General features: G+C 45.5%; 2 protein-coding genes across 2 annotated transcripts; both read left to right on the forward strand.

Moving 5' to 3' along the window:
- Positions 1-11,366: 11,366 nt before the first annotated feature.
- On the forward strand, positions 11,367-70,484 carry tmx4 (thioredoxin-related transmembrane protein 4). The gene is made up of 8 exons (XM_070889866.1): positions 11,367-11,855; positions 40,073-40,188; positions 52,599-52,644; positions 54,767-54,895; positions 56,582-56,627; positions 64,378-64,479; positions 66,372-66,435; positions 67,960-70,484. The coding sequence occupies exons 1-8, from the start codon at positions 11,632-11,634 to the stop codon at positions 68,259-68,261; spliced, it is 1,029 nt and encodes a 342-aa protein (XP_070745967.1). The 5' UTR covers positions 11,367-11,631; the 3' UTR covers positions 68,262-70,484.
- Positions 70,485-79,460: 8,976 nt separating this feature from the next.
- On the forward strand, positions 79,461-196,211 carry hao1 (hydroxyacid oxidase (glycolate oxidase) 1). Its single transcript, XM_070888781.1, has 8 exons — positions 79,461-79,597; positions 95,691-95,842; positions 152,841-153,096; positions 169,225-169,397; positions 176,132-176,223; positions 187,567-187,725; positions 188,293-188,362; positions 196,141-196,211. Exons 1-8 carry the CDS (start codon positions 79,461-79,463, stop codon positions 196,209-196,211), a joined length of 1,110 nt encoding a protein of 369 aa, XP_070744882.1.
- Positions 196,212-288,358: the final 92,147 nt, after the last annotated feature.

Here is a 288,358-nt window from a genome sequence, read left to right on the forward strand (position 1 = left end):
TACTATTTATTTTTAAAATCTGTTGGAGGTGATTTAATTTACAAGTATCTTGGTAATGTTTTTGGGAATTTTTAGTTAGGTTTTTTGAAAAATTATTTTAATTATTTTTTTGGTGTTAGGCCCAACTCACAGCCTCGGTGTAAATTTTTATAGATTTTTTTATTTTTCACCCATTTTCTTTAGGCACCGCCCAATCTAGCCGAAATTGCACTTTTCTGCCCAGATGGGCGGAGCAAAGCCCATATTTTTCACTGGATAGATTTTTTTAAAGTTTTTCGGAAAGTTCTCACTGGTGATAATCTTCCCAGCCTTAGCAGCTTTTTGGGTGGCAATCGTGATCTATAGCCAAGAATTGCTCATGTTCCCTTCGTCTTGCAAAGTTTTATAATTAAATTGTTATGTAGGATGTTTTGTTGCATTCTTTACATAATTTGCCTTTTGTGTCTCTTTATGATGTGGCTCTTGTCAATTACCATTAATCCATTCAGTTCCAAACAGCTTGATCCTGGGCCATGTGGTGGCTAGTCACAGCTGTAGTCGTCCCAAGGGTCTTTCTAAAATGCTGGGCATAGACCTACCCTCAGGAAAATCTGCTCCATTAAAATCTGCAGAGCACAGAATCTGCACAGAGTGGGATTTAGCAGAGAGCACTTAAACAGAGTGTTTTATTTAGGAATTTGAAAAGAGGGGGAAGGAATTGCTTTTTGTTTGCCTACACAACTTGTAGTGCTTTGCGTTACAGGTAGATATTTAATTTCATTACCCATAACTTAATCTAGATCAAGTATTTTGTCAAGAAACTAAACTGTAAGCTATGTTACTTAAGTACAAATTTAATTAAATAGAAGATCATATAGGGATGGCAGTGCAGGTGGTGTGCCGCAACTGCAGCATGTGGGAGTTTGTGGAGAGCATTGCGATCCCAGACAACCAAGTTTTCATTAGGTGACTGCAACTTGAGGAACTTCAGCTCAGAATAGTTGAGCTGGAGTCTGAGGTGCAGACATTGCAGGGAATCAGGGAAGGGGAGAGTTACCTGGACACATTGATCCAGGAGGCAGTCACACCCCTTAGGTTAGGCAGTGGTCAGATCTGGTTAGTGGCCAGGGACAGGAGGGTGTGACTGCAACTCAGGCAGGTAAGCGGACCCCAGGTGCAGTGCTGGAGGAGCCTCGTCATTTGTCCTTATCCAACAGGTATGAAGTTCTTGCTGCCTATGTGGATGACGGAAAAGCCTGCAGGATGGATGAGCAGGCTGACCATTGCACCATGGTGCAGGAGGGAATTCAAGTGAGGGGAGTGAAAGGAAATGTAATTGTGGTCGGGGACAGTATCGTCAGAGGAATAGATATTGTTCTCTGCAGCCGCAGCCGGGAGTTTTGAAAGTTGTGTTGCCTGCTCATGCTAGGGTTAAAGACATCTCCTCGCGGCTGGTAAAGAATTTGGAGTGGGAAGGGGAGGATATAGTTGTTGTGGTCCACGTAGGAACCAATGACATAGGTAAAACTAGGAATGAGATTCTGCTGAGAGAGTTTGAGGAGTTGGGGTCCAAATTAAAAAGCAGAACCTCAAAGGTAATAATCTTTGGATTGTTACCTGAGCCACGCGCCAATTGGTATAGGAATAAGCAGATTAGAAAGTTAAATGCGTAGCTCAATGAGTGGTGTGGGAGGCAGGGGTTATGCTTCGTGGGGCACTAACACCAGTATTGTGGAAAGAGGGACCTGTTCCGTTGGGACGGGCTCCACCTAAACTGGACTGGAACCAGTGTCCTAGCAGATCGAATAACTAGAGCAGTAGACAGGACTTTAAAGTATTGAAGGGGGATGGGAGGATTAAGGAAAGAATACATTTAAAAGCATCAGGATAAATGTCAAGGCTCCATAGCAGAGCAGAGTTTTGGGTAAAAATAAGCAGAGTGGGTCAGGAAGGGACAGAAAGAGCAACAAAGGTAATAGGGCATCAGTGACGAAAGTGTCATTAGGGAAAAATGGAGAAAAGTCAAAACTAAAGGCAATATGTCTGATTGCACGAAGCATTCGCAATAAAATAGATGAATTAATAGCACACATAGAAATTAATAGGTTTGATCTAATAGCCATTAAAGAGACGTGGTTGCAAAGTGACCAAAGTTAGGAACTAAATATTCTAGGATACTTAACTTTGAGAAGAGATAAGCAAAATGGAAAAGGAGGAGGGGTAGCCCTGATAATAAAGGATGGGATAAAGCCAGTAGAGAGAAAGGAACTTAGCTCCGAAAATCAAGAAGTAGAATCAGTTTGGGTGGAGCTAAGAAACAGCAAGGGCCAGAAAACATTGGTGGGAGTTGTTTATAGGCCCCCAAACACTAGTTGTAATGTAGGGCAGAAAATAAATCAGAAAATTAGAGGCGCATGTAGCAAGGGTTATACAGTAATCATGGGGGACTTTATTCTACATATAGATTGGGCAAACCAAATTTGCAGTAATAGTGTGGAGGACGAGTTCATGAAATGTATACAAGATAGTTTTCTGGATCAGTATGTTGAGGAACCAAGTATGGAACTGACTACTTTAGATCTAGCATTGTGCAATGAGAAAGGGTTAATTAATAATCTTGTAGTAAAGGGACCTTTAGGGAAGAGTGAACATAATATGATAGAATTTTACATTGAGTTTTACAAATGATTTAGTTAAGTCCAGAACTAGGATGTTAAACCTATACAAAGCAAACTAAGTAGGTATGAGGGTCGAGTTGGCTAAGGTGGATTGGGAAACTACATTGAAAGGTATGACGGTAGACAACCAATGGCTAGCATTTAAAGAATTAATACATAATTTACAACAAATATACATTCCTTTAAGGCAAAAAAACCCATGGAAAAAGTAGTCCAACAAGAGAAGTTAAAGATAGTATTAGATTCATGGAACAGGCTTATATTATCAAAAAGTGCAGTAGAGCGGAGGATTGGGAAGATTTTAGAATTCAGCAAAGGAGGACCAAATTATTGATAAGGATATGAGAGTAAATTAGCAAGAGACATAAAAACAGATTGTAAATGTTTCTATAGGTATGTAAATATTAAGAGATTAGTCAAAGTAAATGTGGGTCCATTAGAGTCAGGTACAGGAGAATTTATAATGGGCAAAAAGGAAATGCCAGAGACATTAAACAAATACTTTGTATCTGTCTTCATTGTAGAAGACACAAAAAAGATTCTGGAAATAATGCAGAATCAAGGATCTATAGCGAATGAGGAACTTAAAGATATCAGTGTAAGTAAAGACATAGGGCTAGATTTTATACTTTTGTGCAGATCACCCAAAAATGGGCATTATTTCCGGCGTGGGCGGTAAAAATGGGTTTTCAGATCGCTGGCTTCTCACCCATTCTCAAAGCATCTAGTCTCCATTTTTGAAATTGAGCGTTACCGTGAGCGATATGAAATGGGCGGTAGCGTTAAATCTCACTGACCTTCTGCCGTAAAGTGTTGTCGTCCTTAGCAATGGCATGGCAACGCTTGATTCCTGCGATTCAGGAGGTCAAGGGTCATCATGACATACACGGAAGAGGAGACAGAGAGAGAGGGAGCTGAGAGGGACTGAAGGTGTGTGTGGGTGTGATGTGGCTGATTTGGGAGGAAGGATGGAGAGTTTAGAGCTTTATAGCAAATAGGGAAACAAAAATTAGCTGTTACCAGCCACATATTTGCCCGAATTTAGTCTACAATGGAGGGAGAGGAGAAGGCATCACAGCACACTGTGGAGACTGACGCTGGAGAGAGCAGTGAGGTGGGAGAGGAGCACATTGGAGGGCGCAAAAGAACAAGGAGGTTCTCAGATGAGGCAAATGCCTCCCTCCTGAAGGAGGTCGAGTTATGCTGGGGTGATTTGACACAGGGAGGCCGTGGGAAGCCCACCCCAAAGACCTACCAGAAGATATGGACCGAGATAGCAGAGGTGGTCTCATCGGTGACCAACGAGGTGCGTGAGGGCAACCAATGCCGCAAACGATGGAACAACCTTGTGGGATCCGCAAGAGTAAGTATTACATTTATTTACGTGTACTTATGTATTTATATAATTTGATTTGTAACAGTCATGAGTGACTATCAGCAGATGTGAGGTCTTTCACGTTAACCGGGAATGTTTTACTCAAAGCCTGCGGTCACGGTGCACATCTTTAGGTAAAGAATAATAATTATCATAATAATCATGATTACATCTGTCGGTTATGTGTTGTATCAGTCTCTGTGACAGTACCGAGCAATGATATCACGCAATGATCTCATGCCATGTCGTCCTGTCACCTTTTACAGAAGAAGCTATCGATGATGAGGTCCATGCAGAGGCAAACGGGTGGGGGGCCACCAGTCCCCAGCAACATCACAGAGATGGAGGAGCAGGAGCTCACTCATGGGGAAATACACCAGGACAGCCAAGGAAGCATCTGCAGACCCTGAAGTGATGCCACATGAGTAAAGCTTACACCATTGCATAATGTAAATCAATAGATGCCACACCCACTCATATCCGAACAATCATATATGATAGATGATTTCTAAAACTGTCCTAGAAATAATGCTGGCCTAATGAAAATCATTGCAATGCAAATGTGTTGATGGTCATGAAATGTGATGTCTGTGATGACTTTGATAATGGTGGTGCTTTTGTCGTGCAAATGCTGTGTGTAGCGCTGGATTCACCTTGTGACCCTAGCACCCCCTTCTCCTCTAATAACCTTATTTGTGTTTTGCAGCTCAGCCAGCAGTGCAGCCCCAGGCAAGACCAGAGGGCAGAAGGTGGGGGCGCAGGGCCCGACTCTCCGGACGATCCTACATCTGGTGCTGAGGAGCTCCGATTCTCGCCCGACAATCCGCTGGGTGTGTTCTCTACGGATGAGATTACAGACTTCGAGGAACCTGCATCACCACGCTCCCGAAGCTATTTCACCTCAAGGCCATCTAGTGCTCATCCGGTCATTCCCGCCTCCACTCTGGAGGTTTCAGCCCCAAGCACCTCACCACAGGGCACCCCATTTGTCCCCAGGACAGCGCCGACCTTGCGGAGGCCTCGTGGACACGGCACGTCTGGTCCACGAGAGATGGTGCAGTTGTCCAGGAAGACTGTAGACATTGGTGACCAGCTCATCGAAGCATTGGGGGGCAAATCCCGCCAGCTGGCCACCATGATTAAGTACATTCCACGGATGGCAGAGGCCCTGGATGCGATAGCCAGTAACACTGCTGGCACAGGTCTCCCAGTGGTCCCAGAGCGCAGCACTCCACCCTAGGTTCCGCACCACCACTGTGAACGACAGATGAGAGGAAGGACCAAGATCTTGCTTCTGCATCAGAGAATGTAGCCCCTTCAGCACCCCGCACTCCCGTACCCGTGCAGCCAACACCTCTGCTTTCATCCCCCCCAAATGAGGCACTGCCTGAGGAGCTCCTCGGCCAGATGCCATGGAGAGAGGAGGGGAAGGGGTAGAGGTGGGGAGAAGAAGGGGAGGGGGGAAGGAAAGTGAGATATATGTCCGCAGATGATGGCTGTATTATATCTCCATCTGGGTGTATGCAATTTGTTGTATCGTATGGGGGGGGGGAGGGGATCACTCTCCTGCTTTGCATTTGTATTCTGTGTTGCTGGACATGTTGAACATTTTATTGATGTCAGTGGTGGAAAAAGTGGGGTGTGGGCGGGGTTGGAGTGTTATTGCCTGTGATACTTATGATTTCAGACCAATGTTGGTATAATTTTTTTTTTAATTGAACATAACCTTGTTGCGCTGCACCATTACACACTGGTGATTTCTTAACATGAAAGGGTTAAATAAAACTTCAGGCAACGTAAACTTTAACTGGGACAAAGGTGATGGGCACCATTGATACCTGAGCTGCGCACACATACAATAGTGTGTCAGCGTTGTCACTCACAGCAACGTTCTTTCAGGCAAATCGTTCAGATATCAGCTCCTCACGTAAGAGTCTTGCAGCTATGTAGCCACCACGGGCCCTTTCCTGCGGTCTGGAGGGGGTTGTGGGCATGGTTGCATAGCCAGCCTGATTGTCTGGCCCGAGGTCAGTGTCCAGCCCCTCGTCATCCTCTTCCTGGTCGAGCATCAGTGCCTTCTGGCAATTCTTGGCCCCTCCTGATAGCCAGATTGTGCAGCATGGAGCATACGACCACGAACTTACCTATTTGTCAAGGTTGTATTGTAGCTTCCCTCCTGAATGGTCCAGACATCTGAAGCGCTGCTTAGGCACAGTTATTGTTTTGTGGACCACATTACGTGAGTCTCTGTGGCTCTGGTTGTATCGCTTCTCGGCCTCGGTGTGGGCGTCACGTAGGGGGGTCATCAGCCAGGTGGCTAGGCCATATCGGTTATCACCAAGCATCCAGCATTGTTCTTGTGGCTGACTCTTAAACATCTCAGAGACAGCGCTCATCGAAGGTGCCCGGACATTTGGCATTCACTGCCATTATGATCTGGTTGTGGTCGATAACTACTTGGACCTTCAGGGAGTGAAATCCTTTTCTGTGACGAAAACGCTCCGGGTCCTGAGAACGTGGCCACATGGCAATGTGAGTGCACTGTATAGCTCCCTGCACCCTGGGGAACTTAGCAATGCGGTAGAATGCTCCAGCCCTGTCAGTCTGAGCCTCTGTGGTCATGGAGAAGCTGATAAAGTCCATCCTTCTCGCATACAAGGCCTCCGTGACCTGTCGAATGCAGCAATGGTGGCATGGTGAGACAGAGGGCAAATCTCGTTCGCGGAGGCCCAAAAGGAACCGGATGCATAGAAAGACAGTGCTGCGGTGACCTTGACCTCGACTGACATGCTGATGGCAGGCTGAATATGTGGCCTGATGAGCTCACATATTTCATTGATCACCACCTTGTGGAAGCGCCATCTCCGAAGGCAGGTGTGGTCGGACATGTAGAGGTAAGACCTCTTTTCCCTGCACGTGCGGAGTGTGCATGGTCTGGCCCTCCTCCTCATTCTTGCACGTCTTAAATTGGGAACATAATGATGTGCATCACACGTTGAACCATCTGCACTCTGCAGTATCTGCATGTTAATCAATGCAGGCTGAGAAATGGCTGGCCCCATTGCTTTGAAAGTATAATAGCGATTGATCAGAAGCAACAATTTACTCACTAAAATACACCTAGAGTAAAACCTCAATAGTCCAGAGTCTAAAAATATGTCTATTGAGATGGTCACTTCACTTGAGAAGAACTCCAGAGTCAATGCAAACTCCCCCGAAGTTGAAGCAGCCTTTTGAATGAAGCGACCTGTGATTTTAAAAATGGCACCCATACCGCTGGCTTTAGTTCAGAACAGTTCCACTTTTTCTGAGCGTTTTTTTGGGCGAGCGATATGTGTGTGAGGTGGTGAAAGTGACGGTGGGCGATCTCCTGGACGTTAGTTTCACCAAATGTTCTCTTTACAACAAAAAAAAATGGGTGGGCGGTATTATTGAATCTCCGCATTAATTCCGTGCGGAAAGTAACGCTGGGCGATATTATGGGCGTTGATTTCGCCCATTCTGATGATTCCGCCCAAAAAAAGTGGGCGGGTGGTATTATTTTTTTCCCGGCATTTCATACATGGGGAAAGTAACGCTCGCCGATAAGTTTCCAAAAAATGCCCGTCTGTTTCCATTTTGTGGTTAAATGGGCGTTATATGTCATTTCAGCAGTAAAATGGACATTAAGTGCAAAAACGGAGGAAACTCTAGCCCATAGTACTGGAGAATTAATGGGATTAAGTGGCAACAAATCCCCTGGACCTGATGACCTGCATCCCAGATTTTAAAAGAGGGAGCTGCAGAGATAGTGGATGCACTGGTATTAATCTTCCAGAATTCCCTACATTCTAGAACAGTCCGACTTGGATTGGAAAGCTCCAAACATAACCCCGCTATTTAAGAAAGGAGGAAGAGAAAAACCGGGGAATGATTACCCTGAAATCTGTAGTAGGCAAGATGCTAGAATCTAATATTAGGGACATGGTAACAGGGCACTTAGAAAATCGTAATATTATTCGGCCGATTCAACATGGTTTTATGAAAGGGAAATCATGTTTGACAAATCTGTTAAGAGTTTTTTGAAGATGTAACTAGTAGGATGCTAAAGGGGGAACCAATGGATGTAGTATATTTGGATTTTCAGAAGGCATTCAATAAGGTACCAGACAAGAGGTTATTACACACAATTAGGACTCATAGGATTGGGGGTAATATATTGGCATGGATTGAGGATTGGTTAATGGACGGAAAACAGAGTAACAATAAACAGGACTTTTTCAGAGGGGTTGGCAGGCTGTAACTAGTGGGGTACCGCAAAGGAACAGTACTTGGACCTCAGCTATTTACAATCTATATTAATGACTTAGCTGAAGGGACTGAGTGTAATGTATCCAAGTTTGCTGATGATACCAAGTTAGGTGCGACAGTAAGCTATGAGGACACAAAGAGACTGCAAAGAGAATGATAGACAGGTTGACTGAATGGGCAAGAACTTGGTAAATGGAATAAAATGTGGGGAAGTGTGAAGTTATCCACTTTGGTAGGAAAAACAAAAAAGCAGAATTTTTTTGAATGCCGAGAGACTGGGAAATATTTGCATTCAGAGAGACCTGGGTGTCCTTGTACATGAATCATAAAAAGTTAACATCCAGGTACAGCAAGCAATTAGGAAAGTAAATGGTATGTTAGCTTTTGTTACAAAAGGATTAGAGTATAAGAGTAAAGGTCATACTGCAATTATACTGGGCATTGGTGAGGCCACATCTGGTGTAGTGTGTCTCCTGGTCTCCTTACCTAACATACTCGCCTTAGGTTCACCAGGTTGGTTCCTGGGATGATGGATTTGACCTATGAGGAGAGATTGAGGAGATTAGACCTATATTCCCTAGAGTTTAGGAGAATGAGAGGTGATCTAATTGAAACATACAAAATTCTTAAATGGCTTGACAGGGTTAATGCTGAGAAGATGTTTACCCTGGCTGGAGAATCTAGAACATGGGGTCAATCTCAAAATAATGGATCAACCATTTAAGACTGAGATGAGGAAAAATGTCTTCACTCAAAGGGATGTGAATCTTTGGAATTCTCTATTTCGGAGAACTGTGGATGCTCAGTCGTTGAGTATATTCAAGATAGAGGTCCCTAAATCTTAGAGAATTAAGGGATATGGGGATACATAGAAACATAGAAAATAAGTTCAGGAGTAGGCCATTCGGCCCTTCGAGCCTGTACCGCCATTCAATGAGTTCATGGCTGAACATGCAACTTCAGTACCCCATTCCTGCTTTCTCACCATACCCCTTGATCCCCCTAGTAGTAAGGACTACATCTAACTCCTTTTTGAATATATTTAGTGAATTGGCCTCAACAACTTTCTGTTGTAGAGAATTCCACAGGTTCACCACTCTCTGGGTGAAGAAGTTTCTCCTCATCTCGGTCCTAAATGGCTTACCCCTTATCCTTAGACTGTGACCCCTGGTTCTGGACTTCCCCAACATTGGGAACATTCTTCCTGCATCTAACCTGTCTAAACTCGTCAGAATTTTAAAAGTTTCTATGAGATCCCCTCTCATTCTTCTGAACTCCAGTGAATACAAGCCCAATTGATCCAGTCTTTCTTGATATGTCAGTCCTGCCATCACGGGAATCAGTGCAGGAAGGTAGAGTCTGCCATGATCTTGTTGAATGGTGGAGCAGGCTCGAAGGGCCAAATGGCCTACTCCAGCTCCTATTTTTATGTTATGTTATTACAGCAGTAATCAGGCCCTGGTGTGAAAATTGAACTTTTAAAATTATTGTACATGCATTCGGTAATAAAATGCCCACTCCACGGTTGAATCAGTGAACCATTGGACACATCTACTGATTAGGTCAGTATTCAGCTGCTCAAAAAGGGTCAAAGGTTATCGATGCAAGTTAAGTTGCCATTGGCTACTTTTTGTTGTTGCTAATGAGATTGCATTCTTCGGAATCCTTGTACATCTGCATCGATTGTTCGATTCTGGGACAGAAACAGAGAAAAAAAACACAGCTTGTTTTCTTGAGAACATAAAACATGGATCTTGTCTGCGCCCCAGTGGCCCTGGAGGAGCACACGCAGTGCGTGCCGGTACGCTCGAGTTGGTAGCACCCTCTACTCTGAATCACAACTGGCAGATGGAGTATAATGTGGGAAAATGTGAGGTTATCCACTTTGGCAGGAAAAATAAAAAAGCAAATTATTTATTAAATGCAGACTACAAAATGCTATGGTAGAGGGATCTGGGGGTCCTTGCACACAAAACACAAAACGTTAGCATGCAGGTACAGCAAGTAATTAGGAAGGCAAATAGGGGATGGAGTATAAAAGTACGGAAGTCTTGCTCCAACTGTACAGGGCGTTGGTGCACTACAACTGGAGTACTGTGTACAGTTTTGGTTTCCTTATTTAAGGAGGGATATACTTGCATTGGAGGCAGTTCAGAGATGGTTCACGAGTTTGATTCCTGAGATGAAGGGGTTGTTTTATGAAGAAAGATTGAGCAGGTTGGGCCTATACTCATTGGAGTTTAGAAGAATGAGAGGTGATCTCATTGAAACCTATAAGATACTGAGGGAGCTCGACAAGGTAGATGCAGTGAGGATGTTTCCCCTCATGGGGAATCTAGAATTAGGGGGCATAGTTTCAGAATAAGGGGTTGTCCATTTAAAACGGAGATAAGGAGGAATTTCTTCTCTCAGAGGGTCGTTAATCTTTGGAATTCTCTGCCCCAATGAACTGTGGAGGCTGGGTCATTGAACATATTTAAGGTGGAGATAGACAGATTTTTGAATGATAAGGGAGTTAAGGGTTATGGGGAGCAGGCCAAGATCAGATCAGTCATAATCTTATTGAATGCGGAGCAGGCTTGAGGGGCCAAATGGCCTACTCCTGCTCCTATTTCTTACGTTCTAATGTTGTGGGTCCAAGTCGCACTCCAGAGATTTGAGCACAAGAATCTATGCTCACACTCCACTGCAATGCACTGCACTGCTGGAAGTTAAACTGAGGCGTTATCTGCCCTCTCAGGGAAATATAAAAGATCCCATGGCAGTATTTTGAAGAACAGGGGAGCCAGGATGTGCTGGCCAAAATTTATCCCTCATCCACCATCACTAAAATAGATTACCTAGTCATTCTCACATTGCTGTTTGTGAGAGCTATCTGTGCGCAAATTGGCTGCCGTGTTGCCTACACTACAGCAGTGACTTGCACATCAAAAAATACTTAATTCGGTGTAAAAACACTTTGGGATGTCCGGTGGTCGTGAAAGGTGCTATTTAAATGCCAGTCTTTAATTTCCTTTACAAGTTTGCTTTGTTTTTATTTCGTTCCTTTTTAGGTGTGCCCCTGTAACACCCATTGGTTTATTTAGAAAACTCATAAAACGTGGATGTGGATACTTTCCTGCAGCATGAATGTTTGAGGGCGGGGTCACTTGAGGCACTCTGACCTTGCCCACTGGGGCTTGTGTGGCAGCAAAGAGTGGAGGCAGTGCCGCAGGGAGCGGGAACAGAGTTTGAAATAAGACGCCTGGCTTTGCACAGGGCCTTTCCCCTCCCCCCTCCCCCTTGTTGTTGCATTTATCGACAAAGGAGATGGCGGGTTGCACGGAATTGGCCTGCTGTATCGTGAGCCTGTGGCTGCTGGCCCAGCCGGCCCGCTGCGAGCCGCAGCCAGCGACAGATATCGTGCAGGAGCCGGAGCCGGAGCCAGAGGCGGAGTACGCGGCGGCCGCCTTCGTGACCGACATCCCCGCGGTGGTGCCGCTGGGCGACGCCAACTGGACCCTGATCCTGAGCGGCGAGTGGATGTTGCAGTTGTGAGTAGCACAATGGACCGCGGCCCGGAGCGCGCGCGCGGCTGGAACACTGTCCTAGGGGAGCGCGGATAGAACACTGCCCGGGAAATCCTGGAGCGCGAGCGCGGGTGGAACATTGCCCGGGGACAGAGCCCGGGGCGCGGATAGAATACTGCCAAGGAGATCCTGGAGCGCGCGTGCGCGCGCGGATACAACACTGTCCCAGGGGGGAGATCCTGGTGTAGGCGGGAAGACCCCCACAGCCCCGGAGCATGCGGATAGAACACTGCCCGGGAGATCCCTGTGTAGGCTTGCAGATTCCCACCCACCTCCCCAGGGAACACACCTAGCGCTGTCTGCGGATTGCGGGCCCTCATTCCGCACGCCTCCGGAAGCTTGGCAGGGTTTACATGCTGAATCATTATGTGCGTGTTAAATTGGGAGGGGAGAGGGAGAGCAGTTGCAGAGCTGTAAGTGGATGCCGAGTATTACTGCAAACCATTTGCATCTTACTGCACCCCAACTTTTATATCTCCAACCGTTCTTACGGTTCATTGCCCCTGTGTGTTTTAACGACGTACTTGCAGATCTGAGTTCCGTTTTTTGCTAACGCAGAGTCAAACTTTAGGATCACCCCCTCTTGTCAATGGCACAGTTCAGAGAATATATAAAATGCAGCAAAGCGTGAAGATTTCCGATCTATGCCACAGGATGTCCCCAAATTAAAAGTTTGCATCAAAAGATAGTAACAGGATTGTAAAATTAGGACCGGAATTGAACAAAGGGTTTGGTGAGGTAAAGTCTTTAAGCATTACTCCTCGTGCTTTATTTACACTTTGCAAACATTTTGGACAGGCTGTGTAAAACGTGAGCTGCCACAGAAATTTTAGCCAAGTGCATTGCTACAGGACTTCTGAAGAGCTGACAACTCCCAACCTAACGCACATCTGTAATAGGCCAATTCTGAGCAATTTGCTAACAGGGTTTATCGCCTTCCTGCTCAGGTCGTTTCTGCAGACCTGAGGCAGCGCTTGGCAGTTTTTTTAAAAAGATAGTTTTGCGGAAATGATCTGGAAAGAAATTGCCCAGTGGGAAATTGTGCCGAGTTTTGCAAAAAAATGCATTGCATAAGACTTGTCTTTTTTAAATTTTAACTTAAAATTGTCACAGGATATTCTGTACTGATTGGTTAGAATTACTACACTTAAACAGGATGTTCGGCCACATGAGCAGTCATCCTAATTCCAAGTAGCCCGTGGAGGAGGCACAGCTAACCTCGTTTATTTTGAAGCTGTTTACTTGGATTATGTATTATGTCTAACCGGAAAATATATTTGAATCAACTTCTGTTTCTACCATTTTCTTGGTGCAAATTTGGTTACAGTTACACTTGTTCAGCTGATTCTGAGCAGTATGCTATGAGCCTGCCCTGTTCCCAAATGCTTTTATCCTCTCCTTCAATCACTTACTTAATCTATTGTTGGCTGGAGTTTCTGGTTCAATCACTATTTCTGGCAATGCAATCCAGTCTCACAACCCCATGTGTGTAAACAAACAAATATGTTTCGCCTGTTCTATCCTCAAACTCTTGCATTTTATCTTGTATTTATGTCCTCTCATTCTAGACCCCTCAACCACCAGCGGTGTAAGTCTGTTTCTATCGGCTCTGCCCCATCTTTCGGGTGAGCTGTTAAACCGAGGCCCCATCTGTCCTCTTGGGTGGAAGTAAAAGATCCCATGGCACTATTTTGAAGAAGAGCAGAAGAGCAGGAGAGTTATCCCCAGTCTCCTGGCCAATATTGATCCCTCAATCAACATAACAAACACAACCGATTTTAAACCCCACTATCAAATCACCCATTAATCTCTTCCTGTTCTAATGAAAACAGCCCCAGTGTAATGTAAAACTACTTGTGGGCGAGCTATAGAAGGACAGCGAATCAAATATTTAAGAATTTATTAATTCAACTCTTCGCATTTCTTAGAGGTTAAGTTTCCTATTACTTCACGTGAGATAACTAGGCCCCAAAACAAATTGAGATTGTTTCAGTCAAGGATTCTAAGTGCTTGGATAATTATGATTGTGCCTAGGAAATGGTAGAAATTAGAGAAGTTCATTTGAAAATACATATCCAAATAAATGGCTTCAAAATAAGCAAGGAGGATAGCTGTGCCTCTTCCATAGGCTACCTAACCATTTGCTGTTTAAAAGCCCTACTTTTTGCTGTGATGGGCAGACCTCTCAAGTGCCCTCACTCACCACAGTGAAGTGGCTCTGCGCCCACTGTGCTTGCATTGTACCTGCCCCAGCATTTAAATTGGAAGTGCTTTGTTTCTCACTGGTGCTGCTGAATGTTGGGCCGTCATGGTTAAATTGGGTCAGTTGAGGGGTATACTTGGATGAATGTTCCAGCACTGTACACGCAGTACTGTTAGAAATCACTGATTGAACTGATACACTTGGACCAGAAAGCATGCACATCAGTGATGCTTGATAGTGAGCTATAAATGAGCAAAAACTTGAAGGAAACAAGAAATATAGTTGCAGAAAAGAATGGATCAATTTTTAAGGAGAAATCAGCTGAAAAGAAAACCGTTGTCAGATGACATCGTCTTTCGGATGAGATGTTAAACCGAGGCCCTGTCTGCCCTCGGGTGGACGTAAAAGATCCCATGGTACTATTTTGAAGAAGAACAGGGGAGTTATCCCCGGTGTCCTGGCCAATATTTATCCCTCAATCAACATAACAAACAAAAACAGATTGTCTGGCCATTATCACATTGCTGTTGTAAGAGTTTGCTGTGTGCAAGTTGGCTTCTGCATTTCCCACATTACAACAGTGACTACACTAAAAAAAAAGGTACTTAACTGGCTGTAAAGCGCTTTGAGATGTCCGGTGGTCATGAAAAGCACTATATAAATGCAAGTCTTTTTTTTTTTCTTTCTATTGTAGGCGCCGTGCACCGTTAAGCCCATACTTTGCTCCATCCCTGATGCCAAAATTGTCAGGAGTGTAAAAATAAATCCACCTGAACAGATCCATTGGAGATTTACAAAGTATAACATGCATAATGTTAGAGCAGACTGGGTTACGTTATAGTGCACTTGCCTTTTGTGTCTGGGGCCTGGATTTGCACCCAGCCCAGTATAGTAAAATGAAGCTTGCATCGGTGCAGCCTATAAGGATAATTTTTAGAATGATTGATTTTTGAAGGGTTTGGAGTGCATCCCCAGTAGTAGCACAAAATTGTTCACAATCTGTTCTGAGTTGGCACTAAATTGACACTTTTGGAAGAGGCCAAGAAAACGGGATATTAAAATTGCTCTGTTGCAAGAGGGATGTTCTCCTGCTTGGAGATGGAGACTGAGGCACACTGGGCCTCATTTTTGGGCAGGAACAGGGCGGTAGTGCAGGGAAAATGGCAGTCCACGACTTACTGCCCCGTTCTCGTTGCTGATCCAGCTGTCATTGCCGTGTTCACAGGACCCCGTTGTAATCCGAGGTACCAGTATGCTTGGCGTAGACTTGCTCACAGCAAGTCGACATTTTTTTAAATGACCATTAATGCTCCTCTTGGCCCCACACACAATCTTGCCACTCGCTGCCACACCCTTCACCCCTGCTTTAAGCCTCCACTCTTGGCACGACTCCACAGAAGAGCTGCCGAATTCCCCATCCCTTATTCAAACGTGGCGTAACCATCAGAATGGTTCACCATGCCTGGCTACTGCCTTAGGGAATTGGACACATGAAAGTTCGCCCCATTGTTTGGCCGGAGTGGAGAGAGCTTAACTGTCCACTGGCTTACTCTTTATCCGTGTGGTTTTAGTGCCTGAGTGGAGAAAAATAAATGTGTTTAGTTTCCCAGAATTGATATTCCTTCATTTGAGCACTTTTTAAATTTAAAATTAACTCTCAGCACCATGGACTGGTTTATTAATCTGGGCAGTGCTATCCATCATACATGGATGTGATTTCTGTTCCCAAGATTGAACTGGTTGCTATGTTAGCTTTAACATTCTGGACATGAATTTTTTGGAAAAGTGCCTTTTAAAGGGTTTTAGCTTTAAAAAACACTTTGTTGAAAAAAAAACCCAGAACCAGTCCCCACTGTTGGAGGCAAGGGAGGATCCAAAAAAGGAAGAAAATACATAAATTAAATATTTCAACATTTTTTTTTGAGAGTAAAGGTTGAGAAAAGTTAGATAAGGTTAAAATATTTGGAAAGAAAAATAAACTTAAGTTGTAACAATAAGACAGAAACACCAACATCAATTTTACCAAACTTCACAGGAGCGCACTCAGACAGAAATTGACAATAAGACAAAGAAGGAGCCATTAGGACAGGTGAGAGGTGGGTTTTAAGGAGCATCTTGAAGGAGAAGCGAGTGGTAGAGAGGCGGAGAGGTTTAGGGAGAGAATTGTTAGTCGGCTGAAGGCATGGCCGCCAATGGTGGTGCAAAAGAAGTGGGGAAAGCACAAGGGGTCAGATTTATAGGAACACCGAGATGTCGGAGGGTTGCAGGGCTGGAGGCGGTTAGAGAAATAGGGATGGGTGGGGCCATGGAGGGATTTGAACATGAGGATGAGAATTTTAAAATCGGCGTTTTTGGACCTGGAGTCAATGTAGGTCAGCGAGCATTGGGATGAAGGGCACTGTTCCCTCTAAGCTGTGCGGCCGCACTTTAATGAGCAAGGTCCAGCGCAGGCCGCTGATCGGCTTTTCCATTGTAAGTACCGCGCATGCGCAGAAATTTACAACATTTCCTCCAGTTAAGAATTAGGAAGACTTCTGCATCCATCACAAACTGTTCCCTAGCCACTGATTCCATCGCCCTCCCTGATCACTGCCCCAGGCTGAACCAGACTCTTCACAACCTCGGCGTGCTGTTTGGTCCTGAGCCAAGCGGAGCTTCTGATCCCTTATCGTCCAGTAAAAGAAATAAGCCGCGCAGAACAAAGCCCAGCTTGCAGGGAACATTGATGATGGGGGAACGGGACCTGGTGCGAGTTAGGATACAGACAGCTGAGTTTTTGGATGAATTCAAGTTTATGGAGAGTGGAATATGGGAGGCCGACCAGGAGAGCAGAGGAATAGTCGAGTCTGGGGACAACAAAAGCATGGATGAGGGTTTCAGATTGACTGAGTCAGGGCAGAGAGAGACAATGGGGCTGACATTCCAGTCGAAGGCTTCCTTGTGGGCAATTGCCTCCGGCCTGAAACATTTCTACGAATTTATCTGGTGGTTTGGGATGAGTGTGGAATTCCGTTGGGAAGGCCTTCTCTTCCCGTGCTGCGAAGTGCGCTCCCGTTCTTGAGGTTCCCACGGAGTCAGATACAGTATTCCACAGCTTTCTCATTAATAGCAATGGGAACTCTGTATCTACGAGTTCTCATTGCTAGTAATGAGGAAAAAAAACACACTAAACACGTAATTAAAAAACACACCTCACAACTTTAATTTCAATTAATTTTAATTAGTAATGTCAATTTTTTCCCCCGAGTTTTTAAAGTTTTTTTTAATTTTAAAAATAAATGTAACATAGTGGCCAGGGTTTTTAAAAAAATAATGTTTTTTAACTTTAAGATTTTTGGATGTTTTTAAACTCTTACGCCTGTAAAAGTAGGCTATGCGCCTGCTTTTATTAGGCGCAAGAGTTTTGGGGACATTTGCTGGGCAAGGTATGAGTAAATCCTGCAATCTTGCCCTTGCAAATGTCCTCACACCTGATTTGTGTTGGATCTGTCAAGCTCCAGCTTGACAGATTGGAAAAGCCAATTTTCAGCACATGTGCATTGTGTACTGAAAACCGGCTTTTGCGATGCCTTCCTGGATCCGTAGACACTCGGTACGGACCCAGGGAGGCTGGAATTTCCAGGCCAATGTACCGGAGGTGAAAGCAGGAGGTCTTTGTGATGGAGAATATAAGGGATCAGAAGCTCTGCTTTGCTCAGGACCAAACAGCACGCCGAGGTTGTGAAGAGTCTGGTTCAGCCTGAGGCAGTGATCAGGGAGGGCGATGGAATCGGTGGCTAGGGAACAGTTTGTGATGGATGCAGAAGTCTTCCTAATGCTTAACTGGAGGAAATTTTGTCTCATCGAGGACTGGATGTTGGACAAGAAATTGACAACATGGAGGCTGTGGAGTGGTTGAGAGAGGTTCTGGTGAGGTGGAGCTGGATGTGGTCACCCAAAACGAATACAGGTTGTACCTCATCAGTCCGGAACTCTTTAGTCCAGAAACATCCCTGGTCCGCCATCAGTCCTGGCGGGGTGGCGTCCAATGAAAAAAAATTATGGCTCCACGTGTTAAATGTACGTGAGATGTATTTTGGATGACAATTCTTGACAGCCTTGCCCTGGCCAGCTAGAGGTTTTACACACTGGCTGGTGCTGTGGATTGACATGCGCTCCTCGCTGCCGAGGCCACCTCTCCTAGCCTGATTGGTGGCGGGCACTCATACTTTGAAGGCTGTAGCTGCAGCGCCTGGTCTGGGTGGGGGGAGGGTTGTTGTCGCGGTGTGAGGAGGCTGCTGCTTCCACCAGTCAAGCTCTGCTCGTGGCTTACACATGGACTGGCGCCGGGAGTAGGATCGTGGGTGAGGGTCAGCGTCTCTCCTTGACTTTATCCTCCAATTTAACTCCGATCTCTTGTGTTTTTTGTGTGTATGTATGTGGTTTTTTGGAGATGTTGGAGTTCATTGAGGTAAGTGGGTCAGGAAGGGCTGGCGGCTGACTGAGGTGCCGAAGCTGGGCCCAAGGGTTTTTTAAAAATGGAGTGATTCTGGATGACTAAATGCTGCGCAGCGCATGCGCAGAACACGTCCGGGTTATAGGCAGCAGCGTTGTCACCAGTTGACCTCCCTTGGTTCGGATAATTCTGTGGTCTGGCACAGGTCAGTTCCCAAGGGTGCCGGACCAGAGAGGTCCAACTGTAGTATCAATCTCCAGATATGGAGTTATGTTGAGTGTAGCAGGTAGAACAAAACTCCAGAGACACCTACTGAAGGTTTTTTTTGAGGCATTCTAGACTTGCTGTCCACCTGGTATAGCTGATTAAGAAACAGCATTTGTCGACGACAGTATAAATGGCTGCTAACTTATCCAGTGCATTTTATCGTAACGGATCGATTTAAAATATATTCTCTCAAATATTTAGGAGAAATGAGGAAAATCTTCCTAGTGCTGTCAATTCAGGATGCTGAAGGTGAAGAAAACCTATAATCATTCCAAAAATGAGGTTGGAAAATAGGGGCACTTGGCTCAAATTTAGGTAAAGTGACTTTTTAAAGATATGAGACAGCAAAATGGGAAAAAATTCTGAAGTAATGAGGGCGTTTTAAAGAAATAATTGTACAGAAACACTGTTGGAATGAGTTGAAAGAGTGGTAGAGAATAAAGCTACTGCAGGACAAGAAATGCATTAAAGGAAACAAAATGTTGAGGTGCTCACAAGCTCAGGTAATGGATAAAGTCAAATTAAAACAGAAAATGCTGGAAACGGTCAGCAGGTTGGGCAGCATCTGTGGAGAGAGAAACGGAGCTAACGTTTCAGGTCAGTGACCTTTCATCAGAACTCGTACTCCAGCATCCACTGTGTTGCTTTTTGTTTTAATGGATAAAGTAAAGTTGGTCTATGAAGGCAGGCTTGAAAAATATAAAACAGTGGGCTGCAATGAGAATACAACAGGGAAAATAGAACCTGTGAACCCAAGGACAAGGGGTGAAACACTCTTCAGGTAGGTTGGATGCAAATTAAAGGTTGAGCCACTAAACTGAGAAACGCTTATAGTTAAGAATAGGGAAGTTGCTGAAATGCTTAACCACAATTTTGCAACTCTGTTTTCTGACAAAATGAGAAGATATGGCAGATGTGGAGGATAAGATAATTGTAAAAGAGCAACTATTCAGTATGTTACAGACCCTGCAGGCGGATAAGGCACCCAAGGTATTCAAAATGTTGGGAAAGGTTAGTGGAGCATTTGGCAATATTTTCCAGAACTGGCCTGGCCAATGTTTATCTGTCAATCAAAAAAACTGATTATCTGGTCATTATCACATTGCTGTTTGTGGGAACTTGCTTGTGTGCAAATTGGCTGGCGTATTTCCCATATTACAACAGTGACTACACTCCAAAAGAAATCCATTGGCTGTAAAGCGCTTTGAGACGTTGGGTGGTCGTGAAAGGCGCTATATCAATCCAAGTCTTCATTTAACTTGGGGCACATCCAAGGGGAACGAAAAGTAGCAAATGCACCCCCTATCTTTTTTTAAAAAGGGGGCTCAAGATGAGAAGTCTAAATATAAATCTCACATGGATTATGGAAAATCTAGTTTGAATAGTGCTGAGGGACAGTATAAGGAATCCCCTTGAGGAGCATAGCCGATGCTGGAAATCTGAAATAAAAAGAGAAAATGCTGTAAAACACTCAACATTGGCGGCCATGCCTTCAGCTATCTGGGCACTAAGCTCTGGAATTCTCTTCCTAAGCTTCTCCATACCCTTCTCTCCTCATTTAATATGCTCTTTAAAACCTACCTCTTTGTCTGCTTTATCTCTTTATGTGGCTCGGTGTCAAATTTTGTTTGATAACACTGCTATGAAGCGCATTGGGACGTTTAAACATGTTAAAGGCACCATATAAATGCAAGTTGTTGCTGTGTTGCCCTTTCTGGTGCAAGATCCTGCGGACCTGTATTGCCAAGTTCACAGAAGAAGAATGGCCATCTCGGATCATCCTTTGTGGGACTAATCGAGCAGAACCCCAGAATGGGTAGTTGCCTTGCGGAAGGAATTGGGTGGAGGAATTAAAAACAGAAAATGCTAGGACTACTCAGCTGGTCAGGCAACATCTGTGGAGAGAGAGAAGCAATTAACGTTTCAGGTCGATGACCTTTTGTCAGAACTCAACTTTTTTGCCTTTGTATGGCGGGGGGGAAAAAAACAAATTTAGCTTCAACCATAATTGCCACAGGAAGCCGGATGTTTTTTCTGAGGGATGGGCATCTATGCAGAGTGACAATTACACATGCTAGACCAGAGGATCTTTCTGCATGAAGCCTAATTTTCCCCCAAAAAGGCAAAATATGAGTGGTGTTCCTTCCTTACTTCCCCATTTTACAAATTAAAATTAGCCTAGCTTAACTTGAGTAATTACAGGGCAATAATGTCTCTGATGGGTTTGATTGATACACGCCACACAGCCAAAGCTATTATTGGCTCGTGTCTGATGCTCCTGCCTTGAAAGCTTTTCTTCTCTAGCTGTCCCTCATGATAAATAGCCGGGTGTTGGTGAAGGCAGTTTGGTGCTAATTCGAGTCTTTCAGTTGTGGATGTCATCATCAGCATTAGCCGCGATACTCTGTTCAGTTGTTGCATGATGAAAAAGTCTTTGAAGGGTAAAGTTCAAAGACTTGAAGGGTAAGCCGTCGCCCCAAGATTACCAGGATTGAATCTACAGGAAAAGGTTCTTAAAATAAATTCACATATAATTGAAGGGAATCAGGAAAAAGTGGCAATTGCTAACTAATATTACAATTCCATGGGTTTGGTACCTTTCAGAACCTTCCTCAAATGGCCATTCTTCATGTTTTGAGCCTGGACAGTAAGTAGTGGCAGGCTATTTGATCATGGGAGGCAACACCGTTGATCATATCCTCGCCCAATGTTCATAAGTCCGTTTTCTAGCAAAAGTAATTTGATATCGGAAAGTAGCAGGATTTAGGAACAGAGGATGACCATTCAACCCCTTGAGCCTGTTCTGCTATTCAATGAGATCATGGCTGATCCTAACTCCATCCACTTACCTAGGCTCCATAATCCCTTAATACCCTTGCCAAGCAAAAATCTATCGATCGCAGATTTAAAATTATTAATTGAGCTAGCATCTACTGCTTTTGTGTGGGTGATAATTCCACACTTCTACCACCCTTTGCGTGAAGCAGTGTTTCCTAACTTCTCTCCTGAATGGCCTGGCTCTGATTTTAAGGTTATGTTCCCTTGTCCCAGAGTCCCCCACTGGTGGAAATAGTTTCTCCCTATCTACCCTATCTTCTGGTTAATTTTATTTTCCTCTCCTTTGCCCACTGTCGCTGAGGAAAATTGCAACGTCCTCACTACTCAACATGTAGATTGCTAGATAAGGACCATAGTCCATCGAGTTTGCCTTCCACCATCCTGGTAGTCACATGATCCATCAATAATGGATTGTCGACTACCAATAAATCAGTGACTAGGTGTTTACATAGAGTTGTGTTTTACCCATTAGACCATGAGTAGAGCAATTTGGACAATACATTCACTATTGGGGGAAGCTTAATATGAATGTTACATTACTGCCTTTACCCACTGACTTTTGTACTTCTGATTTGCATGTTCCATGTGTGTTTCATGTGTTACTGGGTGCAGGAACTCCTGGTTTAATTTCAGTAATCTGACTTTGTTGTGCACACTTCTATTCCACAATAAAATTACATTTGCAAAAGGACTTGTAAATACACCTAAGTGAAATGAGCGATGTTGAGCCAAGGGTACGTAACCTTAAAATCAGAGCCAGGCCACTCAGGAGAGAAGTTAGGAAACACTGCTTCACGCAAAGGATGGTAAAAGTGTGGCGAACACTCCCACAAAAAGCATTCGATAGTAGCTCAATTAATAATTTAAAATCTGAGATTGATTACATTTTTGCGAGCTAAGGATATGGAGCCAAGGCGGGTGGATGGAGTTAGGGTATAGATTCGGCATTTAATGAGATCATGGCAGAACAGGCTTTCCGGGCTGAAGGCCTCCTTCTGCTCCTAAAAAGGAAAGTTAGTAGTTTGCAGACTAGAAAAGGCCAATGGTTCAGTTCCTGTTCTGTGTTGATTTAGCTTACCTGAACGGGTGTTAGTACTGTGCTGCAATGCATGACCGTATCTTTCACCTGGAAGGAGGAGAGCATGCTGGGAAATCTCCGAGATGCAGTAATCGTGACCATCTTTTTAAAAAAGGGGACAAGAGGAATCTCCCTGTTATCAGCCACTGGGAAGGTCATCGCTAGAATCCTCCTCAGCCGTCATCGCCCTGTGGCTGAGGAGCTCCTCCCAGAGTCACAGTGCAGATTCCGTCCATTACGGGGTACAACAGACATGATCTTTATGGCGCAACAACTGCAAGAGAAATGCAGGGACAGCACCAACCCTTGTACATGGCCGCCTTTGACCTTTACAAAGGTCTTTCTCACTTTCAACCGCGAGGGACTATGGAGCATCCTCCGTTTTTGGCTGCCCCCAAAAGTTTGTCTCATCCTCCGCCTGCTCGATGATGACATGCAAGCCGTGATCCTGACCAACGGATCCATTACAGACCCAATCCACGTCCGGACTGGGGTCAAGCAGGGCCGCGTCATCGCGCCAACCCTCTTCTCAATCTTCCTCGCTGCAATGCTCCACCTCACTCAACAAGCTCCCTGTTGGAGTGGAACTAAACTATAGAACCAGTGGGAACCTGTTCAACCTTTGTCACCTTCAGGCCAGTTCCAAGACCGTCCCATCCTCTGTCGCCGAGCTATAGTACGCTTGTGTCTGCGCACATTCAGAGGCTGAACTCCAAGCCATCGTCAACATCTTCACCGAAGCGTACGAAAGCATGGGCCTTATACTAAACATTCTTAAAACAAAGGTCCTCCACCAACCTGATCCGGCCACACAGCACTGCCCCAGTCATCAAGATCCATGACACGGCCCTGGACAACGTGGACCACTTTCCATACCTCGGGAGCATATTGTCAGCAAAGGCAGACATCGAAAATGTAGTTGAACACCGCCTCCAGTGCGCTAGTGCAGCCTTTGGCCACCTGAGGAAGAAAGTGTTCAAAGATCAGGCCCTTAAATCTGCCACCAAGCTCATGGTCTACAGGGCTGTAGTGATACCCGCCCTCCTGTATGGCTGAGACATGGACCATATACAGTAGACACCTCAAATCGCTGGAGAAACACCACCAGCATTGTCTCCAAGATCCTGCAAATCCCCTGGGAGGACAGACGCAACAACTTAAGCATCCTTGACCAGGCCAACATCCCTAGCATCGAAGCACTGACCACACTTGACCAGCTCCATTGGGCGGGCCACATTGTTCGCATGTCTGACACAAGACTATCAAAGCAAGCGCTCTACTTGGAATTCCTACATGGCAAGCGAGCCCCAAGTGGGCAGAGTAAACGTTTCAAGGACACCCTCAAAGCCTCCTTGATAAAATGCAACATCCCCACTGACACCTGGGAGTCTCTGGCCAAAGACCGCCCCAAGTGGAGGAAGAGCATCTGGGAGGGCGCTGAGCACCTTGAGTCTCGTCGCCGCGAGCATGCAGAAAACCAGCGCAGGCAGCGGAAGGAGCATGCGGCAAACCAGACTCCCCACCCACCCTTTCCTTCAACGAATGTCTGTCCCACCTGTAACAGAGACTGTTAATTCCTATATTGGACTGTTCAGTCACCTAAGAACTTGCTTCTGAGTGGAAGCATCTTCCTCGATTTTCGAGGGACTGCCTATGATGATGATGACGGTGCTGCAGTTGGTCTATGCCCCTAGATTCGGGAGGGAGAAGTTGACCAAGATTGCTGCTGCTGATCGCTATCCAGTAACCGCTGCAGGAAGTGCATGTGCTTCAGTTGAGGGCAGGGTCATACTTGTAAACTAGAGATGATCTAAAACTTGGCTGCCCGTGTCCTAACTCACACCAAGTCCAGCTCACCCATCACCCCTGTGCTTGCTGACCTACATTGGCAACGCCTTGATTTCAAAATTCTCATCCTTGTTTTCAAATCCCTCTGTGGCCTTGCCCCGCTCTATCTCTAATCTCCTTCAGAGTCACAACCTCCCGAGATGTCTGCACTCTTGAGCATCCCTGATTATAGTTGCTCAACCATTGGTGGCTGTGCCTAGACTGTGCCTAGGCCCCAAGCTCTGGCACTCCCTCCCTAAACCTCTCCGCCTCTCTACCTTTCTTTCCTCCTTCAAGACACTCCTTAAGACTTACCTCTTTGACCAAGTTTTTGGTCACCCATCCTAATTTCTCCTTGTGTGGCTCTGTGTCAAATGTTTTGTCTCAAAATACGCCTGTGAAGCGCCTTGGGGTGTTTCACTCTGTTAAAGGAGCTATATAAATACAAGTTATTGTTAAATAGCCGGCCAGCACTTGCTGTCGAGGCTCACAAATGGAATAGTGGCCACTTTGGGCCAGGTGACTGGTGCGTTTGGAACTGCAATAACTAAGTTTTTTTGGGGGAGGGAGACAATTAGGAAGCAAAATGATACATTAGTATCTTGCGGAAAGAAAAACTTAAAGCGTGCTATCTTAAATGCAAGGTCAGACCAGTTAAATGTTGCTGACTGATGCAAAAGTTGCAAATTTGGGTAAAATTGCTTTACGAAGGATGGTTGAATGCCAGAATTTGGTCCTCATCAATAGACAACAAGAAACAGAAAACACGGCAACACCGTCCGTGCGAGAGGAGAGTATGACTGACCTGTGCATTTCCTGTGTGCTCTGTTTCTATCACATGACCTGCAACCGTGAGGCTTTTAAAAAAAATAATATAAACGGCCTAGGGTTGTTGAATGAATTAAATCCTTTACCGGTTTCAAATTTACATAATGTCAATAATTTACGCAACTGAATTAATCAAGTTGTTGTTGCAACGTGACATCCTCCTCAGCAATCCTATCCCATTGATTGGTCCCTGTTTTGTGATGTCAGCAAAATCTGGGATTGCACCTCTGGTAAAGAAGGCAGAAACTATAATTGGCTGATGGTAAATCCATCTCTTAAAAGGCTGCCGCCTTCAATTAAATGGGAGGTACTTTCCTTGCTACTTTGAGAAATCACATTGCTGGTAAGGACTGCGGAGGCATTTGGAGAAAACTCCCCTGGTTTGAGAATGACTACTTAACGGCCCTATTGCGGTAACGGTAAAAATCCCTGTTTGGCGGGGAACAACACTAAAGAAGCCCGCTTGATCGACACCCCATCCACCACCTTAAACATTCATTCCCTCTGCCATCGCGTACCGTGGCTGCAATGTGTACTATCTACAAGATGTATTGCAGCACCTCCCAAACCCACGACCTCTACCACCTGGACCTGCAAATTCCCTTCCAAGTCAAACACCATCCTGACTTGGAAATATATCGCTATTCCTTGGCATCATCGATGGGTCAAAATCCTGGAACTCCCTAACAGCACCATGGGAGTACTTTCACCAAACGGACTGCAGCGGTTCAAGAAAGTGGCTCACCACCACCTTCTCGAGGGCAATTAGGGATGGGCAATAAATGCTGCCATTGCCAGCGACTGTCACATCCCGTGAATTAATTTTTTTTTAAAAAAGGACTCCCTACTGTCCTTTGGATGTAAATCGGAGTGTTCCAGGAGGTGAGCCAAAGTAAGTATATCCACCTCGTGCAGACAATTTAACTTTGTGAGGCATGGCACAAATCAAAACTGAGCTGCAGTACCCTCGGGATTGTTGCGTTCAAAGCATGGAGACAGTCCTTTTTTTTTTTTTTCCCCCTTTTTGTACACCCTTCTATTGCAGAAGATTGATGTGCACAAATTAGCCTGCATCGTTGACTATTGTTGAAAGCTGATCTCCATGAAGTTCGGGACCTGCAACGTCAGGACCCTCATGGACAACTCAGTCACCCGAGAACTCACTTTTGGAGTGGAAGCAAGTCTTCCTCGATTTTGAAGGACTGCCTATGATGTCTGAACCAGTACTGCCACCAGACACTACATGGATGCCACTCTGGAGTGTGCGCACATCAGGAGGGACGTGGGCTGGTCACGGGGCTGGCTGAGTGATCTAACGCTTGGATGTTTTGTGTGTGCTTGACAAGGAAAAGTTGAAGTCCCAATGGCGTGGGAGAGCTGTGAAAAAGCAATAAAGGGATACAAAGAAAGTGTTGAGTAGAGGAAAAAAAAACTTACAAGAAATATCAAAGTCAATAGTGAAAGTTTTTATAAAGATATGTAACAATTTCAATAAAGGATGTCCACTTGCATAAATGACCTGTTTGTGCAGCCCCTTCTATTGTTCGTTTATCTGTCTCCAGCACATCTGCCAGAATTAACAGCGAGTGACATTGACGAAATTCAGGCAAGAGAGGGTGGTAAAGGAGAATGAGGGCCCATTAAAGACAGATACAGGTGATACTGTAATCAACAATAAGGAAATGGCAGGCTTGTTAACTAAATGTTTTGTATCCGATTTCACCGTAGAGGAAGAGGATTGAAAACCAGTGGTACAAGAGAAACTAAACATAATTCAAGGCAATGAACCTATTGGATTTAATACTGCACAAGTCTCTCTCAAAAATGGTTATTGGAAAAAATAATTCACAGTAAATTGTGCAGATGGGAGCCGGAAAGAGACGTAGGCAAATGGAGCTCGATGTGCGAGGTCACCCATTTTGGATCCAAGAAAGAAAGATGTACGTTTTTAATGGTGAGAAGCTAGGAACTGTGGAGGAGCAAATCGCTTGAAAACTAGTGGGCAACTGCAAAAAAGAATCCAAAATGATAATGGAATGTTGGACTTGTCCTTACAGTGAGCTGGAATACATTGGGAGGAGGTTATTTAGCTGTGCAGAGCCATTGCCAGACCCCACTTGGAGTATTGTGCTCAGTTTTGAGGCACTGCCTCTCAGGAAAGATGTATTGTCCTCGGAGGGGGTACAGCACAGATTAAATTATAAGGACTGGTTGCTTAAACTTGGCTTGTATTCCCTTGAATTTAGACTGTTGAGGGTTGATTTAATCGAGATGTTTAAAATGATAAAAAGGATTCATGGGTCGATACAGAAAAAAAAACTTTGTTCTGGTGGGGGAATTCAGAATGAGGGAACACCATTTATAAACTAGAACTGGGCCATTTTGGAGTGAAATCAGGAAACACCTTTTCAGTGGAAAGTGGGTTGAGGGGAGTCTTTTTTATTTTCAAAAAAATGCTAGAAAAATGTCGTCATCCACAACAGCAGAAACAAATACAGGGAGCAAAATGCAACGAAACTGCAATTAATACTTCTTAAATAGACCCAATTTTAGAGTTCGCTTTTCTAACAACAGAAACTTAACTTCAAGAATCTACAGCAGGCCAATCTAGTGGCTTAGTCATATTACAACAACAGCTTGCATTTGTATAGCACCCTTAATGTAGTAAAAACGCCCTGCGGCATTTCACAGGAGCATTATCAGGCAAAATTTGACACCGAGCCATATTGTGGTGACCAAAAGCTTGGCCAAATAGGTTTTGAGGAGAGGAGAGTTTAGGGAGGTAATTAAAGCTTGGGGTGCAGGCAGCTGAAGGCACACAACCGCTAGTGGTGCAGAGATGAAAATGGGGGATGGAGGGTTGTAGGCCTGGAGGAGTTTAGAGATAGGGAGGGATGAAGCCATGGAGGGATTTGAACAGAAGGATGATAATTTTAAAATTGAGGTGTTGCTGGACCGGGAGCCAGTGTAGGTCAGTGAAAACATGGGTGAATGGAACTTGGTGCGAGTTAGGATATGGGCAACAGTGTTATTTTTAGCTGAAGTTAAACAGGAGGTGACAAAAGCACGGTTGAGGGTTTCAGCAGCAGATGAGCTGAAGCAAGGGCAGAGTCGGGTGATGTTAGAAGTGGCAGTAGGCGGTCTTGGTGATGGGAGAGGGTGTCTGCCCCCACCACACAGCACTGCCCACCCCTCCCAGTTGTCCAGATCCACGGCGTGGCCCTGGAAAATGTGGACCACTTTCCATACCTTGGGAGCCTATTATCAGCAAGGGCAGACATTGCCGACCAGATTCAACACCGCCTCCAGTGCGCCAGCACAGTCTTCAGCCGCCTGAGGAAGTGAGTTTTCGAAGATCAGGCCCTCAAATCTAGCACCAAGCTCATGGTCTACAGGGCTGCAGTGATACCCGCCCTCCTGTATGGCTCAGATATGGACCATATACAGTAGACACCTCAAATCGCTGGAGAAATACCACCAACGATGTCTCTGCAAGATCCTGCAAATCTCCTGGAAGTACAGATGCACCAACGTTGGTTTCCTTGATTAGGCCAACATCCCCAGCGTAGAGCGTGGTCAGTGCTTCGATCAGCTTCGTTGGGCAGGCCACATAATTCGCATGCCAGCCACGAGACTCCCAAAGCAAGCGCTCTACTCTGAACTCCCACATGGGCAGAAGAAATGTTTCAAGGACACCCTCAAAGCCTCCTTGATAAAATACAACATCCCCACCGACACCTGGGAGTCCCTGGCCAAAGACCGCCCTAAGTGGAAGAAGAGCATCTGGGAGGGTGCTGAGCCACTCGAGTCTCGTCAGAGCATGCAGAAAACAAGCGCAGGCAGCAAAAGGAGCGTGCGACAAACCAGACACCCCACCCACCTTTTCCTTCAATGACTGTCGCACCTGCGACAGAGACTGTAATTCCTGTATTGGACTGTTCAGTCACCTGAGAACTCACTTTGAGTGGAGGCAAGTCTTCCTCGATTTCGCAGGACTGCCTATGATGATGGAGAGGGTATGACTTGCACTCAATCTTGGTGAGATTCCATTATTGTCAGCAGAATCTTGCCAATTTGGGTCTATTATCTGCCGTTTGATTTGAACCGTTTCCTGTCACTAGCCTAAAAGACACAAGTTTTTGCATGAATTTCTGGCTAGTGTCACTCACTATTGGCTCTGGCAGATGTGCTTGAGACAGATTCATGAACAAAAGAAGGGGCCACACAAACAGGTTATTTATGTAATTGGATATCCTTTATTGAAATTGTTAAATATTTTGATTATTGTTTTGCCTTGATAAGCTGCTCCTTCCTGGTTCCGTATAAGCACTATATCGGATGTGTTTTAGCACTAAGCACACTTGAGTAGATTTTCAATTGAAAAAAAACCAAGTTGATTTTTTTCAGTGGCAGTGCAGTTCCATAAACCAACATATAATGCGCGCATATATCCATTCTGGCTGGCTTGATGATGAGGTACTGGATTTGTTTTCTGCTGGTTTTAATGTTTTTAACTGGTCGTTTCGGTAGCACAACCTGAGATTAAGCCTTGTGTATTTTAAAGTGTTGAGAAAGAATGTGATGTATCCAGTGAGTGTAGATGAAACTGAGGAGAAATGGCATAAGAAGAATCTTTAGGAGCAGAAAAAAGACCCATTTCTTTTTTTTTAACGATTGACCCGATATGACTGCCTTCCCACAATATCCCTCAATATCTTCTCTTCAAACGAAGGTGAAAATTGAATAGTTAAGAGTATTAAATGCCTGTTGGTAATGACCGGGCAATAAACTTTTTTTACAAATGGTGTCCTGGACTGAGAGATTGGAATTTATGTACAGCTGCAATGTATGGGTTATTGGTCAGTTCAGCTGGTAGCAATTGCTGTTGTGTTTTATATAATTTCTGCTCTGGATGAATGATGATTGCTTCCACAAGCACATTGCAGTATTATTCCTGCAGGTTAACCAGAAAAACCTGTGCCCAGTTTGTGTTGTACAGTGCTCCAGGATCTGTACAAACCGATGTCGAGCCATTGTATATAGGAACAGGAGTAGGCCATTCAGCCCCTCGAGCCTGTTCCACCATTCAATTGGATCACGGTTAAACTCCATCCACCTGTCTTGGTTCTGTAACCCTTAATACCCTTGCCAAACAAAAAGCTGTCTCTATTTTGAGATTTTTAATTGACCCCCCACCCCCCCAGCCAACAGCTTTTTACGGGGTGAGTGTCACAGATAGTATGTTGGTTACATGGTGTATCTTCCATCCAGCATGCTCCGAATGTTATCACACCAGTGGAGTTCAAAAAAGAAACTTCCGTCAAAATAATTGAGGCGGCAAGCCGGGTTTTGGATGACCAAGTTTACGTATGGTAGAACATGCGAGGCCAGCCAGGAGACGTTGGAATAGTCAAGTCTAGAGGTAACAAAGACTCACTGCCTGAAAGTGTGGTAGTGGCAGAAACACGCTCCACATTTAAAAAGTACTTAGATGTGCACTTGAAATGCCGTAACCTACAAGGCTACGGACCAAGATCTAGAAAGTGGGATTAGGCTGGGTGGCTTTTTGTCGGCTGGTGCTGACACATTGGGCTGAAAGGCCTCCTTCTGTGCTGTAAATTTCTATGAAAGGCATGGATGAGGGTTTCGGCAGCGAATGAGCTGAGGCAGGGGCGGAGATGGGTGATGTTAGGGAGGTAGAAATAGTGGGTGTTCGTTAAGTAGAATGGAGTTTGTGGCGGGGACCCAAAACAATGGCTTCGGTCTTCCCAATGTTTAATTGGAGAAAATTTCTGCTCCTGCAGAACTTGATGTCGGACAAGCAGTCTGACAATTTGTGACAGTGGAGGGATCAAGAGAAGTAGTAGTGAGGTAGAGCTGTGGGTGTCATCAGCGTAGATGTGGAAACTGACTGTTTTCGGATGATGTCGCCGATGGGCAGCATATAGATGAAATATGAAGGGGCCATGGATAGATCCTTGGAGGACTCCAGAGGTAACGATGCAGGAGTGGGAAGAGAAGCCATTACAGGTGATTTTCTGGCTTAGATTAGATGGACAAGAATGGAACCAGGCGACTGCAGTCCCATCCAGCTGGACAACGGTGGAGAGGCGTTTGAGGAGGATGGAGTGGTCAACCGTGTCAAAGGCTGTAGATAAGTCAAGAAGGATGAAGAGAGAGTTTACCTTTTGTCACAGTCAAAATATGCTATTTGTGACTGATGGCTGTTTCGGTACTGTGACAGGCGTGGAATCCGGATTGGAGGGATTCAAACATGGAGTTTCGGGAAACATGGGCACGGATTTTGGGGGCGACAACACGTTGAAGGACTTTGCAGAAGAAAGGGAGGTTGGCGATGGGGTGGTAGTTTGCAAGGACGGAGGGATCAAGGGTTGGGTTTTGAGAGAGGTGATGACGGCAGATTTGAGGGAGAGGGGGACAGTACCGGAGGAGAGAGCACCATTAACAATGTCAGCTAACATGGGAGCGAGAAAAAGAAGTTGGGTGGTAAGCAGTTTGAGGGCAATAGGGTCGAAGGGAGCAAGAAGTGGGTCTCGTGGTCATGAGGGGAGATTGGAGAGAAACTGGAGAAAGATGTTTGGTCGGGGGGAACCTTGGGGGTAGTTTGGCCGGGTGGGCTAGGGGAAGGAAGGAAAGAGGCGGAGGCGGCTGAACGGATGGTCTCAATCTTAGACAAAATTCCATGAGATCCTGACATTTGTCAGAGGTGAGGGTGGAGGAGATGGGAGAGGTGTTTAAGATGAACGTTGGGAGTAGAGTAGAGTAGAGAATAGAAGCTGGGGTTTATCTTTGCACTCCAGTTCTGGCAGACGAGAGCAGGACTCCATAATGCTGTGTGGTCCAGCCATATCTGGCGGTGAATGGCTAAACGCGTTGTCCGCCATATCCTTTCAAGTCTGCGTCTCTTGGACTTGAAGGAGCGAAGATGAGGGCCGTACCATGGGAACGACCAGGGTGAGTGAGAGTAATGGTTTTGATAGGCAATTGGGTATCAAAGGTGGTGGTGAGGGTGTGGTTGAGTAGATCGGTGGCTGCAGAAATGTCATGGTGAAAGGAGGACCAAAGGCTGGATAGTTGGGATTTTGTAAGTGCAGTTCTAAGAGAGTTGGGAGAGAGCGGACACAGAGGAAGAAGGGTGGGGGGGAAGGGGAGGGGAAAGGGGGTTGTGGGTGGAGAGCGATACGAGGAAGTGGTGAGATGGCCTTATCCGCGATTGACGTGATTGGAGTAGCAAGGCCATGAGAGATGGCAAGGTCGAGGCGGTGACAGTGAATGTGGGTTGGGGAGTTTACATGGAGGGAGAGATTTATAGGAGGCTAATGAACTCACTGAGGAGAGCATGATGAATTGAAACTACTGAGGAGGAGAAGTCGCTCGGTGCAGAGGCTGAGGGAGGAAAGTAGTGAAGCTATCTCGGTAATATTTTAATGGTACTTGGGTAGGCGGTGGAGAAGGAGAATTTTAATTGAGGTGAGAGGGTGGAATAAGGTGAGATGCTCAAAGGAGGCCAGAGGAGTAAGGGGACAGACCACGGTGTGATTTGGTGATGAGAGCCACACTGCCACCATGGTGATCTGGGCGGAGCAAGTGGTGAAAGGTATGGGTGGGAGGGTATTTGGACTTTCAGAAGGCTTTCGACAAGGTCCCACACAAGAGATTAATGTGCAACGTTAAAGCACATGGGATTGGGGGTAGTGTGCTGATGTGGATTGAGAACTGGTTGGCAGACAGGAAGCAAAGAGTAGGAGTAAATGGGTACTTTTCAGAATGGCAGGCAGTGACTAGTGGGGTACCGCAAGGTTCTGTGTTGGGGCCCCAGCTGTTTACATTGTACATTAATGATTTTAGATGAGGGGATTAAATGTATCTCCAAATTTGCGGATGATACTAAGTTGGGTGGCAGTGTGAGCTATGAGGCTGCAGAGTGACTTGGATAGGTTAGGTGAGTGGGCAAATGCATGGCAGATGAAATATAATGTGGATAAAAGTGCAGCAAAGTTTCACCAGACTGATTCCCGGGACTGACATATCAAAGACTGGATCAACTGGGCTTGTATTCACTGGAGTTCAGAAGAATGAGAGGTGATCTCATAGAAACGTTTAAAATTCTGATGGGTTTAGACAGGTTAGATGCAGGAAGAATGTTCCCAATGTTGGGGAAGTCCAGAACCAGGGGTCACAGTCTAAGGATAAGGGGTAAGCCATTTTGGACTGAGATGAAGAGAAACATCTTTACCCAGAGAATGGTGAACCTGTGGAATTCTCTACCACAGAAAGTTGTTGAGGCCAATTCACTAAATATATTCAAAAAGGAGTTAGATGTTGTCCTTACTACTAGGGGGATCAAGGGGGTATGGCAAAAAAGCAGGAATGGGGTACTGAAGTTGCATGTTCAGCCATGAACTCATTGAATGGCGGTGCAGGCTCGAAGGGCCGAATGGCCTGCACCTCTTCTCTGTTTCTATGGGCCCAAGTTTCCACATGATTCGCACCTGATTTTTAGGAGCAACTGGTGGAGAACGGACTATTTTAGAAATTGCAATTCTCCACATTTTCTTTCTGCAGTTCTAGTCAGGTAGAACAGATCTAGTTTAGAACAGAATTTTTTCTTCAAAAGGGGGCGTGTCCGGCCACTGACGCCTGATTTGAAAGTTTCCACAGTGAAAACGTACTCCAAACTAAAGTAGAATGGAGCCAGTGAAGATTTTTGTAGAACTGAAAAAACCTGTTCTACACATTAAAAAAATCAGGTGCAGGTTACAAATTAGGCATCCAGAACGAGGTGGGGGGGTGGGGGGAAGGGAACTCATTAAATTCGACAATAAATCCTTATTTATACTTCTACAAATAAATCCAACCTGAGTAAACATCTTCCTAGCTGTGTGCAAGTGCTTCAGCCAGGGAGAATTCTGCAGCCGTTCGTGCCGCTGAGCGCTAGAGAGAGCGAGAACTGTAGCGCGCATGTGCAGAGGTCCCGGCACGACCTGGCTCCGCCCCCCCCCCCACAGCTCGTGCTGGCTGCGCCGAGGGCCAGAGGACCTGTAAGTCGGTGGAGAATACCGAGGATTTTTTTAGGTGCCGTTTTAGGCGCGAAAAACGGGCGCCCAGCTCGGAGGGGCACCCGTTTTTTTTCTTGTGGAAACTTGGGCCCCATGTTTCTATACCTCAGAATTTGAGTGTTCTTTAATGAAATTCAGTCCATTGCACACAATATGAGTGTAGCGCTTTCACCAAAATGAGTACTTCTAAAACTGGGAGCTGGTTCATTTTGAGGTTACTTTCTGTACATTATTCATGCTGAATTGCACTTGTAACCGAATATCAACACTTCAATGGACAATTTATCCGTGTGTGTGTATATATAACTAGGTAAACAGTTTTAAAGCAATGAGACAGCTTTCCGGAATTCACTTAAGCAAATAATGACATGGTTGCAACATTATCAGCAAATTGCGATGCCTGCTCTTAACTATATTTGCTTAAAATTGGTGCTTGACAATATAGGAAGCTGGAAAACCTTTTTTATATTTAGCCTTTTTGAAAACTTGACTTGTGTATGAAATTTTAAAATGTCAGTTTCTAGGAGATACGAGAAAAACATACTTGCATTTCTGAGCAATATTCGGCTTTCTCGGATTGTGATATGGAATTCTAATCTTATTCCCTTTTCGATTGTGGCCAAGGCTAACCGTTAAATATGAAAAATAAAGCTCTATTGGTAAGAAGTGATTTGAAAGCATAAGCTTTGTTAAATGTCCATTTTAAATTTTAAGCATGCCCATAACGTACAGGCTGGGTTTATTCAGTGTCGTTTGAGACATAGAAACATAGAAAATAGGTACAGGAGTAGGCCATTCGGCCCTTCTAGCCTGCACCGCCATTCAATGAGTTCATGGCTGAACATGCAACTTCAGTACCCCATTCCTGCTTTCTCGCCATACCCCTTGATTCCCCTAGTAGTAAGGACTTCATCTAACTCCTTTTTGAATATATTTAGTGAATTGGCCTCAACAACTTTCTGTGGCAGAGAATTCCACAGGTTCACCACTCTCTGGGTGAAGAAATTCCTCCTCATCTCGGTCCTAAATGGCTTCCCCCTTATCCTTAGACTGTGTCCCCTGGTTCTGGACTTCCCCAACATTGGGAACATTCTTCCTGCATCTAACCTGTCTAACCCCGTCAGAATTTTAAACGTTTCTATGAGGTCCCCTCTCATTCTTCTGAACTCCAGTGAATACAAGCCCAGTTGATCCAGTCTTTCTTGATAGGTCAGTCCCGCCATCCCGGGAATCAGTCTGGTGAACCTTCGCTGCACGCCCTCAATAGCAAGAATGTCCTTCCTCAGGTTAGGAGACCAAAACTGTACACAGTACTCCAGGTGTGGCTTCAGGTAATACTGCGGTTCAAATTGAACGATGATGATTTGACTCGAGACGGTCTAGCAATAATCATCTGATTTGTTGTGGTCGCCTCTTAATCACAATGATGAAAGAGGTAGAGTTGTAAACAATAACTTGCATTTATATAGAGCCTTTGACGTGGTAAAACGACCCAAGGCGTGTCATGAGAGCGATCATCAAACAGAATTTGACATTGAGCCACATGAAATATTAAGACACGGTTCCCAAAAGTAGATTTTAAAGAGTGTCTTAAAGGAGGAGGAGGGAGGTATGCACAGCTTCCAATGATGGAGCAAAGAAAATCGTGGATGCTGAAGAGGTCAGAATTGGAGGAGTGCAGTGATCTCTCAGGGTTGTGGAGCTGGAGGAGGTTGGAGATGGGGAGGGACTAGGTGATTACTGTTGGAAATTGGGCAATGCTATTTGTGTATAAACTAGGTGGCACCTGAAGATTGGTGAGCCTCGTTGGGTCATGTACCTCTTGCAGCCAAAGTGGTGTGGAGGTGCTTCCAGGAGTTTGTCATTGCTACTCTTTGGCTTCTGGACAATGTCGGACAGCAGCCTGTCGATTATTCTCCTGCCTGGTTGTTCCCTGTTTCTTGTTGCCGTGTGAGAAGCTGCCTGACTCCTGCATGCATCCCCCTCACATTAGTGCCGCTGAGAATTAGAGTGCAGGATTGAGCCCGTGGCCCCATAGGTGTACTACATCATGGGGGCTCCCTGTCTCATGCCTCCCTCCACACAAGCTGCACAAGAAGAGATCAGTGATAAAACTACAGACAGTAAGGAAACGATTGTTCATGATCTACATTGTTCAAAAACATGAAAGATTAGCAACTACCTTCCCCATTGTGGGGACACTGCCGCTCCGCTGTGAGAGCCAGCCAATTGGAGCAGAAGTGTGAGCGGATGGGAAGGAGGGGAATGCAGTAGATACGGAGTCGGCTGGAGAAGCCGTCTCAAGCAGAGATGTGCCAGGAATGGATTTGGTGATTGGGAGGTTTAACTGGCAAATTTGTTGTCCAAAATTGTCTGCTACTTTAAAGAAAGCTTGCTGATTTTTGACAGGGATACAGGCTGAATGATTGGCTTGCAAAGTACCGTGGCAAGAATTAACAACAACAACGTGTGTGTGTATGTGTATATATATAATAAAGCCTTTAACATAGTAAAACATCCCAAGGTGCTTCACAGGAGCGTTGTGAAACAAAATTTGACGCCGAGCCAAATGTTGGGGCGGATTTTAGGGAGCGTCTTACAGGAGGAGAGGTAGGTAGAGAGGCGATGTACAGAGGGAATTCCAGAGCTTCAGGCCTTGACACTGAAGGAACAGCCGCCAATGGTAGAGTGATTTTAAAAACGGGGATGCTCAAGAGGTCAGAATTGGAGGAGCACAGAGATCTCAAGGGTGGGGGATGTAGGGCTGGAGGAGATCAGAGATAGGGACGGACTTAGGCCATGGTGGGATTTGAAAACCAGGATGAGCATGAACAAATTATCACTCGATTATGTTAGACCTTTCTGTTGCAGCCCTGCCCTTCTATACTCTTTTTTTACTAGTACACAAGAACATAAGAAATAGGAACAGGAGTAGGCCATTTGGCTCCTTGAACATGCTCCGCCATTTAATAAGATAATGGCTGATCTGATCATGGGCTCAGCTCTACTTTCCTGCCTGCTCCCCGTAACTCTTCAATCCCTTATCGTTAAATCTGTTTATCTCCACCTTAAATATATTCAATGACCCAGTCTCCACAGCTCTCTGAGGCAGAGAATTCCACAGGTTTGCGACCCTCAGAAGAAATTCCTCCTCATTTCTGTTTTAAATGGGCAACCCCTTATTCTTAAACTATGCTCCCGAGTTCTAGATTTCCCCACGAGTAGAAATATCCTCTGCATCTACTTTGTTGAGCCCCCTCTGTATCTTAAATGTTTCAATAAGATCACCCCTCATTCTTTTGAACTTGAATAAGTATAGGCCCAATCTGATCAACCTTTCTTCATAAGTCAACCCCCTCATCTCTGGAATCAACCTCGTGAACCTTCTCTGATCAGCCTCCAATGCAAGTATATCCTTCCTTAAATAAGGACACCAATACTGTACGCAGTACTCCAGGTGTGGCTTCACCAATACCCTGTACAGTTGTAGCAGGACTTAGCTGCTTTTATACTCCATCCCCCTTGTAATAATGGCCAACATTCCATTTGCCTTCCTAATTATTTGCTGTACCTGCAGTTTCATGCACAAGGACCCCATGGTCCCTCTGTACTGCGGCATTTTGTAATATATCTCTATTTAAATAATTTGTTTGTTTTTCCTGAAAAAGTGGATAACCTCACATTTTCCCACATTATACGCCATCTGCCAAATTTTTGCCCACTCACTTAGCCTGTCTATATCCCTTTGCAAATTTTGTGTCCTTCTCACAATTTGCTTTCCCACCCATCTTTGTATCATCAGCAAACTTGGCTACATTACACTCAGTCCCTTCATCCAAGTCATTTAATATATATTGTAAATAGTTGAGGACCCAGCACCGATCCCTGCAGCATTCCACTAGTTTCTGTTTGCCAACTGGAAAATGACCCATTTAACCCGACTGTTATTCTGTTTTAGTCAATCCTCTATCCATGCTAATATATTACCCCCAACCCCGTGAACTTTTATCTTGTGCAGTAACCTTTTTATGTGGCACCTTATCGAATGCCTTCTGGAAATCCAAATACACCACATCCACGTTCGGAAGTGTTCAATCACTGGAGGCAAATGAGATTTTGAAGTATCTCAATAATAGATTTTTAATTTTGTAAACTGAGGATGCTCAGTAGGAACTGGTGGAGTTACAAAGTATTCTCAAGACACTATATTTAAATCATGTGTATGAATAGGAGCTCCTAATTGTTGCCCCCCCCACCCCTCTTCATTCTGTCCCTCAAACACTCTGATCGCCATTTGTACATCCTTAACTAGTAATTCCTTAAAATGCGTTTTTATATATTGTGCAACTATATATCTTCTGCAGCACTGGGTGTCCACCCACTGGATTTTGATCTTGCAGATTACAGCAGGGAGAACAGAGCTGGTGCATTCCGATGGACAGGAGTGTGATTACTGCGGAAGTGGGATGAGCTAAAGGTTTTTTTTAAACCACTGCTATTTCTATTCTTAAAATGTCTGCTTGTGCGCTGCGTTTGTAAAGATGAAGCATGTACAGTGCAAATGCAGTTCTTGGATATTTTAAATCCTATTGCTCAGTATCACTTTTTAGCTCTTCCTGAGCTTCAAATTGTAATACATATGTTATACATTGTCAAAGGCTTGGGTCTTGAGCTGGGTTGGACACTTGCCTTTCATATCTGGGGCCCGGATTCAAACGTGGAGTTGAAACTCTTCGTATGATGCAAATTCCCCTTGTGGCTTTCCATTATGTTTCACTCGAGGCCCTAAGGATGGGTGTGAGAAGTAGGGCTGGAGCAGTGGATTGGAAGGGAGGTTGGACTGAGGGGACTGATTAGGGTTGAGCAGAGGGTTTTTGTAACACTTGCTGATGCTGGGTAGCAAAAGTAGAAAAAGCAATGACTCACCTCCATTGAATGAATGCAACATTCATTGGAAAAACATGAAAAATCTGTAGTGTGTTTGTAGTCATGGAAATGTTGCATATGGTGGGGGGGAAATGGGTACAGACTCGATCGTATGACTCCTTTCATTCCTGTTGCAGGAGCAAAGAACAACGATAAGTTTTTGTTAAATTCTCTGAATAAAAATGATGCTAGTTCTCCTGTGTCAGTTGTGGCTCAGTGGGTAGTACTTTCGCCTCCAGGTCAGAAGGCTGTGGGTTCAAGTCTCACTCCAGAGACTTGAACAGAAAAATCTAGGCTGACACTCCAGTGCAGTACTGAGGGAGCGCTACACTGTCGGAGGTGCCACCTTTTGGATGAGACGTTAAACCGAGGCTCCGTCTGTTCTCCCAAGTGGAGATCCTATGGCACTATTTCAAAGAAGAACAGGGGAGTCCTCTCGGGTGTCCTCAACAATATTCCTCAATCAACATAACAAAAACAGATTATCGGGTCATTAACTCATTGCTGCTTGTGGGAGCTTGCTGTGCACAAATTGGCAATTGGTGTTTCCCACATTACAACAGTGACTACACTTCAGAAGTACATCATTGCTGTAAAGTGCTTTGAGATGTCCTGAGGTTGGGAAAGGTGCTATATAAAAGCAAGTCTTTCCTGAGTTGAATAAAGGTTCAAATTGGAACTGTTTTTTTTCCCCTCCAGTCATGCCCCATGGTGCCCAGCATGCAAGCAAATCCAGGCCGATTGGGAGCACCTGGGACAGTCCCGTGGAGAACTTGGCATCCACGTGGGAAAGATAGATGTCACTCGAGAGCCAGGTAAGCTGATGGTTAGTTTTTATAACTGCGCTTGTTTGCCCTGGAACTTGTTTGTGAAACACTTGCCGTAACATTCTAAAGGCTTTTTTGGAAGGGGTAAGGGATAACGTCAGATGTATAATGTATCTCTAAGCTTTTGTGACCGCTTGTGCAGTCTTAAAAACACACACGCTCTGCAATGTCCTTGGCACTTTTAAGAATACACTTCCATAACCTTGGTAAATAGTTTCTATAAACTAAAATCAAATACTAAACCACAGCATTATACAACACTTGTGGCTTTGAACTTTCGCTTCCTCTGCATGTACCAAATCCTAATGTTCCAGATGCCTTTTTGAAATTATTGTTTGTATGAAATGTTTTCAGTTCCATTCCCTTCATACCCAGCGCATGTGGCTCCAATATCTAATTGTGTGTGTGTGTGGTGGGGGGGGGGGGTCTTTCCAAACAGCTGTTTGTTTCTCATCAACACAAATTTCATGTTAAAAAAAAAATCACAACTTGTATTGCCAATAATGCTTGCTTGCTAATTATTTGTATAACAAGGTACCTTGCAGAAGTCGAAGGTAAATGGAATAACTTTGCTGTAATCTGCACTGATTTTAACAGCTCTCAAAATCGTGGCTGACACTCCAGTGCAGTGCTGAGAGAACACTGCACTGTCGGAGGTGCTGTCTTTCAGATGAGATGTTAAACAGAGGCCCCGTTTGCTCTCAAGTGGGCGTTAAAAAAAAAAATCCCATGGCACTATTTCGAAGAAGAGCAGGGGAGTTATCTCCAGTGTCCTGGCCAATATTTATCCTTCAATCAACATCACACAAAAACAGATTATTTGGTCATTATCACATTGCTGTTTGTGGGAGCTTGCTAAGCGCGAATTGGATGCCGCGTTTCGTACATTACAACAGTGACTACACTCAAAATACTTCATTGGCTGTAAAGTGCTTTGAGATATCCGGTGGTTGTGAAAGATGCTATATAAATCTAAGTTTTTTTTTCAAAAGTGACTGTCAGAACCTGGATAAGCAACTTAATTTAATTAGACTTAAGAACCTTAAGGGTTACACTTGTACTGATTTATTGTAGATAAAACATGGAGCCTGGTTTGTGCCACAGTATTAAAATCTATACTTAATTGAAGTTTTTAGAAAAAAATACTGCAGATGCTGGAAATCAAACAAAAACAGAAGATGCTGGGAATACTCAGCAGGTCAGGCCTGAAAAGTTAAAAGTATTTCCAGCATTTTTTTAATATACTAAATTGAAGTAACTTGTTTATGTCAATTGGGTTAATTAGAAAATGGGTTTCCACAGTCCTATCCTTTTGAAAGCTAGTTGTAGCGGAAAAATAGAGCATGTTATTGAAATACATTAATTGGATCGTATTTACACATGCTTGTAAAAATATTTGAGTGGAATGCAGAGGTACATGGGCAGTACCACAATGTTGCCGTGTTTCAGAGAACTGTATGTTCATTTATTTTTTTGAAGTGTAAATATATTGCATGCCAATTGAATTATCTGGACATTATATCATAGCCTGTTACTATGTCACAAACCACGCTCCATGTTTTATCTACAGTAAATCAGTACAGTGCGTAGTGTTGGGAACAAATTGTTCCTGATTTTGATATTGGCTGAAATAAACCAAACTTAAATCTAGATTGAAACTTTTGGGTGGGGGGGGGTGCAAAATATGTTGTCTCCTATATGTTTTAAGCTCAAAAGTCAAATCCTTTTGAAAAGTGGAGCTGTTCTAGCAAAGGACTTGGATTTATATAGCGTTTTATCACGCCCTTTGGTTGTGAAGTTCTTTAGTGCATCCTATGAATTTATTTTGAGTTCTGCGCACTAGCCAATTTGTGAACAGTAAGTTCCCGCCAGCAGTAAGGTCCCACTGTTGTTTGAGAGGAATGTTGGCCAGGCGGTTGAAGCTCACCCTGCTGTTGTTCAGATAGTGTCACATGATCTTTTAACCACTAGTTTAACGTGTCATCTAAAAGATGGCATCTCTTGACTATGCAGCACTCCCATCGATGCTGCATTGATGTTTCGGCCTATATTATTTGGTGTGGCGCTTGAAACCATAGCATCTGAGCCAAGCTGAATAGAGACCGTGTAATGTTCTGAGAGCTCATTACCTATGCAGCTGTTTACTATAAAGTGACACAAGACCCTGTTATTCAGATAGACAGAGTATTCAATGCAGAGCAGCTAACCGGTCATGTGAATAACGTACACTAAATGGCTTTTGTGTCTGTCCACACACCACCTACAGTTGGACTGTTACTTTAAAGCGCCTATTTTGTCCATGTATATGCCGTGATGGGTTTCTCTGCTTTCCAGTTTCTTTTACGTAAAAGATCTTGCTTGCTTTAAATGCAAACACTTGCGCACAAAGCACTGTGGTGATTTTAGCTATCTAAGCTTCAGACCTAGCCAGGCGAACATGGTGCCATTTCTGTCATCGCCTCAAGGTGGCGCAGCCCTTCCCTTCAAAGCTGTCGAGGTCATCCCAAGTCTTTCCACACTTCTTCTTTTGTATGGTAGTAGTAAAGCAAATCAAAGGTCAATATCCAAGTCAGATATCCAGGCTAAAGCTTCCAGTGTAACAGCGTGGATATCTTGTAGGCTGTCTGTGAATTTCCTGAGGGCAATGCTCAATGATGTGCTCCAGGGCCTGATTAGAAGCTCCACAGTCACATGATGGGGATGCTTTAATCTTCCATCTATTGAGAAGATGGCAGCATCTATCTTGACCAGTTCTGAGGCAGTTGATGGTTGTCCACTGTTTGCGAGGAAGGTTTGATTCCTCAGCTTGTACTGCAGGGTCCTCTAATAAGGAATCAATTAAGTATGTCACGGTCCAAGCATTTTGCCATCGGTCAAGGCTGAGGGGAGATCGCTGAAGGGCTTCGGCAATGGTCCAAAATGGCCGCCTAGATTTGAGAGGGGTTGGTGGTAGCTTCTTTAAGTCGGCTTGGATCGGCATGTCTTTGCTGGTGTAGTGGTTGTATTCTCTGGAGACTGCATATTCACGGCTTAGGTGTGGTGGTGCAATGTTTGCAAGCACTGGCTGCAAGGTGTTGGTGTCTAAGTGTACCGGTGATCATTCTCATTGTAGAATTCAGCTGGACATCAACAGATTTTGACATGCGGACTTGATAGCCATGCCAGAGAGCAGTACTCCGCTGTAGAGTACACCAGGGCGAGTGCTGCCATACAGAGGGTTTGAGCGTCTGGTCCCCATATATGCTGATGCGCAGTCCTAGCACTGTTTAATTTGAATTATAGAATCATAGAACAGTACAGCACAGAAGGAGGCCATTCGGCCCATCAAGTCATTGCAGTTAATTGCAACTTGATTGCAGTACGTGATCTGAAGCTGAGCCACGCGGGTCTGATCTGTGCTTTGTTAGGTGACCTTATCCAGGGTAGCTGTGTGGTCACCAAAAGCTGGCCTCCATTTCTCCAGGCAAGAGATGGGGAAAACCAGCCAAGGCTTGTGCTCGTTCTCCAGCGACTCCTGCTGCCTGGCACGCCCGTGTGAACTTGACTGAATTATTCACCTCACCCAAGTAATATTTCCCTTTTAAACTCATTATGTGCCTCACAAAGCTGCTTCTTTTGATCAGCATAAAGTTGCCGGTCAACCTGCTTGGCATCACCGATTTTGAAAATGAGTACCCAATTCAGCATGATAAAATGGCCGCATTTCATTCCTTGCTGCCAAACGAGACGCCAGCGTGATGCATTTGCTCCGTGGATACAAGTCCTAGATTCTGGAGGTTTCGGCAGAGAGTCATGACCGGATTGAGCTCGGTTGCTATGAATGGGCTGTCTGGTTGTTGTCTAGGCTGAGGGCTGCTGCCTGCCATCCAAATCTGGAACCACACTCCGAGGGAAGGAAATATAGAGTGGAAATAGGAGGCATAGAAAGAGAGGTCATTTTATTTTCTGATGGATTACACCGCTCCTCGCTGATCCACACTCTAGGTACGAATATAATCAGACAGATAAATTGAGGCAGGTCAATCCCAAGGATCTTCTCTGTAAATGTAATTTGGTACAAAACACTGAGTAAATATACTGTCCTTTATATGCACTAGACACCATAAACCGGCATAGACTCATACCAAATTCTGTTAACTCTTTGCCTTATTGATATTCTGTCTCTACATATTTATCTCTAATCTCCTCCAGTCCTATAATCCCCTAGACTTCTACGCACTGCCTATTCTGGCCTTTTGAACATCCCTGATTTTAAATGCTCCACCATTGGTGCTCTAGCCTTCAGCTGCCTCAGTCCTAAGCTCTGGAATTCCCTCCCTAAATCTCTCCACCTCTACGCTTCACTTTCCTCCTTTTAAGATGCTCCTTAAAACCTACCTCTTTGACTCAGCTTTTGGTCATTTGCCCTAACATCTCCTTTATATGTCTCGGTGCCAATTTTTTAAATAACAACAACAACTTGTATTTATATAACTCCTTTTAAGGTAGTGAAAGGTCCCAAGGTGCTTCACAGGAGTATTATGAGATTTAAAAATTTGACACCGAGCCACAAGGAGAAATTAGGACAGATCAAAAAGGTAGGTTTTAAGGAGCATCTTAAAAGAGGGGAGAAAGTTAGAGAGGCGAAGAGGTTTAGGGAGGGACTTCCAGAGCTTGGGGCCTAGGCAACAGAAGTCATGGCCACCAATGGTTGAGCAATTATAATCCAGGATGCTCAAGAGGGCAGAATTAGAGGAACGCAGTTAACTCCGGGGCGGACGGCAGGAGGGGCAAGGCCATGGAGGGCTTTGTAAACCAGGATGAGAACTTTGAAATCTGTGTTGCATAACCGGTAGCCAATGTAGGTCAGTGAGCACAGGGGTGATGGGTGAGCAGAACTTGGTGCCAGTTAGGACACGGGCAGCCAAGTTTTGGATCACCTCTACTTTACATGGGGTAGAATGTGAGAGGCCAGCCAGGTGTGTGTTGGAATAGTCCAGTCTAGAGGTAACAAAGGCATAGATGAGGGCTTCAGCAGTGGATGAGCTGAGGCAAGGGTGGAGATGGGCGATGTTACGGAGGTTAAACACTGCTGTGAAGCACCATGGGACATTGTATTACCTTTAAGGCTGTATTACCTTGAAGGCTATATAAGTTGCTGGTGTATTTAAATACTTTTCTCAGAAAATTGAGTGTGCTTTGTAAATGACACATTCTTTGCATAACAGAATTTGTTTTGCGAAGTGGCGAGGATTTTAATGATTGACTCGAACAACTGCACGTCATGGCCTATATAGTGGTGTATATACAGTAGGTGTTTGGATACATTCTCGTGGGTGGTACCACACTGCAGTGTGAGATGGGATTCAACGCGTGGTCGAACAGCAATGCCAGTCCCTCTATCTCCCGTCCTCCTGCTCGATGTTGTAGAGCTGCCAACTTGCAGCATTAGTAGTGCACTGTCTGCTGTGTGGAACTAAATCAGCAAGACAAGCTCTTAATCCAACATAATAAACAGCCAATTTGATGAGCCATATCTATATTTTGGGTTAGAATGTTCAGTACTGGCTAGGCAGGTCCCCAGGAAGAATCCCAGGTGAGATGATGCGAATCACCTGCTGACTGACTCACGAACAGTGGAGGAGGGAATATTTAAGTCTAAATTGTTCACAACCCTGTCCCATGGATCCCTGTCCCAAAACCTTAAAGCGTCGTATTTTGATCAAAGTTGCCAGTCCCAATGAATACCCATTTCAGCATGAGAAAATGGGCATGATTCATTCCTTGCTGCCGAACAAGAAACCGAATGCATTGCTCTATAGATACATGGCCTAGATTCTGGCGATTTCAGCAGAGGCCTGAGAACTACTCTCAAAAGGCCAGAATGTTGGGCCGAGGAGGGATATCCACAGGATGCACTGCAGCAACTCGCCAAGGCTTCTTCGGTAACCCCTCCCAAACCTGCAACTTCTGCCACCTAGAAGGACAAGGGCAGCAGGTGCATGGGAACACCACCACCTCCAAGTCACACATCATTTTTGTCGCTGGGTCCTTCTCTGGGGCAGTTCGGGATGAGAAATAAATGCTGGCCGTGGCAATGTCCACATCCCCAAGAATGATTTTTTTTTTGTTGAAAAAATCCGATCTGATTAATTTCCTGTTAGTTTATTTTCCTGAAAACACAATAATTAGAAACCAAGCCATCTTTTTAAAAAAAAAAAAAAAAAAATTGTGGAGGGCTAAGTATGAAGTGGTTTACAGTTCACGGACTTCATCCAGTGGTAGAAAAACTCATCCATATGTTTTTTTTGTGAAGATCCTAAAACCAATAATAATCCCTTTTTGAAAGATTATGTGGAAATGCTTCTCCAAATTTGTACTTCAACTGAAATGCAAAATCCAATTCATGTTTGTGAACAATAGCTGCTGTTCAGCAATAAAACTTCAAAATGTAGGAGGAACCACCTTGTAAAATCTCAGTTAATGACAGTGCTTTGACCAGAGGATCCGGCTGTACGCAAATCTGTAACCCCTTTAATTGCACCATGCTTTCGTCACTGAATTTAGCATCCAGAATGAAAGAGACGTGAACGCACTTCAGATGTGTTTAGTTATCTGATCAAAGCAGCCCATTTGAGTGTGCTGACTTCAATCACGGAAAAATAATTTTGCCCCCCTCAACTTTAGGGTGGAAAGTGCTACTCTTACGGTAAGTATAGCATTTGAAGTTCCCTGTCGAGTTACACCATCTAGTGGTGTGGCTACAAAGTGGTCTTAGTTGGATGATCCAAAGTCTGCTTGCTATCCTGTTTATTTTACGCAGGTTTCCTTGGGATTTAATCCCAGTAAAGTAGAAATGTGAAACCGATATCTGTGCCTTACTGGAAGTACCCCATTGCCCTGTCAATGGAAGACACGTAACCCAAAGCACAAATGCTGAGCGGCTAACAAAAGAAAAAGAAGTGCCTAAATCCTGTGATCTGACCTGCATTCTAATTGATTCAAATTGCACACAATTTAACTGGAATCCTGCCACGTGCCGTTGATGTAATTACATTCCTGTGACTTGAGTTACAAAACCAGTAGGTTTTTCTTGTACCTCTGCTCGTTTTATAAAGTAGACATGTGACTGGAGGCAGAGCGCACATCAGCTTTCATAGCAACCACTTGGACACGGGCTGAGACCAGATCGCAAGGCATCTGCAGTAGAGTTTGTTTTGAGGATTCTCTAGCACAAGCCACTGTTTTAAATGCCGATTACATTGCTCTGCTCCCCTTCCCTGACACATCCTGCAATAAGTATTAGCAAGTTGCAAGTTTTCTAAATTGGTAAACCAGTCAATAATCACGCCATGCGTTTGGCTATATTTAACTCCAAATTGGCATGGTTATTAAAGGTATAAAATGATTAAAGCCCAAAGCATTTACTGGAAACAGCTTACTGGTACAATAGTGACTTTGGGACGTCCTGAGATCATGAAAGGCGCAATATATAAATGCAAGACTTTAGCATCTCCTTTTGGTTGAAAATTTACCATAGGCAGTCCCTCGGAATCGAGGAAGACTACGTGTGTGGGAAGTGTATCCGCCTCGAGCTCTTGACGGTCCGCGTTGCGGAATTGGAGCTGAGGGTGGATTCACTCTGGAGCATCCACGATGCTGAGAATGACGTGAGTATCACGTGTAGTGAGTTGGTCTTGCCGCAGGAGAAGGGTCCACAGCCAGATAGGGAATGGAAGACCAACAGGAAGAGCAGTGCAAGAAAGATAGTGCAGGGGTCCCCTGTGGTCATCCCCCTGCAAAACAGATACACTGCTTTGAGTACTGTTGGGGAGGATGACTCATCAGGGGAGGGCAGCAGCAGCCAAGTTCATGGCACCGTAGGTGGCTCTGCTGCAAAGGAGGGCAGGAAAAAGAGTGGGAGCGCGATAGTGATAGGGGATTCGATGGTGAGGGGAATAGATAGGCGTTTCTGCGGACGCAACCGAGACTCCAGGATGGTATGTTGCCTCCCTGGTGCAAGGGTCAAGGATGTCTCGGAGCGGGTGCAGGACATTCTGAAATGGGAGGGAGAACAGCCAGTTGTCGTGGTGCACATTGGTACCAACGACATAGGTAAAAAAAGGGATGAGGTCCTACGAAAAGAATTTAAGGAGCTAGGAGCTAAATTAAAAAGTAGGACCTCAAAAGTAGTAATCTCGGGATTGCTACCAGTGCCACGTGCTAGTCAGAGTAGGAATCGCAGGATAGCGCAGATGAATACATGGCTTGAGCAGTGGTGCAGCAGGGAGGGATTCAAATTCTTGGGGCATTGGAACCGGTTCTGGGGGAGGTGGGACCAGTACAAACCGGACGGTCTGCACCTGGGCAGGTCAGGAACCAATGTCCTAGGGGGAGTGTTTGCTAGTGCTGTTGGGGAGGAGTTAAACTAATATTGCAGGGGGATGGGAACCTATGCAGGGAGACAGAGGGAGACAAAAAGGAGGCAAAAGCAAAAGACAGAAAGGAGATGAGGAAAAGTGGAGGGCAGAGAAACCCAAGGCAAAGAACAAAAAGGGCCACTGTACAGCAAAATTCTAAAAGGACAAAGGGTGTTAAAAAAGCAAGCCTGAAGGCTTTGTGTCTTAATGCAAGGAGTATCCGCAATAAGGTGGATGAATTAATTGTGCAAATAGATGTTAACAAATATGATGTGATTGGGATTACGGAGACGTGGCTCCAGGATGATCAGGGCTGGGAACTCAACATCCAGGGGTATTCAACATTCAGGAAGGATAGAATAAAAGGAAAAGGAGGTGGGGTAGCATTGCTGGTTAAAGAGGAGATTAATGCAATAGTTAGGAAAGACATTAGCTTGGATGATGTGGAATCTATATGGGTAGAGCTGCAGAACACTAAAGGGCAAAAATCGTTAGTGGGAGTTGTGTACAGACCTCCAAACAGTAGTAGTGATGTTGGGGAGGGCATCAAACAGGAAATTAGGAGTGCATGCAATAAAGGTGCAGCAGTTATAATGGGTGACTTTAATATGCACATAGATTGGGCTAGCCAAACTGGAAGCAATACGGTGGAGGAGGATTTCCTGGAATGCATAAGGGATGGTTTTCTAGACCAATATGTCGAGGAACCAACTAGGGGGGAGGCCATCTTAGACTGGGTGTTGTGTAATGAGAGAGGATTAATTAGCAATCTCATTGTGCGAGGCCCCTTGGGGAAGAGTGACCATAATATGGTGGAATTCTGCATTAGGATGGAGAATGAAACAGTTAATTCAGAGACCATGGTCCAGAACTTAAAGAAGGGTAACTTTGAAGGTATGAGGCATGAATTGGCTAAGATAGATTGGCTAATGATACTTAAGGGGTTGACTGTGGATGGGCAATGGCAGACATTTAGAGAACGCATGGATGAATTACAACAATTGTACATTCCTGTCTGGCGTAAAAATAAAAAAGGGAAGGTGGCTCAACCGTGGCTATCTAGGGAAATCAGAGATAGTATTAAAGCCAAGGAAGTGGCATACAAATTGGCCAGAAATAGCAGCGAACCTGGGGACTGGGAGAAATTTAGAACTCAGCAGAGGAGGACAAAGGGTTTGATTAGGGTAGGGAAAATGGAGTACGGAAGAAGCTTGCAGGGAACATTAAGGCGGATTGCAAAAGTTTCTATAGGTATGTAAAGAGAAAGAGGTTAGTAAAGACAAACGTAGGTCCCCTGCAGTCAGAATCAGGGGAAGTCATAACGGGGAACAAAGAAATGGCAGACCAATTGAACAAGTACTTTGGTTCAGTATTCACTAAGGAGGACACAAACAACCTTCCGGATATAAAAGTGGTCAGAGGGTCTATTAAGGAGGAGGAACTGAGGGAAATCTTTATTAGTCGGGAAATTGTGTTGGGGAAATTGATGGGATTGAAGGCCGATAAATCCCCAGGGCCTGATGGACTGCATCCCAGAGTACTTAAGGAGGTGGCCTTGGAAATAGCGGATGCATTGACAGTCATTTTCCAACATTCCATTGACTCTGGATCAGTTCCTATCGAGTGGAGGGTAGCCAATGTAACCCCACTTTTTAAAAAAGGAGGGAGAGAGAAAGCAGGGAATTATAGACCGGTCAGCCTGACCTCAGTAGTGGGTAAAATGATGGAATCAATTATTAAGGATGTCATAGCAGCGCATTTGGAAAATGGTGACATGATAGGTCCAAGTCAGCATGGATTTGTGAAAGGGAGATCATGCTTGACAAATCTTCTGGAATTTTTTGAGGATGTTTCCAATAAAGTGGACAAAGGAGTACCAGTTGATGTGGTATATTTGGACTTTCAGAAGGCTTTCGACAAGGTCCCACACAGGAGATTAATGTGCAAAGTTAAAGCACATGGGATTGGGGGTAGTGTGCTGACGTGGATTGAGAACTGGTTGTCAGACAGGAAGCAAAGAGTAGGAGTAAATGGGTACTTTTCGGAATGGCAGGCAGTGACTAGTGGGGTACCGCAGGGTTCTGTGCTGGGGCCCCAGCTGTTTACATTGTACATTAATGATTTAGACGAGGGGATTAAATGTAGTATCTCCAAATTTGCGGATGACACTAAGTTGGGTGGCAGTGTGAGCTGCGAGGAGGATGCTATGAGGCTACAGAGTGACTTGGATAGGTTAGGTGAGTGGGCAAATGCGTGGCAGATGAAGTATAATGTGGATAAATGTGAGGTTATCCACTTTGGTGGTAAAAACAGAGAGACAGACTATTATCTGAATGGTGACAGATTAGGAAAAGGGAAGGTGCAACGAGACCTGGGTGTCATGGTACATCAGTCATTGAAGGTTGGCATGCAGGTACAGCAGGCGGTTAAGAAAGCAAATGGCATGTTGGCCTTCATAGCGAGGGGATTTGAGTACAGGGGCAGGGAGGTGTTGCTACAGTTGTACAGGGCCTTGGTGAGGCCACACCTGGAGTATTGTGTACAGTTTTGGTCTCCTAACTTGAGGAAGGACATACTTGCTATTGAGGGAGTGCAGCGAAGATTCACCAGACTGATTCCCGGGATGGTGGGACTGACCTATCAAGAAAGACTGGATCAACTGGGCTTGTATTCACTGGAGTTCAGAAGAGTGAGAGGGGACCTCATAGAAACGTTTAAAATTCTGACGGGTTTGGACAGGTTGGATGCAGGAAGAATGTTCCCAATGTTGGGGAAGTCCAGAACCAGGGGTCACAATCTAAGGATAAGGGGTAAGCCATTTAGGACCGAGATAAGGAGAAACTTCTTCACCCAGAGAGTGGTGAACCTGTGGAATTCTCTACCACAGGAAGTAGTTGAGGCCAATTCACTAAATATATTCAAAAGGGAGTTAGATGAAGTCCTTACTACTCGGGGGATCAAGGGGTATGGCGTGAAAGCAGGAAGTGGGTACTGAAGTTTCATGTTCAGCCATGAACTCGTTGAATGGCGGTGCAGGCTAGAAGGGCTGAATGGCCTGCTCCTGCACCTATTTTCTATGTTTCTATGTTTCTAAGACTTGCTTCCACTCTTAGAATGAGTCCTTAGGTGGCTGAACAGTCTAATACGAGAACCACAGTCCCTGTCACAGGTGGGGCAGATAGTCGTTGTGGGAAAGGGTGGGTGGGACAGGTTTGCCGCATTCTCTTTCCGCTGCCTGCGCTTGCTTTCTGCATGCTCTTGGCGACGAGACTCGAGGTGCTCAGCGCCTTCCCGGATGCACTTCCTCCATTTAGATCAGTCTTTGGCCAGGGGCTCCCAGGTATCGGTGGGGATGTTGCACTTTATCAAGGAGGCTTTGAGGGTGTCCTTGCAACATTTCCTCTGCCCACCTTTGGCTCGTTTGCCGTGAAGGAGTTCCGAGTAGGTCGCTTGCTTTGGGAGTCTCGTGTCTGGCATGCGGACTATGTGGCCTGCCCAGCGGAGCTGATCAAGTGTGGTCAGTGCTTCAATGCTGGAGATGTTGGCCTAGTTGAGGACCCTAATGTTGGTGGGTCTGTCCTCCCATTTGTAGGATCTTGCAGAGACATTGTTGGTCGTATTTCTCCAGTGACTTGAGGTGTCTACTGTACGTGGTCCATGTCTTTGAGCCATACAGGAGGGTGGGTATTACTACAGCCCTGTATATCATGAGCTTGGTGGCAGTTTTGAGGGCCTAGTCTTCAAACACTTTTTTTTTTTCTCAGGCGGCCGAAGGCTGCACTGGCGCACTGGAGGCAATGTTGGATCTCGTCGTCAATGTCTGCTCTTGTTGATGAGATGCTCCCGAGGACCAGACATAAAGAATCCGTGGGGCATAATATATAATTATAAAGCAATCTCCTCATTGCCTTCTCTAAAATCAATAATTGCTGAGCATAATATGGCATGAGATTGGAATGCTGTAATGAAACCTATTTTTTCTTCAAAATCTTTTCATAGGTTTGAGTGGCCGTTTCTTTGTTACCACTTTGCCAACGATTTACCAGTAAGTACAATGATTACCATCATGTCTCCATAATAGTCCCTTCATAAGAGCATAAGAAATAGGATTAGGAGTAGGCCATATGGTCCCTTGAGGCTGCTCCGCCATTCAGTACAATTATGGCTAATCTTCAACCTCCACTCCACTTTCCTGCACTATCCTCATATCCCTTGATTTCCTTAGGGTCCAAAAATCTGTGATGTCTTTCTTGAATATACTCATCGACTGAGCATCTACAGCCTTCTGGTGCAGGGAATTCCAAAGATTCACAACTCTTGAGTGAAGAAATTTCTCCTCATCTCAGTCCTAAATAACCGACCCCTTATCCTGAGACTATGCCCTAGTTCTAGATTCTAGCCAGGGGAAACAACCTCTCAGCATTTACCCTCAGAATCTTAAATGTTTCAATGAGATCACCTCTCATTCTTCCAAACTCTAGAGACTATAGGCCCATTCTATTTCATCTCTTCTTATCGGACAATCCTCTCGTACCTCGGACCAATCTAGTGAACCTTTGTTGCACCGCCTCTAAGGCAAGTATATCCTTCCTTGGGTACAGAGACCAAAACTTTACACATTACTCCAGGTTTGGTCTCACGGAAGTCCTCTACAATTGCAGCAATTCCTTGTCCAATTAAATTAAAACAAACTACATGTACAACACTTGGGGTGTTCAAGTTATTTATAAAAAAACTAAGCTTAAGGAAAACCTTTTTTTTTATCTGTAGTAAAATATAATCCATTGCCCTTGTATCTCTGGGGTCCTGTGTTCAAATACAGCCTGGGTAAATGGGATTGAAGCCTCTTTGTTCTTATGGCTGTTGGTCTAAGCTGGGACAGTTTGTTCAATTCCGTGATTGTGGTTCACAGTACAAAATTAGTCAAAGTGTTAAAAAGCCTTTAAGATCATGAAAGGGTTTGATAGGGTAGACGTGGAGAAAATGTTTTCACTTGTGGGGGAGACCAAAACTAGAGGCCATAAATATGATAGTCACTAATAAATCCAATAAGGAATTCAGGAGAAACTTCCTTTAGCCAGAGAGTGGTGAGAATGTGGAACGTGCTCACACAAGGAGTAGTCAAGTCAACTAGCATAGATGCATTTAAAGAGAAGCTAGATTAGTACACGAGGGAGACTCCTCCCACCCCACTTCAGACCAGGTTAGATGAAGTGGGGTGGAAAGAGGCTCGTATGGAGCATAAACCCCAGCATAGACTAGTTGGACCGAATGGCCTGTTTCGGTGCTGTAGACCCGATGTTAGCGCCAACTTTCAGAGGGACCATAGAGGCGGCCATTGTGTGAAGTGAAAAAACTCCCACTGATGCAGTAGTGGATTGCTTCTTGAGGTTGGGGTTAAAGTTCATTAATTGGGAACTTTACTCCAAATCTTGCATGTATTACACCTTGCCTTAAGGTGCTTTTACATTATATTAGTGCTGCCAAGTTCTGTAAGCATTGGGTCTCGTGCTAGAAGCCATGTGTAAGGCTGCTGAGATTCGCTAAGGCCAGTTTAAAAAGTGGGTCCCACAGTTGGGGATCCTGCAGGACGAGCGTGTGTCTCATGCAATCCAAGGTGCCCAGATTGGGACAATGTTCCATCACTCACATTGATGTTGCTCCGCACAACCCTTGGTGAAAAGAAAGAGAACTCTGGATGTAACGTTAATAATAAGTTAACAAGTTTTCTTCACTCAAAGGGTTGTGAATCTTTGGAAAACTCCACCCCAGAGGGCTGTGGATGCTCAGTCGCTGAGTATATTTAAGACCGAGCGATGGATTTTTGGGTACCAAGGTAATCGAGCGCTATGAGGATAGTGCGGGAAGGTGGAGTTGAGGTCGAAGATCAGCCATGATCTTCTTAAATGTTTGAGCAGGCACGAAGGCCTACTCCTGCTCCTATTTCTCATGTTGCTGGATCTATATGTTCTCCATTATTCATTGGTTCAACGAACATTATTCATGCTACGGCTATTTGCTATACTTTGAGCCTCCTCGCATTTTATTTGTAGCTTTTATATACAGATGTAAATTGTTTGTCTGTGTAATTTTAATCTGCTGAGCTTCAACACATTTAGAATATGCTGATCACATTGTGCTGCCACGTTGCATCTCCCTCTTGACAGTGCCAAAGAAGGTGTTTTTCGGAAATATCACGGAGCGAGGATGCTGGAAGATTTCCAACGTTTCATTAAGGAGAAGAAGTGGGAGGCTGTGGAATCGATCAGTGGATGGAAGTGTCCATCTTCCTTGGCGTAATGACTTTATTTCTTTCTGCTAGAAAAAATGGTCAACTTGATTTTACATCGGCACCCATCTTGGTTCTAAACATAAAACAGTACAATATACTGCATCAGTTCCAGAGAAAAATGCTTTCTAACCATGTGCGCACTGGCCATTATGACTTCCTCCCCTACCCACCCACTAGTCTAGGGATCCTGAGGCCTGTTGTAGAGACCCAACTGAGAGCAGTTAACTCAGTGCGGACTGGGGGTCAAACCTGGGATCTTGCTAGTCTGTATTGTTCACCATGGGCTCAGTTGGTAGCACTCCTGCCTCTGAGTCAGAAGGTGGTGGGTTCAAGTCCCACTCCAGAAACTTGAACACACAAAATCTAGGCTGACACAGCATTGGAGTACTACACTGTCTGAGGCCCCGTCATTAGGGGGGACGTTCAATCGAGGGCCTGTGGCACTATTTTAACGAAGATGTAGAAACATAGGAAATAGGTGCAGGAGTAGGCCGTTCGGCCCTTCGAACCTGCACCGCCATTCAATACGATCATGGCTGATCATACGACTTCAGTAGTCCAAGACCAGGGGGAGTTCTTTCCTGGCTAACATTTATCCCTGAACCAATATCATTTTAAATAATTAAAAATGGAGTATCTGGTCATTTATCCCAGTACATTTCCTACATTACAGCCAACAAAGTGTAGTCACGATTGTAAAGAGCTTTGGGATGTTCTGAGGTTGTGAAAAGAGTGATTTATAAAGGCAGTTTTTTTTTCTCTCTCCCTATTGGGGTTCTGCTGATCTCTTTCGCTTCTCTTTCCCCCCCCCCCCCCTGCCCCCTGCCAGATCAGTCCCCACATTTGTCAATTTATCTGACCTTAATTTACATGTGCAATCCTTGTTGCATCACAACCAGTTAAAACCTGCAGCCGGGCAGGCTCAGAGTTCACTCCTAAACAGAAGGGTTATCTTACCAGTAAGATACTGGGGGCCCTGCCTGTCTCGAACTCAAAGGGCAGCTGGAATCATAGAATGGTTACAGCATGGAAGAAGGCCATTTGGCCTGGCGAGCCCATGCTGGCACTCAGCTGGTCCCACTCACACATCCTTTCCCTGTAGCCCTGCAATTTTTTTTTTCCTTCAAATACTTATCCAACTCCCTTTTTGAAAGATAAAATTGAGTCTGCCTCCACCACCCTTCAGGCAGTATATTTCAGATGTTAACCACTCTGTGTACAAAAGTTTTTTCCTTGCGTCGCTTTTGGTTCTTTTGCCAATCACTGTAAATCTGTGTCCTGGTTCTCGATCCTTCTGCCAATGGGAACAGTTTCTCTCTCTCTACTCTGTCCAGACCCCTCATGATTTTGAACACCTCTATCAAATCTCCTCTTAATCTTCGCTGCTCCAAGGAGAACAGCCCCAGCTTCTCCAGTCTATCAACTAAACTGAAGTCCCTCATTCCTGGAATCATTCTCGTAAATCCTTTCTGCACCCTCCCTACGGCCATCACATTTTAAATCATACAGCACAGAAGGAGGCCTTTCGACCCATCGTACCTGTGCTTGGCTGATTTCAACCCATCGCCCGGTCTTCAATAAGATGCTTTTGTCATGTTGACCAGCTTTGTTTATGGTGCGGCTAATAGTGGAGCGGAGTCAATTTGTTCCCGTGAATGAATTTGTTTTTATTTTTCTGATCTTCCTTTAGCATGTCCGGGATGGCGAGTCTATTCCGGCTGTCGGTGTGGATCAGAGTAAGTATCAACCAAACTGCACAACACCAGTCTGAGTTATTATTTTTTCTGTTAATTGATCCATTCCTGATTTTGTTTTACGGGAATATCGCAACCTTGACGGCAGAATAATGTTTACACTTGAGAGGAGGGGTGCCGAGGTCCTTGTCAATATACCTCAATAGAACTACTTAAAAGTTGTACCGAAAATGTATTGCTGCTTTAACTGTTGGCAAAATGTAATGGGCTTACTTAAACGAGAATGAATACGGTCAAACCTAGTGAGCAATTTTCATTGTTGTATTAGTTTCTATGACTACAAACCAATTGCTATGCAAATGGTATTCTACTGCTCCGCTGTGCAGTGGTTTTGACTTTGCATGGCTTTTTACAGAACTTCTTTTCCCCCTTTTTTTTTAAAGTCTTAATATTCTGTGCTGGCTGATGTGTTAAATCGACTGTAGTTGATCCCATTGGAATGAATTGATGCATGAAATTGGCAGGGTAAATAGCAAATCTTCTGAAGCAGACAGTCCTCGAACTCTAAACACTGGCAAATTGTATTTTGTAATGTCATTTTTAATTGAATTCTCCAAGAAGGATCTGGAATTATGTCCGTGTAAGAGTTGTGAACAAATTATAAAAACAAAATAGGCATTGGAACAAAAATGCTTTCCTCACATTTAGGAACATAGGAATCGGAGGAGACCATTCAGCCCCTCGAGCCTGCTCCGCCATTTTGTTAGATCATGGCTGATTTTGTATCTCCGCTCCATTTTGCCTGCCTTGCTCCATACCCATCACTTAAAATCGATCGACCTCCGATTTGAATATTTCAATTGTCGCAGCATCCACCGCCTCATGGGGGAGTGAGTTCCAGATTTTCACTACCCTTTGTGTGGAAACAGTTCTTCCGGATTTCACTCCTAAATGGCCTAGCTCTAATTTTAAGATTGCACCCTCTTATCTGGATTCCCCCACGAGGAAATGGTTTCCCCGATCAAGTCCCTTTAATTATTTTAAAGATCTTTAATTCGATTACCCCTCAACCTTTTAAACTCCAGGGAATGCAAACGAAGTGTATGCAACCTGGCTTCAGAATTTAACCCTTCAAGTCCTGGTGTATCTGTACTGTACCCCCTCCAAGGCCAATAATTTGGGAAGGGAGGGGGTAAATCTAGTTGTCGTGGTCCATGTCGCAACAAACAACATACGTAGGAACAGGGAGGAGGTCCTGCTGAGGGACAATCGCAAATTAGGAGCTAAATTAAAAAGCAGGACCTTGAGGGTAGTAATCTGGATTATTACCAGAGCCGTGTGCAAATTGGCATAGAAACATTCCGATTTAAGACAATTAACATGTGGCCAAAGGGCTGGTGTGGGGGAAAAGGGTTCATTTTCATAGGACACTAGCACCAGTACTGGGATAGGAAGGAGCCGTACCGATAGGATGGGTTCCACTTGAACCGGGATGGGATCTATGTCCTAGCGGAAAGGGTAAATCGGGAGGTGGCAAAGGCTTTAAACTAGTAAGACGGAGGGAGGGTTCTACAAGAAATGAAAACAGCCTAAATATAAACAAAACAAGAAAGGAAAGCATAGGACAGAATAAAGTGAGGGAGGACATTGATGGCCAGGGTACAAAACAGGAGTGTAAATAGATAGTTAAAAATAAAGAGAGAAGTACTGCTATTAAAAATGAGTTAAGCTCACTGTACAGCAATGCACACAGTGTCTAATAAAATGGGAGCTGAAGGCAATAATATGTTGTGGGATTACCTGGACATGACTACAGAAAAATCAGGACTGGGCATTAAACATTGCAGGGGATAAAATATTTAGAAAAGGGGGAGGTGGAGTAGCTGTACTTATTAGGGATAACATAATGGCAATGGAAAAAAAGTTACACAGCTATCAGCAAGACAAATAGAATCCATTTGAAATGAGATAAAATAAATTAAAGGTTTAGTTACATTAATAGGGGTAGTCTACAGACTAACTAATAGTGGAAAAAGAAATATGCAAACAAATTAGGGAAATGAGTACAACACACACAACCATAATCATGAGGGAATTTCCACTACCCTGATATTAATTGGACAGAAGAGGGAATGGAGTTCCTACAATGTGTACAGGACTCCTTTCTAACCTAATATGTAAAAAGCCCAACAAGGGAGGATTCACTATTAAATCTAGTAATGGGGACTGAACCAGAGCAGATAAGAGAAGTAAAAGTAGGGAACATTATATAATACACTTTAAGATAATAATTGAGAAGGACATAAGTATGACGAAGACCAGGTAATAGATTGGAGAAAAACTGATTTTGAGGGGCTGAGAATAGAACTTTAGAAAATAAAAAGGACAACAATATTGGCAAACAATGATGTAGAACAGCAATGGGAAGCGTTTAAAGCTGTGTTCAACACAATCCAGAAAAAATATATTCCGCTTTTTAAAAAAAAACACCAACAAGCTAAACACTAATGAGACACCATGGATGAATAAAGCCATAAAGGAAAAATTGAGAGTAAGGAATGTGGCATACATTAAGCACATGGACATCAGGGGAGAGCATGGTGAGGGGGACTTTGAAGAGATTAGGAGAAAAGTCAAAAACAATTAGGAAGGCAAAGAGGAACTATGAAATTAAATAATCAAAGAACATAAACCAAAATAGTGAAATATTTTACAGGCACATAAATTTAAAAAAAGGTCAGGATGAGAATAGGGCCACTAAGGGATCACTAACTGGATAATACCACAGGCAGCAATAGAGAGATGACCAATATTAAATAATTATTTTACTTCAGTATTTACCAAGGTGACAGAACAGGTGGACATGACATCGGATGATATTAGAAATGAAATAACTGCATTTAAAATAAAAAGATGAAATATGGTAAATAAAGTAATCAAATTCAGAGGATAAGAACCCAGACTGATTACATCCGCACATTTTAAAGGAATCAAGGGAAGGGATAGCAGAGGCATTACTACACAATATATTAATAATTCGTTAGAAAAAGTGCCAGAGGACTGGCAGTTAGCTAACATAATATCTATGTTTAAGAAGGGAGATAGAACATATCCAGGGAATTATAGACAGTCAGCTTAACATTGGTGGTTGGAAAAATAATGGAATTCCTACTAAAGGAGAAAATAGAAGAACATCTCGAAACCAAAAATATAATAGTGAATAGTCAGCATGGATTTCAAAAGGGAAAGTCTTATTTGACAAAACTCAGCGAATTTGAAGAAGTAACAGAGTAGACAAGGGTAATGCAGTAGATGATGTAATTTATTTAGACTTTCAAAAGGCCTTCGATAATAGACTACATAATAGACAAATAAATAAGATCAGAGAATGCGGAGTAGGAGGACAATTAGCAGAATGGACAGCTAGCTGGCTTCAAGACACAAAGCAGGGAGTAGGGTTAAAGGGTAGCTATTCACAGTGGCAGAAGGTGTATAGTTCCACAAGGATCAGTGCTGGGACCACTGTTCACAATTTATATTAACGATTCAGACTTTGGAATCAAAAACACAATTTCTAAATTTGCAGAAGACACCAAATTGGGGACGATAGTCAATACTGAGGAGGACTGCAACAAATTACAAGAGGACATTAATAAACTTGCAGAATGGGCATATCATTGGCAAATAAAGTTCAATACAGATAAATGCGAGATATATTTTGGTAAGAAAATTAGGGAGATCACTTATTACTTGGAAACTATGAATCTAAACGAGGAGAAAGAGCAAAGTACAAATACACATCACTAAAAGTAGCAATATAGGTTAACAAGGCCATAAAAAAGCAAACCAAGCACTAGAGTTTATTTCTAGAGGGATATCATTGAAATGTTGAGAAGTTATGCAAAACTTGTATTGAACCTTGGTTAGACCATACTTGGAGTACTGCGTATAATTCTGGTCGCCATATTATAAAAAGGATATAGAGGCACTGGAGAATGCAGAGAAGATTTACACGGATGATACCAGAAATGTGAGGGTACACCTATCCGGAAAGGATGTACAAGCTGGGTCTCTTTTTTTTTTTTCTCTTGAAAAGAGAAGGCTGAGGGGTGACATAATAGAGGTCTTTTTAAAATTATGAAACATTTTCATAGAGTGGATACAGAGAGAATGTTTCCACTTGTGGGAAAGAGCATAACTAGAGGCCATCAATATAAGATAGTCACCAAGAAATCCAATAGGGAATTCAGAAGAAACTTCTTTACCCAAAAAGTGGTGAGAATGTGGAACTCGCTTCCACGGAGTGATTGAAGCAAATAGTATAGATGCATTTAAGGGGAGGCTAGACAAGCATATGAGGGAGAAGGGAATAGAGGGTTATGTTGATGGATTTAGATGAGGAAAGACTGGAGGAGGCTCGCATGGAGCACAAACGTCAGCACAGATTGGTTTTGCTGAATTACCTGTTTCTGTGATGTATATCCTATGTAATATCTTGTGCCCAAAACTATACACAGTACTGTTAGATGCAACCCTGCAAACAGAATTGGAACAAAGCATTGGATGCAACCCTAAATGACTGCCCCCACCCCCCCCCCCCCCCCTCCAACCTGCTGTGTATTTTCAGCATTTTCTGTTTTTTATTTTAAATACCCATTTGCCATTCATTCTGCCTGTAGTTTCAGAATCATAGACTGGTTACAGCACGGAAGAAGGCCATTCAGCCTGTCGAGCCCATGCCGACTCTCAGCTAGTCCCACTCCATACTCCGTAGCCCTGCAATTATTTTTCCTTCAGATACTTACCTTTCAAAAAAGGAGTTGGATAACATTGAGTCTGCCTCTACCGCCCTGCATTCCAGAAATTAGCCACTTGCTGGGTAAAAAAACATTTTTCCTGCATCACCTTTGGTTCTTTTGCCAATCACCTTAAATCTGTGTACTCTGGTTCTCGACCCTTCTGCCAATGGGAACAGTTTCTCTCTATCCACCCTGTCCAGACCCCTCGTGATTTTGAACACCTCTACTCTTCACTGCTCCAAGAAAGGACAACCGCAGCTTCTCCAGTCTATCAATGTAACTGAAGTCCCTCAAGCTAATGGAGGAAGAATTGGACTTGTCGTGTACTTGTTATAGGCTAACCATGCTTGAGCCTCTTAACCCGTGGAAGGGAAGGTTGGATATGAACGTGTATATAGGCTGCACCTTCAACTTAAATACATATTTTGTTTGCTTTTTAATGAAAGAAAAGTATGATGTAATTTTAATATAATGTCCAGTTTATCTTGCACTTTCTGAACCATCCTCTCAAACACTGGGCTGTCTGGTCCAAATACAGACACATGGTGAGCTTCGCTACGCTGGGTCTAAACTGCAAAGGGATGTGCTGCACCATGAAGTCCATCTCGTTCAGCTCTTAAATCAGATAAAAGACTAGTTAAGGAGATTAAACGTTTAGTATGAATAGAATTTATGAAAATCGATGTGATGTAGATCCCACAAGTACACAGACACAAGTAAATAGCAGTGCGTTCTGGTCAACTCCACAGTTGGGATTATAAGTTGGTTTTCATAAAGATCTGTCGCTAGATAGCATGAATTTTGGCAGGCATGTTATTGAAATGCATGGTGGAAATAGCAAATCGGTTTCAATATAATATAATTATTGCAAAGGGGATGGAGTATAAAAGCAGTGGAAGTCTTGCTACAGCTATATAAGGTCACACCTTATGAGGCCACACCTGGAATACAGCGTGCAGTTTTGGTTTCCATATTTACGAAAAGATATACTTGCTTTGGAGGCAGTTCAGAGAAGGTTCACTTCCGGGGGTGAGGGGTTTGACTTATGAGGAAAGGTTGAGTAGGTTGGGCCTCTATTCATTGGAATTCAGAAGAATGAGAGGTGATCTTATTGAAAACGTGGATTGACAAGGTGGATGTAGAGAGGATGTTTCCACTGATGGGGGAGACTAGAACTAGAGGACATGATCTTAGAATAAGGGGCCGCCCATTTAAAACTGAGATGAGGAGAAATTTCTTCTGAGAGTTGTTAATCTGTGGAATTCGCTGCCTCAGAGCTGTGGAAGCTGGGACATTGAATAAATTTAAGACAGAACTAGACAGTTTCTTAAATGATATGGGGTTATGGGGAGCGGGCGGGGAAGTGGAGCTGAGTCCTTGATCAGATCAGCCAGGATCTTATTGAATGGCGGAGCAGGCTCGAGGGGCCATATGGCCTACTCCTGTTCCTATTTCTTATCTTGGAAGTATGAAATAATTTACAGACGGCTCATCCCTGAAGCAGCGTGCATTTCCTGTAGTGCCATTTCAGACTCAGCAGTTTTTTTTTAAACTTTCCTCCCAAATTTAGTATATTTTCTACTTTTTTGTATTAGTTTTAAAATAGTTATTAAAAATGAGTACCATCATCATCATAGGCAGTCCCTCAGAATTGAGACTTGCTTCCACTCTCCGAATGAGTCCTTAGGTGGCTGTACAGTCCAATACGAGAACCACAGTCCCTGTCACAAGTGGGACAGATAGTTATTGAGGGTAAGGGAGGGTGGAACAGCTTTGCCGTAGGCTCTTTCCGCTGCCTGCGCTTGATTTCTGCATGCTCTTGGCGATGAGACTTGAGGTGCTCAGCGCCCTCCTGGATGTACTTCCTCCACTTAGGGCGGTCTTTGGCCAGGGATTCCCAGGTGTCGGTGGGGATATTGCACTTTACCAGGGAGGTTTTGAGGGTGTCCTTGTAACATTTCCTCTGCCCACCTTTGGCTCATTCGCCGTGAAGGTCCGAGTAGAGCACTTGCTTTGGGAGTCTCTTGTCTGGCATGCGAGCTATGTGGCCTACCCAGCGGAGCTGATCAAGTGTGGTCAGTGTTTCAATGCTGGGGATGTTAGCCTGAATGAGGACGCTAATGTTGGTGCATCTGTCCTCCCAGGGGATTTGTGGGATCTTGCGGAGACATCGTTGGTGGTATTTCTCTAGCGACTTGAGGTATCTACTGTACACGGTTATAAAGGGATGGAACCAGTAACTTGCGCTAATTCTGCCATTTAGCAGAGGATCTAGAATCATAGAATAGTACAGCACAGATAGTGGCCATTCGGCCCATTGAGTCTGCACCGATGGATCTGTGGAGTCTGTGCCTCTGATCTGCTGTTGACTAAGAGGTGCTACAGTTGCTTTAGCAGCAGTCATTTGAACCGAGCATTTCACATATCAAATTTAATATTCTGTGGCATTGCTGATTATTTGCCTTTTTTTTTGTTTTAATGCCAGTAGCCCTCATCGACATGTCATAAACTCATGAAGTATCAAAAAGAACCTCAACATATTCCTTTTGAGTTAGTGACTTTTTCTTTGTATTAGTAGATATTTATTATGTATTTCCATCTTGATATGATGCCTTTTTACAGCTGCTTTGCTATGTACTGTGATGAACAATGTAGCAAGTGTCATCTAATTCTGGCCTCTTGAGCATCCCCAATTTTAATCATTGGTGGCCATGCCTTCTGTTGTCTGGGCTCTAAGCTCTGGAATTCCCTCTCTAAACCTCTGCGCCCCTCTTTCCTCCTTAAAACCTACCTCTTTGACCAAGCTTTTGGTCATCTGCCCGAATAGCTCCTTATATGGCTGTGTCAAATTTTGTTTTATAACACACCTGTGAAGCACCTTGGGACGTTTTACTACATTAAAGGTGCTATATAAGTGCAAGTTGTTGTTGTTGTTGGCATGAGTGACACATTAGAGAAATTTATAATGTAAAATATTTCTCTTTGATTTGCAGCAAATGCATGGCTACTTGACTGAGACACTGGGAATTCCAGTTTGGGGTTCCTACATAATTTTTGCTGTAGCTACTCTAGTGGCAGGTCTTATCCTCGGCCTGGTAAGTTGATGCATACACTGCATGTTCTCGGTCTGATTTCAATTGTTTGTTGTAAGGGGTTGGGAATAGTGGATTGAGATTAGCTACTCGGATCAATTCTACACTAGAAGTAAGGTGAGTTATAACTTTTCTTTAGTAGGACATTTCATTGAAAGAATTGGACAAGTTTCTTTTTCAAACACTGATCAGTTTGCTGTGAATTTCTAGCATGTTCGGTTCCTATTTTGCTATAGCGTTGCATTGGCAACCCTTCCTTCATTATTTCTTGCCCATCCCAGGCAGACCTCACCATGCTACACGGTCATCTCTTTTATAACTTATTAATCCAGCCTGAAAGTTGCATTTTATGCAATCTTTTCAACAAAAACCAGTTTATCTGGCAATTATTGCTGTTTGTGGGAGCTTGCAGGCTCCTGCATTACAACAGTGACTGCACTTCAACAGTTACCTCATTGGCTGTAAAGTGCTTTGAGACGTCCTGAGGCACTATATAAATGCAAGTCTTCCTTATCAATAGTGCAGCTGGCGATCATGCAGCTTTTACGTACATGATAGTGCCACTTTTGCGATGGTGCCAAGCAGTTTTGAGCACACTGCCACGCGGTCGACTTGCTCAAGCTTGAGTTCACACTGATTTTCGGTTTGCTCCAGGTAAATGTGAAGTCACCATCATTAAATTGAGCAATTCAGATAGCAAAACTTTATACAGGAAAGCCTTTGTTGATGCATAGCTTGCACTGTCTCTGTGGTCTGCCTGCACCGACACTGCAAGGTTATTAGTCTGAGACTAATACCGACATTATAACTGCACTTTACTACATATGTAGCTCCCTAGCCCTCGGCTCCAGAATTCCCGCCCCAAACCTCTCCGCCTCGCTACCTTTTCTCCTTTTTAAGACGCTCCTTAAAATCTATCTCTTTGATCAAGCTTTTGCCGACCTGAACTAATATCTCCTTATGTGGCTCGATGTCAAATTCTGTTTGATCACTCCTGTGTAGTGCCTTGGGGTGTTTTACTATATTAAAGGTGCTATATAAATGCAAGTTGTTGTATGCAAAGCCATGAATTGCGTTTAACAAGTGTTGGCCAATAGTTTTGTACTACATCCTTGTCATAGGTTTTTGTTAATTATCTACTTCCGTTTCTACCATTTTTTTCCAGTGATTTTTTTTTTCACCCCCCCCCACTGTCAGTGCACCATCGGTGCCCACATTTGTTGCCAGATGGTGATTGAGGTCTGAACTGAACACCCCTTGTGTCACTGAAGAAGAAAGATTAAAAGGACTATTAAAAATCCTGTATGGGGTGTCAGTACAAGGATGAAGACATAGTTGCAAACAAACTGGTGATCTTGTGGGTGTGAGCCTCCAATAACAGGGGCAGTAATGAAGGACAGGGAACAGGAATGAGGGATGGGGACTCAATCAGCTGAAGATCTATTCATAATGCCTCCATTATCATCTTTTCCATTTCGACAAACTTGTTGGTAAAATTGCCTGTGTTTTTCCCTTCTGACTATGTAGCACTGATAGATCACCCAAAGAATCATAACATTTGGATGGTTTTTTATAAAATTTTGAATTCTGTAAAGTAATAAGTGAAGCTATTTTATCTTTTGCTCCATTTGTGGAGCGTAGTTTTGTGTGTGCTATTTTTTTTTAATCTACTTTTTGAGAGATATATTTATTCCAGGTTAAAGAGGAGTGAGTATATTTTTTTAAAGTTTACATTCATCTAAACTCTTCACATTGAGATGCAAGTTATTAGTCAGTTTAATTTGCACAATAGGCGTTTGGTGCTATGCTAAGGACTCTCCAAATGTTGAAATATATAATCTTTAAATAACTGTTTCCTATGCACTCAGCATCAAATTATATCTTGCTTTTTTCAGATTCTTGTCTTAATTGCTGATTGTATATGTCCACCCAAGCGTCAACAGAAAAGCGAAGTAATGGGTAAGAGCCTCACAATTTAAATTGGCACATCATTTCAGTATGTTGATCCATTTTGATGTGTAAAAATGTCGATTAGAATACAATTTTATTATTTTGTGTACTTAAACTAATTACAGGGGGAATTTTAAGCTTTGGGAGTGACTTTGGAGCGTCGGGGTAGATAAATTGTTAAAAATTGGATTCCCGACCTGAAACGGCCTCAAACCCGCCCACTTTCGATTTCAACAGAGGCGGGACACGAAGCAGGACTAGGGGGGGTGGACAAGCAACCCGTTCCCAGGAGGCGGGACGTCAACTTAATTATTGTAATGAGGCAGAAAGCCTCTTTTTAACCCCTCTCTCGTTTTTAACTGCATGTGGATGGGTATTACACAATTCATAAAACCCGGCAGTTAAAGGAAGGTGAGTACTGCTGCATCCAGGAGGTAAGTGCCGATATACCTACCTCCTGGATCCAGGGTCCCTATCTAGCTCTGCCTCTGCGATCAGAGATGACCCGCCCCCATCATCCAGAGGCCTGGTCGTGATCCTCCTGTGGCTGGCCACGATCATCCATTCCCTTCTCTTTTCCCCCTCCCCCTCGCAGCCCCACCCGATGTCCGGCCCTCATGTGAGCCCTCCCTCCCTCTGTGACTCCGTGCCACAGGCCTACCCACCCGCAGCCAGCCAGTCTTGCAATCTAACTGGCTGCAGGTGGGAATCCGAGCCCTTGCATGCAAATCAGGCCCTGCTGTTAAAGTCGGCAAAGCCTGCGGGAAATACGGCCTGCCTTGAACAACAGATACTTTCTCAAAACCTTTAGAACCGTTCTTTGTGTTTCCTGTAGCTAATTGTTCATGCAACGTAATGTTGCTGACCGTTGACCAATGGGCTGTCTCGCAAATGTTGCGACACACTGTCCTGTAGAATAATGAAATGCATGTCTGTGTCCATGATTCCTCGCACAAGTGAGCTGCTGATTTGCAATCGGTCAGTTATCAAATAGGTGCCTGGACCCTTTGTCATGGGGAGACCAAAACTGTTCAATTTAATAAAGCCCATTCACTCACTATACAATCTGAGTAACAAGAAGAGAAGCAAGCACTGAATTTGCCCGTGGTCAGTGTCCCACAATTGGGTTGTGAATGAAGAATGAATGGCCTGTGGAGGAGTAGGTCTGAAAAGGCCATGGATGAAGGAAAGATGGGTTGTCAGTGGCTACCAGACTCTTGTGTATTTCACTGACAGTGTCTCAGGACAGCGTGGCCCTGCTTTCTGTATTCATAGAAGAACCAAAGGTGACATGAGGGAAAAAACTTTTTTGCGCAGTGAGTGGTTAGGATCTGGAATGCACTGCCTGAAAGGGTGATGGAAGCAGATTCAATCGTGACCTTCAAAAGGGAATTGGATAGGTACCTGAAGGAGAGAGATTTTGCAGAGCTACGGGGGAGTGGGACGAGCTGAAGTGCTTTTGCCGAGAGTCGGCATGGGCTCGAATGGCCACCTTCTGTGCTGTAACGATTTTATGATTCTATGATTCTACAGAGATTACTGAAGATGGAAATGAAGAAGGAAATGAAAAAGATGAAGGAAACGGGGAAGACGAGGACGATGAGGAGGACTCTGATGAGCCGGAGAAGAAGGAGCAAGATGTTCCAGAATGGGGAGCACACGAATCTGAACCAGAGCAAGAAAAGAATGGTTTGAGCGACAAGGCCTCGGGAGATGAGTCTGCTCTTGAGGATGACTTCGAAAATGGCCAAGATGAGGGCAATTTAGATCAGCAGCCATCGGAAAGCGAGCCGGACAGAGTGGTCAGAAAACGAATACTAAAGGAAGACTGCTAAATGCTCCTGTTTGGAAACAAATACCACTTTCCAGAACTTTGACCAAAGAATTGTGCTTCTGTGGACTTTCTGTCTGACCTTTTTGAACTTAGAAATTTGGCTTGTTTGGCTTTCCTTTTTTTTTCTAGTTCTGAATTTATTGGCTCTGACAATCTTGATTAAATGTTAATTGAATATACTGTACAGGAACTTTTACCATTTTTAAAGAAATTCTTTTTATAGGTTAATGAATATTTTGCGTTTTGTACTTTCAAAAGGGCAGTAATGCTCCAGTAAGCATGCTTTAGCATCTGAGTACACTTGTGCAAGCAGAGGTTATCTTCAAAACAAATAACACCGCTTGCAAATATTATACCTCGATCTTAGCCATATTGCCAGTGCCCTGGCCTTTCCGTACATCCTTTAAGGTGCATGTTTTAATAGGAATTATATCTTTTTGTAGAAGTTGGCAAGTTTAAACTTCCAGGTACAGAACTCTGCATCCAAAGTGTATGCAGTTTATTGCACACTCCATTCAGAAATACGGTTTCAGTACACATGCTAAACCAAACTAAAGCAGTAAGAGTTATAATAAAGGCAATAGTGGTTGGAACGTTTGGTTAAAACACATTCTTGAAGGGGCCCCGATGAAAGTGATTTGCAAGACATTCCAGTATGTGTATGAACTGTGGTCGTGGAGGGCTTGGTGACTTTCTGTGCAATCCTCAGTTTCAATCATTTGAAAAATACACAGCTTATTTACACTGCAGCAGATGGAAGGATAGAAATTGTTGTCTGCCATGTTGTATGAATGCTGAATGTATTTGTACTGTACCAAGTTCCTCCCTCCACTCTTTCCATAAATGCTTTATTGTCCCCCATTAAAAGGGAGTTGATCAGAGCACCTACAGCAGTAGTATTGCTGATCATTGACACCCTGTAATGCCTTGCTGCACAGATTTCTGTTGGAGGGAGGCGGGTATATCCTTGGGAACCGGCTATTCCAGGAATTGAGCCAACCCTTTGATGCCCCTTAATGGGCTGTTCTTTGGAGGCCTGTACATTTTATAATGGTATTTGTTTCCACCAATGAACCTGGGATGGCTGGGTTTAAAAAGTGTAAACTGCTGATCTGTACCTAAATCTGTGTGATCCAGCCAGCAATACAGCGTGGCTTTAACTTGGATTAACATGATGCTTGCTTATAAATAGCTGCTGAAAAGTGTGTTTCCTTCTGTACCTGAGGGATTCGCCTCAAGAATGGACACAGTGTTTTCTGATTTCAGCTTTCATTTAAAAAAATTTTTTTAGTTGTAGTACTCTGCAATATAAAGCGTTCCAATGGACTTCTGATGGGTTTAAAAGACTATTGGATGGGTGGGTGGGGAATTATAACTTAAACAGGGAGTCATTGTTCTTGGGATTAAAATGTAATTATTATTCTGAAGCTGTTCACTTTGTAATATTACGAGCAATATATTGACAATTCTGCATGACCATAAAGACATGCATTTCTGATAGATTTAACAAAGTTTTGCCATTTGTACCATGACCGTTCAGTATCTTCTATCATTATTAAATTGGGCCTGTAGTGCAAGATTTGTACTATTTTTGTAAAGAATATTTCTTTCTGGATTTGTATTATGGGGATGCGGAAGGCTGTATTTTAAAATTACCTTTTTGTATTTTATGAGCGTGGTGTTGGAGATGTATCTCTTTTTGTAAGACGAATGCAGAAGTACCTGCTATATTTTGTATTTATTGCTTTGCCCATAGTTTGGCTGGCCTTGTTTACAAGTTACGTAGAGGCTTGTGAAAACTTGCATGTGTCTCTACACTGCGACCACAATGGGTGCGCTTCTATATTTTTTAAATTTTTGGCTATTGCAGTTGTCCATCAAACTTGCCTTTTTTATTTTGAGAAACTTTTTTTGTTGTGCTGTGCAATGTGCATTGATGAATATACTTGAAGCTCAAAGCTGTCGATGCTTCTGAGGATTGCGAAGTCAGGTAAAATGGAGGTGGTATGGACCAAAACATTAATTGCACAGCCTTTTTACTTCAGCTTTACGTTAAGTAATTAGCTGTACTTGTTAGAAGGCAGAAGGAATGTGTTCACCATGGCATGGCAATTTGTGTTTATTTTTTGAGGAAAAAAATGTTTTAACAATGCAAGTGTTATTTCTACAAACCCATTGATTTCTGTTAACAGAAAATGCAATAAACGCATGCCTTTTGTACGTTGTTTGGTTTATCCTTGAACGATCTAACCATTTTAATGCCCCATACTACATAGCACGCCATCTTTCTTCAATGGTATAATCTACGACTGCCAATGAACAGAAGCATTCAATGTATTGCTGGAAGAAAATGCTAATCAACACACACAGCAAATACATCAAAAAGCTCTGATAGAATAGGTGCAGACAATAGTTCCAAATAATAATCTCTCCTTTTTTCCATTGCCTATGGGGGTCTAACCAGGACTGCTCCAAGTACATCTGCGCAGTCTTTACTTTCTGAGGACTTGGAAAATGCTGTATCCAGTTCACCTGTATATCTGCAGTTCTCCATCCCTGGTGCTGATGGTATTTTCCATTCAACACCTTGTTTTGCCTTTTCTGGAAAAATTTTCCCCTCCACTCCAAATGGAATTAATTGTTGGGATCGAATTCCAGGGGTGCAGGTCATTTTCTGATATCACATATACAAGGGGCCATTATTCACGTGAGCCTGGACAGTAAGTGTTGGCAGGCAACTTGACTCTCCGCATCAATGCGGTTGTGCCCATTCCTGCCCAACCTTGCACACTTTTAGCAGGCTATGCGTCCCCCACCCGCAACACTCCTAACTCTGAACTACTGACGCTAATTATCGTAACTTCATGAACTCTGCACAGTCCATCACTACTGGGATTTGTGTGTTAATTACCGACTGCTGGTCTGAATCTTCTTAAAAATTCATTACTAGAATCAACAAATATTTATTTAAATATTGGTACTTGGTGGGCTCAGTGGGTAAAACTCTTTTTCTGAATCAAAAGGTTGTGGCTTCAAGACCTCGGATTTGAGAATTTAATCTAAGCTGATGCTCCAATGTAGACTGAGGGAGTACTATATTTTATAGGAGATTGTGACCGCTGGGTGAGATGTTAAACTGAGGCTTGGTCTGCCTGTTTTTGTGGTTCAGGTGGACACTGACGATCCCATGGCACTAATTGGTGAAGATCAGGAAGTTGTCCCCATGTCCTGGCCAACATAGTTCTAAACCAACATCACTAAAAGCCAATTTAACTGGTCATTCATCTCTTTCTGGGACCTTAATATGTGTAAAATGACTGCTGTGTTTGCCTACATAAAGAAAGAAAGACTTGCATTTATACAGCGTCTTTCACGAACTGCATCCCAAGGTACTTTACAGCCATCAATAAAGTCCTTTTGAAATGTAGGGTTGAATTTTAACCCTCATAAATGCATGGGTTGAGGCTGGGAGGGATGTAATTTAAACAAAAAAAAACCTCCAACCCAGCCCCAAACCATCTCTTTAAGTTTAACTGAGGTGGGGCAGGGGGCAGGCAGCCAACCAACTCCCAGGAGGCGGGTTGGCCATTTCATAGAAATATAGAAACATAGAATATAGGTGCAGGAGTAGGCCATTCAGCCCTTCAATAAAATCATGGCTGATCATTCACCTCCGTACCCCTTTCCTGCTTTCTCTCCATACCCCTTGATCTCTTTAGCCGTAAGGGCCATATCTAACTCCCTCTTGAATATATCCAATGAACTGACATCAACAACTCTCTGCTGAAGGGAATTCCACAGGTTAACAACTGAGTGAAGAAATTTCTCCAGTTTTAAATGGCCTACCCCTTACCTTAGACTGTGTCTCCTGGTTCTGGATTTCCCCAACATCAGGAACATTCTTCCAGCAGCTAGCCTGTCCAGTCCTGTCAGAATTTTATGTTTCTATGAGATCCCCTCTCATCCTTCTAAACTCCAATGAATACAGGCCCAATCGATCTTGTCTCTCCTCATGTGTCAGTCCCGCCATCCCGGGAATCAGTCTGGTGAACCTTCGCTGCATTCCCTCAATAGCAAGAACATCCTTCCTCAGATTAGGAGACCAAAACTTAACACCATATTCCAGGTGAGGCCTCACTAAGGCCCTGTACAACTGCAGTAAGACCTCCCTGCTCCTATACTCAAATCCCCTAGCTATGAAGGCCAACATACCATTTGCCTTTACCGCCTGCTGTACCTGCATGACAACTTTCAATGACTGATGTACCATGACACCCAGGTCTCGTTGCATCTCCTCTTTTTCCTAATCTGCCACCATTCAGATAATATTCTGCCTTCGTGTTTTTGCCACCAAAGTGGATAACCTCACATTTATGCACATTATACTGCATCTGCCATGCATTTGCCCACTCACCTAACCTGTCCAAGTCACCCTGCAGCCTCTTAGCGTCCTCCTCACAGCTCACTGCCACCCAGCTTAATGTCATCTGCAAACTTATAGATATTACACTCACAATGATTTAGATGAAGGAATTATCTTGTAAATAGCTGGGGTCCCAGCACTGAACCTGTGACACCCCACTAGTCACTGCCTGCCATTCTGAAAAGGACCCGTTTATCCCGACTCTACTTCCTGTCTGCCAACCAGTTCTCTATCCATGTCAGTATATTACCCCCAATACCATGTGCTTTAATTTTGCACACCAATCTCTCGTGGGACCTTGTCAAAAGCCTTTTGAAAGTCCCAATACACCACATCCATTGGTTCTCCCTTGTCCACTCTACTAGTTACATGCTCAAAAAATTCCAGAAGATTTGTCAAGCATGATTTCCCTTTCATAAATCCATGCTGACTTGGACCGATTCTGTCACTGCTTTCCAAATGCGCTGCTATTTCATCTTTAATAATTGATTCCAACATTTTCCCCACTACTGATGTCAGGCTAACCGGTCTATAATTACCTGTTTTCTCTCTCCTTTTTTAAAAAGTGGGGTTACATTAGCTACCCTCCAGTCCATAGGAACTGATCCAGAGTCAATAGACTGTTGGAAAATATCACCAATGCATCCACTATTTCTAGGGCCTGTTTATTAAGTACTCTGGGATGCAGACTATCAGGCCCCAGGGATTTATTGGCCTTCAATTCCATCAATTTCGCAAACACAATTTCATGCTAATAAGGATTTCCTTCAGTTCCTCCTTCTCACTAGACCCTTGGTCCCCTAGTATTTCCAGAAGGTTATTTGTGTCTTCCTTCTTGAAGACAGAACCAAAGTATTTGTTCAATTGGTCTGCCATTTCTTTGTTCCCCATTATAAATTCACCTAATTCTGACTGCAAGGGACCTACATTTGTGTTCACTAATCTTTTTCTCTTCACAAAGCTATAGAAGCTTTTGCAGTCAGTTTTTATGTTCCCAGCAAGCTTTCTCTCATACTCTATTTTCCCCCTCCTAATTAAATCCTTTGTCCTCCTCTGCTGAATACTAAATTTATCCCAGTCCTCCGGTTTTTCTGGCCAATTTATATGCCTCTTCCTTGGATCTAACACTATCCTTAATTTCCCTTGTTAGCCACGGTTGAGCCACCTTCTCCGTTTTACTTTTACTCCAGACAGGGATGTACAATTGTTGAAGTTCATCCATGTGATCTTTAACTGTTTGCCATTGCTTATCCACCGTCAACCCTTTAAGTATCATTTGCCAATCTATTCTAGCCAAATCACATCTCATACCATCGAAGTTACCTTTCCTTAAGTTCAGGACCCTCGTCTCTGAATTAACTGTGTCACTCTCCATCTTTATAAAGAATTCTAATATATTTTGGTCACTCTTCCCCAAGGGGCCTCGCACGACAAGATTGCTAATTAGTCCTTTCTCATTACACATCACCCAGTCTCGGATGGCCAGCCCTCTAGTTGGTTCCTCGACATATTGGTCTAGAAAACCATCCCTAATACACTCCAGGAAATCCTCCCCCACTGTATTGCTACCAGTTTGGTTAGCCCAATCTATATGTAGATTAAAGTCGTCCATGATAACTGCTGTACCTTTATTGCACGCATCCCTAATTTCAATTTTATAATGAGACTGAGAGCCTCATTTGACCATTGGCTTTCCCAGGCCTCGGGAAACCTGGCAGCTCGTGAGATGAGGACAGTTTTAGGGAAAAAGGTAAGTGCCTTTACAGCACTGCTTGTGGGCCAGGAGGAGCAGGAGTGTTCCCCCCCTGAGGCCTCCAAGCTTACTTGCTTTCCTGGGATCGGGATCCCCCCCCCATTCAAAATCCCTCTGAGATTGGGGATCGGACGCCTCCCAAGGTCGAAGATCGAACAGCCCCTGCTCCCATAAGCAGCTGGAGGGTCTCTACCAGTCTCCTCTCGAGCGTTCACTGCGCAACTGGGAGCCAAGCCTCTCAATCAGGCTGACTGCCGGGCGGGGAACCCGCCAAATAGTATATGCACACTGTGGAGTCAGAACTCCGCAGTATCCACAGAAACCCAGACTTCGTATTTTCTGTCCGAAACTCCGCCCCAACCCCCACAGCTTGTAAAACCCATTGCTGTCAATATCGGGGTCGTAGTCACTCTAGTAATGTAGGAAGCAACACCTAATAGTAACTACTCTACCAAGTAATTCATTGTATGTTAAGTGTTTTGGACCATTTCTGAGAGATGTGATAAGGTGCCATATAAAGTGCATTATTTATTTATTTTCTCTTTTTGTTTACTGGAAACTCCAGTGAATCCAACAAATCTATAGATGAGAAAATGCCTTTTCTATGTAATTATCGCCCTGCTATCATTTTGAATACACAGTAAAATACAATCTTCCATTATCTGAGGATAGCTGAAATCATTGAAATTGAGTTTCTCCAATACATTTTCCAATCTTGTTTCCTGTTCTAGCTCATCACATTTGTTGCAGGCACAACTGAACGACACTCAATTGCACACTTCTCAACAAACAGTATTTGGGGATTGCATATTTTAGACAAGGTTGAAACTGTTTCTCTTTGAGTCAATTTGATATTCTGGCCGGTTTGCTTCAGTGTGCATTTTCTCCTCAGCAATATATTTCCATTGCTAACGCAGATTCAGAACTAAATCTCTCACCGCTGGAATTTTCCATGTGTACACATAGGAGGATTGGACATGTTCTGGTAAGCGAGTCACCCTATTGTTTAGTCGTTTTTAAGGGACTATTCTTAACCTGGCCTAATATCCTGCTGTGTTTGTGCAATGACATTATTGGAGGAAGCAGTGGTTATGGAATCACTGATTGTGTCACCCTGGCAAAAGTCTTTGTTTTTTAGTAAATGTATAATAATCATTAAGACTAACCACAAAAAAATTACCACAGGTTCCAGTTGTTGTATCTATGATGTTGCATGGAATCTAATGTGGGAGCATGCCAGCTTTCGGAGCAGGTTGGTGCTGACAAATAAAGCAGCAACATCCATTCTGTACACTTGCAGAGAACAGGTGCTGACTTGCTGTTGTTATTTCCTCCCTCCCCATCTTATCTGCTTTTCCCCACCTTGCCTGAAGATGGTGACTTGCATTGACATACAAGGGTTGATTTTTGTTGGGCAAGGGTATTAAGGGTTGCGGAACCTAGAGGGGTAGATGGAGTTAAGATACAGATCAGCCATGATCTCATTGAATGGTGGAACAGGCTCGAGGGACTGAATGGCCTACTCCTGTTCCTATGATTCTATGATCATGGCTAGAAGCAGCAGTTGCAGGGAGTGTCTTGTAGGCTTTCGGATGAGATACTGAAGTGGACATAAAAGGCCCCATGCCATTATTCGAAGAAGAGCAAGACGAGTTCTTCTGGGGTGCTGGCAAAAGTTCATCTCTCAACCAACACCAATTTAAAAAAAGATCAGTGAACTCTTTGCTATTTCTGGTAATTTGCTGTGCATAAGTTGCCTGCTGCATTTGCCTACATTGCAACAGTGACTGCACCTCAAAACAGAGCTGGATTAAGAATTCAGGAGATCTGGAGAACCAAGAACATTTGAGGTCCCTCTGCATCCTTCCTCTGCCACCCACTCCCCCCGCCCCACCACCCCCCCCACTGCCCAATCCCATGGGGTCCACGTGTAGTAAAACTCATGAATAGGTGCATAGAATGTTTATACACTCCATCAATGATAAAGTAAATCCTATCATGATATACTGCACTTAACTGAAGCTGCTTAATTTTGTCTCGCACACACATTTGCTTCATGAAAAATAGTTGCCAAATGTGCAACATTCATAAACACACAGGTTACATGTATATTTGTCTGTTGTATAATTCTACAGCTTACACCTAGATGACTTGTAACTACCTTGGCTTCTGAAAAAGTTGGTATTGGAAGAACAAGTTTCATGTGTCTCTATTTCTATCTGTTTCTATTCTGCTGAAATTGTGTGAATCATAGTGATACAGCACAGAAGGAGGCCATTCGGTCCATTGTGCCTGCATTGGTTCTTTGAAAGAGCTATCCAATTAGTCCCACTCCCCTGCTCTTTCCCAAAGCCCTGCAAGCATTTCCCCTTCCAAGTATTTATCCAATTTCCTTTTGAATTTTACTATTGAATCTGCTTCCACCGCCCTTTCCTTCAGTGCATTCCAGATCATAACAACTCAAAAAGATCTCCTCATCTCACCTCTGTTCTTTTGCCAATCATCTTAAATCTGTGTCCTCTGGTTACTGACCCCTTTTGCCACTTGAAACATTGGAACTGCCTCACTCTCTAGTCACTTTTAGCAGGCAATAATGTACTTTTTTTTCTACCTGGTGACAATGAAAAGCGAAATGAGTGAAATAAATAATGCAAATATTGTCCCAAAAAACAATGTTATTAATAAAAGTTGTCACTAACATCGAAAATAATCTAATAAATACACAGCACTGCAAAAGTACCAAGAGCAACCCAACCCCCAAAAATCTACCAAGATCGATTCCTCATTCCTCGTACGTAGTGTGACCCTGGCACCCATTCAAAGTAAAGTTTGATAGCAAAAGAGCTTAATCCTGGCACAAAAGCCAGGAACTTGTCAGGTTCCTATAGAGTGGAGGATAGCCAATGTAATCCCACTTTTTAAAAAAGGAGGGAGAGAGAAAACAGGGAATTATAGACCGGTCAGCCTGACATCGGTAGTGGGTAAAATGATGGAATCAATTATTAAGGATGTCATAGCAGTGCATTTGGAAAGAGGTGACATGATAGGTCCAAGTCAGCATGGATTTGTGAAAGGGAAATCATGCTTGACAAATTTTCTGGAATTTTTTGAGGATGTTTCCAGTAGAGTGGACAAGGGAGAACCAGTTGATGTGGTATATTTGGACTTTCAGAAGGCGTTCGACAAGGTCCCACACAAGAGATTGATGTGCAAAGTTAGAGCACATGGGATTGGGGGTAGTGTGCTGACATGGATTGAGAACTGGTTGTCAGACAGGAAGCAAAGTGTAGGAGTAAATGGGTACTTTTCAGAATGGCAGGCAGTGACTAGTGGGGTACCGCAAGGTTCTGTGCTGGGGCCCCAGCTGTTTACACTGTACATTAATGATTTAGATGAGGGGATTAAATGTAGTATCTCCAAATTTGCGGATGACACTAAGTTGGGTGGCAGTGTGAGCTGCGAGGAGGATGCTGTGAGGCTGCAGAGCGACTTGGATAGGTTAGGTGAGTGGGCAAATGCATGGCAGATGAAGTATAATGTGGATAAATGTGAGGTTATCCACTTTGGTGGTAAAAACAGAGAGACAGACTATTATCTGAATGGTGACAGATTAGGAAAAGGGGAGGTGCAAAGAGACCTGGGTGTCATGGTACATCAGTCATTGAAGGTTGGCATGCAGGTGCAGCAGGCGGTTAAGAAAGCAAATGGCATGTTGGCCTTCATAGCAAGGGGATTTGAGTACAGGGGCAGGGAGGTGTTGCTACAGTTGTACAGGGCATTGGTGAGGCCACACCTGGAGTATTGTGTACAGTTTTGGTCTCCTAACCTGAGGAAGGACATTCTTGCTATTGAGGGAGTGCAGCGAAGGTTCACCAGACTGATTCCCGGGATGGCGGGACTGACCTATCAAGAAAGACTGGATCAACTGGGCTTGTATTCACTGGAGTTCAGAAGAATGAGAGGGGACCTCATAGAAACATTTAAAATTCTGACGGGGTTAGACAGGTTAGATGCAGGAAGAATGTTCCCAATGTTGGGGAAGTCCAGAACCAGAGGTCACAGTCTAAGGATAAGGGGTAAGCCATTTAGGACCGAGATGAGGAGGAACTTCTTCACCCAGAGAGTGGTGAACCTGTGGAATTCTCTACCACAGAAAGTTGTTGAGGCCAATTCACTAAATATATTCAAAAAGGAGTTAGATGAGGTCCTTACTACTAGGGGGATCAAGGGATATGGCGAGAAAGCAGGAATGGGGTACTGAAGTTGAATGTTCAGCCATGAACTCATTGAATGGCGGTGCAGGCTAGAAGGGCCGAATGGCCTACTCCTGCACCTATTTTCTATGTTTCTATGTTTCTATGTATTCATTTTAATATAGAATCTTACAGCACAGAAAGGGGCCATTCAGCTTGCCGTCCCTGTACCGGCTCTTGAAAGAGCTGTGCAATATAGTCCCACACCCCAGCTTTTTCCCCGTAAGCCTGCAAATTAGCTCTCTTCAAATACATGCACAATTGCCATCTATTTTGCCTTAACGAGGCTATGGCATGAATTGAACATCTGCAGTCCAGCGCACAAAATGCACATGAAAGGAAGATCATGGGCAAAAGGATGTAGGCACCAATCATGCCTAAGGCCTGATCTTCCAATTTCCTGATTTTCCCTGTCCCTTCACATCCTGCCCAGCTGAGTATAAAATCTACCTCAATATACCATAGGTTTATATTACTTTGTATTACATACTGTTTGCAAAAATGACCTCCTGCATTTAGTGAGGGTAGTTAGCTCAGAGATGTCTGCGCTATGATTCCAAACTTTTTAGGAAGAGTTAGTGTGAAGCTGTCGATGACTTTTATAGGTTGCCATGTATAAATCTCAGATAAGTAATGATGCACACTGACTGTCATTATAAACTTCCAGTATCAACATGAGAGTTAAATGTTAACCATGTAGAGAAACAGAGTGTAGTGTAGTGTGGTTACCGACGGACTGCGTTTGACTCCTGTCAAGTCAATGTAGCAACAATGTCCAGTAAACCGGTGTGCATTAATGACTTTGAACAAAGTGCAAAAGATATTCTTCCCAAAGCGGTGTATGATTATTACCGTTCAGGAGCAGATGAACAACAGACGTTAATGGACAATGTGGCTGCTTTCTCCAGGTATACGTGGAAATTCAGTTAAGACAAACAATCTTGATTCGCTTTGGGTATTTGTCAATGTATCAGGAAAAATATTGCTCTGTTAAATCTAAAACAACTTTCTAAAGAAGTAAACTTCAAGAAACATTGGATCAGTAAAATTACTTGCATTTTTGATTTTGACAATCTGAACAAGTTAGAAAATGTATACATTGATTTACTGGTTTACTCGATATTTTATGAAACGCTGTTGCCGAGAAATTATTGTTTATATTAGTGGGCAAGCACTTGACACCAATACATGACATTACTCAGTCTACTATTTTAACACCGGCACAACCTGTGTATTATAGACAGCTTAATGCTCTGCTAAAGTAGTGGTTAGAGGAATTTCATATGGAGATATTAAGGGGGTGAAATAGCCCTGTGCCCCGAGTGGGGGCGGTAATCTGCCGGGGCTTTTAGCGCCCGGCGCGGGATTGCCCTTGCTGCCCCTGAAAGGAAGCGGAGTGCAATCTCCCGCACTCCACTTCGTTTAGGGTGGGTCCCAGGGTGCTATTGGGGAGAAATGTTCAGCGCTATGCAGATGCTCCGGGTAGCGCTAATGCGCTTCAACGCCCCACCCCTGCGATTAAAGGGGAGGGCCGCTGTGCACTCTGCACGGCCTGCACTGGGCCACCAGGGCAGCGTGGGACCGGGCCTACAGCCCAGCACCCAAGACGTAGTGCAATACACGGAGTCCAGTGTTGTTCTCTGCTCAATATTCCTTTCATTTCCCGCAGTTTTATTTTGTTAAATCTGTTTATTTGCTCATGCTAGTCTGAACTTCACAAAATAATTTTCTTGAATTGGCTTAGCTTTAATTCTTACTATGGTCCCTTGTGCTAATCCATGTTCTTGATTTTGTCTCTTTGCTTTCTTTCTTTCTTGATGCAACTTTTCTACCTTTGTTCTGGTCCAATGATTCTCTCTTGTTTGCTTGAATGTTGTTTCTCTCACGCTCTTCCTCTGTATAGCTTTTCATTACCTTTCATTAGAACAGATCCACTCCAGTTCGCCCTCTTACTGCTCTCACCCTATGTCTGCCGTGACTCACTGGTTGCACTCTTGCCTCTGAGTCAGAAGGTTGTGGGTTCAATTCCCAGTGCAGAGATAGGAGCAAAAATTCTAGCCTGACACTCTATTGAGGGAGTGCTGCACCATCGGAGGTGCTGTCTTTTGGGTGAGACGTCTGCTATCTCAGGTGGACGTAAAAGATCTCATGGCACTATTTTGAAGAGCAGGGAAGTTGTCCTTGGCATCCTAGCCAGTGTTTATCCCACAATCAACATCACTACACCAGATTATCTGGTCATTACCACATTGTTTGTTGGTGTCGGTTAGCTGCTGTGTTTCCTATATTCCAACAGTCACTTTACTTAAAATTGGCTGTAAAGTGTTTTGGAACGTCCTGCGGCCATAAATGCAAGTCTTTCTTCTTTCTATGTTTAACCATGGTCCTATTTTAATCTTTTCCTATCCAACTTTCCTTTTCTATCATATTGAGCATTCGGTCTGTCCTCAGGCACTACCTTTTTCTTCTTTTCCTGAGGCATGCGTTATAATTTATTTCTTTCTCTTTTTTCTCCCTCTCCCTCTCTCCTTCTCCCACCAGGCACTATTTTCCTATACTACAATTTACCTTCTGCCATATATGTAGTAAATTCGCACAGCTCAGATCCTTCAATGTCAGACAGTGTGAGGTCATGCACTTTGTCAGAAAAAAATTAAAGAGCAAGTTATTATTTAAATGGAGAAAGATTGCAAAGTGCTGCAGTACAGTGGGACCTGGGGGTACTTGTGCATGAAACACAAAAGGATAGTATGCAGGTACAGCAAGTGATCAGGAAGGCCAATGGTATCTTGGCCTTTATTGCAAAGAGGATGGAGTATAAATGCAGGGAAGTCTTGCTGCAGCTATACAGGGTATTGGTGAGGCCACACCTGGAATACTGCGTGCAGTTTAGCGTGAGGCCCATGCTTTCGTATGCCTCATTAAATACGTCGACTATATCCTGGAGTTCAGCCTCTGTATGTGCTTAGACGCAGGCCTCATCCGCATACTGTAGCTCGACGACAGAGGTTGGGGTGGCCTTGGACCTGGCCTGGAGATGACGAAGGTTGAACAGGTTCCTACTGGTTCTGTAGTTTAGTTCCACTCCAGCGGGGAGCTTGTTGACTGTGAGGTGGAGCATGGCGGCGAGGAAGATTGAGAAGAGGGTTGGGGTGATGACGCAGCCCTGTTTGACCCCAGTCCGGACGTGGATTGGGTCTGTGGTGCATCCGTTGGTAAGGATCACGGCCTGCATGTCATCGTGGAGCAGGCTGAGGATGGTGACGAACTTTTGGGGGCATCCGAAATGGAGGAGGATGCTCCATAGACCCTTGTCCGTAAGACAATGATCCTCCACCAGCCTGTCCTCACCGCACAGCACTGCCCCCCAGTCATCAAGATCCGCGGCGCGGCCCTGTACACTGTGGACCACTTCCCATATCTCGGGAGCCTCCTATCAACAAGAGCAGGCATCAATGACGAGATCCAACACCGCCTGCAGTGCCTAAGTGCAGCCTTCGGCCGCCTGAGGAAAAGAGTGTTTGAAGACCAGGCCCTCAAAACTGCCACCAAGCTCATGGTCTATAGGGCTGTGGTAATACCTGCCCTCCTGTATGGCTCGGAGACGTGGACCATGTACAGTAGACACCTCAAGTTGCTGGAGAAAATATCACCAGTGATATCTCCGCAAGATCCTACAAATCCCATGGGATGATAGGCGCACCAACACCAGTGTCCTCATTCAGGCTAACATCCCCAGCATTGAAGCACTGACCATACTTGATCAGCTCCGCTGGGCAGGCCACATATTCTGCATGCCAGACACGAGATTTCCAAAGCAAGTGCTCTACTCGGAGCTCCTTCACGGCAAATGAGCCAAAGGTGGGCAGCAGAAATGCTTCAAGGACACCCTCAAAGCATCCCTGATAAAGTGCGACATCCCCACTGACACCTGGGAGTCCCTGGCTCAAGACCGCCCTAAGTGGAGGAAGTGCATCCGAGAGGGCGCTGAGCTCCTCGAGTCTCAACGGCGAGAGCATGCAGAAATCAAGCGCAGACAGCGGAAAGAGCATGCGGCAAACCAGTCCCACCCACCCCTTCCCTCAACGACTATCTGTTCCACCTGTGACAGAATCTGTGGCTCTTGTATTGGACTGTTCAGCCACCAAAGAACTCACTTCAGGAGTGGAAGCAAATCTTCCTCGATTCCGAGGGACTGCCTATGATGATGATGATGATCCAATTCCTCTTGAATGACAAAAGATATGCTGGGAGTAATGTATGCACCCGTGAGTATGCTCACAGGTTTATAGAGCTGTTTATTGTGAGTGGCCCTAGTCAATCATGTGATGTTCACAAAATTCAATAAAACCCAAGTCAGCTGGGTCTAGGTCATCCACGATGAGGTATGCAGTTGGTATGAGGTATGAGCCTAGTGGATGATCAGCCACTGGGAAAGTCATCGCTAGAGCCCTCCTCAAACCGTCTTCTTCCTGTGGCCGAGGTGCTCCTCCCGGAGTCACAGTGCGGATTTCGTCCCCTACGGGGCACAACGGACATGATTTTTGCAGCGCGACAGCTGCAGGAAAATGCAGGGAACAGCGCCAGCCCTTATACATGGCCTTCGTCGACCTTACAAAGGCCTTTGACACCGTCAACCGTGAGGGTCTATGGAGCATCCTCCTCCGTTTCGGATGCCCCCAAAAGTTCGTCACCATCCTCCGCCTGCTCCACGACGACATGCAGGCAGTGATCCTTACCAACAGATTCATTACAGACCCAATCCATGTCTGGATCGGGGTCAAACAGGGCTGCGTCATCACCCCAACACTCTTCTCAATCTTTCTCGCTGCCATGCTCAACCTCACAGCTGACATGCTCCCCGCTGGAGTGGAACTAAACTACAGAACCAGTGGGAAGCTGTTCAACCTTTGCCGTCTCTCGGCCAGGTCCAAGACCACCCCAACCTCTGTCATCGAGCTACGGTAGGCGGACGACGCCTGCATCTGCGTGCATACAGAGGTTGAACTCCAGGACATAGTCGACGTATTTACTGAGGCGTACGAAACCAGTCTGTAGAATTTACCAATATTTCGCAGAGTCCTGGTACCTTTCCCCTGCAAAACTTTTGAAATGAGCTTAAAGGGGCAGACAAAGCCTGCAGGGGATAAAAGGGAATGCATTCATGGAGACCATCCCCCCCCCCAAATGTTCGAACTCATAGGAAAGGGAATTCAAAATTGACCTAAATTACAGAAGCCTGAGATCCCCTAAACATCTATGGGAAGGAGCATATCAATTTTAAGATTCTGCAACATTTTGGCTGCGAAAAAGAGTTACCAAATACAGGAGGTGGGGCTAACCTCTGTGAAGCAAATTCGTGTATTAAGGATCCCAGACGGTCTGGGGGAACTATGCAACACCAATTCACTCCCTAAGAGATATTCAAATTACCCAATCAAGCACAATGGAATCATGGGCCCAACTAGATGGTCAGGAAACTGGACAATCCTAAAACAATGCAAAACCAGTGATAGCACATTATCACAACCTAATCGAGTTACTGCTGACTAGCCCACCAAAAACACTGACAAAGGAGACATTTGAAAATCAATGGACAGAACAGTTTAAACAAAGCCCAAGAACTGATTTGGCGCAAAAATAAGGAAGCCTGTTTTAGTATAATTGAAGGACTGTTCTGACAGTTAGGTGTGCTTCTAGAGACACTATTAAGTTAGCAGTCTCGTTGCATAAGTTCTACACCAGCCTCGAAAAGTGGGACCTCGAAACATCGGCGAAAGGAATCTCTAAAACCCAGAAGGACAGCACCGCGACAGCAAACAGGCTGTCAAAACGACTATCGGAAAGTTGCGGGCCATCGCGACCAACCAAACAGTCAACTGGAACCAACCCGACAAAACCGAAGAAAAAACGAAGATTTTCCTTTCTACAAGCTGGTCCTACGCTACCAAGGGGTACACACTACAGAACGTGGACAACTAAGGCGAACCCCGGAGTTGGAACTGTCAAAAGGGGATTGGTGAGCATGGTCCCTGAAACCCCAGAGCTATAATTTAGTTAGTTAGGGGAATTGGGAGGGGGGGAAGCTGGGATTACTTGATACTTGTAAATGTATCTGCATTCTCCTCTTTACCCCATTTAGAGTTTAAGCTGTATTCTTTTCCCCACAGACTGTAATTTGACATTTTATTCAATGTGTTGTACTGCTCAGTGTATATTGGTATTCCTATTCTGTGTGTGTTATTAAAGGTGTGCCTTTTTACTATTTTTTTAAACACAATAAAGCCATACCTGCTTCCTACCTTGAAACCGATTGTCTGTCAAAGTCTGTCACAGTCCCTTCATAATTCCAGTGTCTAGAACCAAGGGTGTGGGAGCGATTCGGAACCGCTCATATTAGGTCAGAAGGGAAAGCTGACCCCCTGAAAACCACCCCTTACAGTCCCACCCATCCCTTCCCTCAACTACTATCTACCCCACCTGTGACAGAGACTGTGGTTCTCGTATTGGACTGTACAGCCACCTAAGAACTCATGTTAAGAGTGGAAGCAAGTCTTCCTCAATACCGAGGGACTGCCTATGATGATGGTGAGCGGATGAACTGGTAATGTGCAGTGTGATTGTTAAACCAACTAATTCTTAATAGTAATGCGTTGCTATGAATTTTTAAGCGAAGAACCATGAAGCAAATACATTATACTAGGAAGGAACAGCGAGCCAACTCAGCATTCAACATGGCCGTACCAGTTACATCTAATGAGCCTGCATAAAGAGACACAGGCCTACTTCAATCCCAAGAGACACCCGCTATGTCCCAACAGATAGCCACCTCATTTACTCTTACCATTGGGTAAGCACATAGCTGGACTACAGGATTAGAATGTAGTAAGCACAAAAAGATATAGGAGTTGATTTGACACCCCCCACCCTCTGCCTGATGGAAACCAGGCAGGGGTGAAGTTATAATGGCGGCGGGGGCGGGGACACCACCTTTCCCACCCCGATCTGGCCAACTAATATTAAATTACAGGTGGCAAGGACACCCGGCCAAAGCCAGCGGGCTGCTCTTTAAATATGCAGATCGGGCTTCTGTGATGTCATCGGGGGCCTGATCTGCTATTTTAACCTGAGGCCTGAGCGAGGGAGAAGTGATCGCTTTCCTGCCAGGCCAAACCTGCCGAGGACAGGAGCCAGACGAGGCCCAGCAAAGATACGTTTTTAAATTTACAGAAACATTTCCTTGTGGGCAAGGAGGAGCAAAAGTGCTACTCTGTGCTCTACAAGCAAACCTTACACATCTCCTGCCCCGGGACCCCTCCGACCCCCTCCTCCAACCAGAATTCCACTCCTGGAGCACTTACCTTGTGCCGGGGACCATTCCGCTAATTGAGTAGAATGGGCCTATGTTCTCTGGAGTTTAGCAGGATGAGAGGTGATCTCATTGAAACATGGAAGATTCTGAGCGATCATTGCAGGGTAGATGCTGAGAGGCTGTTTCACCTGGCTGGAAAGTCTAGAACTAGGGAGCATAGTTTCAGGATAATAGGTCAGCCATTTAAGACTGAGATGAGAAGTTTGAGAATTGTGAATCTTTGGAATTCTCTACAACAACGATAACTTGTACTTTATAAAGTGCCTTTAACGTAGTAAAATATCCCAAGCTGCTTCACAGGAGTATTATGAGACAGAAAATTTGACACTGAGCCACATAGGAGAAATTAGGGCAGGTGACCAAAAGCTTGGTCGAAGAGGTAGGTTTAAAGGAGAGTCTTGAAGGAGGAAAGAGAGGTGGAGAGGTTTAGGCAGGGAATTCCAGAACTTTAGGGCTTAGGCAACAAAAGGCTTGGCCACTAATGGTTGAGCAATTATAATTGGGGTGCTCAAGAGGGCAGAATTAGAGGAGCACAGATATCTCAGGAGGGTTGTCAATGGGAGTCAATGTAGGTCAGTGAGCACAGAGATGATGGGTGAACGGGACTTTGTGCGAGTTAGGACACGGCAGCCGAGTTTTGGATGACCTCTAGTTTACATAGTGAAGAACGTGGGAGGCCAGCCAGGAGTGTGTTAGAATATTCAAATCTACCCAGAGGGCTATTATTGCTCAGTCGTTGAGTATATTCAAGACAGAGATCAATAGAATTTTGGACTCTAAGGGAATCAAGAAATATGGGCATCGAGCAGAAAAGTGGAGTGCGGTCGAAGATCAGCCATGATCTTATTGAATGGCGGAGCAGGCTCGATGAACCATATGGCCTACTCCTGCTCCTGTTCCTTATGTTCTTAATGAGGGTTTGAGATTAACTTCTAACTCAGGAGTTCAAATGGAGAGTTGAGTTCATTGTTCTACTTGTCTGTGACCTTTTTGTTGTACTAACTGGATCGCTGAGTTGATCAATCAAAGTCCGATAGTTTGAGTGTTCAGGAACTTGTTGGTGTTCAGCTTGTGTTGCAAACACATTCAGCATATGGGAAACTTTCGAAAGTGGTGAACTAATTTAATTGCACTACATATGAACATAAGAAGTAAGGGCAGGAGTAGGCCATTCAGTCCTTCGTGCCTGCGGTTGATAGGTGTCACCAGAGGCTTGTGATAGATTACCGTTGCTATGGCTTTGCAGATCTTTGTTATGGTGCACGTTCACACTTGCCACTGTTTTTAAAGTTAGTACGCTGTTTTCTGCAGTCCTCTAATTCCTTCTTGGTTTTTGTAGCTTTTATTTGTTGTGGGGCAAATGCAGCCACTTATGTTCTGAGCTTACAATTTCCTCTCTTTGAATGTATTCTTTTATTACATTTCAAGGCTTGAGCTCCCTGCAGTCTTGCATGTGGCTTTTGCCGTTTTGCTCATCATCAGCTCAAATATATCAGACTTATTAACAAAGGGCAAATGGTTAATTTTTGGTTGTTAAGCTATTTCATTGGTGTGATTTTATCGAATGTTTTACATAGGATTACGTAAGATATACAGCATAGAAACAGGCCATTCGGCCCAACCAGTCCATGCCAACGTTTATGCTCCATTCGAGCTTCCTCCCGTCTTACCTCATCTAAATCCATCAGCATGACCCTCTATTCCCTTCTCTCTCATATGCTTATCATATGCTTAAATGCATCTATACTATTTGCCTCATCTACTCCCTGTGGTAGCGAGTTCCACATTCTCACCACTCTCTGGGTAAATATGTTTCTTCTGAATTCCCTATTTGATTTCTTGGTGACTATCTTATATTGATGGCCTCTAGTTATGCTCTTCCCCACAAGTGGAAACATTCACTCTGTATCCACTTTATCAAAACCTTTCATAAGTTTAAAGACCGCAATTAAGTCACCCCTCAGCCTTCTTTTTTCAAGCAAAAAGAGATCCAGCCTGTTCATCCTTTCTTGATACTCTCACATTTCTGGTATCATCCTTGTAAATCTTCTCTGCACCCTCTCCTGTGACTCTATATAATGTTTATAATATGTCAACCAGAACTGTTTGCAGTATTCTAAGTGTGGTCTAACCAAGGTTCAATACAGGTTTAACATATCTTCACTACTTTTCAATTCTATCCCTCTAGAAATAAACACTAGTGCCTGGTTTGCTTTTTTATGGCCTTGTTAGCCTGTGTGGCTACTTTTAGTGATTTATATATTTGTACTCCCAATCCCTTTGCTCCTCTACCCCACCCAAACTTGCACCCTCCAAGTAATGTGACTTCCCTATTCTTCCTACCAAAATGCAATACTCACATTTATCTGTGTTGAATTTCATTTACCAATTAATGTCTGAACTTGTCATTCGTACAATTTAAAAAAAATTGTTCAGATGGCACTGCGAGACTCAGTGGCGTAAGGAGGAATTTTAACTCCCCAGGCCGGCGGAAATGGGACTGCAATTGCATCAGGGGACTTACCACCCCGTTTCCACTCAATTCCAACCTGCCGCCATATTAACTGCCCATTGCAAGGCAGCGAGTATGTCATGAATACTTCCAAATCGGGGTCCTATAATCTGATTATAGTGTTGGAACGGAAATTCCAGAAAATGCTGAACCCGCTAAATAAAACCTTGGTTGCTAAGGGCCATTGGAAGCTTCTCAGGATCTCCGCAGCCTCTTGTAACAAGGCTTACTTCCTGCCTGCTGGGGCAGGTGTCCATGCTTTGACAGTGGCGGTGAAAGTAACCACAGCCCTTAACTTCTCTGCCTCAAGATCCTTGCAGGGTGCTGCAGGGGATATTTCCTAAATCTCTCAGTATGCTATTCTTAGGTGCATCGAGCAAGTCACCAATGACCTCTTTGCCAAGGTCAAGAACTATGTATTCTTCCCAATGGACGCAAACGGTCAGAATGAAAGAGCTCTGAGATTTGATGTAGTGTCTGGCTTCCCTTGTGTTCAAGGTGTCATTGACTGCACACATCAAAGCACCAGAAAAGCAGAAAGCAGCATTTCTGAACGGGAAGAGATTTCATTGCTGGAAGATTTCCGCTGGTCATTGATCATCACCACAGAATCATGCAGGTGTGCGCCAGGTTTCCAGGCAGCTGTTACAATGTCTTTATCCTGCACCAACCAACTATTCCCCCATGATTACACCTGTCAAGGAATGTTAGGAGGTGGCTGCTCAGGGAACAAGGGCGAGCCCCTCTAATCATGCTGAATGACTTTTCTGCAACCTCTGCACTTCTGCACAAGCGAGGTACAACCAGAGCTGTGGGACCACCAGGACGATCATCGGGCGCAAAATTGGGCTCCGAAAACAATGTTTTAAATGCTTGGTTAGGTTAGGGCGCGTGCTTCAGTATAGCCCACAGAATCTTACGCGACGTGGCAGTGTTGTGTATCTGGCAGAACCTCACTATCCAAAGAGGTTTGTACATGGAGGAGGAGCATCAGCTCCTCTATCTGACAGGAAGACATGGGTGAAGGCAAGGAAGGAGCAGAAGAAGGAGGGGCCTCGACAACACCTTGCTGCTAGAGATGCCAAGAATGACTTGATTGCTCAGTGCTTTGGCTGACCTACCCATTCCCCTGAAATGTTACACAATCCCCTCTGCAGTCCGTGTTACCTCCTTCATCACTCCCTCAATAAAGAACAATTAAAACGTTGAACTCACTAAGTACGACAGCCTGACAATGTAGGTTCAAAGGCTGCTATGAAAGCATCATCATCATCATCATAGGCAGTCCCTCGGAGTCGAGGATGACTTGCTTCCACTCTAAAAGTGAGTTCTCAGGTGACTGAGGTGTCCAATGTGGGACCTACAGTCTCTGTCGCAGGTGGGGCAGACAGTCGTTGAAGGAAAGGGTGGTCAGGGAGCTTGGGTATGACGCACGCTCCTTCCGCTGTCTACGCTTGGTTTCTGCCTGTTCTTGGCGATGGGACTCGAGGTGCTCAGTGCCCTCCCAGTTGCTCTTCTTCCACTTTGGGCGGTCATGGGCCAGGGATACCCAGGAGTCAGTGGGGATATTGCACTTTATCAAGGAGGCTTTGAGGGTGTCCTTGAAGTGTTTCCTTTGTCCACCTGGGGCTCGCTTGCCGTGTCGAAGTTCCGCATAGAGCGCTTGCTTTGTGAGTCTCGTGTCGGGCATGCAGACGATGTGGCCCGCCCAATGGAGCTGATCGAGCATGGTCAATGCTTCGATGCTGGGAATGTTGGCCTGAGCGAGAACACTGACGTTGGTGTGTCTATCTGCCCAGTGGATTTGCAGGATCCTGCAGAGGCAGTGCTGGTGGTGGTACTTTTCCAACGATTTGAGGTGACTGCTATATACAAGTCCATGTTTCTGAGCTATATGGGAGGGCGGGTATCACTACTGCCCTGTAGACCATGAGTTTGGTGCCAGATTTAAGGTCCTGGTCTTCAAACACTCTCTTCCTCAGGCGACCGAAGGCTGTGCTGGGTGCACTGAAGACAGTGTTGGACCTCGTCATCAATGTCTGCTCTTGCTAACATGGGGGCATTTCTTACCCCTAAAACCCATGCAGCAAGGGCAGTTACCTGAGCCCACTGCCCATCCCCAAACCATGCCTGCTCCTTACCTCCATCTGTGAGCGCCGGACTTACCACCCAGCCTACCGGACCTTCCTGCCGCCAAGACCTTCGCTCCCGCACTGGACGTGGCTGACTCAGCTGCTCCACTCGATCTCCAATGGCGTCCTCTGAGCCTCCAACCAGCTCCGACCACAGGTTTGGGCCCTGCCCTCTCTCTCTGCCCTCACGCTCAATTCCGGTGGCGTTTCGAACTATATCCTCTCTCTTCGCCCTCACACCCGACTCCGTCGGCGCTTCGGTTCTACCCTTCTCCTCCGCATTCGACTCCGGTGACGTCCTGACCTCCCTTTGGCCGCCGGTCCCACTGTCGAGCACGTGATGAGTGCAATGGCAGCGGCCACTCTGACCTCTCTGACCTCTCCTCCTTCTACAAACTAGATCTCTGGCCATCCCAATGCCGGCACTCAGCCGAGAGATAATACCTGGGAGAGGGGAGCACTGCCTCAAATCTCGCACTCCCACTCTCCACACGTCGGATCTCTCACCATCTCTCCGAAAGGTGCTGCTCAGCGCTGAGCTTACGGCTTGCATCCCACCATAGAAAATTAGGCCAATACAGTACAACCTGGTCTCCACCCTGGGTGAAAGCACCCTGCAGACAAAAGTGCCAAATATGGAAAGGGTCTATTTAATGGCAAAGGCAAAAAGGCAATAATTGTCCTGAACTCACGGTTCACCCAAGAGTCACCCCATATTGCCTATCTTCAGCGTTGCTTTTTAATATTCCTACTACTCCGGCAATGATGCTCCCTCAATGGTTTCTGCTTAGTTGGTGGGAGGCTGCTGTTGTACAAGTGAGGACCCTTGAGATGGTTGTGGTCAGTGACCTCTGGGAGCCGGGCCCTGAGAGGGCTCAGCTGCGGACTGCTACTAGGGCATTCTGGCTCAGCTGCCTTTTTGGCACCATGGTAGGTTTTGGTTGCGGGGGTGGCGACGGAGTAGATGTGCCGACAACCTGAGGGAGGGTGACATGTGCCATTCCCAGCATGCCACTGTCAATGCTACAGGGCAGCACCCCGTTACTCCCACTGCTCCAGCAGATCAGTGACGCCTGCACAGCCCTTCTAAAGAAATAAATGGAAAGAAAGAACGTTAATTTCTATAACAGCTTTCGAAACCTCAGGACGTCCCAAAACACTTTACTTTTGAAGCATAGGGGTGAATTTCCCGGTTGATCAGCGGGCACGATCGATGGCAGGTCAGATGGGAAAGTGTTTTGTTCTTGGCTGTGGGTCAGGACCCCGCTGTCAACCTGTCACTGCATGCCTTTACGAAATGTCGGGTCTGCCGGCGCTATGTGTTGTTGGTTGGTCTGATTGGATAAGGATGAGGGTGAGTGTGAGGGGTGGCTAGTGAGATGGGGAAGTAATAATGTAGAGAGAGAGGGATGGGTGGAGGAGCAAGGTAAGTTGGTGTCAGTAAGGATGTGCAGGAGTAGGGTAGGGAAGGCAGAGTGATGGGGATGTGATACATGGCACAGCAGGATGAGGTTGAGTGTGGCTTTGCTGAGATCATTGAAAAGTTTGCACCACTGCAGCCTGGTCCTCCTGACGACATCCCTGCTTGTGCCCTCCTGTGCAATGGGCAGCCAGACTGTTTTGGTCTCCTGGGAAGGTCTCTTCCACCCATTTGAAAGGAAGAAAATATGCTGTGACTCCGTCCATAAGCATATGGAGGGAGTCATCGGAGAGCCTGAGTGCAGCCGTGTCCTCTCTGCAGTGATTGTCAGTATTTGCAGCATCTCAATGCTGTCGAACACTGACAGCACAACTGTCAAAATAAATTTGGCCATGGTCCCTTTAAGGAAACCGGCTGATGATGTGTCAGAAATGACGTCACCAAACCTGCTTCCTCTAATTGGTCCGGGAAACGTGCTGGGTGGGCTTAACGAGCCCAATCAGGGGAAATATGTGGAACTTCATGTAGTGACTATGCTGTGAGCGAGAAGAAGCAAGTTCGAAGCAAGGTGTGGAGGTGTTCATTGGAAAGAATGTGGCTACAGTGTGAAGTGAGAAAGGAGTCATTAGAAGGCATCCTTGTGAAAATAAGATTCTAATGGGGGGGCTGTGAAGGCAGTTGGAAAGAGGTGAGTGTGCCTCTGGATTGAGAAGAAGGCGTGGTACAGCATCCCCTTCTGGAGAAGGAATGTGATGCAATGGAGGGACTTGCTGGGAGATAGGAAGAAAAAGGCTGTTGCCAGGTATTATGCAGAGAGATGGTGAACTGAAGACCTGTACTCAACCTTGTCACTCTGGTTGGTTTCTTGAACCTGTTTCTGAATTGAATTTGGGTCCTGGGGGTGATGATCCTTGACTTGACTCGCTCAGCCACCCTCTCTCCTGGATGTTGGATGTTGGATGTTGGATGTTGGCCTTTGGAATCTTCTTCCCATTCGTTGGAAATAAACCGTCCCTCCTTGTCCTCCCCTCTTCCACCTGGAACTTAGGGAGAAAGGGAGCACATGCAAATCAACCCCAAGTTGTCTCATGAATTTGGTCCCGGGGGTTGTTGGGACTGCAGAAGGATTTGATGAAATTGTCTGGGTACCAATAACCAAGTCACAGATTTCCCAATGCTGTAGTAAACCTAGTTCAGTAGCTGATGATTAAAAAAGCATTTGAACATCGGCACAGAAGGGACAACTTGCTGGGTGGTGACTCTACCTGGGGAAAGGCTGATCCAGACAGGGGAATTTTTGCCATTGGCATTCTGTCTGCATCTTTTGGATTGGTGAAGAAAGCTGAGGTGTGGCTTCAGAAGTTGTTTTGTTCCTGTTGTCTTAAGCTTTAGCTACTAAATGGAGATGCCAGATAGGAGCATTATTTTAAATAGGTTAATTACATATGAATACATAGGATATATAATATAGAAACAGGCCGTTCGGCCCAACCAGTCCATGTCGGCGTTGATGCTCCACTCGAGCCTCCTCCCATCATTCCTCATCTAAATCGCTCAGCATAACCTTCTATTCCCTTCTCCCTCATATGCTTGTCTAGCCTCCCCTTAAATGAATCTATATTATTCGCTTCAACCACTCCCTGTGGTAGCAAGTTCCACATTCTCATCATTCTTTGGGTAATTAATTTCTTATGAATTCCCTATTGGATTTCTTGGTGACTATCTTATATTGATGGCATTTACTTATGCTCCTCCCCACGAGTGGAAACGTTCTATCTGAATCCACACTATCAAAACCTTACATAATTTTAAACACCTCAATTAGGTCACCACTCCGCCTTTTTATTTCAAGAAAAAAGAGACCCAGCCTGTTTATCCTTTCCTGATGTGTATACCCTCGCATTTCTGGTATCACCCATGTAAATCTTCTCTGCACCCTTTGTTACGTCTGCTAATATAGCAGAGAGATGAATATCAGACGAATGTGCTATTGTTTGTACAATAGTATCCACAGCATAATAGTTAGCAGGGCAATTAGCTTTACTCGCACTGACTTGGGGAATATACACAACACCTGACCATTCCAGTTGGATGCACCTTGCTTGCTTTCAGTGCAAAGCAGTCTGAATCTGACAGTATAGCCGTCTTAAGATCATCCATAATTTGGTTACAACATTAATTTTAAAAACAATTTATTCTGACAAATGTTTTAAGACAGATTGCCAAAGGAAATCTTCATACAGTAGCTGTTTCCTGTCTCTCAATGTAGCCTGGTGGTTTATTAATGCTTTACTGCAGTGTAATTATATCGCAGGCTGAAAAATTCTCGGGCTGGATTTCCCCTGTTAATCGTCCAGACTGTATTATCTCCAGTATATTCTCTTTAATACAGACATCTCTCAGTGGGATAGAAGAATAAGTGCTTTCAGCCTAAAGAATCATTGCTAAAAATAATTGTTTTATGTCTCACCCGAGAGGAGATACTTCAGTTTGTGCAGGTCAGCATGTAGTCTTGGCAAATCTATCTGATTTTTCACGCTCGGTTTTCCAAGCAGAAAAGACCTGTTTTGAGACACTCGGTGGATCCAACTCCAATTGATGGGAATGGACATCCTTCCTGCTCCTGGTTGTCGAGCCATTACTTGACTTGGTAGCTGTCCAAAAGAGGCACAAATTCCACTTTTCTGTCACTCCTTGTGAGGAAGCACCTTGGCTTCTACTCATTGGCAACTTTCCTGTGGAGGAATCAAGTAGACTGGGGGTACTTGTGCATGAAACACAAAAGGATCGTATGCAGGTACAGCAAGTGATCAGGAAGGCCAATGGTCTTGGCCTTTATTGCAAAGGAGATGGAGTATAAAAGCAGGGAAGTCTTGCTACAGCTATATAAGGCATTGGTGAGGCCGCACCTGGAATACTGTGTGCAGTTTTGGTTTCCATATTTAAGAAAGGATATACTTGCTGTGGAGGCAGTTCAGAAAAGATTCACTAGGTTGATTCCAGGGATGAGGGGGATTTGACTTATGAGGAAAGGTTGAGTAGGTTGGGCTTCTACTCATTGGAATTCAGAAGAATGAGAGGTGATTTTATCGAAATGTATAAGATTATGAGGGTCTTGACAAGGTGGATGCAGAGACGATGCTTCCACTGATGGGGGAGACTAGAACTAGAGGGCATGATCTTAGAATAAGGGGCTGCCCATTTAAAACGGAGATGAGGAGAAATTTCTTCTCTCAGAGGGTTGTAAATCTGTGGAATTCGCTGCCTCAGAGAGCTGTGGAAGCTGGGACATTGAATAAATTTAAGACAGAAATAGACAGTTTCTTAAACAATAAGGGGGTAAGGGGTTATGGGGAATGGGCAGGGAAGTGGAGCTGAGTCCATGATCAGATCAGCCATGATCTTATTAAATGGCAGAGCAGCCTCGAAGGGCCATATGGCCTATTCCTGCTCCTATTTCTTAAGTTCTTACGAGCCTGACTCTTACCATCCTCTGGTATTGCAAGTTCATACATCATGGAGCAAGCCTGTAGATCATTTCTAACTCCCCTGTTTGTCTTATTAGATGGCGACTGTGCCCACGTGTGCTTAGGGATGTGTCAAACATGGACTTGTCTGCAACGGTCTTGGGACAAAGAATTAGCATGCCCATTTGCGTTTCTGCCACTGCCATGCAACGGATGGCACATCCAGATGGAGAAGTAGCAACAATAAAAGGTAATCAATGTTGTTGTAGCACTAAGAGAATTTGTTTTACTGTTAAGCCTTGCCTCTGCAGCTATACATTTTCTTAGGTCTCCCCTTTAACCCTGTTATCACTTTTATTGGCTCGGATTTTGCGGTAGAAATAACGTTGAGGCTCACAGCGCTCGCTGCTATTAAAGTGTAAATCAGACAGCAACTTCCAGCAACCGCATATGTGCAGTTAAATACCGAAATCTGGAAGTTGCTGTCCGAGATGCGATGTTCCTCCAAAGCTTCCCGAAAACAGCATCTCACCGTCTGACTTGCCTTTCAAATACATTGAATTGCTTGAAGTTCCTGTACGGATTAAACGCACCAGAAAAAGTTAGAGCTTGTCTATTCCAGTACCCTTTTAAAGGTGCGGTAAGTCTTAATTGCTGCCAAACAACCTCTCTGGTACTGAAAATTAACAAGTGTGGAGTTTCATTCCTGCATATCTTAATTATTGTTGGAGATTACAAATTTTAAAAATATATAATTTTTCTTTTACTTTTTCTTTCTGTCTCTTTTATCTCTCTTACTTAATCCCTTCTTTATTTACCTCTCTATATCTCTTCCTGTACCTGATTTTACATTGAATTAACTATTCGAACTGACACTTCCTGGTTCAGACTCTGCGCTGCCTATTAACGATTCTTCAATCTGATTGGTTAAGGAGACACAGAACTTGGCATGTTCACACAGATCCCAGATATCCTGTAGAGGGCGCTGTGCTGTTTGGGTTTTTGACTGACAGCAACTTCCAGAGCCCACAGAAAGTCTATGGCCAATGCAAGTCTAAGGCCGTTTGTTCCGGCAAAATCCGGCCCTATATAATGTTTCTGCATGTTTCTAGATTCATCCCAATGAGCCCCTTCCTCTTTCTCCCTGCAGGACTTGTAGAGGTAATTTTTCCTCATTATTTGACTTTGGATTTATTTGTGAATGCGTTTAGGGTCATGCTTGTTTAGTCTGATTAGGGTTATGTATTTATCCTGTGTGCTCAAAATTATTTGTTTAAAGAGATTCTGCTGATCAAGGGTTGGACATCATCATCCAATCTGTTTGCTTTGGTTGCTCTCACATTTCTTTGAATTTAGCCCTTCTGAAGATAAATACCAAACGCCTTGGGGGTAATTTTGACCTTGGATCAAATAGCCGATACCGATTCAACAATCCGTTATACATCACTCCCGATTTTTATTTTCCTTGACTTCAATGGAAACATCATTAGGAGAGGTTTATAACCAATACAGTTCCTTTTACACTCTCGCCAAAAGTCAGACTTACCCCATTAGTCTTAGGTAAATCTGAATCGCAGGTCATGTTCAACTTCATCAGTCTGTGCTTCCTACCGCATCACCCCCCCCCAGGGATGCTCTGACTTCCATTTGTGACTAACAATCACCCAAGTCCAGGAACGATTGTTGAACGTCAATTAGGAAGAGCAACTCTGTTTGATATTTCTCCCCCTGTCTCTAGCCCAGGGATAGTCAGAAGCAAAATGCTGTGGATGCTGGAAATTGGAAATAAAAACAGAAAATGTTGGAAATACTCAGCAGGTCAGGCAGCATCTGTGGAGAGAGAAACAGGGTTAACGTTGCAAGTCGATGACCTTTCGTCAGAACTGGAACTTTCCTGATATGTATGCATCTCTAACCTTTTCCAGTTTTGAGGAAAGGGCATCGACCCAAAACATTAACTCTGCTTCTCTCTCCACAGATGCTGCCTGACCCGCTGAGTATTTCCAGTATTTTCTGCTTTTATCCAAGAATATTCAGAACTGCCACCAATGCTCTGACTGACGAACTGAGATTAGACCAGATTCTGGACACAATTTTCCCCAGTGATTTGGGACGTTTTTTTGGCGTGCGCCGCTATTTTTGGCGTAAGTGTAAAAAAAATTACAATTTCCCCAAGGAATGTGCGCTAGCGTAACTCAGTTCGTTAGGATTTTTTTAGGTTAGTTTTTTTTGCATCATAGTAGGTGTAACCTAATGTCTGTGGCAATTTTTCTCAATGATGTAAGTTTGCCCCCCAAAAAATTCTCCTCGGTCGACATATGTGACCACTCCCGAAAAACCTTCTGGTGAGTTAAGAAAAACTAGCGCGCATTGAAAAATCGGTGCAGAAAGACACCATTGTGTTTCAGCGAAGTTTTGGAGGGAGTCAAGAACCCGAAAAGATGCATAATGGAGATTACATTTTTTTACCTTAGAACGCAGTAAATGGAAATTTGATGGAATTCTGGTTTTCATTTTTTTTCAACCGACATGCCACCACCAAACATCTGCAAACAGGGGCTCGAGGGTCGGAGCGTCAGCTGGCAGAATTGGTCTCACGCCTGGACATGGACTTGGGGCTCAGCTGCAAAGGAAGCTCGGGGAGGTGGGGTGGGTGGGAGGTGGGAGAGGTGTGCATACTGAAGGCATCAGAAGCCTGCACTACCCATCAAATCAAGCCCAGTGGATGGGGGCTGTAGAAGGCACATGGAAGGCATCAGAAGCCTACACTATGCATCAAATGTAGCCCAGGGGGTTGGGGAGGGGGTGGGTGGGGGGTTCACTGCACCTGCTCAGACCTGGGTGCGGTCCATACTTACCTTGTGGGAAGAGAGAACAAAGAAGCTTGTCCTGCCTGCCTGCCTGCCGTTTTGAGCTTCTTGCAAAGGTAATATTTAAACATGGGGGCAATACCGACAATGCCATACCTTGTGCAAGTCTTTTGCATGATGTTGCTGTGGAGGAGACAATTAATTTGACGTCATCGCATGAGCAACCACAGAGCCCGTAGGCTGATGAGCAGGAGGACTTACCCACGTCGTGTATATCAAGACAGGCGTTTGTACCTGCACCTGAGTGATGCAGATTGTGTCAGAAGGCTACCTTTCTGCAACAAAGTTGTAACAGATCTGTGAGTTAGTAAAAGCAGAACTGCAACCTAGAAGTGTCAGGAGGAATGCTTTGTCAGTTGAAGTGAAGGTTACAGCTGCACTTTCATTCTATGCATCTGGATCGTTCCAAGCTGCAACTGGGGATGTGTGCGCCATTTCTCAACATGCAACACCTGTTGAATACAGCAGGTGACTGCTGCACTATATGCCCGGAGGAATGACTACATAAAGTTCCTCATGACCGCCCAGGCAATGCGTGACAGGGCTGTGGGCTTCTCCAGGATTACTTCCCAAAGGTACAGAGCTGCATTGATTGTACCCACATCGCCTTGCGAGCACCTTTGAAGAATTCCGAGATGTACAGGAACAGAAAAGGCTTCCACTCCATTAATGTGCAGCTCGCGTGTGATGACGTGCATTGCATCAGGTCAAGTGATTCAAGTTACCCTGGGAGCACCCATGATGCGTTCATCCTACGCGAGAGTGTTATATCTGCCATGTTTCAGCAGCAGCCAGAAGGGCAGAGCTGGCTACTGGGGGACAAAGGGTATGGCCTCACCACCTGGCTCATGACGCCTCTACGCGTAACCCGGATAGAAGCTGACTGGGAATACAACATGTCGCACATTGCGACACGCAGCATCATAGAGAGGACCATTGGCATCTTGAAACAGCGTTTCCGATGCTTGGACCATTCTGGAGGCTACTTACAATACTCCCCTTAGATTGTCAGTCAGTTCACTGTTGTGTGCTGCATGCTGCATAACTTAGTCATCATGAGGCAGCAGAACCTGGTAGTGGAAGACCCACCGGAGGCGAGAGTGGCTGATAATAATGATGAGGAAGATGCAGGTGACAAGGAGGAGGAGGACGAGGACGAGGAAACCATGCAACTACCTGAACCCGGAGCACGACGGCAGAGGAGGGCGGGCCGTCGTGCCCCTTTAATGATTGCTCGAACCTTGCGCCAGCAACTCATCTATGAATGGTTTGCTGCCTGAAGGCTCAGCGGCAATTATTCCACATGGACCATGTTTACTGTTTGAATCTGTTCTGTAATGTTGTGTTGTGTTAATCGAACAAATGATGGAAATGATTCTTGTTCACTTCAAAAAGTTGTGTTAATAATCGAACAAATAATGGAAATGATTCAGTTATAATTTAAAATATATTTTATTCAAAAGTTTAACAAACATTTGTTTGTATTTAACTTTAATAAACATATTCTTGTATCAAACTTTAAAGTTTTCACTTAAGATCACTTACAAACTCTAACATCACTTACTAACTTTAACATCACTTACTAACTTTTACTAACTCGTAAATTTACATAACTTACAAAAAACTTTTAATTTGAGAACAGTTACAACAGTAACAACAATAATAATAATAACAACAACAACAACAACTGCAGCAGGAAAGAAAGGCTGCACCCATCTCTCCTCCACCTTATTCTAAGCCTGCCCGCTGCATTTGGTCTTGTTGACTCCACCCGATAATGTGGAAGGCCCGGCTTGGGTCTCTTCAGAGGCTGGTGTGGGAATTGGAGTAGGAGTGGCAGTTGATTCTGTCAATGTGCGCTGGGTCTGGGCGTGTTCCCTTATTGCAGCAGCTAACTCTGACATTCCCTCCCTCGTGCCCTAACAGTGCCTCAACTAACTACCTCCAACATTCCCTCCCTCATGTTCGCCGTCAGTGTCTCACCTACCTGTGACATGTCCTCCCTCATGTTGAGCAAAAGTGTGTCAACTACCTGCAACATTCTCTCCCTCATGGTCACTGACAGTGTTTGAACTATCTACAACATTCCCTCCCTCATGTTCACTGAGCGCATCAGCTAGCTGCGACATTCCCTCTCTCATGTGCACCGACATTGTTTCTGCTGATTGAGATATTCCCTCCCTTATGTTCCCGGACAGCATTCCCATTTCTTGTGAGAGTATTGTTACTTCTCCCGATAGTCCCATACCTCATTATCCACCCCACTGATAGTGTCCAGGAGTTATCAGGTAAGGTCAATGTTCTCTGCACTCGTTGCCATCATGTGAACCACATCTGTTAGATCTTAGGAGAGCGCTGTCACGCTCTCCTTCCCCCATCTCCCCCTGGGTGTGGCTCGCAGCATCCCAGTTGGACCTGCAGCCTCGGATGGTGGGCCCTGGGTGTGCCTCGCTGCATCCCACTGGAATCCCCAGCCTCAGATGGTGGGAAACTATGAAATGTCTCAACTGTCAAACCACTACTCAAGGAAGGGTCTACCACCTCAATGGGCGGCACCTGCACCTCCTCCAAGTGAGTACAACAGTGGGGGCTTCATCCATCCCCTCCCTCTCCCCCCCCTGCCCTCCCCCTCCCCCCCCCCCCATGCCCTTGGTATGGAACGTGGGATTGGAAGATGTTCTCCTCTTCAGGCTCATATGAATCTTCTGCATCATCAGGGTTGGCCTCAAGTTCTGCAAAATATAACATAACAGACAAATGGTTAGCAGCAGAGGAGGGGGCTGGGTGGGTGGCATGAGAAGGCTCACACAGCGCAGGCAGCAGGCTGACTTGAAGGACCACGATGAATGATAGCACATTGCATCAACCGAAGCGTAGCTGATGGAGACATCCCCATGAACCGAAGCATGGCTAGCCCGTGCAGTACTTAACATTTAGCAAAGCCAGACTGCGGAATTTGCAGGACTTATCCTCTCCCTCGAGTGTGGGCCCAGCTTATGCAGTGGTGGTTATTTTTCTCCAGGCAGGACCCATCAAAGCAGCGACCCTCACTTCCAAGGGCGTCAGTGGGTGCAGATTTGCCGGGCCTCTTGCTGTTCGAATTCTTTCCCTTTTATTATGTGCCACTTTCCTCTACAAAGATGAAAATATAACTTTTTAGAGAGGGTGTCTTTCTGCTGGGTGGGACTTATACAGATGGTCACATTTACAATTGCAATTCCATTGAATAAATGAAAATATTACTAACTACTTGACTAATGTCCTGCCACTTCTTTTTGCACCTCGGGGTGGTCGCCATTGCACAGTAATCTTCTGCAAGTTGATTCCAACGTTTCTTCATTTCTTTGGGTGGAACTTTCATGTGACTTCTGCTGGTGTCCAGCTTGTGCCATCTGGCCTCAATCACAGTAACTAGTGCCTCCACTTCACCCTGTAAGAAATTCTTGGTCCTAGCACCACGTTGCATCTTGTATTGCAGCTCTGATTTTTCCACTGAGAATTAAAATTCTCACACACAACTGGCTCTTTAAAACTGGCCGATTGCAGACCGGGAGCTGTACTGCGCATGCGTGCCCATAGGAATCATGTCCTTTTTTTCCCCTCGCAGGTGGGGGAAGCGTGATTTTTTTTAGCGCAGACATTTGGCCCCACCCCCCAAGGCTACAGGATAGGCTGCGCAGCGCCAATTTTTTAAAAAAAGAGCGGGAAAACTTGGTTTATTTATTTTTGGAGCAGTTGTGGCCTAGAAAAATGGGCGTAACTCTGGCAATACGCCAAAAAACAGCTTTGGGCAAAATTGAGCCCATAAAATCTGGGATCTTGCTTACCGGTATGGCGGCCGGGGTGCGGAAGGAGCAGCGTGGAGGCTTGGCCTAGCAGGCTGAGCGCCCCCCGGCCTGCGAGCACCATCGTGGAGGCATACCACTCCAGGGAGCAGCGCGTGCTGGAGCAAACGAGCAACAGCAGTGAAAAGGGACATCACCAAGGTGCAGGTCAGTGATTGGAGCGTGGGCAGGTACAGCAGGAGTGGTGAGCTGGGGCGAAGGAGCGGCGAGAGATTGTAGAGGGATGTGATCGGGGCCCAGGAGAGGCGCGAGTTCGGGGTCCAGGAAAGGTGAGGGCCCAGGGGAAGCACGGGCCAGCCCACACTGCGATATGTGTGCGCACCAGGTCCATGCAGCAGAGCAGGTCTCCAGTCGTCTTGGGTAATCCTTGCCACTGGACCAAGATCTAGCTCTGTCAAGCCCGTGTGGTGGCTGGTGTGCAACGGCCACAACACATTAAAAAAATCCACACACAGACATCTTCCACCCTTCAAGATTTAGTTCAGGACCTGGAATTTATGGTCCTTCATTGAAACACCTGTGAACATCTTGATGTGGAAGCAAGTCATCCTCGATTTGAGGGACTGCAAATGATGATGATGATGTATTACAACAGTCAATGAATTTACAATAATGAGCTTTTCATTATAGTTTCTGTAAATAAACATTTTTTCACATTTTATTAAGTTTAGTTTGTGAGTAGTATATCAAAGGGAAGGTTGGTTTACAATTTATAACAACAGCAACAGCTTGCATTTATCTAACTATTTTAATGTCGAAAAGCATTCCCAAGGTGCTTCACACAGGCATAACCAGACTAAAATAGACGCTGCAACAAAGAAAGAGATATTAGGAAGAATGATCAGCACCTTCATCAAAGAGGTGGATTTTAAAGAGGGTTTTAAAGGTGGGTAGAGAGATGGTGAGGCGGAGAGGTTTAGGGAGAGAATTTCCGTGCGTGGGGCTCAGGCAGCTGAAGGCACAGCTGCCAGTGGTGGGGCAAAGGGTGGGATGCACAAGAGGCCAGAGTTAGAGGAAATGAGAGTCCTGAGGAAGGGTGGTTGTAAAACTGGGAGAGGTTCCAGAGACAGGGAGGTATGAGGCCATGAAGGAATTTAAACACGAGGATGAGAATTTGTCTATTGGCCCCCTATCCTTTACGCTGATCCAAAGTGGTTGTTCTGTGTATGAATGGGCTATGTATTTAATAATGGAAGTTAGTTGTCATTGGTGCATGGTACATGATGTGAAATTATGACTAAAGTCTGAAGCTAAAAATATCGTGGACCGAGATGTTAAGTATCGAATAACTCCATGAGGCTAAGTATGGTGAGCTAGTTCAGGCATGGCCTTATTCCAGTTAATTTATTCTCAATGTGAGGATTCAACATGGCTGCCAACATTATATACATGGCTTGCACGTGTCTGCCAGTGACCATTAGGACTCCGACAGTCGCGCCCCTGGTGGCAGTTAAAACCCAGTTAACATACATAACATCATTCCCCCCAAAGTCCTTGGTACAGGTTGTATTTACAAGTTGAGAGGGTCCAGGGCCTTCCGCTCCTTGGTCGATCTTCTCAGTTCAAACCCAAGCTTGGGTGAATTAGTAGGACCATTGCTGCATTACGGAGCAGTCAGTCTGACAGGACTGTCGGGGATGGTAGGTTCGTCTTCAAGAGTCAGCTGATGTGTTGGTTGGTCGATGATGATGTCATCTTCAATTTGTTCTGGGTTGTCTGTGAATCGCAGTTTGGTTTGGTCGATGTGCCTCTTGCACGTTTGGCCATTTAACAGTTTGACTACAAACACCCTGTTCCCCTTCTTGGCCAAAACCATGCCAGCAACCCACTTTGGACCATGACCATAATTCAGGACAAACACAGGGTCATGAACAGCTATGTCATGTGATATGGCCGTGCGATCGTGGTATCATTGCTGCTGTTGCCTTCTGGTTTCGACATGATCATTGAGATGTACAAGGGAAAGCATGCTTTTGAGGCCTCTCTTCATTAACAGTTCGGCAGGAGGGACCCCGGTGAGAGAGTGGGGTCTCGTCCGGTAACTGAGCAGAATGCGGGACAAGCGGGTCTGTAGGGGGCTGTAAGTCACACGTTTTAGGTTCTGCTTAACAGTTTGGACAGCCTGCTCCGTTTGATCATTAGACACAGGTTTGAAAGGGGCAGACCTGATATGCTTGATGCCATTACGGGTCATTAACTCGTGGAACTCCGAACTGGTGAAACACAGTCCATTGTCACCGATAAGGACATCGGGCAGACCATGGGTGGAGAACATGGCCCGGAGGCTTTCAATAGTGGCTATGGACGTGCTGGATGACATGATTACGCATTCAATCCATTTGGAGGAAGCGTCCACTACCACTAAAAAGGGGGCCGGCAACTTCTATGTGGATCCTTGACCACGGTTTGGATGGCCATGACCGCAGATTCAGCGGCGCCTCCACAGGTGCGTTACTCAGTTTTATGCAAGTGTTGCACTGATACACGCAAGACTCCAAGTCCGAGTCAATGCCGGGCCACCAAAAGTGAGACCTGGCAATGGCCTTCATCATGACAATGCCTGGGTGGGTACTGTGTGAATCTCGCACAAAAGTTTCCTTGCCTTTTTTTGGCATAACAACACAATTATCCCATAACAGACAATCAGACTGAATAGATAATTCATCTTTGCGGCGGCTATAAGGCTTAATTTCATCCTGCATTTCCCTGGGAATGGCAGACCAATTTCCATTTAGGACACAGCTTTTTACGCTTGACAGTACAGGATCCTGGCTGGTCCAGGTCCTAATTTGGCGAGCCGTGATGGGTGACCCCTCGCTCTCGAAGGCATCCATGACCAGCAGCAAGTCTGCGGGTTGCGGCATTTCCACCCCAGTTGTGGACAATGGTAGCCGGCTAAGCTCATCAGCACAGTTTTCAGTGCCTGGTCTGTGGCAGATGACATGATCATAAGCAGATAATGTCAGTGCCCATCTTTGGCTGCGGGACGAGGCATTGGTGTTTATACCTTTGCTCTCAGAAAACAATGAAATGAGCGGCTTGTGGTCTATTTCAAGCTCAAACTGAAGCCCAAACAGGTATTGGTGCATTTTCCTAACCCCATATACGCATGCTAAAGCCTCTTTCTCTACCATACTCCAGGCTCTTTCAGCCTTAGACAGACTTCTGGATGCGTATACAACTGGTTGGAGTTTGCCTGATACATTGGCTTGCTGGAGCACACAACCGACCCCATAAGATGAGGCGTCGCAGGCCAGCACTAACCGCTTACATGGGTCATACTGTACCTATAGTGTCTCTGCACCTTGTTACAAACTCACATGAGGCATGGATATATCAGACACGGTCACTCTGTGACCTTCACTTTATTTCCAGGACTGAAGAGTGTTGATTCTGGGTGGGACCTCCCCTTTTATACCTGGAAGCCCAGGTGAGGAGCTCACACCCTGTGGTCAGGGTGTGCATTACAAGGGTACAGGTACAGTATGCATGAGTTACAGTTACATACTTATAGTCAGTGCAAGATGGTGACATACATGATATCACCTCCCCCCTTAGGTTTTTTAGTTTCAGAGGTAAGAGTCTATCGGGTGGTCGGCGCTCTCTCGTGCAGCGCCGCAGTTGTGGCTCTGGTGGCTGAGCCTCAGCACGCATCTCTGTCACTTGAGGTGATTCCGGCCTGTCCGGGCCGGCCGCAAGGACTGTGCATGCTGAGGGCTGTCTTTGTTGCTCATGCGCTGGCAGTGGTGTGGGTGCTATCTCATCATGCTCTTCTTCCGGTTCCTCCATGTCTGCACTGAACCTTGTCTTTATTTGGTCCAAGTTTTTGCGGCATATCTGCCCATTGTTTAGTTTGACCACCATGATCCTGTTACCTTCTTTGCCAATTACGGTGCCCTCAAGCCATTTGGGTCCCAAAGCATGGTTAAGAACAAATACCAGGTCATCTATTTCTATACACCTCCCCGTTGAACCTCGATCATGGAGCTCGGTTTGGGACTGGCGCTTGTCTGCAACAATGTCTGCCAGGGCTGGGTGAATGAGGGACAGCCGCGTCTTGACCGTGCGTTTCATGAGGAGTTCCGCTGGCGAGACTCCCATGAGCGAGTGCGGCCGGGACCTGTAGGCCAGCAGGAGGCACAATAGGCGATACTGAAGGGAGGGTCCTTGGCTGCCCTGCTTTATGACTTGGACCGCCCGTTCCGCCTGGCTATTGGAGCCCGGCTTGAACGGCGCTGTCCGGACATGCTTGATTCCATTGCCCGACATAAACTCCTAGAATTCATGGCTGGTAAAACACAGGCCATTATCGCTGACCAGGATGTCCGGCAAGCTGTGGGTCACGAAAACCATACGCAGACTCTCCACAGTGATGGATGTCGTGCACGAGTTCAATATGATGCACTCGATCCACTTTGAGTATGCATCGACAACGATCAGGAACATTTTTCCCGCGAACGGGCCTGCATAGTCCACGTGAATGCGTGACCATGGCCTGGTGGGCCAGGGCCACGGGCTGAGTGGGGCCTCCCTGGGGGCATTGCCCAGATGGGCACACGTCGTGCACCTGCGAACCCAGTGTTCCAGGTCTGAGTCAATCCCCGGCCACCACATGTGTGATCGGGCAATGGCCTTCATTAACACGATGCCAGGGTGCGCGCTGTGGAATTCCCTGATGAACGCTTCCCTTCCTTTCTGGGGCATGACTACATGACTGCCCCATAACAGGCAGTCGGCTTGGACAGAGAATTCATCCAGACGTCTCTGAAACGGCCTGACTTCTTCGGGGCACGCCCTGTGTGCGGGCGCCCAGTCCCCAGTCAGGGCAAATTTCTTTATCATGGATAGAAGGGGGTCCCTGTTGGTCCAGAGTTTGATCTGGCGGGCTGTGATGGGAGAGCCCACAGTGTTAAAAGCCTCAATGGCCATGACCATCTCGGCGCTCTGCTCTGACGCCCCCTTGGTGGTGGTCAGTGGGAGCCTGCTGAGTGTGTCAGCGCAATTTTTGGTGCCTGGCCGGTGCCGTATGGTGTAGTCATACGCAGCCAGCATGAGGGCCCTTCGCTGTATGCGAGCTGACGCATTAGCGTTGGCAGCCTTGCTGTCAGACAACAGGGATGTTAACGTCTTGTGGTCCGTCTCTAGCTTGAACCGTCTACCGAAAAGGTACTGGTGCATCTTTTTCACACCATACACACACGCGAGTGCCTCCTTCTCGACCATGCCGTATCCACACTCTGCCTGGGAGAGCGACCTGGAGGCGTAAGCCACCAGTTGGAGTCGGCCGTCAACGTTACCCTGCTGCAAAACACACCCAACCCCGTAGGATGACACATCGCACGTTAAAACCAGTTTTTTACAGGGGTCATACAAAGTCAGCAGTTTGTTGGAACACAGCAGATTCCTTGCCTTATTGAAAGCCTGTTCTTGACAATCCCCCCAAGACCATTCACAACCTTTATGGAGGAGCATGTGTAACGGCTCCAACAATGTGCTTAAGTTCGGCAGGAAGTTCCCAAAATAGTTCAAGAGTCCCAGGAATGATCGCAACTCCGACGTGTTGCCGGGCCTGGGCGCCTGGCGAATCGCCTCAGTTTTTGATTCAGGGGGCCGGATCCCATCTGCGGCAACCCTCCTGCCCAAAAACTCGACCTCTGGGGCCAAAAACACACACTTGGCCTTTTTCAGCCGCAGGCCTACCCGTTCCAATCCACGTAGCACCTCCTCCAGGTTGCGGAGGTGTTCCTCAGTATCTCGACCCGTTATAAGGATGTCGTCTTGGAACATGATCGTTCCAGGGATAGACTTGAGCAAGCTTTCCATGTTTCCCTGAAAGATAGCCGCTGCCGAACGAATGCCAAACGGGCACCTAATGTAAACAAATAATTCTTTGTGTGTCATGATGGTGGTCAGAAAATTGGATTCTTCATCCAGTTCCTGAGTCATGTAGGCCGAAGTGAGGTCCAGCTTCATGAACAGCTTACCACCTGTCAGCGTGGCAAAAAGGTCCTCTGCTCTCGGGAGCGGGTATTGGTCTTGCAGCGACATTCGGTTGATGATGGCTTTGTAGTCGCCACAAATCCTGACCGAGCCATCTGCTTTGAGGACGGAAACAATGGGACTTGCCCAGTCGCTGAATTCAATGGGCGAAATTATGCCCTCTCTGAGCAGCCTGTCCAGTTCACTTTCAATTTTTTCACGCATCACGTACGGCACCGCTCTAGCTTTGTGGTGCACTGGTCTGGCGTCGTGAGTGATGTGTATCACTACTTTGGTGCCCTTGAACGTTCCGACACCGGGTTGAAAGAGTGACTCGAATTTTTGCAATACCTGCGAGTATGAACTTCGCTTCACAGATGAAATGGCATGCACATCTCCCCCATTTCCAATTCATCTCAGCTAGCCAACTCCTCCCCAAGAGCGCGGGGCCATTTACTGGAACAATCCAGAGTGGCAGCCGGTTCTGTGATCCATTATGTGTTACCACCAAGTTTGCACTGCCCTGCACTGGGATGATCTCTTTGGTGTACGTACGTAGCTACGTCTCAATGCGTTCCAATTTGGGCCTGCTAGCTTTGTGTGGCCATAGTCTTCCAAATTGTTGGGCGTCCATGAGGGACTGGCTAGCTCCTGTATCCAGCTCCATGTGCACCGGGATGCCATTCAGTAAGACTTTCATCATCATGGGTGGCGTTTTGGTGTATGAGCTATGGACGTCGGCCACATGAACTCTCTGAACTTCAGCATCCAAGGTTGTTCCCCAGGTCTCATCCTGCATTTCAGACCCCTCATCTGGTTCGTCTGTCTCGCAGACTAGCCTTTTTGCACATCCTGGCCAGGTGTTCCTTGACATTACAAATCCTACAGGTGTAAAGTTGGAACCTGCAGATTTTTGCAGTGTGTCTGCCCCCACATCTCCAACATGAGCTGAGATTGCTGTGAACAAAAGGACTATTCCCAGGCATTCCTCTCTGATGGCCCGTTTGGCTGTTTCTAAGCCTTCTGATTGGGTGTTAATTGTCCCATCACAGGATGTATTGTTCCTCGTGATGGCGTGAATTACCGACCCCCTTTCCATTGTTCCTGTTGCCAGGAGCTTGTTGCTGCCTGGCTGGTGTCGAATTGCCCTTGCTTGCCTGCCTAGACAGTGTCAAATTGCCCTTGCCTGCCTGTGGAGTTCTGTGTCATTTTTATAACATTGATTCCCTGGTTAAACGCAACTTTAAAACCAATGGAAAGGGGATCGGTAATTCACGCCATCACGAGGAATAATACATCCTGTGATGGGACAATTAACACCCAATCAGAAGGCTTAGAAACAGCCAAAAGGGCCATCAGAGAGGAATGCCTGGGAATAGTCCTTTTGTTAACAGCAATCTCAGCTCATGTTGGAGATGTGGGGGCAGACACACTGCAAAAATCTGCAGGTTCTAACTTTACACCTGTAGGATTTATAATGTCAAGGAACACCTGGCCAGGATGTACAAAAAGGCTAGTCTGTGAGACAGACGAACCAGACGAGGGGTCTGAAATGCAGGATGAGGCCTGGGGAACAACCATGGATGCTGAAGTTCAGAGAGTTCATGTGGCCGACGTCCACAGCTCATACACCAAAACGCCACCCATGATGATGAAAGTCTGTAGATTAGCTTGGTCTCCTGTTACCCCGCCATAAAGGTCTGAGCTATCAACGCCATCCCTTCTAAAGTCAAATCCTTTGTCTTTATGAGCTTCCTGAAAATGCTGGCTTGATTAATGCCCTCGATGAAAAATTCCCTTAACATCTTCCCCCTGCAGGCATCGGAAAACTTACAGAGACTGGCCAAACACCGCAGTTCCTCTACGAAGTCCGAGATGTTTTGACCCTCCCGACGCCGGTGAGAGTAGAACCGGTGCCGGGCCATGTGTACGCTACTTGCTGGCTTGAGATGCTCACTGATCAGCTGGCTGAGCTCTTCGAAGGACTTGTCCACTGGCTTTTGGGGTGCGAGCAGGTCTTTCATCAGCGCATACGTCTGTGGACCACAGCTGGTCAGTAGATGCGTCCTCCGCTTGTCAGCCGCTGCCTCTTTCAGCCAGGCCTTTGTGATGAAGCTCTGCTGGAGTCTTTCCACAAAGTCATCCCAGTTCTCACCCACACAGTAACGTTCCTCTGTGCCACCGGTGGTCATCCGCGTGGTTCGGTGATTCCCGATTCTTGTCACCAGATGTAGTGTCTCTGCACCTTGTTACAAACTCACATGAGGCATAGAAACATAGAAACATAGAAACATAGAAAATAGGTGCAGGAGTAGGCCATTCGGCCCTTCGAGCCTGCACCACCATTCAATGAGCTCATGGCTGAACATGCAACTTCAGTACCACATTCCTGCTTTCTCGCCATACCCCTTGATCCCCCTAGTAGTAAGGACTACATCGAACTCCTTCTTGAATATATTTAGTGAATTGGCCTCAACAGCTTTCTGTGGTAGAGAATTCCACAGGTTCACCACTCTCTGGGTGAAGAAGTTTCTCCTCATCTCGGTCCTAAATGACTTACCCCTTATCCTTAGACTGTGACCACTGATTCTGGACTTCCCCAACATTGGGAACATTCTTCCTGCATCTAACCTGTCTAAACCCGTCAGAATTTTAAACGTTTCTATGAGATCCCCTTTCATTCTTCTGAACTCCAGTGAATACAAGCCCAGTTGATCCAGTCTTTCTTGATATGTCAGTTCCGCCATCCCAGGAATCAGTCCGGTGAACCTTCGCTGCACTCCCTCAATAGCAAGAACGTCCTTCCTCAAGTTAGGAGACCAAAACTGTACACAATACTCGAGGTGTGGCCTCACCAAGGCCTTGTACAACTGTAGTAACACCTCCCTGCCCCTATACGCAAATCCCCTCGCTATGAAGGCCAACATGCCATTTGCTTTCTTAACTGCCTGCTGTACCTGCATGCCAACCTTCAATGTCTGATGTACCATGACACCCAGATCTCATTGCACCTCCCATTTTCCTAATCTGTCACCATTCAGATAATAGTCTGTCTCTCTGTTTTTACCACCAAAGTGGATAACCTCACATTTATCCACATTATACTTCATCTGCCTTGCATTTGCCCACTCACCTAACCTATCCAAGTCACTCTGCAGCCTCATAGCATCCTCCTCACAGCTCATACTGCCACCCAACTTAGTGTCATCCGCAAATTTGGAGATACTACATTTAATCCCCTCATCTAAGTCATTAATGTACAATGTAAACAGCTGGGGTCTCAGCACAGAACCTTGCGGTACCCCACTAGTCACTGCCTGCCATTCTGAAAAGTACCCATTTACTCCTACTCTTTGCTTCCTGTCTGCCAACCAGTTCTCAATCCACGTAAGCACACTACCCCCAATCCTATGTGCTTTAACTTTGCACATTAATCTCTTGTGTGGGACCTTGTCAAAAGCCTTCTGAAAGTCCAAATACACCTCATCAACTGATTCTCCCTTATCCACTCTACTGGAAACATCCTCAAAAAATTCCAGAAAATTTGTCAAGCATGATTTCCCTTTCACAAATCCATGCTGACTTGGACCTATCATGTCACCTCTTTCCAAATGCGCTGCTATGACATCCTTAATAATTGATTCCATCATTTTACCCACTACCGATGTCAGGCTGACCGGTCTATAATTCCCTGTTTCCTCTCTCCCTCCTTTTTTAAAAAGTGGGGTTACATTGGCTACCCTCCACTCCATAGGAACTGATCCAGAGTCAATGGAATGTTGGAAAATGACTGTCAATGCATCTGCTATTTCCAAGGCCACCTCCTTAAATACTCTGGGATGCAGACCATCAGGCCCTGGGGATTTATCGGCCTTCAGTCCCATCAATTTCCCCAACACAATTTCCCGACTAATAAGGATTTCCCTCAGTTCCTCCTTCTTACTGGACCCTCTGACCCCTTTTATATCCGGAAGGTTGTTTGTGTCCTCCTGAGTGAATACCGAACCAAAGTATTTGTTCAATTGGTCTGTCATTTCTTTGTTCCCAGTTATGACTTCCCCTGATTCTGAATGCAGAGCACCTACGTTTGTCTTTACTAATCTTTTTCTCTTTACATATCTACAGAAGCTTTTGCAGTCCATTTTAATGTTCCCTGCAAGCTTCCTCTCGTACTCTATTTTCCCTGCCCTTATCAAACCCTTCGTCCTCCTCTGCTGAGTTCTAAATTTCTCCCAGTCCCCGGGATCGCTGCTATTTCTGGCCAATTTGTATGCCACTTCCTTGGCTTTAATACTATCCCTGATTTCCCTTGATAGCCACGGTTGAGCCACCTTCCCTTTTTTATTTTTACGCCAGACAAGGATGTACAATTGTTGTAGTTCATCCATGCGGTCTCTAAATGTCTGCCATTGCCCATCCACTGTCAACCCCTTAAGCATCATTCATCAATTTATCCTAGCCAATTCTCGCCTCATACCTTCCAAGTTACCCTTCTTTAAGTTCTGGACCATGGTCTCTGAATTAACTGTTTCATTCTCCATCCTAATGTAGAATTCCACCATATTATGGTCACTCTTCCCCAAGGGGCCTCGCACAACGAGGATATATCAGACACGGTCACTCTGTGACCTTCACTTTATTTCCAGGACTGAAGAGTGTTGATCCTGGGTGGGACCTCCTTTTATACCTGGAAGCCCAGGTGAGGAGCTCACTCCCTGTGGTCAGGGTGTGCATTACAAGGGTACAGGTACAGTATGCATGAGTTACAGTTACATACTTATAGTCATTGCAAGATGGTGAAATACATGACAGTACCAGTAATTTATTGGAACATAGCAGGTTCCTGGCCTTCTCAAAGGCTCTGTCTTGAGATTTGCCGCAAACCCAGTCATTACCCTCTCTCAGCAACACGTGCAAGGGCTCTAGCAATGTGCTCAAACTAGGTAGAAAGTTATCGAAATAGTTGAGAAGACCCAGGAAATGAACGCAGCTCCGTCACACTCCGGAGTCTGGGTGCATTCTTGATGGCCTCTGTCATAGGTCTGATGCCGTCTGCTGCAATCTTTCTCCCCAGGAATTCGACTTCTGGTGCCATGAAAATGCACTTGGAGCATTTTAGCCTGAGTCCCGCTCTGTTCAGATGACGTAGAATCTCTTCCAGGTTTTGCAGGTGGCATCGCGACTGGTGATCAGGATGTCATCTTGGAACACGATGGTTCTCAGGACGGACTTCAGCAAACTCTCCCTGTTTCTCTGAAATATGGCTGCCGCTGAGCGAATTCCGAAAGGGCATCTGTGGTATATAACCAGTCCTTTGTGCGTGTTGATGCACGTTAGTTTTTTCGAAGATTCGAGGAGCTCCTGTGTCATGTAAGCCGAGGTCAGGTCCAATTTGGTGAACGACTTCCCCCCCGCTAGCATTGCAAACAGGTTGTCAGCTTTGGGTAACAGGTACTGATCCTGTATCGAGACTCGGTTGATCGTTACCTTGTAGTCGCCGCAGATCCTGACTGTGCCATCACTTTTCAACACTGGGATAATTGGACTGTCCCATTCGCTGAACTCAACTGGTGATATGATTCCTTCCTATTGAAGTCTGTCCAGTTCGATCTTGACCTTCTCCCTCATTGTATACGGAACCGCCCGAGCCTTGTGATGAATGGGTCTTGCATCCGGGCCTAGTTGGAACTGCATCTTGGCTTCCGTGAAGTTGCCGATGCCTGGTTCGAACAACGAGGGAAGCTTGCTCAGCACTTGAGCACACGAAGCGCCATCCACTGATGATAAGGCTTTAATATCGTTCCAGTTCCATTTAATTTTCTCAAGCCAACTCCTGCCGAACAGCATTGGACCATTGCCTGGAACGATCCACAATGATAAATCACGCACAGCTCCATTGTACGATACCTTTATTACCGTGCTGCCAATGACTGGTATGAAGTCTTTGGTGTATGTACGCAGCTTCGCATTGATTGGGCTCAGTTTGGGTCTTTTTGCCTTAGTGTCCCACAGCTTTTCGAAAGCCCTCTGGCTCATTATTGACTGACTCACACCCGCGACCAATTCCATGGATACTGGAACCCCATTTAATTTAACTTCCAGCATTATTGGAGGAATTTTGATAAAAGAATGTACCCCATACACTTCTTCATCCTGAACCTCGGGTTTAATTGCCTGTGCCGCTTGATCCACGCTGGATCGATCATCCTCAGCCACGTGTTGTGTCGCAGCACGCTTGCTCGGTTGCGGACACATTCGCTGAAGGTGCCTCATTGTTGCACAGCCTTTGCACACATATTGCTTGAATCGGCATTGATGAGCCTGATGATAGCCCCCGCAATGCCAGCAAGGCGAGATTTGATCCACCCCTGATGGCGGACTTTGAGTAGTTACAGGTTGTACAAAATGTGGACAAGTGAGCCCTGCCATGTGCAATTCTGCCTGCCGACAGTATTGTTTTATGCACAGTTCTTGCTGGTGAGTTTCGATGCTGGGATGATATCTGTTTCGAGTTTTCGTCCGTGGACATGCATGCCTGGGTGATTGTGATGGCCCTGCTCAGGTCTAGAGATTCAGCAGCCAACAGCTTTCGAAGGATGACCTCATGGCCAATGTCAAGCAAGAAAAAGCCCCGCAGCATTTCCTCCAATGCAGCTCTGAAGTTGCATGGCCCAGGTCGGCGACAAATTCCGCCACGTCCTGGCCCTCGGAACGATTGTGCGTATAGAAACGATATCTCGCGATGAAGATGCTTTCATTCGGTTTAAAGTGTTTCCGAACCAGTGTACACAATTCACCATAAGTCTTATCCGTTGGTCAAGTTGGTGCGAGTAGATTCTTGATAATGCCATAAATTTTTGACCCACAAACGGTGATGAGAACCGCCCTGCGCTTAATTGCGTAATCGGTTCCTTCCAATCCGTTGGCTATGAAATACTGGTCGAGGCGATCAGTGAAATCCTCCCAGTCTTCCCCTTCCATGAATCTCTCCAAAATTCCAACAGATATGGTTGCGTGAAAGTTCGTATTTTTAACTCATCGACAATTGTTAAGTATCAAATAATTCCACAAGGCTAAGTACGGTGAGCTAGTTCAGGCCTAACCTTACTCCAGTTTATTTATTCTCAAAGTGAGGATTCAACATGGCCACCAATATTATATACACGGCTTGCATGTGTCTGCCAGTGACCATTAGGACTTCGACAGTCACGCCCTCCGGTGGCAGGTAAAACCCAGTTAACATACATAACACGAGATGTCACATTATGAGAAAGCGTGAAATGAGAAAGGGACATGTGACCCATCAGTCTGCTCCTGCTAAAAACCAGGGGGGTGAAATTCTTCTTGTCAATCATTTTATTAAAGTTGGCACAAGTACAAAATTTATCAAAGGGAGAAATTTCACCCACCTTGTACAATTTATTCTTTCATATTCTACATACCCATTTTGGGGCTGATTTTGAATGTAGAGGAAGGTAAGAATAACCTAAAGGGTTAAGTAAATCCTGGCATAGTAAACAAACAAGAGAGTACACACTTAAAAAAAAAGGCACGGCTACTGTTAAATGTATTTACCAGAATGCTAGGAGCGTATAGGAATATAGATACAGAAGTAGGCCATTTAGTCCCTTGAGCCTGTTCCGCCGGTCAATGGGATCATGGCTGACCTGTGACCTAACTCCATGTATGTACTAGTACGGATTGTGATGTTGGTAGGGATTTCAGAAGATGAGAATGAATTCAAAGGCAGGCAGAGGACAGTATTAAACGTTAGTCACCACCGAATCTGCTCAAGGATATCATAGGCAGTCCCTCGAAATCGAGGAAGACTTGCTTCTCAGGTGACTGTACAGTCCAATACGGGAATTACAGTCTCTGTCACAGGTGGGACAGACAATTGTTGAAGGAAATGGTGAATGGGGAGTCTGGTTTGCCGCACGCTCCTTCCGCTGCCTGTGCTTATTTTCTGCATGCTGTCGGCGACGAGACTCGAGATGCTCGGCGCCCTCCCGGATGCTCTTCCTCCACTTAGGGCGGTCTTTGACCAGGGATTCTCAGGTGTGGTGGGGATATTGCATTTTATCAAGGAGGCTTTGAGGGTGTCCTTGAAATGTTTCCTCTGCCCACCTGGGGCTCGCTTGCCATGTAGGAGTTCCGAGTAGAGCGCTGGCTTTGAGAGTCTAGTGTCGGGCATGCGGACTGTGTGGCCCGCCCAACGGAGCTGGTCGAGTGTAGTCAGTGCTTCGATGCTGGGGATGTTGGCCTGATCGTGAACACTGACATAAGTGCGTCTATCCTCCCAGGGGATTTGCAGGATCTTGCGGAGACATCGTTGGTGGTATTTCTCCAGCGATTTGAGGTGTCTACTGTATAAGGTCCAAGTCTCTGAGCCATACAGAAGGACAGGTATCACTACAGCCCTGTAGACCATAAGTCTGGTGCCAGATTTGAGGGCCTGCTCCTCGAACACTCTCTTCCTCAGGTGACCGAAGGCTACGTTGACGCATTGGAGGCGGTGTTGGACCTCTTCGTCAATGTCTGCCGTTGCTGATTGTAGGCTCCCGGGTATGGAAAGTGGTCCACGTTGTCCAAGGCCGTGCCGTGGATTTTGATGACCGAGGGGCAGTGCTGTGTGGCGGGGTCAGGTTGGTGGAGGACTGTTGTCTTACGGATATTTAGTGTAAGATCCATGCTTTTGTATGCCTCAGTGAAGATGTTGATGATGGCTTGGAGTTCAGCCTCTGAATGTGCGCAGACACAAACATCGTCCGCGTATTGTAGTTCGATGACAGAGGATGGGACAGTTTTGGATCTAGCTTGGAGGCATTTGTACAGGTTCCTACTAGTTCTATAGTTTAGTTCCACTCCAGCGGGGAGCTTGTTGAGCGTGAGATGGAGCATTGCAGCGAGGAAGATTGAGAAGAGAGTTGGCGCAATGACACAGCCTTGCTTGACCCCGGTCCAGACGTGGATTGGGTCTGTGATGGATCCGTTGATCAGGATCACAGCTTGCATGTCGTCGTGGAGCGGGCAGAGGATGGTGACAAACTTTTGGGGCCAGCCAAATGAAGGAGGATGCTCCATACATAGTCCCTCGCGGTGAACAGTGTCAAAGGCCTTTGTGAGGTCAAAAAAGGCCATGTACAAGGATTGGTGCTGTTCCCTGTATTTCTCTTGCAGTTGTCGTGCCATGAAGATCTTGTTCGTTGTACCCTGTAGTGGATGGAATCCGCACTGTGACTCCGAGAGGAGCTCCTCAGCCACAGGGAGAAGACGGTTAAGGAGGATTCTAGTGATGACTTTCCCAGTGGCTAACAACAGGGAGATTCCTCTGAAGTTGCCGCATTGCAATGAGATAAGAATGTATTCAAAGGCAGGCAGAGGACAGTATTAAACGCTAGCATCACCACAGAATCTGTCCAAAGATAAGGAGGATAACAGAATGCTATATGATGAAGTACAAAGGTTTTATGTAAGGACAATGAGAGAAGATTTTCTCTGACTATGACTTTTTCTTATAGTAGATTTTGACTTTTGTTACACTTGGTGCACATAGAGAATCTTCCAGCAATGTTGTAGAAATCGGTGACTTCAATCAATCGAGCATCAAATGGATGTTCTCCAATAGCAGTGCTGCTACACAATCAAAACTAACGAATGCCATACAAGCTTGTTGGTTGATCTAAAAAGGGTTTATTTTCTGAGTGTGCACTGGCAGCAGGATACCTGACCCTTTGCCAACACATTTTGGAAAATTGTGGTCACATTGCCCATGATGCTTGATATGTGCTGGCGATCGACCATGTTCCACATTGCCAACACGTACTCAACAACAACACCTTGTATTTATATAACACCTTTAATGTATTAAAATGTCCCAAGGCACTTCACAGAAGTGTTATAAGTCAAATAAATTTGACACTGAGCCACATAAGAAGAAATTACAGCACAAGACCAAAAGTTTAGTCAAAATGGTAGGTTTTAAGGAGCGTCTTAAAGTAGGAAAGAGTGATCGAGAGGCGGAGAGATTTAGGGAGGGAGTTCCAGAGCTTAGGGCTTAGGCAGCTGAAGGCACGGCCACCGATGGTTGAGCGATTATAATCGGGGAAATACATGTTCATATATACCGAGAAAATACATGTTAATCTGTCAAGAAGAGTAACTCACATCTAGATATGGCTCTTGCTGGTGATCAGGATCGTGTCCACAATGGAGGAACTGCTAAGGGTTGGTGGCCACCATATGATTAATGTTAATATTATTGATTAATAATAAAAAACTGGTGTTAATAAAAGGGACCTTGAAGCTGTCATATTGCCATGAAAACCCAACACTAAATGTCCTTTCCGGAGGACACCTGTTGCCCTTACCCGGTCTGAGCCTACATTGTGACTCCAGTCTCACACCAACATGGTTGATTCTTAAACTGCCCTCTGAATGGTCTCACAAAAGCACTCAGTTGTATCACCACTGTCTCGGGACAAATAGGGATGGGCAATACATGCCAGCCTTACCAGTGATGTCTGCATCCTGAAAACAAATTTTTAAAATGTCTATCAGTAAGAACCAGCCCAAAGATAGTTTAGGATTTTTATAAAGATAAATTCTCAAGAAATGAGGGACAATCTAAAATAAATTAACTAGGAAATATTGCTGAAAGCTATCTCCAATGAGTAGGTTGTGGGGAAATACTGTTAAAACAATAAGCAAAATGATCATATACTCGTGAAATATTGGGCTCGAATATTTTAGACTTACCCTTGCCCGTTTAATTTCCATGGGATTTTGCATTGCAACTTGCTGTAAGTTGGAGATCGAGACAGTGTGGCACCCTCTACAGGGCATTTAGGACATGTGTGAACATGCCAAGCAACTGTGTATCTCCTTAATTAATCGTATTGAAGTATTGTTAATGAGCAGCGCAGTCTGAACCAGGACGTGTCATTTAGAATAGTGAATTCAATGAAATAGAGAGGGAAAGAAAGATTGGTTTAAGAGAGAGAGAAAAAGAAGATAGAAAGAAAAAGTAATAAATCCAAATTTAATCTTTTAAAGAAAATCTCCAGCAACAATTAAAATGTGAAAGAATGAGACTCCACACTTGCAAAAGTTAATTTTCAGCGCGAGAGAGCTTGGTTGGCAGTAATTAATACTTATCACACCCTTTAAAAAAGATACTTGGACGAAATGGGCAAGCCTGACATTTTGTGGTGTATTTAGTTTGTATCTAGGACATCAGTACAGGAACTTCATGCCGTTCAATACGGAATGGGGAGCCAGAAGGCAAGATGCTGTTTTTTAGCGCAACTTACGGAGGAGGGCGCATCTCAGACAGCAACATCTGGATTTCCCCATTTAAGTGCACGTCCCGCTCGCCTGAAGGTGCTGTTCAATTTACGCATAAATAATGATGAGCGCTGTTAGTCTCAGTTATTTTGACAGTAATTTCTGGCCCAATGCAAGCTAAATAAACCTTCTCCAAGACAGATGAATTGATCAATTAAGATGGGAATTTAAAAAAGAAAAACAAATTATACCAACCCTACAGAGGAAAAAAGAGAAATCTGGGGGGAATTTGTTAAAACAGATTAAAATGTTGGAAGTGCAAAGAGGCCCTGAGAGATGAGTATACTCAAGATGTTAAGCAGGAGGATAAAACATTCCTATAGTATCGTAACAGTAAAAGAGGAATTTAATCCCTAAATGGATAAAGTGGCTGTAAGGTTAAAGGTAAAATAATTGAAATACTAAACTAATATTTTCCAGAAATTTTTTCTGGCAAGAATAATACTAGCTAGCCATCCAATTTTTGAAGTGCATCGAGTGCCGCAGTTGATTTTGAAATCTGTGTGTTTGATTTGAGTGAGTTTAAAACTTAGCAATGCCCTGGGATCGATGGTCTATATCTTGGGCTGCAGAAGCAGATCAGGGAGGAAATTTATGGAACACTGGTGGTTGCCATGGACGAACCATAATGCACTGCTTCCAAATGGCTGGAAGCTGGCAAGCCATAGTACGTCAACATAAAAAGGGCAGTAATGCTGGCGCTGGAGGTTAAAGGCCAAAGCCTAACATCAATAACAGGTAAAACGATGAACTCGATTGGGAAGGGCAGACGAAAGGCGTGCGTGTTTCTGAATGACTTGTTGGTGAAAACAGTCAGCGTGGATTTAGAAAAGGAAGATCCTGCCTGACCCATCTCCTCGACTTCTGTGAGAATGAGACTGATGTTCAACTGCTGCTCGCTCCTTGTTTATGCTGGAAAATGGGGCAGCCGGCTGTTGAAATTTAAAAACAGCCCGCCCCTTAGTAGCCGAAGCCTGCCCGATGTGATTTTTTGACGACGCAAATCAAAGTCCTGCGCTGGTTGCAGGACCCTGTTTGCAATTTTCAGAACCAGTGGACCAATTGTGTGCCATGTCTAATTGGCCCATTAATGCTAACCACGGGCAAGAGGCCTAACCACAGAGGCCTTTACAGGCTGCCTACCAAACAGCCACTGAAAACATTTCTATGTATTTTTGTGGTGCCAGGTGGAGTAAGAATGTTCCTGCAAAATTTTGGCAGATGGAGTACAATGTTGGAAAGTGTGAGGTTATGCACTTCGGCAGAAAAAAATCAGAGAGCAAGTTATTATTTAAATGGAGAAAGATTGCAAAGTGCTGCAGTACAGCGGGACCTGGGGGTAATTGTGCATGAAACACAAAAGGATAGTATGCAGGTACAACAAGTGATCAGGAAGGCCAATGGAATCTTGGCCTTTATTGCAAAGGGGATGGAGTATAAAAGCAGGGAAGTCTTGCTACAGTTATACAGGGTATTGGTGAGGCCACACCTGGAATACTGCGTGCAGTTTTGGTTTCCATATTTACGAAAGGATATACTTGCTTTGGAGGCAGTTCAGAGAAGGTTCGCTAGGTTGATTCCAGAGATGAGGTGGTTGACTTATGAGGAAAGGCTGAGTAGATTGGGCCTCTACTCATTGGAATTTAGAAGAATGAGAGGTGATCTTTGTCATATATGTACATTCTGTTTGTAGCCACCAGGTGGTGTTATTGTTGGAGGCCACTGAGCAGCACGCACATGGTGCTGCTCAGGTATAAAAGGCCAGCCATTTTGAGAGTCAGGCACTTTGGGCCTAAATAAAGCAGAGCCAAGGTTGTACCTTGCTTAGTTAAACAGTACTCAGTTTGAACCTTTATTGCATACATAACAATGTTATCGAAGTGTATAAGATTATGAGGGGGCTTGACAGGGTGGATGCAGAGAGGATGTTTCCACTTATAGGGGAGACTAGAACTAGAAGGCATAATCTTAGAATAAGGAGCCGCCCATTTAAAACTGAGATTAGGAGAAATTTCTTCTCTGAGGGTTGTGAATCTGTGGAGTTCGCTGCCTCAGAGAGCTGTGGAAGTTGGGACATTGAATAAATTTAAGACAGAAATAGACAGTTTCTTAAACGATAAGGGGATAAGGGGTTATGGAGAGCGGGCAGGGAAGTGGACCTGAGTCCATGACTGGATCAGCCATGATTGGATTAAATGGCGGAGAAGGCTCGAAGGGCCGTATGGCTTACTCCTTCTCCTATTTCTTATGTTCTTATGTCCTGACCCCCCCCACCCCACTTTCCCCCTCAAAATACCGTAACCCACAGTCGGCTCCTCAGTGGACCCCTCTACCGTACCATCGCCTTGCCTCCCCCTTCCTGCAGCTTTCTTCTGGCTCAGCTCTGCTATGGAACCACTAGATTACCCGTGGCCACTCCTCCCTGACCCCCATCCCCCCAATCAGCAAGCTACTTGTCAGCGATCATTGAGCGCTCAGCAGCTTGCCAACCCAATGCAAAATAGGCCTGAACTTAAAAATGGTTCGAGCCTCACCCTACTGGTATCGAGCAGGCGGTCTGCCTGCCTGATTACATAGAATTTACAGTACAGGAACAGGCCATTCAGGTGTTTATGCTCTGCACCAGCTTCCTCCAACTTTATTAACTTCATCTCACCCTATCAACATATACTTCTATTTTGTTCTCCTTCATTTTCTTACTAGATTACCCTTAAATGCATCAACTGCTCCATGTGTTAGCGAGTTCCACATTCTGACCACTCTCATTGAGTAAATACATTTCTCCTGAACTCCTATTGGATTTATTAGTGACTAAAAATGCATTAATATAAACAAATGATGCAGAGCAGGTTTCAATGAGGTTAAATTTAAAGAAAAACAATTAAAACACCAGAAAAATGATTCTGCGTCTGAAAATCTGGTCATAATACTGAGCGAACCCTACCACCGCCCCACAGCCGAACAATTGGAGGACACTCACATCGGGGGCGGGGCCAGTTTTGTGGGCGGAGCTTTGTTTGGGCTGAATGTAAAAGATTGAAGAGACTTTGGTGTATTGTAGTTCCGCGTATAATTCACTTACGCCTCAAATTCCGCCAGCGTTTAAGCCAGGTAGTTGGTTTGCACCCAGATTGCGAGTGGCTCTGGGCACAAAGGCAAAGGAAATTCCAGGCCCTTCTGCTTAAATTTGCATCTCCTTTGTGCTGTTAGTGACAACTGATGATTCCACATGAGGAAGCATGACTCTAATGAGCATTTATTGAATACATACTTATATGACTCAGTTTCATGTCTACAGTTGAACTGTGTTGCATAACCTAAGCCTGCCACATAAAGCCAAGACAATTTCTAATTTAGTGAGTATCACCTGAAATGAAAAGGAAGCAATCCAGAAACTATGTCTCTCTGTTCACTAAATACATAATTATTCATGACTTTTAAAGAGACCTAGACACACCACCTTGCAACATTGAATCAACAGAAGGATTTCATAACTGTATCTAATGTGGAGATATCATTATGAAGGTTAATCCTCAGTAGAGCCAATGATTTATATTAATTAATAATACACCTCAGCAAAGGATATTTGTATAGTTTTGTTAAGAAATGTGTCTGTGGGATAGTTTAATTGTGCATGAGAGCATTCTGAATGTCTGAATATCAAATGCAACAGACAACATTCACACCACTGCAGATAGACCCAAGCACCTCCCCCTGACCTGCAAGTATCACCACCATTGCACTAGTGCCCCCACCATCAACATCACGGGGATTACCATTGACCAGAACCTTAATTGGACACCCCACGGCCAATGTTTCCTCACAATGTTTTTTTCATGTGCGATCCCTTTATCTGGCTGTGCGGTCCATTAAAATTTTCGCGTATGTGTCGTTTCTTCCATGAGCGGCCTGTGTGGGACCACCAGACCGCAGCTTGGCCACGCAGCTTAGCGGGAATGTTGCCCACATCAGGAACAGAACAGAGGCGGACTACTCTGTGACGCATGGCTCATTCCCGACCTTTAAAGCTTCTCCTCAATCGACAATAACTTGTATTTATTAGCGCCTTTAATGTAGTGAAATGTTCCAAGGCACGTCACAGGAGTATTATGCGATAAAAATTTGACACCAAGCTGCATAAGTAGAAATTAGTGCAGGTGACCAAAAGCTTGGTCAAAAGGGTAGATTTTAAGGAACAATTTGAAGGAGGGAAGAGAGGTAGAGAGGCGGAGAGGTTTAGGCAGGGAGTTCCAGAGTTTGGGGCTTAGGCAACAGAAGGCACGGCCACCAATGGTTGAGAGATTATAATCAGGGATGCTCAGAAGGGCAGAATTAGAGGAGCGCAGATATCTCGGCGAGGGATTGTGGGGCTGGAGGAGATTACAGGTATAGGGAGGGACAAGGCCATGAAAATAAGGATGAGAATTTTGAAATTGAGGTGTTACTTAATCAGAAGCCAATGTAGGTCAGCGAGCACAGGGGTGATGGGTGAGCGGGACTTGGTGCAAGCTAGGACACGGGTGAATTTTGGATGACCTCTAGTTTATGTAGGGTAGAATGTGGGAGTCCAGTCAGGGATGCGCTGGAATAGTCAAGTCTAGAGGTTATAAAGGCATGGATTAGGCTTCAGCAGCGGATGGGATGAGGCAGGGGCGGAGATGGGCAATGTTACAGAGGTGAAAATAGGCGGTCTTATTTATGCTGCGGATATGTGGTCGAAAACTCATTTCAGGATCAAATATGACACCAAGATTGCGAACAGTCTGGTTCAGCCTCAGACAGAATCTTTGGAGGAATATAGAAAGTTAAGAGGTAAAATTAAAAAGGATTAGGAATGCTAAGAGAGAGCATGAAAAATTCTTGGCTGGTAAAATTAAGGAAAACCCAAAGATGTTCTCTAAATATATTAAGAGCAAGAGGATAACTAAAGAAAGGATGGGGCCTATTAGAGACCATGAGGGTAATCTTTGTGTGGAGGCGGAAGATATTGGTATCGTTCTTAATGAATACATTGTGTCTGTTTTCACAAAGGAAAGGGGCAATGCAGATACTGCTATCAAGGAGGAGTGTGAAATTCTGGATAAAATAAACATAGTAAGAGAGGAGATATTATGGGGTTTAGCAGCTTTGAAAGTAGATAAGTCCCCGGGCCTAGATGAAATGTATCCCAGGCTGTTGAGCGAAGTAAAAGAGGAAATAGCAGAGGCCTTGACCGTCATTTTCCAGTCCTCTTTGGATTTGGGCATGGTGCCGGAGGACTGGAAGGCTGCTAATAAAGTACCCTTGTTTAAGAAGGGAGAAAGGGATAGGCCGAGTAATTACAGGCCTGTCCGCCTAACCTCAGTGGTGGGAAAATTATTGGAAAAAATCCTGAAGGACAGGATAAATCTTCCCTGAGAAAGATATGGATCAGTCAGGGACAGTCAGCACAGATTGGTTAAGGGAAGATTGTGTTTCACTAACATGATTGAATTATTTGAGGAGGTAACCTGGAGGTTCAATGAGGGTAGTGCATACGATGTAGTGTATATGGACTTTAGCAAAGCTTTTGATAAGGTCCCAGATGGTAGACTGGTCATGAAGGTTAAAGCTCATGGGATCCAGATCAAAGTGGCAAGTTGGATCCAAAATTGGCTCAGAGATAGGAAGCAAAGGGTAATGGTTGATGGATGTTTTTGTGACTAGAAGGCTATTTCCAGTGGGGTTCCACAGGGCTCAGTACTGGGTCTCTTGCTTTTTATGCAATACATCAATGACCTAGATTTGAATATAGGGAGAATGGTTGAGAAGTTTGCAGATGACACTAAAATTGGCTGTGGGGTTGATAATGAAGAGGAAAGTCATGGACTGCAGGAAGATATCAATCTACTGGCGGCAAATGGAATTTAATTTGGAGAATTGTGAGGTAATGCACTTTGGGAGGGCTAATAAGGAAAGGGTATACACATTAAGTGGTAGGCCACTTAAAAGTGTACATAAACAAAGAGGCCTTGGAGTGCTTGTCCACAGATCCTTGAAAGTAGCAGGTCAGGTGGATAATGTGATTAAAAAGGCATACGGAATGCTTGCCTTTATTGGCCGGGGCATAGAATACAAGAGCAGGGAGGATATGCTTAAATTGTATAATACTCTGATTAGGCCACAGCTGGAGTACTGTGTGCGGTTCTGGTCGCCGTATTATAGGAAGGACGTGATTGCACTAGAGAGGGTGCAGAGGAGATTTACTAGGATGCTGCCTGGAATGGAGAATCTTAACTATGAGTACAGATTGCATAGGCTGGGTTTGTTCTCATTAGAACAGAGGAGGCTGGGAGGAGACCTCATTGAGGTGTACATTTTGAGGGGCCTGGATATAGTGGATAGCAAGGGCCTATTTCCCTTGGTGGAGTGGTCAATTAAGAGGGGGCATCGTTTTGTGGTTGGTGGAAGGTTCAGAGGGGATTTGAGGAGAGGCTTCTTCACACAGAGGGTTGTGGGGGTCTGGAACTCACTGCTTGGAAGGGTGGTGGATGCAGAAACTCTCACCACATTTAAAAGGTGCTTGGATGGGTACATGAAATGTCGTAACCTGTAGGGTTACGGACCTAGAGCTGGTAAGTGGGATTAGACTGGATAACCTCTTGTTGGCTGGCGCAGAAAATGATAAGTACTGCAGCGAATCGAATACGACTAGGGTGATCTCCTAGATTAGTTTTGATCACCTGGATGGGTTGGAGAGGAATTTTCCCAGATTTGTTTTCCTCAATTGGCTTGGATTTTTATCTGTTTTTTTCTTCTCCCAAGAGATCACCTGGCTCCGGTTCGGTTGGAGTGTAGAATGTTTTGGTGTAAGGGGTATCGCAGTTGTGTGGGGCGGACTGGATGGGCTGGGTGCTCTTTACAATTCCGCCATTGTTCATTGTTCATATGTTTATATGTAACCTTCAGGGCTGCTGACCGAGGGCCGTGTGGCTCTTTGTCAGCCGATGCGGATACGGTGAGCCGAAATGGCCTCCTTTTGCGCTGTAGATTTCTATGTTCAATGTTCCATGTTCTAGAAGTTCGCTCCAGTCAAGATGTGTGATGGGATGCTGGGTTGGGCATGGGCTCATTGACACCAGGCAGTGTAGGCTGTTAAAGGAAGACCGAGGACCGTAAACGCCTTGGAACTGCTCCGGCTCTGCTGCCGTTAATTCGGCAGAAAGTACAGCGGAATCTCCGTTTCTGCTCGTAAAGTGGCGGCAGCAGAGTGGGAGCAGCTCGGAGGGATTTTCTGACCTGGATATCTCTCTCCATTACCACCTGTGCCTGCCAGTGAAGGTTTGAATAATTCAGAATGGCTAGAAGTAAAAATGGGGAGAGATGTACTTTGATTACTTTGAACGGACCATGAATGAAGACAGCGGTTTATGTGAGTTTGTGTACAAGGAAGGGGTACTCAGAACTTTTTAAAACAAGTCACACAATTTCCTCCGGGTGGCATATTTGCCTTACCAGTTAATGGGTTAACATCAACCTCCCGGATGTGTTATTTTAATAAAGATCATTAACTCTCACACTTCAAGTGTTAATTAAATGAAGCAGAAATGGGAATTTGATGGGAGCCCAGTGTGCTAAAATAGCATGCAAGGAAAATTAAGCCCCCGAGTTTTCCTGAGAGCAGAGAAGGCTAAGAGGAGATTTGACAGAGGTGTTTAGAATAATGAAGGGTATAGATAGAAAAAAAGTAAGAAAGAAAGACTTGCATTTATATCGCGCCGTTCACGACCACCGGACCTCTCAAAGCGCTTTACAGCCAATGAATGTACAATGTGGTCACTGTTGTAATAAATGATAGAGTAAATAAAGAGATACTGTTTCTAATGGCTGAAGAGTCGATAACCAGGGTCGATAATTTAATTCCTAATTAATTCACTGTGAACTATTCTCGAAAGAAAGAACCCACTCGCAGCCTTATTAAGTTAAGTATCAAGCAGTTAACACTTAAGGGTCAAAATTCGGTATCGCTGATTTTGAGGCGGTGTCACTGGCTGAGATATTTTTTATCACCAGGCATTAGGTGCGGCCCCGAAACATGAAATTCCAGTTTTGCCGCCTGAAAAGTGGATTGCAGCATTAAGTTATGGCAATGCACACTTACCTGGAGGCGGTAAGTGGCGTTGAGTGGACCGTTAAGTGGGGCCTCAACATCAGGGCGTTAGGCAGCATTTGGAACTGCACCACAGTCAAAGTGGCACCACCTGGATTCCATTGAGGCACTGATTGGACGCCTCAACGCCTCGTGGGTATATTCACTTCCTATGCACTCACTCAGATGGTGAGCATGGCAGACCCAGCAGCAGCTCGTCAGCATACCCATCGGTTCTCGGACGCTGCCCTGGATGCACCCCTTGATGCCCTGGAGAGGCGGCGGGTACCAACTGACAGAGGCCTATGGAGGGAAATCTCTCAAGAAGTTTCTGCGACTGATAGGGGGGTCACCGACAGCCACTGAATGCGTACAAAAGTGGAAGGACATGATACGGCTTGTGAGGGTGAGTCTCTTACATTTGAACAGTCAAGATGCTAAGCTCTGATCTCATTGTGCACTCTCTCAATGTACTGTTTGGGAATCCATGCTCTATGTGGATGAGGCCACATGGAAGGTGCCCATTTGAAGCTTCACCCACTGCAAGGGCCTGCATTCACTGTTAACCTTGCTACTCGGTTCTGCAGATCCACCCCTCATGGTGTTGATGTTATATATGTGAACTTGTATTTACTCTGTACAGCCACCAGAGGGCTCATCCCCTGGAGTCCCAAGGGATCCCATAATCCCTTGGGAGCACAGGTATTTAAGGAGGCTTCACAGGTTGGAGAGGCACTCTGGATACCTGCAATAAAAAACTACGGTCACACTTTACTTTGAGCTCACAGTGTTCAGTCTGACTCTTTCTCCATACACAACGACTGGTGATGAGATACAGATAGCGAACCGAAAGATGCAGAGAACAGTGGGCATCCTGGAGAAATTCTCGGAGGGAGATGATTGGGAAACTTTTGTGGAACGATTCGACCAATACTTCGTGGCCAACGAGCTAGATGGGGAGGAGAGTGCTGCCAAACGAAGGGCGATCCTCCTCACCGTCTGTGAGGTGCTAACGTATGGACTCATGAAGAATCTGCTCACTCCAGCGAAACCCACGGAGAAATCATACGACAATTTATGCACACTGGTCCGAGAGCATTTGAACCTGAAGGAAAGCATTCTGATGGCGAGGTACCAGTTCTATGCCTACAAAAGGTCTGAAGGCCAGGAAGTGGCGAGTTATGTCGCCGAGTTAAAACGCCTTGCAGGACATTGCGAATTTGAAGGACATTTGGAGCACACGCTCAGAGACTTTTTCATACTTGGCATTGGCCACGAAACCAAAATTCGCAAACTTTTGAATGTAGAGACCCCAACCTTGAGTAAGGCCACAGCGATAGCCCAGGCGTTCATTGCCACCAGTGACAAAACAAAGCAAATCTCTCAGCACACAAGCGCTGCTACAAGTACTGTGAACAAAATGATGTTGTTTTCGAATCGTAACATACAGGGCAGGTCACACATACCTGCAGCTGCACGTCCGCAGATGACTCAGAGTCCACCATCAAGGGTGATGAATGCAAAGCCATTAACACCTTGTTGGCACTGCGGGGGTGATCATCGTTTCCATTCATGCCGATTCAAAGAGTATGTTTGCAAGGGCTGTGGAACAATGCGAAACCTCCAACGAGTGTGCAGGCGAGCTGCAAAGCCTGTTAAACCTGCAAACCACCATGTTGCAGAGGAGGACAGATCCATGGAGGATCACGACGAACCAGAGCCTCAGATAGAGGAGGCAGAGGTACATGGGATGCACACATTCACCACGAATTGTCCCCCGATAATGCTAAATGTTGAACTAAATGGACTCCCGGTGTCAATGGAGCTGGACACGGGCACGAGCCAGTCCATCATGAGCAAAAAGACTTTTGAAAGGTTGTGGTGCAACAAGGCCTCAAGGCTAGTCTTAACTCCAGTTCGCACGAAACTAAGAACTTATACGAAAGAACTGATTCCTGTAATCGACAGTGCTACCGTAAAGGTCTCCTACGATGGAGCGGTGCACAAGCTACCACTATGGGTGGTGCCGGGTGATGGTCCCACGTTGCTCGGCAGGAGCTGGCTGGGAAAGATACGCTGGAACTGGGATGACGTCCGAGCGCTATTGCGTGCTGATGACACTTCGTGTGCCCAGATCTTAAACAAATTTCCTTCGCTGTTCGAACCAAGCATCGGGAAATTCCAAGGAGCAAAAGTGCAGATCCACCTAATTCCGGGGCACGACCCATCCATCACATTGCGAGAGCAGTACCGCACATGATGAGAGAAAGGGTAGAGATCGAGCTAGACCAGCTGCAAAGAGAGGGCATCATTTCACCGATCGAGTTCAGCGAGTGGGCCAGTCCTATTGTCCCAGTCCTCAAGGGAGACGGTACCGTCAGAATTTGTGGCGATTACAAAGTAACTATCAATTGTTTCTCCCTGCAGGACCAATACCCACTACCAAAGGCCGACGACCTCTTTGCAACGCTGCCGGGAGGAAAGATGTTCACGAAGCTGGATCTGACTGGATAGAAGGCCCTCACCTGCAGCAACATGCACAAAGGTCTTTTTGTTTATAACAGATGCCCATTTGGAATCCGATCAGTGGCAGCGATATTCCAGAGAAACATGGAAAGTTTACTGAAGTCGGTCCCGCACACCGTGGTCTTCCAGGGCGACATCTTGGTCACAGGTCGGAACACAGTCGAGCACCTGCAGAACCTGGAGGAGGTTCTTAGTCGACTCAACCGCATGGGGCTCAGGTTAAAACGCTCGAAGTGCATTTTCCTGGTGCTTGAAGTGGAGTTCTTGGGAAGGAGGATTGCGGCGGACGGCATCAGGCTAACGCGAAGACAGAGGCAATCGAGAATGCACCGAGGCCACAGAACGTGACGGAGCTGCAGTTGTTTCTGGGACTCTTGAACTACTTTGGTAACTTCTTACCGGGTCTCAGCACCCTGCTAGAACCACTACATGTTTTACTACGAGAAGAGGACGAATGGGTTTGGGGCAAAAGCCAAGAAAATGCCTTTGTAAAAGCGAGAAAATTGTTATGCTCAAACAAATTGCTTGTGTTGTATGATCCATGTAAGCATTTGGTACTAGCATGTGATGCGTCGTCATATGGCATCGGGTGTGTATTACAACAAGCTAATGATTTCGGGAAACTGCAACTGGTTGCTTATGCATCCAGGAGTCAGTCTAAGGCTGAGCGAGCCTACAGCATGATGAGAAAGAAGCGTTAGCGTGTGTTTATGGGATAAAGAAAATGCATCAATACTTGTTTGGGCTAAAATTCGAATTGGAAACTGACCATAAGCCACTTATATCCCTGTTTTCCGAGAGTAAAGGGATAAATACCAACGCATCGGCCTGCATCCAGAGATGGGCGCTCATGTTGTTCGCATACAACTACGCCATCCGCCACAGGCCAGGCACAGAAAACTGCACCGATGCTCTCAGTAGGCTGCCATTTCCCACCATGGGGGTGGAAATGGTGCAGCCCGCAGATCTAGCCATGGTTATGGAAGCATTTGAGAGTGAGCAATCACCCGTCACTGCACGGTAGATCAAAACTTGGAGAAGCCAGGACCCCTTATTATCTCTAGTCAAAAGCTGTGTGCTTCACAGGAGCTGGTCCAGTGTCCCAGTGGAAATGCAGGAAGAGATAAAGCCGTTCCAGCGGCGCAAAGATGAAATGTCTATACAGGCAGACTGCCTTCTGTGCGGCAATCGAGTAGTGGTCCCCAAGAAGGGCAGAGACACCTTCATCAATGACTTTCACAGTACCCACCCAGGCATCGTAATGATGAAAGCGATAGCCAGATCCCACGTGTGGTGGCCCGGTATCGATGTGGACTTAGAGTCCTGCGTTCACAGATGTAATACATGCTCACAGTTAAGCAATGCACCCAGGGAGGCACCGCTAAGTTTATGGTCTTGGCCCTCCAAATCGTGGTCTAGGGTACACGTCGACTATGCAGGCCTGTTCTTGGGTAAAATGTTCCTTGTGGTTGTAGACGCGTACTCCAAGTGGATTGAATGTGAGATAATGTCAGCTAGCACGTCTGCTGCTACTACTGAAAGCCTGCGGGCCATGTTTGCCACACACGGCTTACCCGATGTCTTGGTGAGCGACAACGGGCCATGTTTTACCAGTGCTGAGTTCAAAGAATTCATGGCCCGTAACGGGATCAAACATATCACATCTGCCCCATTTAAACCAGCGTCCAATGGTCAGGCAGAAAGAGCAGTGCAAATCATCAAGCAAGACTTGAAGAGGGTAACTGAAGGCTCACTGCAGACTCACCTATCCCGAGTCCTGCTTAGCTACCGCACGAGACCCCACTCACTCACTGGGATCCCACCTGCTGAACTGCTCATGAAAAGAGCACTTAAGACAAGGCTCTCGTTAGTTCACCCTGATCTACATGAACAGGTAGAGAGCAAGCGGCTTCAACAAAGTGCATATCATGATAGCGCAAATGTGTCACACGAGATTGAAATCAATGATCCAGTATTTGTATTAAGTTATGGACAAGGTCCCAAATGGCTTCCCGGCACTGTCGTGGCCAAAGAGGGGAGCTGGGTGCTTCGGGTCAAACTTTCAAATGGACTCATTCACCAGAAACATTTGGACCAAATCAAACTCAGATTCATGGACTATCCTGAGCAACCCACCTTGGACCCTACCTTTTTTGATCCCCCAACATATACACCAGTGGCAACCGGCACCACGGTTGACCACAAAGCAGAACCCATCATCCACAGCAGCCCAGCAGGACCCAACACACCAGGCAGCCCAGCAAGGCCAGCTGTACAGCAGCCCAATGAGGGCCCAACAAATGATTCAGCAACACCAGCTTTCACACCGAGACAATCAACCAGGGCAAGAAGGGCCCCGGATTGACTCACATTGTAAATAGTTACACTATTGACTTTGAGAGGGTGTGTTGTTATATATGTGGACTTGTATTTACTCTGTAAAACCACCAGAGGGCCCATCTTCTGGAGTCCCAAGGGATCCCATAATTCCTTGGGAGCATAGGTATTTAAGCAGGCTTCACAGCTCTGGAGACCTGCAATAAAAGACTGTCACACTTTACTTTGAGCTCACAGTGTTCAGTCTAACTCTTTCTCCATACACAATAGCTGACTCCTCAATCTTCATATGCGTCGGGAGCCTCCCTGTTACTGTTAGGTCTTGTCCCACGAATTCAAGCATTGCCACAGCAACACTTACACACAGCGAATGGAAGTTATATCTAACTGTGAAGACTCTCATACAGTTACATGTACTAAGCTATGTAAGGCACTTGGGACACACTGATAGAAGGGCTCGAACTCAAACGTTCTCTTTCATCTCACAGGACAAGTTTGACCACAACCGCAGGGAGCAGATGCGGACCGGAGGAGGGGCCTCTGACCTGCAGGTCCTAACTCCATTCGAGGAACATGTCTCGGCCCTGATGGCCATTCAAGTGGGTGGCATGGTGGTGGCTGGCCCTCCTTGGGACAGTGACGGTATGTTGAGCTCCTTTGCAGCATCCACCAGGACACTTAGGCCTGACACCACAATCCTTCAGAGACTGGCATTCTCGAATGCGTTTCTCGCTCCTGGCCCCCTCACCTGCAGCTAACCACTCTTCTCTGGCTTTGTGCTTTCAGACGATGACACAGATGGCCAGGGGCCTGCACATCAGCCTTTCACTGTGGGTGATGGTGGAGAGGACGAGGTGGTGGAAGACACCTCTCTGGATGTGACCGACAATTCAGAGTCCTCACAGAGCAGGGCCAGCAGCTTTTTGTCGGAAGGCGTGGTCGAGGAGATGGAGGTGGGTGATTCTCCGGGACCCAGTGGCCTGCAGCAATGCCACGGGGGAGGGGAGATCAGGGGGCCAGCTCCCCGAAGGGTGAGTGCATGCCTGAGTGATGCTCAGCAGTACACTGATGACCAGGCCGACTTTGAGGATCTTGACAGACAGTCATTGTAGATGCACAGCGATCTGCTGGGTGTTTTGTCAAGGTGCCCGAGAGTGTCGATGCACTTGCTTTGAGTGTGGTGGAGGTCGCCTCAACGATTGTATTTATGTCTCAGCAACCCATCAAGCCGATCCTTGAAAGATACCAATGGATGTTGGATGCTTCAAGTGACTATGGGGTTCCAGACATGGTGACATGGGCTATGACTGATGTGGCAGTAGCCATTGAGCACCAGGCCAACGCTATGATAGGCCTGCAGACTGTCATGTCGCCAGTGCATGGTGGCATCAATCAGCTCTGTGGTGTGCTGCACTCACAGTCTGCCCTGATGCAGAGCCAACTTGAATCCACGCAGGCACTGACTGCTGCCATTGTGTCTGGGGCCCCATCAGTTGCACGGGGAACGAATGTTGGCGAAACACGGCAGCAATCTGTGCTCAGCCAGATAGCTCCAGATGCTGAGGCTCTGCCATGGGGGAATAGCACTGTGTCGAGCCTGTTGGAACATGATGTCCTCTCTCAGGACGACATCATTCCGCCCTTGCCCCTGCCGCTCTCTGCAATCCATCCACCACACAGTGGTGCCGCCCATGCTGAGGTGATGCAGTCCACAGCCGGCACTTCCAGGGACGGAGGTGGTGCGGAACATACTACTAGGCCATCAGCTGTGGTAGTGGCACCAACACAGCGACCTTCTACCAGCCTTGCTGCAGGCACTGACACCCCATTGAGGAAGAGCAGTCGGCCTGGGAAGGGGGAGAGGGAAGGGGTGGGAAAGCACCGAGAAAGAGCCGGTAAAGTTGTATGTGCTAATAGCCAGAAATGGTGACCTTGCTCGAATGTGAAGTAATGTAAATAGTTGCAATTGGATGAGCCAATAAAGAATTGTATGATGCTGGCCAGAGATGCTGTCCTTGTTCCATGATGAAGTAATGTGAATAGTTGCACATGGATGTGGGTGATAATGTTTCAAGGGGACTGGTTTAAATTATTGTTTGCTGTGGATGATGGCGTCCTTTACTGCTTCTTTACAGCACACTATGGTGTTTTCTGTCAATAAAAATGTGTTTAATTTGTCACACTCTTGTGTTGCCGTTTGTATGCACGGAGGCTTGGAGGGTGGGGCACAGTGTCTTCAGCAGATGGCCAGGTGAAGAGGCTGGCCAGGTGAGGCGGGGCCTGCAATGCCAGATGAGTACAATCGATAACCTCCTGAATCCTGGTGAAGCCACGGGTGCGCTCATCCGGGTCTTCCCTGGACCTGATCGAGTCCATTCATTTGCTGTCAAGAGCGTTGTTAACCTGGCGAATGCAGCAATATACTGCACGCTGCGAGATATTGCATATAGCTCCCACAGGAGACTGGAAGGAGCCGGTACCATAGAAGTTGAGTGCTGCCGTCACTTTCACTGCCACTGACAGCGAGGTCCTGGTGCCGATGTCAGCTGCCACCGGTATGTCTGCAGGAGGTGGCAGAGCTCGGTGACCACATCCTTGCGGAACCTCAGCCTTCTGAGGCACTGGTCCTTGGACATCTCAGGGTAAGAATAATGCGGTAAATGCTGTGACTGTACAGCCTCCTGCCCCGTCGTCTGGTGTCTCTCCTCTGGAGAGGATCCACATTTGCCCGAAGCTGTCTCTGCAGCCAGCGCCTTTGAAGTCATTGCTGCAGGACGACATGGTGTCCGATCACTGCCTCCAAATGCATCTGATGGTGGAGGCATCAAAATCTCCGAGGTGCTAGTACTGAAGCTTAGGCGTCAGTAGCCACAGGGCGCCAGCATCTTCAAACTGTACGGGCAGCCATCGCAGCACGGACCGCGAACCCTGTGGGCTGGCTGCAACTCCCATTAAATAACGCCCCCGGATTCGTTTCCCCGCCTTGTGCACACCAACGTTTTCAGGCGTCATCACTGCCAGCCGGTAAGTGAGGCGGCAAAAGTGAATTTGCCGAGACCAGCGGCAAGGTGGCATACTGACGTCATGATTTCCATGGCAGTAGTCGGCAGGACGGCAAATCTTTACGCCCTTGAAACATAGAAACATAGACATAGAAAATAGGTGCAGGAGTAGGCCATTCAGCCCTTCGAGCCTGCACCACCATTCATTGAGATCATGGCTGATCATTCACCTCAGTACCCCTTTCCTGCTTTCTCTCCATACCCCTTGATCCCTTTAGCCGTAAGTGCCAAATCTAACTCCCTCTTGAATATATCCAATGAACTGACATCATCAACTCTCTGTGGCAGGGAATTCCACAGGTTAACAACTCTCTAAGTGAAGGAGTTTCTCCTCATCTCAGTCTTAAATGGCTTACCCCTTATCCTTAGACTGTGTCCCCTAGTTCTGGACTTCCCCAACATCGGGAACATTCTTCCTGCATCTAACCTGTCCAGTCCTGTCAGAATTTTATATGTTTCTATGAGATCCTCTCTCATCCTTCCAAACTCCAGTGAATACAGGCCCAGTCAATCCAGTCTCTCCTCATATGTCAGTCCTGTCATCCCGGGAATCAGTCTGGTGAACTTTCGCTGCATTCCCTCAATAGCAAGAACGACCACTGAAGGACAACCGAATTTCCCATCAGGCATAATGCCAGCGGCCAGCCATTCACGTCCTGATGCCGCCTCACTCGGGCGGTAGCAGCTGGATTTCGACCCCTTATTATTGTAAATATAAAAGTGGTCCTAACTGTGACACTCTCAGTAAACCACAAGGTGGCAGTGTAACACTATATACAATTGAGTCTGCCTGATCCTAGAATCTTACAGCTCAGACGGAGGCCATTCGGCCCATCGTGCATGTGCCAGCTCGTTGAAAGAGCTATCCAATTAGACCCACTCCCATGCTCTTTGCCTCTAGTCCTGCAATTTTCTCCCCTTCAAGTAATTATCCAATTCCCTTTTAAAAGTTACTACTGAATTTGCTTCCTCCACCCTTTCAGGCAATGTATTCCAGATCATCATAACTCGCTGCGTAGAAACAATTCTCCTCATCTCACCTCTGGCTCTTTTGCCAATTATCTTAAACATGTGTACCGTTCAAAATTATAACATTATAGGTACGAGAACAGAGGGGAATTTTCCTTTCAAACACCTGTAGACTTTTCTGCAGTCATTTACAATTTCAAAGATAAGCAAAAATGTAAAAATTCCAATGTACTTTAATTTCACCACAATAAGTTATTTTTTTTTAAACAAATATCAGTTATTTTGGACTGTTTCTTTTTCTTTGAATTTGATCCTGAGTTGTTGCTTCTTTTGGCCAGACTAGCCAACATTTTTGAGTCAAACAAATCGCGTGATGTCCATTGCATTTAATATCAAGAGTGTCTTGAGACAAGCTGCTGGAGTCAAAAGATCAGGAGTAACACAATCATCTTCAAAATTCGTACTCTGCTCACTAATATCCTTGGCCTGGGTTTTGTTGTGGCAGGGTATCTAACGGTGCCTGTCGTTAGTTAGACATGCCCTTTGCGCGTTTAGGTTTTTACATTTTGTGCGTGGCAAGTGGTGAAAGTGCGAGCGAGGGAAACCGTGCATCTTGGACCTGAGTGAACAGGGAAATCAATCATATTGATGCTGTTATGTATGCAACCCTAGATAACCTGTATCATACCACCACCAGAGAGCATACCTGTTGGAGTCCCAAGGGATCCCAGCATCCCTTGGGAGCACTGTATATAAGCAGGCCTCCCATGCTGTTCCCCAACACTCTGGAGTTTGAATTAAGGAGCTAAGGTCACACTTACCCATATCTACAGTACTCAGTTACATTACTTTATTATGAGCTTAACAGAAGCATTGTGAGATTAACAGCGCATGGACTGAACAGGAAGTGTAAATTCGAGAGTTTGTGAATTCAATCAGGTACAGAAAGAGAAATAAAGAGAGCGAAAGAAAGATTGGATTAAGAGAGAGAGAGAAAAGGGACAGAAAAGAAAAGTAAGGGCTAGATCTTCCAATTCACATCGCCCATCTATGGCCCATATATGGCCCAAAACGGACCTCTATCACCCATTTTGAGCAAAAAGTGGAAACTAGACCAAAAATATCGCCCCAAAAACAGGTGGCTAAGTTTCAACTTTGATCGCTGAGAAGATCACTGAAATTATAGCCCACACAAGGCCCATCCCAAGTTTCAGCACCTAGCATGCACTTCGCTGGGCTGATGTAAGGCCCAAAAGAGTGCTGAGAAATAGTTGCTTTTTCTGGGTCTAAGAGAAGGAAAATGGGTACAACGGACACGATTTTGACTTCAGAGGAAGGGTGGAGCATTAGTTGTGAGTTAGTTGGACTCAGAATATTGGGACAGGGAATATAAATAGGTATTATTGCAATATTTTTGGTAAATATTGAATTCATTAAATAGCTTTTACATAGTGACGTTGTTACTACAGTACTTGTATATTAAAATAATAAACAAATATGGATTAACAACTGTATAGTTGATAACTAATGTAACTAAGAGAGAAGACACACAATTTATTGAATAAAATAATGTTTTTTATTAACAAATATGAGAAAAAAATTTGATAAACTATCCCTCCAACTCCCTCCCCCCAAACCCCCGCACCAACTCAAATACACAAAATCTTAACAATTAACAAAACAAGGAACAATTAACAAATAACAACTAACAAATACAAGAACAAGAACAATAGAACAAGTGAAAAAACGCCCCCCTCCCTACCTGCGGCCACGTTTCCCTCCAGGTCCAGTCCCACCCCGTGTTTGAACCCCACCTGTCCGTTTTGGTCTACGCAGACCTACACCAAGACTTCGTGCAGCGTTGGACGGCAAGACTTCCTGCCGTGGTGGAGGTGAAGGAGCGGAAGTGGAAGCCTGAAGCTCCACTTCCGAGTCTGGAGGAACTGTGTCCTCCGTACTCGCTTGCGTGCTCGGGGTTTCGCTGCGAGCAGACACGACACCTTGGGGTGCAGCGCCGTGTCCAGCCAGCAACGCATGCCGTAGGGCATTGGTTGTGGCTGTCTGCTGCCGAATGGCCTCCAAGGTCTCCCTTGCAGTCTGTGCCTGCTCGGAAGACCAGTTGGAGAAGTTCGTGCAGAACTCATTCCAGGATGCTGGAAACTGGCTTCAGTGCGCAGAGAATCCCGCAAAACCCTGGATAAGGTCGCGACCAATCGCGATCGTCGCCCTGCACAGGGATATTAAGCTCTCTGTCTGGCTCTCCATGGTAGGCGATTGCTCACCACGCTGACCGGACCTCCATGGGGTCAGCAAAATGACGCGCCTTGGCGTCGCCACCTGCTTGGTCCCTGTGCCTCTTCCATCTCAGTCGAGATGGCCGAAGGTTGTTCCCCCCCCACAAAAGAAATCTCATCATCCTCCTCCTCCTGCTCCTCCTGCTCCTCCTCCTCCTCTTGCTCCGCCTCAAGTAAACTGATGGAATACGTTGACACGTCCTCCTCCTCCTCCGTCCCTTCCTCCTGCGAACTGTTGGAGGGGTCTATATTTGCGGATGTCCCCACTACCTCACTATGCTCAATGGATACTTCACCTTGGAAAGATGAATGAAATTTCTAAACAACTCATGACAATACATATCAATATATATCAAAATTTCAATATCAATATCAATAACAATATTTCAATATTTCAATAACACAAAACATTGCAATACTTTTCAAAACCCCATATGCATAAGGGTTCATCAGGGTTAACATGGCCTCATTCGTAGATCAAGACTACATCGAAATTATTTAATTATAATTGCATTACATTACATGCGTAACAATGACATTTTTCATATGTATTTAATAATGTTTGACACATTGCACAGTTCACATTACTCACAAGACTGAAGGGTGGGCTCGACCACACCACGGGTCGTGACTGAACGGCTTTCAGGCCCCACCAAGGCCACCGCAAGCTCCTCGTATGGAGTGGGAATGTGCACCGTTGCGGAGCCGCCACCCGTCCTCCTTTGCTCCGTGCGGTTGATGCTTAGCTTTTTCTGTAAATGAAAATTTAACATTGCACGGCATAAGCTAATGTACTTGACAATAAACATGGAAGACTGACACATTTAAAATGTTCAATTATTACATAACATTGTCATGCATATGAATAATTTTTACTACTATAAGATTCAACTTAGTGTTAGGGAGAATAAATGTAATTTTTAATTTAATTATTTTATATTATACATAAATGACATTGAGGAATCTAATTACAATTTATAAACATCAAGTAAATAATGCATCATAATTTATAAACATCAAGTAAATAATACATATGTGTGATTTTAAATATGACTTTTAAATATGTTTTAAATATAGAATATATAATCTAACTTACACTGGCAGCTGCCAGCAGGTTGTTCCATCTCTTGCGGCACTGGTCAGCCGTCTGCACCTCATTCAATGCCGGTGTAACGACATCGGCAATCTCCAGCCAAATTCGCCTATATGCACAGGGTGGAGGTTTCCTATGCCCACCCCGTGTCAAGTCCTCCCACCTCGTTGATACCACATTAACAAGGGCCTCTTTGGTCTCCTCACTAAAAGCTTTTGCCCTTCACCTCTCCCTCTCCCTTTGCTTTTGTGCTTGCATTGGCATCGCCATAGATGATATATAATAGAAAATAGATAGCCAATAGAAAAAGGATAATACCTCCTATACTAGCTATTACTAGCTATCACTTCAATCAAATTTATTAAATAAATTTAATAGATTTGTCAAACTTTATTGGATATTTTCCTCACTGCTTCTCTCCTTCTCTCTCCTTCTCTCTTTCCCGCTCTCTCCAACCCTCCCTGTGCTTCTGAGCATGTGCGATGACCCATGAACTCTCCAAACGCAGCAAAAAAAATTAACCCAAAAAAAAACACCCCACACATGCGCACAATAGCGTTGCGAGGGAAGCTTTTTTTTTCAATTACTTCCGTTTGACTTCTGCTTTTTTGTGCGATCGTGAGATCGCCGAAAAATCAGATTGCCCATTTGACATCACCAGGGTAAGGCCGAGTGGAAAATCTAAAAAAAAAAATGGGTCTTGTGCCGGCGATCTGCACGGGCAAGACGTCCCACATCGCTGGAACAAGGCCCATTTTTTTGGGCCTTAGCCACCTAGTGGAAAGTCTAGCCCTAAATTTTTTTATATTCTTTTTTAAATCTGACATTTTTAAAACCTCCAACAACAATTAATACCTGAAGGAATGAGACTCCACACTTGAGATGGTTAATTTTCAGTGCCAGAGAGGTTGACTGGCAGTAACTAACACTTAGCACATTGTTACAAGATTAATTGGGCTTGAAATGACCAGGCTTAACTTTCTGTCGTGAGTATAGTTTGTATCTACCCCATAAGTACAGCAGCTTCACACCATTCAATGCATTTCAGTGGGGAGGTAGACAACTAAATGCTATTTTCGCAAACTGTGGCAGAGACTGTGGTTCTCGTATTGGACTGTACAGTCACCTAAGAGCTCATGCTAAGAGTGGAAGCAAGTCTTCCTCGATTCCGAGGGACTGCCTATGATAATGATGATGATTTTTGCAAAGCTAACAGCGGAATGGAGAAACTCAGACAGCAACCTTTTGATATTCGCATTTAACCGCGTCTCTGCTCCTCGTCTGAAGTTGCTGTACCATTTGTGCATAAATAACAGCGAGAACCATTAGCCTCTTTGTTATTGTGTCAGCAAAGTCTGGCCCATTATTTAATATTGGCTTGGGTCAGCGCAAAGCTTTGATGGAGGTGCATGTGATCAAAGAGTCATCAAATGCAGTATAGTCAGACTGAGGAACATCAGTGCTGCTCACTGGAATTGCTCCCAAATATCCTGCATCTCCACAACAACTGGCATTTATATTGCGCCTTTAATATAGTAAAATACCCCAAGGTGCTTTACTACATTAATGGAGTTAAAATACAGATCAGCCATGATCTCATTAAATGGCAGAACAGACTCGAGGTGCAGAATCGCAGCTTCTTGTTTCTATGTTCGTACGTAGGCAACTGCTTCATGTCCAGTCTGAAATCTCTGCTATTCTTTCTGTTTCAAGACCGGCTCCCATTGTTCTTTGTAGATTATGCTGATGGCACACTATCCTTTTGCTAATTCAGTCTGATTTCACCGTTAACTTTGTACTTGTGGTTCAAATTCAGATCTTACCACTTCCTTTTTTTCATTTGATTCCATTTCACAAAAATAGCAGCCGCTCTGGGCTCTAAGTTCTGTACCACAATGACCTCTCCAAAATAACTGACTCGTAAGAAGTTCCACTCTTGTAGGAATATGGGGCTCGATTTTAGGCTTTTGAGATTTCGAGGCGTTAATGACGACAGGGCAGTCCAGATGACGCCTGGAAAAGGTTTGTGCCCCCCGTCTGTAAAATTCGGCAGAAAGTGAGGTTCAATGATCGGGGATGCTAAATCAGACATTGCACACTTGTGCTTGGCCGCCCCAGCCAAAAATCACGGCATTAAAAAAGCTCTACATTTTGCGCGTGCGCTGACGTGTTTGAATCGTCCCGGGCACAGGGGAAACTTTAGGGCTCAGCGATTTCATTTGCGCAGATGTACCGTCCCACTTTGCTCACAGTGGAAGACATGGCGTAGCAGGAGGGAAGACAGAGAGCACGCTGCTTCTCTGCAACAGTTGCTGAGGCGTTAGTTCAGGCCATAGAGAGGAGGTGGCCTGCACTGCATCTTGTGCGAGGAAGGAGGCCCATGCCAAGGGTGATCAGAAGGATATGGAGGGAGTTAGCGCTGGAGGTGTTAGCAGCAGACATGGTGGCTAGAACTGCCATCCAAAGCTGCAAGAGGGTCGTGAGGGTGAGTACCCTTTACATTTATGAACCCCTGCCATGGTTGCAAGATCACTGTCTCACACAATGTTTAGTCTTTGATGGAGCTGCCCCTTCTCTAGGTGTTCCAGGCCATGGTGTGGGGTGGTGAAACCACCTGAAAGCTGCAAGCTCACTTCACCAGCCATGTCCTGCGCATCCACTGTTGATATGCGTTGTCCAAGCCCTGAGCCGCTATGCTACCTGCCTCTCACCTCCTCCCAGTTTTTCCACATCCTCAGTCACCAGCCACACAGATTGAACTGAAACGCATTTGCACTTCCACACAGTGGCAGCTATTCCACTATGGGAAGCACATGTGGCACAAGAGGAGCTGCACACTTACTCAACCCTTCTTCTTGCTCTTATTGCAGGCAAAGTTAGCGCATAATCGGAGGGAGCAGCATCGGACCCGAGGCGGACAGCCTGATGTGCAGGAGCTGACCGAGGTCGAGCAGTGAGTGTTGGCCCTCATGGGCACCCCAGTTCGGTGGTGGCCGGCGGCAAGGTCGAGCTCCCTTCGGGTAGTGACGGTATGTTACCGATTTATGTGACTTCCTTGACCCCTAATATCAAGTGGCCTAGTCCCTTTACATATACACGTCCAATGACATCCAATTACAGCTAAAGGGTTCAAGGGGTATGGAGGGAAAGCAGGAAAGGGATACTGAGGGAATGATCAGTCATGGTCTTATTGAATGGTGGTGCAGGCTCGAAGGGCCGAATGGCCTACTCCTGCACCTATTTTCTATGTTTCTATGTTTCTATGTTTCCTATCATCTGCCTGCCCCCTCCCCTTTTGCTAACCACAGGTCTGTTGCTTTGTGCTTACAGGTGACCAGCCAGAAGCACAGCCATCGACCTCTGGGCACGGGGGCCAAGACGAGGGAGGGGACGACAGTGTGCTCCCTGAGCGTGAGACCCCATCAGTCCCACCGTGTGGGGACATGACATTAGAAGAGGAAGGTCATTTTGAGGGGTTTGATGACTCTGAGGCGCCTGGCCCCAGTGGCCTACAGCAATGCCCAACTCCCCGGAGGGTGAGTCGACCCAGTAATCCTGCTCAGGGACAGGCACATGTGGACCTGGACTCGATTGCTGTCAAGGGAGGACACGGCACTGCACTGCGTGCTCATTGATGCATTGGGTAGGGTCCCCCAGAGCATAGACGCACTTGCTGAGAGTGTGGCGGGGGCTGCCTCACGCACTGCACGTGCATCTGAGGACTCCAGCGAGCCCATCCTTGGCTGCTCACAGAGGCAGATGGGCTCCAGCAGTGCCAGTGGAGACCCAGAGGGGATGGCGCATGCCATGGGTGATGCATCACAGTAATCGCATCACTGGCCCAAGTCACACTCCAGCTTGGTGATGTCATGTGGTCACCGACTGCTGACTCCCTCTCTGTGTTCCCCACTGTCCAACGGGGAAGTGACGGTGCTGAAGCAGGCCAACAAGTTGTGGTCATGCATCGTGCTCTGGATGCTGAGGTCCAGCCCCGCGTGAGTGGTCGTGGTCGCCAGGAAATGGAAGGTGCTGTCCTACCTCAAGATGACACCATTCCGGCTCCCACCACTGCCACTCAGACCTCGCACCTAACACGGTCCACACCCGAGCTATCACAGACTGCTGTTGCCGATGCTGAGGCAGAGTGGTCCGCTCCCGGACCTTCCAGGCCCAGAGCTGGTCCAGGGTGTTCTCGTAGGCTGTCTATACTGTCTGGCCCACACACACACAGCAGTCCTCAAGCAACCTTGCTGTAGGCACTGAGGCCTCATTGAGAAGGAGCAGCAGGCGTGGGCGGGAGATCAAGATTAGGGGGGCAGGGTCGGGCCAAGTCTGATTAAGGAATAGCACCACATTGGGGACATGCACTGAAAATTGTTAATCAGACCTGTATATAGTTAAGCAAACTGCTGCACTTCATTGTGGTTGAGTGCATTGCAACAGGACGTTGTATATTGTTTGTTTTTTGTTGGTGCGGGGGGGGGGGGGAAGTGTTTGTTAGTTTGTTGCAATACAATTTGACTTTGGCCGTATGCCATTGGCATCTTGTGTATCATTCCAAAGTTCACCGGAGATGAGCCTTTATGGTGGAACATAGCGGGGCCAGTATTAGCTCCATCCCTCACCTTCCTTCATTCAAGGGAACTGGCCCATTATGAGCTGCCGACGTGCGGCACTTGGTCCGGCAGTATCTCCACGCTGCCTCCCCATGGATGGGGTGGCTATCCAATGGGGACCTCGCCAGGCTCCTCTTCGTTGTCCTCCTCCTCCTGAGGTGAGCATGCAGTCCCCACTGGCAACGCCTGGTCCCTCATGATGTACAGCATGCAGCACACCACAATGAATTCCGAGACCCGTTGAGGGGAATATTGAAGGGAGCCTCTAGAGAGGCCCAGGCATCGGAAACGCTGCACCCCAATTGTCTGTTGTGGGTGGCCGCATGCCTCATTGTAGCTCTGCTCCGCTTCTGTGGGGGGGTTGTGGGGGGGCGATCATTAGCAGATGCTTTTCATTCCATTAAAGTATTCCACAATGTATTTCAGTGTGGTAACCTGGTGCAGTTTTATTAATACAGCTGAAAATGGGTTTATCACCAAAAATATCAATTTTAATAAGAGTGTCCATTCCTCCACCTGTGAGTATCCAATTTAAAATCACTGAAAATGACTTATAAAAAAAAATACCGAACCATTTGTTCGTTTTATTGGTGAACACTAGTCAGTTTCTTAGTAAATTAAAGATTTATTGATATGAAAACACTTTAAAAACGTGCCTATTGGTCCCTGTGCACCTAAGATAATGAACACAATGTGAAGAGCCTTCCTGAACCAGTGCAGTCGGCAGAATCTCGCAATGTCGACCTGGGGACATGGCCAGTTTTGTGGGCGGGGTCTGATTCGGGCGAATTGAATCTTAAACCAACGTAAAAGGTCACAGAATACACAAGTGCAAATGGTTTGGGGCATAACACACCTGTGTCTTAAAATCCCCGATCTTTTGCGCTGGTTGGCTGATTCTGTCCAGATTTCCCTGGGACCCTGGGCGCTAAACTAGCAGAAACATCCCACCATAGCATTATTCAACTCTGGGACCAGCCACCTGTGCTACACTGGTCACCTCCAGGCCTCTACAGTCCGAAATTCCTAGTTTAATTTACAATGATTATAAATTTACACAGAAATCAACTGCAAATGACTTCTTGATAAAAATTTTAATAAAGATAGCGCAATTATGGGTCTTTGGCCATAACAAGCAGCACACATCATCTCAATGGTCCGTGTGGCAGGTGCCGTCTCTGCTGCCGAAAGTTGTGAGAACAAAGATTGTTTTTGTTTGCAAAGAATGGAATCTACTGTTGAAATTGAAGGATATATGTGAGCAGAGGAGGTTTCTGCGGGATATACTACAGGGGGAAAATTGCGATTGGAGGCTTCCTTCCGACAAACACCTCCAACCCGAACATTCTTTACGCAAATACCTGTTAATCCCGGTGGAACATAGGATTCCGGTCAGAGGCCTTCATTCACTGCGCAGCGTACGGGAAGATAACTTCCCCGGATGTACGGAAATGCTGAGGTCACATGGGCCTGGACCACCAATCATTAGCTAGTATTCTCATTGATAATAATGGGATCTATTGCTATCAACGAGAAAACCCTGCTAAAACAAGAAACACAGCATAATAAATTGAAAAAAACACCTCACATATTTAAAATTAATTGAAATTAAATGTAATTAAATGTTTTAGAAAAAATATACATTTTTTGGATTTTTTAAAAATGTTTTTTTAATAGGGTTAAAAATAAACTTACCTTAATGGACAGGGTTTTTAATATAAACATGAATGATTAAATTTAATTTTTTTATGATTTAAAAGTGTTACACTGGTAAAAATAAACTATATGCCTGCTTTTACCAAATAGCTCAATCTCTGCCCCGCGGATGTCCTTCTCCCGGGGATGCTTAGATTCCGTCAGAAGAAATTTTGACAGATTGGAAAAGCTGGTTCCCAGCCCATGCACATCGCGTCCTGAAAACCGGCTTTTTCGAGGCACTTCGTACCTCGAAGTGGATACAGTGAGACCGCTACTTTCGGTCCTACATCTTTTTTTTTTGGATGAGATGTAATTTTAGTATAAAGTGACTGTTGGTAAGACAACATTTATTTTTACTCCAAAGATAATAGCTAGAGAGCTACAAAGACACGAACAAGTCATGGAGGACAAGAATAAAGGATGAAATCTGCTTTGAACCTTCCGAAGCATGTAAACAGTATTTAAAAATAATTTCAGCCTTTGAAGAAATCCTGTGGTGTTCACAGTTTAGTTTGTACAACTGTCTGCTTCTGGATCCAGTAGATATGTGGTAGGTGGCCCTTCTGACTCCAGACATTGAGGACCCACCCTGGAGTATAGTCACTTCTACTACAGACAGGAATTTGAACCAGAACGTAGGAGCTGCTGGACGACAAAAGACCAAGGTCCATCGAGTTCGCCTTCCACCATCCTGGTAGTCGCATGATAAAACAATAATGGAGTTATTGACTAATCATAGTATCAACCTCTATCAATGAGTCTACAACAAACTCCGACATGACACGAGGAAAACCCCAGTGGTGGAAAACTTTGGGGGCCATGAGTCTAAAGTCACCTTTTTCCTCACACGCAAGCTACACATCTATGCCTTTGTTACCTCTAGACTTGACTATTCGAATGCACTCCTGGCTGGCCTCCCATGTTCCAACCTATGCAAACTTGAGGTCATCCAAAACTCGGCTGCCCGTGTTCTAACTCGCACCAAGTCCCGCTCACCCATCACCCCTGTGCTCGCTGACCTACATTGGTTCCCGGTTAAGCAACGTATCCATTTCAAAATTCTCATAATTGTTTTCAAATTCCACCATGGCCTCGCCCCTCCCTATCTCTGTAATCTCCTCCAGAACCCAACGAGATATCTGCGCTCCTCTAATTCTGACCTCTTTAGCATCCCTGATTATAATCGCTCAACCATTGGTGGCTGTGCCTTCAGTTGCCTGGGCCCTAAGCTCTGGAAATCCCACCCTAAACTTCTCTGCCTCTCTTTCCTCCTTTAAGAAGCTTTGGTCATCTGCCCTAATTTCACCTTATGTGGCTCAGTTGCAAACTTTTGTTTTATAACACGCTTTGTAAAGCGCTTTGGGACATTTTACTACATTAAAGGCGCTATATAAATACAAGTTGTTGTTGTTGTACACTTACCATATGTCTAGTCTCAAATTATACTGTGTCCCAAAATGACATTTCCTGAATGAAATTTAGCTCATTTGCATTTGAATGAATCTTTAGTGCACAGGGTGCAGGAAGATACTGATAGATGAGGAAATTGTGTCAGGGCAGTCACAGGTTTGATTTCAGATTAAAATGCTTGAGCAAAATCACAGATATGCCCCATCTTATGTGTTTTGCTCAAACCTGGTCAAAAGAATGAGCGTAATATATAGGGAGAGAGAGAAATTGTGCTTATATGCAAGAGTAGCAGCACATAGCCATGGTCTTAGGTACAATAATATCAACGTTTGGGCATACATTCCAGAGGTGTTGGGAAGGGCAATCACAGAACTGTGGGAGAAGGCAATAATGACTTTGTAACAAGAAGTGATCGTGACATCTGGAAGGTTATTTAAAATGCCTGATCAAGGAAGGTTTATTGCTTTTTTCTTTATTCCTTCTTGGACTATGAGCATTGCTAGCAAGGCCGGCATTTATTGCCGATCCCGAGTTGTCCTTGAGAAGGTGGTGATGAGCCGTCGCCTTGAACCACTGCAGTCTGTGAGGTACTCCCACAGCGCTGTTAGGGAGGGTGTTCCAGGATTTTGACCCAGCGACGATAAAGGAATGGCGATATATTTCCAAGTCGGGATGGCGTGTGACCTGGAGGGGAATTTGCAGGTTCCTGCTGTCCTTGTCCTTCTAGGTGGTAGAGGTCATGGGTTTGAAGAAGGTTGCTCATGGTGATTCAATGTTGACATTTCTGTGTTTTCCAAATGTGGACAAATCATTGAAGTTAAATTATTCTGGACTTGGAAATGCAGATGTTTAGAGGCCTCAGCTTGATCATCTAAAGACATCTGTGGCAAGTATGACTGGGTGTTGGGTGTCAGAATGCATTAAATCAGGATGGCAATTCCCTTGAATAATGATCAGAAGGATATAGAGCGCATCTTCAGGCAGCAATGGATTCTTCTGAGGTGGAGGGGGTGGGGCGTGGTGTTGGTTTTTTATAGTGGCAGAGAACTGAGATGTGGTGGATGGTTCTCAGAAGGATCCAGAAATGAGAAGACAGCCAAAGATGTAATGGTTGCAATTCATAGATGAACAACCAGGATAGCACAGGAAATAAATTGTCCTCACCCCAGATCATTTTTCCTCAGTATTTAAAAAAATTCATTCACGGGATGTGGGCGTCGCTGGCAATATATTGCCCATCCCTAACTCCCCTTTGAGAAGTTGATGGTGAGCTGCCTTCTTCAACCACTGCAGTCCGTGTGGTGAAGGTACTCCCACAGTGCTGTTAGGGAGGGAGTTCCAGGATTTTGACCCAGCGATGATGAAGGAACGCCGATATATTTCCAAGTCAGGAATGTGTGTGACTTGGTGGGGAACATGAAGGTGATGGTGCTCAATGTGCCTGCTGCCCTTGTCCGTCTAGATGGTCGCGGCTTGGGAGATGCTACCGATGAAGCCTTGGTGAGTTGCTGCAGTCACAGTGCACCGGTGGTGGAGGCAGCGAATGTTTAAGGTGGTGGATGGGGTGCCAATCAAATATTTAATAAGTTTTTGTCTTGCTAAGCACAGCTGATAGATTGTAGGAAGATTTTGCTGGCTCAGAAACAGATAAATACTTTCAAGCACTTCATAATATCCTTGGCTTTTATTGTTGGTATTACAGCTGCAGCGTCCCGAATCCGGAACCCCCGGGACCGAGGCCGTTCCGCATTTTGCGTTTTTCCAGACTTTGGAACGACTTTCTGACGTCATGAATCTGGAAACACCCGAGCCCAGGTTCGGGTATTTACGGATTTTAGAACATCAGAAAGGCGGGGGGGGCAGGGGAGGGGGGATGCTCGCTGAGGAGCTGTTTGGGTCGCCGGCCCCATCGATGAGGTCGTTGGGCGGGGCCCAGCCGCCAAGGAGATGTTTGGGCCTTCCCGCCGGCGAGAAAGTGTTCGGGCGGGGCCCCGCCGAAGAGGAGCTGGTCGGGCGGCCCCGTCGTGGAGGTGGTGTTCGGGCGGGCCGGCGAGGAGGCCCCGAGGTAAGGGCAGCGGCGGCGAGCTGAGGCCCAAGGTCGGGCAGCGACGATGTGAGGTGAGGGCCGAGATTCGGGCAGCGGTGTGGCGACGGGCAGTGAGGCGAGGCCTGAGGTGGGGCAGCGGCAAGACCTCGAGGTCAGTGGGTACGGATCCCGGAACATTTTACGGTTTCCGGACAATCCTGCCACCAATCGGTCTGGATTCCGGATTCCGGAACTCCGAATCTTGGACGCTGCATCTGTATGACGTTTAATTTTTTCTGACTTTTTTCCGATTTTAACATTACATGAATGCTTTCCACGAAGTATAGTGCCCTGAATTATGGCAGTCAAATCTTTTGTAATTGGAATCCAAGGATTTACTAGCTGGATTTAAGATCGGCTTTTTCACTCATGGCTACCACAGCCTCCTTTACATCAATGGGCTTTCATAGGTGATAGAACCAATACGTCTAGACTCCTGCATCTCCTTTTCCATCACAATGTGAATTTCAAAGATTCGGAAAACACAGAAGGGTCAAAATTGAATCAGCATCCGACATTTGAATTCCTAAATGCACTATTACTTTCCTCCAAAATGGATTTGAAAGCCTTAGTAATCTGTTGTTGGGCTAAATCAAATCAACATCTATGGAAGCTGTATACAAAATGAATTTGTGCTGCAGGATTAAAGCCATTGTACTCTGGTTAAGTAACCCATTTTATGAAGGGGCATTTCGATTTGATAGGATGCTAACATAAATGTAAGCATTATTAAGGATATTTTCTGCTCCACAGATCATCTAAGTTGCAGTGAAGAAAGATAAAACGGCTTTCGCTAGACATTGGGCATCTTTAAACAGTCACTAGAGTTCACAGGGCTGAAATTCGGGCAAGCCAGAAAACTGCCGCACCTATGATTTTTTTACCTGATTTTTCCGTCGGGAGTGAATAGGCGGTCGTCCGATCCATTTTCAGGACTTAGAAGATTTTTTAACTTTGGACCGTAAGTCGGTCATAGTAGAGGGCGGAAGTGCGGCGGTAAGTCATGCTGAGAGGCAGAAGTTGGGGCGGGGCCGAGTCTCCGCAGCTGTCACTCAGCGGCGGAGAGGTGGTGACATCACGGCGCCTGTGCGTCACCATGCTCTCTCCCCTCCGTTAAAGGGGAGCGAATTGGGGATTCTTTAGCTTTGGCCCACTGGGCCACCGGGGAGGATTTCGGCCAGGCCAATGGCCTGGTACCCAAGAGGGGGTGCCAGGTTGCCTGTTGGCGGCCCAACCGAACCCGGGGGAACAATAGTCCGGTTGACATGGAAGTCGGGCAGCAAAAAAAATAAGATGGTGGCCGCGGCATTCGGCCCTCGCCTTTAATGGCCACCACACCGCCAGGGCAGAGAGAGAGAGAAGACAAGGTGGGCCGACAGAAAAAGCTGTCAGCACCGTTCATCGGCTCGTGGAATTTTCTGAGCAAATTTGGGGTGGATTGAAATGGAGGTGCGGGATAGCGGCGGTGCACACGTTGATGACGTGCTTGCAGCGGTCGGCAGCAGTGGGGCGTAAGTGGGGACAGGCCGAAAAATCCCCATGCTGAATTTGAGTCTGGGTGGCCAATGGACTGGAACGCGGCGGCCACTCAATTCCGCCGCATGGCCGCCGCAAAACGGCAGTAACGGGCCTTATCGGGACCCTGAATTTTGGCCCTGACATGCGCTGTCGCTAACTTCATTTTCTGTGCTGATGCTTTGCAAGTAAAAACTTGAACCTTCTATTTTGAGGAATATTTGGAAATATCTTATTTTGTGCTGAAAATGAAGGTGATTGCTTTGGACGTGATGCTTACGATGCTTCATGATAGTAAATATCTAACCTGTTTGAAAAAAGTGATAAAAGAAATCTCAAATCAGTTCACAGTATATATTTTCAGTGAACGTTTATCAGGGTAATAATTTAATATTGGGCATCAGGCAAAGGTTATAAACAGCTCCCGTGGATTTTGACCCAAACAGAAATTGTTCCTTAAATCTCTGCTTTGCAGACACTTTCAGGTGTTCACTGTTGTAGATTTTTCACTAACTTTCGTTGTGAAACAATAAGTTGAATGGGGAAAAGCTCAGCCAGCACAGGTGGAACCATCAGTGGACGCTGTTAGATGCCAGTGATACAGCTGGGGATCAATTACCTTTGAGATTTCTGAAATTTGGAACAAAGGAAATACTTTTCTGGTGATTATCGTTGGCCAGGGGGGGCCTGAAGGTCCCCCGTTAGAACAGCTGGGTAAAGCTCTGACTTGCGCCAGTAGAACAGGTCTTTGAGATGTCTTGCAGGCACAGGCTGCCTGCCCCGATTATTTAAATCACCCGGGTGTCCCAGAGTGGGATGGTGTTTGCTTCGTTCTGTGTCGGCATGTAGCAGTGCCACTCCTTCACACTTCTGCTGTTGGAGATGGGATCCTGGATTTCCAGGGCCTCCGTATCTGACAGCTATCCCAGATTACTATAGCCCGTGTGTCAATATGTTCCTGCCAGACCAGCTCTCTGTGTCCAGGGATTAGCCAGTTGAGCTGAAAATTAAACTTTCTACCATTTAGGTGCTGCCTGGTAGAGTCCCATGAATGAAACCATTCCAACAATAATCGATGGTAAGGTTTACTGCAATGCTTTTTTTTTAAAAGCCAATTGTCTCAAACTGATATGGTATGTGGGAAGTTGCATTTTGGACATATACCTTCGCCAAGTTTAATTTATATTCCGGACACATGAGCGCCCTGTGAAGTTAATCACTTGTGAGGTAAATTTAACACAATAGCACATCTTAATCCACATTATCCCAAGTTGTTCCGTAGGTAAAATAGTAACAAAACCCAACGAGTGACATGTTCTATTGAAAGTAGGGTGTGCAAAAACTCCACACGTTCTAAATGTGGTCTTCCCAGAGAGTCATGACTATGGGTATGCTATTTTTAATTAGAATGGTTGTGCAGCAAATATCTAATCAACAGTTACGTTTGCAATCTGTAGCTAACGCCTTTTTCTTACACCTTTGTTGGGCTGTACAGCCTGCAGATCTCAGGGCACTGGCATGATGCTCAGCACCTGGGCCACCTCCAGCATAGAGCAAGTGGCTGAGGCCTCGCCCACTGCAATTCGTTGGCTGCAGTTATACATCTACAAGGATCGGAAGCTCACCGAATCACTGGTAAAAAGAGCGGAGAAGGCCGGGTACCGAGGAATCTTCTTAACCGTGGACACTCCATACCTGGGGAAACGTTTGGCAGACATGCGCAACAAGTTCAAACTGCCTCCTCACCTCAGGTAACGCAGTACGTTTGAAGACAAAAGCTGATGCAAAGTGTTTTTCTCTCCGGTACCGAAAACTGTGTTGGTAAAACCACCCTGAAGATAGAAGAGGTGGAAATATCCTAAATGAGCTTGCCCTTTTCATTGTTGCAATAAATAAATAAAGTGCCATGTACTGTGGTAAGATTTTACATTGAAGCAATGCTTAGCTTAAAGAACATAGAACAATTTTTTTTTCAAAATAGAAAGCACTTACCACTTATTAGCACAGCGGGCTAAGATTTCATCTGTGTGGAATTTGTATCAAAATTGAAACCGAGTTCCAGATTTACTATAAGTCACACGCACACACAGAAAATCTTACCCAAATGTGGTTGTGCAAATGAATCAATGCTATATTTACTGTTTTATCAAGATATTTATTTCTGTTTTGAAAAATTAATTGAAAAGAAATAAATTCTTGCATTTATATAGCACCTTTCATGAACTCTGGACGTCCCAAAGTGCTTTACAGTTTTTGAAGTGTAGTCACTGTTCCAATGTAGGAAACATGGCAGCCAATTTGCGCACAGCAAACACCCATAAAGAGCAATGGGATTATGACCAGATAGTCAATATTAGTGATATTGGTTAAGGGTTAAACATTGGCCAGGGCACCTGGAGAACACCCCTGCTCTTCCTCGAAATAGTGCCGTGGGATCTTTTATGTCCACCTGAGAAAGCAGACGGGGCCTCGGATTAACATCTCATCTAAAAGACGGCACCACTGATAGTGCAGCACTTCCTCAGTACTCAGTACTGCACTGGAGTGTCAGTGTAGATTTATGCGCTCAATTCCTGGAGTGGGACTTGAACCCACACCTTCTGACTCAGAGGTGAGTGTGCTACCCCCTGAGCCACTAAAAGGCAGTCTCCCCAACAGCACTGTGTCGAAATGTCCTGTTCTATGTGCTACTGAAAACAGAAAGATCATTAAGATCTTAGGTTCAATCCGTGGTCCATGTCTAATAGCTGATCTTGGTTGGAGCTGTAGCAGGCCAATTAAAGTTGGCCTCAGTCTGGACTAATCAGCTAAGGTTTTTTGCTTTGTAACACTGTCCAGCACCTCCTGTGTGTGTGGAGACTGAATGGGGGCATCTGTAATACCCCTCATGGCCTGCTGATAGTCACTGCCTCGGCTTACAAATAAAGAACGGCTATTTAAAGGAAAGGACTTGCATTTCTATAGTGTCTTTCATGATCTCAGGATGCCCCAAAGCACTTTATATTCAATGAAGTACTTTCTAAAGAGTCGTCATTGTTGTAATGTAGAGAACGCGGCAGCCAATTTGCACACAGCAAGGCCCGACAAACAGCAATGACCAGATAATCTGTTTTTTCAGCGATGTTGGTTGAGGTAAAAGTATTGGCCCAGGACACCGGGAGAACTCCCCCGCTCTTCTTCGAAATAGTGCCATGGGAGCTTTTACATCCACTTGAGAGGGAAGATGGGGCCTTGGTTTAATATCTCGTCCGTAAGATGGATGAGGTATCGAAGGGTTTTTGCCGCCAGTGGAATTATACCCACCATGAGTCAACACTTTCAGGAGAGCAGGAGGAATTTAAATCTCTTAATCGTTTGCAGTGCGGCAGAACAAAATACCAGCTACACAGCAAACCTTCCTAGTAGGACAGTGGAGCAAGTCAGAAACTATGCTGGCTATTGCTGTTTTAGAAGCTTGGTTTTACATAGAAACATAGAAACATAGAAAATAGGTGCAGGAGCAGGCCATTCAGCCCTTCTAGCCTGCACCGCCATTCAATGAGTTCATGGCTGAACATGAAACTTCAGTACCCCCTTCCTGCTTTCTCGCCATAACCCTTGATCCCCCGAGTAGTAAGGACTTCATCTAACTCCCTTTTGAATATATTTAGTGAATTGGCCTCAACTACTTTCTGTGGTAGAGAATTCCACAGGTTCACCACTCTCTGGGTGAAGAAGTTTCTCCTCATCTCGGTCCTAAATGGCTTACCCCTTATCCTCAGACTGTGACCCCTGGTTCTGGACCTCCCCAACATTGGGAACATTCTTTCTGCATCTAACCTGTCTAAACCCGTCAGAATTTTATATGTTTCTATGAGGTCCCCTCTCATTCTTCTGAACTCCAGTGAATACAAGCCCAATTGATCCAATCTTTCTTGATAGGTCAGTCCCGCCATCCCGGGAATCAGTCTGGTGAACCTTCGCTGCACTCCCTCAATAGCAAGAATGTCCTTCCTCAAGTTAGGAGACCAAAACTGTACACAATACTCCAGGTGTGGCCTCACCAAGGCCCTGTACAACTGTAGCAACACCTCCCTGCCCCTGTATTCAAATCCCCTCGCTATGAAGGCCAACATGCCATTTGCTTTCTTAACCGCCTGCTGTACCTGCATGCCAACCTTCAATGACTGATGTACCATGACACCCAGGTCTCGTTGCACCTTCCCTTTTCCTAATCTGTCACCATTCAGATAATAGTCTGTCTCTCTGTTTTTACCACCAAAGTGGATAACCTCACATTTATCCACATTATACTTCATCTGCCATGCATTTGCCCACTCACCTAACCTATCCAAGTCACTCTGCAACCTAATAGCATCCTCCTCGCAGCTCACACTGCCACCCAACTTAGTATCATCCGCAAATTTGGAGATACTGCATTTAATCCCCTCGTCTAAATCATTAATGTACAATGTAAACAGCTGGGGCCCCAGCACAGAACCTTGCGGCACTCCACTAGTCACTGCCTGCCATTCTGAAAAGTACCCGTTTACTCCTACTCTTTGCTTCCTGTCTGACAACCAGTTCTCAATCCACGTCAGCACACTACCCCCAATCCCATGTGCTTTAACTTTGCACATTAATCTCTTGTGTGGGACCTTGTCGAAAGCCTTCTGAAAGTCCAAATATACCACATCAACTGGTTCTCCTTTGTCCACTTTACTGGAAACATCCTCAAAAAATTCCAGAAGATTTGTCAAGCATGATTTCCCTTTCACAAATCCATGCTGACTTGGACCTATCATGTCACCATTTTCCAGATGCACTGCTATGACATCCTTAATAATTGATTCCATCATTTTACCCACTACTGAGGTCAGGCTGACCGGTCTATAATTCCCTGTTTTCTCTCTCCCTCCTTTTTTAAAAAGTGGGGTTACATTGGCTACCCTCCACTCCATAGGAACTGATCCAGAGTCAATACATAACTACAGTAACCTCATTTCAACATAATTTGCCTACTTAACAACAGTAACTGTACTTCAAAACAAATTCATTGGTTGCAAAGCACTTTGGGACATCCTGAGGACATAATATGATTCTATAGAAACCCAAGTTTACGTGAAACTCTTTGACATCACTGAGAGATGTGATCAGATATAGTTGGGCAATTTTTGTTTTTAGAGCTTCTGATAAAAATGTACTCTTGTCATTCTTTTGTCTAGAACTACCCAAAACAATTGTGGCATCACTTTAAGGATATGATTTGCTTAAAGAATGATCAAAACACAAGGGGCTAGACTTTCAGCACATCATTGCCCATTTAGCACCCATTTAGTGCCCATATAAGCGCTGAGATTCAGGCTATCGTCTATATTTGATGAAAAATGGAAACTAGCGCCCGATTATCGCCCATTTATCGCCGGCGCAACAGGAATGAGCTGAATCGCCCGGCCTATTTTTTTTAAATGACGGTCATCTCGTGCAAGGCTTAGAATACTGGTTATAATGGAAATTAGCGCCCGATTATCGGCGAGCGCTACTTTCGGCATTTCACCCATAATTCGCCTAAATGACGCGCGCCCAAAAAGACGCTCAAGAAAAGCTGCACTCACCTGACCTTAACTCGGCAGTATGGATGCCATTTTGTAACTCGGAGGATCTTTAATAAAAGGCTGCTTGAAGTGGTTGGGAGGAGAAGTAATCCGTGGGTGATTTTAAGGGCTTTTTGAATCTTTCCAATCATCTAATCACTTTGTATATGTTGAGGACAATTTAAGAAGACAGATTAGGTCATTTATAGTGATTTATAGTGATGGGGCCTCTAATTTCTCAACCAGTATTGATGATTACTCACATGCTGCAGAATAGAGATGGGAGAAGGTTCATTGAAGAGCATTATGTGCCCAATCAAAGAGGTGGCAGACTGCTGAGGAGGAAGAGACGTTACACTCAACGCATTTACAGGGATAAGCGATCATACCCGGACTTGTCCAATCATACATGTGTTAGAAGGCTGCGATTCCGAAAGGAGGCCACCAGTGAGATATGCCAGCTAAGTAAGGGAGATCTGCAGCCTACCAGCACCATCAGGATCACATTGCCCATTGAGGTTGAGGTTACTGCGGCACTTTCCTTCTACGCATCGGGCTCCTTTCAGGCCTCAGCTGGTGACATTTGCAGTATCTCTCAGCATGCCAAACATTGCTGCATTCGACAAGTGACTGAAGCCCTTCTTGCATGCAGGATGGACTTTATCATCGTCCCTATGACCAGGGAGGTACAGAGTGAGAAGGCGTTGGGGTTCTCGAGAATAGCAAACTTCCCCAAGGTGCAGGGAGCAATAGACTGTATGCACATTGCCCTGCGAGCACCTTCACAGGTTGCAGAGGTGTTTCGGAACTGAAAGGGATTCCACTCCTGGAATGTGCAGCTCGTTGTCGACCACAAGCAAATAATCATGGCAGTAAATGCAAATTTTTCAGGGAGCATCCATGATGTGCACATCTTGCGTGAAAGCACTGTCTCTGACCTGTTTAAGAGTCAGCCACAAAGTCACGGTTGGATTCTGGGGGATAAAGGATATGGTCTTGCCAGCTGGCACATGACCCCCTGCATAAGTCCCAGACAGAAGCCAAGAAGTGCACATAGCCATATAACCACATGCAATATTGTCGAAAAGACAATTGGAGTTCTGAAGCAGCGCTTCAGATGCCTGGACCACACAGGAGGCAATCTACAATACAACCCGAAGCAAGTCGCTGAGTTCATGCTGCATGTTGCTTAACCTAGCTATCAGGAGAGGACAACAATTACCAGATGAGATTGCCGGTCCACCTCAGGCGAGAAGGGAGGTGGAAGAGGAGGACAAGGAGGAGGACGAGGACCTCGGGGAGGTCAATCAGCCTGGAGATGAACCCATGCCCCCACGCACCCCCACACCACTGGAAAAGCCCCATGGTAGTTACGCAGCTGCAAAACTGTTGCTTCAGCAGCTCATAAATGAATGCTTTGCGTGAAGTTATATTAGTGACAGTTACAGTTGCGTTACATTTCATCCTTGCCTGGCCTGGGTTGACCATGGCCATTGTTTGCAACCCTTGTATTGTTGTTTTACCGTATGTTATTAGAAGGCACCTCACAACAATTGTAAAGTTAAATAAAACATTTTAATAATTTAACGACTGATTTAAAATATTTTTTAACAAACTATAACACTCACCCCCCAACCCCCAACAGTCAATAACATTTTTTCAAGAACAATCTAACAATAACACCCTCCCACCATCCCCAACAGTCAACAAATTTTAAAAAATAATAATATAACAATAATATATGGTGTCCCCCCCCTACCTGCGGCCACACTTCCACCTCTAACTTTACCTCCCTCGTCATAACCCCCACTTTCCCTCTTAGTAACGGAAACAAGAAGTCTTGCAGCAGATCACCTCAGGGCTGCTGCTGTGTGTGTGGGGGGGGGGCAGGGGTGGGTGGGAGTGGAGGGGTGGGGTGCTGACATTGGCAGAATGACCTCAGTGGATCTAGGAGAAAACATTTGCGAATAAAGGTCCAACGAGTCAGAAGGAAGTTCTCCTCCTGTCTCGCATCTGTCGTGCTGGTTGGTGGAACAGCACATTGGGGTACAGTGCCGTATCCCGAAACTATCGCGTGCCACTAAGCATCGACAGAATCGGTCGTTAGCCCCATTGCTGCAACCATCTGCCCCATGCCCTCCGATATTCTGGCAGATAGTGTAGCAATGTTGCCGGTCAACCCACCAAGCGCCTGGAGGAGTTCTCGACCTATGTCGATGCTCGCCCTCGACAGTGACACCATGACATCATTGACATCCGCCCATCGCAGCGCGTGCCTACCTCGCCGACCCAACCTCCACAGGGTCGTCGTGGGCACTGGACAACTCGGCATTCCCTGCTGCAAGCCGCTTGGCCCCCCTACTCCATCCGTTGAGGGTGACGTGGTCACAGGTACCACAGATAGAAACATAGAAACATAGAAACTAGGTGCAGGAGTAGGCCATTCGGTCCTTCGAGCCTACACCACTATTCAATATGATCATGGCTGATCATGCAACACCAGTACCCCATTCCCGCTTTCTCTCCATACCCCTTGATCCCTTTAACCGTAAGGGCCACGTCTAACTCCCTTTTGAATATATCTAACGAACTGGCCTCAACAATTTTCTATGGTAGAGAATTCCACAGGTTCACCACTCTCTGGGTGAAGAGGTTTCTCCTCATCTCAGTCCAAAATGGCTTACCCCTTATCCTTAGACTGTGACCCCTGGTTCTGGACTTCCCCAACATCGGGAACATTCTTCCTGCATCTAACCTGTCCAATCCCATCAGAATTTTACATGTTTCTATGAGATCCCCTCTCATTCTTCTAAATTCCAGTGAATATAAGCCTTGTTGATCCAGTCTTTCTTCATATGTCAGTCCTGCCATCCTGGTAATCAGTCTGGTGAACCTTCACTGCACTCCCTCAATAGCAAGAATGTCCTTCCTCAGATTAGGAGACCAAAACTGTACACAATATTCAAGGTGTGGCCTCACCAAGGCCCTGTACAACTGCAGTAAGACCTCCCTGCTCCTATACTCAAATCCTCTCACTATGAAGGCCAACATGCCATTATATGTGTCTTCCTTCGTGAAGACAGAACCAAAGTATTTGTTCAATGGTCTGCCATTTCTTTGTTCCCCATTATAAATTCACCTGATTCTGACTGCAAGGGACCTACGTTTGTCTTCACTAATCTTTTTCTCTTCACATAGCTATAGAAGCTTTTGCAGTCAGTTTTTATGTTCCCAGCAAGCTTCCTCTCATACTCTATTTCCCCCCTCCTAATTAAACCCTTTGTCCTCCTCTGCTCAATTCTAAATTTCTACAAGTCCTCAGGTTTGCTGCTTTTTCTGGCCAATTTATATGCCTCTTCCTTGGATTTAACACTATCCCTAATTTCCCTTGTTAGCCACGGTTGAGCCACCTTCCCCATTTTATTTTTACGCCAGACAGGGATATACAATTGTTGAAGTTCATTCACATGATCTTTAAATGTCTGCCATTGCCTCTCCGCCGTCAACCCTTTAAGTATCATTTGTCAGTCTATCCTAGCAAATTCACGTCTTATACCATCGAAGTTACATTTCTTTAAGTTCAGGACCCTAGTCTCTGAATTAACTGTATCATTCTCCATCTTAATAAAGAATTCTACCATATTATGGTCACACTTCCCCTTGCACATCAAAATTGCTAATTAATCCTCTCTCATTACTCTTCCGGCTCACCTTCCTCCTCCTCGGTCGTATGTTCTTCTTCCCCAGTGATCAGCATAACCTGCAGCGGTTGGGGTGATGCTCCAGGGCCCTGGGGAGCCTGGGGAGGTGGAAAACATAATTACGGTTAGTAGAAGAGAAGGGGAGACATAAGAATGCTTGCGCTGCGCAGGCATATGTACGAGGAACAACACTACTGTAATAAATGTGAACGAGGGATGTTACATATGATTAACATAAGAGTACAGAAGCTGCATGCCATAACATTACATCATTCATGTATTATAATCAAATGGCATTAAATTACTTTAAATTACCACTGGTTTAACACTGCTTTACACATTACTCACGTGGCACAACAACAAGATCTGCACCACCACGGGTGACAGAACGATTATGGGTGTCCACTAACGCTGCGGCAAGCTCCTCCAGATCGGTCATAGGGTGAAGGTCAGCGGACCCTCCTCCAGTCTACCTCCGCTCTGCCCGATTCTTAGATATCTTCCTCTGCAAATGTGACGAGCATGGCTCATTGCCCAGGTACTATTACAGAAACACAACAGATATTGTAATCCACAATTATTCACCCCACATGCTATTCATCATTAATGTTAAAGTTATATGCTAATACGGTTTGTATCCAATTGATGCATAGTTTTAACATCCACGTTCTGAAAAAATATTTTATAAGATCGTATGTAGCAACTAATGCTTGACACCAACCCTCTCGCGTACAATCTTCAGGAAAGGCCCCATCCACGGGCCGTGCCATTTGGTGCCTGAGGGGAGGGAGGTGGCTTATTGGAATCGATGGAAGTCCCCGAGGGGTGGGGGGAGAATCAGGACCGCTGGTGAGCTCGGCAATGACAGGACCATAATGGGAGGGGGTACCGTGTCCCTGGGCTGTGCTCGGAGACCTCCGTGTGGCCGGAGCTAATGTCCCAAAGTGTCCCAGGGCATACAGTGAGCCAGGGCAGCTCTCCTCCAGTCCAGGCTGGGTTACTGTGTGAATGACAGCAGCCAGAGAGACTCACACAGTCTGGGCAAAGCTGAGCGGTCCCCTCAGTGCTCAGTCATGGCCCCATCCACCAACCTAACCAAAAAGGAGATGGTGCCCAAGTTAAAGAGTTGCTCACAGCACACAAGCAGCGATATAATTGAATAATTCTCCTTCTAAACTAAAGTGGTAGAAATGTCGAGTGTTTGCGGTCCGTCTGTTTCTAGTCATTCCTTCCAATTTTCGATCAGAGTGTTTAAATAATAATTAATTCTGTCGACTAAGTTTAAGACATCTCAGCAACATTAGAGTAAAAGGGCTCTGGTTCCGATCCCAGTCCAAATCTTAACAGGGAAGCTACCCAAGATTACCCAGATTAATTACAATCTGGCAGATTTACATTCTAATTAATGGGTCAGTGCATCATGACAATTATAAATTTAATAATTTAATACTTACTCTTGCTGATGAAACAAGACTGTTCCAGTGCTGCGGCATTGGTCTGCCTCTCGCCTATCATGGGCCACAGATGACACTATAGCGGCGATATCCGCCCATATTCGCTGGTATATCCGAGGGGGAGGCTTCCCACGCCCACCTCGGGTTAATTGGCCCCACCGAGTCTCCACCTCGTGGGTTAAGGCCTTGTTCGGCTCTTTGGAGAAGGCTTTCACCCTTCTTCTCCCTGCAACCTCCTCAACACTCTCTCCCAACTCCTCATGCTCCATCTCCATCTTATCTGCTTATCAATTCCTTCAAAAAATGACTCCACACAAACCTTCCTTCTCTCTCTCCCTCCCTTTGCCTTCTGAGCATGCGCAGATGACCCCTGACCCCACAAACCGCAGGAAAAGTTATTTGCCTTAAAAAAACCACGCATGCGCAGAACGGCTATGGCTATGGATGCCGGCCTTGTACGACTGAATACATCGCTATCGCCCAATTCACATCGCTACGGCTATCGCCCAAATTAAAAGGGCGAAACTAGCAGTTTTTAAAATGGGCGATATTCCAGTGATCCTGAAAAATAAAAAAAGCACTAAGGCCGGAAATATCGCCCAAAAAGTCTAGCCCAAGGTTCCAGAGAAAAAAGAAAGAACATAAGGAGCTTGTAGTTAATGGGAATTGTAGTCATATAATTTACAGTAGGAATGCCCAAGCCTTTTGACTCGGGTGCATGCTATCAAAATTCATGGGTCACATATAGACCAGTGTTTTCCAATTCTACATCGATTAGCTCACGACCTTCTGCCCATTCACTGTAACGGATGGAGGATTGCGGGTCGGCAAGTAGAAATGGAAACTCATGGCCACAAATGAATGTGCTTATTCATTTACAAGCTGCAGGTAATAGCAGACCACGATGTCCTGAGTTAGGATTTATCCATGAATAATATATTAGTGCGAAGAGCTACCCTTTCCAAACTTCCAAGTTAGCAAGATTTAGTCCAGCGAGTAAGAAATATATGCATGTACATTTAATAGAATTAAGTTGCCTTGGGTTTTCTGATCTGAACTTCCAAGAGTTGTGAGCTGCATGTGGCCCATGTTGGAGACCCTTGGTCATTGACTGATACCAGCAATATCCCCAGATACTGGTTCACATTCATTGGGAATGAACTTTCTTTTGGTTTTTAAATATGACCTATTTTGATGTATCACTCTTAAAACGACATAGAACATAAAGCTGCTTGGATTGCAATTCTGTGTTGCTGATTTAGTTCCTATTTCTTGTAACTGTCCTTCCTTCCTTCCTTCCTTCCTTCCTTACTTCTCCCCTTTCTTTGCTCCTTCTTTCCTTCTCTCCTTCCTTCCCTCATTCCTTTCCTCCTTCCTTCCCTCCTTTCTTCTTTCCTTCCTTCCCTCTTACTTCTCTCCTTCCTTCCCACCGTCCTTCCCTCCTTCCTTCCCTCCCTCCTTCCTGTTGTGTATCTGTAAAGCATGCACTCCCATATTCCGCCACCAGAGAGTGCATCTCCTGAAGTCCCGAGGGATCCCAGCATCCCTTGGGAGCACTGTATATAAGCCGGCCCCTAAGGCCTGTTCCTCACTCTGGAATGTCTTATTAAAGACTGAGGTCACTGTTACTTTAACTTCCCTGTGTGCAGTCTCATCTGTGTTAGGAACACAATAACTGGCGACGAGTATACGAATCCAACGCAAAGATGCAGCAAACTGTGGGCATCCTGGAGAAGTTCTCGGAGGGTGAGAACTGGGAAGCCTATGTCGAACGGCTAGACCAGTACTTTGTAGCCAAGAAGCTGGACAGAGAAGGAAGCGCTGCAAAAATGAGAGCGGTCCTCCTCACGGTCTGCAGGGCACCGACCTACAGCCTCATGAAGAATCTTCTGGCCCCAGTGAAACCCACAGATAAGTCATATGAGGAGCTATGCACACTGGTTCAGGAGCATCTTAACCCGAGGGAGAGCATGCTGATGGCGAGGTATCGGTTCTACACATGCCAGCGATCTGAAGGTCAGGAAGTGGCGAGCTACGTCACCGAGCTAAGGTGACTTGTAGGACAATGTGAGTTTGATGGCTACCTGGAGCAAATGCTCAGAGACTTTTTTGTACTGGGCATTGGCCATGGGAGCATCCTACAAAAACTTTTGACTGTAGAGACACTGGCCCTGAGTAAGGCCATTGCGATAGCACAGGCGTTTATGTCCACCAATGATAACACCAAACAAATCTCTAAGCACACAAGTGCTAGCAATGTTCATAAATTAACTGGAACTGTGTTTGCGAGCAGAAATGTACAGGGCAGAACCCACGAGTCTGCAACTGCCAGCAGGCCTCAGGTGACCCAGATGACTCAGAGTCCACAACAAAGGATGAATGCAAGGCCATTCATGTCGCTTCAGAGGGTATGTTTGCAAGAGCTGTGGAACAATGGGGCAACTCCAACGAGTTTTCAGACGAGCTGCAAGCTCTGCAAAACCTGATAACCACCACGTGGCACAGGAAGATTGGTCCATGGTGGATCAAAGCAATTTTGAGCCTCAGAGAGAGGAGGCAGATGCTGAAGTACATGGGGTGCACACATTTTCGACGAAATGTCCACCGATAATGATAAATGTAAAATTGAATGGCTTACCCGTAGCCGTGGAACTGGACACTGGCGCTAGCCAATCCATCATGAGTAAAAAGATGTTTGAGAGACTGTGGTGCAACAGGGCACTCAGACCAGCCCATCCACATGAAACTGAGAACGTACACCAAAGAGCTTATCTCTGTCCTGGGCAGTGCCATGGTCAAGGTCACCTACGAGGGCACGGTGCATGAACTGGCACTCTGGATTGTCCCGGGCGATGGCCCCAAACTGCTTGGAAGAAGCTGGCTAGGCAAAATCCGCTGGAACTGGGATGACATCCAAGCGCTATCACATGTCGATGAGGCCTGATGTACCCAGGTTCTTAACAAATTTCCTTCCCTTTTTGAGCCAGGCATTGGAAACTTTTCCGGGGTGAAGGTGCGGATCCACTTAGTCCCAGAGGCACGACCCATTCACCACAAGGCGCGAGCGGTACCTCACATGATGAGGGAGAGAGTGGAAATCGAGCTGGACAGGCTGCAATGCGAGGGCATCATCTCCCCAAGGAATTCAACGAGTGGGCCAACCCGATTGTTCCAGTACTCAAAAGAGATGGCACGATTTGCGGCGATTATAAAGTAACTATTAATCGTTTCTCGCTACAGGACCAATACCCGCTACCTAAGGCAGATGACACTGGCAGAAGGCAAGACGTTCACCAAGCTCGACCTGACTTTGGCCTACATGACGCAGGAGCTGGAGGAGTCTTTGAAGGGCCTCACCTGCATCAACACGCACAAGGGACTGTTCATCTACAACAGATGCCCGTTTAGAATTCAGTCGGCTGCAGCGATCTTCCAGAGAAACATGGAGAGCCTACTCAAGTCGGTACCACGCTCGGTGGTTTTTCAGGACGACATATTGGTCACTGGTCGGGACTCTGCCGAGCACCTACAAAACCTGGAGGAGGTCCTCCAGCAACTGGATCGCATAGGGCTGCGGCTAAAGAGGTCGAAATGCGTCGACATGGCAACGAAAGTGGAGTTTTTTGGGAGAAAGATCGCGGCGGATGGCATTCGGCCCACAGACGCCAAGACAGAGGCTATCAGGAACGCGCCCAGGCCACAGAACGTCACGGAGCTGCGGTCGTTCCTGGGACTCCTGAACTATTTTGGTAACTTCCTACCGGGGTTAAGCACCCTCTTAAAGCCCTTACATGTGTTATTGCGTAAAGGTGAGAACTGGGTATGGGGAAAAACACAAGTACCGGTAATTGCTTTTGAGAAAGCCAGAAACATCTTATGCTTCAACAAGCTGCTTGTATTGTATAACCCGTGTAAAAGACGTGTGCTAGCATGTGATGCGTCATCGTACGGAATCGAATGTGTATTACAACAAGCTAACGTTGCGGGGATGTTGCAACCTGTCACCTATGCTTCCAGGAGCTTGTCTAAGGCCGAGAGGGCCTGCAGCATGATTGAGAAAGAGGCATTAGCGTGTGTGTTAGGGGTAAAGAAAATGCATCAGTACCTGTTTGGCCTCAAATTTGAGCTGGAAACCGATCACAAGCCCCTCATATCCCTGTTCGCTGAAAACAAGGGGATAAATACTAATGCCTCAGCCCGCATACAAAGGTGGGCACTCGCGCTATCAGCGTATAACTATACCATCCACCACAGCCAGGCGCCGAGAACTGTGCGGATGCTCTCAGTCGACTACCATTGCCCACCACGGGGGTGGAAATGGCGCAGCCTGCAAACTTGTTGATGGTGGCGCAGCCTGCAGACTTCTTGATGGTCATGGAAGTGTTTGAAAATGATAAATCACCTGTCACGGCCCGCCAGATTAGGACTTGGACCAGCCAAGATTCTCTGCTGTCCCTAGTAAAAAATTGTGTGCTGCATGGGAGCTGGACCAGCATCTCCGTTGAAATGCAAGAGCTAATCAAGCCGTTCCAGTGGCGGAAGGATGAGCTGTCCATTCAGGCAGACTACCTGTTATGGGTAACTGCGTAGTGCTACCCAAAAAGGACAGGGAGACGGTCATCTCGGAATGCCACAGCACAGACCCTGGTATAGTAATGATGAAAGCGATAGCCAGATCCCATGTGTGGTGACCTGTTATCGACACTGACTTAGAGTCCTGTGTACGGCAATGCAGCGTGTGTGCTCAGTTGAGCAACGCGCCCAGAGAGGCACCACTAAGTTTGTGGTCCTGGCCCTCCAGACCATGGTCAAGGATCCATGTTGACTATGCGGTCCCGTTTCTCGGTAAAATGTTCCTGGTGGTGGTGGATGCTTTTTCAAACTGGATTGAATGTGAAATAATGTCGGGAAACACCGCCACTGCCACCATTGAAAGCCTGAGGGCCATGTTTGCCACCCACGGCCTGCCTGACATACTGGTCAGTGACAACGGGCCATGTTTCACCAGTGCCGAATTTAAAGAATTCATGACCCACAATGGGATCAAACATGTCACCTTGGCCCCATTTAAACCAGCCTCCAATGGGCAGGCAGAGCGGGCAGTACAAACCATCAAACAATGCCTTAAACGAGTCACAGAAGGCTCACTCCAAACCCGCCTGTCCCGAGTACTGCTCAACTACCGTACGAGACCCCACTCGCTCACATGGGTGCCCCCAGCTGAGCTACTCATGAAAAGGACACTTAAAACCAGACTCTTGCTGGTTCACCCCAACCTGCATGACCAGGTAGAGAGCAGGCGGCAGCAACAAAATTGTAAACGATGGTCGCGCCACTGTGTCACGGGAAATTGATCTGAATGACCCTGTGAATGTGCTATAAACTATGGACATGGTCCCAAGTGGATCACGGGCATGATGATAGCTAAAGAAGGGAGTAGGGTGTTTGTAGTCAAACTAGACATTGGACAAATTTGCAGAAAGCACCTGGACCAAACGAGACTGCGGTTCACAGACTGCCCTGAACAACCCACAGCAGACTCCACCTTTTTCGAGCCCACAACACACACCCAAAGGATCAAAGACATCACCCGCGACCAGGAAATCGAACCCATCACGCCCAACAGCCCAGCAATTCCAGGCTTACCCAGCAGCCCTACATGGCCAACAACACGCTAGCCCAGCGAGGGCACAGCCAACACACCAGAACAGACATTTGTACCGAGGCGGTCCACCAGGGAAAGAAAGGCTCCCGACCGCCTCACCTTGTAAGTAGTTTTCATTTTGACTTTGCAGGGGAGTTATGTTGTGTATCTGTAAAGCATGCACTCCCATGTTCCGTCACCAGGGAGTGCATCCCCTGTAGTCCCAAGGGATCCCAGCATCCCTTGGGAGCACTGTATATAAGCCGGCCCCTAAGGCCTGTTCCTCACTCTGGAGTGTCTTAATAAAGACTGATGTCACTGTTACTTTAACCTCCCTGTTTGCAGCCTCATCTGTGTTAGGAACACAATATTTCCCTCCTTCCTTCTCTCCTTCTCTCCTTCCCTCCCTCCCTTTTCTACCTCCCTGCCTAATCTGTGGGGCATGCCTTCTTTCATGCAGTGCCATAGAAAGTATGACACAAAGCATGCTTCTTCTGACATTACAGTTAGTAAGGCATTAATACTAATGGGACCTGCTATTACATCTTGCTTTGAGAAGTGGAGCGTCCACCAGCATTAAGTGCGCCAACAAAAAGTCATCACGCCTCTTCAGATTTGGGTGTCATTAGATAGGGGAATTCCCATTGGGAAACCCAGGGTGCCAATAGTGATATTGGGGCAAAAAAACCTCACCAATTGACACAAAGGCTCATGGGAAGCGAAGTGCAAGAGGATAAAAAATTTAAAAACTTGTTTAAAATTGCCCCAAAATCCACTTACCATTTATATTGCTTTACTGTTGTCTTGCAACACTTTATGTCAGATATCCTGGATGCCAGAACTGTGGAAAGTGATATGTAAGCCGAACTGCCCCTAAATTAATATAAAAATGTGGCGCACATCCAGTTGAGGTGGATGTTTCTAATGTTGCTCGTCCTGTTTATTAGAAAATGAATTGGGACCTAACTCGGCGCAAATCCGGTGGGTTGGGATTTTGCAGCATTTCCTGCATCCTCGATACAACCCGAAAAACGGGAGGAATATTTTGCCATATAGACCAATCAATCTGTACATCCATCTGTGTACAAGGGGACATAAATTTCGGAGTTATGTCAAGCTGAGTAAAAAATAATCCAGCATAATTTCCTGACAATAACGGTTGCGAGGATATAGAGTGCAATACATCAGAAGGCTGAATCAATTGAGGTGTCTAAAGGGGTGATATGTAAGTTGGAAGTCAGGATGTTTAAGGGATGGGGAGAAAAGGCAGGGAACTCGGATTAACACAATCGAGCAGCCATACGCTGTTGAATGGCGAAGCAGGCTCGATGGGCTGGATGGCCTACTCCTGCTGCTACTTCTTATGTTTCTTATAAGTAACAAACTTACATGGCAGGTTCATTGGGTCAAATGTCTGTCTGTCTCTCTGCCTCACTGTCTATCAATCTATTTGCATGATTATTAATGGATGAAGCCAAGCTTCTTGATGTGAACTGTTTGTTTTCAGGATGGCAAACTTCGAGACTCTCGATTTGGCATTTTCCAAGCAGGACTATGGAGAGGATAGTGGGCTGGCCGTATACACAGCTAATGCTATCGACCCCTCTATAAAATGGGAGGACATTGACTGGCTGAGAGAACTGACAAAACTGCCCATTGTTCTCAAAGGCATCTTGCGAGGTAAGTAACTTGTCCAAAGGCACTCTTTCTTTCAGGTGTAGCACAGCAAGTTCAATTCAAGCACTGAGCTTTGCCTCCTGCCAAAGGAGTTCCCGGGTGAGCTGGGACACAAAATAAACACACACTTCCTTCCTGCCTAACTTCCTTCTCTTGTTACCTGTTTTCCAAATGAATCTTTAAAAGTGATTTATGGGAAGTGACAGTTGAGTGATTTATGATATTTTAAAAGTCATATTTTACCTTTTGCGGTGTTTTAAACTTGGCTGCCCGTGTCCTAACTTGAACCAAGTCACGTTCGCCCATCACCCCTGTGCTCGCTGATCTATATTGGCTCTCAGTTAAGCAACGCTTCGATTTTAAAATTCTCAAACTTGTTTTCCAATCCTTCCATGGCCTCGCTATTCCCTATCTCTGTAATCTCTTACAGCCCCACAACCCTCCAAGATATCTGCACTCCTCTAATTCTACCCTCTTGAGCATCCCTGATATTAATCGCTTCACCATTGGAGGCCACACCTTCAGCTGACAAGGCCCTAAGCTCTGGAATTCCCTTCCTAGACCTATCTGCCTCTCTAGCTCTCTCTCCTCCCTTAAAACCTACCTCTTTGACCAAGCTTTTGGTCATCACCCCTAAAATCTCCTTGTGTGGCTCGGTGTCAAATTTTGTTTTATAACATTCCTGTGAAGTGCCTTGGGACATTTTACTACTTTAAAGGCGCTATATAAATTCAAGTTGTTGTTGTTGCTTTATTCTCCTCAGTAAATAATCACTTGTCTGCATGATGCCTGAGCAATGGTGAAATCTGCCATCTGCTGCTGAGTCTATTGAAAGCTTTTCTAGTAATACAATCTATTTGTGACAGTGAACAAAAAGAACAGAAAGAAAGACTTGCATTTATATAGCACCTTTCACGATCACCGGACATCCCAAAGCGCTTTACAGCCAGTGAAGTACTTTTTGGAGTGTAGTCACAGTTGTGATGTAGGAAATACGGCAGTCAATTTGCAAACAACAAGCTCCCAAAAACAACAACATGACAATAACCATACAATCTACTTCAGTGATGTTATTTGAGGGATAAATATTGGCCAGAACACCAGAGAGAACTCCCCTGTTCTTCTTCGAAACAGTGCCATGGGATCTTTTACAACCACCTGAGAGAGCAGACCGGATCTCGGTTTAATGGGCCCAAAATTACAAAGTGCACACGGACCCGAAAACCAGCTTTTCCAATCTGTCAAGATTTCTGTAGACAGACCCTCCGCATCCCCGGGAGAAGGACATTTGATACGTCCTTACTACACAGTATAAATGCACACGAGGCCCATGCTTGCAAGAAGGTCAGTCTGTGACCTGTCCTTTATTCCTTAGCCTTCAAGTGATGAAGGTGGGTGGAGCTTCCCCTTTTATACCTGAAGGTCCAGGTTAGGAGTGTCTTCCACCTAGTGGTCAGTGTTCTCACGGTGTACAACTTAGGTCAGTTTATACATGGGTTACAATGCTGGTTGAATACATGACATCACCTCCCCCTCCAAAGTCTTATTGGGATCACAGGTTGAGTCTCTCTGGTGGTTTACGCTCCCTTGTAGAGCGCCTGAGTTGGGGCTCCGGTTGTTGGGCGCTGGCCTGAGTGTCTGCTGTTTGCAGTGCCTCAGGCCTGTCCGGACTGCCCACAGTGACTGGGCTCTCCTCCCTTTGGTTCCGGTGTTCGGTCACCTGTGGTGGAGTGAACTCTATATCGTGTTCTTCCTCTGCTTCTTCTGTGGGGTTGCTGAACCTCCTTTTTGTTTGATCCACATGTTTGCGGCAGATTTGTCCATTGGTAAGTTTAACTACCAGAATCCTATTTCCCTCTTTGGCAACCACAGTGCCTGTGAGCCATTTGGGCCCTGCAGCGTAGTTGAGGACAAAAACAGGATCATTTACATCAATACATCGTGCCCTCGCATTCCTGTCATGGTAGTGATATTGTGACTGGCGCCTGCTCTCGACAATTTCTTTCATAGTGGGGTGTATAAGGGATAATCGGGTTTTGAGCGTCCTTTTCATTAGTAGCTCTGTGGGTGGAACCCCTGTGAGCGAGTGTGGTCGGGATCTATAGGCCAACAGGAGGCATGATAGGTGGGTTTGTAGGGAACCCCCTTGGAATCTGAGCATCCCCTGTTTGATTATCTGCACTGCTCGTTCTGCCTGGCCGTTTGAGGCCGGCTTGAACGGTGCCGTTCTAACATGGTTAATTCCATTGCCTGCCATGAAGTCCTGGAATTCAGTGCTTGTGATGCACGGGCCATTGTCGCTGACCAAGATGTCTGGTAGACCGTGGGCGGCGAACATTGCCCGTAGACCATGGTAGAGGATGTGCTTGAATTTAAAATGTCACACTCGATCCATTTGGAGTAGGCGTCTACGACAACCAAAAACATTTTCCCCATGAAAGGATCTGCGTAGTCCACATGGATGCGTGACCAAGGCTTGGCGGGCCATGGCCAGGGCTAAGGAGGGCTTCCCTGGGTGCATGGCCCAGCTGGGCACACGTGTTGCACCTGCGAACACAAAGTTCCAGATCTGCGTCTATCCCTGGCCACCAAACGTGTGACCTGGCAATTGCCTTCATCGTGACAATGCCCGGGTGCCCATTGTGGAGTTCTCTGATGAACACCTCTCTGCCCATCTGGGGCATGACTACACGGTTACCCCACAGTAGGCAATCGGCCTGAATCGAGAGTTCATCCTTGCGCTTCTGAAATGGTTTAAATTTCTCAGGGCATGCCCTGTACGTGGCTGCCCAGTCCCCATTCAGGACACATTTCTTGACTAGAGACAATAGCGGGTCTCTATTTGTCCAGACTTTAATCTGACGGGCTGTCACGGGTGAGCCTTCGCTTCCGAAAGCTTCAACAGCCATGACCATCTCAGCACCATGCTTGGTAGCCCCCTCAGTGGTGGCTAGTGGGAGCCTGCTGAGTGCATCGGCGCAGTTTTCGGTGCCCGGTCTGTGCTGAATTGTGTAGTGATAGGCAGCTAACGTGAGTGCCCACCTCTGTATGAAGGCCAATGCGTTTGCATTTATGGCCTTGTTGTCGGCCAAAAGGGACGTTAGGGGTTTGTGATCTGTCTCCAGCTCAAATTTCCTGCCAAACAGGTACTGGTGCATTTTCTTTACTGCATATATACATGCGAGCGCCTCCTTTTCTACCATCCCGTAGCCCCTTTCTGCCTGGGACAGACTCCTGGAGGCATAAGCTACCGGCTGTAACTGACCCTTGGCATTGACATGCTGCAACACACACCCGACACCATAGGACGACGCATCGCACGTTAACACAAGTTTCTTACATGGGTCATATAGCGTTAACAGATTGTTGGAACATAACAAATTGCGTGCTCTATTAAAAGCCCTTTCCTGGCTGTCCCCCCAGACCCATTCACGACCTTTGCGTAGGAGCACGTGTAGCGGCTCTAGCAGCGTGCTCAATTTGGGAAGAAAGTTACCAAAATAGTTCAGGAGCCCCAGGAACGAACGCAGCTCCGTCGTGTTACGGGGTCTGGGTGCTCTCTGGATTGCTTCCGTCTTGGATGCAGTGGGGCTGATCCCGTCTGCTGCTACCCTCATCCCCAGGAATTCTACCTCTGGAGCGAGGAAGACGCACTTCGCCTTTTTCAGTCGCAGACTTACCCAGTCCAGTCTGCGTAGCACCTCCTCCAGGTTGTGGAGGTGTTCTTCAGTATCGTAACCCGTAATGAGGATGTCGTCCTGAAAAACCACCGTCCCTGGAATTGACTTGAGAAGGCTTTCCATATTTCGTTGGAAGCTCGCGGCGGCCGAGCGAATCCCGAACGGACATCTGTTGTACTCAAACAACCCCTTGTGTGTCGTGATGGTGGTCAGCTTCTTCGACTCACTCGCCAGCTCCTGGGTCATGTAAGCTGAGGTCAGGTCCAATTTTGAAAAAAGTTTGCCACCGGATAGCGTCGCAAAGAGGTCCTCCGCTCTCGGTAGCGGGTACTGGTCTTGGAGTGACACCCGATTGATGGTGGCCTTGTAATCGCCACATATCCTGACCGACCCATCCGCCTTGAGCACCGGCACAATCGGGCTCGCCCAGTCACTGAATTCGACTGGCGAGATGATGCCTTCCCTCAACAGGCAGTCCAATTCGCCTTCTATCTTTTCCCGCATCACGTACGGCACCGCTCTGGCCTTGTGGTGTACTGGTCTGGCGTCCGGGTTTATGTGAATCACTACCTTGGCCCCCATGAAAGTGCCAATGCCGGGTTGAAATAATGAGTCAAATTTGTCCAGGACCTGTGAGCATGATACTCGCTCCACAGAGGAAATTGCATTGACATCGCCCCATTTCCAGTTCATGACAGCAAGCCAACTCCTCCCCAGTAGTGCGGGACCGTCCCCTGGGACAATCCAGAGTGGCAACCTGTTCTCCGAATCTTTGTGGGTCACAACTACCGTGGCACTGCCTAGCACCAGAATGATCTGCTTTGTGTAAGTCCATAGCTGTGCGTCAATCGGCGATAATTTTGGCCTCCTGGCCTTGGATGCCCACAACTTTTCGAACTGTTTGATACCCATCAGGGACTGGCTGGCCCCCGTGTCTAGCTCCATTGATACTGGGATGCCATTGAGGAGCACTTTCATCATTATCGGTGGCGTCCTGGTGTATGAACTGTATACGTGCTCCACATGAACTCGCTGAACTTTAGCTTCCAGCGATTTCCCCCAGTGTCCATTTCTGCAATTTCTGCAGGTATTTTGCTCATCTCTGCAAATTCCGGCTGAATGTATGCCTCCACGCCTCCAGCATGAGTTGCGGTTTGAAACAAAATGTCCCTTGCCAGTCGATCGTCTCTGACTGCCCCTGTTATTGTCCTTGAGTGCACCATTAACAGGTGTTGATGGCCCCATTACTGGCCGCATTGTCCCTTGCAATGGCGTGAATCGCTGTTCAGCTTGCCATTGTCTCTGTCGAACTCCCCCTCTGGGTTCGGCGACATGTTGGGGCATGCCCGATTGCCCTTGTCTGCCTGGAGAACTGTGTGCTGCTTTAACAATGTTGAATCTCTGTCCCAACCATTCCTTAACACAGTACCTCTCGTTTGTTCTGCTAGTGGCCATGCTCGCGTGGTTTAAATCCCAGTTTCTTGTCGCCATTGATAAGTCCTTACTACACAGTATAAATGCACACGAGGCCCATGCTTGCAAGAAGGTCAGTCTGTGACCTGTCCTTTATTCCTTAGCCTTCAAGTGATGAAGGTGGGTGGAGCTTCCCCTTTTATACCTGAAGGTCCAGGTTAGGAGTGTCTCCCACCTAGTGGTCAGTGTTCTCATGGTGTACAACTTAGGTCAGTTTATACATGGGTTACAATGCTGGTTGAATACATGACAGACATCCGCAGGAGAGATTGGGGTATTTGCCCAACTCTTGCCCAGCGAATGTCCTTCAAACTTTTATGCCTGGTAAAAGCAGGCGCATTGCTTATTTTTACCAGTGTAAGAGTTTTAAAATGTCAAAATTAAATTTAAACACTCACTTTAATAGATAGGGTTTTAAAATAAAAAATAAGTTCATTTTTAACACCATTAAAACACATTAAAAAATATTCCCCAAATGTTTTTTTTCGAAAACATTTAATTACATTTAATTTTAATTAATTTTAAATATGTGAGGTGTTTTATTTATTGTGCTGTGTTTTGACGTTTTATAGTTTTTTCTCATTGATAGTAATGGGAGTCCGTATAAACAGAGCTCCCATTTTTATCAATGAGAGCATAGTACGTACCTGGAAGACATCTTCCCATATGCTGCGCAGCAAATCTAAGCCTCCGACCGGGATTTTACGTTCTTCCGGGATCACCAGGTACTTTCGTAGATTTTTTTGCGTCGGAGGCATTCGTATGAAGGAAGCCTCCGATCGCAATTTAACCCCCATTGTCTTATCCAAAAGCTGGCATCTTCGACAGTGCAGTGCTATACTGAAGTGTCAGCCTCGATTTTTGAGCTCAAATCTCTGGAGTGGGACTTTACCCACAACCTTCTGACTTAGAGGCGAAGGTGCTACCCACTGAGCCACAGCTGACAAAAGAAGAAATATTGCCCAGAACTCTTTTTATCTTTTCCAGAAAAGAAAAGATGCAGGTTCTGATCAACCGCCTGTATAAGAAATATTTTATACTTTGAAGAACAAAATATTTTGGAAATTAAAGAAAGTATGATACTGATGCTACAAGCACGTGTTGTAGGGAAAGTCTTATAATTTATCTTATTATGACATTTTATTATTCTTTAACAAATTCAGCAATCAATCATGTTGGTTTGACATGGTGAAGTAATTAAATTAAATACCGATTATTACTGTAATCATATTAATAACTTAAATCTATACAAAAACACTCAGTGGAATGGTTTCTTAATTAAGATAAATGGAGGTATCACAGTACAGAGGAACGCTGACTGACACACTGGATATGAAACCATACTGCCTATAGTCAAGAAAGCAGGACCTTACTCAGAATGTGGAGCAGAAGGATAACAAAAGCAAGGGACCATGAAAGTGTAAAGATGCAAGTCTGACTCACAGGACCTGACCAGTTTGGAGAACCTTACGCTTTTGCAGTTTATTCAATCATTCCTGAATGTTTGTACAGATGCTGTTATTTTATTTTCACTAGAAACTATTTTAGCTACTGTTACTAACTGCCAGGTCTTTGTAATTTTAGCCGATGATGCCAGAGAAGCGGTTAAGCATGGAATTGTTGGGATACTTGTATCAAACCACGGTGCAAGGCAACTGGATTGTGTACCAGCAACAGTAAGTTAACCCCCACCAACCCCCGATATCTTACATTTGTTAAGCTATGTATCAAATGGCCTCTGAGTGACTATCAGTTGATGTTTGGGCCTGTTGGGGGTCCTGCAACATCTCAGGTGCCAAAGCCTGAGGCCTACATTGCACCTGAGATATCTGGAGTAGCTCAATGCAGCAGACCAGTGTAAAGTGCACTGGAAGGCTGCGCACGAGGTATGGGCAAGACTCGAGCCCCCGACAGCTACCCCATAATGCAGCTGGAGCACCATAGCTATGGTCCAGCCACACAATTGTCCCATTTGGAACAGGCACACAAAAGGCTTCTGCATTATATTTTCCTGTCACTCTGGCCCGGCACTCCCATCTCATCTCCTCACTCCGGCATCCTATCCCTGGGATCCCAGTGTCTCGAGGGCAGAGTGGTACCTGGGATGATGGACTTCAGTTACGTGGCGAGAATGGAAACGCTGGGATTGTTCTCCTTGGAGCAGAGAAGCTTAAGAGATTTGATAGAGGTGTTCAAAATCATGAAGTGTTTTGATAGAGAAAATAAGGAGAAACTGTTTCCAGTGGCAGAAGGGTCAATAACCAGAGGGCACAGATTTAAGATGATTGGCAAAAGGACCAGAAATGACATGAGGAAACATTTTTTTACACAGAGTTGTTGTGATCTTGAATGCACTCCCTGGAAGGGCGGTGCAGATTCAATAGTAACTTTCAAAAGAGAATTGGATAAATGAAGGGAAAAAAATCTCCAGAGCTCTGAGGAAAGAGCGGGGGTGTGGGACTAATTGGATAACTTTACTAAAGAGCCAGCACAGGCACGATGGGATGAATGGCCTCCTTCTGTGCTGTATATGATACTATAATTTTCTGAACATGCCTGAAGCACGGTAGGTCCCAGTGGGTTAACAGCCAGCAACAATCTGAACGATTTAGTGCTCTCAGAAAAGATGCTTTCCTACAGATTGATATTAATGTAGTTCTTGTCAGGCAGGTTCAGAAGCTTCTTTATACAATCATAGAATGACACGGCATAGAAAGAGGCCAATCGGTCCATCATGCCTGTGCCGGCTCTTTGAAAGAGCGATCCAATTAGTCCCACTCCCCTACCCTTTCCCCATAGCCCTGCAATTCTTCCCTCTTCAGATATTCTTGTACTGATTTGAATTAAAGGTTTAGACTGGTAGAAAAATGCTGTGTGAAGATGATACAAACAATGTGCTCATAATCCACTCACATCATTGAGAACTGTCAATTTATGAGTCAACACGAGTAACATAGAAACATAGAAACATAGAAAATAGGTGCAGGAGTAGGCCATTCGGCCCTTCTAGCCTGCACCGCCATTCAATGAATTCATGGCTGAACATGCAACTTCAGTACCCCATTCCTGCTTTCTCGCCATACCCCTTGATCCCCCTAGTAGTAAGGACTTCATCTAACTCCTTTTTGAATATATTTAGTGAATTGGCCTCAACAACTTTCTGTGGTAGAGAATTCCACAGGTTCACCACTCTCTGGGTGAAGAAGTTCCTCCTCATCTCGGTCCTAAATGGCTTACCCCTTATCCTTAGACTGTGTCCCCTGGTTCTGGACTTCCCCAACATTGGGAACATTCTTCCTGCATCTAACCTGTCTAACCCCGTCAGAATTTTAAACGTTTCTATAAGGTCCCCTCTCATTCTTCTGAACTCCAGTGAATACAAGCCCAGTTGATCCAGTCTTTCTTGATAGGTCAGTCCCGCCATCCCGGGAATCAGTCTGGTGAGCCTTCGCTGCACTCCCTCAATAGCAAGAATGTCCTTCCTCAGGTTAGGCGACCAAAACTGTACACAATACTCCAGGTGTGGCCTCACCAAGGCCCTGTACAACTGTAGCAACACCTCCCTGCCCCTGTACTCAAATCCCCTCGCTATGAAGGCCAACATGCCATTTGCTTTCTTAACCGCCTGCTGTACCTGCATGCCAACCTTCAATGACTAATGTACCATGACTCTTTGCACCTCCCCTTTTCCTAATCTGTCACCATTCAGATAATAGTCTGTCTCTCTGTTTTTACCACCAAAGTGGATAACCTCACATTTATCCACATTATACTTCATCTGCCATGCATTTGCCCACTCACCTAACCTATCCAAGTCGCTCTGCAGCCTCATAGCATCCTCCTCGCAGCTCACACTGCCACCCAACTTAGTGTCATCCGCAAATTTGGAGATACTACATTTAATCCCCTCGTCTAAATCATTAATGTACAGTGTAAACAGCTGGGGCCCCAGCACAGAACCTTGCGGTACCCCACTAGTCATTGCCTGCCATTCTGAAAAGTCCCCATTTACTCCTACTCTTTGCTTCCTGTCTGACAACCAGTTCTCAATCCATGTCAGCACACTACCCCCAATCCCATGTGCTTTAACTTTGCACATTAATCTCTTGTGTGGGACCTTGTCGAAAGCCTTTTGAAAGTCCAAATATACCACATCAACTGGTTCTCCCTTGTCCATTCTACTGGAAACATCCTCAAAAAATTCCAGAAGATTTGTCAAGCATGATTTCCCTTTCACATACTGCAACCTCATTATGGAATTTTGTTTAACTTAACATCACATTACATTACAATAGGCCATATCTTCGAACTCAAATGAGGGATTGTCATTTCTAACAAATGACAACTATAGTGCCAACACTCACTGTATCTCCGATTATGTCCTTACAGCACCAGGAAAGCCCAATACATGTTTTAAAACTGAGTCTTTAAAATATAAAAGTTTGTAAGGAACCAGTAAACGTTGCGAGTGATCACATTATTTTAATAAACATATATTTATTGGTATGGCCTGTGATCATAGGTGTTTAGCAGTGTTACATTATATTATATAATGTACTGATGCTGGAATATGTAGGTGGGTTATACCAGCACCTACACAATATGAAGCATCTGTTTAAGTAATAAAACATGAATGCCTCTATTATACTATGGAATTGAGTTTGTGCAGGATAGGGTAATAATGAACTGATAACATATGGCTAGTGCCTTAGAATTCCCGTGCAATTGAAGATTTCCTTCTATCTTCTACGAGCTGCTGCAGGCTGGCTGTCAAATGGGACGATTGTTGCTGGCTGTTAAACCACTGGGACCTACCATGCTCCAGGCATATTCATAAAATCATAATTCTTATTACAGGAAATGTTTACAATGATGACTTCCTGTGCACAACCACATTCGTTTATTTGAAAAAGTCGGTAAGGGCATAAAAAGAAATGGGATAGATCCGGTGGAGATTTACTAGGGTGTTACTTTAGAGAATGAGACTGGGGAATTAATAATGGGGAACAGGAAATGGCAGAGACTGTGAACAAATATTTTGTATCGGTCTTCACGGTAGAAGACACTAAAAACATCTCAATAATAGATAAACCAGGGGCCACAGGGAAGGGGGAACTTAAAACAATCACTGTCACTAAAGAAAAAGTACTCAGTAAAATAATGTGACTAAAGGTGGGCAAGTCACCTGGACCTGATGGCCTACATCCTATGGTCTTAAAAGAAGTGGCTGCAGAGATAGTGGATGCATTGGTTGCAATCTATCAAAATTCCCTGGAGTCTGGAGAGGCCCCAACAGATTGGAAAACTGCAAATGTAGCATCCCTTTTTAAAAAAAGGAGGGAGACAGAAAGCAAGACATTATAGACCAGTTAGCCTAACATCTGTCGTTGGGAAAATGCTGGAGTCCATTATTAAGGAAGTAATAGCAGAACATTTGGAAAAACATAATGCAGTCAAGCAGAGTCAGTATGGTTTTATGAAAGGGAAATCATGTTTGACAAATTTGCTGGAGTTCTTTGAGGATGTAATGAGCAGCGTGGATAAGGGGGAACCGGTGGATGTGGTGTATTTGGATTTCCAGAAGGCATTCAATAAGATGCCACATAAAAGGTTACCGCACAAGCTAAGAGCTCACGGGGTTGGGGGTAATATATTAGCATGGATAGAGGATTGGCTAACTAACAGAAAACAGAGAATCAGGATAAGTGGGTAATTTTCCAGTTAGTAAGTGATAACTAGTGGGGTGTCACAGGGATTGGAGTTGGGGCCTCAACTATTTACATCTATATTAATGACTTGGATGAAGAGACCAAGTGCAATGTAATCAAGTTTGCTGATGACACAAAAATGGGTGGCCAAGCAAGTTGTGAGGAGGACACAAAGAATCTGCAAAGGGATATAGACAGGCTAAGTGAGTGGGCAAACGTTTAACAGGTGGAGTATACTGTGGGAAAGTATGAGGTTATTCACTATGGTAAGAAAAAAAAGCAAATTATTATTTAAATGGAGAGAGATTACAAAATGCTGCAGTATAGAGGGACCTGGGGGTCCTAGTGCATGAAACACAAAAAGTTAGTATGCAGATACAGCAAGTAATCAGGAAGGCAAATAGGGAATGTTGGTGCTTATTGCAAGGGGGATGGAATAGAAAAGCCGGGAAGTCCTGCTACAACTGTACAGGAGACCACACCTGAAGTACTGCGTACAGTTTTGTTCTTATTTAAGGAGGGATATACTTGCATTGGAGGCAGTTCAGAGAAGGTTCACTTGGTTGATTCCTGAGATGAAGGAGTTGACTTATGAAGAAAGGTTGAGTAGGTTGGGCCTATACACATTGGAGTTTAGAAGAATGAGAGGTGATCTTATTGAAAGGTATAAGATAATGAGGGGGCGTGACAAGGTAGATGCAGAGAGGATGTTTCCACTTGTGGGGGAATCTAAAACTAAGATGAGGAGAAATTTCTTCTCTGAGGGTCGTAAATCTGTGGAATTCTCTGCCCCAGAGAGCTGTGGAGGCTGGGTCATTGAATATATTTAAGGTAAAGATGGATAGATTTTTGAATGGCAAGGGGGCGAAAGCTTATGGGGAGCGGGCAGGGAAGTGCAGCTGACCCCAAGGTGAGATTAGCCATGATCTTATTAACATAGAAACATAGAAACATATAAAATAGGTGCAGGAGTAGGCCATTCGGCCCTTCGAGCCTGCACCACCATTCAATAAGATCATGGCTGATCATTCATCTCAGTACCCCTTTCCTGCTTTCTCACCATACCCCTTGATCCCTTCAGCCATAATGGCCATATCTAACTCCCTCTTGAATATATCTAACGAACTGGCATCAACAAATTTCTGCGGCACAGAATTCACAGGTTAACAACTCTCTGAGTGAAGAAGTTTCTCCTCATCTCAGTCCTAAATGGCCTACTCCTTAGACTGTGTCCCCTGGTTCTGGACTTCCCCAACATCGGGAACATTCTTCCCGCATCCAACCTGTCCAGTCCCGTCAGAATCTTATATGTTTCTATGAGATCCCCTCTCATCCTTCTAAACTCCAGTGTATAAAGGCCCAGTCGATCCAGTCTCTTCTCATATGTCAGTCCTGCCATCCCAGGAATCAGTCTGGTGAGCCTTTGATGCACTCCCTCAATAGCAAGTACGTCTTTCCTCAGATTAGGAGACCAAAACTGAACACAATATTCCAGGTGAGGTCTCACCAAGGCCCTGTACAACTGCAGCAAGACCTCCCTGCTCCTATACTCAAATCCCCTAGCTATGAAGGCCAGCATGCCATTTGCTTTCTTTACTGTCTGCTGTACTTGTATGCCTACCTTCAATGACTGATGTACCATGACACCCAGGTCTCGTTGCACCTCCCCTTTTATTAATCTATCACCATTCAGATAATCTGCCTTCCTGTTTTTGCCACCAAAGTGGATAACCTCACATTTATTCACATTATACTGCATCGGCCATGCATTTGTCCATTCATCTAACCTGTCCAAGTCCCCCTGCAGTCTCTTAGCATCCTCCTCGCAGCTCACATTGCCACCCAGCTTATGTCATCTGCAAACTTGGAGATATTACACTCAATTCCTTCATCTAAATCATTAATGTATATTGTAAATAGCTGGGGTCCCAGCACTGAGCCCTGCGGCACCCCACTAGTCACTGCCTGCCAATCTGAAAAGGACTCCTTTATTCCCACTCTTTGCTTCCTGTCTGCCAACCATTTCTCTAGCCACGTCAAAACATTTCCCCAAATACCATGTGCCTTAATTTTGCACATTAATCTTTTGAGTGGGACCTTGTCAAAAGCCTTTTTAAAGTCCAAATACACCACATCTACTGGTTCTCCCTAATCCATCTACAAGTTACATCCTCAAAAAATTCTAGGAGATTTGTCAAGCATGATTTCCCTTTCATAAATCTATGCTGACTTGGACCGATCCTATCACTGTTTTCCAAATGCGCTGCTATTTCATCTTTAATAATTGATTCCAGCATTTTCCCCACCACCGATGTCAGGCTAACCAGTCTATAATTCCCTGTTTTCTCTCTCCCTCCTTTTTAAAAAAGTGGGGTTACATTAGCTACCCTCCAATCCATAGGAACTGATTCAAAGTCCATGGAATGTTGGAAAATGACCAGCAATGCATCTACTATTTCTCGGGCCACTTCCTTAAAGTATTCTGGGATGCAGACTATCAGGCCCTAGGGATTTATTGGCCTTCAGTCCCTTCAATTTCCCTAACACCATTTCCTGACTAATAAGGATTTCCCTCAGTTCTCCCCTCTCACTAGACCCTCGGTCCCCTGGTATTTTCAGGAGGTTATTTGTGTCTTCCTTAGTGAAGACAGAACCAAAGCATTTGTTCAATTGGTCTGCCATTTCTTTGATTCCCATTATAAATTCATCTGATTCTGACTGCAAGGGACCTACATGAGTCTTCACTAATCTTTTTCTCTTCACATATCAATAGAAGCTTTCGCAGTCAGTTTTTATGTTCCCTGCTAGCTTACTCTCATACTCTATTCTCCCCCTCCTAATTAAACCCTTCGTCCTCCTCTGCTGAATTCTAAATTTCTCCCAGTCCTCAGGTTTACTGCTTTTTCTGGCCAATTTATATGCCTCTTACTTAGATTTAACACTATCCTTAATTTCCCTTGTTAGCCACGGTTGAGCCACCTTCCCTTTTTTATTTTTACGCCACATAGGTATGTACAATTGTTGTAGTTCATCCATGTGATCTTTATATGTCTGCCATTGCCTATCCACCGTCAACCCTTTAAGTATCATTTGCCAGTCTATCCTAGCCAATTCACGTCTCATACCATTGATGTTTCCTTTCTTTAAGTTCAGGATCCAGTCTTTGAATTAACTGTGTCATTCTCCATCTTAATGAAAAATTCTACCATATTATGGTCACACTTCCCCAAGGGGCCTCGCACAACAAGATTGCTAATTAATCCTCTCTCGTTACACAGGACCCAGTCTAGGATGGCCTGCTCTCTTGTTGGTTCCTCGACATATTGGTCTAGAAAACCATCACTTTTACACTCCAGGAGCTCCTCCTCCACAGTACTGCTGCCAGTTTGGTTAGCCCAATCAATATGTAGATTAAAGTCACCCATGATAACTGCTGTACCCTTATTGCACGCGTCCCCGATTTCCTGTTTGATGCCGTCCCCAAACTGCCTACTACTGTTTGGTGGTCTGTACACAACTCCCACTAATGTTTTCTGCCCTTTGGTGTTTCGCAGCTCTACCCATATAGATTCTACATCATCCATGCTAATGTCCTTCCTTACTATTGCGTTAATCTCCTGTTTACCCAGTAACGCTACCCCACCTCCTTTTCCTGTCTGTCTATTCTTCCTGAATATTGAATACCCCTAGATGTTGAGTTCCCAGCCTTGGTTACCCTGGAGCCATGTCTCTGTAATCCCAATTACAGCATATACGTTAACAGCTATCTGCACAGTTAATTCATCCACCTTATTACGAACGCTCTTCGCATTGAGACTCCGAGCCTACAGGCTTGTTTTTTAAACACTCTTTGTCCTTTTAGAATTATATTGTAATATGGCCCTTTTTGATTTTTGACCTTGATTTCTCTGCCCTCCACTCTTGCTTTTCTCCTTCCTACCTTTTGCTTCTTCCCCCCTTTGACTTCCCTCTGCCTCTCTGCATTGATTCCCATCCCCCTGCCATTTTAGTTTAACCCCTCCCCAACAGCACTAGCAAACACTAGGACATTGGTTCCGGTCCTGCCCAGGTGCAGACCGTCCGGTTTGTACTGGTCCCACCTCCCCCAGAACCGGTTCCAATGTCCCAGGAATTTGAATCCCTCCCCATTGCACCATTCCTCAAGCCACGAATTCATCTGAGCTATGCTGCCATTCCTGCTCTGACTAGCACGTGGCACTGGTAGCAATCCTGAGATTACTACCTTTGAGGTTCTACTTTTTAATTTAACTCCTACCTCCCTAAATTCGTCTTGTAGGACCTCATCCCGTTTTTTTACCTATATCGTTGGTACCCATATGTACCACGACAGCTGGCTGTTCACCCTCCCCTCCAGAATGCGCTGCAGCCGCTCCGAGACATCCTTGACCCTTGCACCAGGGAGGCTACATACCATCCTGGAGTCTCATTTGCGGCCGCAGAAACGTCTATCTATTCCCCTTACAATAGAATCCCCTATCAGTATAGCTCTCCCACTCTTTTTCCTGCCCTCCTGTGCAGCAGAGCCACCCATGGTGCCATGGACTTGGCTGCTGCTGCCCTCCCCTGATGAGCCACCTCCTTCAACAGTATCCAAAACGGTGTATCTTCAAAATGGTGAATGGTTCGATAAGGAAAATAGTGATGGTTGGTTGCACTGATTGTAGAGACGGTATTGAGAGGGCACAAATTTAACAGAATGGCAAAAAAGGTTTAAAGAGGAGGTTAAAAAAAGAAATTCTTCTTTAAGGGATTTCGAATGTCGAATTCTCTGCCACAAACCATTGTTGAAGAACCTACTTGCAATCCCAGTCAGAAAGCTTTGCCGCTGCAGGTGCATATTGAAAAATCAGGTGCGTACTGCGCACGTTTTTCTCTGATCATTCATTTAGAAGGTTGGAAATGACGCACTCTGCATACCCGAGAATCCAATAGGCACCTGGGACAGGTGAGGGTCCGTGATGGGCGGGGGGGAGGGGGGTGGAAGTTGTAAGGTGACCCTTGTGAACTAGGTGCAGAGAAGTGAGCAGGAGAGTCGGATTAGACGAGGCCATCTGTATTTTCTGGTTTGCATTTATTTTAATGTCAACATTAACCTGTTTATTAATGTAAATGGGGATTATGCCAGTGTCGAAATGGGGCCTTGCTGAAAATCTAGGTCAGTGGCTCATGTGGAGAAAAACAGCAGCACAGGCTTGATGGGCCAAATGGCCTGTCCGTATGCAGTAACATTCTAGTTTGTGTCTCAGCACCCCACCAAATGATGTAGTGACATGGCAACATATGAAGGCTCAGTGCTTTTGTCTGAAATTCCTCTCTGTGGTATTTAATAGAGGCGTTAGCCCATTTAAGTGTGGAGATAGAAGATCAGCCATGATCTTATTGAATGGCAGAGCAGGCTCAAATGGCCTGCTCCAGCTCCTATTTCTTAACACCTCTGTTAAAATAGCAAAGGTGAGAATCTCATGAATGCTTGAAGTTATTTTTAAATTCCTGGTCTTGCTTTCGGTGATTGTGCACGTTATGCTTCTTAGAATCTTAGGGGCCGATTTTCATCAAGGCCTCCGCCTGCCCAAGTGCCGCCCAAAGTGCCGCCAATAGCTGCTGAAATACCGAACAGTACTTTGGGCGGGATATTCCTGGCCAAGGTCCTTCACAGGTCGGTGGGGGGAAAATGGACGACGTACACCACCAATCTGGGTGGCAGCGGGTGGGAGGTCTCAGTCTCGGCGGCAGAAGCGTTTGCCATCCAAGTGCCGCCGGGGATGGAGTCGGGCCCACGGAGGGTCGAAGACCTGAAAAAAAAAATCAACTGCAAACAATAAAAAAAAGTATTCGAAGACCTTCAGGGGACCCCATCCAGGTAAGTCGCTGTTGAAAAAATGTATTAAAATGTTCACTTACCTTTTTATCAGGTTCTTCATACTCACCGTCGGGGATAGACCAGCCTCCAGCCAGAGGTCCACCCCTGTTCTCCCGCCCACAGGAATCTGGGAGCTCGACGGACGGGAGCTCAGTTGCGCCATTCGGCCATCCGCTGACATCAGCGGGCGGTTCCCGATGGCTCGCCCCTTCCGCCCGTTCCAGGCCACCTCCAAAGTGGCAGTGAGCAGATCTTCAGGAGGAATGTCGGCGGCAGTCAGCGGCAGCGAGCGGTGAGGTGATAAAAATCGGCCCCATAGAACCGTAGAAATTTACAGCATGGAAGGAGGCCATTTTGTCCCATCGTGTCCGCGCCAGCTAACAAAGAGCTATCCAGCCGAATCGCATTTTTCAGCTCTTGGTCCATAGCCCTGTAGGTTATGGCACTTTAAGTGCACATCCAAGTGAATCAATTCTTCAATCAATTCCGGTGTCCCTTTTGGGAACTCTCCAGCAGGAGGTGTAAGCGAGGTGTCTGGCTGCTGGATGTGGACAGGAGCTGTTGGGATGATGATGGCCCTTTAATTCAGTGTACAGGCAACTCTTGATTATCCGTACACGGATCTAACAGAGAACCTGCTGCAATGGCACTTTTAAAAACTGTGATTTTGTCCCGTGTACAGCTGCACACGACCATTAAACCCACCCCACACACAGTCCTGCACTGACCACTTTCTGCACCTGTCCGTCACTGAGGGTGCTGCCCAGCCTCGGGAGTAAGTAAAGCCGAGTCTCATTCGACCTCCAGGTTGAAGCCTTTAGACTGGCCATTTCACCTTTCAGTCATGCCGCTGGGCCTGATCGCGGCCCTAGCAGGGAATGAGCTCGGGTTTCTAGGCAGGATCTGGGGACCCTGCATGCTGGCACCGTCCGGCTTGTCTGTGCTCTTTCTCTGCCGACCGATGACTGCCGAAGGATTGGGGATTAGGCTCGTCGAGTTGGTGTTCGAACTAGTTTCAACATTGATTTGAGAGAGGGGTCGTTGACTCCAGCAAGTTAATCTAGCATTAAAGTATAAATTTGGGACCCAAACATTCTTGGCTAGTACGTGCACGCGCCCTAGCGGCAAAATCGTTTACCCAGAATAGCCCGATCCCCGAGGGACCCGGATAATCGAGAATTGCCTGTACTTGGTTATAAGCAGGGCCTGCAGCTGTTTGAACCACCGTGGATGCTATCATACTGTCACTGGAGTGCCGGACTAGATTTCTGTGCTCAAATTTCTGGAGCGGAACTTGAACCCATGACTTTCTGGCTCAGAGGAGAGGGTGCTACCCACTGAGCCACGGCTTACTGTAATAAGTGCAAAGTGCACAGGCCCAAGAATGAAAAGATACATTCAATTTCACGCTCGCCTCTGTTTTCTCTCAGATCGATGCCCTTGCTGAGATCACTGACGCCGTAGAAGGGAAGGTTGAAGTCTTCTTGGACGGTGGAGTACGGAAGGGCACCGATGTGCTGAAAGCTCTTGCTCTGGGCGCCAAGGCTGTGTTTTTGGGGAGACCAGTTCTCTGGGGGTTGGCACACCAGGTAAAGAGGAAATGGTTAATCCCTCAGACATCCCTGGCACAGCTGCTGTGTTGCTGGAGAGCTTCTGCCCTGCCACTCTACCCTGTCACTGACCCCCGTGCTAAATCCCAGGGGATAGGGCTGCTCACTTAACGTGGGTGGGAGTCTGCGCCATTGTCAGTGCTCCCTGGGCGTCTTTCCCTGTGGTGAATCTGAATATTTGGAGGGCACTTAGCCACTCCAGCAGGTGAAAGAGGGTGGGGGGGGCGGGTTTATTCTGTTCGAACTGCTTGAAGAACAAAGTTTTGGAGCAGGCACGATCCTCTAGTTGCTGATTTACTCATGGAAAATCGATCTGTCTGCCTCCAGGACAAAGGTGCCATCTCTTCCGGTTGGAATTTTAAATTGGGGCCAGAAAGGAGGGGATTTCTGTGCAACCGGATTTCACCCCATTCTTTTCCCTTCCCATCCCAGATTGCCGGCTAGTAGAATTCCTCCAGAAAAGCAGAGACATTTTGGGGCCTACCTGTCTTCCAATAAATAATGTCAAAGTTCACTTCTTAAACACGCTTTTTCTTGAAACAATAGGGGGAACAAGGAGTTCATGATGTCCTGCAGATGCTAAAGGAAGAATTCAAGCTAGCATTGGCTCTTACAGGTTAGTAGCATATGGATAATTATCTTGGCATTAAGAATATTTACATAATACTGTGAATCATATCCTGCTAGAGGGTGAAAATGTCTACAATATTAATAGTCCAACTATCCTGTCAATCTGTTCTTTGTCTGAGCTTCAGTTTCTTCCTACTCATTCTTTCTGTGCTTTAGTTTGATTTATCCCTGGTTCAGTGATCTCGTTTTCCTGTCATTCAGTTCCCCCTTTCTTGTGTTCTTGATTTCGATGTGCTATCTGTGTTTCAGTTTTGATTGGGCTGTTGCGGTATAATCACACTATCTGTGTTTGGCTGCCTGGGAGACTCTACTGCACTCCATTTTACAGTGTGGTCTGTGAGGAGACAAGTGACCGACGCGCCCATTCGGGCTCCTGTAGTGACCTTCACTTCACAGCTAGCACAGTGAGGTTCGAGTCACAAAGTAGCTTATCAGGGGCCGAATCTATTCAATGGCTGCCGCCCATTACCATCGGCCAATTCGGCTCCGTCCACAACCTGTCAGAAATGACTCACCTGTTGTAGCTTTTATGAAATCATGAAAATCCCCCAGAATGGAAGTAAGTGGGCTGGGCCTGCTTTAAATCGTCATGGTGATGCGGAGTGCTGTGTTTGTTGGCAAGAGGCACAGTCTTGCTGTCCCTGGATTTCTGTAACAAGATATGGGTGCACAATGAGTAAGTGCTCTTAATTAGTAGACACTTCTATTTTTCAAGCAATACATGGCATATTTCACAGTGGCCATACCCGCCAGTAGAAAAGTTATGTTGTATGGTTATGATTGTACAAACCGGAAGCATAGTCATCTCTTTCAACTTGCACTTCACCTGCATTATGTAAGACCAAGGGAGCCATTCAGCCCCTCCAGTCTGTTCTGCCATTCATTTTGATCCAAGCTGATATGTATCTTAACCCCATTTACCCGCCTTTGTTCTGTAACCCTTAATACTCTTGCCTAACAAAAACCTATCAATCTTAGTTTTTAAATTTTTAATTGACCCCCCCCCCCCCCCCGCTTTCATCAGTTTTTTGGGGGAGAGAGTTCCAGATTTCCACTCCCCTTTATGTGAAGAAATGCTTCCTGCAATCATCATTCAATGACTTAGCTCAAATTTTAAGGTTATGCCCCCTTGTTCCAGACTCCCCCACCAGAGGAATTAGTTTCTCTCTCTATCTACCGTACCAATTCCTTTAATTATCTTAAACACCTCAATTAGAACATCCCTTAACCTTCCATACTCGAGGCAATACAGGCCTAGTCTATGCAACCTGTCCTCATAATTTAACCCTTCTATGCCAATCTAAAATCATTCTGCCAACCTAAGATTGTCAAGATTGCTTCTTTGAAGCTGGTAAGGAAATGATGTGCTCCATCCTGCCGCTGCTTTAGTCTCGATAGTCCTTGTTGATCTATGTAGGAACAGACTTGAGGGCAGCAATGAGATTTGTGAAGTGCTGCCTCAAACTCCTTTCAGTCCCAGCCCTAGTTTCTCCGTTGCCACCGCCATTTGCTCCTACTCTTGAGATCGCAATCTAAATCCTTCAGGATGTGCGGCTGCTCGTGAGTGGCGGTGGGCACTGTGAAGTGCTGGCTCTCTCGGACTACTGCCAGTGTTGGCAGGCTATTCCATCCAGGCTTGTAAAAAAAAAGGAGAGCAACCTATAATGCTGGCTGTAAAAGACACCTTCAAACAGTGCTTGTGTTGCAGTACACTGTGTGTGATGGTTCTAAGGTTGAGTGTTTGCCTATGTATGTGGGAACGGGTAGACATGACAAGAACAGTGACATAATAAGGACAGGATGGTATTAGCCCTAATCTTGGGGGAGACTCATAGCTTAAGTCTTCCCCACTCCCTCTATGCTGTTTATAACCACTCAGGTCCAGAATGACCTTTCCCAAGGCAATCATAGAATGATACCAAAGGAGGCCATTTGGCTCATTGGCCTGTGTCGGATCTTTGAAAGAGCTATCCAATTAGTCTCACTCCCTTGCCCTTTCACATGGGCTAAACATTTCTGGACCCTCCTCCAGATTGGATCTGCACCCTTCTGTTATGAGCTAAATTGACCTGCAAACAGGGAAGTAGCTTTGAGATGTCCAGTTTAAAAAGCACATACAGTGGCAGACAAGCGGCCATCGTAAAGCCCACCCTTTGTGTCAGTAAATGAACAGGTATCATGCAGCTCGGCTGTGTTGGAAGGATTCGCTGTGTGAAGCCTCTTTGAGACCTCAGTGTGACGACAGTCTCAGTTATAATTTGTAGCTTGTATTTGTGCCCTTCTGCTATATTGCCAACCATAGTAAAGTAAGCATTCCGAGGCTTGTGTGAATGCTTTGGTTGATGCAACAGTAAAGAATACCAGGTTATGAGGAAACACTTTGTGTCATGTATACTTAGGGCCTTACTTGGTACAGGACGCTTATATAAATCCTTACCTTGGTAGCCTTCTTCAGCTTTGTCCTCTTATGCATCTCTATCCAGTTTTTCTGGGTATTGATGGCAGCATTCACCCCTGTAACCTAGCTGCTGCCAGTTTGTCACACCAGACATTTTTAGTGGAGCATAAGTTTCAGTGCCAAAGAAGAGAGCCCATTTATGCTCCACTTTGTCCAACATGACTGTCAATACATCATTCATGAGTGTAGCATGCCTGGGTGAGGACTGTGCTGCAATGTGGCAACTCCGAACCCTAAATATTGGGAGTAAATAACCATTTGAGTGCAGCATTGAATTGCATTGTTCATACCTGATGTTCAAATGCTCAGGAAATTCGAGGCTTGCTTGTACAAATAATGATAGTCAACTCTTTCTGATCTGTGTTTTTTTTCCCTATTTTTCATTTTGGGCTTGCGTTATTCGTTATCCCAAAAAATGATTAGTTCCCTAAAGAGCTGCAATTCCAGCAGGTCACTGGATAAATCTAAGTATACTAAAATACTCAAACAAGTAAGCCTGATGCATGAAACGTAAACATTAAATCAGGCTTTGTGCCTTCTACATTTCCTTCATTTTCTCCCGCAACAGTGCTCTCCACAGTTGGATGGGCCGACCATGCGCTTTCAGAGAATCTCCGGCAATGGCTTCTCTTCCCCCGCACCATTACCTCTGGAGTCCCTCAAGGATCTATTCTTGGCCTCCTTCATCTGAAGACATGATGCCAGGTTTCGCATGTACGCAAATGGCATCCAGCATCAGTCGAATGCTACCTCACCACCACCTCTCTCGACCCTTCCACTATTGTCAGACATCCAGTACTGGATAAGCTGCAATTTCCTCCAGTTAAAGATTGTGAAGACCAAAGCTATTGTTTTCCTCCCGCCACAAACTCCATTCCGCAGCCACCAATTCCACCCCTCCCAGGTCACTGTCTCAGGCTGAACCAGGTGCTATCTTACAAGAGGAAAGACTGTTTTGGGTAAAGACCCTACATCAATTGTGACATGTGAACTGAACTTCCAACCCCATATCCTCTCCATCACAAAGCCCGCCCAATTCCACCTCCGTAACATCAACCATCTCTGCCCCGTCTCAGGAGAGATGCTTTCAACCAATTCACTGTCTGTTGCAGGCTTTGGTGACCCACCCCAACTATACAGATGCCTCCCCGCGCAACCCCCCCCCCCCCCGCCCCCTCCACATAACTGCAAAGAGGTGTAGAGGGCCCAAGGCATGAGCATATGTATGACATCACTCTCTACAAATAAGCAGATATCTTGGGGGGGAGGGGGGGGAATTGCCCTCTGCCCCATGTTTGGGGCACACAATTCGAATTATTTGAAGTATGACCACCCGGCGGTAGCCAGAGTGGCTTTTTAACTTTTTCACCGCCTCCCAGCGCCTTGGGACGCTTTTTGAGGCCGTGTAGGGGCGGGTGTGCATCGGGAGTGGGGTGGTGTCCATCACCTCCGCACTGACCACGTCAGCACGGCGGTGATGACGTCAGCGCAATGCGGACATGCCACGTCTCGCTAACGCGTAGCAACCTCCTTCCCCTTCACTGAAAGGGGAGGGACACTGCGAGGCCTAGCGAGGCCTCCTTGGCGCCCGCTGGGCTACCAGGGAGGGCTTCGGCCAGGCCAGAGGCCCAGCACCCAAAAGGGAATGCTGGGTTGCCTGTCAGCAGCCCGGCCAAACCAACGGCCGCCATTGTCGTCTGCAGCGGTGCACCCTCCCCTTTAAGGGCGGACACACCGCCCAACTACTGGCAGCTTCCCGACTCTCGAAGCTGACGAGGGCACCGACCGGCGGCAGCTGTGCTCCAGCGGGGTAATTTCCCCCGCGAGGTGCAAAAGGGGTCGCCGGCGGTCGGTAAGGGGTCGGCGTGCAGCCGAAAATGGGTCAGAGTACCGGGCACGGTGGAGACACGTTTCCGCCGCCCCTGGCTCGAGGGCAATTCCACAGGAGTCACATCATCTGCCTGCCCCCAGTCGGAAAGGCCCTTCCGCCCCATTGCCGCCTCTAACAGGCCTTAAAAAAGGGGCAATTCCGGCCCCCTTGTTCTTAAATTTAAGTTTCAGACACAGTGCTGGAACCCCAGCAGTAGGTGAGGAAAAGAAATGACTGAGTGGGTGGCTGTGTGTGACGTGTATGGCGTGGACAGTGGTTGAAAACTCCATCATGTTTTGGATCTCTCTGGTGTTAGCTGAGCTAGTGAGAATGGGATCGCCACTTTGAGACAGCATTGAAGGCCATGCCTTGTTTTACTGCTCCAGAATGCAGTCTTAACATGTTACTGGGTGTGCAAGCTGACATTGTTCACTTGGGCGTGGTACCCACATTAAGAGCCAGCCACAGTCCGTACCAGCCATGTCAACATCACTTGTCTGTGTTATCTCGTCATAGCTCCCAACACGTTCACTGCGTTATTTCATTCTAATTCAGCGACGTCTATTGTAGTAATTATATCTGCATGTGTTCACTTGAGTCTCTTGTCAGTGATTAATGTTCCTTTATATTTCCGTGTCTAAGCTGCTCCTCTGCTTTCCAGTTGCTGTTTCAGTTATTTGTGTCAGTCTGTCTAGGATTTAAAAAAAAAAATCAGAACGGAATAGTTGCTGTGTTTTTATGGTTACTTCCTCGCACCCTGTTTCTGTCCCTTCTAGTGTTGATGTGCGAAGATAAAAAATAAAATTCCTGCAAAAAAAAAGGAGGAAAATCTATTCATGTGCATATGGACTGTACATCATTGGTCACTGGGCCTTGTGGTTCGGATCGGGGTCCAGGTAGAATCCAGGAGGATCTCTGGGCTGGGGGCTGGAAAATGGGGCGGAACTCGGTTCCACTGGGTTTCTTCCCCACCCATTCCACAGAAAGCCATTGTGCCATTGGGAATGGAGGCCGTAGTTGGATCTTCCTCTCCACCTCCATATCACTAGGTTTTACAATGTTCTGAATTAATTTGTACCTTCAACTTTGCCTGAACATTATCCACTATGTGCGTTAAAGGGTTAATCACACATATATTGCACTTCTTCAAGTTAATAACAAAAGATATCAGGCTTGATTTTCTTTCACCACATCGCCGCTACCACTCCCTGGGCCTGGGCACAAGCCAGGTGGAGATCACCTGAAGGGCACTCCACCTGATCTGACCCCACCTATAAAAGAAAAATGGAAAGACTTGCACTTATAAAGTGTCTTTCATGACTGCAGGACATCTCAAAGTGCTTCACAGCCAATTCAGTAATTTTGCTGTGTAGTCACTCTTGTAAAGTAGGAAGCGCAGCACCTAATTTGCACACAGCAAGCTCCCACAAACAGCTATGTGATAATGACAAGATAATCAGTTTTAGTGATATTGGTTGAGGAATAAATATTGGCCAGGCCACTGGGGAAACTCCATTGCTTTTCTTTGAAATAGTGGCATGGAATCATTTCCGTCCACCTGAGAGAGCAGGTAGGGCCTCGGTTTAGTGTCTCATCTGAAAGACAGTGCAGCACTCCCTCAGTACTGCACTGGAGTGTCAGCCTAAATTTTGTGTTCAAGCCTCTGGAGTGGGACTTGTATCCATGACCTTCATGACTTAGAGGTGAGTGTGCTGCCCACTGAGCCGCAGCAGGCAGCCATTGTGGTCAAATGTACACACCCCCCTCTCACCATCGTCCAGGCCTCTTGGCAGCTCCAGCGACCCGTGCGGGGCTGGATGCAAGACCTGAGGCTTATTTCTTCTGATCGCCCTTACTAATGGGTACCCATGCTGGGGTGAGATAGGAAAATGAGAGGGGACATGTTGCAACCCTCCTGCATCACTCCCATGCTTGCGCCTGTTGTAGATGCAATTGCTCTCTCCCACACCCCCCTCCCCCCTGCACCCAGCACCTTGGGGGAGCTCCAAGAAATCCTGATCAACATAAATTGAGGCTGAGAGCAGAGAGGGAATTATAACTCCCTCCCACTGGTGGAAACTGGACGGAGCGGGAGTTAAAATTTACCGGCTCTATTTGATGTTCCTTTTCCGCCCCTGCAGCAGATTTAGCTCGGCTGTTTTTCCCAGCAGTCGAGGTGCTTTCCTGATTCAGTTGGGAGCCTCATTAATATATACTAATCGGAGCCCCATGGTGGACTGTGTGGGGCCCCCACCTTGCTCAGTAAAGCCTGCTGGGGAGGAAGTGGAGAAAGGTATGAAAACATGCTCCTCCAGGCCCCACAAGGAAAGTCTAGGCCTCTGCTTTCTCGGGATCTCCCCTCACTTTCTACCCATGAGATCGTGCCAGCCAAACCCCACCCCCCTTGACTCCGGGACTCCCAATCTTCTCCTGCCTGAAGCCGGTCAAGCAGGCAACAGGCCGGTGGGATGTCAATGAGGCTTGGCCGTTATTATTGTCCGGACCTCCCAGGGCAGCTTGCACATCCTGCTGGGAGTTAAAAGTTCCCCTCTGTTACCGCCCGTTTTTCCACTGCTTTACCCAATGGAGAAGATAATCCCTATAAAGTAATCTGCTCGGTGCTAAATTTTCTTGGTAACTTTGAACACCATTACCTACTGTAAGCTATGATGAGGTAAGGCGGAGATTAAAAGAAAAACATTAAAGAAAAACTTGCAATGAAAAGCAGAAAATGCTGCAAATACACAGCATGTCAGTTAGCAACTGAACAAGAGAAAGGGCTGGTCCCTTCAGTGCAACTGCTTCTTGCGTTCTGGTGAAGGCTACCACTCAATTGTGAACCTACCTTTCTCTTTCAGGAGCTAACTGACCTCTTGTGCGTTTCCAGTTTTTAAATGAAACTGTGAATTTCTACACTCTCAGTACACTTCGAATCAAGCCAAACATTTATTTTTGTGGCCAAACCTGAGAGTATGAAAGGACTGCACTGTTACACTTCAGCAGCATTGACTCCCTACAATCAAGCAGAGTATGAACACCTGACAAGGTGGTGGAAGCAGATTCAATATTAACTTTCAAAAGGGAATGGGATATATACTTGAAAAGGAAAAATTTGCAGGGCTATGGGGAAAGATCAGGTGAGTGGGACTAATCGGATAGCTCTTTCGAAGAGCCAGCACAGGCACAATGGGCTGAATGGCTTCCTCTGTGATGCTATGATTCTAAGTAAAAAAACTGGGATGACTTTGATATCAAGACAACATACTGTGCATGCTGGAAATCTGAAATATAAACCGAAAATGCTGGAAACATTCAGCATCGGGCAGCATCTTTGGCGAGTTAACGTTTCAGGTGGATGATTGTGAAGTCAACTCCACTGAATTCATTGAGTGACCTCATTTCACAGCCATGAATTAAATGTAAAATATTGTTTCAGGATGTCGCAGTGTGAAAGAAGTTAACAAGTCTCTTGTGAAGAGGAGTCCCTGGGCAACATCTCGGATCTGAGGGCACGCATTGTTGTAACGACATGAAGGAGTCCATAAAAAATGCTGTCATCTGTTCGAACTATCTTCACAAATTCTCCAAGGGAAAATTGGATTCAGGACAGTAAATTAACTTTAGTTGAAGCTATTGTAATCATGAAAACAGTAAATTGCTTGTTAGTCCTTCGCTGATATTGTTATATCTCAAATAAAGCAATGTGGCTGAGTGCTGTAGACTTGAGTAAGTGTGACCTTAGTCTCTATATTCTGACTCCAGTGTGCCGGCACAGCATGGGAGGCCTGCTTATATGCAGTGCTCCCAAGGGATGCTGGGATCCCATGGGACTCCAACAGATGCACCCTCTGGTGGCGGTAGAGTGCTGGTTACAAGATGTTGCATACATAACAGATATTATCTTGATTGACTGCAGTACAGGAAAATCCATTGTATGGTACATTTTCCTTAGTACTCTCTAGCCCATAATGTTGGGTAAAATTAGGCATCAGGTGACCAGTTTTGATATTACTCTTTGTTAATTCGCCACCTTGATCACTGTGAGAGTCACTGTAATCATGGATTTAAAATTTTTTTAAATTTATTCATTCACGGGATGTGGGCATCATTGACCAGGTCAGCATTTATTGCCCATCCCTGATTGTCCAGGAGAAGGTGGTGGTGAGCCGCCTTCTTGAACCGCTGCAGTCCGTGTAGTGAAGGTAGTCCCAGAGTGTTGTTAGGGAAGAAATTCCAGGATTTTGACCCAGCGATGCTGAAGGAATGATGATATATTTCCAAGTCAGGGTGTTGTGTGACTTGGAGGGGAACTTGAAGGTGGTGGTGTTCCCATGCACCTGCTGCCTTTGCCTTTCTAGGAGTGAGCAGCGGACTGTCACATCTCAGAATGTCTCAGAATAAACCTTCTTTACCAGCATGGTACTAGCTGGAGTGAATCTAAAATAAAAACACAAGTGATAAAGCCAACACTGTTCTTTGACCATTTCAGATTGCCAAGGCTGGAAAGAACAAAGAACTTGCCTTTATATCGCACTTTGTCACATCTTTCAAACATCTCAAAGTGCTTCACATGGGATGAATAACTTTATGCAGTTCCTATTATTGTGTGGGTAAATGCGGCAGCTGTTTTGAGCACAGCAATGAGCTGAATGTTCAATGAACTGTTTCTTTTGTAGTATTGGTTGAGAGACTAATGTTGACCAGGTGTCTGGGAGAACTCTCTGCAAATAGTGCCATGGGATATTTAACGTATACTTCAACCACTGGGATAGACAGATGGCACCTTGGTTTAACATCTCATTAAAAGGGTGGCGCTCCGTTCGTACTGAGCTGATGTGTCAGCCTTATTATGTGCTTTAGTACCACTACTGACTTCCATAGAACATGCTAAGTCTCACGGGATGCTCCTGTATATTTCGATGATTGTCGTCTTTTAAAAGAGCTATACTTCCCTCTCTGCTCTGTCTCTCATTTAAAATCACTCTTCCACTAACACCCTGTGTCTTCTGTTATTCATTCATTTTTTTCTCTGTGATGTTTCTCCTTCAAATCTGAGGGCCGAAATTGCCCCTTCCCTTAAGGCCTGTGACTGCCGGAAATCAGCGGTCATGCTGTGGAGTGCAATGGCCGCCAATTTTTCGTGTAATGGATGCCATTCTTAAAATTCCGCTCCTGCAGTATCCTGACGGTGACCCGCTCTCCCCCTGCACCCCCCCCCACTGCTGCCGATCCATCCTAAGTGCGTCATAAGAGCGTGCACCGCTGATGTTACCCACCCCTCCCCCCCCGGCCCGATGGCAAAATTCCGCCGAAAAAAATCTTGCTCCCGCCGAGAGTTGCCAAAAGCTGCTTTTCTCTGCCGGTGCAGTGAGGCTATGGCCTTCTAAAATGGCGGTGTGACTCCCATTAAAGGGGAGGACCTACTGCCGCTGCCGCCATGTTGTTTTTTTTGTGGCCGACTGCCATGTCGGGCCGACAATTATGCCCCCGGGTTCGGCCGGTCCGCCAATAGGCAGCCTGGCACTCCCTCTTGGGTGCCAGACCGCTGGCCTGGCCGAAACCCTCCCTGGTGGTCCAGTGGACCGAACTTAAAGAATCGCGAAGGCTCTGCCCTTTAAGTGAAGGGAAGCGCCGTGGTGACACGGCACCGTGGTGATGTCATCAGCGCTACGCTGATGCTGATGTCTGATGGCGGCAGCCGCTCTGCCTGCCCCTTTCGTGCGCTCACCATCGCACTTCCGACCCCATTATGACCGACTTCCGATCCGCCGGGAAAAAAAAAGCCAAAGAGTGGAACTTCGCTCAAGAAGCCACCACATCCACTGCGCCGGTAGAAACACGAGAAACAGGGTAGATGCACCCTGTTTCCAGCGTTGGCCAAGTTTGGCCACCTTTACTCTTAAAAACACAGCACCCATGGAGAAAGGAGGGTAGGATCAATGTTTCAGGCCTCATGAGGAGGATAAAGGAAAAAAAGGACGTTTATGTCAAATACCAACGGCTAAATACTATAGAATCTTTAGAGGAATATAGAAAGTTAAGAGGCAAAATTAAAAAGGATATTAGGAATGCTAAGAGAGAGCACAAAAATTTCTTGGCTAGTAAAATTAGATATTTCATAAATGTATTAAGAGTAAGAGGGTAACTAAGGAAAAGGTAGGGCCTATTAGAGACCATGAGGGTAGCCTTTGTGTGGAGGTGGAAGATGTTGGTAGGGTTCTTAACGAATACTTTGCATCTGTTTTCACAAAGGAAAGGGGCAATGCAGATACTGCTATCGAGGAGGAGTGTGATATTCTGGATGAAATAAATATAGTGCGAGAGGATGTATTAAGGGGTTAAGCAGCTTTGAAAGTAGATAAATCCCCAGGCCTGGATGAAATGCATCCCAGGCTGTTGAGCAAAGTAAAAGAGGAAATAGCAGAGGCCTTGACCATCATTTTCCAGTCCCCTTTGGATCTGGGCATGGTGCCGGAGGATTGGCGGACTGCTAATGTAGTACCCTTGTTTAAGAAGGGAGAAAGGAATAGGCCACGTAAGTACAAGCCTGTCAGCCTAACCTCAGTGGTGGGAAAATTATTGGAAAAATCCTGAAAAACAGGATAAATCTACATTTGGAAAGGCAAGGATTAATTAGGAACAGCCAGCATGGATTTGTTAAGGGAAGATCGTGTTTGATTAACCTAATTTAATTTTTTGAGGAGGTAACCAAGAGAGTCGTTGAGGGTAGTGCGTACGATGTAGTATATATGGACTTTAGCAAAGCTTTTGATAAGGTCCCACATGGTAGACTGGTCATGAAGGTGAAAGCCCATGAGATCCAGGACAAAGTGACAAGTTGGATCCAAAATTGGCTTGGAGGTAGGAAGCCAAAATTGGCTTGGAGGAGGAGTGTGATATTCTGGATGAAATAAATATAGTGAGAGAGGATGTTTTTGTGACTGGAAGGATGTTTCCAGTGGAGTTCTGCAGGGCTCAGTACTGGGTCCCTTGCTTTCTGTGGTATATGTCAACGATTTAGATTGAATATAGGGAGTATGATTAAAACATTTGCAGATAACACTAAAATTGGCTGTGTGGTTGATAATGAAGAGGAAAGTCATGGGCTGCAGAAGGATATCAATCTACTGGTCAGGTGGGCAGAGCAGTGGCAAATGGAATTTAATTCAGAGAAGTGTGAGGTGATGTACCTTCGGAGGGTTAATAAAGAAAGGGTATACACATTAAGCGGTAGGCCACTTAATAGTGTAGATGAACAAAGGGACCTTGGAGTGCTTGTCCACAGATCCCTGAAAGTAGCAGGCCAGATGGATAAGGTGGTTAAGAAGGCATATGGAATGCTTGCCTTTATTGGCCAAGGCATAGAATATAAGAGCAGGGAGGTAATACTTAAATTGTCTAATACTTTGTTAGGCCACAGCTGGAGTATTGCGTGCAGTTCGGGTCGCCATATTATAGGAAGGACATAATTGCACTAGAGAGGGTGCAAGGAGATTTACTAGGATGTTGCCTGGAATGGAGAATTTTAGTTATGAGGACAGATTGAATAGGCTGGGTTTGTTCTCATTGGAACAGAGGAGGCTGAGAGGAGACCTCATTGAGGTGTACAAAATATTGAGGGGCCTGGACATAGAGGATGGTAAGGGCCTATTTCCATTGGTGGAGGGGTATATAATGAGGGGGCATAGTTTTAAGGTGGTTGGTGGAAGATTTAGAGGGGATTTGAGGGGTGACTTCTTTCTGCAGAGGGTTGTGGGGATCTGGAACTCGCTGCCTGGAAGAGTAGTGGATGCAGAAACCCTCACCACTTTTAAGAGATGGTTGGATGGGCACTTAAAGTGCAGTAACCTGCAGGGTTCTGGACCTAGAGCTGGTAATTGGGATTAGACTGGATGACCTTTCATTGGCCGGCGCAGATATAATGGTAAGTACTGCAGGGTATAGAATACGGTCAGGGTGATTTCCTGGACTAGTTTTGATCACCTGGATGGGTTGGAGAGGAATTTCCAGATTTTTTCCCCCCTAAATTGGCTTGGGTTTTTATCTGGTTTTTGCCTCTCCCAGGAGATCACATGGCTTCGGTTGGAGGGGAGTGTAGAATGTTTCAGTGTAAGGGGTGTCGCAGTTGTGTGAGGCGGACTGGTTGGGCTGGGTGCTCTTTGCCTTTCCGTCATTGTTCATAGGTTTATATGTAACCTTCAGGGTTGCTGACCGAGGGCAGTGTGGTTCTTTGTCGGCCGACATGGACACGATGGGCCGAAATGGCAAATTTCTATGTTTCTATGACCAATGCTCCCTCTTATTTTTTTGATGCACCATCCCTTTAAGTGGCTATGTGGCCCATTCAAATTTTTGCGTGTACGCAGTTTCTCCCACATAAAAGCTGGTGAGCGGCCAGCACGCCCATGCAGCTTAGCGGCAACTTTGCTGATGACCCTTCGTTAGAACTGGAAAATGTTATATTTAAACAGCTTATAATGACATCAAATTTACAGCCCATTTGGGCCAGCTGATCCATGCCAGTGTTTCTGCTCCACACAGCCCTCTTATAAGAAGAAACAGAGCCAGGGAAAGGGAGCGGAGAGAGAGAAAGAAAGATAATGGTATGTAAAGTGGCAGACAGGAGATGATTAAATGAGAGATGTGACAACCCTGTAAGACTAAAGGAGACAATAATGAGAAAATTGGAGATATAGATGATATAACTGAGACCCAGAGGTCGTGTGAATAGTTACAGGGAAATGGCAGATGGGGAAACATCTGGGAAGTGTGGAAAGTCTGGCAAAGCAGAGAAGGTTCCAGTGGCCGGCAAGTGTAAGGGATGGAAAATGCAGCTTGACACAGCTTCCGGTTCGAACGAAGGGTCATCGACCTGAAACGTTAACCCCATCTTCCTCTCTCTGCAGATGGTACCTGATCTGCCCAGTGCTTCCAGCGTTTTCTGTTTTTTCTCCTGTCACACACGGCGTTTGTCCTTTTTGCATTTTCACTGTGTTGAAATCAAGACTCGCCTTAATCTTTGCCAAGAATAGCAATACTAGAATTGTGCATACATCATTGGAACCATGAACAATATCATTTTATTTGATGGGGTCTGATTCCACAGGCACCGGTAGCCCTCATCCACCTCAGCCAGTTGCCTAATCTTCATGCGTGAGCATAGAGAGTAAACGAGTGGGGAGAGTAAACAAGAGGGGAGCTTAATCTGTTCCCAACTGACATCCACATTCATTTTCCAACAATTCCTTCATAACGTTCAGTTCATTCCCACTGAGTCAGGGCTCACTTAGTATTGACTTCAGCAAGAACCAAATGGTGTGGGGGTCAGTAAGGTTAACATTAATTAACATTAATCCTGTCCCTGTCTTCTGGAGAATTCTCCCATTGGCTGCCAGAGGACATGCCCCATGATGCCCCTGTTCTCTCTCAAGGTGACATTTCTTTTTACCTCGATAAACCCACTTCCTGTAGCCAAATGGGAACTGCATCGACAACCATTGCTCAGACCATCTGCTGACTGAAGAAGGACAGCATGGGGCTGGGTAACAAGCAACAAATGCGAAGTAAGAAAATGTGAATGAATTAAAACTGTGCTCTCCAAGTCAAATTGGTTTACATTCAAACTGAACTTTTACAAAAATGCGAATCCTTAAAGAAATTCAGCATGTTTGCAACTTAAATAGGATTTTTTGAAAAAAATAATAAACCTTCCTTCTACGTGATCATTTAGTATCTGCAGCAATTTTGAATTACATTTTTTTTAAAGTTAGACCAGCTGGCCTCTAATAAGGCAATGGATGTGGAGCTGTGAGAATTAATTGTTGTGGTTCAGCGCTCAGTCAAAAAGATGGGTTTTGAGAAGAAATAAAAAAGAAAGTATTTATATTGCACCTTTCATGACCTCAGGACGCCCCAAAGCTCTCTACAGCCAGTTAAGAACTTTTGAAATGTAGTCACTGTTGTAACGCAGGAGATGCAGCAACCAATTTGCGCACAGAAAACTCCCACAAACAGCAATATGATAAGGACCAGTTGTAGTGATGTTGATTGAAGGCTAAATATTGGCCAGGATGCCAGGGATAACTCCCCTGCTCTTCTTTGAAATAGTGCCATGGGATCTTTTATGGCCAACTGCGCAGGCAGACATTGGTTTAACGTTTCAACTGAAAGATGGCACCTCTATTAGTGCAGTGCTCCCTAGATTTTTGTGCTCAAATATCTGGAGTGGGCCTTGAACCCACAACCTTTTGACTCAGAGTCAAGAGTGTTACTAACTGAGCCTTGGTTGACACCTGAGGGCTTTTGAAGGTGGAGAGAGAAGTGGGGATGGCAAGGTAGTTTATGGAGGGACCTCCAGAGAGTTGGTGGTCAGGTAGCTAAAGTCTCTGCCAACTTTGGTGAGGTGAAGGAGAAGGATGGAAACAATGCCGGAAGCTGAGGAATGGAGGGCATGGAAGAATGTCTTGGGCTTGAAATTGCAGAGATAGGTTGGGGCAAGATCCCACCACTATGGAGGAGGAGGAGGGGACATAATGATATGGTTGAAAATAAGATATCTAGATACCAGCCTGAGAACAAAGAATTCAGTATCAAGATCTTAATATTGTAATGTTCATCAGTATTAGGTTCCTTGCACAAGGCCATCTCTGAATAGCACAAATCATGCTAGAGAGTCTACTGAAAAAAGACAAGGATATACATCAGTAACAGCAGACAGGTATTGGCTTGTCAAACCCCACTGACACACACTGAAAAAGGGCATTTGTCTGTTTCATCAGACCACTCAAAATATTCATGATACTGTGCAATCTGGTAACACCCAGAAAATAGTGTCATAATGTAATTACATCGGCACAATTTGGACAGTCTTAAGAGGAGATGAGCTCTCTAGTTAACCAGAACAATTGCCAGAAATGTTCCTCCTCATAATTCTGGGACATTGCTATTCTTTGTAGACAGTTGGTATCTAGTTCTTAGAGGGTTTAATGATTATCATATCAGTGCCCAACCTTCGCAAGATTCGGCAAGTGATTGGGCACTTCCAAAACCCAGCAGCCAGTCATCATGCATTCAGTAAATAAAACTAAATATTAAATGTTCATATTATTTTGTATCTCCTTTTAATATTTTATAGAAGTAAACCAACCAACTTAATAATCTCAAAAATATCACTTTTATTATATTTATTTTATTTCATTAATTTATGTGGTTAGGATAATTGCACCTTTAAATTTTCATTGCAATACACATGTTATTGAATTTTACATGCTTATTTGTCCAAACAATTTATTTTTAATTTCTTTACTCTTCTGTGCCTATATCTCATTTACATTTTATATGCAGGTTTAAAGGTCACCCTGTTTTCTGTTTGCCCATCTGTGTGCATGCTCATATCATTTTTAGAATCTTCGGGAAGCACTTTTTCACAGAAAGGGAAATCTGGAACTCTCGCCCCCAAAAAGCTGTTGAGGCTGGGGGGGGTCAATTGAAAATTTCAAAACTGAGATTGATAGATCTTTGTTAGGCAAGGGTATTGAGGATAACGGAACCAAAGCAGGTAGATGGAGCTAAGATACAGATCAGCCATGATCGAATTCAATGGCGGAACAGGCTCGGGGAGTTGAATGGACTCCTCTGTTCCTCAGCTCCTTTCTAAGTTCATATGCCAAACTTAGCTCTGCTTTATCCTTTGAGTCTTACTTTCATGTGGAAGGCGGCTTAAATTGTGCAAGTCGGACCATAATCAATTATTTTCTCCACAAAATATAACAGCTGCAAACTTTTCCCGTGTGTCGAGTCAGGACACTACAATAATACAATGTAATGCAAAAAGATTTGCTGCACATGTTGAAGTTCGAACCAACGTTGGGAAATTCATTCCTATTGCTTCATGCTACAATATATTGCATCACTAAGGTTGTTATAACAACTTTTATTATAAATTCATGCAGTTATTAAAAAACATTAATCATATTGGATTTATTCTGTCAGTGGCAAAAACTTGTCACAGTATCATCAGGAAAGGTTTTGAAATATAAGAATATGCAATGTTTCTTAAGTTCATTGGATTCACTTCTAAATAATTAACTATGCTGACGCTTTGAGTTCACCATCACCAAAAGTTGATCTTGGTGTTACAGTAAAATATCTGGAATGGTCTTATCTAATATGTTGATTGCAGTAGATTGGTAGCAATTGATCAGTAACATTACAAGCCCTTTGAATATCCGACCCCTGCACTGGCTCCTGTCATGAACCAACATCACTAAAACAGATTATCTGGTCATTATGTCATTGCTGTTTCTGGTACCTTGCTGTGCACATATTGGCTGCTGAGTAACCTACATTACAACAGTACTTAATTGGCTGTAAAGTGCTTTGGGACATCTGAGGTCGTGAAAGGTGCTATATAAATGCAAGTCTTTCTTTCAAGTCTTCCTTTATGAAAGTTAATGAGGGAAGGTTTTATTGACCACACCCCCACCCTCCCCCCTCCCCCACCCTGGTGCTAGACAGCCTCAGGTTTACTGGAGTTTCCTCTTCCAGACCAGTTACATGACCTGGGACAGCCCATGGTCGAGGCCCAACCCTTGGCATGGCCCATGGTCCAGGCCCAACCCTTGGCATGGCCCATGGTCCAGGCCCAACCCTTGGCATGGCCCATGGTCCAGGCCCAACCCTCGGCACGGCCCATGCCAGTGAAAATGCAGAAAAAGAAGGTATCTTATTTTTCTGCATTTTCACTGGCATGGGCCTGCAGTCGGGTCTGGAGTTTTGGACATCGGAAACTTCTAGCTGCCAATGAAGGTCACCACCTAGGAGTTCCTGATTCGACCTGAACCGGGGATGGCTGTTACAACAATTAAAGATGGCACTAACGTGCAGTTTTTGGTCCTGCCCTGGGACTACTGTGGACCCTCTCGTTGGCAGCGATCTGGGAACAGTCCACAATGCCATGTTTTCTGGCCACTCCTTTCCTAGCGTTTGGGCGGGTGTCCGTCCTGGAAGATGCCAATGAGGCCCAGCTGTTGAAATCGGCTGGGCCTCCTCAATGCCACTCTCGGACCGGCAGGCCACTCGCTAGGCTGCGTTCCCGCTGGGAGTTAAAATCAACCCCTCAATCTCTGCCTTCTTTGTTGACTTGAGCAACCCTTTTCAAACCACTTAATGACTGGCTAATTGAAAATCCCCACAATCCAGACACAAACTTGTTCTGTAATCTTTTAATTTGTGCACAAAGTGTGTCATACCAATGATCAATTTAGGACCACTGTTGTATCCGGCTGCACTCCAGTTGATTCAGTTCCTCCCTGCAGGCTGACATTTTCTCTCAATCCATAACAGTTCAGCCCTCCTTAATGAACATGCAGCTTGATGTCACTGCATTTAAACCCCACTGACCCTGAAATCCACAGCCGTATCAAGTTCAGATCTACAGATCCGTCCACATGACAAAGTTGGTCCTGGAGAAACTGCGACAATCTTTAAAACCTTAAGAAACATGGAACAAGAAAGGGCCATCTCAGGTATTAGGCCTACTCCTTCCATACACCATATACTGTTGTTCTGCAAATACAACAATAGCTTGCATTTATGTAGCACCTTCAATGTCGTAAAACATCCCAACTCGTTTCAGGAGTGTTATCTGACAAAATTTGACACCAAGCCAAAGAAGATATTAGGAGGGGGTGACTATGCGTGGTCAAAGAGGTAGCATTTTGTGAAGGTCTTAAATTAGGAGAGAAAGGTGGAGAGGTTTAGGGAGGAAATTCCAGAGCTTATTGCCACTGCAGCTGAAGGCTTATCCACCAATGGTGGGGCGAAGGGAGTGGGAGGTGTGCAAGGGACCTAAGTTGTAGGAACACTGATTTCTCAGAGGGCTGGAGGAGGTTCCAAAGATGGGGAACAGAAAGGCCATGGAGGATATTTGAACACGTGAATGAGAACTTTAAATTTGAGGCATTGGTGGACCAGGAACCAATTATATTACAAGGTCACACATTTGCACACACATTTCTTGGGAAAGTGCTGAACAAGTATTACATGTTGAATGCCTGCTTTATTTGTAAGAACGAATAACAACTGAACAGCTTATGTTTGTTTGAATAAATTGAATCTCAGAGTCAAATGCAGGTTCTTTTTCCAGCACCACCTAGTGTTTGTGTGTATCCTGAATATGGCATATCAGATAGTTCAAGGCCTCGAATTTAATTCACTGGATACAATAGACAATATTAATAACTTTACACCCACTTTTCATCTCTGAACTACTTCCTCCCTGTACTTGTGCCTCACTCCACTGTTTGCCTACAGGTCCCCTGCCCCCACCCCTCTTTCACTCCTTGCCTGATTTATTTCATGCCTTCCCTGTCTTTGATGTCCCTTCTACCTGGAGCCCTTCAGGTCTCTGTGCACCATATCTCTGATGCTGCTCAAGACTCTTGAGTCCCGCTCTTTCACTGCTTAATATGGGCTGCATATAGTGTCACTACTATTCCCGTCCAGAATGGAGATGATTGGATAATTCTCCCGTCAATCACGTCTGGAGACCACCCTGCTGTAAAGTGACTGGAATTGATTTTACGCATGTAATTTGTGAAATGTATCTATCCTCCACTCACTGCATTTTGCTGGAGAAATCACCTTCCTTTTACTGGGAGAAGTTGCTGCATTTATGTCATGAGTTCTGTTTGCTGTAGTTGGTCGAGACTCTTTTTAAATAGACTCTGTAGACTATTTGCTGTAGTGCGCTGTTTAAACAGTCTCTGCTTGCTGAGTAAATAGAATTTATTTGCTGCAAAATAACATAAGAACATAAGAATAAGAAAATAAACTGTTTGTTCTGAGTCCTACTGCAAGTCCCGCACTGCCACCAATTTATTGGCTGACACAGTCATGTCAACTAGAAGCACTATTTGAATGATGTAACCATATTACTATGTCTGAAGCTACAGATTTACCTTGATTTAAATAAAACTGTACTTAAAACATGAAAGCCACATTGAACAACTTGGCACTGTAACAGATGATTCGTCGCGTGATCATGACGGAGATGCAGCAAATGTTTGGTGCGGAGGTGCGGTGAGAGATCGTGGTGGAGGTGCGGAGAATATTTTGTGGCAGAGGAGCAGCGAGAGATTATGGCAGAGGAGCAGTGAGAGATCGTGGCAGAGGAGCAGTGAGATTGTGGCGGAGGTGCAGCAAATGGAGGTACGGGGCCTAGAGGAGCTGAGGGCCCAGGGGCAGCACAGGTCTGCCTAAACTACGATATGTGTGCGCACTAGGTCCGTGCAGCAGAGCAGGTCTCCGGTCGTCCTGGTTAAACCTTGCCACTGGTCCAAGACCCAGCTCTGTCAAGCCCATGTCGTGGCTAATGTGTAATGGTCACCACATATTAAAAAATTTCACACACAGGCATCTTCCACTCCTCGAGTTCAGGACTGGAATATCGGGTCCTTCAATGAAACATCTGTGAACTCATCCCTTTTAGAAACATAGAAACATAGAAAAATAGGTGCAGGAGTCGGCCATTCAGCCCTTCGAGCCTGCACCGCCATTCAATAAGATCATGGTAGATCATTCCTTCCTTCAGTACCCCTTTCCTGCTTTCTCTCCATACCCCTTGATCCCCTTAACCGTAAGAGCCATATCTAACTCCCTCTTGAATATATCCAGTGAACTGGCATCAACAACTCTCTGCGGCAGGGAATTCCACAGGTTAACAACTCTCTGAGTGAAGAAGTTTCTCCTCATCTCAGTCCTAAATGGCTTACCCCTTATCCTAAAACTATGCCCCCTGATTCTGGACTTCCCCAACATCGGGAACATTCTTCCCGCATCTAACCTGTCCAGTCCCGTCAGAATCTTATATGTTTCTATGAGATCCCCTCTCATCCTTCTAAACTCCAGTGAATAAAGGCCCAGTTGATCCAGTCTCTCCTCATATGACAGCCCAGCCATCCCTGGAATCAGTCTGATGAACCTTCGCTGCACTCCCTCAATAGCAAGAACGTCCTTCCTCAGATTAGGAGACCAAAACTGAACACAATATTCCAGGTGAGGTCTCACCAAGGCCCTGTACAACTGCAGTAAGACCTCCCTGCTTCTATATTCAAATCCCCTAGCTATGAAGGCCAACATACCATTTTCCTTCTTTACCGCCTGCTGTACCTGCATGCCCACTTTCAGTGACTGATGAACCATGACACCCAGGTCTCGTTGCACCTCCCCATTCAGATAATAGTCTGCCTTCGTGTTTTTGCCACCAAAGTGGATAACCTCACATTTATCCACATTATACTGCATCTGCCATGCATTTGCCCACTCGCCTAACCTGTCCAAGTCACCCTGCAGCCTCTTAGCGTTCTTCTCACAGCTCACACCGCCACCCAGTTTAGTGTCATCTCGTTTGGTGTGGAAGCAAGTCATCCTTGTTTGAGGGACCGCTTATGATGATGATGATGATGATGCTGTCAATAGACACTCTGATTTTTATTTCATCTGAATTAAATGTTTTTTCTTGTATCAAACTTTGTTAGCACTTCATTTGTTTGCTGAGAGTCCTGCTGTAAGTCTCCAACTCATCGGCTGACTGAGTGGTGTCAATAGACATTCTGCCTAATCTTACAGTAAGGGAGAGATTTAAGGAACACCCATAGGTTTGAAGCTATGCCACTACACATAAAAGCTTGGCTTTAGAGTGCATTGGAAGCTGGTCTAACCCTATCTCTCATTAGTGTGCCTTAAATCTCTTTTACTGCCAGTGAGGGAAGAACAGAGTCACACTACTTTACCAAAAGAAATGGAGACGAAGGGATGGAGAAAACTCGGAGGCATATTGGGGGGAAAAAAATGGGAGATTTCAGCAGCCATGCTGAAGACAGGAAGTGTAAAAATCACCCTACTAGTTAGATAAGTGCTCCATGTACTTGCAAACACCACTTGAATGGTGTGTAATTCCCCCCATCAATCCCGCCTGGAGACTTCACTGCTGTAAGTGACTGGGATTGATTTTACGCGCAGAATTTGTATAATGTAATTATCCTCTATTCAATGCACATTTGCGGAGAAATCATCCTGCTTTTATTGGGACAGGTTGCTGTAGTTTCAGTCATGAGTTCTGTTTACTGTAGCACGTAGAGACTCTTCTTAAATGGGATGGGAGGCCTGGACTTTGGTTGATCCCTGAGTGGATCATCATCATGGAGACAGTAACATTGACATTAATTGTACAACAGATTTATGTTACTTAAGGTGCACTTTGAAGAGAAATATCTATCTATTCCACACTCTCCAGTATTATCATTAATTTATTCAGAAAAATATTGGAGGAAAAATTGCAGTCAGAGGCTTCCTTTGTACGAATGCCTCCGACCCGAAAAAAATCTATGAAAGTATCTGATTGTTATGTCTTGAATAAAGAGTCTGATTAGATACTGCAAGCTCAAAGTAAGTGTGACCGTAGTCCTTTATTACAGATCTCAGAGTGCCTCTCCAGCCTGTGAGGCCTCCTTATATACAGGTGCTCCCGAGGGATTGTGGGATCCCTTGGGACTCCAGGGGATAAGCCCTCTGGTGGTTAGACATGGTAATTACAGGTTTACATACATAACACTGGTGGTCCCAAAGGTATGTAGGATTCCAGTTGGAGGCCTAGATTTGCTATGCAGCGCATGGGGAGATGTCTTTCAGATACGTACGTACATGCTGGAGTCACATGCCTTGGACCACCAATCACTAGGCAGTATTCTCATTGATAAAAATGGGAGCTCTGTTTGTATGAGTTCCCATTACTATCAATGAGAATAACCCCCTAAAACACCGAAACACAGCATAACAAATAAATTAAACACCTCACATATTTAAAATTAATTGAAATTAAATGTAATTAAATATTTTAGAAAAAATATATATTTTTTGGAATTTTTTTTAGCATGTTTTAATAGGGTTAAAAATAAACTTACTTAATGGACAGGGTTTTTAACATAAAAATGAGTGTTTAAATTTAATTTCTATGTGTTTTGAAAGTGTTACGCTGGTAAAAGTAAGTTATGTGCCTGCTTTTACCAGGCGTAAAAGTTTGAAGGACATTTGCTGGGCATGAGTTGGGCAAATAGCCCAATCTCTCCCACGCGAATATCCTTCTCCCGGAGATGCGGAGGATCTGTCTAGAGAAATCTTGACAGATCGGAAATGCCGGTTTTTGGCGTATGCGGATCACGCCCTGAAAACCGGCTTTTGCGAAGCCTCGCCAGTCCGTGCGCACTTCGTATGGACCCAGCGAGGCCGGAATTTTCGGCCCACTGTTTCACATTTACATTAATAGAAGGATTCAGGACTCTATCTATGGTTACACTGAGTGGACTCTCTCAGAAAAATTAATCATTAATAAATCAAATATGTGACAATGAAATTAAGCATAGACTTATGGCGCGCTGGAACAGAAAGGCCCAAAGACCAAAGTAAATTTGTCCTCAGGCCTCATCAAAATAAATCCATTATTCCAGTGCAGCTCGCCTTTTGAGCCCTTACATGTTTCGTCCCCTGTCATGGCCCAGAGTTAAGCACAGAGAGGTGGGGGAGGATTAGGATGATAGTGGCCCACAGTTGTTTTGTGGAGCTGGGAGGGCACTCCCTGTTCCTTCTAGATTCACAATATACTAAAAATTGTCCTCGGCTCTGGGCCTGTTTTTGAGTGGCCTCCAGCTGGCGCTTTAAAGATTTCTGGCTCAGCAGCTCAAGACCTGGAGATGCCAGTCGGAGCTTGCAATGCGACAAAATTAAGGAAAACGAATTTAGGAGACCGGGGTCTGAAATGAGCGCAGGAGCTTCATTTAAATATTGAGGCCTGCAATCATTTCAGCCAGCTGACAGAGCTGCCTAAAATAAGGTGCATGGTGGAGCCTCTCCGTGTAGCGCTGATCCGTTTCAATGCTCTTCCCTTCCATTAAAGGGGAGGGATGCTGCAAACTCTGCAGGCCCAATAGAGACCACCACTGGGCCACCAGGGCTAAGGGGTGCTGTGGCCGCAGACCGGCACCGAGACGGAGTGGCCACTGTACAATTGTGGCCCGGACCCCGCAAAAGAAGCGGCAAACGGTGGAGGGGGAAATAATAGTTGGCGGTGCAGCGCACCTCCCCTTTAAGTTTCACCCCGCGATAGGTGACCGGCTCGGTTCATGACCCATGAGGCTGGTGTGGGCATCGCCCATGGCAGCCTCATGAGGCACTGGCCAATTTCGGGGCAAAAAGGGGTCACCACGCACGCCAATTACGTCATCACTGAAGGCGCAGCGGCCTGGGGCACTGCGGGCGGGGGCGCACGCTATCGTTTTTGCATGTCTGCTAACTCCCGTGCAATTTCACGGGCACTGGTTGTGCCCCGTTCCCCCCCACTCAGGGGCAAAAACCGTTTTGTGCCCCATTACCGCCCTCCCAGAGGCACTCACGGGAGGCGCAGAACAAGGGAATTTTGGCCCCCAAAGCTCTTAACGGAATAAAAAGAAATTGCATTTATATAGCGCCTTTCATGACGTCGCAAAGTTCTTTACAGGTTCTGATTTCCTTGTGAAATGTAATCACTGTTGTAATGTAGGAAACACAGCAGCCAATTTGATAACAGCAAGGTCCTAGAAACTGCAATTAAATCATTAAATATTTGATTTGTTTCAGTGATGTTTGTTGAGGGATAAATTATAGCTCTATAAATAGTGCCATGTGGATCTTTTACATCTCAACAGAAAGATGGTACCTCAGCAATGCACTGAAATGTCAGCCCAGGTTATGTCAGTGGAGTTTGACGCACAAGGTGAAAGTATTACCACTGAACTATAGCTAGCACCTTCACACAACTCAATCGGAAACAAGTTTCACTTCTGAAAAAACTGCACTTAAAGGATTACTTGTTATTGTGACATATTCAAGCAAGCTTAGTTCCTGGAGCAGGCAGGAGCAGCCCATTCTAAATTGTATGATACTGTCTGGCTAATACTTATGTTGCTGTGATGTGATTGTCACATTTTGATCTTTGTCCTGTCAACTTTTTGTATAAAACTGCAGGGGGAATACACAATTGCATTTTTCTCAGTTGACCAATCTAAGAAAGCTAAGAAAGTGTCTTGAATGACATTTTACCAGACAACAGTGTCCCTGTAAAAAGAGCAAACACGCCTCACAAAGAGACACATGGAAATGGACTGCACTTGACATGTATCCTTGCCATGATCACTTACTTATGCTGTACTATTTCATGCAGCACGTAAAGAAATACATTAGGCCTCCAACTTGGTGGCCTTACCGCCCACTGCTGCTGGTTGCCGCCGGGTTTTTTGGGCGGTCTCCCCCTCGGTGCCATTTTCCACTGGGAACGGCCCGCCGACAGCCGCTAGCGTACAAGACACGGAAGTGTCCTCCCACCAGCCGAGCTGCCAGTTTGGTGTAGGCGGAAGTTGGTGGCAGTAGGGGGAAGGACCTTTGCGTCGAGGCAGGTCTAACCCCAACGGTAAGTAAGAAGACCTGCAAAAAAAAAAGTTTGTGAACTTCTTTTCATTTTTTTTTTGTGGATGGGGTTCCCTGAAGGTGTTCCAGTGGGAGTTTTTTTTGTGTGTAAATTTTTATTATTAGCTGTTCCCCCATCCCTGGGCCCGTCTCAATCCTCGTTGGTGAGGATCGCATTTGCCGCCGAGATTGGGAGCTCCCGCTTGCTGCCGCCCAGATTCACTGGGTTTTTTTGCTGCCAGGCGGTCTTTCAAGGACTTTTTCATGAAATTCCCACCCAAAGTATCATCAGGTATCTCGGCAGGTCTTTGGGCGGCACTTAGGCAAGCCTGAGGATTGGGAGCAGTGTAGAATTCAGCAAAAAAGGACCAAGAGATTAAGAGGGGAAAAATAGAGTATGAGAGCAAACTTGCAAGGAACATAAAAACCGACTGCAAAAGTTTCTACAAGTACATACAAAGAAAAAGATTAGTGAAGACAAATGTAGGTCCATTACAGAAGAAACGGGAGAATTTGTAATGGGGAACAAGGAAATGGCAGAACAATTAAATAAATTTTTTTTAGAAATAAGAACAGGAGTAGACCATACGGCCCCTCGAGCCTGATCCGCCACCATTCAATAAGATCATGGCTGATCTGATCATGGACTCAGATCCACTTCCCTGCACACTCCCCATAACCCCTTATCCCCATATTGATTAAGAAACTGTCTATTTCTGTCTTAAATTTATTCAATATCCCAGTTTCCACAGCTCTCTGAGGCAGCGAATTCCATAGATTTACAACCCTCTGAGAGAAGAAATTTCTCCTCATCTCAGTTTTAAATGGGCGGCCCCTTATTCTAAGATCATGCCCTCTAGTTCTAGTCTCCCCCATCAGTGGAAAAATCCTCTCTGCATCCACCTTGTCAAGCCCCATCATAATCTTTTACATTTCGATAAGATCACCTCTCATTCTTCTGAATTCCAATGAGTAGAGGCCCAACCTACTCAACCTTTCCTCATAAGTCAACCCGCTCATCTCTGGAATCAACCTAGTGAACCTTCTCTGAACTGTCTCCAAAGCAAGTATATCCTTTTGTAAATATGGAAACCAAAACTGCACGCAGTATTCCAGGTGTGGCTTCACCAATACCTTGTATAGCTGCAGCAAGACTTCCCTGCTTTTATACTCCATCCCCTTTGCAATAAAGGCCAAGAGTCCATTGGCCTTCCTGATCACTTGCTGTACCTGCATACTATCCTTTTGTGTTTCATGCACAAGTACCCCCAGGTCCCGCTGTACTACAGCACTTTGCAATCTTTCTCCATTTAAATAATAACGTGCTCTTTGATTTTTTTCTATCAAAGTGCATGACCTCACACTTTATACTCCATCTGCCAAATTTTTGCCCATTCACTGAGCCTGACTATGTCCTTTTGCAGATTTTTTGTGCCCTCCTCACACATTGCTTTTCCTCCCATCTTTGTATCGTCAGCAAACTTGGCTATGTTATACTCTATCCCTTCTTCTAAGTCATTAATAGAGATTGTAAATAGTTGGGGTCCCAGCACTGATCTCTGCGGCACCCCACTAGTTACTGGTTGCCAATGAGAAAATGAACTATTTATCTCGACTCTCTGTTTTCTATTAGTTAGCCAATCCTCTATCCATGCTAATATATTACCCCCAACCCCGTGAACTTTTATCTTGTGCAGTAACCTTTTATGTGGCACCTTGTCAAATGCCTTCTGGAAGTCCAAATACACCACTTGCACTGGTTCCCCTCTATCTACCCTGTTCGTTACATCCTCAAAGAATTCTAGCAAATTTGTCAAACATGATTTCCCCTTCATAAATCCATGCTGACTCTGCCTGACTGAATTTTGCTTTTCCAAATGTCCTGCTACTGCTTCTTTATTAATGGACTCCAATATTTTCCCAAACACAGATGTTAGGCTAACTGGTCTATAGTTTCCTGCTTTTTGTCTGCCTCCTTTTTTAAATAGGGGTGTTACATTTGCAATTTTCCAATCTGTTGGGACCTCCCCAGAATCCAGGGAATTTTGGTAATTCGGTTCTGTCTTCACGGAAGAGGACACAAATAACGTCCCAGAGATGGTAGGAAACCAAGGGTCTAGTGAGCAAAAGGAATTAAAGGAAATTATTATTTATAAGAAAATAGTGCTGGAGAAATTAATGGGACTGAAGGCAGATGATCTGCATCCCAGAGAACTAAAAGATGTAGCCATGGAAATAGTAGATGCATTGGTTGTCATATTCCAAAATTCTATAGATTATGGAACAGTTCCTGCAGATTGAAGGGTGGCAAATGTAACCCCACTATTTTAAAAAGGAGGGAGAGAGAAAACGGGGAACTATAGACCGGTTAGCCTGACATCAGTAGTAGGGAAAATGCTGGAGTCTATTATAAAGGATGTGATAACGGCACACTTAGATAATATCAACAGGATTAAACAAAGTCAACATGGATTTATGGAAGGAAAATCATGTTTGACAAACCTACTGGAGTTTTTTGAGGATGTAACTGATAGAATAGATAAGAGAGAACCAGTGGATGTAGTGTATTTGGATTTTCAGAAGGTCTTTGACAAAGTCCCACATAAGAGGTTAGTGTGCAAAATTAAAGCACATAAGATTGGGAGTAAGGTATTGGCATGGATTGAAAATTGGTTAACTGATAGGAAACAGAGTAGGAATAAACGGGCCTTTTTCGGGGTGGCGGGCAGTACCACAGGGATCAGTGCTTGGGCCCCAGCTATTCACAATATATATAAATGATTTGGATGAGGGAACCAAATATAATATTTCCAAGTTTGCTGATGACACAAAACTAGGTGGGGTTGTGAGGAGGATGCAAAGACGCTGCAAGGTGGTTGAGTGAGTGGGAAAACACATGGCAGATGCAGTATAATATGGATAAATGTGAAGTTATCTACTTTGGTAGGAAAAACATAAGGACAAAGTATTATTTAAATGGTGATGGCTTGGGAAGTGTCGATGTACAGAGGGACCTGGGTGTCCTTGTACACCAGTCATTGAAAGCAAACATGCAGGTGCAGCAAGCAGTTAGGAAGGCAAATGGTATGTTGGCCTTCATTGCAAGAGGATTTGAGTACAGGAGCAAGAATGTCTTACTACAATTATACAGGGCCTTGGTGAGACTGCACCTGGAGGGAGTATTGTGTGCAGTTTTGGCCTCTTTACCTAAGAAAGGATATATTTGCCATAGAGGGAGTGCAGCAAAGGTTCACCAGACTGGGATGGCAGGACTGTCGTATGAGAAGAGATTGGGTCGACTAGGCCTGTTTTCACTAGAGTTTAGAAGAATGAGAGGGGATCCCATTGAAACGTATACAATTCTGACTGGGTTGGATAGACTGGATGTGGGGAGGATGTTTCCACTGGCTGGGAAGTCTAGAACAAGGGGTCACAGTGTCAGGATACGGGGTAGCAAATTTAGGACCGAGATGAGGAGAAATTTTTTCACTCGGAGGGTGGTGAACCTGTGGAATTCTCAACCACAGAAGGCTGTGGAGGCCAAGTCACTGAATATATTTAAGAGAGAGATAGATAGATTTCTAGAAACAAAAGGCATCAAGGGGTATGGGGAAAAAGCGGGAATATGGTGTTGAGCTAGAGGATCAGCCATGATCATATTGAATGGTGGTGCAGACTCGAAGGGCCGAATGGCCTCCAATGCTCCTATTTTCTATGTTTCCATGTTTCTAACTTAGCTTCCACCAAGTTTGGGCCCATTGTAAGCGATACCTTAGAGCATTTTAGTCAGGATTATTTGATTGTACCTGTAAAAACTGATGGCATGAATTTAAGTAAAATTAGAATGAATGCATTTAACTCCACAATAAATAGCACAATCGGAACAAAGCAACTGTATTCAGAACTATTGCTCAATGTGTACTTTTCTGCTTATCTAATGGGCAATTTCATATTTTTAATAACACTTTCTATGAATTTATTACTCGCCAAGATGTGGGATGTGAATGCTGGGGCATGATAAAATGTTTCTGGTTGGGCACCGAACAGCAACATCAAGTTGGTAGTCCCAGGTCAGGTGTAGAACAGTTAGCCCTCTCTCTACTCTGCCCCAACAAGTTACCTCAGCACAACCTCAGAACAGCATTCCCGGCAGCAGTGCGACATTTCTTCCATTTCCTCCACCAGCCACCCAGTGGCTATTTGAGTCAGATTGCCAAAGTTAGTGCCAATAAAAGCCAAATTAGGGACAGACTTGGCAGCGTGGGTTCATTAGGAACAGGATTGAGGCGGCTCAAACTCGCCCCTTGGGATCTTTTGTGAATTTCACAAAATGAACTGTGTACTTGCTCTGACAAACTATAAATAGATTATTACAATAATATTTAAATACTTTTTAAAAACAGAGCAAAATAATTACCTTCTTACATGTAGTTTTCAATCATTATACAGGTTCGTGTTTCTGATGAGAATGTACAATTTGCGCAGTGTTTGTGGAAGAAATAGAATAGATACCCTGGGTTTTGCCGATGTGGTCATGCCAAATGTTGGGAATAGAAAAGACTTGCATTTATATAGCGTCTTTTACGATCTCAGGAAATCCCAAAGCACTTTACAGCCAATGAAGTCTAAAGAATAGTGCTCGCTGACTTACATCAGCTCCTGGTTAAGCAATGCCTCGATTTAAAAATCCTTGTCCTTGCTTTCAAGTCCCTCCCTGGAATGTTCCCTATAAGCTGCGCTTTGTTCTGCGTGGCCTGTTTCTTTTAATGCGGGGTCCCTTTAAATTTCTGCGCATGTGCGGTATTTACAATGTAAAAGTCAGTGAACGGCCTGCACGGGACCTTGCAGATTACTGCGCGCGCACGCAGTTAAAAGGGAACATGGCCTCACCCTTCCCGATCTCTGTAAGCTCCGCCAGCCTCACAACCCTCTGAGATATCTGCGCTCCTCTAATTCTGGCCTCTTGAACATCCTGAATTTAATCGCTCCATCATTCAGCTGCCTGGGCCCTAAGCCCTGGAATTTTTTCATTAAACCTCTCCGCCTCGCTACCTCTTTCCTCCTTTATGACGCTCCTTAAAACCTACCTTTTTGGTCATCTGCTCCAATGTCTCCTTAAGAGGCTCGGTGTCCAACTTTGTTTTATAATGCTCCTGTGAAGCACCTTGGGACCTTTTACCATGATAAAGGTGCTATATAAATACAAGTTGTTGTTGTTATGTACACTTAATGATCAAGTGCTGTGTGTTTTAGAAAAAGAACCTCTGTAAGCAATTTATAGTTTAGTCAATATCTTGGCCTGCAAAAGGGCTGAATCCTCCAAGTTCAAAAATATGTTTTTGTTGCTGTTTTTTTCAGTCCAGCAGTGTACGTTTCTGGGTTTTTTTATTCAAAGGAGAAAATGTTGCAACAAGCCATGAGAAAAACAGTGTGCTGAGATGCATGGAGTAGACCTGCCAACACCTCTGCCTATTATGTCAAGGCATGAATAAGTTTAAAGGCTTGAGAAGTAATATATATTTTCCTGTAATCCCAAGACAAATAAAAGGCAGACAGTATTTCTGCTTAGCACATTAAAGCCTGGCTGACTTTAAAAGCCTTGGGGAGTACTTTGGGGGTTTTGGAAAACGTCATCTGGCTTGAAGCAAAGACCAGAAGCTGCCATGTCGCAGATGAACCGATGGACGCAGGAAGGTAATTTAGCCCGTTTATAGCCCTGCGGTTACTGCAAATATCAGCTGATGAATATTTATGTTATCCCTGGCAAAGGGGGAGGGGGAGGTTGGGGGAATGGGGGGGGGGGAAATGAGAAAAAAAAGCTCTGTGTTGATTCAAAGCTCGGAAAGGTTGTCTGAACTCTGTGGGATTTCTTTACCAACACTTTCCATGCTTGAACGGTGGCTGCTGAATGAAATCATTATGCGCTGAGAAGCAGCACAGGGAAACAGACTTTGTCAGCCGCAGATCATTAGTGCCTTGTTGCTGTCCCTGAATCCTTGCACGTTCACCGAGTCTAAAGGGGGAGCAATTCACTTCCCGAACTCGAAAGGCATTGGAGCCCCTCTGCCAATCCCACTGCCCAGGAAAAGGCCCCCTTTCAATTGTGAGCAGTTTCTGCAGCAGCTGGATTCACTTCGAAATAACTGTGCGCCTTGTTTTATCTTCCCCTTTATTTCACAGAGTTACCTCTGATGCCGAGGGTACCAATTACCGCAATCCCGTAGCTCGCCGTATAATCCTGGAGCCAGTTGCCGTTGGAGGCACCGGAACCCCCTTTTCGAGAGGTCGTTTCTGAGGGTGCCTTCTGAGGGCAAAGTGCTGGTGGTGACAGAAGCAAATGGCTGCTGCTGGTGGAACTCGCGTTACCCTCAGCTACCTGTAGAGGGATGAGTTACACATTTGACAATGTACACGCCTCCCCAGACATTGGGGAACATCCTGGTCAGAATGACACTGCAACTTTAATTGTGCATGCATAGTTGTCCTTCGATCCTCTCTTTCTCTCAGTATAAACTGGGCGGTTCAACGAAAACAAGAACTGTCACCATTACAGCTAAGTGATTTCTGCAATTTAAAAAGTAAAGCCTTCCATTTCTATAGTGCCTTTCACGACCTTAGGATGCCCCAAAGCACTTTACAGCCAATTAAGTACTTTTGACGTGTAGCCACTGTTGTAAGGGGCATGAAAGTTGAGAACAGTGACTATTTGGCCAATTGCTGGCCAAGGTCTATTTAGGTTAGCAGCAGCTGAACCACACCACTGGCCTGTACAGGATGGGCACAAGTACTTCAGTCTCACAGAATAATGGCAGACAAAAAACACAACATGCACACATACTGCTTTGTTTGCTCATTGAATTAACCACCAACTTTGGAGTTACTACTGATCTCCTCTGTAGTGCTACCTATGTACTGAATGAATTGTCATATGTTTTATCATGAGCTATAAGAACGATAATGTATACCTGTAAACTTGTGGGGGCCATTTTCACCATCACTGCTTGGTAGGTCATCTGGCGGACCAGGTCACCTGTTTGTGGTGGAACCCGCCCAATGGAATGAAAATCAGGAGGGAAGGAGGAGAGAAGGAAAGAAAGAAAGAAAGAGAAATGGAGAATGAAAGGGAGAGTAGAAGAAAGAAGACAGAAGGAAGGAAAGAAAGAGAGAAATGGAGAAAGAAAGAAAGCCATTGATGACCTCAGACCCCAAAGTGCTTTAAAGCCAATGAAGTGTAGTCACAGCTGTAATATAGGAAACAGACGGCAAAGTGCCACACACAGCAATGAGAGAAATGACCAGAGCATCTGTTTTTCAAGTTGAGGGATAAAAGTTGGCCAGGACACCAGGAGATCTTCCCTCCCCTTCTTCGAATTGGGCTGTGGGAATTTTTTATATCCACTTGGGAGGGCAGACAGGGCCTCATCTGGAAGACAGCACCTCCCGACAGTCCAGCAGTCAGCACTGCAGTGAAGTTCCAGGGAGATTATGTGCGCAAGTCTCATGGAGCAGGGCTCGAACCCACGACATTCTGATTAAAAGGTGAGAGTGCTGCCCACTGAGCCAAGCCTGAGATTCTAGGGGAAGCATGCAAGTCTGAACATTCTTATTATTTCTATGAATCATCAGTGTGAGCAGCTTCCGTGCTATGGCCGTAGAATGGAAAATGAAGGGCCCGATAGTTTCAAAAATGCTGTGGATTTCCGCCCCAGCAGTTATCAGCATTCTGACCTCACAGTTCTTTATCAAACTGCTGAGCCATGGAGGAAAAAATACTTTGCTCCAAAGTCAAATCATCTCTTCGTGGCTTAAGCTTGAAGCAGAGTGAGCGCTGGTAGTCTCAGAGTCGCCGCCTGCAGTCCTTTTGATTGGAATGGATGTTATCATGAATGGGAAGAGGTAAAATAATGGAAAATGGAGGAAACTCCTAAATATCTCTCCGCGTCATTTGAAAGGTCTCAGAGGTGGATTAAGCTACTGGCCTTGGCATCTCAGTTTTTCATAATTCATATAATAATTGGAAACCTTCTTTCAGCTCATTGTATCACGCAGTTTGCTGCATCCCCATGGATCACCACATCATAAGGGTAGAGTATACCAAACAGTAAAGAATTACATGGAATTTATAGCACAAAACAGGCTCTTTAGTCCAACTGGTCCATGCTCGCAACGAGCCTCCTCCCACCCTACTTCATCTAACCCCGTCAGCATATCCTTCTATTCTTTTCTCCCTCATCTTAAACACATCAATGTCATTCACCTCAACTACTCCCTGTGGTAGCAAGTTCCACATTCTAACCACTCTCTAAAGAAATTTCTCCTGAATTCCCTATTGGGTTTATTAGTGACTGTCTTACATTTGTGTCCTCTAGTTTTGGACTCCCCCAAAAGCAGAAACATTTTCTCTCCATCTTCATAATTTTAAAGACCATCATCCTTTTAAAGAATGCTCTTCCTCTCACCCAAATCTTCCCAACATCAATGGATAAATAACATGTGATGTTTTTCACATCCATTGACAGGAGAGTGGTATGAACAATAGTCCCACTATCGACACTCAAAGCACAACAATGGCACATGTCGCCGATCTTTGCGCCTTGGATACAAAGCCAATTAGTTGCTGATTCAGCTCCTGCTGGTTGGCCACTGTCCACAAACATGTTATGCAAACCCCTAATTCTTGGTGCCAACGAGACACCAGTGTCCATCTCATTATCATCATAGGAAGTCCCTCGGAATCTTGCTTCCACTCTTAAAATGAGTCCTTCGGTGGCTGAACAGTCCAATACGAGAACCACAGTCCCTGTCACAGGTGGGACAGATAGTTGTTGAAGGAAAGGATGGGTGAGGAGCCTGGTTTGCCGCAGGCTCTTTCTACTGCCTGCGCTTGATTTCTGCATGCTCTCGGCGATGAGACTCGAGGTGCTCAGCGCTCTCCCGGATGCACTTCCTCCACTTAGGGCGGTCTTGGCCAGGGCCTCCCAGGTGTCAGTGGGGATGTTGCACTTTATCAAGGAGACTTTGAGGTGTCCTTGTAACATTTCCTCTGTCCACCTTTGGCTCATTTGCCGTGAAGAAGTTCTGAGTACAGCACTTGCTTTGGGAGTCTCGTGTCTGGCATGTGAACAATGTGGCCTGACCAGCGGAGCTGATCAAGTGTGGTCAGTGCTTCAATGCTGGGGATGTTGGCCTGGTCGAGGATGCTAATGTTGGTGCGTCTGTCCTCCCAGGGGATTTGTGTTTGCTTGATTTACGAGCTTCACTTCTACTGAGCGCTAAAAATCCCTCCCAAAAATGGGTGGCTATATTTGAGATGGTAATGATATGATGATTTCTTTCATTATTATCACCTCATTTATACAACATTATTAATGCCCACAAGCAATGGCTATTCTCTGTTGCTAGGCTTTAAGTTAAAGGGCTATTTCATTCATATTAGGTATTTTTTTGCTTGTTGGCTTCTGACGATTACTTCAACATCTACCTTGTGACTTTTCCACCACCATGCTCCCAATGGCTGTCAAGTCACCACTGCCCTGAATTTTTATGCTTGGGATAATTTCAAACGTCCCTCATGGGACATCACTAGCATTAGTCAATCATCTGTGCACAGGTGACTCAGATACAATGTTTGTTAGAGCAAGCCAGTTGGTATTGGCATGGACTATTGGCAGAAGTATGACAGGGCACTGCAATCCTATTGAGTGACAAGGAGTGTAGGGAGTCATCGGTGTCACCCATGTGGCTCCCTTCATCAATCCTGTCACCTACACCCCTAGGAAAGGATGCCATATGCTCAATGCCCAGTTGCTTTGTGACCAGCAGCATTGCATCCGGCAAGTAAGTGCTTGATTTCCTGGTGTCTGTCATGATGCTTTCTTTTTCAAGCAGCCCGTAATCTTTTCAGCACAAAGTTGGGTGTCGGGTTATATCCTGCAGCTTCCTTCTAAGGCTGTTTTTGATGTGTACATTCCCAGGGGCATTGCGACATAGAGCCATCATAGAGCACACTATTGGAATTTTGACTTTCGGGAAGTGCTCTGCAATTAAGTCCGGTTAGAGTTTCAAGGGTTGTGGCAGTGTGCTACCTGCTGCACAATGGAGTATCTGGAGGAGCAAGGCTCCCAGAGGTAGGAGGAGGATCATGCAGATAATCAGCACGAAGGAGCAGCGCACAACCGCTTCTCATAGAAACATAGAAACATAGAAAATAGGTGCAGGAGTAGGCCATTCGGCCCTTCTAGCCTGCACCGCCATTCAATGAGTTCATGGCTGAACATGCAACTTCAGTACCCCATTCCTGCTTTCTCGCCATACCCCTTGATCCCCCTAGTAGTAAGGACTTCATCTAACTCCTTTTTGAATATATTTAGTGAATTGGCCTCAACAACTTTCTGTGGTAGAGAATTCCACAGGTTCACCACTCTCTGGGTGAAGAAGTTCATCTCGGTCCTAAATGGCTTACCCCTTATCCTTAGACTGTGACCCCTGGTTCTGGACTTCCCCAACATTGGGAACATTCTTCCTGCATCTAACCTGTCTAACCCCGTCAGAATTTTAAACGTTTCTATGAGGTCCCCTCTCATTCTTCTGAACTCCAGTGAATACAAGCCCAGTTGATCCAGTCTTTCTTGATAGGTCAGTCCCACCATCCCGGGAATCAGTCTGGTGAATCTTCGCTGCACTCCCTCAATAGCAAGAATGTCCTTCCTCAAGTTAGGAGACCAAAACTGTACACAATACTCCAGGTGTGGCCTCACCAAGGCCCTGTACAACTGTAGCAACACCTCCCTGCCCCTGTACTCAAATCCCCTCGCTATGAAGGCCAACATGCCATTTGCTTTCTTAACCGCCTGCTGTACCTGCATGCCAACCTTCAATGACTGATGTACCACGACACCCAGGTCTCTTTGCACCTCTCCTTTTCCTAATCTGTCACCATTCAGATAATAGTCTGTCTCTCTGTTTTTACCACCAAAGTGGATAATCTCAGCTGTATCATGATAATCTGACACGGGAGATCTTGGGCTAGATGTTCGCCGACTTTGCGACTGGCTTTTTGCCGCGATTTGACCCTTAGTGGTGAAAACCTGGTCGGCGGGATCCTCAGTGACCTCTTTGCTGTGGCGCTTTCAAGTACCGCCGGGGAGAGGCGTGAAGCGACGTGCAACGCTGCGGATTGTGTTACTATCATACTTTCGGCACTCTTCGCCACGCCCTTAATACCAACCTGTTGGTGCAGCCTGCCAGCAGCGGTAAGTATGAAGACTTGCTGAAAAGGTAAATTAAAGTTTTTATTTTTAAATGATTTTTCAGTGAGTTAGGATGTAAGGGTTTTGTGAATGTTTATTGCAATTTGTTTTTTTAGTTTCCCCCCCTCCCAATGCCTCTCTCGCAGCGCTACTGGCCCCAGGCTAAAGTTGCCGAAACTCGTGGTTTGCGCCGTGAATCCTCGTGCAATGCCGACTTTACCAGACATAAAGGCAGTAGCGCAGCGAAAATGGTAACTTTGGCGTAAAACTACTGATTTCGCCGAAAACCGAAAATCCAGTCCAACGGTGGGGAGTTTTGGCGATGGTAATGCCATTGAATGTCAAAGGGCGGTGGTTAGACTCTCGCTTGTTGGAGATAGTCATTGCCTGGCACTTGTGTGGCATGAATGTTTCTTGCCACTTATCAGCTCAAGCCTGAATGTCCATGCGGGCATGGACTGCTTCATTATCTGAGGAGTTGCGAATGCCACTGAACATTGACTGCATCGTTTTCGGGAATAAATTTGATTGAGTTGATGAGCGCAGAGAATGGTCTGTATATGAAGGCATAGTTGCGATGGGAAGGGTAAAAATGTAGACAGGATGATTCATAGGGTGGCTAGATGTAATAGTCGAAAGATCAACATCCTGGGGCGGGTCACCATTGACCAGAAACTTAACTGGACCAGTCACATAAATACTGTGGCAACAAGAGCAGGTCAGAGGCTGGGTATTCTGCGGCGAGTGTCTCACCTCCTGACTCCCCAAAGCCTTTCCACCATCTACAAGGCACAAGTCAGGATGCAATACTCTCCACTCACCTGGATGAGTGCAGCTCCAACAACACTCAAGAAGCTCGACAGCATCCAGGACAAAGCAGCCCGCCTGATTGGCACCCCATCCACCACCTTAAACATTCACTCCCTCCACCACTGGCGCACTGTGGCTGCAGTGTGTACCATCTACAAGATGCATTGCAGCAACTCACCAAGGCTTCTTCGGCAGCACCTCCAAAATCCGCAACCTCTACCACTTAGAAGGACATGGGCAGCAGGCGCATGGGAACACCTCCACATTCCCCTTCAAGACACACACCATCCTGACTTGAAAGTATATCGCTGTTCCTTCATCGTCGCTGGGTCAAAATCCTGGAACTCCCTCCTTAACAGCACTGTGGGAGTACCTTTACCACACGGACCACAGTGGTTCAAGAAGGCAGCTCACCACTACCTTCTCAAGGGCAATTAGTGATGGGCAATAAATGCTGGCCTTGCCAGTGATGCCCACATTCCAGGAACACATTTTTAAAAACTCACCGACTATAGTGCAGCCACAATTTTGATCAAAACCAATATCATCATCATAGGTGGTCCCTCGAAACAAGGATGACTTGCTTCCAAGCCAAGAAAAAGGAAGAGTTCACAGGTGTTTCGAATGAAGAACCCGAACTACATCCTCAAGGGTGGAAGATGCCTGTGCGTGGATTTTTTTAACGTATGGTGGCCGCTGCACACCAGCTACCACATGGGCTTGACAGAGCTAGGTCTTGGTCCAGTGGCAAGGATTCCCCAAGACAACTGGAGACCAGTTCTGCTGCACGGACCTAGTGTGCACACATATCGCAATGTGGGCTGACTTGTGCTGCCCCTGGGCCCCTGGTCCTGAACTCACGGGCCCCGATCTCATCGCTCTACAATCTCTCGCCGCTCCTTCGCCCCGATCTCGCCGCTCCTGCGTTACCTGCCCACACTCCAATAACTGACCTGGACCTTGCTGACATCACTGTTCGCTGCCATTGCCCTCATGCACCAGCTCGCGCTGTACCTTGAAGTGGCATGCCGTCACGTTGCCCATGGCCGCCGCTCGCCGCTCCGTTTATGGCCCCGACCTACCGCTGATGGTCTCTCGCAGGTCGGGGTCTCCACACTGCAAAAATGTAACAATAAAGCTCTATCTACTCACACGCTGCATGTGAGCCAATGACTGTCTGTCATGTCTGTCCCGGCGTCGCCTCAGGACGTGTCGGACACGGTCGGGGTCAGCCTTTCCAGCACAGTTGTCATTGAATGTCTCGGTGCTCGACACTGGCTACACCTTCTTCACCGGGTCAAAAACAATAATTGTATGGGTGTCTATTGTTTCTTTCCACCATATTTCTCCTCGGTTCTGGTGTGTGATGTGTAATTTTTTATACTTACCTTGTGCTTCTCCGAAGTGCTACCTGAATGGCTCTTAGGTGCTACCTGATTATGTGAAGTGGCTGGCTGCTGCGTTTCTTTAGGAAGCTCCTGGCACTAAGTTGACCCTCATCCTGCGGCTGCTAAGTCCTGAGATGAAACGACTGCAGACTGCACCACTTAATGCTTATGCCTCTTGGTCGTGCCTCCTTTCTGCTACATGTGCAGGCATCTGAGGGAGCTGGCAAGAGGACACACATGTGCTACTATCTTATGAACACATTCCCACTGGCTCTGCATGGTCACCGACCTAATGGTACGAATCAAATCAGTGAGCCCCTGAGAAATGGTTGTCTGTTGCTGTCAGAAGATACAGCCCTCTCCAATCTGGTATCTCGAGCTTCCATCGCAGCAATCTGGGCAACCTTGTCAGAAGCTAAAACTGTAATTAAATCTCTCTGGTGAGGGTTTTAATGCACATCAGTTTGGAGCTGATTGAACACTTCAGGATGGTCTGCAGTGTTGTAAATCCCTCCAATATTGTACCTCAGATGCAGCTTCTTCTGGTTGATCTGTAGTCTGCAGCCCAGTGTTGGAGCCCTTTCCCAATGCCTGCACATATATGTGATGCTCTGTAAGCATCTTTCTTTTAAAAGCAGGAACAAGGAGATCTGGGTTCCAAGGCTCTCCAACCAAGGACTAACACCTCCTGACTCTTTACGACAGCTACTTGTATTTATACAGAGTCCTTGACATCATAAAATATCCCAAGGAGTGTTATTAGGCAAACCTTTACATCCAGCCACATAAGGCGATATTAGGAAAGGTGACCATAAGCTTGGATCAAAAAGGTAAGTTTCAAGGAGTGACTTAAAGAGAGGTAGAGAAGCTGGTAGGCTTGTCGAGGGATTTCCAGAGCTTAGGGCCTAGGCAGCTGCAGGCACGGTTGGGCGAAGGAAATGGGGGATGCTCAAGAGGACAGAATTGGAGGAACACAGTGTTCTTGGAGGGTTGTAGGGCCGGAGGAGATTACAGAGATAGGGAGAAGTCAGTAACATGGAGGGATTGGAAGATCAGGATGAGAACTTTAAATGCGAGACATTGCTGGATCAGGAGCTATTCGTCAACAAAGTTCGCCTCCTCATCTTCCAACCCCAGCACCTTCTGCCAATTGGCCTCCAGAGCACATCACTGGTGTGTTCTCAATCAGAGATGACAATACTGCTGGGAGTCCACCTACAAGATTAACATTAAGCTGACCTGTGAAGAATTGTTGGAATTCGCATTGGTTCCACTGGGGTGGGGCTGGGGGGGGGGGGGGGTTGTGCAGCCTGGCGTCCCACCCTGCCACACTTCTGGTGGGGTTCCCACTGCAGAGGAAAGTGTTGGTTATGATTCCACTGACCATTGGCTGTCAGCTGTGACACAAGGGAGCAGCGGACTTGCAGAAAGAGGCATGGACCTGACCTAAAATAGAAAAACAACATTTGTGCTGAGGGTCATTTACAGAAACCCAGTCCTCCTGCACTCCTACTTGTTTAATACAGTATATCAGGGGTGACTGTAACCTAACACGCGCGGCAGGAAGCCGACGCGCTCAGATCGTGCGTCCATTTTACACACGTCCGATTGTACTGTCCTTATGGGCATAGGGGTCCAGAGGGGTATTTCCGTGCAGAAGAAGTGTTGCAGCCCAGCCTCTGTCCTGACTTCCCATCTGGGAGTGCAGGCTCATGCAATAAGCCATTGTATTTATTTACAAAAAATATTTTTATTAAAGAGTGCAAATACTAATGCAGTAATATTAATGTGCCATGTACATTGGCTTGACTGGAGGAGCAGCTTTAATGAAGCTTTGTCTAAATATACAGAAATACATCGAAGTTACAACATGTAAACAGGCCTTTTGGCCCAATGAGTACATGTCGGCGTATACCCTCTGTGCGAGCAAATAGTTCTAATCAGTTACCCACCCTGTTCCCATATGCCTTCAACCCCTTTTCCGTCATCCATCTATCCAATCTAATCTTGACATATCTGATTGAATATTTTGAGGACGTGACTTAGTGGTCAGGGGAATGTCTATGGATGTTATTTATATGGACTTCCAGAAGGCATTTGATAAAGCCCTACATAAGAGACTGTTAACTAAGGTAGAAGCCCATGGAATTGAGGGCAAATTATTGACCTGGTTTAGGAAATTGGCTGAGTGGCAGGAGACAGACAGTAGGGATAATGGGCAGGTAATCAAATGGGCAGGACGTGACTAGTGGCGTCCCGCAGGGATCTGTGTTTGGGCCTCAACTATTCACTGTATTTAGATGACTTAGATGATGGCATAGAAAGTCATATATCCAAATTTGCTGATGACACAAAGATAGGTAGCATTGTGGGTGGTGTAGATGAAAGCATAAAATTACAAAGGGATATTGATAGATTAAGTGAATGGGCAAGACAGTGGCAAATTAATTTCAATGTAAGCAAATATGAGGTCATCCACTTTGGATCTAAAAAGGATAGAACAGGGTACTTTTTAAATGATGAAAAGCTAAAAACAGTGGAGGTCCAAAGAGACTTGGGGGTCCTGGTACGTAGAGCATTAAAATGTCATGAACAGGTCCAGAAAATAATCAAAAAGACTAATGGAATGCTGGCCTTTATATCTAAAGGACTAGAATACAAAGGGGTAGAAGTTATGCTGCAGCTATACAAAGCCCTGGTTAGACCACACCTGGAGTACTGTGAGCAGTTCTGGGCACCACACCTTAGGAAGGATATATTGGTCTCGGAGGGAATGCAGCGTCACACATTCCGGTTGGTTTCCTGCTGACACAGTGTGTAAGTGTTCAAATATAAATCTCAATAAGTGTTTCAATTTGCTTCATTTTACTGAAAGGTCGTGACATTTAAACAGTTTGGAATCAACCATACTGTTTCAATTGGGTGGACCAGGTTTTAGTAGTTCTTAGAACACTCTGAGGTAAGAATTCCTCTGGTCACTGAGGCCGGGAATTTCCTCGAAGCTGCTCCTGCTCATCCACCGGAAATATGCGTCAACTGGTTTACTGCCACATTTCCTGTGACATTACGCTGGCAAGGTGGGATGCTGCTCCCAGGAAATTTACGATCTATGTGCAGGGATATTGCAAATACATTGGTGTTCTATTATGGCTTTTTTAAGGGGGTGGGGGGGTGGGTGGGAATGGTGCGTATGGGCCCGGAAACGGGCGGCGGACCCGGGGAGTCCGGGGACGCGGAGGCCTGGCTGATCTCAGTTGAAGGGCCACCAGCGTAAACAGGACTTCCGCCAGATCCTCCGGCAAAACTACGGCGGTGGGGCGGGAGAAAATTCCCGCCCAATATAAATGCAAAGTCATTCTCTCTTTCAAATGAAATAAGAAGTGAGTACTTTCCATGAGGATGAAGCCACAAGTGCAAACTCAAGCAGGTTATTGCAGGAGCTGAACCTACTTCTCTCCTCAGATGCACACTAGATCCCCCTCACACACCCCAGAAATATGAAACACGCGGAGTAGGAACAGTTTTGAATTCAGGTGAAATCCTGTCCCTGAAGTGCTGTGTAACGACTTCAATTCACCCTCAAGCTGACCAGTACGGAATTACTTGTATCCTCTGTCTGGCTTGGCAGCTGTATGTGTGATCTGCTTTACGAATTGAGTTTCTTTTTATTTCGGAATGCACCGTGCGATGACATTATCAAATTATTGAGTGATAACATTAGTGTGAAAAAAAATCCTAGCCCAGCCAATACAGCCGCTGAGAGCAGTGATCCTGGGGCAAGTTCAACTAAAATGCACATAGATTTCTGAGCCGTTGGTAAAGGTAGATAGATGCTCCCAGTGCTGTCTGTCACCCCAATCTGCCTGTCAAATCAGTAATGACTCTCTTCAGTTTTAAACCTGGCCATTAGGGCATCAAATGAATGAGGGAAATGGACATATATGGACAATGTCTGCAGTAAGCCAATGTGCCTCCTAATAGTAAAGCACTTGTGAGAAGCTTGTGGCCTGTTTTCCCTGGTTCCCCTGTGGAATGAGGATGAAGCTGTGGAAATAATAAATCCAGTGGAAATTTCTGCAGTCTCACTACGCACCAAATTGCTTTGCATGAGTTTCCAAGATTAAAGGTACAGATGGTTACACACTGCAGACATTCCTGCATCTTACTGTGAAAGGGTGAATATGAATGCACTCTATTGATGTACACCTATTAATCACCTATCATAATAAGGATTAGCACAAGCTTGCTTTAGTGGCACTCTGAGTGAGCACTGTCCTAACCTTCAACCAGCAGATGGTGCTGCAATACACAGCGTGACAACAAACACAACATTGTCTTGAGGTTTGGATATGAGAGAATGCAGAAACTTTGAAGCTGCACAATTTTTCGGAAAATAAATGTTTATAACCAAATATTGTTTAAAATATTTTGTAATTTCTTCCCTTGTTTTAAAAATAATTTGCTGATATAATACAGCCAAATCCTAAGTCTTCAACGCACTTAGTGGGGGAATGATTCAGGTGAGCAGAAATTTTAAAAGTCCCAAAGATTAAGGAGAAGGCAATAGAGCAGGGTAGCACTGGGGGAAATGAAAACCAGAGTGTGACAGCAAGGGACAGAATGTATAAACATAAAAGTGTATCAGAAAGTGGGGTCAAAGCAGGAAAAAAACCGTAAAAATACAAATTTAAAAGCTCTTTATCTGAATGTACGCAGCATTCGTAACAAAATAGATGAGTTGACGGCACAAATAGTTACAAATGGGTATGATCTGATAGCCATTATAGAGACGTGGTTGCCAGGTGACCAAGGCTGGGAACAAAATATTCAGTGGTATTTGTCAATTCGGAAGGATAGACAGAAAGGAAAAGGAGGTGGGGAGCTCTGTTAATAAAGGATGAGATCAGTGCATTAGTGAGAAACGATATTGGCTCAGAAGATCAAGATGTTGAATCAATTTGGGTGGAGACAAGGAATAATAAGGGGAAAAAGTTGCTGGTGGACATAGTCTATAGGTCCCCTAACAGTAGCTACACAGAGTATAAGTCAAGAAATAATGGAGGCTTGTAAAAAAGGAACGGCAATGGGTGATTTTAACCTTCATATTGATTGGACAAAGGAAATTGACTAGGGTAGCCTTGAGGAAAAGTTCATAGAGTGTATCTGGGATAGTTTCCTTAAAAGTATGTTGCGGAAGCAACCAGGGAACAGGCTATCTTAGATCTGGTACTGTGTAATGAGGCAGGATTAATAAACAATCTCCTAGTAAAGGATCCTCTAGGAATGAGTGATGATAGCATGGTTGAATTTCAAATTCAGTTGGATGATGAGAAAGTTGGACCTCAAACCAGTATCCTAAGCTTAAACAAAGGAGACTACAAAAATATGAAGGCAGAGTTGGCTAAAGTGGACTGGGAAAATAGATTAAAGTGTGGAACGGTTGATGAGCAGTGGCAGACATTTAAGGAGATATTTCATAACTCTCAACAAAAATATATTCCAATGAGAAGGAAAGACAGTAAGAGAAGGGATAACTATTTGTGGCTAACTAAGGAAAGAAGGGATGGTATCAAATTGAAAACAAGGGCATACAATGTGGCCAAGAATAGTGGGAGACCACAGGATTGGGACATTTTTTTAAATCCAGCAAAGAGCGACTAAAAAAATAATAAAGAGATGGAAGATAGATTATGAAAGCAAACTAGCACTAAATATACAAACAGATAGTAAGAGTTTCTACAGGTACATAAAAAGGAAAAGAGTGGCTAAAGTAAATGTTGGTCCCCTAGAGGATGAAACTAGGGAATTAATAATGGGAAACAAGGAAATGGCAGAAACTTTGAACAAATATTTTGTATCGGTCTTCACGGGAAAAGACACTAAAAACATCCCAATAGTGGATAATCAAGGGACTATAGGGAGAGAGGAGCTTAATACAAATACAATCACGATCACTAAAGAAGTAGTACTCGGTAAAATAATGGGACTAAAGGTGAACAAGTCCCCTGGACCTGATGGGTTGCATCCTAGGGTCTTAAAAGTGGCTGCAGAGATAGTGGATGCGTTGGTTGTAATCTATCAAAATTCCCTTGATTCTGCAGAGGTCCCAGCGGATTGGAAAATTGCAAATGTGTCACCCCTATTTAAAAAAGGAGACAGACAGAAAGCAGGAAACTATAGACCAGTTAGCCTAATATCTGTCGTTGGGAAAATGCTGGAGCCCATTATTAAGGAAGCAGTAGCAGGACATTTGGAAAAGCATAATTCAGTCAAGCAGAGTCAGCATGGTTTTATGAAAGGGAAATCATGTTCTAAAAATTTGTTGGAGTTGTTTCAGGATGTAACGAGCAGGGTGGATAAGGGGGAACCAGTGGATATGATGTATTTGGATTTCCAGAAGGTATTCGAAAAGGTGGCACTGGTTGTCAGACAGGAAGCAAAGAGTAGGAGTAAATGGATACTTTTCGCAATGGCAGGCAGTGACTAGTGGGGTACCGCAGGGTTCTGTGCTGGGGCCCCAGCTGTTTACATTGTACATTAATGATTTAGACGAGGGGATTAAATGTAGTATCTCCAAATTTGCGGATGACACTAAGTTGGGTGGCAGTGTGAGCTGCGAGGAGGATGCTATGAGGCTGCAGAGTGACTTGGATAGGTTAGGTGAGTGGGCAAATGCGTGGCAGATGAAGTATAATGTGGATAAGTGTGAGGTTATCCACTTTGGTGGTAAAAACAGAGAGACAGACTATTATCTGAATGGTGACAGATTAGGAAAAGGGAAGGTGCAACGAGACCTGGGTGTCATGGTACATCAGTCATTGAAGGTTGGCATGCAGGTACAGCAGGCGGTTAAGAAAGCAAATGGCATGTTGGCCTTCATAGCGAGGGGATTTGAGTACAGGGGCAGGGAGGTGTTGCTACAGTTGTACAGGGCCTTGGTGAGGCCACATCTGGAGTATTGTGTACAGTTTTGGTCTCCTAACTTGAGGAAGGACATTCTTGCTATTGAGGGAATGCAGCGAAGATTCACCAGACTGATTCCCGGGATGGTGGGACTGACCTATCAAGAAAGACTGGATCAACTGGGCTTGTATTCACTGGAGTTCAGAAGAGTGAGAGGGGACCTCATAGAAACGTTTAAAATTCTGACGGGTTTGGACAGGTTGGATGCAGGAAGAATGTTCCCAATGTTGGGGAAGTCCAGAACGAGGGGTCACAGTCTAAGGATAAGGGGTAAGCCATTTAGGACCGAGATAAGGAGAAACTTCTTCACCCAGAGAGTGGTGAACCTGTGGAATTTTCTACCACAGAAAGTAGTTGAGGCCAATTCACTAAATATATTCAAAAGGGAGTTAGATGAAGTCCTTACTACTCGGGGGATCAAGGGGTATGGCGTGAAAGCAGGAAGGGGGTACTGAAGTTTCATGTTCAGCGATGAACTCATTGAATGGCGGTGCAGGCTAGAAGGGCTGAATGGCCTGCTCCTGCACCTATTTTCTATGTTTCTATGTTCCTAAAAGGTTACTGCACAAGGTAAAAACTCATGGGGTTGGGGGTAATATATTAGCATGGATAGAGGATTGACTAACTAACAGAAAATAGAGAGTCGGGATAAATTTGTCATTTTCCAGTTAGAAAACAGTAACTAGTGGGGTGCCGCAGGGATCAGTGTCCTCAACTATTTGCAATCTATATTAATGACTTGGATGAAGGGACTGAGTGTAATGTAGCCAAGTTTGCTGATGATACAAAGATGGGTGGGAAAGCAAATTGTGAGGACACAAGAAATTTGCAAAGGGATATAGACAGGCTAAGTGAGTGGGCAAAAATTTGGCAGATGGAGTATAATGTGGGAAAGTGTGAGGTTATCCACTTTGGCAGAAAAAATAGAAAAGCAAATACTATTTAAATGATGAAAAATTACAAAGAGCTGCAGTACAGAGGGGCCTGGGGGTCCTTGTGCATGAAACACAAAAAGTTAGTAAGCAGGTACAGCAAGTAATCAGGAAGGCAAATGGAATGTTGGCCTTTATTGCAAGGGGGATAGAGTATAATAGCAGAGAAGTCCTGCTACAACTGTACAGGATATTGGTGAGGCTGTGCCTGGAGTACTGTGTACAGTTTTGGTCTCCGTATTTAAGGAAGGATATACTTGCATTGGAGGCGGTTCAGAGAAGGTTGATTCCGGAGATGAGGGGGTTGACATGAAGATAGGTTGAGTAGATTGGGCCTATACTCATTGGAGTTCAGAAGAATGAGAGGTTATCTTATCGAAACATATAAGATAACGAGGGGGCTCGACAAAATGGATGCAGAGAGGATATTTCCACTCATGGGGAAAACTAAAACTCGGGGGCATAATCTCAGAATAAGGGGCCACCCATTTAAAACTGAGCTGAGGAGGAATTTCTTCTCTCAGAGGGTAGTAAATCTATGGAATTCTCTGCCCCAGAGAGTTGTGGAGGCTGGGTCATTGAATATATTTAAGGTGGAGATAGACAGATTTTTGAACAATAAGGGAGTGAAGACTTATGGGGAATGGGCAGGGAAGTGGAGCTGAGTCCATGATCAGATCAGCCATTATTAAATGACGGAGCAGGCTCGAGGGGCCAAATGGCCCTCTCCTGCTCCTATTTCTTATGTTTTTATGTTCTTACAGAAATAGCTAAACACACCATTCATTTTGTGCCTGTGCAGGAAATTCAGCTGCATCTATTCAAATCTTACCGTGCAAAACAATGCTCGGAATTGTTCTAGCCTCTATTTTAAAGGTAGAATTAGTGCGTGCCAAAAATATTTTGTTAGGTTAGAAAGTGAAACTAGCTTACTTGGTTCAAAACTATAACTAGTCTTAAGTTGTTTGAGGGAGGCACAGAACAAAGTACTTGGGCTGTGAAATTAGGACCTTTAGTGCCTGTCGTTAAGGCCGATTTGGCAGCAAAAATGGCGGCCGCCTCTCTTCTGCCTGCTTCCGGCGCGGAAGGTGGTGGCCGACATTTTGGGCAGGTCGGCAGTGCTGCCGTTGCCTGCACTCGCTGCCCATATTTAAATGATGCAGATTGTCATGTCAATCAGCATGCAGCGTCTGAATTGATGCATGATCTGTGAGTTTTGATGTCGCCATTCTTAATACCGCCCTCTTTAAACCAAGCACGGAAGCAATCCAACAGAGATGCCAGTGTTTCTTAAAGGGACACACACAACTTTCAGATTTTTACTTTTTGACTTTTTTTTTAACATTTTGTTGGAGCAGTGGCTTGGTGCAATGCATTAAAAAAGTTGTTAACGTGTGCTGGGAGTGCTGCTGAATTTTTGCAAAGTTTGGCTGTCAAAAAAAGATCTCTGAGAAGACAGCTTGCTCCCAGTCCACAGGGGCTCTAGTTGCAGTCCCCCTTGGGCTGCAGCGTGCCATGGAGATGTAGCAGAGGCAGCAAAGGGGACAAGCTGCTCGCAAAGGGAGGAGGAAGCAGAAGAGTAAAAATCATAAGAGGAAAAAGCAGGAGGAAGGAGGCAACCCAGACCCTTTCTGGCCAGGCTATCCGGGATAGAATCATCCACCTGTGGTACCAGTGACTACAACCCCAATTCCCCTTTCATCATTTGTTCTACACCTTACCTTCCCTCTGTTACTGACCATCACAGCATCCTCTTGGCCACAATGCTGAAATTAAAGCCACCACAAAGCAAACTTTCCAAACCCAACTTTATCCATATATGCTTCCAATATTACATCAAAAAAAATCAACTAATCAGTCGTGTGCATTCCCTAAGTGAATGCCTTCCATGTGCAATTGCCTATCCTAGTGATGTTATACCTCAGTGGCTCTTGGAGAGGGCTGCATGGCTGGTGGAAGGCTTTCAGTGGGGGAAACTGCAGATGGCCTTGCAGAATGACCTCGAGGAGCTTGTGGCTGGGAGTGTCAAATCGAGGGACAGTGTTTCTTCTTCTTCCTCTTCACTCTCCTCTCCTTCTTCTTGGTCAACCACTGGCTGGGCAGGCTGGATTTCTTGGGTGTCTGAAATGAGGAAGGCACAAGGGTAGGGTCGTGGTGAGGGGTGGGAGGTTAATCAAGAGCTGCATGCTTACACCATGTGCAGCTTGTAAATCAGAAGAGACTGTGGGATAAGGAGGAAGTAGGATGTAAGAAGGAGGATAATGTACGAGCATATCGGCGCCTTGTATTTTTTCAGCCCCATCACTGGCCAAGGGCTCTGCCATGCCCCTACCAAGAATGGCCAGCACCATCTCCTCCAAGGGGGTGAGGGGAAGCTAGGAATGTGAGGTGTGCCTCATGTTTGGGAGAGGTTGTCGGTAGGTGAGTGATGGGGGGGTGGGGGTTGTGTAGTGAGTAGTTTGTGAGGCTAGTGGTGCAGTTGGTAGCAACTGGCAGTTGACGATGCATTCACTGACCTTGACCACTTGTCTGAGGCCATGAAACTTCTTTGGGCACTGGAGCCAGGTCGTGGGGGTGACACTGCTGGCAGTGAAGGCCTCGGTGATCTTGTCCTACACCTTTCTTTCTGGAGTGCCTCCTAGTCCCCTGTGGGTAGAGGACCTCGCTTTCAGTGTTGACCCCCTACATAAAGCTGGAGTGCTGTGTGTGAATCTCTGGGTGCCCTTTCCCTGGCCTGTTGAGCCATTTGTGTTGGTGCTGAAGCACTTTTAGCATTTTATGTGTGCAGAAGGCAGCTCAGCTTTAAGAGGTGCTGACTGCCTAGTACTGAAGGATTTTAATAATTTTTATGTGCAGAAGGCAGTTCAGCTTTAATAGTTGCAGACTGCCTTGAAGAGGAGCAGGCTAGCTTTAAGTAAAGATAGCCTCGCTCCAGCGACATGAACTTCAGCCACCTGCTGAGCGCACAGCCAGTCAACAGCATGATCCGCGCAAACCTGTGTGCTCCTATCATGGTAATTAGCAGACAGCACCAAATTGACGTGTTGCCTGCGCTTTCCGAATGGGTGCAGGCATATCTTGCATCGTGGTGCCCACGCCCGTTTTTTTGTGCTATCGAATTTCACCCCCTTGAAGTCATAACAGGCCAATGATTCGTGAGTGCCTTTGAAGCAAGCATTGGATCAAGTATTCAATTTTAAGTTTCTTAACATGGATGAAATGCATTGATTTTGTGTATGTGTGTGGGTGTGTATCGTGCGTGTCCGTGTGCGCATGTGAATGCATAGTTTGACTGTGTGTACGCATGAGTGCGTGCGTGAGTGTATGTGTGTGTGTGTGTGCACCTGAGTGTGTATGTTGGTGTGCGTGTGTGTGTGCGCGTGAGTATGGGTGTGTGTCCGTGTGTGTGCACGTGTGTCCTGAATGGTTCAGTGGAGTGATGTCAGAGGGAATTTTCCATGGCATGCATGTCAGTCAATGGTAACTACTCAGGCTTACTGCCAAACAGTATGAAATGCAATTCTCCACATTACTGCCTGGCCATTTACTGCTTTTGTATCTATTTAGCCACTTAATGTGAACAAGAGATTTGACCTTTGCCACTCATGTTGCCTTATAGCAGTGGTAAATCTGTGGAAAGCTGCATTGCGAAAGAAACAAACACATAAACCATGTTTTAAGGAGATTGAATTTCATATTTTGCATCAAGATATCTTAAATAAGGAAAGGGGCTATTACAGGGTTGAGAAGTAAGATGTCAATAGTGATTGGGCACTGAAATTTCTAAGGAATTAAAGTATAAAAAAGATTAGAATCTTTATTTATCATTCAGCCTATCAAGCCCAGTCCTTCAAGAACCCAGTACGATCATGGAAACGACCAACACATTTAATCTGAAGTAAAGTCCCTGGGGCCGAAATTGCCCTCCGTTTGGGGCGGATAATTGGAATTAGATGGATAATTACCGCCGGGATCCATAACACGGGGAATAGAGGGAAATTACCCATTTTTCCTGGAAAAAAATCATAGGGGTGATGTTGGGGGCAGCAGAGGGGCGGGAGCGGGGCGAAAGGCGGGGGGGGTGTCATCAGCAAAGCACTGAGCACGTCAGCGTGACGCGGACCTGCCACATCGCACTTGACGCGTAGCAGTGTCCCTTCCCTTCACTTAAAGGGGAGGGATGCCGCGAGGCCTACTTGGCCCCTGCTTGGCTGAACCCATGGCCGCCATTGTCCGGCCGACTGCACAGTCGGCTGAAAATTAAAATAAAATGGCGGCCACAGCAGTGCGCCCTCCTCTTTAAGGACGGACGGGCCGTCCAGCCACCGGCAGCTTCCCGCTGTGCGAAGCTGTCAGTGGCACCGACCGGCGGCGGCCGTGCTGCATGCCCGACAATGGGTCGGAGCATGGGCGGGACGGAAACACGGGGCGCGGCGGAAATCTGTTTCCGCCACCCACGGCCTGGGGCAATTGCGCATGGGTCGGACCATCTGTCTGCCCCCCGGTCGGAAAGGTCTTACCGCCCCATTACCGCCTCTTAGAGCGGTAATGGGCCTTAAAATGGGGGCAAATACCCCACCCCCTACTCTAAAGATTATCAAGCAAAACCCAAGTGTATTAATCCACCTCTTATTTACATTATTTAACTCTTTCTTTTAAACAACATTCTCCTTTGTCTCAGAAGCAAAGGAACCATTATGCCCCATGGAGTACTTAGCCATTTCAATCTGTCGGAGCTCAGTTTAACCTAACAGCCTGGACGAGAATCCCATGGGATCAGGTGGGACACCTGTTTTACGCTCCGCCCAATATCACTCTCAGTTGACTTCAATGCAGTTTCCTGACAGGCGGGCTAGTTTAAAGTTGCCCCAGAGATGGTAAATGAGGTTATATGGGAGGATTGAAATTAGTAAAGCAGAGGGGAGGATAAACAAAACAGACCAAAAAAGAAGAAATGAATAGGCAAAAGGTCAAGTATAAAAAGGAATGCTGTGGAGAGTAGGCTCGTTGGCTGATATTTTAACCATGGAATGAGTTTGGGAAACCCAGGAGAACGGGTTTCCCTCAGGCCTGACCCAACTTAATGGCAGGGTCTGATTAACATTTAGATTTTCTGTTTCCCGCCCGCAGCCGGCCAGATGGAGAGGCTGACTGTCGGGTGGGTAGGCCTGAGACACCAGAGAGGAGAGAGGGATCCGAGGGTGGTCGGAAGGCCAGGGATTGTCGGCGAGGTTGGGGGCTGGAGTTTTTCTTCGAGGTCAGGAGCTGAAGGTCGTCAGTGAGGTCGGGGGCTGAAGGTCACCGGGGAGGTCGGGGGCTGAATGTCGTTGGGGAGGTCAGGGGCTGGAGATTTTTGGCGAGGACTGGGGCTGGAAGTTTTGGAGGGGGTATCGGAAACTGGGGATAAGAAGGCCGGAGGGGATATTGGAGATCGGAGGCCTCGTGGCGGGGGAGGTGGGGGTCAGATGCCTTGGTGGGTGGAATCGGAAAAGTGGGGGGGGGGGGGGGTTGTCTGATCACGGGAGGGTTGGGGAGACAGGAATGCTGGATCCAGCAGGGAAGTGGAAAGACACTTAACCTCTTGGATGTAACAGTCCTCGTCTCCCTTTAGTTGGCAGGTTCCTCGAGGCCTGGGAAACCTGACCAGCCATAGTTAAATTTAAAATGGCGGATCATCAGGAGGCATTTAGCCTCATTATAATACTTATAGTACCACCCACCCACCCCCATTCCATACTGCCTCTGTTAAAACTAGAAGTGGGCGGGTTGGAAGCGGGCTGGGAGTCAGGTTTTTAAAACTGTAACCTCTCCCGTTAATTGGAGTTAAAATTCCCCCCGTTACAACAGTGACTGCACTTCAAAAGTTCTTCATTGGCTGTAAATCACTTTGGGACATCCTGAGGTTGTGAAAGGCGCTATCTAAATGCAAGTCTTTCTTTTATTTCTCGGCGCAGCCTATTAAGATGCTTCTATGTGAATGCTAGCTGTTGTGACAGTTGTAACTGGGACCTCAGAAGCATGGTTAATCCCCAGTGATGGAGATGAGCATTTAGAGTATTCAAGAAGGACGGATGAGAAAGGAAAGGAGGGGGAGAGGCTGCCTTTCCGAATGTCCACGCACAGATTGGAGGATTGCATATTGGAAACACTTGTCGGGAAATTGTGTCTGAACTTCGCACCGTTTTTCCCCCAAATAGGGAGAATGCCCACGATATCTTGATCTGCGCTCCCAGCAAGTGAGGCTCCACACGAGGAAAGTGAAATCGGACAAGCAGTCCTTATGTGTCAAGGACACTTTGTAGATAAAGGGTGCAGGCCCACTGATGAGCTTTACCAATAAGATAATCTGGCTGGCAGTAGGTAGTGCAAAAGGGAGCAAATATTTCTATATACAGGTTACTCTATGAAGAGATAATGGAGATGCATGCAAACAGAAACATCTTTATAAGGAACATTTTAACCACCTAATGTCAACTAGGATAGCCAGTGGTCTAGAATTGGAGGTTGTAAATATAACGCATGACTGTTTACTGACCCTGTACATTGGCGATACCTCATCGCGTATAATATAACTGATTATTAGGAAAAAAATTAAGGATTAGCTATATGAAAATGATCGGGTAAATGATATCTGACAACATTTCAGGAAGCAGATCCTGTCTGGCCAATCTCCTTGATGTGCTTGAGGAAGTGATGGGGTTGATTTCCAATTTGTCACCCCAGGGTAAAACTGGCATTGTGAATCGGGCAGTTTCTATATCGGGTGGCCAATCCTCAATGCCAGTTTCATGCCCGGGTGACAATTTGAAAATTTACCCTAATATCTCAAATGGACATTGCAGAGCTCTTATCATAGAGGTTACCTAACCTGCCATAAAGTTTTGCACAAAAGACAGCTGCAGCCAGTAGATATCCTAAGTAAAATGTGGAGGTGGATAAGGAATTGGCTGAAAGAGAGAAAGCTGTGGGTACTAGTTAGGGGTGCGATGTTGGGTTGAAGAAATGAGTGCTCCAGTGATCAATGCAAAGCCCATCTAATTTCTGATCCATGTAAACAATCTGGATTCAAAATTACAATATAAGTTGATCAATTTCACAGCAAACTTTGAGGAACGGGGGCAAGAACTATATAGTCTGATTCAGCAGCCAAGGAGTCAGAGAGAATCCACAGATCTGGGTTTGACTTTACACTGACTATGTCCAGTCATTGCAGAGATTTGCATTTATATAGCACCTTTCATGACCATCGGATCTCTCAAAGCACTTTACAGCTATTGAAGTACTTTTGAAATGTAGTCACTGTTGTAATGTAGGAAACGCGGCAGCCAATTGCGCACAGCAAGCTCCCACAAACAGCAATGTGATAATGATCAGATAGTCTGTTTTTGTATGTTGATTGAGGGATAAATACTGACCAGGACACCGGGGATAACTCACCTGCTCTTCTTCAGAATAGTACCATGGGATCTTTTATGTCCACCTGAGAGAGCAGATGGGGTTCAGTTTTATATCTCATCCCGAAAGATGGCACCTCCGACAATGCAGCACTCCCTCAGTTCTGCACTACTGTGTCAGCCTAGATTTTTGTGCTCAAGTCCCTGGAGTGGGACGTGCACTCACAACCTTCTGACTCAGAGACGAGAGTGTCACCACTGAGCCATAGCTAACATGAGCAGTAATCAATAAACCAAATTTTCCTCTCAGCTCCTCTCCGCTTCCTCCGTTAGCACCCTCCCCCTCCCCCACACCTCCCCTGCCACCCTAAACCACCCCATCCCACAGGATGCCTGTTTATTAAAATTACTTATAGCTCTTCTCTGTAGGGTCAGCATAGTGGGAATTGAACAGAATGATGATGAATTGCAACATGGTCATATATAATATTCTCCCGTTACATTATCTGTAACAAGACAAAAATGCTTCAATCCATTGCTGAATTTCTGCATTTACTTTGTCTCAGTCATGTTTTGAACCTAAAGTTATTTAAACCCCACTATAGTGATCTATGTTTCCCCCAGCTGCTTCCAGTCCAGATTCAAGATTGTTCCAAGCTCTGTCATTGAATTACAATATGCACACTCGGAGGCCGAACTCCAAACCATCGTTTACACCTTCACTGAAGCGTACAAGAGACTGGGCCTTACATTAAACATCCGTAAAATAAAGGTTCTCTATCAACCTGCCCCTGCCACATCATTCTGCCCCCCGATTATCAAGATCCATGACGTGACCTTGGACAGCGTGGACCATTTTCCATACGTTGGGAGCTTTCTGTCAGTGAGGGCAGACATCGATGACAAAATCCAACACTGACTTCAGTGTGCCAGTGCAGTCTTTGGTTGCCTGAGGAAGAGAGTGTTGAAGACCAGGATCTCAAACCCGGCGTCAAGCTCATGTTCTACAGAGCAGTAGTGATACCCGCCTTCCTATATGCTTCAGAGACGTGGACTATGTACAGCAGGAACCTCAAAGCACTGGAGAAGTACCACTAATGCTGCCTCCACAAGATCCTGCAAATCCATTGGCAGGATAGATGTACCAACGTCAGTGTTCTCTCTCGTCAACATCCCCGGCATCGAGGCATTGATCATGCTCAATCAGCTCTGATGGACAGGCCACATCGTCTGCATGCCTGAAACTCCCGAAACAAGCAATCTACTCCCAGCTCCATCACGGCAAGCGAGTCCCAGGAGGGCAGAGAAAATGTTTCAAGGGCACCCTCAAAGCGTCCTTGAAAAAATGTAATATCCCCACTGACTATTGGGAATCCCTGGCCCAAGACCGCTCAAAGTGAAGCATTCGAGAAGGCGCCGAGCACTTTAAGTTTCTCTGTTGGGAGCACACGGAAGCCAAACACAAACAGCGGAAGGAGCGTAAGATAAATCAAGCACCCCACCCACCCATCCCTCCAACCACCACCTGCCCCACCTGCGACAGAGACTGTAGGTCCCGCATTGGACTCATCAGTCATCTTAGAACTCATATTAGTGAGGAAGCAAGTCATCCTCGACTCCGAGGGACTGCCTAAGAAGAAGAGCTGATTGATGCTGAATCTGATATCAGGGCCTGAAATTACATAGCAGCTTGATGACCTTGGAGGCCTTAAAGAAGGTGCAGGAAAGATTTATGAGAATGATTCCAGGAATGAGGGATTTCAGTTACATTGATAGACTGGAGAAGCTGGGGTTGTTCTCCTTGGAGCAGCGAAGATTGAGAGGAGATTTGATAGAGGTGTTCAAAATCATGAGGGGTCTGGACAGAGTAGATAGAGAGAAACTGTTCCCATTGGCAGAATGGTCGAGAACCAGAGGACACAGATTTAAGGAACCAAAAAAACCAAAGGCGACGTAAGAAAAAACTTTTTTAAGCAGCGAGTGGTTAAGATCTGGAATGCACTGCCTGAAAGGGTGGTGGAGGCAGGCTCAATCTTATCAATCAAAAGGGAGTTGGATAAGTATCTGAAGGAAAAAAATTTGCAGGGCTACGGGGAAAGGGTGTGGTAGTGGGACTATCTGAGAGTCGGCACGGGCTCGACGGGCCGAATGGCCTTCCGCTCTGTAACCATTCTATTCTATGATTCTATGACCTGGGGATTTGGCAGCTTTGAGACAGGGTAAGGAGGTAGGCATTTGGAAGAATTAATATTGTGCTAGCATTACAACTCAATGTGAAACTCAATAGCTGTGGAGAATTTAGAATGTGCAGCTTTTGTGTATTTCCTACATTACTCCAGTGACTACACTTCAAAATTACCTAATTGGCTGTAAAGTGCTCTGGGATATCCTGAGGTCATGAAGGGATATGCTATACAAATGTAAGTCTTTCTTTCTTTTAGTAAGCAACAAAGAACTAGTGTCCTTCACTCAAACAATCAAGGGTTAAGCTTTGGGAATAAAGTCATCAGGCACTAATTATGCCCTTGCGTCTCGAGAATCTGTGAAGAACAAAACAGGCCCGCCCAGTTTCAGTCAAGTGACCAGGGTTAAAATTGCCCGTTTTGTGTCGAGGAAGAGATTGCTTCTCTCGAGTGGGAGCTGAGATGCATCGGCCGGCTCTGAGACCTTCTTATGTCAGGATTGTGGATGGAGCTAATTTTGCTAACTAGCTGCATTGCTCCCAGAAGTAGCACTGCTCAAATGCCCCCCCCACAAATCCCCCTCCAACTTCTCATTCAAAAACAAAATTACGGCAGATGCTGGAAGTCTAAAATAAAGAGAGAAAATGCTGAAAACACTCAGCAGGTCAGGCTGCATTGATGGAGAGAGAAACAGAATTAACGTTTCAGCTCGATGACCTTTCATCAGAACTGGAAAAAGTTAGAGATGTACCAGAATTTAAGGAAGTACAGAGGCAGAGAAAGGAGGGAGGGGAGGAAAGAACAAAAGGAAATGATGGTGTGATAGGGTGGGAGGCAGGAGAGATTAAATGGCACAAGCGAAAAGATTAAATGACAAAAGGGATGATGGTGCAAGGAGAAAGGAGATGGTGCTGCGATATCCGTTCATTGTTGTTGAAGGCCGCACACTCGCCAGATCCCAACGCCTCACCGCTCATTTCTGGGACAAAGGTTCTTTCTCTCTTTGCTGGTGAAGTTGTGCTTCATCTTGAGGCCCTAGTGGTTTTGCAAAATTGGTGGACAAAAACCCAAAAGATCAGATTTTCGCTGCCTGATTTACATTAAAAATAACAAACTGCTCAAAAAAACAAACTTTCTAGCCATTAACCAGACAGGTGTCAACTCCATATTAGATAGTTACGATAATACAGTCACTCAACAAAATGCTTAGATTGATCACTTAATTTGATATTGCAGAATTATGCAGAAGATTTCATTGTCCATTCGTGAAATCCAGCAATGCTCTGTTTGAGAGTTTTACAATGCTGTCAGCTCTGGGTGGGCAGCAGATGAACAAGGAGGGAATCACACTTTGTAAAGGCCCAATACTCTTCATTAGATTTCAATGACTGACAAGGAGGTCGGCGTTACCTGAAGTATACAGGTTCGACCTCTTGAATCCGGCAACCTCGGGGTCGAGGCCGAGCCGTTTTTCATGTTTTTCCAGACTTTGGAACATCTTTCTGACATCACGAATCCGGAAACACCCGAGCCCAGGTTTGGGTATTTCTGGATTTCAGAACGTCAGAAAGGCGGTGGGGGCGGTTGCTCGCTGAGGAGCTATTCGGGTCGCCGGCCCCATCCATGAGGTCGTCGGACCGGGCCAAGCCGCCGAGGAAGTGTTCGGGTGGGCCCCGCCACCGAGGACCTGATCGGGCGGGGCCTGCCACCGTGGAGGAATTCCTTGTCTGGCCCAAGGTAGGTGGGGTCGGACAGCCGAGGTAAAGGGGAGGGGAGGGGGGTCGGGGCGAAGTCAGGCCAGGGCGAGGTCGGGCCGCGCGAAGTCAGGCCGGGGCGAGGTCGGGCCGTGCGAAGTCAGGCCGGGGCGAGGTCGGGCCGCGCGAAGTCGGGACGGACGAAGTCGGGCCGAGGCAAAGTCGGTTCGCCGAGGTGGGGGCAGTCCGGATATCGGAACATTTTCCGGTTTCTGGACAACACCGCCACGGATCGGCTCGGTGTCCGGATTCCGGAACATTCTGGATTCCGGAACTCCGGATTTTGGAGGTCGAACCTGTATTAAAAAAACACATAAGGGATGACCTCAGGAACACAGCATTAATCCTACTTGTGATTCTGACCTCAGAACCCACAACATCTTCCCAAATTGCTTGGGCATTAGCCAGTAGGGTAACTAATGGGATCAACTCCATAACCCACAGGCACTCGAGCAGCATGAATTGATTTGATGTGATGGAAATGTGGCTTCCTGAATTTGTCCAGTGAAAACTTAGTTGAACACAAACTCTCGCAAACAGCGGGGTTTTCACCATAAAACTCTAAAGAGCAGCAGAACTTGGCAGCAGCTCATGTGCTCGTTTTTTTCTCTGTTTTTCTAGGTCAAGTAAACAATAATTTCAATTACAATGCAATAGTTGTGCAGGTGAATTATGGATCTGCTCATTTAACGCAGAAGTGGCTGGGAAGGTGACATCTGGAAACTGGGAGTAGATGTTAGAAATACAGTGGAGCAAAGAGGAGCTCCTTTGGGATGTGATAGATGTCAAAATGATTTACATCTTTTTGATTGCACTCATTTTCCCTGTCATTTTTCCTTCTTATCCCACACTTCTGAAGGCACTTGTTCAAGTTAAGATATATTCCTGGTACCTTACCCAACTGGTCATTCACCATGTGTCAGCCCAGATAATGAGTGGTGGCGGGCGAATTGATTGTGGAAGGCAACACGTCACATGAGACCCGCTTTACAGTGGTGATCACTGGCTAATGTTTCTTCCCCCCTCTACCCCCAGCTCCCTAGCTCTAAGACATTGATGCCAATCATACTCCTCCATTGCCACCCTCACTGAGATCAACTGACTGTGCGCAAAGACCTTGAACTGCTGTGATAGAGCTACGAGTTCTTGATGCACAAGTCTCACGCAACCTCAAAATAAAGAGGCCTGATTCACTAAAACTGGTCACTGAGAAGGCCAAGAGGGAAACAACTATTCCTGACCACTGGTCTCTGCTAATCTGGCAAGTCTGGCCAAGAGCATCCAACCTAACATGGCAACACACAAATATAAAAGGAACTTAAATTTACACCTTGGGAAGCAATTACCCATTGAGCAATCAGGGAGCCTATAAATGTAATTGTGACATGTTATGTAGCCTATGACAATTTTAGTTAAAGTAATATTTATACAGGTAAATTATGATTTACCTTGCAATAAAATCTGCATAACAGATAGTTCGGGTGCCAGCCTTAGTTCACTTTCAGAGTTCTCACCGCTGAGTCAGAAGGTTATGGGTTCGGGCCCCGCTCCAGAGACTTGAGTGCATAATCTATGCTGATGCTTTAGTGCAAAACTGAGTGAGTGCTGCACTGTCAGAGTTGCTATCTTTCAGATGAGATGTTAAACCAAAATGCTGTCTGCCCCCTAAAAGGTTCCATAGCACTTTAAAGGCAGGGGTCTTCTCCCTGGTGTCCTGGCCAACTTTTATCCCTCAACCAACACCACTAAACCAAATTATCTGATCCTTTATGTCATTGCGGTTTGTGGAACTTTACTGTGTGCAAATTGGCTGCCGCATTTCCTGCATTACAACAGTGACTACACTTCAAAAGTACTTCATTAGTTGGGAAGCGCTTTGGAAGATTTTGAGATCTTGGAATGCGCTATATAAATGCAAGTTCCTTCTTTCTTTATGGATATGGCTGCACTGTCTAATAGTAGCAGTGCCACTGTATTACTGATGTGAGGAAGATACATGCCTTGGGTTGCTCAAACTAATCACATGCAACAAAAATAGCAAACAATTAAAGGAGATTTTATTTAAAGTGGCATTATTATACTCTATAACTTGCACGTATAAAACACCTTTAATGTAGGAAATCATTCCAAGGTAAGTCACAAAGTTATCAGTTAAAAAATGAATGATGAGCTAAATAGTGAGAGATTGAAAGTCAGGGACTCAAACCTTCTCAGTGGTGGGTTTTAAGAAGGGTTTCAGAAAGGGAAGAGGGTGATGATGAGGTGGGGGAGGTCCCAGATATAAGGTGGGTTGAGGCGACGGATGGATTTAAACACCATGATGAGAATGTTAAGTTTGCGGCATTGGGAGACTGCAGCCAAAGTAGGCCGTCAAGAATAGGGGCGATGGGCGAATGCAGGATAGGACACAGGCAGCAGGATTTTAGATAGCTGATGATTATGGAGGATAGAGGATGGGAGACCAGCAAGAGGAGAAATGCATTATTCAAATTTGGAGGTGGAAGTGGCATATATGAGTGTTTCAGTGGCAGAGGGGGTCAGTTAGTGGCAGAGGTGAGCGATGGTACTTAGGTGTAAGTTGGCGGGTTTTTTGATGGGTGTGGATATGAGGTCAGAAGCCGAGATTGTGAACAGTCTAGTTCAGTCTGAGGCAGTAGCCAAGGAGGGGAACTGAATCAATAGTAACGATACAGAGTTTATGGCAGAGTTAAAGACTTTGGTCTTCCTGAAGCACGTCCAAGACTGAAAACAACACGAGGGCCAAGGGAGGTGATGGAGCGGTATAACTGGGTGTCAGTCATCATCATCACCATAGGCAGTCCCTCGAAATGAGGATGACTTGCTTCCACGCCAAAAAAGGATGAGTTCACAGGTGTTTCAATGAAGGACCTAATATTCCAGGTCCTGAACTACATCCTGAAGGGTGGAAGATGCCTGTGCATGGATTTTTTTAATGTTGGGTGGCCGTTGCACACCAGGGTGTCAGTGACGTGTATGTGGAAACTGATCCCATGTCACCAAATTCTTTCAGTCAGGATACGTGAATGTAACCCTGCCCTAGTCTTATTGCCTGCAGGAGAGCAGGGAAGTAAAATGTTCTGAAAAATGACCCAGATACATCTTCTATGTACACGAAAAGCCCAAAAATTAGGGGGTTGTGTTACACTGATTGAGCCCTGACCCTGCTGTAGTTATCAGGGTCAGTGGGAGGGCATCTCATTAGCATGACACAGATGGGCACAAGTATCACTTTGGGCACATCTCCAATGCCTGCTTGCCCATGGCGATTAGAAACTCAGGCAGCTCCCGTCCAGGGGAAGGGGTTGCCAAGGTTATCCCTCCCACCATCCTGGTCATATCCTACTTGGCACTGCGGTAGGGGGCCAATCTCCAACTTAAAAAAAAAACATTTAGGAGGCATGTTTTTGAATGATGCAGGCCAATTTCCTGGTGGTCCACTTGTGGAGCCTGGTACCCCTCACCTCACTGGCTGTGCCATCCTCCACTGATACACCTGAATGAGTCAAAGAGCCTCCTAGTTTAGGGAGTCCTGACCCCTGGCTCCACTTGCCGGAGGGTCCGGCCTTTACACAGCAAATAGGAAACTCCTGGGAATGGCGCAGACCTGGCCCAACTGGTTCTCTGCAGATCTCTGGGTGATGCTCCACCGGTGCCCTCCTGGTATTACAGCAGGAGACTAATGGAGCCCCCCACTCCCCCGAGAATTTTGGCTCCATGCACATAGCTTTGGAGGCTGCACTAAATTTGAATACATAAGAAAGTATGAAATAAGGCCACTGTTCCTTTGCCTCATTATAAAGGTGTGGAGGAATGACTTCATTTTCTTATTGGGTGGTTTAATAACAATAACATTCCTTGCGTCTTTTCCAGGTCAAAATGTCGGCCCTTCCCAAAACAGCACTGATTTCCCTTTTATAGATAGTAATGTTTTGGAAGAAAGAGTAAATATAAGCGATGTATTAGAAGGTTAGAGTAGACACTCCGGGATTGAGGTCATTTCCCTCCTTGTGATCTGTGGTATGATTTGAGTCCCTTGAGTAATACTTTTGTAAAATATTACTGGTTGATTTCTCATTTATCAATGTACAATTATTATCCCCCTCGTTGTCAACATGACTGCCTGCCAGCTACACAAAGCACATGGCCAGTGTGCTCAACATGCCACTTACTGTCCGCATAATAGCCGAATCTATTACCGATCAATATCACAATTTCAGGGCTGTAATCTCAATTTGGAGCGTTCAGTGACAGTTAGCGGTTATTTGAGTTTCATTTTAATGGTTTTTGACACCATTCAGATTGCAGTACGAGTAATCACTCCCCAGGTATCGCTTATTCTCCTCACGATTTATGCAAGAGTGCTAGATCTCTGCAGAAACAGTATGGTTTAAAAAAAAAAGTGAAAACCCTTCCCTCCTGTCAGATTGTGTGATTGTAATCCTGCTGCACTGTCATAGCATTGTCTTAAAAAAAGCTCTTTCTTCAAAACTCAGAAGTTAGTAAGAAAAAATCAAAAGGGAGACAGAGGCCTTTGAAGGAACAGTCAAATGGTAAAAGCTTTGAAATTTTAAAAATCAGAAGAGTGTACACAATGTAAATACCTCTTCCTGCCATCTTCTATTCACTGATCCAGTAGAGCTCCACATCCTGCTATGTGATGAAAACCTATAAGTTGTACAAGGTGGTGACATCTTAAGGAGGTAAATGACATGGTTTCCACTATCAAACTTCAGCTCAAGAACCACACTGCAGTCAGACAGATGACTTGGCTGCATAACAGTAAGAAAATATATTTACATTGAGTTACATCGGGCTCAAGTTTTGGCCTGAGTTGCTCCTATTTTTTTGGAGCAACTAGTTTAGAATGGAGTATCTTAGAAATTGCAATTCTTGGCATTTAGTTTGCTCCAGTTCTAGTGAGTTAGAATAGTTTCATTTTAGAACAGATTTTTTTTACAAAAGGGGGCGTACCCAGCCACTTACGCCTGTTTTGCAAGTTTAGGCAGCGAAAACTTACTCCAAACTAACTTAGAATGGAGTAAGTGTAAATTTTTGTACGCTCAGAAAAACCTTGCCTACACTTATAAATCAGGCGTAGGAGAGATAGGGAGGGGAAGGAGAGTTTATAAACATTAAACTCTTCACTTTTACAAATAAAGAGCCATCATCAATAATAAATGATAAATAAATCAATAAATCAACCAATAAATCAAGCAAAAAATTTAAAAAAATAAATCAATAAATCAATAAATAAAAAATTAAGTTTCTACTCGCTGATTGCAGCACCGGAGCCCTCCAACAGCGTGCTGGGATGGGCCCCCCTCCCCCCAGTGTCTCTCTCTCTGCCTCTATCAGTGTCTTTCTCTCTGTCAGTGTCTTTCTCTCTGTCAGTGTCTCTCTGTCTCTGTCAGTGTTTCTCTGTGTTTCTGACAGCAAGGGATGGGGGGAGGAGGGAGGGGGGGAGGGAGGGAGAGGAGGGGGAGAGGAGGGGGGAGCGAAGGAGGGGGGAGGGGAGGGATGGAGGGGGGAGAGGAGGGGGAGGGAGGGCGGGGGAGAGGAGGCAGAGGAGGGGGTGGGGGGGAGAGAGGGGGGAGAGGAGGGAGGAGGAGGGGTTGGGGGAGGGAGGGGGAGAGAAGGGGGAGGGAGGGGAGAGGGGCGAGGAGGGGGGAGGGAGAGGGGAGAGGAGGGGGAGGAGGGGGAAGGGCTGAACGGGAGGGGCTGAACGGGAGGGAGGGGAGGGCTGAATGGGGGAGGGGGCTGAACGGGAGGAGGGTGGGAGGCAGAATGGGCCCCGCCAACGACGACGCAGATGCCTGGCCACCGCTGAAGACTTCGGGTGGGGCCCGCCCCCAGCACGATGCCGGGTGGGCGGGCCCCGCCGACGACGTGGAGGGAGGGAGGGAGGGAGGGAGGGGAGATCAGGGGGGAGGAGGGGGAACGGCTGAATGGGAGTGGGGGCGGGGGGGAGGCTGAACAGGTGGGAGGGGGGTGCGGCTCAACGGGAGGGGGGGTGGATCTGAATGGGAGGGAGTGAGGGGGAGGGGAAGTTGAATGGGAGGGAGGGAGGCCCGAGTCCCGATCTGCACCCAGTGAGCCCATTCGGGCAGGGCTAGGGTCGGCGTGCTTCGGGCCCCTCCCACGCAGCTTCGGGGGTGAGGAGCTGCTGCACATGCGCGCACACTTTAGCACGCATGTGCAGTGGTCCCCCCACTGTTTTCAGCGCCGGGACCTGGCTCCGTCCCCGACCCCTTGTGCTGTGCCACGCCAAACACAAAGACGTCCTGAGGAGCTCGCAGATTCACAAGGTAAGTTTTTGACGCCCTTTTTATTCCAGAAAGTCGCCACACCTTATGGAGGTGCGCCATTCTTACAGAGGGTGGAAACTTGGGCCCATCGAGTCTACAGCACAAAAACAGGCCATTCGAGCCGACTGCTCTATGCTGGCAAGGCTCCACACGAGCCTCCTCCCACCCCTCTTCATCTAACCCTATCAGCATATCCTTCTACTCCTTTCCCCCTCATGTGCTTATCTCTTTAAATGCATCTACGCTATTCGCCTCAACTGCTCCTTGTGTTAGCGAGTTCCGCATTCTAACCACACTCTGGGTAAAGAAGTTTCTCCTGAATTCCTTACTGGATTTATTAGTGAATGCCTTCTATTTATGACCACTGGTTTTGGACTGGCCCACAATTTAAGAAAATTTGCTTCACTCTTGTATATTTATGTTGAACCACAAACAGATATCTGTGAGTCAATTTAAAAAAATGAATTATCATTCAACTAACATTTGTAAACCACTTGATTAGCTTTCAGTCTGTTTCTTGCTAACATCTGGTTATACTGTTATTACCAGATGTATTCTGGTATGATATTAACAATTTGATACAATTACAGTCGTTCTTCTCAAATATTTTTAAGTGTAATGTGTGTGCAAAATACATCAGTTAACAACTGAACTGGTGGACAGTAATATCGCAGCTGGACATTGGCCAGTTTCATTAATTTTTGAGCCAGTTTCAAAGGGCCCAAGTTTCCACATGATTTGCACCTGATTTTTAGGAGCAACTGGTGGAGAACGGACTATCTTAGAAATCGCAATTCTCCACATTTTTTTTTCTGTAGTTCTTGTCAGTTAGAACAGTTCCACTTTGGAACAGAATTTTTTCTTCAAAAGGGGGCGTGTCCGGCCACTGACGCCTGATTTCAAAGTTTCCACAGTGAAAACGTACTCCAAACTAACTTAGAATGGAGCAAGTGAAGATTTTTGTAGAACTGAAAAAACCTGTTCTACACATTAAAAAATCAGGCGCAGGTTACAAATTAGGCGTAGGGAACGAGGGGGGGGGGGAAGGGAAGTCATTAAATTCTACAATAAATCCTTAGTTATACTTATACAAATATTATACAAATAAATCCAACCTGAATAAACATTTATAAGCAAAGAAAAGATTAAATAAACCATCTTCCTATCTGTGTGAAAGTTCTTCAGGCAGGCCTTTAGGAAGCGGTTTGCCGTTGGGAGCAAAGGCTGAACGGGCCGGGCCCGAGATTTCGAGCAGGGCCCATCCCCAGCACCAGAGGTAGGTGGCGTTGGGTCGGGTCGGGGAGAGAGGTTCGGTTCGGGTCAGCGGGGGAGGGAGGGAGAGAGAGGGAGGTCAGGTCGGGGGGGGGGGGGGGGAGGTCGGGGAGGGGGAGGTCAGGTCGGATCCAGTCCGGGGGCGGGGGCGGGAGTAGAGTCGGGTCGAGTCGGGTGGGAGCGGGAGCGGCAGACGCAGACGGGTCGGGTCGGGTCCGGTCGGGGTGGGGGGGGGAAGCAGGAGCTGGGCGTGGGAGGAACCTTATTCACGCAGCCCCAGTGAGGCCATTCGGCCAGGGCTAGGGGTTGCGTGCTTCGGGCCCCTCCCACACAGTTTCGGGCGCCTGGAGCTACTGCACATGCGTGCCCACTGTAGCGCGCATGTGCAGAGGTCCCGGCACTGTTTTCAGCACAGGGATCTGGCTCCACACCCTACAGCTCCTGCTGCGCCGCGCCGAGGGCCAGAGGACCTGCAGGGAGGTGAAAAATACGGAGGGTTTTTTTAGGCGCACTTTGTGGCGCGAAAAACGGGTGCCCAGCTCGGAAGGGCGCCCATTTTTTATCGTGTGGAAACTTGGGCCAAAAATGTTGAGGGGATGAAATTCAGTGAAATAGCGCCACCTGTTAACGCCCTAGATTGGTGCTAACTGGGAGCTAAGTACATCCTGCCTGAGCACTGTGCTGTCAGCGCCTGCCGCGAACTTCAGTGAAGTTTTTGCAGCGGCGCTGATCGTTTGCGCTGTGCTCGCTAGCTCCGCCCACTCAGTGACATCACTGAGTGTGCAACGCCCCCATATCGCCACGGTCGCAAACTTCACTCTCTCGCCTGCGGCAGTGCCTGGCGCCGAGACTGGCAGGGGAAAGCAGTCGATACATCGATGATCTCGGGGCGATATTGTCCCGAGAGCAAGGTAAATGGTGACATTTAATTTTTTTTAACTTCTATTTATTTGTGGCAGCAGTGGGGAAATTTTCAACAAGATTATTTTTTTCATCTTCAGGCGCTGTGATGTTGGCATCCGAGCAGCAAGACATTGAGTCTGCCTTCTGTGCTACCGTTCCGTTAGCACCCGAAGAGGAGTGTGAACGCTTCTCTTAGTGCTCCACTTTCCTCTTGTGGTGAAACAACTGAATATCGTACTTTGAGCTGGTAGACATCGCCTGGCACGAAAGTTAGCGACCGGACCGCCTCAATGTGGGCGGCACCGAAATTTGGCCCCGAAGACTTTGGAGTTGTCCCTATTCTCAAAAGTGCAAAACCTGCAAAATGTTGAAGGTATCTGTAAGTTTTTTGAATCTTTTCTACCTCTTATTCTAAATGATTTGGATTCAGTCATTTAGATTGCTCTCATAGGTAAGTATTATTTCCCTTCAGCCTTGAGAGTATCTTTGTTTGCTTTGATATCTGGGTAAATTTCTAATAGGGTTCCCAGGATAACAAACAGGAAAGCTTTCATAAGAAACTAAGAAATAGGAACAGGATTAGGCCATTCGGCCCTTCGAGCCTACTCTGCAATTCAGTAAGATCATGGCTGATCTTCTACCTCAACTCTACTTTCCTGCACTGTCCCCATATCCCATGATTCCCTTAATATCCAAAAATCTATCAATCACTGCCTTGAATGTATTCAATGACTGAGCATCCACAGCCCTCTGGGGTAGAGAATTCTAAAGATTCACTCTTTTGAGTGAAGGAATTTCTCCTCATTTCAGTCCTAAACAACCCCTTATTCTGAGACTGTTGACCCCGTGTTCTAGCTTCTCCAGTCAAGGGAAACATACTGCCAGCATCTACCCTGTCAAGCCCGGTAAGAGTTTTGTATGTTTCAATGAGATCACCGCTCATTATTCTAAACTTTAGAGAATATAAGTCATTTATATAACTTCGTTTAGCTATTGCATCTATCCTATGTCTTCACAGTATTTTTCTTCTGACTTTGAAAAGCAGCAGGCAGCAACAATGAGTTGCATCTATATAGCACCTTTAACGTAGTAAAATTTCCCGAAGTGCTTCACAGTTGTGATTATCAAACAAGATGCGAGACATCGAGCCACATAAGGAAATATTAGGACAGGTGACCACAAGCTTGATCAAAGAGGTAGGTTTTAAGGAGCATCTTAAAGGAGGAGAGAGATGTACTGAACAGAGAGGCTTAAGGAGGGAATTTCAGAGCTTAGGGCCCAGGCAGCTGAAGGCATGGAGCCAAGTGTGGAGGGAAGAAAATCGGGGATGTGCCAGAGGCCAGAATTGGAGGAGTGCAGAGATCTCGAAGGCTTGTATGGCTGGAGGAGGTTACAGAGAGAGGAAGGGACGTGCTTCAACAAAGGATATAAAAGCAAATGTATAAGTATAATATTTTATCTACATATAGAAATTGCATGGAGAGAATCGCACACTCATAATTTCTACGCATTGAAATTAAGGATTAAAATCAAGCAAGCTGCAATACTGAGGGAGTGCTGCACTGTCAGAGGTGCCGTCTTTCAGATGAGGCGATGAATCAAAGCCCCGTCTGCCCTTTCAGGTGGGCATAATAGATCCCATGGCACTATTTTGCAGAAGAGCAGGGAGTTCTCTCTGGTGTTCTAACCAACATTTATCCCTCAACCAACATCACGAAGAAAGAAACATGGTCATTAGCGCATTTCTGTTTGTGGGAGCTTGCTGCTCGCAAATTAGCTGCCGCGTTTCCCACATTACAACAGTGACTACTCTTCAAAAGTACTTAATTGGCTGTAAATGGCTTTGGAATGTCCTGAGATCGTGAAAGGCGCTACATAAATCCAATTTCTTTCAGTTCTTTCTTTACATCCAAGCGCTAAAGAGGAAAATCTGTCCCGAACTTCTTGTGTCTTGAGTTAAACATTGAATGCCTGTCGATTTGATAGAGGTGTTTAAAATCATGCGGGATTTAGATAGAGTAAACAATAGAGACTGTTTACAATAGCTGAAGGATCGAGGGCACAGATTTAAGATGATTGGCATAAGAACCAGAGGCGACATGAGGAGAAACGTTTTAATGAAACGAGTGATTAGAATCTGGAATGCACTGCCTGATACGGTGGTGGAAACAGATTCAATAGTTGCCTTCAAAAAGGATAAATACCTGAAGCCAAAAAATTGCAGGGACAAGGGGAAAGAACCGGGAGTGGGACTAATTGGATTGCTCTTCAAAAGAGCCAGCGCAGACTCGATGGGCCGAGTGGCCTCTTGTGCTGTACTCTTCTATGATTTTATGATTTTCCTCCATAAACATAGACAAGAGGACTGTAGGTCCAAAATACCGACTGTCCATATAAAATGTGGACGCTTGACATGTATGCAATTGTGCAACAGTTTTGGTGTTGATCTGATGTAAAAATGATGCCACACTGACATAAATACTTGCAGTATAATTGGGTCATTGGAGGCTGTGTTTGGAGTCCTGCTTCTAGCACAAACACAGCCATTATTCCATTTATAGCCCAAGTATGATCAGTAGGTTGATGACTCTTTCAATGTCTGCAACGTGCAACAGTAGAAGCAGGCAGTAGCTCGCTTGCCATTTTAATTAGTTGAGAAGCTTGTAATATTCCAGAGGATGTGGAGTCTGGGCTGGTTTAAAAAAAGAAAATATGATTAATTTATTTAATTCGTCTAACACCTGTAGCTAAAATAGTGCACATACTGAGTGATCAACATATCATCCGGTGTTGATTTTTAGCATTGGGACAACATTACAAAAAACACAGTTGTCCAGTCACCCAAAGTCCTCATGAGTGGAATCGTCAATGCTGACTCAGCATCCAAAACAGGACTGGTTGGAAAGCTATCTGTGACAATGATTCAACAAATGTGCTTGTAACTGTGAACTTTGGGCATGGACACTGTAAAAGGAATAATGAAGGTGACATTGCTTTGCACTTTTTCTTCTTGCATGAATCAAAGCCTTGTGCTACGATGCTTTCATTTGTAAAATCACTTGAATAAAACATTGATTCATTGCACTGCACCCTGCCAGCCAGATTAATCTCCTGTGAATTTCCTGTTTCAGAGTTCATACTCTGGCTTTATTGACAGACCCGGGTAAATGTGTTTGGTCTGTAAACACTATCATCTGATTATAATGACTCACCGGTAAAATAGACAATTAACCACTAACCCAAGGTTAGATACCTGTTGCAGTATTTGACCAAATACCATTGTGTGAATACAAACCAGCTGTAATACTAGATGCAGATAGGTGAGGCCAACTTTAAATCTCAGAAGCAATTTATTTTTTGGAGTACGGTGTTCTGTGGTCCCAAATTCCTTATTACCATAGTTATGTACTTTTAAGTATAATATGCCCTTGGGTATTTTCATGCAAATACATCCAGTGGCTTTGCATGAGAAGACTGAAGACCAGGAAGTGCCCTTGGCAATATTAGTGGACAAGCATTTAACATATTCATATGACATTCATCTGTCTGCTATTTTAATGTGGGCATTAACTCATTCAAAATAAACAATAATTTTCCAGCCTATAAGAGGAAGATTTCCTCTTTGTACTATGTGTAACTTGTCTTTTATAGACTGGTTTAAAATTTCATCACACTAAGTGCACAGAGGAAATGCTTGCTCCATAGAGGTTAGGACAGAAACTTGGCATTGACACTAATGATACCATATTCTGTGATTGGTGAGTTTTCCAAATGTCCAAATCTGAGAGCAATCTTAGAGGGCCCCAATTTTAACTGCCCCCACCTGGCAGAAACCAGGCTGGGGGTTGGGGGGGAAATAGTTAAAATAATGCAAATCAGTTACCCCCTCCGATCCCAGTTCCTTCCCACCATGTCTCCATATTAACCTTCTCTTTTGTACAGGCGAGCAGGATACCAACAGGAAGAAAGCAGGGTCCTGTTTTAAATATGCAGAGCGGGGGGGTCCAATGATAGCCCAGAAGGTAAGTTTAAAGTTTATTTTTCAGGTTTCCTTGTGGGCCAGGAGTGCTCCTCCAAGCCTCACATGGGCCTCAGTTGCACTGGACTCCCCACCACCAGTTGCAGGTTTCTATGGGGCTAGAACCTCCACTTTTGTTGCATGCTTAACGCCCACTTAATGCCTATTTTACCACTGAAATGATATATAACGCCCATATATCGCCCATTTTGGCACAAAATGGAAACTGGTGGGCATTTTTCGGAAACTTATCGATGAGCGTTACTTTCCCCATGTGCCTAACGCTGAGAAAAAATATTACTGCCCCCCCACTTTTTTGGGCGGAATCAGCAGAATGGGCGAATTCAACGCTCAGAATATCACCCAGCATTACTTTCTGCACGGATTTAACACCGAGATTCAATATTAACGCCCGCCCACCGGTTTTTGTCGCAAAGAGCATATTTACCGAAACTAGCGGGCATGAGATCGCCCAGCATCAATTTCACCACCTCGCACACATATTGGCCACAATATCGCTCACCAAAAAAATGCCCAGAAAAAGTGGAACTAAACAGAACGAATCACAGCATTATGGATGCCATGTTCGAGATCACATGTCGCGTCCTTTGAAAGGCTGCTGTGCTTCAACCTCGGCGGAGTTTGGATGTACTCTGCAGGTCGTTGGAGTTGATGTGAACATCTGTGAAAACATCTTGACCATACTGTGACTGATTGGAATTGAAAAGGTATCTTCGTCGGGACATTCCTTGTTCGTGACCAATCGGTGGAAAACAGAGAGATACTGCAATGGGGCCTGTCTTTTCTCACCCTCTCTAGGTGACCAAATACATGCAGCAGACTCGACATCGCCGAAGGAACGCTCCACTGCATCATGTGCCCAATGTAAGACGTGACAGACAGATGAGAAGGACCAGACGTTACACCTCCCGCAAGTACAGGGAGAAGCAGTCTTACCTCGACTTGCTCGACACCACCTGCCTTTGAAGACTGTGCTTCCACAAAGAGGTTATCACTGAGGTATGCCAGCCGATAAGGGGAGATCTGCAGCCTGCCAGCACCATCAGCCTGCACTGTCTGTCAAGGTCAAAGTCACCGCAGCACTGTCATTCTACGCCTCAGGTTAGAAACATAGAAACATAGAAAATAGGTGCAGGAGTAGGCCATTCGGCCCTTCGAGCCTGCACCGCCATTCAATAAGATCATGGCTGATCATTCACCTCAGTACCCCTTTCCTGCTTTCTCTCCATACCCCTTGATCCCTTTAGCCATAAGGGCCATATCTAACACCCCCTTGAATATATCCAATGAACTGGCATCAACAACTCTCTGCGGCAGGGAATTCCACAGGTTAACAACTCTCTGAGTGAAGAAGTTTCTCCTCATCTCAGTCCTAAATGGCTTACCCCTTATCCTTCGACTATGTCCCCTGGTTCTGGACTTCCCCAACATCGGGAACACTCTTCCTCATCTAACCTGTCCAGTCCCGTCAGAATTTTATATATTTCTATGAGATCCCCTCTCATCCTTCTAAACTCCAGTAAATACAAGCCCAATTCGATCCAGTCTCTTCTCATATGTCAGTCCTGCCATCCTGAGAATTAGTCTGGTGAACCTTCGCTGTGCTCCCTCAATAGCAAGAACATCCTTCCTCAGATTAGGAGACCAAAACTGAAAACAATATTCCAGGTGAGGCCTCACCAAGGCCCTGTACAACTGCAGTAAGACCTCCCTGCTCCTATACTCAAATCTCCTAGCTATGAAGGCCAACGTACCATTTGCCTTCTCCACCGCCCGCTGTACCTGCATACCAACTTTTAACATTTGCTGGCGACATTTGCAGAATTTCTCAGCTTGCCACACATCGCTGCATTAGACAGGTCACTGAAGCCCTGTATGCACGCATGAGGGACTTGATCAGCTTCCCTATGACCAGGGAGACACAGAGTGAGAGGGCTCTAGGATTCTCCAGAATTGCAAACTTCCCCAAGGTGCAGGGAGCAATAGACTGTACGCACATCAAGATGCGGGCACCTTTTCAGGATGCAGAGGTTTTCAGGAGCCACAAGGGATTCCACTCCCTGAATGTCCAACTGGTTGTCGACCACCAGCAAATTACACTGGCAGTGAATGTTCAATTTCCGGGCAGCACCCATGATGCTCACATCCTGCGTGAGAGCATTGTATCTGACTTGTTTAACAATGAGCCACAAGGTCAATGCTGGATGCTTGGTGACAAAGGATATGGCCTTGCCACCTGGCTGATGACCCCGCTGCATGACACCCACACCAAAACCGAGAGGCGATACAATGAGAGCCACAGAGCCACTCGCAATATCATGGAGTAAACCACTGGAGTGTTGAAGCAGCGCTTTAGATGCCTGGACCACTCAGGAAGCGAGCTACAATACCACCCTGAGCAGGTAGCTCAATTCATGGTGGTCTGCTCCATGCTGCACAACTTGGCTATCAGGAGGGGACAAGAATTGCCTGATGAGTCTGACAGTCCACCTCACCAGAGAGAGGAAGAGGAGGACGAGGAGGCGGACGCTGACATCGGCCCAGACAATCAGGCTGACGCTGAAGCCATGCCCCAACCCACCTGTAGACCGCATGAAAGGGCCCATGGTGGCATAATAGCTGCAAGAGCCTTACGTCAGGAGCTCATCAATGATCGTTTTGCCTGAAAGAACTTTGATGTTATTTACAAGGATGACACACTGCTCGGTGTGCAGGTCATACATCAATGGTGGGCATCATCTTGATGACAGTTAAAGTTTAAGTTGATTGAAGTTAAGTGTGATTATACCCTTTGATGTTAAGGAATCCCCAGCGTGTAATGGTGCAGCTATCTGAGCCAATGTGCTACAAGGTTTTGTTAAATAAAAAACATTTAAACCGAACATTAGTCTTAAATCATCAGTATTTCTGTACAAACCAACCCTTCTCCCCCCCCCCCGTTTCTCCCAAACTCCACTCTTTCCCCTCCTGACTCCAAGTCTCCTGGCCGAGGAGGTCCTCAGGCGACGCTTCATTGGTGGAGGGTGGTGACGGCTGAAGCGCTGCTTAGACGGATACGGGAGAGGACGGTCCCGAGGTGGGAACGTGCTCTGAGCCAGAAGCAAGATGTTGCTGCTAGCTCCCTTGTGGTTGGCAATGGGAGTGCATGCAGTGCTCAGGGACCACTGGGAGTCCTCTGCCACCAGTGTTCCTGGCTACCAGCTTCAGGGCCTCCTCCATCCCTTCCATGTTATATATTATTTGTTTGACAAAAACTCAGTGCCAACTATGTTCTTGGTGCTTAGTAGGCTTTTTGCTGCTGGTGAATCTCTGTCGTGCCTTCCACAACAGCCAGACAAGTGCACACCATGCCCACACACACTTTTAGTGCCTCTGAGCTCGCTCTCTCTCTGTCTCCTCTTCTGCACATGTCATGATGATCCTTGACCTCCTGAATCGCGGGAATCGAGCGTTGCCGTGCCGTTGCTAAGGACGGCCACACATTACGGCAGAAGGTCAAAAAAATTTAACGCTACCGCCCATTTGATATCGCTAGCGGTAACGTCCATTTTCAAAAATGGAAACTAGGTGTTTTAGAATGGGTGAGAAGCTGGCGATTTGAAAACCCTTTTTTAACGTCCACGCCAGAAATAACGCCCATTTTTGGGCGATAAGCACAAAAGTGGTGGTTCTAGTCCTATGTCTCAGTTTACACACTGGACAGTATAGGCTTCTTCGACAGCACCCCCCAAACCCGCGACCTCTGCCACGTAGAAGGACAAGGGAAGCAGGCGCATGTGAACACAACCACCTCCACCTTCCCCTCCAAATCACACACTTGACTTGGAAGTATATCGTCGTTCCTTCATCGTCGCTGGGTCAAAATCCTGGAACTCCCTCCCTAACAGCACTGTGGGAGAACCTTCACCACAAGGACTGCTGTGGTTCAAGAAGGCAGCTCACCACCACCTTCTCAAGAGCAATTAGGGATGGGCAATAAATGCTAGTCTTGCCAGTGACGCCCACATCCCAGGAACGAATACAAAAAAAAATTGTCTATTGAGCTATGAGGGAAGCCTACATTTTAATTTTTCATTTCAAAAACATGCGAAGAACAGGAAATATCAAGTTCAGTAATGCTTAGTATATTTGTCTATTTAGACATTATGACATTAAACATTGGGGAGATACAATTTTTATAGATGTGATATAAAATAATGTATTTTGAATAAATATGTTCAATATGTTAAAGAAAAGGACATGAAGTACCCTATTCCTTTTGCAGTGATGCACATGTCAATTAACATTAGGATGCTGGAGCCTTTAGCGTTTTCAAAAGCTTCAAATTTTGTCGCTAAATCTTTCTGCCTCTCTACCTCTGTTGCCTCCGAAAAAATGCTCCTTAAAACCTACTTCTTTGATCAATCTTTTGGTCATCTGCCCTAATATTCCCTTTTGTGGCTCAGTGTCAAATTTTGTTTGATAACGTTCCTGTGAAGCACACTGGCACGTTTTACAACATTAAAGGCGCTGTATAAAGACAATGTTGTTGTTGTTGTTGTTATTGTTGTCCTGCACTAGGCTGAAATCCTTGTGAAATTTGATCTTTCAGCGGGACGTCCCGAGTTTGTGAAAGGCACGATATAAATGCAAGTCCCTTCTTTCCTTATAGTGAATTTTCTAAATCATCTATGGTGTGTTTATTTGGACTGACTAAATATAAGTCACTATAAAGGAATGTGTCATGTTTTCCGACTCATTCTGCCTGTTTGCCGGGAATTTACTCAAAACCGCCTCTGCCCCGATGCCGTAACTTAATCGGAAGTAGAGCGGAAAGCCCCTGAGCAGCTCTGGGAAAATTCCCAGCTGAGGTTAAGTATTTTGCGGGTATGGGGATGAGCACTTCTTTTATCCCTAATAATTACTTGGGGAATTTGCATTAAGGTTGTTACACAGGAGCAAAGGAATATAGGAACAGGAGTAGGTCGTTCAGCCCCTTGAGCCTGTCCATCATTCAATTAGATCATGGCTGATCTGTATCTTAACTCCATCCACCCGCCTTGGTTCCGTAACCCTTAACACCCTTACCGAACAAAAACCTATCAATCTCAGTTTTGAAATTTTTAATTGATCCCCAAGCTCAACAGCATTTTGCAGGAAATAGTTCCAGATCTCCATTACCTTTTGTGTGACGATGAGCTTTATGACATCACCTCTGATCGGCCTCGCTCTAATTTTAAGGTTATGGTCCCTTGTTCTGGACTTTCCCACCAGAGGAAATTGTTTCACTCCATCTACCCTATCAAACCCTCTAATCATGTCAAGCACCTCAATTAGATCATCCCTTAATTGTACTTGACCTGTTGGCTTTGGTTTTGGATAATCCATAGCTGGGATCTTAAGAAAGTCCAAATCTCCAGGATCACCCAGGCAAGTAGGAAAACTAAATCACCAGATTATCAGGTCAGATGTAAATTCACACTGGATTGCCAGATATTTATGTTAATCGATTTTTTTTGAGGAAATCATAGAGTACATAGATAAAGATTTCGCAGGGTGAGGGTCACTCTCATTTAAATAATTTTGGCAACGTTTATTTGCAATACCATTGGGGTGGACTCGATTTCTGATTGGTCCTCTTGGAGGACAAGACACACCCAACATTTTGTCTGGAATGTGTAATTTGATCCAGTCTTGTCAAGCAGCCGACAGAAAGTGGAAGTGTAATTAGCTTTGTGCAAATCCTCTGTTCTCTAATATTTTGCAATTGTAATTATAGTTGGCCTTGGCTGGTAAAATAAAAGACTTTGAGGAGAAATTCGGGGTGTTTGCGCCTCCCGTCAGCACCCCCGTGGATGCCCATGTACAGAAGGGCACAGAAGATCCCATGCAAATAATCAGTGAATAATTATTGCTGCCTCTGGATATTCCTGACCAACATTCCTCCCTTAATGAGCACCACCAAAAGTTGCTCTGCTGCCCATTAATCTATTTTATTGACCATGTTGCATTCAAAATGCTTACATAACCACGAGTAACAAACACTTTGGCTGCGATTTCACACACGAGGCGAGTCTGGTGCGGCTGGGGTTTGTCATCATCACCATAGGCAGTCCCTCAAAATCGAGGAAGACTTGCTTCCACTCTAAAAGTGAGATCTCAGGTGACTGTACAGTCCAATACGGGAATTACAGTCTCTGTCACAGGTGGGACAGACAGTCGTTGAAGGAAAGGGTGGATGGGGAGTCTGGTTTGCCGCACGCGCCTTCCGCTGCCTGCGCTTGCTTTCTGCATGCTCTCGGCGACGAGACTCATGGTGCTCAGCACCCTCCCGGATGCTCTTTCTCCACTTAGGGTGGTCTTGGGCCAGGGATTCCCAGGTGCTGGTGGGTATGTTGCACTTATCAAGGAGGCTTTGAGGGTGGCCTTGGATCCCACCTGGGGATCGCTTGCCATGTAGGAGTTCCGAGTAGAGTGCTTGCTTTGGGAATCTCATGTTGGGCATGCGGACGATGTGGCCCGCCCAACGGAGCTGGTTGATTGTGGTCAGTGCTTCGATGCTGGGAATGTTGTTGGCCTAATCAAGAACACTGATGGTGGTCTATCCTCCCAGTGGATTTGCAGGATCTTGCTGAGGCAGTGCTGGTGATATTTCTCCAGTGCTTTGAGGTGTCTATTGTATATGGTCCACATCTCTGAGCCATGTAGGAGGGCAGCTATCACTACTGCCCTGTAGACCATAAGCGTGGTGCCAGAATTGAGGTCCTGGATTTCAAACACTCTCTTCCTCAGGCGACTGAAGGCTGTGCTGGCCCACTGGAAGTGTGTTGAACCTCTTCTTCGAAGTCTGCCCTTGCTGATAGCAGGCTCCCGAGGTATGGAAAATGGTCCACGTTGTCCAAGGCCACGCCATGGATTTTGATGACTGGGGGGCAGTGCTGTGTGGCAGGGTCAGGTTGGTGGAGGACCCTTGTCTTATGGATGTTTAGTGTAAGGCTTTCGTACACCGTGAAGATGTTGATGATGGCTTGGTGTTCAGTCTCTGAATGTGCGCAGACGCAAGCGTCGTCCGTGTACTGTAGTTCGATGACAGAGGATGGGACGACCTTGGATCTAGCCTGGAGGTGACGAAGGTTGAACAGATTTCCATTGGTTCTATAGTTTAGTTCCACTCCAGCGGGGAGCTTGTTGAAAGTGAGATGGGGCATTGCAGCGAGGAAGATCGAGAAGAGCTTTGTCGCGATGACGTAGCCCTGTCTGACCCTGGTGAGCCGGGGTCTGTAATGAGGTCCTGGCCCACTGCCTGCTCCATCCCGCTCTCTACAAGTGATTTTACCTTGATTGGGCTTGTTAAGCCCGCACAGTGAGGTTCCCGGCCAATTAAAAGGAAGCGGGTTTGATGACATCATTTGATGACGCGTCATCAGCCGGTTTCCTTAAAGGAACCATGTCCACATACACTTTGACAGTTGTGCTGTCAGTGTTCTACAGAATTGAGGTGCTGCCAGCACTGACAGGCACTGCACAGAGGTGCACGGCTGCACCCAGGCTCCTTATGGATGGAGTCACAGCCCGCAGAGAGGTTCTCTTCAAGTCCAATGGGTGGACGAGACCTCCCCAGAACACCATCACAGCCTAGGAGGGCACAAGCAGGGATAGCGTCAGGAGGATCAGGCTGCAGTGGCGCAAACCTTTCAAAGATCTCAGTAGATCACGGACCTTTACTGCAGCTATCGACTATTCAGAAGAATGGATACTGATGGAATACCTGACCTACTTACCTGACTTGATCCCTGAGTGCCGTGAATCTCATAAAAATGCTGGGAAAATGGTAAATATGCAAAATGTTGTATAATTGCCTTTTAACAACCTCTTAATGATCCAAATTTCTCCCCTTGGTGTCAGGTCTGTTCAGGGCTGACAGACCCGACCCCTGGGAGACTAGCGTAGAGGCGGGTTGACAGCGGGCTCCCGATCCACTATCAATCAATTCAATTTTGACAGCTGACCTGCCTCCGATCCCACCCGCTCAGCGCCGGTAAAATTCCCGCCATTAAAAGTAATTTTATTCAATGTGAAATTCTTTGGAGCATGCTGAGGGCGGAAACCTAAACAAGGAGATTACAATCCTCGCAGAATGCCGTTCCTTGTTTTTGAGGTCAATGTTTGTCTGATCAACTAAAAAGCTCAATATACAGGACTAAAACCTGAACAGCAGCTCAGTTAGATCACTGTCGCGAGTCTCCCTGTGCTTTCAGAAGAGGGAGGAGTAACAAGGGATTGGTGAGATCGGATGCATTCCTGCATTCGGGGTAGCTTCACCTGTTACTGTAACATGACTTGCACAGTGTTGGTAATCACACAGGATGTATGCTTTCATTAATCACGCAGTCAGGATTGCAAATTTCCACTCGCCAGCATGTCCGGGCAAGGCTTTTTCTAATAAAAGTGAGTGAAACGTGCCTGCTTGTGAGCAACACAAGTTCAATTCTCCTCATTTCTTTTCCTTCTTCATTGTCTCTTTCATCTGCATTCTTGTTACCTCCAGGCCTTTGTATTGGATTATAGCTCTCCCCCTATCTAAACCTGCTGATCCCACAGGCTTATTTTGTTCCTCTTTGGACGGTTCCAATTTTAACCCCAGGTGGATTCCCCACTCAGGCCTGAATTAAAATTACCGTTGGGTCTCAATGGTATCATCGAGCCGCAACCCGCATATGTAAAAGAGGACCCTTTGGTTCCGGACACATGTCCTTGCCTGCTCAGGACAGACGGTTAAAATTGCAGATGTTGCAATCAGGGTGGATTTTGGACAGGTATGAGTCAGGGCGATTATAATTGCCCATCCGCCAGGTTAAAATCTGGTTTAATCCTCATTTCCTCACAGTTGCCTTTGATGGATTGTAGGCTTACTATACCACAAGCTTAAAATTAGAGCCCTGAACAACATGATGTCAGGAAACATTTCTTCACACAAAGGGAAGTGGAAATCTTGAACTCTCTTCCCCAAAAAGCTGTTGAGGCTGGGGGTTCAATTGAAAATTTCCAAACTGGGATTGATCGATTTTTGTTGGACAAAGGTATTAAGGGTTACAAAACCAAGGTGGGTAGCTGCAGGTAAGATACAGATCAGCCATGATCCAATTGAATGGCAGAATGAGCTTGGGGGCAGAATGGCCGATTCCCGTTCCTGTGTTCCGATCAAATTATTGAAATAGAATTATAAGTAATGTCACAGCCACAATTTTAAAGGCCCGGGCCTGATGGATTGTGACGTGAGCACGGTTAAAATCCCCAAAATGAGATGCTTGCCATATTTGCACTCAGTTCACATCACTCACCATTTTTGCCGGCACAATGTGGGCAGCATCTCAGGCCCTTGCCCTGGGCAGCACACGGCCTCACATTGCCCTATCTCTGTAATCTCCTCCAACCTCCCCACCCCCCACCCGCCCGAGATATCTGCGCTCCTCTAATTCTACCCTCTTGAGCATCCCTGATTATAATCGCTCAACCATTGGTGGCCGTGCCTTCTGTTGCCTAGGCCCCAAGCTCTGGAACTCCCTCCCTAAACCTCTCCGCTTCTCTACCTCTCTTTCCTCCCTCAAGACACTCCTTAAAACATACCTCGTTGACCAACCTGCGCTAATTTCTACTTGTGTGGCTCGGTATCAAATTTTTTATCTCATAATACTCCTGGGAAATGCCTTGGGATGTTTCACTAAGTTTAAGGTGCTATATAAATACACGTTATTGTTGAGACATTTTTGCTGATTTCTGACTTGCCATTTTGGCACATCTATAAAATTCAAGGGCCAGTGACCAATTCAGAAGGAATCATTCTGTATGTGCCACATCTAATGTTAGTCATTGACAATTAATACAAAATAAGATGAAAACACATTATTTTACTACATCCAAAATTATAGATCGGTCATGGTCTGTGAGACACACATGAAACTAGCGCAGAGGAGGTAAAAAAAATCCCTGACACTCAGTTACATCAGGGACTTAAGCATAAAATCTAGATTGAGTCTCCCAGTGAAGTACAGCCGGAGGTGCCGTCTTTTGGATGAAACGTTAAAACGAGGCCCCGTTTTCCCTCCCAGATGCATGTAAAAGATCCCATGGCACTATTTTAGGAAGAGTAGGGGAGTTCTCCCCAGTGTCCTGGTCAACATTTATCCTTCAACTAACGTCACTAAAAAAAAAAATTATCTGGGTGTTGTCTCATTACTGTTTGTGGGAGCTTGCTGTGCGCAAATTGGCTGCAGCATTTCCTACATTACAACAGTAATTACACTTCAAAAGTACTTCATTGGCTGTAAAGTACTATGAGACATCCTAGGTCATGAAAAGCACGAAATAAATGCAAGTATTTCTTTTTCTTACATAAATATGTGCTCATCCAAAACTCTGCTGCCCGTAGGTTAACTCGCACCAAGTTTCATTCACCCATTACCCATGTGCTCGCTGACCTACATTGGCTCCCGGTCTGACAACACCTTAATTTTGAAATCCTCATCCTTGTTTTCAAATCCCTCCATGGCCTTTCCCCTCACTATCTTTGTAACCTCCTCTAGCCCTACAGCCCCTGTGAGATCTCTGCGCTCCTCTAATTCTGGCCTCTTGCACATCCCTGATTTTAATCGTTCCACCATTGGCAGCTCTGCTTTCAGCTGCCTGGACCCTAAACTCTGGAATTCCCTCCCTAAACCTCTCCGCCCTCTCTACCACTCCCTCCCCCTTTGAGATGCTTCTTAGAGCCTATCTTTTTGACCAAGCTTTTGATCTTCTGTCCTGATATCTGCTTCTGTGGCTCGGTGTCAAAAATGTTTTTATTGATAAAGCTCTCATTTAAGCGCCTCAGGACATTTGCTCCATTAAAGGTGCTATATAAATGCAATTTGTTGTTGTTGTTTTGTTTATACAGGTCAAGTGATCCCACCTACTCTCTTGCAGCACACATCAAGACTCTGCTGACCACACATCAAGACTCTGCTGACCACACAAGATCAATTTCAGATGGTGCTCAGCTGAATATAAAAATGACGAAGCCCTGATTTTCCACAGTGGTGCAGAGCCTCACTGGGAGGAGGTGCGGGTGAGAAAATTGAATCTCTGACCTTGTGTCGCTGATTCACAGCACACCTACTTCTTTACGGTACGATTCTGGGGCTAGTGAGGAGGCTCTGATCTGTGGAGGCCTCATTTAACTGTAAAATTTATATATATCTTGGGGTGATAGTGAATTCCATTGACTGTGGATGAGACTGTACTGTCAGCACACAGCTTGCCCATATACAATACTCACAAAGCAGGAGAATGGGCCTGGCCTGTTTTGGAATGTTGTTGAAAGCAAGTTACTCTTGTTTCATTCATTGCAGAAGTCTATTTTCTTCCAGTGAGCATTTCTCGATTTGTGCATTGAAATCTTGCATTTTGTTTTATGTCCCTTTACATTTTTGTCTTTAGTGGAAGCTTTGAGTTTGTTAGTACACTTTCATGGAGTCTCGGCAATTATTGCTGCTGTATAGGTTGCAGCTAATAACATTGGAAGGATAGGAATCCCTTTGGCTGTTCCCACAGCACCACATGCGTTGGACGGAAGAAGCAATTCATGAGAGGACGACATCCACAGATCCATCAACACCTCAGGGCTATGTTCATTGTGGTCAATACCCAAGGGCTTGTCCATTACAGACAATGACATTCCTACTGTTTTACTGCACAGCCAAGTGACCAAGCTGTACACCTCATGCAGGTTTAATTACAAACTACTTTAAGACTGTAACGGCTCTTCTGATAGCTGCCCAGGTTGCTAAAGTTGCAATGCAACAGGATATTTGCGGGACACCACAGGGAGCATTTACCAGATCCACCAGTCTGAAGTTTATTCCCGTAAAGAACGAATGACTAATGCAATGTCTGCTGGGGGAAACACCTTTAGAGGTTTCCCAGTTGAAAAGCCAAAGAACTTGTGCTGTCTGGCAGGTTTCTCAAGCGTCCAGGACATTATAGATAGAACCCACAGGGGTATCAGACTCCATACATCAACAGGAAAGTACACCACTCTATAAATGGGACCAGGAAAATGTGATCTGGCCCATTCCATTATATAGCAAGCAGTCACAGTCTTTTCATTATACCGAGCCCACAGTGCCAGTAGGAACATAGGAACAGGAGTAGCCTAGTTAGCCCCTCGAGCCTTTTCCACCATTCAATGAGATCATGGCTGATCGGTGACCTAACTCCACATACCTGCCTTTGTCCCATATCCCTTAATACATTTGATTAACAAAAATCTATTAACCTCAGATTTTAAATTAACAATTGACCCAGCATCAACTGCCATTTGCAGAAGAGAGTTCCAAACTTCTACCACCCTTTGTGTGTAGAGTTTTTTCCTAACTTTACTCTTGAAAGGCCTGGCTCTAATTTTTAGGCTATGTCCCGTATTCCTAGATTTCCTAACCAGTGGAAATAGTTTCTCTCTATCTACCCTCTCAATTCGCCTTAATATCTTGAAATCTTTGATAAAATCACTCCTTAATCTTCTAAAATTCCAGGGATCTGTATTATTTGATAGTCCTGGGATAATGAATGGCTTGGAAGATCAGGGCTACCCTTTGCAGCTATTGCTCATATCCCCCAATGAGAAACCCCCACACAGCAACAGATGACAAATACAAATAAGACCCAAGCCAGCATGCATGTTTCTGTATAGCACACCATTGGGATTCTGAAGCAACAGTTCTACCTTTAGAGCCACACAGGTGGGCTGCACTACAATTCAGCCAAAAGTTTTATAAAGCATGGTCTGTTGCATGCTGCATAATTTCATCATCGACGGAAGAGTGAATATGCAACAGGCCACAGAACAAGCCTATTGGACGAGGATAAGGAAGAGGAGGAGGAGGACACCATGGACGTAGATGATGTTCAGATAGGGAGGCTGTAGCGGAATCCTGTGATTGACAATTACATCCTGTAACAGGTATAGAAACATAGAAACATAGAAATTTACAGCGCAGAAGAAGGCCATTTCGGCCCATCGTGTCCGCGCCGGCTGACAAAGAGCCGCACGGCCCTTGGTCAGCAGCCCTAAAGGTTACATATAAACCTATGAACAATGACGGAAAGGCAAAGAGTACCCAGCCCAACCAGTCCGCCTCACACAACTGTGATACCCCTTATACTGAAACATTCTACACTCCACCCCAACTGGAGCCATGTGATCTCCTGGGGGAGGCAAAAGCCAGATAAAAACCCAGGCCAATTTAAGGAGAAAAAGTCTGGGAAAATTCCTTTCTGACCCATCCAGGCAATCAAAACTAGTCCAGGAGATCATGCTGACCGTATTCTATTCCCTGCAGTACTTACCATTATATCTGCTCCGTCCAACAAAAGGTCATCCAGTCTAATCCCAATTACCAGCTCTACGTCTGTAACCCTGCAGGTTACTGCACTTTAAGTGCCCATCCAACCATCTCCTAAAAGTGGTGAGGGTTTCTGTATCCACCACTCTTCCAGGCAACAAGTTCCAGATCCCCACAACCCTCTGCGTAAAGAAGCCCCCGCCCCTCAAATCCCCTCTAAACCTTCCATCAACCACCTTAAAACTATGCCCCCTCGTTATAGACCCCTCCACCAATGGAAATAGGCCCTTACTATCCACTATGTCCAGGCCCCTCAATATTTTGTACACCTCAATGAGGTCTCCTCTCAACCTCCTCTGTTCCAATGAGAATAAACCCAGCCTATCCAATCTGTCCTCATAACTAAGATTCTCCATTCCAGGCAGCATCCTAGTAAATCTCCTCTGCACCTTCTCTAAAGCAATCACGTGCTTCCTATAAGACGGCGACCAGAACTGCACGCAGTACTCCAGCTGTGGCCTAACCAAAGTATTATACAATTTAAGCATAACCTCCCTGCTCTTATATTCTGTGCCTTGAACAATAAAGGCATGCATTCTTAACTATTTTATCCACCTGGCCTGCTCCTTTCAGGGGTCTGTGGACAAGCACTCCCTTTGTTCATCTACACTATTAAGTGGCCTATCGCCTAATGTGTATACCCTTTCCTTATTAACCCTCCCAAAGTGCATCACCTCACACTTCTCTGAATTAAATTCCATTTGCCCACCTGACCAGTAAATTGATATTCTCCTGCAGCCCATGACTTTCCTCTTCATTATCAACCACACAGCCAATTTTAGTGTCGTCTGCAAACTTCTTAATCATACTCCCTATATTCAAATCTAAATCATTGATATATACCACAAAAGCAAAGGACTCAGCCCTGCGGAACCCCACTGGAAACATCCTTCCAGTCACAAAAACATCCATCAATCATTACCCTTTGCTTCCTACCTTCAAGCCAATTTTGAATCCAACTTGCCACTTTGCCCTGTATCCCATGGGCTTTAACCTTCATGACCAGTCTACCATGTGGGACCTTATCAAAAGCCTTGCTAAAGTCCATATATACTACATCGTACGCACTACCCTTATCGACCCTCTTGGTTACCGCCTCAAAAAATTCAATCAGGTTAGTCAAACACGATCTTCCCTTAACAAATCGGTGCTGACTGTCCCTAATTAATCCTTGCCTTTCCAAATGCAGATTTATCCTATCTTTCAGGATTTTTTCCAATACTTTTCCCGCCACTGAGGTTAGGCTGACAGGCCTGTAATTACTCGGCCTATCCCTTTCTCCCTTCTTAAACAAGGATACTCCATTATTCCTGGGTATTTCCTGGCACTCAGGTATTTTGTTTCCCCAAAGAACCCGTACATATTGTAGCATCGAACATTTGCCACACACCCTCCACTGAAGCTGAAAAGCCATCTCACATCTCCCACCCAGCAGTTTGCACCTTTTCATGGCCCTACACAACAAACACTACAACACAGAGATGAGTAGATGTCTTCTCCCTGATGATCTCACCAATATCTATCCCTCAATCAACATTACTAAAACAGATGATCTGTTCATTATCTTATTGCTGTTTGCGGGGGTTGGCCACCCAACCATTCAGGAAAGGGTGGAGGGGTGGCGGGAGGGGTGCCTAGGACCCCCATCACTGGCCAAGGCTCCACTAACTGCCCCCACCCCAAAGGGTCAAGGCACTTTGCAGTGGTTCACTGGCTCCCGTGTGGCGGCCTGTATGCCTCATCCCTCTTGGTACATGGGCCACCACTGACGTGTAGGACCCAACTAAGGTGCCATTGCACGTACTCTCGGTATTGGGAGTCCCTGTCCCGCCCCTCCCCAGCCCCTACCCCTGGATTTTCACTTGCCTTGTAAGTGATGGGGAAAACTTTCTGAGGGAATGCTACACTGTCAAAGGTGCTGTTTTTCAGATGCGACGTTAAACCGAGGGCTGTCTGCCAGCTCAGTTGACTGTAAATGATCCCATGGCATTATTTGAAGAAGAAAGAGCAGGGAGATGTTCTGGCCAACATTTTTCCTTAACACCACCAAAACAGATTTTCTGCCATTTATCTCATTGCTATTTGTGCAAAAATTGGCTGCCGCATTTGTCTAAATTATAAGACTGACTACACTTTAAAAGTACTTTATTGGCTGTGAAGCACTTTGGGGTGTCCTGAGGATGTGAAAGGCACTATATAAATGCAAGTCATTTTTTTTTCACATTGCAGAATATATGAATGCACGAATAGACTGATTTGCACATTGGTAATGCACAAAAACACAATGATCTGGGAAAAAAAGGCAGGTACGGATGAAAATAAAAGAGCAAAAGAGACTGAACAGGTGTATGTTTATCAAAGAATTCTGTAAAAATGACAGTGTAACATGAGGCAAAATTAATAAAGCACAAGATGAAGTTAGATTATTGCACATCATATACCTGAGTAACGTTCATCAGGTTTGAGCTCCACCAGTGCTTTGATTATGATGTTTTTGTTACAAATAGCTTTCCAATAGCTAGACAGATCTCAATTGTTCTGTCAGTTGAGTCTTGGGCTTCAAAATGCCTATTTTGTTGTGTTGTACACACACACACACACACACATGACTGACATTTGCAGGCATTATTTTGCTCCTACAACGATCAGTTGTAAACCAGATCATCTGTTCAATGTTAAGTGTTTTGTAACAGCAGAAAACATTCCTTTGAGATTCCTGTTCTTGTGGCTTGTAACTACCTGCCTCTTCCAAGCACCTTGGAGCTCAGTCTGGCAGATACCTCACCCCTGGGGTCTTTCAACGTATCGACCTCCTTATATAAGTGATGTACATTATGACATAATGATATTAGGAGCTTGCTAAATGGAGGATTATTAAATGACACGTAAAAAACACATTTACAATTTGCTGGTTGGCATTCATTTTGCCTTTACACACACCCAGCAATAAGAGACAATTTGGTGTTTAACCACTGAGGCAGGCTGCATTTCACAGTTATTCCAATTATTCTTTCACTTGGTATACCTCAGCCCTGTAAATAGCTGCTCTTTTTTCTTGAGTAGATAAAATTACTACTCCAAGATGATTCTCAGACTTTGAAGTGACGGTACTTGCCAATCATATAACAATAAGGCGAGTTGCCTGAGGTTCAATAGATGGCAGCATTATTATTGCCTTCGAATGACAGGCAGCCAGCTTACACCAGTGAGTGCTACCATAAGCTTTTGTGGCTGGTCTTAGCCCAATTTAATCATCTGTCAGAAAATATAAGTTACTTTCGTAAGATGATTGGAAGTACACACGTTACACTTTACTGGCCTTGAAAATGCACGGAGAAGTTTACATGCAGTTGGAGGTTCATCCCTGCAATTCTCCATGAAATTAATTCCCAACCTCATCAGTAGGTGTTATACAGCAGAGGTTTGGTGTTTTCTCCAAGCAAAGGTGATAAGCAAGAGATGTCCTGTGTGCTGTTATCCACTTAGTGCCCAGCTGAAGAGTGGCACCAAGTGGCTAACAGAGAGCCTGAAGGTAGATCATTTGATTGCCCTTTCAACCAGAGAAGAGTGCACATTGGATATATATTCTAACCACACAGTGCAGTACATAAACTTGTTTGCATCAGAAGCATGAAAATGTGGGACCAGAAGTTTGGGCGTGCCCATTTTTGGATCGGGGGACACAGACAGGTGCTAGACCCCTGATTTGTGCCTGCAAAGGGCTTAATGCCTGTTTCAGACATGGGTACAGGTCGCATATTTTTGGTCTTTACCCGATATGGCAGGCAGTGCACTTCTGGCCAGAAATGTGCGCACACTTCCTGCCCGCCATAATGGGGCCTTTGTAGTTTGAGTAGTGCCTGAAAAATGTGTGCTGCTCAGACCAATTTCTAAGTGTCTATTGATTTTTGTTGACAATTTAGTCAGCTATAAAAACTGGGATTACATTCTTGCTACTCCCTCAGTTTCCCACATTTACCACAGGCTTGCAATACAATAGTAAAACTCTTTGTCATGAAGCTAGTTTAGATTCTGACCCCATTACCCATAGCACTGTAAATGTAACTTCAAAATTCGATATACATTTCACATTGTGGCTTCACTAGGAGTAATTCTTTGGTAGTGGCCTTTTCAGGTCATGCTAAAAGTTGTTTTTAAAGCATTTTTTTAATGTTTTTACATTTTTAAAGTGAATTTCTCCTCATCCTTTGGACCCCCATAGATTGTCCACCATTTGAAATAACAACTTGAATTTATATAGCGCCTTGAATATAGTAAAACGTCCCAAGGTGCTTCACTAGAATGTTATCAATCGAAATCTGACACTGAGTGTCATAAGGAGATATTAGAACAGGTGATCAAAAGCTCATTCAAAGAGTTAAGTTTTAAGAAACGTCTTAAAGGAGAAGAGAGAGATGAAGAGGTTTGGGAGTGGGGGGGGGGGGGTGGATTCCAGAGCTTAGGCCCTAGTCAGCTGAAGACATGACCGCCAATGGTGGAGCGATTAAAATTGAGGATGCGCAAGAGACCAGAATTGGAGGAGCACAGAGGTCACGGAGGATTGTAGGGCTGGAGGAGGTTAAAGAGATAGGGAAGGGCGAGGCCATGGAGGGATTTGTGTGATGTGAAGTGAGAAAGGAGTGATGGAAGGATTTGTGCAAGTGGTAATATGTGAGAAGAGAATGGTGCTTTTTGTATGACGTGAAAAGATCAAATGAAGAGGTGAGTGTGTTTGGAATGAGCAAAAGATGTGTTACAATGTCCGTTTATGATTGTACGTTGAAGGTTGTGATGGAGGGGAGGGAATGGCTGAGAGTGGGGTGAAAGGAGTGTCATCAGGTACTGTTGAGAGAGGTGGAGAGGTGAAAGGCTGCACTCGTCTTTGATGAACTTGTGAGATCATTGAATCTCTTTCGGAACTGACCCTAGGTCCCGGGAATGATGCTTGTGACACTGACCCTTTCAGTCACCTCTGTCCAGATCTGCTTCATTGTGTCCTTGCCAATGCTCCTGTGGCTTCTGAGGTATGGTTGCTCCCTCCTTGTCCTATCTTCAATACACAGGGAACTCCAGGAAGGCATCAGAAAAGCAGGGAGCAGACCTTCTACTCATTTCAGATTTCTTTCAGTATTTTGTAATGAAAAATCCAAGCAGGGGATGCAACCTGGTTTTATGAAGCGTACACCCACTTTAGATAGGCCTCGGGAGTCACCCTGGAAACTGCAGGTGGTGGGTGTGCAGGCTGCCCGAACCGTGACACAATTGGGAGGGCGACGCGTCAATCAAATGGAAAACGAGGCCCAGGAGTTAAAATCGCTTGGGCCTTATGCTGATGGAGTCAAGGGGCCATCTCACTTGCTTGATGTATGCCCGATTTTCTGATGCTCCCCTGACATTTTCAGCGGACTGAAGATAGGGAAGGAGGGAGCACTCTTTCCTCAGTACGTAAGCAAAGAGATCAGCTCAATGGGAGAAGATTACCTCCGTGCCACATTACAAAGTATTTACAGCTCAGAAACAGGCCATTCGGCCCAACAGGTCCATGCTGGTGTTTTCTGCTCCACATGCGATCCTCCCACCCCACTTCACCTAACCCCATTAACTATCTTTCTCTTCCTTTGTCCCTCATGTGTCTAGTTTTCCATTGAATGCATCAGCAACAGAATCATAACTTGCTCTATTTAAATGGCTTCATGATTCTGCTGCACACGGCACACAAGGTTGAAACCTTTCCCTTCAGGTAGTGATGAAATGGAGGGAGAAATGTCACAACAGAACGAACTCCGCAGGCGTTTTCTGTGGAGGATTTCTCAAAGCTGGGATTGGAAAATAATTCTAAATCCAGTCTGTGCACAGATATATATTATTTTGCTCATCAATTTTTTTGAAAGTAGGTTGGGCAGTTTGCGTGCTGGCAGTAGCTTCTGGCTGAGGTGGAAGTTTTGAGTTCTCAGAAACTGTGAGCCAATAGATTTATTTTATGTGTATTCGGGTAATAAGAAAAAGAGCTCCAGTTTAAATGGTGCCAGTTCTTAAAAACGGATTTTTTTTCTGTCTTCGCTTGTACTCCGTTGCCACTGGTCTGATGAATGTGTTTTATTATTTGCCGGACAAGGCTTTCTTGAGTTAGAATAAAACTTCCTTAATAACATCTATCCTTGTTTCCACTGCCCAGTCCTGAAAATTCATCTTCATGGTCACTCAGCCATCTGCGAAGACTTAAAATGTAGGAGTATTGGCTGAGTTGTAACTAAACTTGTGACATACAGATGCAATAAAATGTCTTGCCATCATGGAAGGGAGATTTTAGCACCTTGGCAGCAAATCAAGCAATCACGTTGATCAAAGTAGTCCCTTCATTTAAAGTTCTTTATTTATTGGCCTGGCAGTTTCAGTGGTAGAATTAGGAACATGCGTCCAAAGGACTTAACTTTAAATGCCAGCCTTGACTGATGTAAGCTGGACTGGTCTTAGGAGCTGAATTTTGCTGGATTTTGATCAGGCCGCTAAATGGAACACATTCCAAAAGCCCAAGGGGACATCACAGAGTGAGAGTAAATTGTCAGTGCCGTACTCACGGATAGGCATTTTCTATTGGCGAATCATGCAGTAGCACTGATAACAGCTGCAGTTTATAGCACAGCTATCTCTGCCTTCTGCCTCAAACAGTAAAGGTTTTGAGGTTCTTCGATAGCTCAGCAGAACGAGACGTTCGCTGGAGTTGTTTTATCTCAAAGGTTTTAATAAGAAAAGTAGCAGCAAAAAGAAAAAGTAACATTAGTGAGCAAAGCTGATGAGGGGGGAAACATTTTTTTTAAAGTGTCTCCTTTCTATCCTGGCAAAGCACACGCATCAAAAAACAACGCAAAAATCAGTAAATGATGGAAATTGTGAATGTTGGCAAAGATGGATATTCAATGGTGGGTTCTCCAGAGAACACCTGTTCCATATGTCAGCAGCAAATGGTTTCTAGTCTGAACTGTAAGGGGATAGTTCCTGTTATGTATGTTAGATGATTTTCACCTCTCCACAGAGGTGCTTGGCTGCCACCTTGACAATGCTTTTACAGAGATTGGAGACAAAAAATAGGGGCAAGTAAAAGTATTATTATTATTAGTGTTCTTTTTTCCCACCACTTCCTCCATTGCAGGTGTTAACACAGGGTTGGATACTGTTAACCAAGAGTGCGAGCAGGCGGCAAGCCAGCTTTTAAATTGAAATAAATGCGCATGTGCGGACTTTTGAATAGGCTGTGTGGCCCAAAAGAAAAATTACGGGGAACATTGGTCACATCTGCCAATTTGAGCACATACCCATTATTCCTACTCTCTGGGCTAGACATTGGCCAAATACCGCTATCGCCATTTTTTTGGCGCTAAACGCGTTTAACGTCTTTTTTAAACGCGAAATAGCATCAAAAAATAAAGGAGTAAAATTGGCCAAATGCTTTTTGCCAATCACTATAGCAGTAAAAGTGCACCGTTTTCAAAAACTTTTGTGCGCGAAATTCAATTTTCAGCGGTTAAAAAAAGCGCATGTTGTGCGCATGCGCAAAAAAAAAATACTTCTCCTGTTTTTTTCTCCTGCTACTTTTGGCACTTTCCAGGTCACGTGCAGGGTATGCCCACGCATGCGTAGTGCACCCAAGGCTGAATCAGCCATTTTGAGAGGGGATTTAAACATCAGCAGAGTTCACCACACCGTTCATCAAAAAATTAAAAATGCAGGGTGATTCAGCAAGGAAGAGGGCCAGAAAATGTACTCACAATGCAAATGAGGCCCTCATCACTGCTGTAGAAAGCGGATGGGGAGATCTCGAGGAAGGGTCATGGAAAACTACACCCATCTGCAATAAAACGTGTGTGGAAAAGTATGGCTGAGCAGGTTTCCTCAGTGGACTCTATCGAGAGAGACCATGTCCAGTGCAGGAAGAGGTGGAATGACCATGACGTAAGGGAGGGCATGTCGCAGCTTGTAACTGCAGCAAGGGAGAACACTGAGGCTGTCAATGCCCAGCAGCAATTGATGGTCTCGACTCGCTCCAGTCCCCAGTGTCATGACACCCAGACTGACAGCACCAGTGAGTGGTGAGGTTGAGCAACAGCCTTGCCACTCAGAAGCCAAGCCTTCCACAGCCCGAGCTTCTCCAGGGGGTCCAATGGTGTCTCCTGCTTCTCTCCCCCAACAACACCAGTGCCCTGTGCGCGTTGCTACAAAACATCTTGGACCCAACGTGGATAGCGTCTGGTTATATGGCTGTTATGCTCGGCTTCTGGCTGAGGGTTGCGGAGAGGGGTCATGAGCCAGGTGGTGAACCCGTAACCTTTGTCCCCCAACCTCCAGCTCTGGCCTTCTGGTTGACACTCAAACAGCTGTGAGACACAGTGCTCTCATGCAAGATGAAAGCATCATGGATGCTCCCTGGAAATTGTGCATTTACTGCCATGATGCGCTGAGTATGGTCGCAGACTATCTGTACGTTCAGCGAGCGGAATCCCTTTCGGTTTCGGTAAATCTCTGGATCCTCAAGAGGTGCTCGCAGGGCGGTGTGCATACAGTCAATGGCAGCCTGTACCTTCGGGTACAGCAGGTAGCAATCTAACCTCTGCCAAGATCACTCACCGAGATGTGGCAAACGTTTGTTGTGGAGATGCGGTGAGAGGGTGCAGCAAATATTTGTGGCGGAGGAGCAGCAAGAGATCGTGGTGGAGGTGCGGCAAATGGGGGTACAGGGCCCAGAAGAGCCGAGGGCCCAGGGGCAGCACGGGCCAGCCCACACTGCAACATGAGTGCACACTGGGTCCGTGCAGCAGAACAGGTCTCAAGTCATCCTGGTTAACCCTTGCCACTAGATAAAGGCCTAGCTCTGTCAAGCCCGTGTGGTGGCTGATGTGCAACAGTCACCACATGTCAAAAAAAATCCACGCACAGGCATCTTCCACTCCTGGAGTTCAAGACTGGAATATCGGGTCCTTCATTGAAACATCTGCGAACTCATCCCTTTTGGTGTGGAAGCAAGTCATCCTTGTTCGAGGGACCGCCTATAATGATGATGATGATGTACCTTCGGGAAGCCAGCAATTCGTGCAAAGCCTAAAGCCCTCTCATTCTGTGCCTCCATGGTCATTGGTAAGTTAATAACGTCCTTCCTGCGTGCATACAGTGCAGTAGTCACTTAGCGAATGCAGCAATGTGTAACGAATTGCGAGATGGAGCATATGCCCCCTGCTGATGCCTAAAAGGAGCCGGAGGCATAGAAGGCAAGTGCCGTAGTCACCTTAACCTCGACGGTCAATGTAGTCCTCCTCACGCTTGGAGGCTGTATGTCTGCCTTTATGAGCTGGCATATCTCTGTGACAACCTCTTTTCGAAAGCGCAGCCTTCTAACGCACTGTGCCTCAGACAGGTGCAGCTATGAGTGATGTTCCCTGAAAACTCATGGCGGGTAAGGCCTCCTCCCCAAACATCTGCAAGCTCTTTGATTACGCTGATAATGCTGTTCATTAAGCCTTCTTCCAGGTCTCTGCTCCATAGAAAAAGCAGCCAGCAATAATGGCAGAGATAGCATAGGCCCCATTCTTTTTAATGTCCTTAAATGTCCTTAATGTCCTAAGTATAAACTCAGAAAAAGCTCAAAGTGTAAAATGCAGCTTTCCCTCCAAATGCTTTCATTCACTGAACTGTAGCTCCGTTTTGCAAGATGGCACCATTAGCGCCAGTTTCGCCGTGAATTAGACCTGGTAAGACCTGCATTTTTGGGCCGTTTTTTTTCGCGGCATTTAAAAATGACGGTTTTGGCCAATTTTTCAAAAACAGCGGTATTGGAGAGTTTGACGCCGAGTGATGTCACAAAAATGGTCAAAAAAAAAGGCGGACGGCATTTTTTACCACCGGGTGTAAATTGCTTGGCAATATTGCAAAATGTCAGAAAAAAAATTTGCACCAAAAAACATACTTTTATTGCAAATAAATGGCGGTAAAATGGGCGCAAACCTGGCCAATTTCTAACTCGCTGTCTCCTACCTCCTAAGCAATTCCCTACCCATGTCAATAGGTTGCCTCCAATTCCATGTGCTCTCATTTTTGTTAGGAGTCTCTTATATGGAACCGTTTTCAGAAGAACATAAGAAACAGGAGTAGGCCATCTAGCCCCTCGAGCCTGCTCCGCCATTCAACAAGATCATGGCTGATCTGGCCGTGGACTCGCTCCACTTACCCGCCCGCTCCCCGTAACCCTTAATTCCCTTATTGGTTAAAAATCTATCTATCTGTGATTTGAATATATTCAATGAGCTAGCCTCAACTGCTTCCCTGGGCAGAGAATTCCACAGATTCACAACCCTCTGGGAGAAGAAATTCCTTCTCAACTCGGTTTTAAATTGGCTCCCTCGTATTTTGAGGCTGTGCCCCCTAGTTCTAGTCTCCCCAATCAGTGGAAACAACCTCTCTGCCTCGATCTTGTCTATCCCTTTCATTATTTTAAATGTTTCTATCAGATCACTCCTCATCCTTCTGAACTCCAACGAGTAAAGATCCAGTCTATTCAATCTATCATCATAAGGTAACCCCCTCATCTCCAGAATCAGCCTAGTGAATCGTCTCTGTACCCCCTCCAAAGCTAGTATATCCTTCCTTAAGAAAGGTGACCAAAACTGCACGCAGTACTCCAGGTGCGACCTCACCAATACCCTATACAGTTGCAGCAGGACCTCCCTGCTTTTGTACTCCACCCCTCTCGCAATCAAGGCCAACATTCCATTCACCTTCCTGATTATCTGCTGCACCTGCAAACTAACTTTTTGGGATTCATGCACAAGGACCCCCAGGTCCCTCTGCACTGCAGCATGTTGTAATTTCTCCCCATTCAAATAATATTCCCTTTTACTGTTTTTTTCCCAAGGTGGATGACCTCACATTTTCCGACATTGTATTCCATCTGCCAAACCTTAGCCCATTCGCTTAACCTATCTAAATCTCTTTGCAGTCTTTCTGTGTCCTCTACACAACACGCTTTCCCACTAATCTTTGTGTCATCTGCAAATTTTGATACACTTCACTCTGTCCCCTCTTCCAGGTCATCTATGTATATTGTAAACAGTTGTGGTCCCAGCACCGATCCCTGTGGCACACCACTAACCACCGATTTCCAACCCGAAAAGGACCCATTTATCCCGACTCTCTGCTTTCTGTTAGCTAGCCAATTCTCTATCCATGCTAATACATTTCCTCTGACTCCGCGTACCTTTATCTTCTGCAGTAACCTTTTGTGTGGCACCTTATCGAATGCCTTTTGGAAAGCTAAATACACCACATCCATTGGTACACCTCTATCCACCATGCTCGTTATATCCTCAAAGAATTCCAGTAAATTAGTTAAACATGATTTCCCCTTCATGAATCCATGTTGCGTCTACTTGATTGCAGTATTCCTATCTAGATGTCCCGCTATTTCTTCCTTAATCATAGCTTCAAGCATTTTCCCCACTACAGATGTTAAACTAACCAGCCTATAGTTACCTGCCTTTTGTCTGCCCCCTTTTTTAAACAGAGGCGTTACATTAGCTGCTTTCCAATCCGCTGGTACCTCCCCAGAGTCCAGAGAATTTTGGTAGATTATAATGAATGCATCTGCTATAATTTCCGCCATCTTTTTTAATACCCCAGGATGCATTTCATCCGGACCAGGGGACTTGTCGACCTTGAGTCCCATTAGCCTGTCCAGCACTACCCCCCTAGTGATAGTGATTATCTCAATGTCCTCCCTTCCCACATTCCCATGACCAGCAATTTTTGGCATGGTTTTTGTGTCTTCCACTGTGAAGACCGAAGCAAAATAATTGTTTAAGGTCTCAGCCATTTCCACATTTCCCATTATTAAATTCCCCTTCTCATCTTCTAAGGGACCAACATTTACTTTAGTCACTCTTTTCCGTTTTATATATCGGTAAAAGCTTTTACTATCTGTTTTTATGTTTTGCGCAATTTTACTTTCGTAATCTATCTTTCCTTTCTTTATTGCTTTCTTAGTCATTCTTTGCTGTCGTTTAAAATTTTCCCAATCTTCTAGTTTCCCACTAACCTTGGCCATCTTATACGCATTGGTTTTTAATTTGATACTCTCCTTTATTTCCTTGGTTATCCACGGCTGGTTATCCCTTCTCTTATCGCCCTTCTTTTTCACTGTAATATATTTTTGTTGAGCACTATGAAAGAGCTCCTTAAAAGTCCTCCACTGTTCCTCAATTGTGCCACCATTTAGTCTGTGTTTCCAGTCTACTTTAGCCAACTCTGCCCTCATCCACTGTAGTCCCCTTTGTTTAAGCATAGTATGCTCATTTGAGACACTACTTCCTCACCCTCAATCTGTATTACAAATTCAACCATACTGTGATCACTCATTCCTAGAGGATCTTTTACTCGGAGGTTGTTTATTATTCCTGTCTCATTACACAGGACCAGATCTAAGATAGCTTGCTCCCTTGTAGGTTCTGTAGCATACTGTTCTAAGAAACAATCCTGTATGCATTCTATGAATTCATCCTCAAGGCTACCCCGTGCGATTTGGTTTGACCAATCGATATGTAGGTTAAAATCCCCCATGATTACTGCCGTTCCTTTTTCACATGCCTCCATTATTCCCTTGATTATTACTCGCCCCACCGTGAAGTTATTATTTGGGGGCCTATAAACTACGCCCACCAGTGACTTTTTCCCCTTACTATCTCTAATCTCTACTCACAATGATTCAACATTTTGATCATTAGAGCCAATATCGTCTCTCACAATTGGCCTGATATCATCCTTTATTAACAGAGCTACCCCACCTCCTTTCCCTTCTTGTCTATTTTTCTGAATTGTCAGATACCCCTGTATGTTTAATTCCCAGTCTTGGCCACCCTGCAACCACGTTTCTGTAATGGCCACCAAATCATACCCATTTAAATGATTTGTGCCGTCAACTCATTTACTTTATTTCGAATGCTGCGTGCGTTTAGGTGAAGTGTTTTAATACTATTTTTTAAACCATGATTTTTAGTTTTGACCCCTCCTGCAGCCCCTTTATATTCATACATATTGTCCCTTCCTATCACCTTGTGGTTTACACTTACCCCAGTGCTACTCTGCTATGTTGCTTCCTGCATTTTGCATTCTTTCTTGGGGTTCTGTTCATCTGAGCTCTCACCCACTCTAACTAGCTCAGAGTCCTCTCCTGGGTTCCGAATACTCCTTGCATTGAGGCACTGAGCTTTCATGCTTGCCTTCTGGAATGGACTTCCAGAAGGCCTTCTCGAATGCCTTCTGGAAGTCCATATAAATTACATCCACAGACACACCCTTATCTACCACGTTAGTTACCTCATCGAAGTCAAGCAAAGAACTAGCTGTGCAATCGATCATTGGTAGCATTAAGAATGCAATAATATTTGTTCACCAATCAGCAACGTACTGTGCATGTGTATAAGTAAGCGAGCAATACGGAGCCATCGTTAGAACTCAGGTATGCCGGCTTCGTCTCTCTAAGTACACAGTGGTCTCAAACTGGCCACCCATAAATATGAGCTACTATTTAATAAATGCATCATAAATGTATGACAAAGTTACAAGTGTCCTTATAAGACTAATCGCGCTGATGATGTGAACAGCCTTTTAGCATGAAATGTGTTATTTGAAATCAATAGTCTGGTATTCCTTCTTTTATACATTGCGTAATTATGTCTGTGGTTTATAAAACTCCTTTTTATGTAGAGCACTGGGAGTAAATAACTAATGTTGCAAATCTGTGCTAATGCAATGTGCCTGTTCTTGATGGGCATTTTCTGGCTTACATACAGGAGGAATTGACACTCTTCAGATAATCTCCAATGCTGATACTGTGAAGATTATTTTGCACAAATTGGTTGTTGCGTTTCCCACATTATAACAGTACTACACTTCAAAAGTACTTCATTGGCTGTAAAGTGCTTTAAGACGTCCAGTGGTCTTGAAAGGCGCTATATAAATCCAAGTCTTTCTCTCTTTTCTTTCTCTCTCAAATTTTGCTCTGTTCTTAAAAAATGCTGTTATGTATGCAACACTATGTAGCCAGCATCCTACCGCCATCAGAGGGCGCATCTGTTGGAGTTCCAAGGGATCCCACCATCCCTTGGGAGCACTGTATATAAGCAGGCCTCTGTTTCTCTGGAGTTAGAATAAAGAGATTAAGGTCACGCTTACTCACGTCTACAGTATTCAATCACATTGCTTTATTCGAGACATAACAACTGGCGACGAGATAACGAACCCTCATGCGAGCATGCAGAGAACTGTTGGCATCCTGGAGAAATTCTCAGAAGGGGATGATTGGATTGGGAGGCCTTCATGGAGCGACTCAACCAATACTTCGTGGCCAATGAGCTGGAAGGAAGTGTGAACGCTGCCAAACGGAGGGCGATCCTCCTCACCGTCTGCGGGGCAACAATCTATGGCCTCATGAAGAATCTTCTTGCTCCGGTGAAAGCAACAATCAAATCGTATGAAGAACTGTGTACGCAGGTCCGGGAGCACATAAATCTGAAGGAGAGCGTTCTGATGGCACGGTATCGATTTTACACATGCCAACGGTCTGAAGGCCAGGAAGTGGCGAGCTACGTCGCCGAACTAAGGCACCTTGCAGGACATTGTGAATTTGACGGATTCCTGGAGCAATTACGAAGAGACTTTTTTGTGCTTGGCATTGGCCATGAGGTTATCCTTCACAAACTATTGACTGTTGAAACACCGGATCTGAGCAAAGCCATAACGATAGCCCAGACATTTATGTCCACCAGCGATAACACCAAACAAATTTCGCAGCATAAAGATGTTTTGGCAAGTACTGTACAAAAAGTAACGTTGTTTTCAGGCAGGAATGCATATGGCAGAACGTACACGTCTGCAGCTGCATGACCTCAGATGACTCAGAGTCCGCCGTCAAGCATTAATGCGAGGCAGTTAACACCTTGTTGGCGCTGCCGAGGTGATCATCGAGCTCATCAATGCCGCTTCAAACACTATGCGCGCAAAGGCTGTGGAACAATGGGACACCTCCAGCGAATGTGCAGACGAGCTGCAAACCCAAACCATGAATTTGGACACAGGTGCGAGTCAGTCCATCATGAGCAAAAAGGCCTTTGATAGGCTGTGGTGCAAGCTGAGCCCTATTCATACCAAGCTGAGAACTTACACTAAAGAGCTGATCCCTGTAATTGGCAGTGCAGCAGTAAAAGTCTCCTATGATGGAGCAGTGCATGAACTCCCACTATGGATTGTACCAGGAGATGGCCGCACACTGTTTGGCAGAAGCTGGCTGGGAAAAATCTGCTGGAACTGGGACGACATCCGAGCGCTTTCATCCGTCGATGACACCTCATGTGCCCAGGTTCTGAGCAAATTTCCGTCGTTGTTTGAGCCAGGCATCGGAGGTTTCTTGGGGGCGAAGATGCAGATCCACTTGATTCCCGGTACACTACCCATCCATCACAAGGCACGGGCGGTGCCATATATGATGCGAGAGAAAGTGGAGATCGAGCTAGACAGGTTGCAATGAGAAGGCATCATCGCGCCGGTTGAGTTCAATGAGTGGGCCAGTCCGATTGTTCCAGTTCTCAAGGGCGATGGAACGGTCAGAATTTGTGGGGACTATAAAGTAATGATTAACCATTTTTCGCTGCAGGACCAGTACCCGCCACCCAAGGCAGATGGCCTATTTGCGACGCTGGCAGGAGGAAAGATGTTTACCAAGTTGGACTTGACCTCGGCCTACATGACGCAGGAGCTGGCGGAATCTTCGAAATGACTCACCTGCATCAACACGCACAAAATTCTGTTCATCTACAATAGATGCCCGTTTGGGATTCGATCGGCCGCGGCTATTTTTCAAAGGACTATGGAGAGTCTGCTAAAGTCAGTTCCATGTACTGTGGTTTTCCAGAACGATATACTGATCACAGGTGTTTATTGGGAATTTACACTCTTGATCTCGCTAGTTTTCCTATTATTTACCTTTGTCACAGCAGTGGGGCTAGCTGAAAATATCTTAATGAAAAAAAAAGGCCTTGAAATGATGCTGTGCAGAGATTAGCAGATGAACACTTAACCCCTTTGTATGAATTTCCCTGGTTTGCTATTTTAATGGAGGTGTTAACCTGTTTATCTTAAATGGAGTAACACCTATGTTAAAGAAGCAGGGCGAAGACTGAATTAAGCTTTCGTGAACAATTTTCATTTATATATAACACTTATAAGGTCATAAAACTGTGTAAATGCCAGGCAGCAGTAGAAGAGTTAGGTGAAGATGACTAATACAACATTTTAAAAATAGGTTTTAGGAAGACTTTTAAAGGTGGGAGAGTGGGGAAGAAGTATTATCATGAAGTGGTTCAGGGGTGGCGATTCATAAAGTAAAGTCAGATTGTTTGAAGGCTATGCTACTGGTGAAGGCAAAGCAGGAGAGGGGGCATGCAAAAGGGAGCTCGAGTCAGAGGGCCAAGAAGCAGGGACTGGGATGTA

Source organism: Pristiophorus japonicus, chromosome 9, assembly GCF_044704955.1.
Source record: "Pristiophorus japonicus isolate sPriJap1 chromosome 9, sPriJap1.hap1, whole genome shotgun sequence".
NCBI classification, from domain to species: Eukaryota; Metazoa; Chordata; class Chondrichthyes; family Pristiophoridae; genus Pristiophorus; species Pristiophorus japonicus.

What these genes read in the sequence shown, in the direction of transcription:
- tmx4 (XM_070889866.1), top strand. Translation starts at nt 11,632, where the DNA reads ATGGCGGGTTGCACGGAATTGGCCTGCTGTATCGTGAGCCTGTGGCTG. An exon ending in GGCGAGTGGATGTTGCAGTT is followed by an intron (nt 11,856 to 40,072) that starts GTGAGTAGCACA and finishes TTTCCCCTCCAG; the next exon opens with TCATGCCCCATGGTGCCCAG. An exon ending in AAGTGTCCATCTTCCTTGGC is followed by an intron (nt 54,896 to 56,581) that starts GTAATGACTTTA and finishes ATCTTCCTTTAG; the next exon opens with CATGTCCGGGATGGCGAGTC.
- hao1 (XM_070888781.1), top strand. Translation starts at nt 79,461, where the DNA reads ATGTCCAGTAAACCGGTGTGCATTAATGACTTTGAACAAAGTGCAAAA. An exon ending in AAACTGCCTCCTCACCTCAG is followed by an intron (nt 153,097 to 169,224) that starts GTAACGCAGTAC and finishes GTTTGTTTTCAG; the next exon opens with GATGGCAAACTTCGAGACTC. An exon ending in TCTCAAAGGCATCTTGCGAG is followed by an intron (nt 169,398 to 176,131) that starts GTAAGTAACTTG and finishes TTGTAATTTTAG; the next exon opens with CCGATGATGCCAGAGAAGCG.